This window comes from Micropterus salmoides, unplaced genomic scaffold, assembly GCF_014851395.1.
Source record: "Micropterus salmoides isolate LMB-PRFRI ecotype aquatic unplaced genomic scaffold, ASM1485139v1 Ms_hic_scaffold_3, whole genome shotgun sequence".
NCBI classification, from domain to species: domain Eukaryota; kingdom Metazoa; phylum Chordata; class Actinopteri; order Centrarchiformes; family Centrarchidae; genus Micropterus; species Micropterus salmoides.
Window position 1 is genome coordinate 13,758,305 of NW_024042261.1, and position 282,662 is coordinate 14,040,966.

The 282,662-nt window shown below is 40.4% G+C and overlaps 23 protein-coding genes, 1 long non-coding RNA gene and 1 pseudogene across 49 annotated transcripts in view; 15 read left to right on the forward strand and 10 right to left on the reverse strand.

Annotated features, from left to right (window-relative positions):
• Positions 1-4,806: 4,806 nt before the first annotated feature.
• On the forward strand, positions 4,807-8,305 carry LOC119883236. The gene has a single exon (XM_038693797.1). The coding sequence runs from the start codon at positions 4,807-4,809 to the stop codon at positions 6,037-6,039; it is 1,233 nt and encodes a 410-aa protein (XP_038549725.1). The 3' UTR covers positions 6,040-8,305.
• A 229-nt stretch (positions 8,306-8,534) lies between these two features.
• vwa7 (von Willebrand factor A domain containing 7) lies at positions 8,535-21,134 on the forward strand. Of its 3 annotated transcripts, none has more exons than XM_038692862.1 (17): positions 8,535-8,844; positions 10,044-10,330; positions 10,577-10,810; positions 12,832-12,928; positions 14,456-14,590; positions 14,751-14,946; positions 15,020-15,189; positions 15,934-16,046; positions 16,184-16,300; positions 16,426-16,644; positions 17,209-17,341; positions 18,159-18,311; positions 18,418-18,510; positions 18,621-18,904; positions 19,539-19,675; positions 19,755-19,934; positions 20,321-20,461. In XM_038692862.1, exons 2-16 carry the CDS (start codon positions 10,082-10,084, stop codon positions 19,918-19,920), a joined length of 2,496 nt encoding a protein of 831 aa, XP_038548790.1. In that variant the 5' UTR covers positions 8,535-8,844; positions 10,044-10,081; the 3' UTR covers positions 19,921-19,934; positions 20,321-20,461. The 3 variants fall into 3 exon arrangements, with proteins under 3 accessions (XP_038548790.1, XP_038548789.1, XP_038548788.1); XM_038692861.1 differs by having other exon boundaries at positions 8,549-8,844; positions 10,079-10,330; positions 19,775-19,934; positions 20,321-20,872; XM_038692860.1 differs by having other exon boundaries at positions 8,552-8,844; positions 19,775-19,934; positions 20,321-21,134.
• Positions 21,135-23,132: 1,998 nt separating this feature from the next.
• Positions 23,133-34,050, forward strand: LOC119883237 (sodium- and chloride-dependent GABA transporter 2-like). Its single transcript, XM_038693798.1, has 14 exons — positions 23,133-23,292; positions 23,373-23,507; positions 24,086-24,226; positions 24,571-24,658; positions 24,773-24,905; positions 24,987-25,121; positions 25,201-25,304; positions 25,438-25,562; positions 32,104-32,216; positions 32,301-32,438; positions 32,591-32,693; positions 32,844-32,944; positions 33,067-33,237; positions 33,946-34,050. The coding sequence occupies exons 1-14, from the start codon at positions 23,133-23,135 to the stop codon at positions 34,048-34,050; spliced, it is 1,752 nt and encodes a 583-aa protein (XP_038549726.1).
• Positions 34,051-34,626: 576 nt separating this feature from the next.
• Positions 34,627-41,615, reverse strand: si:ch211-132b12.7 (uncharacterized protein LOC564531 homolog). 6 transcript variants are annotated; one of them, XM_038692866.1, is made up of 5 exons: positions 41,352-41,567; positions 40,262-40,392; positions 38,220-38,401; positions 37,247-37,410; positions 34,627-36,956 (listed from the first exon to the last, which is right to left on the reverse strand). In XM_038692866.1, exons 3-5 carry the CDS (start codon positions 38,392-38,394, stop codon positions 35,940-35,942), a joined length of 1,356 nt encoding a protein of 451 aa, XP_038548794.1. In that variant the 5' UTR covers positions 38,395-38,401; positions 40,262-40,392; positions 41,352-41,567; the 3' UTR covers positions 34,627-35,939. The 6 variants fall into 6 exon arrangements, with proteins under 6 accessions (XP_038548794.1, XP_038548796.1, XP_038548793.1 ...); XM_038692868.1 differs by lacking the exon at positions 41,352-41,567 and adding an exon at positions 40,999-41,165 and having other exon boundaries at positions 40,266-40,392; XM_038692865.1 differs by lacking the exon at positions 41,352-41,567 and adding an exon at positions 40,999-41,165.
• Positions 41,616-42,381: 766 nt separating this feature from the next.
• LOC119882693 (cyclin P) lies at positions 42,382-47,966 on the reverse strand. Of its 2 annotated transcripts, none has more exons than XM_038692877.1 (9): positions 47,831-47,966; positions 47,076-47,201; positions 46,747-46,822; positions 46,191-46,360; positions 45,870-45,968; positions 44,022-44,177; positions 43,359-43,517; positions 43,086-43,264; positions 42,382-42,869 (listed from the first exon to the last, which is right to left on the reverse strand). In XM_038692877.1, exons 1-9 carry the CDS (start codon positions 47,882-47,884, stop codon positions 42,701-42,703), a joined length of 1,188 nt encoding a protein of 395 aa, XP_038548805.1. In that variant the 5' UTR covers positions 47,885-47,966; the 3' UTR covers positions 42,382-42,700. The 2 variants fall into 2 exon arrangements, with proteins under 2 accessions (XP_038548805.1, XP_038548804.1); XM_038692876.1 differs by having other exon boundaries at positions 46,191-46,363; positions 47,831-47,965.
• A 1,980-nt stretch (positions 47,967-49,946) lies between these two features.
• akt2 (v-akt murine thymoma viral oncogene homolog 2) lies at positions 49,947-63,036 on the reverse strand. Of its 3 annotated transcripts, none has more exons than XM_038692873.1 (14): positions 62,626-63,035; positions 60,795-60,957; positions 60,419-60,550; positions 60,182-60,293; positions 59,130-59,283; positions 56,113-56,244; positions 55,921-55,986; positions 55,752-55,820; positions 54,544-54,666; positions 54,163-54,291; positions 53,357-53,571; positions 52,284-52,371; positions 52,101-52,203; positions 49,947-51,978 (listed from the first exon to the last, which is right to left on the reverse strand). In XM_038692873.1, the coding sequence occupies exons 2-14, from the start codon at positions 60,838-60,840 to the stop codon at positions 51,899-51,901; spliced, it is 1,449 nt and encodes a 482-aa protein (XP_038548801.1). In that variant the 5' UTR covers positions 60,841-60,957; positions 62,626-63,035; the 3' UTR covers positions 49,947-51,898. The 3 variants fall into 3 exon arrangements, with proteins under 3 accessions (XP_038548801.1, XP_038548802.1, XP_038548803.1); XM_038692874.1 differs by lacking the exon at positions 62,626-63,035 and adding an exon at positions 62,376-62,609; XM_038692875.1 differs by lacking the exon at positions 49,947-51,978 and having other exon boundaries at positions 52,093-52,203; positions 62,626-63,036.
• A 343-nt stretch (positions 63,037-63,379) lies between these two features.
• Positions 63,380-68,693, reverse strand: dhx40 (DEAH (Asp-Glu-Ala-His) box polypeptide 40). 3 transcript variants are annotated; one of them, XM_038692871.1, is made up of 17 exons: positions 68,312-68,693; positions 67,970-68,115; positions 67,766-67,885; positions 67,403-67,639; positions 67,161-67,227; positions 66,946-67,077; positions 66,768-66,867; positions 66,557-66,643; positions 66,238-66,420; positions 66,058-66,138; positions 65,788-65,945; positions 65,416-65,530; positions 65,144-65,252; positions 64,413-64,507; positions 64,214-64,283; positions 63,862-64,090; positions 63,380-63,605 (listed from the first exon to the last, which is right to left on the reverse strand). In XM_038692871.1, exons 1-17 carry the CDS (start codon positions 68,481-68,483, stop codon positions 63,484-63,486), a joined length of 2,223 nt encoding a protein of 740 aa, XP_038548799.1. In that variant the 5' UTR covers positions 68,484-68,693; the 3' UTR covers positions 63,380-63,483. The 3 variants fall into 3 exon arrangements, with proteins under 3 accessions (XP_038548799.1, XP_038548800.1, XP_038548798.1); XM_038692872.1 differs by lacking the exon at positions 66,946-67,077; XM_038692870.1 differs by having other exon boundaries at positions 66,768-67,077.
• Positions 68,694-69,209: 516 nt separating this feature from the next.
• On the reverse strand, positions 69,210-71,472 carry LOC119882695 (zona pellucida sperm-binding protein 4-like). The gene is made up of 10 exons (XM_038692878.1): positions 71,281-71,472; positions 71,077-71,198; positions 70,892-70,997; positions 70,592-70,809; positions 70,413-70,501; positions 70,210-70,319; positions 69,867-70,056; positions 69,617-69,755; positions 69,460-69,523; positions 69,210-69,345 (listed from the first exon to the last, which is right to left on the reverse strand). Exons 1-10 carry the CDS (start codon positions 71,375-71,377, stop codon positions 69,254-69,256), a joined length of 1,227 nt encoding a protein of 408 aa, XP_038548806.1. The 5' UTR covers positions 71,378-71,472; the 3' UTR covers positions 69,210-69,253.
• A 137-nt stretch (positions 71,473-71,609) lies between these two features.
• Positions 71,610-96,810, forward strand: LOC119882696 (P2X purinoceptor 5-like). Of its 2 annotated transcripts, XM_038692881.1 has the most exons (14): positions 71,610-71,677; positions 77,601-77,881; positions 80,229-80,379; positions 80,651-80,722; positions 84,437-84,512; positions 84,875-84,971; positions 85,834-85,914; positions 86,035-86,176; positions 87,508-87,644; positions 87,764-87,857; positions 89,492-89,557; positions 89,644-89,726; positions 92,209-92,287; positions 96,147-96,810. In XM_038692881.1, exons 2-13 carry the CDS (start codon positions 77,745-77,747, stop codon positions 92,273-92,275), a joined length of 1,203 nt encoding a protein of 400 aa, XP_038548809.1. In that variant the 5' UTR covers positions 71,610-71,677; positions 77,601-77,744; the 3' UTR covers positions 92,276-92,287; positions 96,147-96,810. The 2 variants fall into 2 exon arrangements, with proteins under 2 accessions (XP_038548809.1, XP_038548807.1); XM_038692879.1 differs by lacking the exon at positions 96,147-96,810 and having other exon boundaries at positions 71,617-71,677; positions 92,209-93,221.
• LOC119882697 lies at positions 72,069-75,707 on the reverse strand. The gene is made up of 11 exons (XM_038692882.1): positions 75,548-75,707; positions 74,604-74,945; positions 74,366-74,464; positions 74,197-74,250; positions 73,335-73,391; positions 73,203-73,223; positions 72,892-73,071; positions 72,729-72,776; positions 72,590-72,652; positions 72,440-72,469; positions 72,069-72,348 (listed from the first exon to the last, which is right to left on the reverse strand). Exons 1-11 carry the CDS (start codon positions 75,609-75,611, stop codon positions 72,290-72,292), a joined length of 1,017 nt encoding a protein of 338 aa, XP_038548810.1. The 5' UTR covers positions 75,612-75,707; the 3' UTR covers positions 72,069-72,289.
• A 1,315-nt stretch (positions 96,811-98,125) lies between the features above and the next one.
• ly6d (lymphocyte antigen 6 family member D) lies at positions 98,126-99,562 on the forward strand. Its single transcript, XM_038692883.1, has 3 exons — positions 98,126-98,385; positions 98,689-98,793; positions 98,939-99,562. Exons 1-3 carry the CDS (start codon positions 98,334-98,336, stop codon positions 99,016-99,018), a joined length of 237 nt encoding a protein of 78 aa, XP_038548811.1. The 5' UTR covers positions 98,126-98,333; the 3' UTR covers positions 99,019-99,562.
• An 11,439-nt stretch (positions 99,563-111,001) lies between these two features.
• Positions 111,002-116,975, forward strand: samsn1a (SAM domain, SH3 domain and nuclear localisation signals 1a). 2 transcript variants are annotated; one of them, XM_038694199.1, is made up of 8 exons: positions 111,002-111,178; positions 112,220-112,300; positions 112,695-112,823; positions 113,271-113,388; positions 113,649-113,800; positions 113,891-114,103; positions 114,523-114,667; positions 116,140-116,971. In XM_038694199.1, exons 1-8 carry the CDS (start codon positions 111,122-111,124, stop codon positions 116,295-116,297), a joined length of 1,053 nt encoding a protein of 350 aa, XP_038550127.1. In that variant the 5' UTR covers positions 111,002-111,121; the 3' UTR covers positions 116,298-116,971. The 2 variants fall into 2 exon arrangements, with proteins under 2 accessions (XP_038550127.1, XP_038550128.1); XM_038694200.1 differs by having other exon boundaries at positions 111,104-111,178; positions 113,643-113,800; positions 116,140-116,975.
• A 470-nt stretch (positions 116,976-117,445) lies between these two features.
• Positions 117,446-122,571, forward strand: hspa13 (heat shock protein 70 family, member 13). The gene is made up of 5 exons (XM_038694198.1): positions 117,446-117,611; positions 117,736-118,076; positions 118,655-118,868; positions 119,903-120,070; positions 120,378-122,571. Exons 1-5 carry the CDS (start codon positions 117,587-117,589, stop codon positions 120,950-120,952), a joined length of 1,323 nt encoding a protein of 440 aa, XP_038550126.1. The 5' UTR covers positions 117,446-117,586; the 3' UTR covers positions 120,953-122,571.
• Positions 122,572-122,819: 248 nt separating this feature from the next.
• Positions 122,820-173,170, reverse strand: gdpd5b (glycerophosphodiester phosphodiesterase domain containing 5b). 7 transcript variants are annotated; one of them, XR_005440672.1, is made up of 17 exons: positions 172,786-173,167; positions 153,417-153,590; positions 141,483-141,586; positions 138,554-138,647; positions 138,291-138,350; positions 137,800-137,898; positions 136,862-136,955; positions 135,071-135,216; positions 133,523-133,605; positions 131,420-131,570; positions 129,944-130,165; positions 129,508-129,665; positions 129,201-129,348; positions 128,138-128,220; positions 124,975-125,087; positions 124,402-124,674; positions 122,820-124,213 (listed from the first exon to the last, which is right to left on the reverse strand). XR_005440672.1 is itself a non-coding variant. In XM_038694194.1 (17 exons), the coding sequence occupies exons 3-17, from the start codon at positions 153,531-153,533 to the stop codon at positions 124,128-124,130; spliced, it is 1,758 nt and encodes a 585-aa protein (XP_038550122.1). In that variant the 5' UTR covers positions 153,534-153,590; positions 164,791-164,847; positions 172,786-173,170; the 3' UTR covers positions 124,077-124,127. The 7 variants fall into 7 exon arrangements, 4 of the variants coding, with proteins under 4 accessions (XP_038550121.1, XP_038550122.1, XP_038550124.1 ...); XM_038694194.1 differs by lacking the exon at positions 124,402-124,674 and adding an exon at positions 164,791-164,847 and having other exon boundaries at positions 124,077-124,213; positions 172,786-173,170; XM_038694196.1 differs by lacking the exons at positions 124,402-124,674; positions 172,786-173,167 and adding exons at positions 143,312-143,485; positions 143,842-144,069 and having other exon boundaries at positions 124,077-124,213; positions 153,417-153,553.
• Positions 173,171-182,829: 9,659 nt separating this feature from the next.
• Positions 182,830-186,939, forward strand: serpinh1b (serpin peptidase inhibitor, clade H (heat shock protein 47), member 1b). Of its 2 annotated transcripts, XM_038693850.1 has the most exons (8): positions 182,863-182,978; positions 183,672-183,703; positions 184,374-184,523; positions 184,633-184,825; positions 185,026-185,296; positions 185,424-185,522; positions 185,631-185,863; positions 185,971-186,939. In XM_038693850.1, the coding sequence occupies exons 3-8, from the start codon at positions 184,405-184,407 to the stop codon at positions 186,271-186,273; spliced, it is 1,218 nt and encodes a 405-aa protein (XP_038549778.1). In that variant the 5' UTR covers positions 182,863-182,978; positions 183,672-183,703; positions 184,374-184,404; the 3' UTR covers positions 186,274-186,939. The 2 variants fall into 2 exon arrangements, with proteins under 2 accessions (XP_038549779.1, XP_038549778.1); XM_038693851.1 differs by lacking the exon at positions 183,672-183,703 and having other exon boundaries at positions 182,830-182,978.
• A 3,060-nt stretch (positions 186,940-189,999) lies between these two features.
• Positions 190,000-200,152, reverse strand: gucy2f (guanylate cyclase 2F, retinal). Its single transcript, XM_038693700.1, is given in 19 exon segments — positions 190,000-190,081; positions 190,912-190,997; positions 191,084-191,178; positions 191,273-191,371; positions 192,893-193,067; positions 193,358-193,550; positions 193,762-193,925; positions 194,962-195,110; positions 195,345-195,494; positions 195,672-195,698; positions 195,701-195,827; positions 195,941-196,117; positions 196,308-196,388; positions 196,787-196,912; positions 197,083-197,179; positions 197,640-197,724; positions 197,914-198,268; positions 198,659-198,960; positions 199,411-200,152. Coding segments are annotated over 19 exon segments (3,312 nt in total).
• Positions 200,153-206,550: 6,398 nt separating this feature from the next.
• On the forward strand, positions 206,551-217,390 carry tsku (tsukushi small leucine rich proteoglycan homolog (Xenopus laevis)). Of its 2 annotated transcripts, none has more exons than XM_038692572.1 (3): positions 206,551-206,773; positions 212,341-212,652; positions 214,732-217,390. In XM_038692572.1, the coding sequence occupies exons 1-3, from the start codon at positions 206,759-206,761 to the stop codon at positions 215,470-215,472; spliced, it is 1,068 nt and encodes a 355-aa protein (XP_038548500.1). In that variant the 5' UTR covers positions 206,551-206,758; the 3' UTR covers positions 215,473-217,390. The 2 variants fall into 2 exon arrangements, with proteins under 2 accessions (XP_038548500.1, XP_038548501.1); XM_038692573.1 differs by lacking the exon at positions 206,551-206,773 and adding an exon at positions 210,612-210,768.
• A 7,043-nt stretch (positions 217,391-224,433) lies between these two features.
• mmp13b (matrix metallopeptidase 13b) lies at positions 224,434-228,333 on the reverse strand. The gene is made up of 11 exons (XM_038692345.1): positions 228,200-228,333; positions 227,926-228,030; positions 227,323-227,450; positions 227,075-227,223; positions 226,785-226,910; positions 226,518-226,673; positions 226,311-226,431; positions 225,952-226,085; positions 225,690-225,849; positions 225,428-225,531; positions 224,434-225,309 (listed from the first exon to the last, which is right to left on the reverse strand). The coding sequence occupies exons 1-11, from the start codon at positions 228,284-228,286 to the stop codon at positions 225,209-225,211; spliced, it is 1,371 nt and encodes a 456-aa protein (XP_038548273.1). The 5' UTR covers positions 228,287-228,333; the 3' UTR covers positions 224,434-225,208.
• Positions 228,334-235,039: 6,706 nt separating this feature from the next.
• LOC119883243 lies at positions 235,040-237,316 on the forward strand (annotated as a pseudogene).
• A 784-nt stretch (positions 237,317-238,100) lies between these two features.
• Positions 238,101-243,057, forward strand: LOC119882411 (matrix metalloproteinase-20-like). Its single transcript, XM_038692436.1, has 10 exons — positions 238,101-238,292; positions 238,956-239,203; positions 239,393-239,541; positions 239,709-239,834; positions 240,589-240,750; positions 240,849-240,960; positions 241,048-241,190; positions 241,413-241,569; positions 241,943-242,046; positions 242,361-243,057. The coding sequence occupies exons 1-10, from the start codon at positions 238,158-238,160 to the stop codon at positions 242,459-242,461; spliced, it is 1,437 nt and encodes a 478-aa protein (XP_038548364.1). The 5' UTR covers positions 238,101-238,157; the 3' UTR covers positions 242,462-243,057.
• A 589-nt stretch (positions 243,058-243,646) lies between these two features.
• LOC119882409 (collagenase 3-like) lies at positions 243,647-248,983 on the forward strand. Its single transcript, XM_038692433.1, has 11 exons — positions 243,647-243,881; positions 244,096-244,212; positions 244,386-244,513; positions 244,660-244,808; positions 245,140-245,265; positions 245,553-245,714; positions 246,064-246,244; positions 246,321-246,451; positions 246,567-246,732; positions 246,872-246,975; positions 247,765-248,983. The coding sequence occupies exons 1-11, from the start codon at positions 243,747-243,749 to the stop codon at positions 247,866-247,868; spliced, it is 1,503 nt and encodes a 500-aa protein (XP_038548361.1). The 5' UTR covers positions 243,647-243,746; the 3' UTR covers positions 247,869-248,983.
• A 379-nt stretch (positions 248,984-249,362) lies between these two features.
• tbrg1 (transforming growth factor beta regulator 1) lies at positions 249,363-256,747 on the forward strand. Of its 4 annotated transcripts, XR_005440507.1 has the most exons (17): positions 249,363-249,423; positions 249,551-249,734; positions 249,962-250,093; positions 250,622-250,679; positions 250,808-250,890; positions 251,540-251,576; positions 251,916-251,978; positions 252,688-252,924; positions 253,118-253,188; positions 253,371-253,612; positions 253,726-253,862; positions 254,095-254,241; positions 254,427-254,524; positions 254,711-254,821; positions 255,422-255,567; positions 255,690-255,934; positions 256,102-256,747. XR_005440507.1 is itself a non-coding variant. In XM_038692431.1 (16 exons), exons 3-16 carry the CDS (start codon positions 249,975-249,977, stop codon positions 256,121-256,123), a joined length of 1,566 nt encoding a protein of 521 aa, XP_038548359.1. In that variant the 5' UTR covers positions 249,365-249,423; positions 249,551-249,734; positions 249,962-249,974; the 3' UTR covers positions 256,124-256,747. The 4 variants fall into 4 exon arrangements, 3 of the variants coding, with proteins under 3 accessions (XP_038548359.1, XP_038548358.1, XP_038548357.1); XM_038692431.1 differs by lacking the exon at positions 255,690-255,934 and having other exon boundaries at positions 249,365-249,423; positions 256,107-256,747; XM_038692429.1 differs by lacking the exon at positions 255,690-255,934 and having other exon boundaries at positions 249,367-249,423.
• Positions 256,674-262,444, reverse strand: siae (sialic acid acetylesterase). Its single transcript, XM_038692432.1, has 10 exons — positions 262,195-262,444; positions 261,784-261,945; positions 261,278-261,432; positions 260,772-260,910; positions 259,568-259,733; positions 259,300-259,382; positions 259,073-259,206; positions 258,201-258,355; positions 257,383-257,569; positions 256,674-257,258 (listed from the first exon to the last, which is right to left on the reverse strand). Exons 1-10 carry the CDS (start codon positions 262,307-262,309, stop codon positions 256,992-256,994), a joined length of 1,563 nt encoding a protein of 520 aa, XP_038548360.1. The 5' UTR covers positions 262,310-262,444; the 3' UTR covers positions 256,674-256,991.
• A 470-nt stretch (positions 262,445-262,914) lies between these two features.
• On the forward strand, positions 262,915-268,966 carry si:ch73-130a3.4 (uncharacterized protein LOC664763 homolog). The gene is given in 7 exon segments (XM_038692435.1): positions 262,915-263,168; positions 264,058-264,250; positions 265,824-265,937; positions 266,251-266,461; positions 266,577-266,730; positions 266,815-266,940; positions 267,065-268,966. Coding segments are annotated over 6 exon segments (783 nt in total). The 5' UTR covers positions 262,915-263,088; the 3' UTR covers positions 266,846-266,940; positions 267,065-268,966.
• Positions 268,967-279,238: 10,272 nt separating this feature from the next.
• The window catches only part of LOC119883322, a 4,600-nt gene continuing 1,176 nt past the window's right edge, over positions 279,239-282,662 (forward strand). Inside the window, exons 1-3 of the long non-coding RNA XR_005440619.1 lie at positions 279,239-280,279; positions 281,694-281,869; positions 282,304-282,423. This is a non-coding gene — a long non-coding RNA (uncharacterized LOC119883322). The remainder of the gene's footprint in view (positions 280,280-281,693; positions 281,870-282,303; positions 282,424-282,662) is intronic.

The window sequence follows — 282,662 nt, forward strand, 5'->3', positions numbered from 1 at the left end:
AGGGCTGCGATTTGATTATAAAACGATTATCGATGCGTCTTGACATAACTTTTCCCTGGATAATTACTAAGCTTTTAATTTGTACATTTAAATCCAAAAGAAACATCTCCTAATTAGCTTAAAAGGACTAGTTTGCATCCCTAATTTACTTTATTAACCTCAGCTCAATGGTCCATTTCTTTAACATTCACACTCCTCTGAAAACACACAAATAAAGTTAACTATTAGGATATAGCCTGCAGTATGTATACAGGACAGAGCTGTACACCAGTTTAGTCTAAGCTTGTACCTGAAGTTCTCAACCCTTGACTAGTAGGTTAGTTAGTAATGACATAACGTTACAGCTGATAATTGACATTACTTCATCACTAATTTAGCTAATGTTACATAAATAAATAAATATTTTAACGCATTTCACGGTACCCAGGGACGCTTTACACATAGTTACAGTTATAGAACAAAAACATTTGTTAATCGATTCATAATCCTCCACTTCAGCATTGCGGTGCATCTAAGAATCGATTAATTCTCCCACCCCTATTATTCACTGGGTAGGTTTTTGGTTTTAGATTTGGTGATTTTGATATTCTTACAAGCACCCACACTTCAACCCTCAACCCTGCACACACACAACAGCTCACACCACCTCTTTCTGATTTTCTCTCGCTGCATCATACAGGGACAAACACTTACACGTGGTTTGTCAGCAGTATGTTTTATAGCCAAAAAAAAAAACACTGCCCGCGTTTTGAACCTCTTTAGCCCAGTTAGCAACTTTTGGATGGATGCGTGTGGAGGAGGCCTACATTACATCTCTCTCATTGATGGCATTGGTCTCTTGGACAAGTAAAAAATAAAACGAGGATTCTCTGTTTTGTTTTGTATTATGTGTTCAGTGCAGCCTAAGAATAGCCATTTAAAATAGGCTTGAAACAACTTTTAAAGTGATCATGTACTGGAAAACAAAGCAAAAAAAAAAAATGACACAACTGTGCAAATGTGGAGTGACCATTGAAAGTAGATGTCATCATAATCATCACATATTTAGAATAACTGTATTGCAGAGTCTGTGTGTAATGACCACACATTATGTGATCTACATTGTGGCTATGGCAAAATCAATCTTACGCTCACCTGGAGGTCATAAATCCTAGGATCTCTGCAGTGCCTCTGCTGTCTTGCCCGTCTGTGAGGCCCTCCACCTGCACAGGACAATCAGCTATGGTGTCAAGCTCACAGTTGAATTGGCTCCATAGGTTCAACATTAATCATGATGACGATGGAACTCAGAAAACACCTGCAGACATTCAAACACAAACACATAAATGTATGTTGCCTAGATTAATGTTGTTACCACTAAGGGAATTTTCGTTTAATAAGGAAGCATCCTAGTAAGTTCAAATGATGCCCGTATGTTCCTTTAAATACCTTAACTCATCTTTCAAATCTATGAAGTATAAAAAGCATCAAGTCTACATAATCTTGAATAATTCAAAAGAATTATACTAACTCTTATGCAGAAATGGGCAAATTGAAAACATACCATGGATAGCTGTAGTGTCACTCAATACTTAATCCTGCAGGAGCAGATAAAACACAAAGAATCCCCATTAGTCCAGTTAACAAGAACGTCATCAATTGCTGATTTTTTTAAAAATAAAAATGTGTAAAAATATAATATACTTATTAGCTGGTTTTGATTGCTGAACTCATAATTCTTTTGAGTAAGCAGTGTGTTCGGGTTTACAGTGTATTATTCAACATTTAATTATTGAACATTTCACTTCTTTTTGATAATTTTTATTAACAAAATGACCCTGTGACGGGGTGGTAACTAATGTGACAGAGTGATAAGGACAAACTGTTTCTCTATATCATCTGTTGGTTTTAGCCTTCATTTAACATGAGAAAGAGTCAAATTGTAAATTTAACTTAAAGCTTTGGTCTTTAAAAACAGATAGTGAGTGAGTGAAAGAGATAGTGAGTGAGTGAATCAATGAGTGAAAGAGATAGTGAGTGAGTGACATAGTGAGTGAAAGAGATAGTGAGTGAGTGACATAGTGAGTGAACCTAACAAGGTTAACAGTAATAACCAGCGTTGTGACGAGACACGATACTGGGTTCATTTGATTGAGACAAGACAAGATTTTAACACTATTTTTAAGAAGTCTTTTTGCTGATTTATGTGAAAATTTCGACCATTAAACAGTTAATTTCCTGCATTCTGGTCAATTTTTCTGCACCAGTTTATGGTGGAAATGTTTTTATTTATGAACAGAGAAACACAAAATTCAAGTGGCCGGCGACAATTCAAAATCTAAAACTGGCTCTCAGGTGTTTGGAATTGCTTTTAGATATCTTTGTCCTTTAGATCCTTTTCTCAAGTAATCCCTGCTGAATCAGCACATGCTGGCGGTATTAAGTCTTCCCTCCTCTTTAGTGTCTTTGTTTGGGGAAGTAAACTTTTTAAATGTGATTGTGGCACCTTGTCACCTTAACGATAAATTAATCCATTTTATTCAGTTATAAACTTCTGGACTTAATAGCTCCTGTGTTTCAGCAGGTTTTCTGCTCACGTTCAAAACTTTCTGCACATTCAGAATCTCTCCCACATATCTTTGTTCCCTGACATGTCGAGGAAAAAGTCGTAGGCTAATATTACAAGAATAGCGTCATCATTCATTGAGAATTCATAATATTTTTTAAGTGTACCTGCCCTATGCTCTGCTATGCATTACTATTGCTCCACTGATAGGATTCCCTTCAGACCAGAAATCTCACCACAAATGCAAGAGTTCAGTCTTAGACAATGTGGCAAGCCTTCATCCATGTAAACATCCGAAATCCGTGATTTGCGCTGAGACGGTGTGGTTGAAACGTGGGAAGGAACGATAGAGTTGCGTATCGTCTGTGTAGCAGTGGAAAGCGAAACTATGCAAGCGAATAATTTCCCCCAGTGAGGTGGTATAAATGAGAAGAGAAGGGTACTCCTGTGGACAGATAGTGAGAGAAAGACAATTGTCCTTGCCACGACGCATTGTAATGCTCACATCCCTTACCACCCTGTCACAATAAAACATGTGATTGGGTGGTAAATTGAACAAGATTTTTTAGGCTAAATGTTTCCAGGAAAATTTAAATGATGTGACTCATATCAAAGCTGACGCTCAGGAATGATCAGCCTCACAGGTGACTGAATGGAAAAGATGATAAATGATGTAAAAAAGTGTTTCTTGCTGACAGACTTTCATGAGTCTCTCTTACTTTAGTTCTATCCATAATAAAAGTCAAATCGGGGAAATAAGAGATCATAAAAAGACATATCTTTCCAATCAATAAAGAAACTTGTTTTGGTCCTTGTGTTGTTTAAACCTACAATGAACACAAAATATTAACTATATAATGAATCAGTTAACAAATCAAATTAGTTATCAGTTACAGACAGTTATCTGTCTTTATATTTGTAATGTATTATGATTAGCTGCAACGTCCAATCAGTAACTGATATCCAATAAGGTTTCGTGTTGGCCAAGACCTCTGTGAAGGCTGTTGTCATGTGTCCTCACTCATGACTCCTCAGAGATCCCTCCTCACTGAACCGCTGTCAAGTGGACTCATGAGCTGTTCATTATTGGTGTGAACACCATTTGAACCAATCAAAGGAATCTATCATTATATGTGTAATTTTAAATAGTACCTATGTATTATTACTCAACTATTTAATGTATTATTATTGTTATTTATTGGAATTTATTGGAATAAGTTTTATTATCAAGTCGATTTTCAGTGTTTGCCAGTTTTCCTTGGTGTTTGGTTACATACAAAAAACACATTAAGAGAAAATAAAAAGAAAGACAAAGTACTGCGAGCACAGTTTATCAAAGACCCTTACAGATTCACAGAGTCGCTACTTGGTGTAGCCAAGCTGGGAAATTGACAAGCACTAAGGAGGAGGTGGAGGAGTTCCTGAGAGAGTCCCATAGTGATACAGCAAGAATGGAGCCCTTAGGAGCAAACCCAGATATCTGCAGCACAGAGAAACCAAACAAGGCACTCAGCGTCGCCGAACCATCTTGGAAGGAAATCCAGGAGGTAGTGAAAAACACTAGATCAGCCTCTGCTCCAGGTCCCAGCGGTGTAACGTACAAGGTGTACAAGAAATGCCCAAAATTACTTTGGAGGCTATGGAAGCTTATTGGAAGGTTTTGGGAAAAGGGAACCATCCCAGCAAGCTGGAAAAGAGCAGGATGCCTTGTCCTTAAGGAAGAACCATCTGGCCAGTTCAGAACCATCTGTTTGCTCAGTGTAGAAGGAAAGATCTTCATCTCGGTGCTGGCTAAGGGGATGACTACATACATGACAGAGAACGGTTATATTGACACCTCTACACAAAAGGGTGGGATTCCAGGTTTTTCAGGGTGTCTGGAACACACCGGAATGCCAGGAAGCCAAGGGAATGTTAGGTGACCTTACAGTTGTCTGGCTGGACTTAGCAAATGCATATGGTTCTATCTGTTTATTATGGGAATGAACCTCATTATTACAGCAGAAACAAGAGGGCCAAAAATGCCCTTTGGAATCTGACAGCCAGCCATCAGAGGATTCATGGATGATCTAACCATCACAACCACAACCCATAAGTAAGGTGGGTCTTATCAGTGATTGACAGTGCACAGCCTAGCTAGGATGAGGTTCAAGCCCAAGAAAATCAAGGAGCTTGGTGATCAGAAAGGGGAAAATCTCCAGCAGGTTCAAGCTACTTGTGCAAGGGGAAGTCACTTCATCAACTGAGGACAACCCTATTAAATGCCTGGAAAGTGGTATGACAAGTCCCTATCAGATAGGAATAACATCTCAAGCACTGAAAAACAAGCAGAGGACTGGTTGAGGAGAATAGAGAAATCTGGACTCCCAGGGAAGTTTAAAGCATGGCTTTACCAACACGGCCTACTGCCAAGACTTATATGGTTGGTGACAGTGTATGAAGCCCCATTAACATCTGTGGAAGGAGTGGAGAGAAAGATCAACAAGCATCTACGCAGGTGGCTGGGAGTCCCTCCAAGTTTTACATCAATTGGACTGTACATAAGAGATGGCCAGCTACAACTCCCCCTGTCGTCTATCGTGGAGGAGTTTAAAGTAGCCAAATGCAGTCTGGTCATGAACTACAGAGACTCCCAGGATCAGGTCAGAGATGCTGGGGTCATCACAAGATCAGGAAGGACGTGGGCAGCCTCGGAATCTGTGGCCATGGTGGAGGGGGCGCTAAGGCTAAAGGACATCATTGGGAACCCATGTGAAGGAAGGCAAGGATTGGGTTTGACGCACTTCCAGCAATGGGGAAAGTCCAACTCATGGGAGAGGAGAGCCATCGTCCAGGCTGAAGTGAGGAACCTGGAGGAGGAGGCAAGGGAGGCAAGAGCTATTGAGCTGGGGCCTCAAGGTGCCTGGACAAAATGGGACCTCCCTGAAAGAAAGATATCATGGGCCAACCTGTGGAAGCTGGAACCATTCCGCATATCTTTCCTGATGCGGGCAGTCTACGACACCCTTCCAACCCCAGTGAACCTGCATAGGTGGCGATTAAGGGAAGACCCACTGTGTAAGAGGGGAAGTATGGCGCACATCCTGTCGGGTTGCAAGACAGCACTGACCCAGGGAAGATACAGATGGCGGCATGACAAGGTGTTAACCGTGCTCGCGCCTACCTTGGAGCAGGAGAGAAGAAGGAAACATCAAGCTAGAGCAATGTCAATACGTGCCATCACCTTTGTTAAGGAAGGAGTCAGGCCATCATCCCTGAGCACAGCAAAGCCAAACCTGCTGCAGTCAGCCCAAGGATGGGAGTTGAGAGTGGACCTGGCAAGAAAGCTCCAGTTCCCAGAAGAGACTGACAAACCTGAGGCCAGATGCAGTCTTGTGGTCAACAGAGGGAAAGAAGGTCATCCTCGTGGAACTGACTGTGCCATGGGAGGACGATTGCCAGGAAGCAGCAGAGAAGAAAAGCGCCAAATAGCAGGATCTGGTGTAGGAGTGTAGGAACAGAGGCTGGCAAGCTTGGATGTTCCCAGTGGAAGTGGGATGTCGAGGATTCCCTGCTCAATCGGTATGGAGTCTGTTGACAGCAATAGGATTGAGAGGAAACGCAAGGACATCTATAGCTCGTAGATTGGGGGAGGCAGCTGAAAGAGCCTTCTGCTGGTTATGGAATCGGAGGGAGGAGGTGAGCTGGAAGCCAGGAGATGGGCAGTGATTTGGCCACCACTGCTGACCCGCCAACTGGAGAGTGTTACGGTTAAGGGTACAAACACTTGAGGAAGGTTGGGTACCGTCTGATGACAACAACTCCTGGCCAAGGCAGCCATCACCTACGTATAATAGTGACAGAAGCATCGCAGGATGTAAGAAGTCTGTAATGTTCATTCTTGATAGAAAGTCAGCACCTTTTGTCTTTATTGAACTTTTTTATGTATGTATCATGTAGGGATATATGCATTAATTCATTAATTCAAGAAGATTCGTATGGATTATGATAGGCCTTTTAGTCTCTTTGCATGGACCAACTTTGTGATTTTTGGATGTTTGCAATTTTGTGGTCTGCTTACTTCATTGGTCCACTTTGTATTCAACAAAATGCTGCAAAACATTTATTTAAACAGAAACAGCAGTGCGTTGAACACCCTGTTGTGTTACATACGTGCACTGCAGATTTGTAACACCTCTGACACACCCGCCAAACAAGAGACAATGTAGGCTACCTCAAAGCCTGTATATACACTATTTTCAGATTAGACATGCCCCTGGTTTTGTCTAGTAAACTAGGGTCGAGTTTTCCTGTTATTTGCTGTGTCTCCTGACCTTCTTCCCTCTGACTCTTGGTTCCCTCTGCTGAATGCTGCTCGGCAATAAATAATTCTTGTAACTGGAAGCGTGTGATAATAGAAAACATTACTCCTGCTGCTTTGTAAATGTTAGTCATGCACAGATACCTTTACTACACCTTAAAATAGTGAGTTTATCTGAAAATGTATGCCAGGCATAATAAAGGGACCATCACTAATCACCAGATTGTATTAGTTAAAAATACAATAGGCTATATGATAACCCTTGGTAGACTAATAATTAATTCATAAATGTATTTCTAGATTAAATCTGGAGTCGGAGATTGTGTCCAAAAGTACGGCCTAGTTTACTCACCACTATATATAAAACACACAAATATAAGCCTAGTGAACAGTAAATTGACATTGTGGACACTTAATACACTGACAAAAAAATGCTTCTCACAAAAAATGCCTACTCAAGCTTTAACCAGTCATAATATCCACATTAACCTATTTTCAGTAGAGGCAGAATCATTAAAGAAATTACTCAAACTGATCAAATTTTTTTCATTTTTAAACTAAGAAATAAATGTCAATAGTGTGTCCATCCATACCCAGCTGAGTACAGGTGCTGGACACCGCACTGCATTTGGATAAACCTCTATAATGGTAAAAAGCCTGTATCATCCAGCACTTTTGAATGAAATGGTCTTGATAGCTGTGACAGTGTGAGAACAGCAAAAAGAATACAGATACATGTTTCAAGCAGAGACGCCTCTTCTGTCTGAGGATATGGTAGTGCAAGAGTACTTGCTGTAAATGTGGCTGATGTTGTGAAACTGTGTGATGAAACTGCCAGCAGATACAGTTTGAGAAAGTATCAGTGCAGAAACAAACTGGGTTACCTTACCACAGGTACACAGGAAACATGCGCTAACCTCATGGAGGTTCAGATGAACAGTTCCCCCTGCAAGATTTTCCCTCTACAACTACATGCATGGAGTTAAATGTGTCTCACACATTGGTCCCTGATTCTGTAGTGCTGTCATTTTCTGTGGTCAAGGCAACCGCTGATGTACTCTCACTTTCTGAATCGCTTATCAGATCAACACAAAAACCCGACAGACTTTTTTGTGGTTTGTCAAAGTGTTGCAATGAAACTTAGCATGAACACAAACACTTGCATCAACTCTGCATCTTCTAGATTCTGTTTGTTGAAAATATATGGGCTTGGACAACAACAGTTTATTTCTTACAACATAGTTGAGAAACATACCAGAACCATCGAAACAACAGAAACAATTGAAAGGCCAAAGCTAAAAAAGACCCCAATCATTCACTTCATCTTCTTTTACAACATTCGACCCAACAAACTGAAGTTCAACACTGTCCCTAATGTTGGCTAGCAACCGATGCCCTTCTTTACATTGTGGGTAACTAAGGAGAGAGGAAGGGGCTGTAGTGTTTGCAGTTGTGAAAAGCAGTGTTTTTTGGTTTTGTGAGGAAAAGAGAGAGTGATGGATGGAGGGCAGGGGGGTTGGGGAAGGCTTAAGTTGAACACCGTGGTCGGTAATATATGCGACCCTATTGTGGTGAATCAATGCACCGTGCAATAATGGGGGGTAAGGAGGGGTACAAAGCTGTAGGGGAGCTATGACGAGATGTCTTGCCTTCCTCATGGTTTGCCCGCCTCACTTAGAAACACACTTAAGACCTTGCAGTGTTAACTAGTGTCTCATCTGAGTTAAGGTGCTCCCTCCATTCATATCTTAGTTGTTATTTTTCTTACTGAAGAGCTGGCCAGAGGCAAGAGCCCAAGGGCAGACACATGAAGACTCAATAATTTTGTTAAAAGGACAGAAATATGCTGTGATACTGGTCACAGTTTCTACATTGTCTAAATGTTTCTGCGCGGTCTAATGAACGTACATGTGTGGTCTTCTTCTGCACGCAATCTCTGCTAAAGGATGTGTTGTTGGAACAAAATCTAAAGAAAAAAGGTCTACCGGCATGAAGTGAGGTGAGAACATTTTCATTTCATGCAGAAATTCTAGTACAGCTTTTAGGAAAAGTGTATAGTTAGTCCAATACAATACAATAAATAGTTTGAACTTTTCTAGTTGACATTATTGCACTGTGATGAAGGAGGAAGTTTGGTGTGAAGCTAAGCTCTTTTTAATAGCAAACTAAGCAGAAGATGAGCAGTTACTTAAAGTAAACCATAAAGTAAAGTCATATGTGTTAGAAATGTCACAATTTTTTTTAAAATGAATAATTACTGTACGAGTATCAGATGTTGCACCACTCCTGCAGAATTAGTTAAAGGAGGAATTCTTGTGAGAGACCACGCCAATCAATTAAAACTGATTTGCTGAAGGCTGGCAGAGTAGAGGGAGCAGTTGTTTATAGCCTCATGCTCTGTTTCAGCCTCCCGCTTGTGAAAGCGCAGACTATGAGAACAAAACCAAAGTATTGTATCTGAATAAAGATGACAAAGAACAATAGGAGCCTCTGTACAGACAAGGCAGAGAAAAATGCGAGAGGAGGGGTGTGTGTGTGTGTGTGTGTGTGTAGAAGTGTGTTATGACAGATTACTTAACTATGGATTTGGGTCAATGCATATTCATCCATTTTGCAAGAGGAAAATACTTGTAAGGCTTGCTCAGTTCAGCTAAATGTCTTTTAATATTTGAACTAACAATATTTTCAGCATGCATCTTTAAAAGATTAGATTAAAAAATAATAAATAAAGCATTCACAAAAGGCTAAAAGGTGAAATTAGATTTCTTAAAGCTGCCCAACTTAAGTTTATATATGAACAATGTATGAAATTACTATGTGTAATGTGATAGGTGTTGATCAGTGATGCAATGATGAACCCACAGATTATTATCAACTCTATCAACTCTGCACTGTTGCTCCGTGTCTGCTGCATGTGTAAATTAATTAGTTGTTTGTCGCCCCATCAACTTTACTAGGTGAAACTATGTAAATATTGTAGCAGAGAAGTAAGGTACCACCCTATATTTCAAGTAAATTTCCAAAGACAATTCGGAAACTGTGACTTTAAAAGATTTGTTTTGTAAATGACTGGTGAAGCTATTCCATTAACATTTAAAAGTTGGCCTGTCATCTGCCATGCCCATTAAATGTTATCAAATTAGATTTATGAATTTATTTTGCATTGCAAAAACCATTGGTTTATTTTATTTTATGCAGGCAGGATGTGATCTAGCTACTCACTCCATTTCCAGGACATGATTTCACAGAGCAGAGGAAGAATTTGGGAAGGCACAGGGAGGCAGGTGCACTGGTTTATTCTTGCGTACCTTCTCCTCCTGGCTCTACCATGCATGGGCTTCCTACCCAACTTTTGGTCTCGAGTGTTAACACTGTCCTGGGACTCGCGCACACACCAGTACATCACGGAGCAGGCGATTCTCAATGTCACCCTGGAGACTTTGAGGGGTGGCAAAAAACACCAGGCAAGCCATGCAGAGGAACAGGTGAGCTGATGTCTGAAGTCAGGTTATTTACTGTACATCCAGTACAAAAATAGTGCTGCAGCTTTCTACTATTACACAAACGGATCAATAAGATGTTTATTGTATTAAAATCTGAACAGTTTCAATGAATGCACAAGGAAGGAACTTCTCTTCTTCTTAGTTCATATTACATTGTGATATTTGAGCACAGAACAACATCTTGTTCCAATGAGGGTAAAAACAAAAATCATCCTGTATCCCTCTCAGACCAGACTGGACCGTGGCTTCTGGAGAGCTGTGGGAGAGGTGGTGAAGTCCAACGCGGCCATGGACTTCCTGAGCTCCACCAGGTCCGACCCGGTGTACCACTTTGATTCAGAGCACGTGGACAGCGCCATAGAGATGTTACGGCAGTTCTGGGCTCAGACTTTGCTTTCAGTACGGGCCAAAGAGTACCAGAGTGCTCGTCACAGTTTGGGCCAGCTATTTCACTCCCTGCAGGTACACAGCAGCACTGTAATTAAGACACCAACGTCAAAAGATGATGTAATGTGATAAAACAGATAACAAAAGAAAAGAAAGATTGGACAGGATGAAGAGCTCTTTTTAGGATTATGTTTTGTAGATTCTCTTCAGTCTTGACTTTAAACAAACATGGCTCACATTCACTGATCAGAGTGGTGCTAGTCGTGGTGTTTGTTATCTTGTTGCCCCCAAAGCGATCAGGAGAGTAAAAATGGACAAACTATTCTCCAAAAGAGGACAGCACATTCTCCACCTCAACATTAGAAGGTTTTCATAAAGATCAACAAACTTAATCTGCTCACCAATATATGCAAGGTAGGAGAGTGCTTTACTGAAATAAATAGCAATGTGATAGCAATATATCTATTGCTATCACATTGCTCAGAGAAGACGTTGAAGATCAAACAGAGAATTATATTGTGATCAGACGAGACTGGAATCATAAAAGGCCAAGGAGTGTGTGTATTATGTTAGATCAGTTTGTTTCACATCTGTTTTAATCACAGAACAGAGCTTTGTAATAATTATATTGAATCTGTGTGGTCGGATATCTTATTACCGAAGTCTAAACATTAGAATAACCTTCATGATCTTTTAGAGGAAATCTTTTAAGTTTGAAGATCTGGCTTCAGGAAATCCTACTGCACTGACACTTCTATCTTACTGACTACAACAGGAAAGAGATAGATGTGGTAAAGTACGGTGGTATGATCAATTTAGACCTCCAAAAGGCATTTGTTAATGTAGATAATATCATTCTACTGACCAAGTTAAGAGCTTTGCGAATTTAATAACATGAAGCTAACATGGATTGGCTTGTGTGGGAGATAAGAAACAAAAAGTGGATGTGGATGGGACTCTGCCCAAACCCAAGCTCCTGAAATATGGGGACTCTCAGGGAAGTGTTTTAGGCTCCTTGTTTTTTTGTTATACAGTATTAATATAATTAATAATATGAAATCTGCTGGCTCATGTGACCTTTTTCTATATGCAGATGATTCTGCATTATTGGGATCTTGCAAAGATTAATCAGAGGTTAAAAAAGTTCTGAGCTCTGAATTATTCGATATCAGTAGATGGTTATCTGACAATAAGTCAGTCCATCTTTGTAAAACTGAGGCCATACTCAGGTAAAGCTCAAGAAGGCTCCAGGTTTTAGGATTGTAAGGGGCAACACTGAGGTCACAGCCTTATTAGAGGTAGATAGTGCTCACCAAAGTTAACCAAAACATCAGATTTCTGGTTAGAATATCAGTTTTTTTTATCTTAAGAGACATTGACAGGGGCTCTTGTACAGTTTCATTTTGATGATATATGCTGCACCTGGTATACAAATGCACCTATGAAAAAGAAGCTTCCTGAATTGCTAAAAGAACTGGCGCAGTTGATCCTTAATCTTACACATTAGCTCGTGTTATCAGCCTTAGATGGCTGAGAGATGTAAGACAGAGTTTAGAAGCATCAGAAGCAATAGTATCTGTTAGGCTATGGCACTTTGTTGGCATTGTATATTGCTATGATTGTATGGATTCATTTAATTTTAATTTATACAAGATAATAGATTTTGTTATATGTTCTATAGTGCATATCGTGACTGAAAGATTTGTGATGAAATATTTATGAGGGTGATGTTCAAGGTTTTATTGTTTATGTTTATGGATTAATATCATAAAAGTTCAATTAATCAATCAACCAATAAATCAATTAATCAATCAAGCAGTTATCTTATGAGTGGTTCATCATCAATGATATGATCAAGATAAATGCTAAGGTTGTCCTGAATGAGTTCACTTTGGCAAAGTAAACTCCAACACTCAAGTTGTGGTCTTTTAAGATCTCATCCTACATGTGCAGTTTAGGTTTTCTCTATTTAAGTTCTGCCCTGCTGCTTGCATGGATATTAATATGTAAGTTGAAATACTGAGATGGCATTTAAATCAAAATGCGCTGGCAAAAATGTGAGTAATGCTTTGTCTTTCAAACTTCTGTTATGCCAGGACTTCTACAGCCACAGTAACTGGGTGGAGATGGGCCAGCGCTTCATTTACCTCCACCTGCTGCAGCCAGAGGAGCCTGCCATACCTGTGGCTAAAGGTCATTCACGTCTTCACACCTGTGATTACACAACCGCCCACTTTAACAGATCGAAAAGGGATCCAAGGGCTGGGGGATGATTAAAGATTATTGCTTATCAATTTTCAGCAGAATATCATCCTGATGATATGATCTTCTACAGGATTTCTAATCACAGAATGAGTTATTAATGTTTAGTTTTACATCAATGAACAGTTTGGTTTCATGTAATGTACAGTAGAACATAGTTCACTAATTTGAACAAGAGCTTGATTTTTTCATGCTTTATGTGATTTCATTCGTTTACCTAATGTCGATTGTATCATAATTTCAGTCATATCACCCGCCACTTAGAATTGGATTTTTAAACAGCTGATGTACAAGTTTGTACAGCTAGTCATGCTATATAAAACCACATTTTAAGTCATATTCTTTTTATAGTTTGTAGATTCTCTGCCTTTTGACAGGTATTTTTTACTGTGATGTAAACCAGGCATTGTCCAGGTATATCAAGCTAAATCTAAGTAATCTCAGATGATGGCCTCGATAAGTATGGTGTTTTATTGATTCTCTGAATGCTTGTTTCAGTAATACATTTGTAACTATTGAACTTTTGGCAGCTGGAATGTGGACCCAACAGGGACAGACACTCAGGCTTGACAGGCTGACTTAAAGCTAATCTAACTAGATGAAAGATCAATGGTTCCTCAGTTAGAGCAAAGGTCAAAACGCATGTAACAGGGCTCATACACAGAACATAGCAATCTGGCTGGTTCTACAACCACACCTACTAAAATAACCAACATTCTAGCACCTAAACAGTGGAAACTCTGACTATCCTTTCTATACACTGTGGTTATTAATGACCAGTGGAAAACAGGTGTGCAAGCAGGTGATGGACAGAGGTGGGAAAGCTAGAAATAAAGGCAATTTGAGGTGGAGCTGCAATGATTAGTGTTTTTATCTATAAGTCGAATTGCAGACAAAAGAATAACCCAACTATTTTGATAATGGGTTAATTGTTTCAGCCATTTTCAAGCAAAAATGCAAAACATTTTCTGGTTTCATCTATAGCAGCAAATTGAATATCTTAAGGATTTAGATCTAAACTTTAAGACAATACCTTGGCTATTTTTTTTCACAATAACTAATAACTAACTAATCGATGGATTGATTAACGGAGAAAATAATCAGCAGATTCATCTATACTGAAAGTAATTGCAGCTCTAATCTGAGGTATAGGTTTTAGATAGATTTTAAATTGAGGACTTAGGTGAAATTTTTCTAACATACTGTTAATGGCATGGTATAATTTTGGTATTATGCCACTATGTGTTGTGTTGACCAAAGCAAAATCATAATGCATATAGATGATTAGTGCTGCTATATCAAACTGATATACAGTGGTCCATCTTTGTACATATAGTGAACTTGATCATTCAATCCCAAAACCCAAACAAAGATAATAGCAAAATATTTGTGTTTTTTAAAAGGGTTTAGTACTGCTTTAACATTAATACATTAACCATTCTTTCTTTCTGTCCACAGAAGACACTCCTACCTGTATGGAGTGCTTCAGTTTCACCTGTCGAGACAACCTGCTGCCAAGACTGACAAGCACACAGCAAGACTCCCGGCTGCTCACCACTGGCTACTTCAGCACTTTCCCTCCAAAACCTCAGGGTATGCCAATAAAACATCAGCCATCAAGAGCTGCAGTCCTGCCAAAAAGCAAAGAAATATGTACATTCATATTAAAGTTTTCTACACAGAATGTTTTGACAGCTTTTTCATTTTTAAACTCCGTATAAGGCTTTAAAGATAATGACTATTTTTTATTCAGGAAAATGTAGTCATGGAGGTATTCTGGACAGTAGCCGCTATATGGGGGCCAAAGGAGGCATCAACAAGGACAGCACCTCACCTTTCTTCTCCCCTCACCATTACCTCCATGTGGAAGCTGCCACTTTGGCTACTGAGGCCACGCTGAGTGTACTGAGAGACCTCAGAGACACTGTGGGCAACAAAATCTTCCTCCGGTAGGTGTTGATGTTTTTTTTTCCCCGAGGAGAAGATGTTGAGTTTGAGACCTTCCAAAACTTCCTTTGACAGGCTTTTCCACGTGAAGCAGATCCCTGCGTTGGTGTTTGTCATAGACACCACAGGCAGCATGTTTGAGGAGATCACGGCTGCTCGCCTCAGGGCCCACTCCATCATCCAGAGCCGAGCCAGCAGACCTGGGCAGCCTGGCACCTTTCTACTTGTGCCCTTCCATGACCCAGGTGAGGGTACAGATACTGGCTAAAGTATGGAATGAAAACAGCCCTGCATACAGCTGGAGCAAAAAGGCAGTACACTATGGAGTACTACTGCACAGATTACAAAAGCTGTATAAAGCAGTTTTGTGGCTCCAGAGGAATCTGCATGAGGTCTGACACATTTGAAACTCTGAAAAGTTTGAAAATGAAAAAAATCTGGTGAGATCTGAGTGTGTGATTGCTCTGTAGCCCACTCCTCATGACTGCTTGGGGCTAGCACTAGAATGACACACTGAACCTCCGACCAAACAATGGTGGTGCAATGTAGGCACCAGGTTTTCAACAAGGAAGAATAATGTGTGGAATAAGAAGACAATATCTCTGGTTCCGATCTGTAGAGAGCTCAACAAACCTGTTCAATAAAAAATTGTTAAAACAAACAATAAAATAGTCTGGTGCCTAACCCGTAAAACCACATTTTTACTCTTTGGTTTTTGTACAGAATAAACAAGATCCAGTGTGTTAACTCGTGTGTTAACTAGATTTTGTTACTTTTACCCCCGCTTTCATTCTCTGTGCTTAGCTAACGAGCCGCTTGCTGTAGTTTAGATGAATTTATAAGAGTGTATTTCTCTTAAAATGTTGAACTATGCCTTTGAAAAGGCTGAATTTTGTTGTAGAAATTAAACCTTTGGTGTGATGGTTAACATTCTGATGGATGTGCTGTTATTTCTGCTCAAAAACATTTCTATCTGCTGTACTCTGCAGAGGTAGGACCAGTGTATGAGACCGATGACCCAAAACAGTTTATGGAGCACATGGAGAACCTGATGGCGCTGGGAGGGGGAGACGAACCAGAGATGTGCCTCTCTGCCATTCAGGTACATTTAGATGGTTTCTTCTGTAACACTCAAAGTAAAGTGATTAGGTGTTTGCATGAGCGTGTGAACACATGTACAGTATGGGGAATCGCATGCACACATAGCAGCTAACTTCCCAACTTGCTGTGTGCTTTCAGCTGGCGCTCACTCACAGTCCACCGCTGTCAGAGATCTTTGTGTTCACTGATGCTTCCCCTAAAGACGCCCACTTGTTTGATGCAGTGAAAGCCCTCGCACTTGAGAAAAAGAGCAAGGTAGGTTTTCATGTTAAAGATAATTCTGCTTTTAAAAAAGGTGCACTGTGGCAGCAAGGGGACTGCAATCACACAATATGTGATTTCAGCTCAACCGTTCATGTTATGGGCTGATTTTCCCACAGGTGACCTTTCTCCTAACCGAAGACCCCAACTACACAACAGAGAGCAGAGTAAGGTGGAGGAGAAGGAGGAGGAGGAAGAGGAGGGAAGCTTTGTCCTCTGATCGTTTCTCTCTTTATTCTTCACTGTCCTCTCTGTCAGGAGGACTCACGATATTCACCACCAACTCTGACATCCACAGGGTCTCTACCATAGTGGAGGATAACACAGCAGCTGACAAGGTCGGACATCATTTGATACATTTTACACACTCAGTTGCCCACATTTAAACAGGTTTTAAAGGCAGAGAAAGCAGCTACATCAGTGGCTCCCAACACTTTTGGCCTCTGACCACTAGCAAGTAGACATTGCTTGCAACTCCACATCAGTGGTTGCTTCCGCATGTCTACTGATACCTTGGTTTATTTTATTAAGCCTGAAGAGGTACAATTTTTCAGTAAAACACAACAAAACAAAGGCAAAGATTAGAGGAAAGCTTAAAAAAATTAACACTTTGTGAGTCAGAAATTCCCCCCCCAGCTTTGTTAATCATCTGAGCAGGTGGCGTACAGTGAGGCTTTAACTTTCGTTCTGAAAACAGCTTCCTGTAAAACAGTAAAGTTGCAGGCTTAAACAGTGAGCTTAAAAACAGTACAATGTTCTGTGGAGCAGGGTTTGTCACTACCAGACCCTTTTAAATACAAGGAAATTTTTATTATAGACACTTAAAATCTTTAGTATAATAAGTGGAAATGTGCATTTATTGTTGGATATATGAAGCACATTTTTTTCTCCTTCCTCCACAGGTGACCCTCCTCCATGTAGAAAGTGACCAAGAGTTGATGTCCTCCCACATCTTCCGAGTTGACAGCTCAGTAAAAAACGTCACACTGCATGTCACTGGCATCCTGATAAGGTGTATCCTTACCAGTCCATCAGGTAACTGTAGGGCAAATGTCTCAGCCATGTTGAATGACACTTATATATGCGATATATATATCGCAGCATCTACTGTTTGGGGGTCACGGCCCCCAGTGCTGCGATTGCCACTGGCACCACTGTTGACATTCCCAACTACCTTAGGAGTTGTCTTCCATTTTGACCTTGGGACTTCTAGCCCATACTCATGGCAGATGTTCCTGTACACTATGCCAGCTACCTGGTTATGGCGTTCCATGTATGCCATTCCTGCCTGCATCTTACACCTTGCTGTTATGTGCCGTACTGTCTCAGGGGTATATGCATGTCTGCACCTGGGGTCCTGCCTGGTGTGGTAGACCCCAGCCTCTACTGATCTTGTACTGAGTGCCTGTTCTTGTGCCGCCATGATTAGTTTCTGTGCTGTCCTTCAGTCCAGCCTTTTCCAGCCACTGGTAGGATTTCTTGATATCAGCCACTTCTTCTATTTGTCTGTGGTACATGCCGTGCAGTGGCTTCTTCATCTTCCTTGTCCTCACCCTCGGGTTTCTGCTGCCTGAGGTAATCACTCCGGGGTATCTGAGGTAGGCTGGTAGCATTAAGGACCTTGCTTAAGGATAACCCCGCCTGGGAATCAAACCCACGATCACCTGTAGCAAAGTCAGTGGCATTAACTGAGCTATCCTGGAGCGTATATATGTGTACGTATATATATATATGTATATATGTATGTATTTTCTTCTGAGAACTACTGTCTGAACTGCACTTTGTACTTGCTCACACAGTCATCCATTACCGCAACCTTTCTCCCAGTTACTCAACTTCCTCTCCTTGTCAGACCAAAGCCAGTCTCTGTTGAGCGAGCAAAGCCCTCTGGCAGAGGTGGAGCGGTTCGATGGTCTGTACCGCATCAGCCTACTCTCTCCTATGCAGCCAGGCCAGTGGAAACTCCAAACCAAGAGTGATGGACATCTCATATTCAATGTAATAGGTAAAATACATGTTAGACTTTGAAGAAATCCACTAACACATAAACTGGTACAAAAGTTATTATGTACTTTACCATTTAAGATTTGTCATTTAATCTGCACCCCCAGCTGACAGCAGTATAGATTTCCTGTATTACTTTGCCACTGTAACCAATGAGACACACCCAGGTCTTGCCAGAGTCGAGGGTAGTCCTGTGGCAGGTAAGTGATGGTGATTTTTTTCTTTCTGACAGCTTATTACACCTAGTCTTACACCAAGGAATGTGCCTGCCATTTAGCAAAACTGCCTTCTTCCTAATTTATTTTCCCAGGTGTCCCTGCCTATCTGGTTGTGGCTGTGACAGGCCTGGCTCCAGAGGAGGAGGTATCTTTCAGTCACTTGACGCTGCTGGGAGGTGATGGTGAGATCATCCAGCTGGTGAAGCTGAATTCTTCCTCCTCTTCATCATCCTACTCTGTGGAGGAGCTGGTGGGATGGGTGGACTCTGTTCCCAGAGTTTCGTTCTATGCTCGACTAACAGGCCAAGACAGCAGAGGAAACAAGCTGGAGAGGGTTTCAACAGAGATGGTTCAGCCCACTCACGTTGAAATACAGGTTATAAGTGGTTCAATTCTGTTTACTCAGGTGTTATATGCTTTAATGATGTTTATTCCTCCAACATAATACCTGTTCTGTCAAACAAAGTCAGTGTTCTTCAGTGATCTACAATGCATTTAAAGCTGCACTAATCAATATTTTTATATAAACAATGTTATAAGTAACTACATGTGCCCATGGAAAGGTGCTGATTTTAGTGACAAACAATTATCATTCGATTCTGCAGTCCTCCACAGCTTTAAGGAGCATTTTAGTGTCTTTTGGCTCACGTTGTTTTGATTTTATGGCCTGCAACTTAACTGTTTTGCTTCAGACATTTCCACTTTTGCTAACATAACACTGTATGTCAGTCTCATGACTACTGCAGGTTATGCTGCTCCCAAGTGGACAAATCAATTATTGCTGCTACATTATTATTAGCAATAGAAACCAATGTAGCACTATAATAGCCAATCTGCTGGTTGTGTTACATTTTCATGTAGAGTTAAAGTCTTATGACTTTTCCCTAACTTTCCATACACATCTCTGTGTTCACGCTTTTTGTGATTCATACAATTTCACATTGATGTACCATAATCCACTCGGTTTACTGTGATAGTCTTTCATAGTTTGTGTGTCTCTATCTCGTCAGGTGTATTCTGTCCCCCGCCTGGTACCTGGTCACAGCACAACGGTGAACTTTGACATCCTGAACCATGGCACGGCCCGACCCTTCAGTCTGACTGCTGATGACGACTGTGGATATCTTCATAAGAGAGGGCCTCACAGGTAGTTTCACAGCTTTTGAGGACTTTTTTCTCTACAGTAGTATATAATTTGAACTATGGGGACATTTTTCTTCTTTAAGTTTGAGTTTCTGTCCCTCAGGTTTCATGTTGCGGAACAAGGGTCTTTCCGCGGTCAGGTGGACCTCCACACTCCTGCCACGGCTCAGGCAGGAGCAACCGTCACCCTTACCCTCACTGTGCATGCTCTTGACTCACCAGACTCAAATTATGCAGTGGCCTACTTGACTGTGGTCCCCCCGGTGAGCACTAACTAAAGACTATAAAGACACAATTTGTTTGTAGTCTACTTTTATTGTTTTTTAGAGACTTCTGCTGTGGTTCATTTGTAAGTCAAGGCAAAGCAAGTTTATTTGTATAGCACATTTCGACAAGGCAATTCAAACTGCTTTACATAAAACATTAAAGCAACATGGAGCAATATAAAAAGACATTTAAATACAATTAAGGAGTTAGATAGATAACAAAAACAAGATAAAACCAGAGAGTAAAAGTTAAAGTAGAGTGTAAGATATTAATCAACAGCCTCACATTTGATTTAATAAAACTGAGAGTACAGATTATTCATTCCTCTTAAACAGGTTAATAGACTTTCTGTGTAAGGCACTGATATCACTTCCTCTTGCAGGATCCTGACACGTCCCCACCATCCTGCTCCCCGACACACGTGCAATCTACCTGTCCTTCCATTTGCAACGAGTCTAGCTGGACTGTATCTTTGGTCGTGTCAGACAGGGGGCGCTCCGGCCTCGCTGCTCTCCAGCTACAGAAGGGTGAAGGCATTGTGACTTTATTCCACAGCCTCCCACTGACAGAGGACAGCCTGGGAGAGGCCCAGTCCAGTCCCGACCAGGAACAGGAACACAGGGACAAGACCAAAAGCAGAGACCACGACCACCAAAACAAGGCCAGATTACAGAAAGGAGACCTCCCATTAAATGTATCTGAATGGGATCTGGGTTCATCTCAGCCACTGTGGGTGAGGTACACATCCAGCTGCTGCTCTGCTCAGGCAGAGCTTCTGGTGTGGGACACAGCTGGAAACATGAAGCGCTGCCGTCTAACATCTGGCCAGCAGAGGCAGCCAACAGACACGAGTATAGATACCAGTGGGGCTGAACGGATTACACTTACAGGTGTCTTTGTCTTGTTGGGTCTGCTGTGTTCTTTTATGCTTTAGGTGGATGTGATTACAAATGTTTTGCAGGTCAAACCAATCTATGTGTTGATCACTGGATTCCAGCAGCCCACACACAGAGCTACACAAAATGGTACAAAAGGACAGAGACAGATCAAACTGCAAGAACAAATGTATTTTGAAATAGGTGCACTTGTACTTTAAGTGCAAAGAAACATGTCTTGTTGCTGAATATGTGCTTGCTACTGTTTTTCTAAAGAAGATACACTTAATAAAGAACGAATCACTTTAATGTTACCGTCAATGACTTGAATTATTTGACACCACTTTTTCAGCCACGGAATAATACAATTGTTTTGGATGTAAAGGAAAAAAATATATACAAGTAAATAGAGATTAAGAACCATGCATCCGTGCACGAAGTCTATTACACACATCAAAAAAGATGGTTGCCCTGAATGTTGTTGATTTTTTTATTGTTACTATTGTTATTAAAAACATGGAAAAGGTAACAAAAACGCCATGTGAAAAGTAATTATATTTAACTAATAAGTGAATGTTCCTAGAATATAATCTAGTGAAGCTCTCAGCCATTCTTATTGCTTTTAAATATTTTTCTCCTGTAAGTTATTTAATATCATCCCTGCTGAGTCAACACACATGATTAAGTCTTACCACTTCTTTTGTGGGGAAGTAACCTATTTAATTGTGTTTGTGGCCTCTTTTCATCTCAGTGATAAATTAATCTGTTTTAATTCAGTTATTGACTGGACTTTATTAGCTCATCTGTTAATAACTTACCATAACTCAGTGTTTCCCACAGAATGACAGTGTAACTGTGGCGCAGTTTACAGCATGCTAGCCTCGAAAACCCAGCTGTTTCCTAACGTTAATTTAACTCTCCGTATTAGCTAGGCTCCTTACATGCTTGCTAATAACTTTTAATAGCTAGGTCTCTGACAATAAAAGCGTTATGTTGGACAGATTTGTGCAGCTGTGTTAACGAGGGAGAGAGAGCGAGAAATCGAGAGACGAGTGAGAGGATGTTCTGCGCGAATATGCGCTGCCTGCAGCTGAAATACGATTTTAAATAGGCCTAGTAAAAAAAAATCGAAAATCAATAGCCTATGTGGCGGTCAGCGCTGATATTGTGGCAGACCGCCACAAATAAATGAACGTATGGGAAACACTGTAACTTATCTGCTCATGTTCAAACCTTTCTGCACAATCAGAATTGCTCCCACATATCTGAGTTCTCTGACATGTAAATAAAAAAAGTAGTAATGGGAGACTAACGTCATTTGCCTATTTAAAGAGAATTCATAAAATTTAACTACATGCCCTATACTGCATTATGTTACTGATTCGCTGGAAGTTTCCTCTCGCCGTCTAACAGACTAAACTGAATGAGAGGAGGAGGTGCTCATGCCAGGGGAAAACGAATAACTAACAGACAACACCCGTGATCAGACAGAAAGCTCACGAATAATTCCACACGTTAACTTCAGCACCTCTGATAAAGCGCCGCTTACAATACCAACAGAGCAAGACAGGGCTTCAGTTTTTAATGTTACATTTTTATAACTTACTGAAACTACTGTATATGTCCGCTTTGGCACAAACTGTCTGCGACTCACAGCGTGAGGTGGGTCCACGTCACTTGATGGTGTCGACAGCGGAATATCTCTCTTATAAATGTGTAACCACTGCAATAACAAGACGTTCACGGTTTATTCCTCAGAGAAATAAACACTTTTCCACAAAGAAAGAGAGCGTCAATGTTCCAGAGTTTACACAGTAAATGGCATGTGGGTAAAATTTTAGAGATGATACTCTGATTTCCCGTACGCAGCACGAAGCTGCACCACAAGTAGCTGATGGAGAAAAAAATACACAGTCTCGTCCAGTCGCAGTGGACTAAACTGGCAGGTTTTTAATGTTGCAGACCACAGTTTTTTGCAAGTAGTTTAAAGTTTAAACTCGTATTGTTGTGAATCTTAAGTGTAAACTCGCATTACAATTTCCTACCAACAAGCGCCCCCCCTTCCAAAATATTGGTTCCAGCGCCCCTGGGGGGCGGTACCGCCTCCATTGAGAAACACTAGAGGACTTGGTGTTGTCCGTCCGGTCCATTCTTGCTCATCCTAGAGATAATTTACATTCACACTGAGAACTGATTAACTGTTTGTGCAGTTACACATTACCTGACAGATTATATAGTGAATATAAAGGCAGGGAAAACCTGGAGACAAAGAATATTGGATAAGAAGAATTAGACTGGGTTAAGACTGAGCTTTTGGCCATGTTGAATAAAAAATGCACAAGAAAATGCAAGCAAGTGGAGTTGGAGGAGAGAGGACACTGGGGAAGTAAGATGGAGTTTCTCCTGGCCGTGGCGGGAAATGTTATCGGCCTGGGCAACGTGTGGAGGTTTCCTTACCTCTGCTACAAAAACGGAGGGGGTAAGCAAATATGATGCTCACAACCTGTTACCCAAATTCTGTGGTACAGGTACACAATGTTGTATACTTTGTACATTCAGGTGCATTCCTTGTGCCATATCTGGTATTCGTGGTGACCTGTGGCGTACCCCTGTTCTTGCTGGAGACGGTCATAGGCCAGTATACTCAGGAGGGCGGCATCACTTGCTGGAGGAAGCTATGCCCACTGGCAGAAGGTATACTGTTCAGGACTTTATTGTAGCACAGCAAGGCAAACACGTCCTCTGCTGTAAAAACCACACAGAGCTGGACCAAGATTCACAGAAAACTGGACACATCTCATAATGACTGATTAGCTCCAAAAGTAGCTGGTAGTTTCATTGTCGGTCCCTTTGCCACTGTGGAAAGTTCCTTTCTTTAGTTAGGGCAGTTCAATGTTTCATTGTATTCACAATGGAACCCCGAGAGAGGCGGTAACACATTACCCACCAAATGAACGGAGCAAACACATCCACATATCATATCAGAGCTCTTTCATGGTGGTCAGTACAAGGCAAACATTTACAAAAGTATCACTCACTCTGTGACCCTAAATTCCAAGGTTAAAAAAATGTATTAATATTTAAAGACATTTTCAGTTGTATAACTTTTATTTTAATTTTACTGATTTTGCTCGACTAAGCAGTTTTTGTAGATTTGGTCAGTCAGATTCCTGTGACCCTGAACAATAAGTGTTTTGGGTAAATTAATAACTGGAGGAAGTAAGGTTCTGATAATGACTGTCTGTAACAAAGCACTACATCTGGGCCCGCAGGTATCGGCTATGGCGGGCAGTTGATCCTCTTCTACAGCTGTATGACCTACATCATTATTCTGTCCTGGGCTTTGCTCTACCTGGTGTTCTCCTTCAGCTCCCAGCTCCCTTGGGCCAGCTGCAACAACTACTGGAACACAGGTAAAATGGAAACTGTCAAACTACTAACATTTGAATGATGTACTGATGTCAAGATGCAGATATCAGAACATTTTATCTCAATTACAGACCCCTACTGTGATTTAGTTTTGAACATAATGTTGGAAGACTTGTGAGAGAGATCAAAATAGGGATGGTCAAAATCAGAGCAACAGAGGCCGAGATATCCTCACCGTTCTTCCCTAAGGTTAAAGATTCAAAAGCACTGGTTTCATACATTCCCTATAATGCAACTGGATAGTGTTTCTCAAAAACCCTCCCTGCCAGATGTCTCCCAAAGAGTTTTTAAATACATGCATTATGTGTTTTTCTCACTGTCCTTTCAGATGACTGTGTAGACCTTTCAACAGGAAATAACACCTCTGCGTGGACCAACCAGACCGACACAGCCTCTGCTGCAACAGAATTCTGGGAGTATGTCTTTGTACAGTAGATGATCAAACAAAGCCTCTAGGTTCATTTTAAATGTGCCAAAATCAGTCCCAATGAGTCTCATTTCAACATTTTGCCCATGTTTTTTCCTAATAGAAGACGAGTGCTGGCTATCTCAGGTGGGATTGAGGAGATCGGCAGCATCAGGTGGGAAATTCTAGTCTGCCTTATTGCTATGTGGGTCACCTGCTACTTTTGTATCTGGAAAGGGGTCAAGTCTACAGGAAAGGTATTTATATGCCCTAAAACTGTAGTTCATTTGTATACAGTATGTTTTTAAATGCCTGAACGGTCATTCTTTTGTCTCCAGGCGGTGTATGTCACTGCTACCTTCCCCTATGTGATGCTGTTAATCCTTTTGATCCGTGGGCTCTCTCTTCCTGGGGCTCTACAGGGAGTGTTGTTTTATCTTCTGCCCGAACCCTCACGACTCATAGACCCTCAGGTAGGACCGCAATAGCAGTATATTGTAACAGGGTTAAGGTGGACAAATACACGTACTCACTGTTGCTATGTTGCAACAGGTTTGGATGGAGGCTGCGGCTCAGATCTTCTTCTCGTACAGTGTGGGTGTGGGCTCCTTAACTGTGATGGCCAGCTACAACACGTACAACAACAACTGCTATAAGTAAGTATTTGTTAGTGTGTCACTGACACAATATCTGACATCAATAAAGGACAAGAGCAACGCAATAACATCTTAAACATGATCAATTACGTGCTGTGAAGTCAGAGTATGCACATGTTTTTATGTTTTGCAGAGATTCTCTGTGGCTGTGTTTACTGAACATGTGCACCAGTATTGTAGCTGGGTTTGCAGTCTTCTCTGTGCTGGGATTCATGGCTCATGAGCAGGGTGTTCCCATTGCAGAAGTGGCCGAGTCAGGTAATGCAAGACGCCGGAGAGACATGCAGTCTCTTCTTGTGCCCAATGTTATTGGGTGTGATCGAAATTTTTGTAATTTTGTGAAAAGAAATCTCAGTACAAAGTCACCAACTCTAAATTCAGTAGAAAGTAGGGTTAGGGTTAGTGTAAAGTAACTGAGTAGGTAGATCACTTCTGAGGTAAATAATGGACTCTTTACTCCAGTACATTTATTTGACTACTTACTTTACAGATTCAAATGTTACATATTAAACATATAAGATGCTGATAAAATATACAAACATTGTTAAGATTAAACCAGTGGTTCCCAACCACTTGGCTTGCGACTGTGTCTGGTTCGGGCCCTTTGTCACATTTAAGTTGTCACTGTTGTTATCGGTTCCAAGCAAGAGACATTTATCCTCTAAACTTCTTAAATGGTTTAAATGTCCAGTGTGTAATGTGTGAGAGGATCTATTGACAGAAATGCAATATAATATTCATAACTATGTTTTCAGTGGTGTATAAATACTTTACATAATGAACAGTTATGTTTTTATTACCTTAGAATGAGCCTTTTCTATCAACATACCGCGGATCCCCTTACATGGACGTTGCCATGTTGCACAAACAAGTTTCTACAGAAGCCCAAACAGACAAACAGCGCTACAGAGCGCGTTTCCTCAACACGCTGAACATGTACGAAGAAGAAGAACAAGTAACGTTAGTATTAGTATAAGTCGACATGTTTATTAGAAGTGAGAAAAGACGAGAAATTTGGACATATGGAGGCTCATACGTATTGCTTAGCACATGAGCCGACAGAGTGTGTCAACCACTATAGCTTCTCCTGCACGCTTGGATCGGGAGGGGTGAGCTGTGATCTTTTTTTCTTCCCTAGGGCTGGACAACTAATTGAAACGGAAATTCAGCCTTTCACCGATGTAATTTTACCATGTCGGTTATTTAATACTGTTAATATTTCCCCTTAAAAACACACTACTACGTGTGTGGTCACGTGACTCTGTCCCCTCCAGTCCTGCTCAGTTTCCAGATGTTAGCTAGCACGAACAGCCTTTCCAGCAGTGTGACCTTCACTGTACATTTACTGCCAGACTGACAACTTACTTGCTTTTAACGTCACTTTCTACCGCTTCTTCTTTCACATTCGCTCATCCACTCACTCGCTACACACACACTGCACTGCCCTTAAAAGACTCAAATTAACTCCGCTGCTCATATAACACCACTGTCACGTCGATGTCCTTTTAAGAATCAGAAGAGAAAGCTAGTAAGACGTTGAGTGTTACCGTGCTCACACAGTGTGAGTGACAATGATTATTACCACATTGTTATTAATAATTGTGCAAAATGTTAGTAGCAGTGGCGTTGCGCCAAATATGGGGTAACCATGTCTCTGTTATGTGCTTTACCTTATAAATTAACATTTAATTAATCAAATTTTGACTGTAATGAATGAAAAATAAACCCAGCTTTAATAGCATATGAGCATATTTACATTTGAAAAAACTTGTCGGTGAACTATAAGGGCAAAAAACAACAATCAAAAATAAAATAATTGTTCATTAATCGTAATCGAGGTAAAATGTTCAATTAATCGTGATTTTGATTTTAGGTGAAATTGTCCAGCCTTATTCTTCCCTAAATCTTAATGAAAATGCAACAAATCTTTGTAGTAGTGTCATGTTGATTCCACATTCTGACTTAAGAGCACATGAACGCACACTGAAGTCAGAAGAACCACTTCACACACCGGAAATGGGACCATCCGAGGAGCATGTGAATGCATTGTGAGCCGGTGGTTGCAATTCGCAACCCTCACCAGTAGATGCCACTAAAACTTACACACTGAACCTTTAAGGCCCAAGGAGGTCAAATTTTCCAATACTTCACAATAAACTCATAAATGTGAAAAAAAAGTCCAAAAAATGAAGCAGTCTGACCTCTAACTACTGAACTGTACATAAAGTAGTTTAAACTAGCTCTGCCTCGACCAGCTACAACCTTACTGTTTTCTACTTACACATTGTTGCATTAGTATCAACAAACTAATTATGTGAAATGTATGAGTCACTGGGGACATTTTACTGCAGAATGAGTACTTTTGTTATATGAAGTAAATTAAGCTGGCGATAAACACCAGGCAGAGTTGGTTGTCACAGTAGTTGCGCTGCGTTCCTGCTCTTGCTGAAAGCAAATGAATACGACTAGCTGCAGTACATTCCCTCAGTCATCAGTAGACACTCATTATTATACTTGCGTTTCTCCTCATCTACACTTTGTCCTTCCAGATGGATTGTAAAGCCCTTTGTAACTTCCCCAGTTCCCTCCATCTTGAGACACAGAGGAGGTGGTTATGAATGTGTTGCTTAGTTGACTGGAATTGCACTGCTTCATCTGGATGCATAGTTACCTTTTTCTTTGCAAAGTCGTTGATGCTAAACAGCAACCAACTCTGCCTGGTGTGGAAATTTTCTGCTTTCTTACATTGCAGACGCTTTACTGCTTGCTCTTGCCTTTGCATGCAGTCTTTGGCTGAAACTCTGTTTTTTCCTGCTAGAAATTATGAGCAGCAGCTCTTGGATACTTTTAAATCACTGGGACTGTCATCTATTCGGATAAAGTAGGTTATTGCCGTTAAACACTTTTATAATTTAAGTGCTACGCGAATGCGGCCTATCAATAGCACTAGCTTTACTGCAGTGACTGGAGTTGTAGCTAATGCAAGATTCCACCCTTCTCCACGGACGACTCCCCAAACATTTACAGAAAATTGCAGGGCTGGAAACCAAGATCCACAGGTTAGAAGTAAATGTGGAAGTGAATGGACTATGTGGGAATGACTAGGGGTGGGAATCACCAGAGGCCCCACAATACGATATTATCACAATATTTATGTCACGATATGATATTATTGCAATTTTAAACATATTGCGATGTATTGGAATTTATTACCTTTTTTCCAACTTCAGATTGTGTTCCCAAAGGAAAACTATTTTTCTAGTAGACTGAAAAAACAATTGATTTCATTATTATAGTACCAAAAAGTAAAATTCTCATGTACAGTTCATTAAATAAAAGATCGATACTTATATCGGTATATCAATACAGTATTGACACGGAAAATATCGTAATACTATGCTATATCAATTTTTTCCCCCACCCCTAGGAATGACACTACTTTACCATGGACCCAAAACAGTGGACAAGAGCATGCTAGCACACAGCTAATTAGCACCAAAACAACTAACAAGACACAGGAGGCCTGTGTACTGGGTAATAAATCTAAAAGTGGTAGTCCTCCCTGGAACTCTCTTGGTGCAAAGCCTAAGAGTAAATCATTTCCCCAGGAAATGGAAGGACGCATAACAGGCAGAACCCAGCTCGCTGAGATTTGTGATGCAACTCTTCAACCCCCCGTTCTTAGTAGGACACCGCCGTGGACAGCTGCGTAAGGGAGAGTTACCAAAAGACCTCACCAACAAGCGGGTGTGCAACATCAGAACAGATTTTCACCACTATTGCAGGACCCTGGATCTCCATCTGATGACCTGGATAACATCCCATCCTCACACAGAGTAAATCAGAAAGTAAAAGGCTACAGGTCTCCAATCCCCATGCAGGTCACCCTTATCTCCAGACACCCTGGACCCAGTGTGCTGGTAGCCTTTTCAATTCCTATCTTGATACGTAACAGAAAAAGAATGGTGAATATGTGAAGAAACAGGAAGCACTCAACATATCCTGCACATTTAGTATTAATTCATCGTCAGCCGCAACCTGTCAAAAAAAGTAGATAATTTCAATTCTAAAATTACAAATGTTATTGATGCCATTGCACCAGCCAAGGTGAAGGTGGTCTCTGGTAAGAGAAGATCTCCATGGAGAAATGCCACGCTGGAGAGTGTCAAAAAGCTGTGTGCAGGTGGTGGAAAACAAATATCCAGGTTCATTATGACATCTATATAGAGAGACTTCACATTTATAATTTAGAACTGAGAAATGCAAGGCGTCTGTAGCATGTCTACTTATGTTTTTAATAAACTATTAATTAATACAAAATTCTGAATTTAATATTCAGAGGATATTAATTCATAAAGCTTCTCGTTTCGCGGGGGAACCACCGGAGACTGTCCAGAACTCAGCTGCCAGGCTTTTAACCAGAACAAAGAAATATGACCACATAATCCCAATTTTAGCTTCATTACACTGGCTCCCAATATGTTGTAGAATTGACTTTAAAATTTTATTGATCACTTTTAAAGCTCTTCATGGCCTCTCGCCTTGTTATATTTCTGACCTTTTAGTCCCATACACACCAGCACGTACCTTGAGATCCTCGGGCAGAGGTCTGTTGTCTGTTCCAGAGTCTCGACTGAAAACTAAAGGGGACAGAGCGTTTGCTGTCAGGGCCCCGAGGATCTGGAACAGCCTGCCCGAGGAAATCAGGTCGGCTGAGTCAGTGAACTCTTTTAAGTCCCTTCTTAAAACATACTTTTATAGGAGAGCCTTGAAAAGTGCTCTACAAATAAAGATTATTATTATTATTATTATTATTTAATTCACCCAGAGTCTCCGGACCTCTGGGTAGCGTTTTAATAATTATACAATTATTTACTAGTGATTAGAGAGAGAGAGAGAGAAGGAATTTTGAGTCTCCAAATTATTTTATATAAAATGCACAAATCCACACTTTTTGTTGACAACACGGCCCTTCTTCTCTGACATCATCACCAAAAACAATAATAATGCATGCGCCTTGTTTGCTACTGTCGACAGGCTAACCAGCCTTCCTGTGTCTGTAGCCTCTGAACTTCTATCCACCAGGGCCTGCAATGAATTTGCCTCCTTCTTCACAGACATAATCCAAACAATGAGACAAGCAAGCAATCAATGCCTCCATGTCAGGTACAGGATATGTGTTGTCCCTTTGTCCACTTAAAAACAATTCAAATAGCATGACACAGTTTGATTCTATTAACCATAAAATCCCGGAGGACATAATACAACATCTGAAATCCACCTCCTGCTGCCTTGATATTCTGCCAACAGGTTTATTGAAAAATGTTTCAGATTGCATGGCCTCAGATCTTCTACAAATTGTCACATGTCTGTTCTCTCAGGTTTTTTCCACACAGGCCCTGGAAACGGCAGTAATTAAGCCACTCTTAAAAAGAAGCAATCTAGACAGGTCACTAATGAGCAATTATAGGCCCATATCAACTTTCCCATTTTATAGTGAAATCATTGAAAGAAGCTGTTTTTCAACAGTTTAGTGCTTTCTTGGCACTAAATAACTGTTTTGATGTCTTCCAGTCAGGACTTTGACCACACAATAGCACTGAGACGGCTCTTGCTAAGGTCTGTGACATCCATTCAAACAATGACAGTAGCAGAACTTCAGCCTTCGTCTTATTGGATCTTAGTGGATCTTAGTGCTACATTTGACTTAGTCGACCACAACATATTACTTGCCAGACTTGAAAACTGGGTTGGACTTTTCTAGCACAGAACTAAACTGGTTTGAATAAAGGACAGGGACTACTTTGTGTCTATAGGTAATCGCACATCTGAGCTAACAAAAATGACTAGTGGAGTTCCCCAAGCCTCCATTTTTAGGCCTCTTCTGTTTAACATTTACATGCTTCCGCTGGCTCAGATTATGGAAAACTACAAAATATTTTACCATAATTATGCAGATGACACACAGATTTACATAACCATATCACCGGGTGACTATGATCCCATACAAGCGCTGAGTAACTGTATTGAACAGGTCAACAGTTGGATGTGACAGAATTTTCTTCAATAAACAAAGTTAAAACTGAAATTATTGTTTTTGGAGCCAAGGAAAAACGATTGAAAGTCAGTGCTCAGCTTCAATCGGTAATATTAAGAACCACAAACCAAGCCAGAAATCTTGGTGTAGTCATGGACTCAAACCTGAATTTAAGCCACAGTAAGACAATTTTTAAGTCAGCCTGCTATCACCTGAAGAATATATCAAGGATCAAAGGACTTACGTCTCAGCAGGACCTGGAAAAACTTGTCCATGCATTTATCTTCAGTCGTCTCGGCTACTGTAACGGTGTCTTTACAGGGCTCCCTAAAAAATCCATCAGATAGCTGCAGCAGATTCAGAACGCTGCTGCTGGTGATGTGGATCACATCACTCCAGTTCTGAGGTCTTTACACTAGCTTCCTGTCTGTCAGAATTGATTTCAAAATCCTGCTGTTGGTTTATAAAGCACTGAATGGTTTAGGACCAAAATACATTTCGGATCTTCTGCTTTGCTATAAACCATCCAAACCTCTCAGGTCGTCTGAAAACTAAATATGGAGAAGCAGCGTTCAGTTTTTATGCTCCATATATCTGGAACAAACTCCCAGGAAACTGTAGGTCTGCTGAAAATGTCAGTTCTTTTAAATTGAGACTGAATTCATGTCGCTTTTATGTTTAAAGTAAAGCGCTTTGAATTGCCTTGTTGTTGAAATATGCTATACAAATAAACTTGCCTTGCCTTCTGATCTTGTTTTCCAGGTCCAGGATTGGCGTTCATTGCATACCCTCAGGCTGTAGCCATGATGCCTGTGCCCCAGCTGTGGTCCATCTGTTTCTTTGTCATGCTCATCCTCCTGGGTCTGGACACACAAGTGAGATATGCATGAAGTCTTTTTGGAAGAACACAGTTATGTTTGGAAATGTACTTATCCTGGATCGTTTTTTTGTCTGTACAGTTTGTTTCCATGGACGTGGTGATAACGTCCATCATCGATATGTTTCCTACACAAATGCGCAGGGCAGGCCGACGGGAATGTTTCTTACTCCTCTTCTGCGTCACATGCTTCTTCTCACAGCTTGTCATGATCACTGAGGTCAGTATATAGTGTAATATTTACAAATGTGCCAAAATATCTCCATTTTTTATTGCAATTTTGTTCATCATTATAACAAGACTGTTTCAACTTATGACTCACAATAACAAACCTATACCATGTTATATAAATGTCTTTTCTGTTGTCTCCAGGGGGGAATGTATGTGTTCCAGTTGTTTGACTACTACGCTTGTAACGGAGCCTGCATCCTCTTTCTCTGTGTATTTGAAAGCCTGGCACTGGGATGGATGTTTGGTAGGTATGCTGATCTTAAAGGCACCAGTAAACTGACCTTTATGTATAAAAATGAACGGAGTTCCCTTTTAAATCACACCAAGTCATTCACAAATGTCTAGTTTGATGTGGTCATCACAACCTCTTCATCCAACCTTATCTCCTATAAAGGGGCAGAACGGTTGTATCGCATTGTAAAGGACATGACAGATGTGCGCGCCAACCCGTTCTTTAAAATCTGCTGGCGTTACCTCACACCACTGGTCTCACTGGTGAGTGGTGGTTTCAGTGTTACATACATACATACATAACAACTAACCCCATGGTGCTTATCACCATGTACACCTGAATGTGTCTTCCAACTTCCAAATCTCTGTTTCTGTTGTTTCCTCAGGGCTGTTTCATATGTTCTTTAGTTTGGTACCAGCCTATGACCTTTAATCGCTGGTACGTGTACCCAGCGTGGGCATACATGTTGGGCTGGGTACTGGCGCTCTCCTCCATCCTGCTCGTCCCGGGATGGGTGCTGTATAAGCTGGGAACTGGGACTGGGACCATCCATCAGGTAGGACAACTGTGTAATTGATTGTGATATTAAAATTCAAGAAATAGCACGGTGCATATGTCACATAATGAAAAAGGAATTGTTTTAAAACAACTGACAGACAGAATACTTAAGTAAGCTCTTATTTTAGACAACAAAATGGAAATCAAAGTTCCAGTAACGTGCTTAATGATTATTTTTCTCATGAAATCCACATGTAAAACATTAACTCACACATTGAGAGATTTGCATATGGGCAGTGTCTGTCTGTAATCAAACAGATTTTATCACCATATGTATATCCTCTCATAAGCTTCAAGAAGTTCAGCAAAATGACTCAAATGATTCAACAGACAAGTCACATCTCACATCCCATCTACAAGATGAGTTGCAGTTTTAGGTATTACTATGATGATGTTGGAGTGAGGGAAATTTTCAAGTTTATTAATCTCAAAGTCTGCATTTCACAAGTTATGATGTTAATTTCCAGAGTACAAGCTACGCTCTTTTTAGTTTGTGCCAATGTGAAGGATCAGCCAACAGCCAACAGCCAATGATACAGATTACTGCATGAACGCTGTTTCACCATTACAACTATGCAATAAACACGTTATGCAACCCCATAAAAACAATAAGAGAGATGTCTTGTTTTACATGATTTGCTTCAGGTCAATGGAAAGTTTAGGTGTACTTCTGTTGAAATGTTGAATATTTCTCTCAATTTCATAGCGTTTCCATCATCTGTGCCAAGCTGACCCTCACTACTCACTGACCCAAACGAGAGAAACTCAGCTGCAACACATCGGAGAGGAAACACCGGTTCAGTTGACATGAAACGTTACTTGATCCTGAACTTTTTGTCGACTGCATGTGCGTCCAACAACTAAGATAGAACCAGCTATCAAAGCTGGGTGCCAAATCTTTCCCCAGTCCAAAGGTCAAAGACAAGAAACACTTTGTTTGAACTATATCATGCTGATCATAATCATCACAAGGTTGTGTATGTTTATAATTCAAAAATAAATATCTGTGCAAAATGCTGTTGAACTTTAAACAGATCCTAGAAATATATATTGAAAACACATTGGAGGTGAAATGTCACATTAACATGAAACACTACCTACTTCTTCAACTGTCTCTGTGACAACAATGTACTTATTATACACTTTTTTGTCGTAACAAAATCACTCCTTTATTTCAAAAGGATAAAAACACAATGTCAAGTGACGTTCTGTCACCATGGAGCTCAACTGATAAACTGGGAATGAAACTATTTTCATGGCTTTTCATGGAGCACAGTCAAGCACACATATGCGCTTCTCACATGTGCATCGCAACCCTGGCGACTCTTTTCAGTTTCCATAGCAGCTGTGTGATGTGAACTAATTGCAGAAAAATACCACTATGATATGAGCTTTATGTGATACACAGGAAAAGTCTATTCTTCATGTATCGCTTTATTTAAATACCTTAAAATCATGAAAAATACACCGTATAAAGTACTTGAAATTTTAGAAATGTGCGCATTGCCGGCAGTGCTGTCCGTCATATACACAAGCGCAAAGAAATGGAAGGGGAAAAAAAACATAAATCATACACATACCACATGCATATAACCACTTAGTCAACATACTTTTACAATAACACTGTCAAACTCTCTCAAACTCACAATGCAAACTGTCCTCCATCTATGACTAAAATAGATGACCACACAAAAATTGGTGCAATAAAAGAGAATATCATCAAAGTGAGAACGGACAGCTGCTGCCTGATAAGGACATTGTACAACTGATTATCTTGGAGATGTTGTGGTGAAATCACACAGTCTGTGGTTACACTGCGTCCATTATCATAAGTCGTGTGCAGTATTTGTAAAATGAACAAAGACTTAAATTAACTAAATGTAATGATGATGTGAAAAAGAGTTTTTAAGGCTCTGTTGAGAAGTGTTTGTACTGAAGTCCTTGCAGCAGTCCAGTGTAGTGCACTTTGTGATGTTACAGAGAGGTTTCTCTCTGCAATGCTGAGCGACAAGTTGTGTCATATTTCTGGGAGCTTAGCTGCATCATCTTGAAGGCCCCGATCTTAATTATCACCTTGTTTGAACTGCTCTCTCTCTCTCTCTCTCACTCTCGTGTAAAGCAGGTTGTAAGAAATCATTTTCTCAACATTTATCCACCAAGAGATGGATTTATTCCTCTTTTCCCTGAATTAAGCTGGTCTGACGTGAGCAAAACGACCAACTTAACTGATAATGTATACTGTAGTTGTCATCACTGCGTTAAGTGTCACCTGTGTGTAAGCCAATTTCCTCTACCTCCTGGGGATATTTTATTTTCACATAATCCTTTAAGTGGCTCACAGACAGAGACCCTCCACTCATCTGGGTGGTTTTATAAACACTGCAGTGGCAATATAAAATGGTGCCTCAGGACTGAATTGCTTAGGGATCAGCTTTCAGATGCGAAACACTTAATTCTGGTGAAGTACGTTAGGCAACTGGAAACAAAGGTTATACAGCCACATGTACAGCAAGTACTGAACTCTATTCATTGTTGGATCTCCATTGACCTGCGGAGATGCCATGTGCCATCTCTATAAAACTAGGTTTAAATAACTAGGGATAAGCTATTAAAACCACACATAATATCCAAAATAACTACTGGTTCTCCACTTGCTAGCCCTGAGTACTTGCTCTCCATTTAAAGACAATGCAGATTGTCCTACCCAGTAGAACTATCAGGAGGCACGAAGGTGACTTTTTCTGACCATTTATAACGGGTCTCGAGCTCCCTGCCTTGTTCTGAGTGAGACTGCTGTGGCACATGACAGTTCTGGTTTGGGTGCGGTATAGTGGTGAGAAGGCAAGACGGCGGCACCTCTGAGTTCTCCATAGCTTGTGGCCAGTTGGCATCACCTGTGGAAATCCTCTCGGGTTGACTGGCAGAATCTGGACAACACGGCATTGGTGCATTTTTCAGGATTTTGAGGTCGGGGTAGCTGCCAGACTCAGCCATGGCTTGGTGCAGGTGTTCCCAGTCTGTGAAACTCTCGAGGCTGCAGCTGGGGTTGCTGGCGGCCTGGCACAGTAGCTCTGTGTGCTGGCGGAGTTGGGTAATGTCCCGCTCGATGGCGTTGCTCTGGCGCAGCAGCTCCTTTGTGCGCAGTGTAATGTCCAACAGGCCTGACTGTCTGAGGATTTCTAATGTGTTGTGGAAACGGCGGTGGTGAGTACTGGTGGTGCCACTTCTGTGAAGCCTTCTGGCTGCGAGGAAGGATGAGGCGCTGTGCAGATTGGTCCCAGATGGGGAGCCCTGGCTCGAGGAGACAGTAGTGGGACTGGAGGAGGATGGACTATCTCTGGTTATGGCTGCTAATTTGGGTTGCTTATAAAGGTGTTGCTCAGGTGGACTCCGTGACACAGGCGTGCCATCACCCTTGTGTTCTGTGCACACCCTCTTGCTCAGATTCTGGGATTCATCTTTTGATGACAATTTGTCAGGCAGCTTCTTGCTGGGGTGTGGTGCAATGCGGGGGTAGGAGTTAAGAATGGGTAGGTAAGTACCTTTTATTTTCTTCCCTGTGGCAGTGGACTTTCGGGACAAGGGCTTGCGGAGCTGGAGAGTGGCCGGCAACAAGCTGGGCTGCTGTAAAAGAATAACATGGGCAGTACCAGAGCTTTTGCTCTCCCTGCTTCCAGTTCTCTGGGGCAGCTGACCTCTTTTCTGGATCATGTCCGGCTGGTGGGACAGGGAAGAAGAAGGAAGCAAGTATGAGACACAGATAAAACACAAAGTTCACCTGAGCTATCTCTTGATATTTTGCAGCTTGTTGCTTCACTTTGCAATGCAGTCTATTACATTTATAACTCTTTCAGCCGCCAGCTCTCTACTTGCCTCAGTCCATCGTCACACTGCTCTTGTTGCGCACTGCCTTGGGAACACCTAATTTCTAACCTTCCTACATACATTTACAGATAATCATTTTAAGCAGAGGAATAGTTTGCTGTCTGTGCGTACACATGTCTTACCTGCTTAAGCGTCACATTGTTGATGATGTAGATGTGTGGGAGCTCATGGCCTGCTGGCATCAGCGTAGGATTTCCAAGGTTCCCTTGGTTTTGACCTGGCTGTGAAGTTTCTGCACGCTCGCTACATCTGTACTGGCTTTTGTTGCTCCGCTGGTCCTCCACATCTGGAACAGAGCGAATTTAGAAAGGTTGACTTATCAGAATCTGAAAAATCAGAATCCGCTTTATTGCCAAGTAGTGTTTTACACATATGAGGAATTTGCTTTGGAGATAAGGTGAAACAAAAACATAGAGTTGAAATAAATAAATCTAGAAATATATAAATATGGAATAAACAATACAAGTTATATAAGAATAATAAAAAGAATAGAGAAAAATAATACAACTATTTGCTGAGAAAGAACAACGTCGCAGATATATACATGTGCATTATCTGGGTTTGTGTTGTGTAGATGTATTGCAAAGTAAAGCCATGCTTTGAGAGTACAGTCTAGACCTGCTCTATATGAAAAGTGCATAACGTTTATAATGAATTGGTGCTATATAAATAAAACTGAATTGGATTAAAAGATTCTCCACTGGCCAAGTCAGTCACTCAGTCACTCAGTCTAGCTGGGCAGTTACAGTATTACACTTGCTGCATCAGCAGTCTATGGGTCATTGGCAGCAAATAATTTGACACAAAATATTAAATTGGATTACTTAAATTAGTGTATGTTAACTTTCTTCATTTGATGTGTGATGTAAACTTAATCAAATTAAACCTGAAAGTTTGCACTATAACCTGCCATTGTTCCAATTTCAAATCCAAGAAAATACCCACTATAATGCACTGTTTGTTCAGTTGAGCTTTCATAATTTTCACTGCCTGAGCTGACTTGTTAATGTGAGTGTACAGGAAATAGCAGTGGAGAATAAAACTTGGCAAATTGTCATTCTCTGGTTTTATCTGATATTTTCCACATTTACTCACCAGAGTAGCCAGAGTCTTTCTCTGAACTGCAGCGGGAGCCCCTTCCACTGGAGTCGTCTGCATCTTTAGTATTATGCATTGCCAGCAGGGTCGTACTGTTGCTCTTATCTTTAGCATTCTTGCTGGACACAGCACGAGGACTGTGCTTGCTCAAGCAAGGCTGTTCCTTCTGCATACTGGACCTTAATGAGAGAATATAAGATACATTTTTTTGTCTCTGAATGCCAGAAATTGTCAGCATAACAACAAAAAATTTCTGCTCTCATCATGAGACAGAGCTCTGTGTTAGCCCTGACACCGACTGGTGACCAGCCCATGTTGCACCCTGCATATGCCCCATCCCATGATATTTAGTTTACTGTCATAGAGAAGTAAAGAAACCAGAAAATATTCACATTTAAGAAGCAGGAATCAGAGAATTGGATTTTTTTCCCTTAAAAACCGATTAATCGATCATCAAAACAGCTGGCAATTAATTTAATAGCTGGCACCTAAGCGATTAATTGTTGCAACTCTACTAACTGGGTTAAAAATACCAAAGTCACACAATAACACAAACCATAAAAAACAAAGCTAAGCTTACATAAACGAATTAATCGCTCGAGGCAGCGGTAGACCAGAGAGGTAAAATTTAATGTTTTTTTATCAATATGGTTAAACAAAAAGGATCTCACTCTTTAAAAAAATCTATCTATCTCTGCAGGGATCCTTTCCATAATGTTGTCAGACACTTCGAATAACAATCTGAGTCTGTCAGTGGCAAAAACAAGCACTTCAGTGGACCTACTCTGACAGTGCACAATCACTCTGACAGATTACATTGCAGCCCGGTTTGCTTCTGCCAGTTGCTGCGCTCTCGCTCAATACTGGAACAATTTCAAAAGATTTTCCCCCATTAGTACTTCAACACAAAACATGGGGAAATTGGGTCCAGACTGAAAAATAAAGATACACAGTTACCATTTAAAAACTCCTCTGTCTGTAAAAAAAACATTTACCAGAATTCTTTCTTAATCTCTCTGTGCAGTCGATTGCACAAGAGCTTATAGTTGTACAATTTCAGCAGTGTTTCCAATGTTTTTTTCTACATATCCATGATGGCACATGCTGATGGTTTTGTGTTTGACTTTGAGGTGTGTAACCGAGGCAATTTACACACAGTGACATAGCCTCTCATAATACATCATAGAGGATCTTAGCAAAAGTATTCAGTTTCACATGTTCGGCATTAAAGTCTTAATTTGAGTTGCATATACCAGTAGTCTAACAGCCTGTCCTTGACACACCTGCATATACAGTATATGTGTAGCACTGTACTCTCCGAGTATATGTACTCCGAGGAACTGCATCATATTTGAAAAGTGAGGGATAACTGTGACAATACTCTACATTTATGTTATGCACATTTTTGTTACACTCATGAGAAATTGAAGAAAAACACAAAAAGTCCATTTGTAAACCTTTCCCCCAGTTTTTTGTGCATGTGTGTACATGTGCATGCACACCATGTATTTACAGGAAGCCAACGTAATGCAAAGGGTCAAACTTTGTTTTGAGTCAGCAGAGTTGGAGCCTATTAACACTGTGTACCCAAATAAAATGCTGTAATTCGAGCTAGCAGGCAGTGACACGGAGCACATAGTCAAATCATGTTTTTACAAGATTGCTACAGCTTGTCCAAGTTAAGGCTGGTGGTAAACAATTTATTCTCATTTGTTTATCTCAAACGGCTCCCAAAATGGCACTCCACGTGTGTCCTCTCATTCAAGTTATCTGGTGTTCTACTGTACAAACCCTGCGCATATAAAGAGTTATATAATTAACTATTGTGCTGTATATTTTTTTATATATTCTGTTTTTACAGATTTAGTCACTATCAGTCATTATTTCTTTATATATTCTACATTTCTATATTCAGAACCTAATTCTTTTTATCTCAAAATTTGTCATGGTTTTTTTTGTTAAGTGGATATGCATAATCAGGATTGCACTCAATTTCGTTGTACTCTGTGCAATGACAATAAATGAATTAAATTACAAACCCACAAACAGTGGAAGACACATGGTTGGTAGATTGATGAATCAGCTGTAGGAAATGATCAGCTGGACCACCTCTTTGAGATGACCCCGAATGACATTTGATATTCCTCTGTGCTCCAACAGGAATGTGTCCCTACAAGGACACAAGAAATGCAGCCCTTTTACGCACTTTACATTTGAGGTCTGCAATACACTGCAGCAAGGTGTAAATCTCTGCAGTGGAAGACGTGGTTTGCAATTGATATTTTGACTTTCATGAGCTCTAAAACTAAAGTGCACTCCACCTTCGATAAACACAACGTGGCCCTTTTCATAGAGGACTTTATATATCGTGACAAGCATGTAAAACTTTGATTTTTATTACGCTAAACCCGTGCTTCGATATCTCCGGAGGCAGTGGTTCCCTGAAGGCAGCACATCTCGGTCTCTGCTGAAATAGCGCCCCCCCCCCTTCCCCCTCTTCCTCCCCCTATTATGTAACACTCAACTTTGAGACAGGCCCTCTAACATACACTTCCTCTGACACTGGCCGTCAACGCATACAAAAAAAAAAAAGGCAGATGATAATCTAAGTGGCCGAAATATATACGTCATTATACGTTATTAGCAGGCCGACAGCCATGTGGAAGACGAAAAAGTGATGAGTGAGAGCTTGAATAGGAAGTATCGATAGTTGCCAATATGTCTTCAAAGCGAATAGATGTAACGTTATAAGCTTTATCTACAGTGGAAAACTTACCTCCAAGTGTAAAACAGGCAACTATTTCCAATAACGGCTTCCCCCCCCCTTGTGCCCAGCTTTAGGGCTCCGAGCAACGCTAACGTGCCATGTTTAATTTGTCATCTGTCGGAGTCACAGTGCATACATGATTCATTTTCCTCTGCCGTGTGATAAAACCAGAGAAAACGGGGTGAGATTTGGCAATGTCTGTCAAACTTGTCTCAATTAGAAACTTCTCATCCGTTTGGTTCCAAAATAAAACGCATAGTTTCAGACAGATATGGTTTTGTAAATAAAACAAACTACTCCGACAATACAAAGCGCAACTTCGAGTCATCATCTTGGTTTTATATTCCTCAGACAGTACTTACATAGAAGGTTTATCCAAGGGCAGCAGCTTTCACGCTTTTATTTCGAAATCCCGGTGCTTAATTCTTGCTGGCTTGACGCCGCCGTTTAGGTGACGACGAAATGTTAAAAAAAATAAAAAAAAGGGGGGAACAATATCGAAACGTTATATCATTCGATCATGTATGCAGGAACAAAACGAAGATAAAGTGACCCAATTCAACCTCGGGATGATAACTGTCGGCATTTACCTTAATTGAACCCACAGCCGCCTGCTGAACCAACAACCAGCCACAATAAAAACGCTCTCCGCGCGAGCTAAACGCCCATTGGTCCATGAGACAACTACGACAGCCAATCACAACTTAATGCACGTGCAGCAACGAGACAGTGATCGTGAAGGGAAACCTACGTGTGCCAGAGGCTCACCTACAACACGTCATATTTGGTGAAGGTCACATTTGGGATTGAGATAAGAGTGGGTCCAGTTGACAGAGAGAGATGCAGTCTGCAGTTGAGATTTAGAGAGCAGCTGATTTGCACTGCCTGTTACCTACTGCTGCTTGCTGGAATGAAAGCCTGCATACACAACTCTACTGTGCATTTCAGAGAGGACATGTTGTGGAATAGGTGAAGGACAAGACTGTACATATATGTAGCTGCAGAAAGCTGCATTTGTAAATAAGTGCTTTGATAAGATATAAAAGTGCTGTAGCAGCTGCCTCACATGCTCTACAGTGACTCCTTTGAGCCATTCAGCTGTGTCAGCATGTTTTGCACATGTGAGCAGCAGTGGCTTTAAGATGCAGCCCTGCAGTCAGAAGGAGCCTTGACAGTGATGTAGAGCTGTAATATAATAATCCTTGTTTGTAGAGCACTTTTCAAAAACAAGTTACAAAGTACTTAAGTGTAAAGAATAAGAAACACAAGAGCATGAAATATTAATATAAAATTAGTAAAATACAATAAAAGGGATAAAATAAAGTCAGCTGTAGTCAGCCTGCTGGACCTGCAGACATGCGCGCAAAAATAAAAACGGCTGGAACCCAAGAATGTTGCAGCAGACACTTTATTTTATATTAAAACTTTTGGAATAACTTGATAGAGAAGGACACATCAGTACAATATATATATTTTTCTAAATCAGCTGCAAGATAAGATCATAAAACAGGTGTGCCATCAGGTTGGCTAAATCACATACATGAAATTCTTTGTCAGTGTTCACACTTCTTCCTCACCCATTTCCACAGTAACGCCTCAAGATCCATAGCAAACATTACAGCCTTGGACCACACAGGAGTCAGGTCCTCCAATGATACTGGTCCAGTGTTTTTACTTTGGGATATAATCAAGTTCCTGGGAGTTAAGAATGTCAAGTGCATACGCCCAGCAGACCAGCAGTGTTCTTCAGACCCTGGTGTCTGCTGACATGCATGGTCTCTGGCGAGGAGAATTTAATAAAACTAGCGCAGTTCTCTTGTGTGTGGGCTTTGGCTGCAGCACTGGCCATAATGTGCATGATCCTCAGCACGGCAGTCTCACTGAAAACCACAAAGCATACAGATGTCAACTTGACAGATGATGGATGCTCTCTCCATCTACATACACCTATGAATAAAAAAAAAAAAAAAAATCCACTTTGAAAGTAAAGTTTGGCATCCGGGAAGTTATGGCCACATGGAAGTCAGGGCTCAGCGACTACAGTGCCGATGATGGCAGGGTAAAGGGGAGTGCATCTAATGAGGCAAAATGCCCACCTGCCAACATGGATGCTGGAGGCCAGACACCAGGCAGCTTCCCCTTCTGGTGTAGGAGGCTCTTGCAGGACTCGCCGGGACAAGCAGAGGGCCGCTCCTGCCAGCTGCACGGGTACAAACACAACACAATGGCCCTCCAGGAGAGACAGCTCCAGCAGATAACGAGCCATCCAAACCACCTGGTGGCACAGAAGACAGTTCACATCTCTACATAGTGGGGGGGGGGGGGGGGGGGGGACCCCCTCACTGACACTTGTTCAGGTGTAGATCTACCTTAGCACTGCAGCGGGCAACAGAGGCAAGTATGAGAAGGAAATGCAGAGGGGGACAGTAGGACAAATCAAACTTGAGCCCACAGAGGACTTTGCGCTCCAGTCGTAGCAGCTGATGCTTAGTGTAGGTGTGGTCCATCAAGTAGCAGAGTCCAGACACCTGGAAGAAGCAGCACCATATAATAAAAGAAATGGCTTGGCAAATTTGTTGTTTTTGGTAAAAAAAACAAAAAAGGTTCTGTATGAGATCAATATAGCAGCAAACAATTTGCAATGTAAAGATATAGTGAAGTCATGGCATCTTGAGCAGAGAATGACAACACTCCCTCTGCCTGTGTTGTTATCCCTGCCTCTCTGTGCTTTGTTTATACAGCTGGTCCAGCCATGCATGTTAGTGCATGGAGCCCCTCTGTGTGAAACTGCTGAGCCTTCCCTTTTCCAACACTGAATTAAGGATTTATTTAAACTAAACCCGAATTAGTGAGTATTGGAACACAGGAAAGACTAACAAATGTTTGAGAGTTATATTTTCTGTCAAGTTTGAATGAAGTGTGTTTAACTGATGTGCAAGGTAAAATGACTTAGATATGTTAGACAGCCGCACGTAATCATGCAAGTTGAACATACTGTTGCTTTTTAGTTGGGGAGGTCTGAGCCAGCGTACCTCAGGGAGGAGACACTCCTCTTTCTTTGCAGCAAGGAAGAGGCAAACCATGCCGAGGAGCTGCAGGTTGGCTGTGGTCACCTTGATCTGACGTAGGGAGCGGTTGAGGAGGTGTATGGTCAGATAGAGGGTCTCTTCCTGAAAATTCATCATCTCCTGGTAGGAAATAAACCAAACGGGGGGCTTAGATTAAGTTTAACATTTTGGGGAAATATGCTTATTCAAGATCTTAGAGTTTCAGAAGACTGATACAGAACAATTGAGTTACAGCCATCAGCTTACAGGTGCTGGTCATAATTAGATCAAGAAGTTGCATTTCTGTAATTCCATTCAAAAAGTGAAACTTGTATAATGTATACATTCATTCCACACAGACTGATATATTTCAAGTATTCATTCCTTTTAATTTTGATGATTATAACTGACAACTAATGAAAACCCCCAAATCAGTATCTCAGAATATTGTGAAGAGGTTCAATATTGAAGACACCTGGTGCCACACGCTAATCAGCTAATTAACTCAAAACCCCTGCAAAATGGTCTCAGTCTAGTTCTGTAGGCTACATAATCATGAGGAAGACGAAAAAGACGACCACTGACACCTTGCACAAGGAGGGCAAGACACAAAAGGTCATTGCTAAAGAGGCTGGCTGTTCACAGAGCTCTGTGTCCAAGCACATTAATAGAGAAGCGAAGGAAGAGATGTGGTAGAAATAAAGTGTACAAGCAATAGGGATAACCACACCCTGGAGAGGATTGTGAAACAAAACCCATTCAAAAATGTGGGGGAGATTCACAAAGAGTCGACTGCAGCTGGAGTCAGTGCTTCAAGAACCACCACGCACAGACGTATGCAAGACATGGGTTTCAGCTGTCGCATTCCTTGTGTCAAGCCACTCTTAAACAAGACACAGCGTCAGAATCGTATCGCCTGGGCTAAAGACAAAAAGGACTGGACTGTTGCTGAGTGGTCCAAAGTTATGTTCTCTGATGAAAGTACATTTTGCATTTCCTTTGGAAATCAAGGTCCAGAGTCTGGAGGAAGAGAGGAGAGGCACAGAATCCACGTTGCTTGAAGTCCAGTGTAAAGTTTCCACAGTCAGTGATGGTTTGTGGTGCCATGTCATCTGCTGGTGTTGGTCCACTGTGTTTTCTGAGGTCCAAGGTCAACGCAGCCGTCTACCAGGAAGTTTTAGAGCACTTCATGCTTCCTGCTGCTGACCAACTTTATGGAGATACAGATTTCATTTTCCAAAAGGACATGGCACCTGCACATAGTGCCAAAGCTACCAGTACCTGGTTTAAGGACCATGGTATCCCTGTTCTTAATTGGCCAGAAAACTCACCTGACCTTAACTCTATAGAAAATATGGGGTATTGTGAAGAGGAAGATGTGTTACGCCAGACCCAACAAGGCCACTATCAGAGCAACCACACCGCATTGCTGCAGTAATTCAGGCAAAAGGAGCCCCAACTAAGTAGTGAGTGCTGTACATGCTCATACTTTGTAGTTGGCCAACATTTCTAAAAATTTTTGTATCGTCTTAATATTCTAATTTTCGGAGATACTGAATTTGGGATTTTCATTAGTTGTCAGTTTTAATCACCACAATTAAATGAAAGACAATTGAAATATCAGTCTGTGTGTAATAATACCCAAGTTTACTTTTTGAATGGAATTACTGAAATAAAAGCAACTTTGATGATATTCTAATTATATGACCAGCACCTGTAGTTAAGTCTTATTGGTTGGGGTTAGGAAGTCACTGCACCTCGCCAAGAAATGGTACAGTACATAACCACCTAAGCTTTGTTTTGAGGAACCCTTGTATCTACAGTGAGACTTACATGAATTTGAATGAGCCAGTCTACCAGGACAGCGCGTGTGACATCAGTGAAATTGCGGGGCAGGTCAGCATTGGGAAGAGAGTTTCGTGTTTGAGTTCTCTGCATGGTGAAACCAGAAAACAGGGAGGCACACACTAAATATTTAAAGACAGTGCAGTCAGCATTTATGCCAATCTTCTAGGTTACCCCTCTTGTATACAATTCATGGTGAGGTCTGTGTATAGCGCATTTTAGGCATAATGTTCCTCCCTTACAGAGAAAGTTAGCAACATGAAATAAACGCATGAAGCCATATAATGACCTCAGTTCATGAGGTCTCACCATCATGTCCAAGAACATGTCCCAGGCAAACGTCTTGTCCCATATGAGGTCCAGCTTCTCCAGCGCCATCTCCACTTCATGGCGCAGCAAGCTGGGCACCAGTGCTTGTAGGCTGTGAAGACCCTGCAGCCCAAGAGGGTGAAAAAGCACAGGCTCCTCCACACACCCAGCTGCTACACAGGATGGAAAGGACGACAACGAGGAATAACACAGGCACAGTTAGTGCCCCCCCCCCCCCATCTTTTTTGTTCCGTGGTAGATTGTGCTGCACGCCATGTCAAATTCAGTAATTTTTTTAATAAAAGAAAAGGTCCTAGAATAAACCCTAGCCACAAAATCCCAAATTTCCTCCAGCAAGACTTAGATTTCATAATATTTTATGTTGATGAAAATTTGCTTTAACACTGGTACAATACATCAAATGGTAACATGTTCAATATTGTACCTTTCCAAATAAAATATTTAAATGCAAAGTGTAGAAACTGCAGCTATCCCCATTTTAAGTGAATTACAGACCAATGAGAAGTTCGAAAACCTTAAGTATTGATTATACTACCTGCAGAGCGCGTTCGACTGTCTTCATGACACCCCATGATGACATCACCACTTGTCTGCATTGTTAATCTCCTTTCCTGCAAAAAGACAACACCTTACACATAAGTTCAACATGCACTTGAATCTAAGATTGTTATGATAAAAACTTAACTTTTAACTGATGCTCTGAAGTGAATAAGTTTACAATGAACGCAACATCTGCTAAGTCCACAAGATTACAGATATCCTGCAGCATTCCTTTAACCACTTAGTTATCATGCAAGACTAAATATGATAAAAACAGATAATGTAGTATATGTTGGGTGAAGGTGACAAGTGAGAAAGGCGTACCCATCTGCGTTCCGGCTGCATTTTGATAGGGGCCATCATGGAGTCATCTACTTCTACAGGTTGCCAGCGATTTTTAGGTCCACAGGCATTGAACCAAGCTCTAAATGGGGCTCGCCTCTCATCCGCCTGGTGGGACAACAGAAAGTCTTTGCACAAATAAGGATGTGATCTTGGACGCCTAAAAATGCATGCCTACCCATTTTCTTAAACCACAACTGAGGCAAAAAAAAAAAAAAAAAAAAGCCCATCAAGAAGTCTTTGCAGCTGTAGGTGGTTGCTTATTTGTATGAGTTATCAATGCACAGTATTGTCACAAAATGAGTGGTTCACTTCTGGCCATCAAGACTCAAGGTCCTACTCTAGCCATCTAACCAGACTCCCCCACACCTGGGATCATGGCAGGTGAATGCAATTACTTCCCTGACAACAAAAAAAGAAATGGAGCAGGCCTGTGTGCTTAAACAGATTGAGATCAAGGAGGCAAAGTTAAACAGATGAACTTGTTTGATCTGATAAAACAAACACCACATGTATTACCCTAAAGAAAGGTGTATTTAAAGGAGACTGAAGTTTAATTTATGGAGATTGGTCAATAATCTGTCATCAATTATTTAGAATTGAAATTAACAACAGGGCCAAGTTGTTGCACATCCCAGTTTAGGCACCTGAAAACTAGAACAGCACTTCATATGTAAACTTTATTTTCTTAAGGAAATATGATTTACACTGGTTCTGTCCAATGAGCACATGCTCACCTTCTTGTGTAAGTCCAGCAGGGGCTTGGAGTCGCAGAAACCAGTCCTGGCCATGGTCAAAGCCGAAGACAGAGTTCCCGTGCCGGCCGCTGCAGCTACTTATCCACGGGTGTCAGCGGTGGTCTGGAACAGAGAGAGGAGACATGCCGCCTGGACAGCGGCTGATAAATACAGGTGGGCCACGCTAATTGGGGTGGGCACACCGGTGTCAAGATAGGATTACAACTTCCGGTCGCCTTGAAATGATTTAAGGGGCATTTACTAAACTCTGATATAGGCTAATGAAGGGCCTAATTGTAGACATTATATCTTGTAAAATAAACACTCAATCTGGGAAACAAAGATTTGTTTTATTTGAAATATAACAAGCCTATGTCGCACTCTTTCCCTCCATCAGCTGCTGCGCTGCTCTACAGGAGAGAACCCGCTTCTTTACGGCTTCTTTTTATTAAGACTGCAGGATTATCATATAGGCTTAGTCCAATCCTTGATATTAGAATTGCGATGGTAATTTCGATTTAATATAACTGCTCTTATGCTAAAAATCTTTTACTGTATGTGGACATTAAAAATCACCTCCTGGCTGTCCAATGTGTTGTAATAATTTAAAGCGAGCTTCGGTGTTGCAAATGATCCGTACAGTCTAATGCAATCACTTGTAGGCCTGCCTGCAGCAAATCATAAACAAACATTCAGTTTTCGTTTTTGTAGCCTACTTTGAGGACATTTCTCCACCCTCCCTGAAATTGTGTTGTTTTAATGTGTTTCTTGCCCCCTTTAAGGATTTTGACTCTAAAATAAAACCACAACTAAACTTTACCAAACACATTCATGTAAAATGCGACAATCACAATCAAACACTATTATACTGTAAGCTTTACAAAAGATTGCAGTGCTGTTGCAGAGGATTGCAAGTGCAGGTGAACAGTTTGCATTGTTTAAAAAAACAGCATAAAAAAGACACAGACAACTTTATTCAGTAAAAATGTTTACTGGCACATTATAGTTGCAAACGTTATAAGCTACCATATTGTAGCAGGTATCACCCGTTACATTGTAAAGTCTTGCAAAGGGGGGCTGAAACTGTCTACCAGGACAATGTCCTCCCCTTAAAGATTGCTTTTTTCATTGCCCTCTGAGCCTCGACTAACAGCAACAAGCAAAGAAAATCTTGCGCCAGCATCAGGTGTGACATTCGTGACTGTTGATCACATTCAACTATACAGAGAAGCAAGATAACCATAGTAAAGCTGCAAATAAAATACTACAAAGCTGCAGGCCTCCCCTTCTACTAATGCTGCATCATCATCAAGCTTTTTATTTATTTTTTTTGGTATTTACACAATAGTGAGGAGGCACTTGTTGTGCCTGTGTATGCCTACAGGAGAGGTCAGGGGTATTAACTTGCATGTTTAGCTGTGAAGCATTGCTTAAAGCGTGGCCAGCAGCGAGGTTCAGAGTATGGCTTCACAACCAATATTAAAAAAGTTCAGCAGCACCCTCTTATGGCCATGGTAGCAATGAAGGCAAATCCACAGTGGAGTCCATCAGTGCAGTGGTTCTGATATCCGATCCTGCAGTTTCCAAAGCAGGACACTAGGCTAGAGTATGATGGCTGTGCCTGAGCCAGTGAGAAGAGGTGCTGGAGTTGTGAACTGTAAATCAAAGCCATTTGATCACATCATCATCTGCAGGAACTGGGGCCACCTGCTGCCCAACAAGAAAGAGTCACAAACCTGCTGCTTTTCTGTGTCCTTATCCCCACTTTCACTCAAGCATCTCACTGTCAGTCACACAAACGGAAATGAAAACAAATTAATATGTGACATGAAGGGTATGCTGTGTTTCTGGAAAACAGTTTTGTTCTTTTAAAAGGGTACAACTTAAAAATCTGTTCTGCAAAGTGTAGGAAAGTTTGTTAATTTAAGTGCTCAGGGAGGATTTTCTTTCATTTCAAATAGAACTGTCAATTTCCCTTAATACTTTTTGATCAGTGAATTCAGTTCAGCCTAAAGGACGTGATAATGCAACACAGAAATTAACGGCTCATCTAAAAACAAATTACTTGTAATGGTAATAAGCAATGCTCAAATGGAAACCCATTGAAATGAAGAAAGCCGTTTAAAAACTTTTAATATATATTTAATATAATGTATACTTAAACAAGACAATGTTTCTTCCAAAATTTGAGAAATAGATGGACAAAAAAATGAGAAAACAAACAAACAAAAACAAATCAATGACAAACAAAAAGATCTTGATGTTCCTTTAGTGAAGCCCAAAGAGTAGCCGACGTCTCTTTCAGCAATATGGAATATAAAATGCTTGCTTTTCAGTATGCTCTCCAGAACTTCTCTCAATCATGTGCCGTCATGACTCGTTAAAGCACGTAGATTTTCATTTCAATTTAACAGTATATCAGCTGATATTTTGATTAGTTCCCCCTGTCCGCAGGTTGATCGACCAACTCATGCAGCGTTTAGTTGGATTGAACCTGCAGACCGTTGCTCCTGATATACAACTACGCAGATTTAAGTGCCTCAACACAGCATTAAAGAAAACACAAACAAAAAGGTTCTAAACATCAAATGTGGAATCATTTGAAGTGCTAAACATCCACCAATTCAGTCAATTTTTGGCCTCATTAAAAAGACTTAACGATTGAACTCTCATTCTTTAAATACAGGAACACTCAAAGGCTTATTTTAAAAAACATACACTGATTTTAGAAATAGAAAATGAATAAAAGATTGGTGGCCTAACTCTTCAGCTAGGAGTGAGGATTACTGGATCAAAGACAGCAAGTGGCTGTTCGCCTACACTGGTCTCTCTGGATGGGTTGAGGAACAACTGCGGGCAAGTTTCTATTCTAACTGTCTTTAACACAGAGGGACTGGCCTTAATGAAAACTCACTCTTACACCTCCAACCAGCAGCTAGTTGGTCGGTAAGTCAGTCTGGACACAGCGACACTGACTCTAAGAGCCTGACTGCTGCATCGCTGTTAAATTAATGCAGCTTTTAAAGCAAAGGTTAGCCATGCAAGAGATCTCAGTTTCTATTCCTGACTGAGTCAATTTAGCGCCAAGCTGGTCACAGCGATCATAAACTACATGCTTGTTCCCTTTTAAAAAAGGCCATTGAGTGTGCCGTGTAGTGTCCTTTCATGTCAATATTCCAGCAATAGTTAAAAACATGCATAAAAACAGACACAAATGGATGGTTGAGAATCAAAATGGTTGGTCACGCATTCTCCTGCACTTATAATGCACATACGCATACATTCACACATCCACTCTTGCATTCGCTTAAACACATGTGCAGTGCAAACACAGAAATGGCAACCCCCCCCCCCCCTCCCCCCACTGTAGGAACGGTCCCACACTTGATTTGTAACAGCAAGTTCCAGAAAGAGCACTTGTTAAAAAAAACAAATCACAAAAAATGCAGAAATATGGCTTTACATTTAAAACCGTGACAATCGATGAAATAAAAATGTGTCTTTTCCCCAAATGTTTTCCATTTTTCCTAATTTTGATTACACTTTTCAAAATTCTATCAAGTACGTTTGTGTGTGTGTGTATATATATATATATATATATATATATATATATATATATATATATATATGCAGTCTATGCATGGGTTGGTGGGTGTGTGTGTGGCATGGGTACAGCTGGTAAAGAGGTGGTACTTGCTGGCATAACCTGGTTTGTCAAAGTGTCAAGGCTTTGATGCGGTACCCAGTGTAGTGCAGCACAGGTCCTGCAGGGAAGCCTAAAGCCAACCCTGAGAGGATGCACAGAGACAAAGCTGCCAGTCTATCCGCACAAACCTGCTGAGGTCAGTCATTCACGCCCTTTGTGTTCATTTCATACTCTATGATCCCCGTCTGGTCTGATTTGCCAGTATGTGTGTACGTGTCTGTGTGTAGGTGCGTTAAAGACCGAATGAAAATGTGTCTTGTGCCAGTTTTTGTTGGTGTCGTTCCAATTCCCCAGCAGTGCAAGTGTGTATGTGGGATAGTGATCGTATGTAAGCCTGCCTGCTTGTTCAAGACTCTAAGTGATCATTCCCGTATGCTGGCAGAGTAGGAGAACTGAGGGAAGTGCGTGCGCTGATCTGAATCCACTGGATCTAAACTGTCATCTGGAGTGTGCACAAAGGGAGAGAGAAAAAAAAACATCCACCAGTTCAAAACAGACCTGAATATGTATAAACACGTATAAATCCAATCTGAAAGCACAAACGACAGATGTCGATCTACTTACACTTGTCAGGGGGCGTTATTGTTATGGTTTGTGCTGTGAACTCGTCATCGAAGTAACGTGTGTCCGTCTCTGATGTTACCTGGGGCTTGAAGGGTGGAATGAGCTGAGGAGAAGGAGTATCTTAGTCATTTTACATTCTGACCGGCTTCATTTAATGGTGACATCATATGTTTTGCACCTCACCTTTTTTTCAAGAACATCCTGCCAGTTGATGGAGGTGAAGAACCTGTGGCTCATCACGTCTTTGGCATCGTCTGGTCCGCCTCCGAGCCTGTAAGCAAAACAAAAACACTATCATTGTCGCCCACTCAACAGCTTCCTTTTTCTTTATGCAGATAATCGTGCAAACACTGTCATTAGAAATGTCCAACAGGTACTTGTGCTGTTCCCCTCTGACATTTCATTTACCAATTTGAAGACAAATTAATTCTTCATTTCCTTACTGCTTACAGGAGTGTGTGTTAGTAAGCCTGCACAGTTCAATGTGCTAATATTAGCAGGTCTTCGACTGTTCCCAGAAACACCAGGACTCAACCACAACAACAATCAATTATGTCCTTGTTTATGGCCGTTACCCTGTTCCAAAACTAATCAAGAAGGAACAAGGGCTTAATAATGTAGTTACTTATTTCACAACTGAATATATGGTGGTGCCGAGCACAGTGGATGGATACCAAACACCGGGAAGAAAATGGTTTTCTGCTCAGCTCAACAGCCATGTTTTTCACAGTGAAACAGTACATTCATCGTAAGCATTTCTTGTAGCTTAAAATAAGTGTTGTTTAATATTAAAACAATGTACTACTCACAATTTCAGATTTTATTTTTAATTTTTGGATGCAGCATTGCATTTAAATCCAAGAGTATAAACAAAAAACTTCCAAGATCAGTTGGAGACCATGTGATAAGCACAGCCTGACTGATCACATCAGTATGTCAGCTTATCACAGATAGATAGGCTTGATGTAATTCATGTTAACTGTCACAATATGTCCACCAGTGAGCACTGAGTTGCAACTGTTAAATGTCCCACCCAGTACATTTCTTGGTCACACTTCTTAGTAACCAAATTCATCACATCCTTAGTAAAAACTTTTATGCTATGTGTTCAGGTTATAAGAATGAATATCTAACGGTCAATATCAATTTGGAAAAGAAAAAAAACCTATAATCCATTATGCTTCTTGTAAAAGTTGTTGTGTTCTGCATATTTTATTACCATCATCAAACACACAACCAAGCTGCAAACCACAAACCTTTGTTTGGGATCCTTTTTGAGCAGACCGGCCAGCAGGGCTTTGGCTTCGGGAGCCAGGTTCTTGGGGAAGCGGATCTCCTCCATGAGGATTAGCTCAAAGAGACGCTCGTGGTCCTGGTTGTAAAACGGCAACCGGCCACACATCATCTCGTACATGACCACGCCAAGTCCCCACCAGTCCACTGCTCTGCCGTAGTCATTGTCCTCTAGCACCTGACAGGGGAAGAATGAAAAAAGAAATAAAACAACAACAGGAATATTGGTGCATGAATATCATTCTATTAATGTTTTATAAAAACATTGTTGCCCTTGTTTGTCAACCATCAAATCTTCTAAGCTCTTATCTTTAGTTTATCTTCAGTTTCCACGGTTCAACTGCATGCTTTTTTTATTTACTATGAATAAACTAATTTTACAGCAGTTCAGTTCAGAGGAGATTGCCCTTACTATATGGATGCATCTCTGCAAAAGCACATTTAGTTTTCTGAACAAAGTTTGAGACCAACACACGTACCTGTGGACTGTTCATTCTGTTGTTCTATAGGTCAATTAGCATTTTATTGTGCTAACCAAAGCACAAACACAACAGTTTGACAACCAGCTCTCCCAGCTTCTCTACCGGCCTAACTGGTTTTCACATAGTGCCCCACTATCAACAAACTTTCTCCGACTTTCTCCAAACTTTCTCAGACATGAAACTACCAAGCTATTAAAACTAGTTTCCACTATGTGCCCACAGCCCTGTCGCACCAGAGCCTACTTTCAAGATCCTAGTCACAAAACATACTGATGTTGTGGAGTTACCTCTGGAGCCAGGTACTCCGGGGTTCCACAGAAGGTTTTCATGGTGGCACCGTCTGTGATCCCCTCTTTACAAAGCCCAAAGTCTGTTATCTTTATGTGGCCGTCCTTATCTAACATGAGGTTCTCCAGCTGTGCAAGGAAAGATTCAAATTAAGATTCAAATTAGTTGACAGCTATGGCGGTAAAATGACAAACATAGAATGTGGGGGACAGCACACAACACATTTTAATAATCTCAGCAGTTTCACTGCATGTATTAATCCCTATGGAATTATAGCACTGATCACATGCCTTGCTATAACCTTCAACAATCTAAGGTTATAGCATATTAAATATCTTATTTAATTAATACTATCCTATCAGAGCAAGCAGACACCTTACCTTTAAATCCCTGTAAACTACATTGCGTGAGTGTAGGTACTCCAGTGCTGACACTATTTCTGCACCATAGAATCTCGCTCTGTCTTCTGTGAACACTCTGTCCCGTGATAAGTGAAAGAAGAGCTGAAAAAGGGTTTAAAAAACAACAACACAGAAATGAGGGACAGAATAATTCCTCATGTTACTTGAGATACTTGCTTTACTAAAAATCCTTGATTTCTTGAATCCTAGTTATTCATGTTGGTAATTTTCAATGTGTGCATTCAAACATTTCTGTGTGCATGTCTACAGCCATTTACAAAGCAGGCCTAGCTGTTGAACCTGAATTTTTGGATTATAATACTATTAATAAGATTCCAAGACTGATTTGATTTCAGTTCTTTCCGCAGCAGTTTCATCAAACAACACATTCGCCCAACAATTTGATCTGAGTTGGATGCTTCCAAAAAGGATAACAGTTGGATTAAAACCCTTATGGTGCCTTCACACTTGCAGCTGGGTTCATTTGGTCTGGACCAACTGATTCAAGTGAAAAATGATACCTTGTAGCATTTTAGTTCTGGTCCGGTTCATGTTCACACTGGCTTCTCATAAACAAACCACAAGGTCATACAGACTGACCAGTAACTGACTGGAGAGTTTTGGCGATTGTCAGCCTGCATGATCAGGAAATCAAATTCTCGTGACAGACAGCAGCTTTTTCCAACACTGCTTGTGTGTATATTTATGTTCTTGATTGTCAGAAAGTGCAATAACTGGTTATAATTTGTATCATTAGACAGCAAATCAAATAATGACAAACAAGTAGAGACAGGATGAAAAAGTGGCGTCTTGCAATAGAGGTATTACTGAGATCGATTATAATATCAGAATCAGCTGATGGATTTAACATCTATCCACTAATCTCTATCTATCAATATCTACTATTGGAAAATTTGCGGTAGGCCTGTTTGCTTTCATGCAACAAACAATCCACACCACTGTTCCCCTGGAAACGGACCTCCTTTTCAAGCATTCTCAGCCCTGTTGTATGGTCTGTACAAGGGTTTCACATCAGTCCAAACGAACTGAACCAAACAGTGAAAGTGCCCTTAAAGTGATGCATCACAATGTTTTGTTTTTTGACGCAATCTTCCAAAATGGTCAGACAAAGGTATATCAACACCTCAGACACAACTGTAGGCCAGATGAGAAAGAGGAACACTTACTTCTCCTCCATTTGCATACTCCATCACGAAGCATAGCCGGTCATGCGTTTGAAATGCGTATTTTAGTGTCTGTGGAGGAGGAAAACAAAAATTAGTGACTGCATTAAATGGTCCATTTATTTCGTAAAAGCAAAAACCAAGGCAACAACACGGGCCAACTGTAACTCACCGTTAGAAAGGGATGCCGCGTATTTTGGAGAACTCTGCTTTCTGTAACTGTGTGTGCCACCTCGTCCTAGACAAACACACACACACACACACACACACACACACACACACACATTTTTGGTACATCCAATGAGAGCAAGATTTTCAAAACAATTTCAAGTCAAGATTTTACAGTGATGCGTTTACGACTAACCTTAGCAATGATGACTTCTTTGCGGAGGATTTTCATGGCGTAGTACATCCCAGTGGCCTTCTCCTTCACCAGGATCACTTTACCAAATGTCCCTTTCCCCAGTAGCTTCAGGTAGTCAAAATCACTCATCGTCTGTAGGAGCAATGGCAAAGATGCAAATATCTGTTAGTGTGTACTGACAACAGGGTGAGCTTATACCTGCCTTCTTAAAGCCCCACTCCAGTCAGTTTTAACTGCCGTTTTTGGTTAACGTTCTTTCTCAAACAGAGAATGGGGGTGTGGTTAATAGTCGGACGTAATCAATTACCATGACAACCAAAAACTGACTGGCTGACGATATGCTGTGTTAACATCACTACACTGTAAAGTTTACTGTCTGGCAGGAGTAGCTATTACTTACCTATGATAGAAACTAATGTGCGCGTATCAGCTGTTACCAATCATACAGTCGATGGTCCTGTCACGCACTGCACACGATAACTCCCACTATGTTTTATAGTGCGCTTACTTTACCGCAGGGGTCGGGGGGGTCTTTTACTCTGTTGAACTGTATGTAAAAACTTCTGATACAATTGCCTCCGCTGATGCATTGGTAAAACGGCCCTAAGTAAAATGCATGTTGCAGACTGTATATAAAACGGTGGCAGGTGAAAGTGCGACGCGTTTTCTGTCATCTGTCCTCCAACACCGCAAGCACAAATGCCATAATGAACATACCTACTGTAAGTTCTAAGTAAATTACATGATAAATTGGTTAGCTAGCTCACAACTATGTTTATCGGTTTGATGCTCGGATTTAACGAGGCATGACGGTGCGCCTGCGCAAGCCTGGAGAATGACGTATCACTTATGGAATTACTATAGTCATACGTCACCACCCCGTTTTAACAACTTTGAGCACAAAATTAAGCTATTTGTCAAAAAATATTTGGCGAACTATGTGGGTAATCAACACTGTAAGGAAATGACACAGAAAAATATGAAATATCACAGAAATGTCAAAATACACTGGAGGGGGGCTTTGAAGACTGGGACTTAAAAATGTGCTCTTATATAATATATAAATATCATATAAACTGTCAGTCTTTGAAATGTACAGGAGCAGCATTTCGATCAGTCAGCGGCTCCCTACTCGCCCACTGCTAATGTTGGTGCACTACATATGACGTATTCTAACACACAAATTAATATCTTATGTATGCATGAGAGACATGACATGCTGAAATAGCTATACGTTCTCAGCAAATTAGAGAATGAAGCCTGTAAAGTAACACTCTAGAACGCTGCACCAAGGAAATACTTTCTACTTTCTACAAGAATCATATGTAAGCTTAAGCTAGATCTTTAGTACTGGAAATGTGATTGAATGTTTTGTAATGGTGGCCTTTTTGCACGTGGAAGCGGGTGATTGGTGTAGACAAGACCTCCTACAAAAGGTGGCTTCTCAGTATGGAACAACATTTTCCTGATGAAGGTCTAGCACCGAAAGTTTACATATGGGCTGGGCACGTTAACAGACAAGCGATCAAATGCCATAGTGAAGTGGATAGCTACACACTGCATGCTGATTAGTATAGAGGGTATTCATCACATGATATCACAGAACGCAGTTACGCTCACTGAGTGGCAGAAAGTCGAGCAGCAGTGTTGAATCAGCTAAAACACAAACAACACATCTAAAATGGGAAAGAGCTGGACCACTGGTTCTTTGGTAAGCAGTAAGGATCACTGTCAAGTCCGACTGCCTTTGAGTAAATAATCACTTGTTTTACTCCCAGTTTGCTAAACGCAGCCATGGTAACAGATGTTCTGCCACTCAGTCCAGCGTGTTCCACAAGGGGAAGTGACATCAACGCATACCCTCTAGATGTCGGTCTTAGGAACGTTCTTAAACTCACAACTTAGTCGCTCAAGCTTCTGTGCGGTACACAGCTGTAGCCTATTTAACTCAAGTTAGAATTATAGGCTACATAACTTTACCTGATGGGCCTTCATCTAGTTTTGCAGGGATACTCTGCCATGCGAATTCCCTCCTGTTGATGTCCTATTTAGTAAACAGCAATAGATTCCTAAAATATTAATGCTGCTCCCTGATAAAAGAAAAATGTTTCTGCTGATACATGTTCAGAAAAAAAAAAAAAAGAGACAGATTTATGTAGGCTATCTTATCCTGTTGCTCTGAAGGTGCCTGTTATGATGTTATGTGGCTCTGGACTCGAACTTGTTTTAACAAGCTATAAAAGGTAGCCTAATACCCTGGCAGTGTTTAATAGCTTTAGTTTTATAATTGATCTGATTACATTAAAGTTTAAGTTGAGATTTACAAGAAATATTTTTTTGCTACTGTGTAAAGGGAATACGGCTGGTAAAAAGCACCTTATTTGTTTGAAGTGTTTGTGTATATAGCAGAAGAAGAAGAAGAAGATGATACTTTATTGTCACATACACATTGCAAAATTCATTCTCTGCATTTAACTCCAGATGTCCATCAGTGTCTGGTCAATAGCAATGACTGGAGAACCTAACATGTTTTTTGATGGTGGGGGAAGCCGGAGCACCCAGAGGAAACCCACGCAGACACGGGGAGAACATGTAAACTCCACACAGAACCCGCGACCTGGGAGGCCACAGTGCTATCCACTGGACCACTGTGCCGCAATAAAAAAAGTGCCCAATACACTACTTTAGAATTAATTATTCAATTTTGCACATAACTATGCAATTAATTGCAGAAAATCACATGATTAATCGCTATAAGAAGTTTAAATCGTTGCCCAGCACTAGTTATATTTTTTTTGGCAAGTTGGACAGTGTGCGTGAGTTTTCTTTCCAACTCTCATGCAAACTAAGGACAGAAAACAAATGTAACCCTCCACTCATTTAAAGGTCGCTTCACCAAAAAAAGCTTTGAGAAAGAGGCTTAAAGTTTGAACAACTTGCTCAATAAAGATGAGCTTAGCAGGACAAACACAGCAAACACGCCGCTGCCAGGCACTGCACTGTGTGCAAATACTGACCACTTTTGTGCGGGATTTGGATATAGCAATTTCCATCTCCTCTGTGCCGCTGCTGTCACTTGGCGAGCCAAATTTGATCTCCATGGGCTCCTCATCCTGCTGCTGACTCTTCAGGCTATTTGCCACTTGCTGGATCGATCGCATCCATTCCTCCCTGACCCAGAAGAACACACACATTGCCCTTATCAAATCTAGCCAAAGCCATGTCTACATTACTCCAAATCTATTTTAAATATGTAGTTAGCAATGACACTTTGCATTCAGACAGATGGTGTAGATGTTGTGCCTAAAATATATCTTAAAGGAAAAACTGTAGTCTAGCTAGATAAGTTTAGTAGGTAGAGGATAATCTGTGTACTCTTCAGCTGGGGGCTGCTAGGATTTGGTACTTGGCAGAGTCGATGTAAACAAAACTCAACGATGATTGCTTGGGTTAGGGGTGCATAATCAGGTTTAATCTGGCACTGAATTCTATTTCAAGCATGATGGTCTTTCCTACTCTCACAAACTAAAATGGATTTCACTGCCAGTAGTGAACAATGGCAAATGACATAGTTGGATTTTGTGAAAATGTTGTTAAAAATCTAAAAAATATAAAACGTAATCAAAATCAATGAATGATATATCATTCATGTGTGAATAAAGAAATATTCAAATGTTTGTGCATTTTTTTTGACGACAATTCACAGTAAATGTATTGCAACAGTAGGATATTAAAATACTATAAAATTCTTTAATAAAAAGGGACAATTCACAATTAATGCATTATTGCAAAACATGTACCGTGAACTGTCCCTGACTATTGACGATCTTCTTCCTTTTATAAGGTATAATCAATCCACTTTTTTAAAACTTGTTGTCGGATAAGAAAACGTCCATCAGTGAGGACATTTAAATAGGGAGTTTGGCTATTCTAAAATGCCATACTGTAACTGATAATGGGGAGCAGAACAGAGCTTCACTGGGAGACTCAGCAGAGTAACTGGTCTGTCTGTGCCACTCTCACACTAAATACAATTTAAAATAAAACCCTTAAAATGAATGTCTTTTACCTCTCCTCGATGCTGTCTACATGGAAGGTGCGCTCAATAACGGAGGTCCATTGCAGACAACGAATGACAAACGTGTTAGGCTTGGGGCGCTCTGTTTTCATCAGCTGGCATTCTACAAAACATAGACACATCAGCCAACACTGAAGAACTTAAAGCACCAACAACGAAACATAAAAACACTTCTCAGAATTTAATCTGGCACATATTGATATTGACCACCCAGAAGGGAAAACTGACCTGCAACTGAGAAGTTGTTGAGTGGTGGGAGACTGTGGTCACTGGACACCTCAGGCTTTTCTTTGTAGCCGATGAAAGAGCCATCGCTCTTTAAGATGAAGTAACGAGGTCGCCATGTTTTAATGTATTCACCTTCAAAACAGAGAAGAGAACACTTTTGATCCAGCTCAGTTTTAAACTCGACTACTTGATTGTGTCATAATATTATTACAATGGGAATCTGTTGTAAGTGACAGAATTAAGTGGAGAACAGAGGAAACTACAAACTTGACAAGCTGACAGGGCAGTATCCAATACTCAAAATATACATTTTGACATAGACTTTGACTTTAATGTAGACTTAGATGATGAGCGGTTAACACAAGGGGCCCCTTACCTCTCTTGTGGAGCCATCCCTCTCTCACAACACTGACTTCATTCATGCTGGGGCAGAAGACTGTCTGGGTTGGGAGGGGGTTGCAGACAAGCTGGTGGAAATTGTGCAAATTGTGCCTGACGGTGGCTCAGAGAAAAAATAACCTATATAATAGTGATAATACCTGCAGGAAAAGAACGGACAGCAATAACGTTGAGTGACTGTCCATTAAATACAAAAACACTGTTCAAGGTAGCCTGGCGTAGCTTTAACATGTAATTACAACTCACCGAGAGCATCTACATTCATTCATAGCCCATCCAGAGCTCTAAACCACCCACATCAGAAAAAAAAAACCACACATCACAAAAATAACAGAATATCACCTGAATACTTAATAAGAAGCAGTTTTACTCTTTGTAAAAAAAAATTTACAAAAAAACTCAGCTGTGAGTTATACAGCTGTGCGACTTCTGACTATTTGCAATTCAGTTCCTCACTTTGAAAGAAAATATAGCCTTGGGTCATAGTTTTTTTACACTCACTTGCTTGCTTTTTTTTTGAACGTAGCGGAAGACTGTAAAATAAATGTGAAAAGACATACTGCCTAAAGGAAGTAAAACTGCAGCCAGGAGCGTGGAGGTGAGGACACAAAGTGAAACCGATTTCTCAAAACAAAAGGAAACTTTCTGTGTATTTCTTGATGCCTATCGGCAGTGTTGTTACCACAGCACTGTGCTTGAATAAATTCCTCATCTTCGGAGGCACTCTGTTTCCTTGAAACATATCTCCACAACAAAGAAAACTGCTGAAATCTGCACGTCTGCTGACTGCCTTATATCTGACCATCTAGCATAGTGTTTCAGTGTCATACATAGTGTTATTCTAGTGATGTCAGGTAGAAATATCCAATATGCCATATGTGCTAATATCTAACAATTAGCGAAATGGCTGCAAAGCTCTGTATTGTTAAATGTAATACCCTCCCACAGCTCTTGAATGTTTGTGGAGAGGCCTTGGTGATCCAGGGTCAGCCCTGAATCAACAGCTTATGTTAGATAATAGGTTTACCAGAATTTCACAGTATTTCAGTAGAAGTGATGGGGTTGAATATTACAGTCGCCAGACACAAATACTGTTTGAACTGCTTTGTTTACAAAGATAAAAAGAGATTACGTTAAGGCTTCCCACGAATTCAGACTTTTTTATGGCCATCAGAGGTGCATCCACGGCTTGTTCATAGCTCTACACATACTAATTTGAATTTGAATGAGTAATAGTGGCTGCTCTTTGACATTACCAACACGGAGCACAACAACTTCACTCTGTAACACGGTTCAACGCTCTTTACAAACAGGACATTCAACATGCGTTAAACGAACATGTAGCAGCACCTGAGTAAAAGATAAAGAGCCCGTAAATATCAGTACCGTTACTTTACGTAGATACTCAGCTCTATAATTACTTAATTTGATGTCTGAAAAATCTGTACCCAGCACAGCTGCCTAACGTAAACATTAACGTAGCGTCACAACATCATCCTTTCAGTGTAACTTAGTGGCTAGCTACCTGGCTAACTGAGGCAAAGTCAACAAACGTTACCTTCCAAGCTCAAGACAGGTCGTCAGCTTTCCTACCGTCGTTTAAGAGGAAACACGTTGCTACAACACTTCAACCGTAGCTGACGGGCAGTGTGGCCAAGTAGCGCGTCAGACAGCAGTGAGGACACTGACCATAACCGCATTACGACCAAACAAGGCAGCTAGCCAAAATAGCTTTCAAGCTAACAGCTAGTTAGCATGTGAGTTAGCCACTTGCGCTAGAGCTCCCTCAATGCCCCGGCTTTTCTTACCTGTCTTCAGCGACTAAATCTTCCCAGCTGTCGGTTCTTGAAGACGCCAAGTGGTATCCCGCACCAGCTATCACTTGAAGCGTGTGTGTATTGAACTCTGTCAATGATCACACAGCTTACCGGACTGCTCACTGAGCTTGTTTTCGTCTCTCACAACAGCAGCGGCGGCGGCGGCGTGCTTAGTCTCTTGGTGCTGCAGTAGTTCACTGAAGCGTCTGCGAGCCAGCGAGAGAATAAAGTCCACTGAGCTCCGACTTCATGGATAGTTATATTGAATACGACTACAAATTATTTCGAAACCATGGACAGATGAAACCACCGCTCTATGGGTTTGATGTCGGTAGCCGCCTGCTTAGCGTGGAAACCCTCCGTCCCAGCCAGACAGTGAAGCAGACGCACACAAAAGGAAGTGACGCACGGGGGCAGAGAGGGTCCACTGCACCTGAACAGCCGGTGTGAAAGTACATCAAGTACTATACTGTAACCTTAACCTCACCTTAGCCGCAGAGCCGGTGTTGTGCAGATTGTCTGAGAGATAGGCCGTGCATAAACACCTAATAAGTCATAGCAACTGTCCCAAATACTGTCTTTTTCTAACCCAGTGTTCCCACCGCCTCTTTAAGCTAACTGCTCTCTTTCAACTTGCTCACTGTTTAAGTATAAAGCACCAGTTTTCTTTAGATGAGAACCATGTCAAAGGCCCATGAAGCCAAGTGCTCATACTAAAGTGGAGGAGTTAAATAGGAGACAGGCATTGTTATAAATGTAACAAATGTTTATTATTCAGATACAAGTTCCCCCAAATGCTCCTTTGTGATACATTGCATGATAAATGTCCTCAAAAGCAAGCACTTTCTGTCAGAGCGCTTTACTTTGCTGTTTTTGTTGCTTTCGTTGCAGGTAGCGAGCACGAGCATCGCTGACAGTGGTTTCGTTGTTTCGCTTCTCCAGCTTCTTCATGACATCCTCAGTAGAAACCTCTGACAAACAGAAACAAAGGAATTGATTAGTTTGTTGTAAATGGCGCAGCTTAACCATGTTTTAACTTCATTCAGTCTGTAAAACAATTTAGATTTTCATGCCCAAATTGCCTTTTTTAATGCACCTAGGGCTTTAGGTGGACTCTTATTTATTTTTCATGCATGGTCATGGCAGGGATCAAACACTTTAAATTAACCATTAAGTTGTACTACATCACAATTTCAAACTAAATATCTGATTAATTATTCTGAAAACCTGATTGTCTCTTGGCCGCTTCCCTGGTCTCCCATTTGATCATCTCCTCATCAGTCACTTCTTCTCTTGCCACACTGCTCAGTTCGTAGACGTCCACCTCATGGAGTTTAGGTAATAAGTCCTTCACCCACTCATATCGAATAGGACACACGGTCCTAATATACACCCGTGAGGTCACCAACACATCGTGAAAGATGACCCAGTTCAGCTCACCCTCCTGGTCGAACAGCTTGGAGCAACAAGGAATCAAAGGAGAAAGGAAAGGAGAAATCAGAGGAGAAGCATGAACATTTTGGTTCCAAATGAAACTGGGTTTCATTAATCAAACTGTTCTGATTTAAATTCAATTTACCGATGATGATGGATGGATGTGAACCATTGATCCATGGCCATCCATTGTGCAAAACACCTTGCCAACAGACCTATGTGGGATGGAAAAGAAAAAAAAAACTGAACAATTATTCACAACCAGTAAAACATTACTAAGAGATAATAAGAGAATCCCAAAGAAGAGTTGAATATGGATTATTTTAAATGAGCCTTAATGATACCTTCTGGCAACATTGGTAAAGTATCCGGTGCACAGACATCGCCTGAAGAGTTCACTCTTATTGCCATCAAATGTTTCTACAGGAAAATCTCTCTTCTGAAAGGACAGATGGTGCATGCACACACAAAAAAAATTATACTCAAATGAATTATCACAGCAGAGTAGTCTTGGTAACGAGAATACTAAATTAGGAAATGACCAAGTTGAATATGTGACCACAGTAATCTGCCAAGAACTTCATTATGGTTATTCAAATGTAGCATCCAATATAAAAATAGCACTGTAGCAGCAAGACAGAGGGTCAGTGACCTTTGGGGAGGTGTTCTACGGGGAGAGCAGTGATTGGTGGTTATGTAGAGACTGATCCCTTCTATAGAATTTGACCTCTAACCCCTTGTTTTGTTACCTCAAGATAGTACTGTACCCTTCTATGGGTTTGACCTTTTACTTTGCAGACTCAAACCCTTCTATGGTACCTAACAGATACCTAAACATATCCTATATAAGCTATGTTTGATGAACAGAGAGACAGAGTGGTCATCGGGCTGGGTCACTCTCCAAGCTGTTGCAGAGCTTGTAATTGATGCTGAACTCCTTGATTTAATAAACTTTTATGATCAAGAACAGTGTCAAGCGGATTTCTTCTCAACACATCATCGCAGCATTATTGTTCGGACACCACACAAGCATTTTAGTCAGTGGTGTGAAAATGAGTTCTGTGAACTGCTGTACCTTCTGGAGGCGGAGGAGGATGTCTCGCAGCTGAGTCTCCACACTAAAGGCTGACTTCAGCGCCCTCCAGTGGATCCAGTTATCTTTACACCACGCTGAGGGTCGGTCACTGCAGAATGCAATAGATAGGCTTGCACTTTTGATAGTCGTGTGTGATAATATATCATGATGCAGCACAAAGTCCTGAATACATAGCAAGTGATAGGCTAACACTGATATTTCTTTGCACACGCAAAAACAAACATTAAGGGCGCACCTTGCATGTTGTTTACCTGGATTTACATGACTGAAACACACTGAGGAGTGTGGCAAAGTCGTTCATACCGCCGCTCTTGGCAGCCAGGGCTCTGTGCTTTTTATCTGCCTCTTTCTGCTTCTCAGGGTGGCCTGCAGGAAGGGAGACATCAGTCAAAGCTGTGTCAATTCAAAGCTCAGCTCTTCACACTACACTTCAACATATCAGTAAATAATTGAGATGTTCCTTGGCTCTCTATGTTCGAGAGACACGTTTAGTGTCTCCGCTACTAGAAATTTATAGATAACACAATTCTTTTTTTGGAAGTGCTGTGTGTTTTTTTCCCTCTCTCATCGTTTTTAAATTGAGCACATGCTTTTTGTTCTGCTTTAAAGCAGAACTCGCTGACCTGGCCTGATGAAAATGTTCTCTACAGACAGCATGGCGGCCACAGGGAGCAGCAGGTCCTCACAGCCGAGCGAGGCAGCTTTGAGCACGGCCCTGGTAAGGCCTGGTTGCAGGGGGAACTCCACCATCAGCTCCCCCAGTCGGGTCACTCTACCTCTCCTACAGCCCATACACATAAGAGCTGACATTTTACAGAAAATCACATAAACCCACAACTGCTTTGCTCAGAAAACTAAAAGCTTGATTCAGGTCCACAGGTATAAACGCTCACCTGTCGATGGCATCACATTGGTAGAGCTGTTTTAACGCCTCGAGAATAAACCTTTCCTCTGGACGGTCCAGATAAGGGAACCTTAAAGGAAATCAACTCATTACTAAAGAAGGTAAAGGTAGCATTAAGAAATTCTGAACTATAAGAAAGCAAAAAGACACCGAACAGGTATCAGTGTACCTTATGACATCATGAACGCCAAGGCACTTGAGTGTGAGTATCACTGCGGTCAGACTTGTCCTCTGGATTTCTGGAACTGTATATTCAGGCATGCTCTTCTCCCAGAATTCCTTGGTGTAGATTCGAAAGCACTTCCCGGCTGAGGTCCTTCCAGCTCGGCCTGCTCTCTGCTGAGCCTCGCTCCTAATCACAGAAAATCCCCGCCCATCCCGAAAAATCAAGTCCAAATCTCTGTTGGCAAGCCTTCTTAATGGGTGCAGAATAGCAGCAGAATTACTTTAACAAACCTTTTTTTCAGGTTCCTTATTCAGAAACTTACTTTGAAATTGGCACCACCTCCAAGATATCCATGCCCACCCTTGAGTTGTGGTTGAGTTGCTTCACAAACCCACTGTCTATGATGTACCTTTATGGGAAACAAATTGGTCGATGATGTGTTCTGCAGAGATGTTATGAAACAATTAAATGACTGTTGCCTAAACACATGGTTGCAGTGGTTAACACAGCCAGTGACCACAGGCCTCACTCACTTTATGCCATTGATGGTGAGAGATGTTGCTGCAATGTTGGTGGCCACTACACACTTCCTTATTCCTGACGGTGGAGGCTGAAAGATCTGCCTCTGTTGATCTGTAACCAGACAGAAAAGGATAAATGTTGTTTTACTAGGCAAATAATAAGATGTAACAGCTGTGGCATGTATTTTACCAGTCGGCATGGAACCATAAAGAGGCAAAATAAGAAGGCCTTCCACGGTTTGGTCCTGTACATCGTAGCGGTAGTCTATAGTCTCAGCTTTCTCATACAACAAGTCACAGGCACGCTCAATCTCTGACTGACCTGTCAAACATGGAGAATTAATGTGGCAGATTTTTGTCAAGGTTAAGATTTACTGTGATCTTAGCTTGATAATTATGACTTACCTGTCAAAAACACAAGAATATCCCCAGCCATTTCACTGGTGTGCACATCAAGGGCCATTTTGACAACCTGAGGAGCAAAAGATGTCAAATTAAATGAATGCCAACAACATCAAGTATCAAGCTACAACAACATATCTAAATTTGATTAATCGGTAATGACTGTAAAGTTGTGAGTATGCGTTTCCCCCACTGTAGCAACAAAGAAAACCAGAAACACTTGACCCTAAAGTGAAACTCATTACCTCTTTTACATAACCAGTGCTCTCTATGTCTTTAGGTCCTACAGCAGAACCAAATGTGCAGGTGACGGGAAAAGTCCTCCCAGGAATAGCAAAGACGGGACAGTCACCGAGAAAGGATGAAAGTTTGTCCGTTTCCAAGGTGGCGGACATCACCACCACCTTCAAAGGGATAGCTCGGCCCTTGGTGGCCTTAGCAGGGCTGGAGAACATCTTCTTCAGTAAACCCAGGAGAATATCCTGTTACACAAACACTTACTCAAAGCGTGCACTGACAGGAAGAAGACACATTTGCATGCAGATAACAGTGAAGTGCAGAAACTCTAAATGTTAACAACATTGGGTGAGTGTCATATAGTGACGCACAGTGTTGAGGCTGCGTTCATGGACTTCATCCAAGATTACAACACTGTACTGAGAAAGTACAGGATCTGCCAGGACCTCTCTGAGCAAACAGCCGTCCGTCATGTACTTCACCGCCGTGTCCTGGTTTCAAACACAGTCACGTCATCAAAAATTTACAATATACATTATGTTTTGTCCAGGGGATGGGTTGTGTTTGCCTCTCACCTGTGACGTGCAGTCATCAAAGCGGACTTGGTAGCCAACCTCTCTACCCAGAGTGCATTGCATCTCATGGGCTACCCTCTGGGCCACTGTAATTGCAGCCACCCTGCGGGGCTGGGTGATGCCAATACTGCCATCTTTACAGATACCTACAGAAAAAGAAGAGCAAGTGGTTCATATAACAATCCAGTGGTCACCTTTGTATCCTAACTTGACAAAATTCACATAGGCTTGGGCTGCTGTGTTAGTTAAAGCAACAAAATCGTGTTAGATTGACCTGGATGACTGAGAACCTTCACATGCATCTTATATTACCAGGGACAGGACAGCAAAATGACAGCTTACCTGCTTGATATAAGTACTGTGGAAGTTGTGTAGTTTTGCCGCTGCCAGTCTCACCGGTGACAACCAGGAAAGTGCTGCCTTTGACAGCCTGAATCAGCTTGGCTTTGTACTTATAGATCGGAAGGTGTTTTGACTGTTTTTCTTTTGAGTCCCATCTCGTTGATTTGGACATACCTGCCAACTCTGACTAGCTTTTCCAGCAGCTAAGTTATCAGTGAGAGGAGCTGAGCAGACGAAATAAATACTGACGTTAATCATGCGGTACACGGTTTAGTTTGTGTTTGTGCCCTAAGACAGTATTAAACTTTATGAAGTAGTAACTTCTTTCACAGTTCTTCCTCTCTTTTCAAAGACGACACAGTCGCTCAATAGCTTCCGCAAACTAACCCGTTCTGCGTTTCTATTGGTCGGGTTGTGGACACATGACCCAATCTCTAGCCTTTTTTTTTTTAAATGAAGCTTTATTTATATAAATAATCGTACACATAAACCATTAAAACGTCAGTGGATTTCTTTACGTTCATATTTATAAATTATCATTTGAATCCTTTGAATAGAACTCAAAGTATTTTGAGTCTATCAATTCTATAAATATTAATATATTAAATGTGGTCATTTAATTAATATTTCTTTATTGATTAATAGGAATAATTATATTCTCTCTATAGAAATATAATCTTGATCCTGCTGCCCACAGTAGGCTATTAAGCCATTATTTTATTTACTGCGATAGATAGGTGCGATAGGTGCACACCACCCAAAATAAGAGCCAGTGCAGTGAGAGAAAAAAAACCCTGATTGATAAATATTAAAACTTTGTTTATGTTAAATAATAAAATCCACAATGTAGTCGAGTTGGTAGAGTGGAAATGGTGTAAAAACTGCATATTTACGCCACTGTAGTAAGGCATTGATTTATTTTCATCACAAATGGACAGTTATTTACAGTAGAAAAAAAAGAGGTCCACCAGAGACTACACTGTAAAGATTTCTCTGCCCGGGCCCTGGGGTGATTCTTCTTAATTTGCGCCTTCCTGAATGACATGAAAAAACAGAGACTGTTGTTCACAGTGTTAAATGCAACCAAGTGCGTAACTCAGTAACTAAGTCAGATTCATAAAGGACAAATAAACTGCGGCTCCACTTACTATTGCTGCATGACTGTAAGCAATCTGGTCCTTTACAGATCTCTATATCACAGTGGAAATATACCTGTAGGAGATACGTTTTACTTTTTTCTTAAAAATCACCAAGGCTAAAAATACCAGTGATTTATTTATTTTACTTTTAGTATCTCTCACATACCAGGTTTTCAAATGTTGGGGGCTTCACAAATGAGAAGAGCTTGACCACAAACCACTTATGAAGAGAGGTATACTTCAGCTCCTCACTGGAGACAACTGGCAACACAACAGTTGTGTGGCTATCACCACTGAAAGGACATCTGGAATGGATACAAACCTGAACTTTAGCTGATCAAAGTAACAAGCAAATATGTTTACATAAAACTGAGGTTTTGTATGTAAAACTATAGTATTAATTTCACATGGATTCACCCTTAACAAGCAGGTTCCATCTGTGTGGGTCATGTGGGTTTTTTGTCGGTGTCGCCCAGCAGTCCCCCAGCAGCAGCACCAAATCCTTGTCCTCATGTTTGAGAACAAACACCTCCACGTAAACAGGCTGGCCAAGCTCAGTCACTGTTGGAGGGTCACGAGAGGAATAGAAAGACCTGTAACTGGAATCTGTAGATAGATAGATTCAAAGTAAATGTGATTCATTACTTTTGGTGTATGTATGAGTTTGATGGCACTTTACATGGATTTAAAGATATTTTGTTAATTAAAACATACACAGACACAGTCAGGAATGAAAAGCAATAAAAATATAAACTTGACCTTTGGCAAACCTCATCTCAGTCCTCAGTATTCCTTCGCTCCTCAGTGTCGACAGGGACGTTTCTCCCTGAACCTCGATGCCGAGCTGACTAATTTGGTTCAGTGCAAAGCTACACCGCACAGTAAGACTTAAAAAAATAAATAATTGAAATGAGTGTCCATTGCCTTCAAAAAGTAAGAAGTGGAACATTTTAATGTCTTACTGGAAAGGAGTGTCATGAAATATAGAGCCTCCCTGCAGATTTTGTTTCACCTCAATGTTGACCCAGTAGGTTATAATCCCACCTGCTATCTGCAAGACACAACCAAACCTCTTATATTTACTCACAAAAACACCACCTGACCCATCCAAAAGCTGTGGAGATAATTAATTTACATTTACCATGGACTGAGTGCCACAATCAGTGAATGGAAAGCTGAACGTGACCGCATCCTTGGATCTTTGTTGGGGTTTACAATTGCGTCTTTGACCTGAAGGGATCCTCACTGCATCCAGGTTCAGAGGTGGGACTGTGGCATTCTGAGGGATGGTAATGTTGAACCCATCCCTGGTGCAGAAAAAATGTCTTGATACAGGTGGATGATCATTTTCATTCACCTCTGTAGTAAACAAACCCCACTGAGAATTAATAATAAACAATATTCTGTAACACAATGTCATGATATTTATCTGTACACTTACTAGCTTTAATTTTCTTCTCACAGATGAGAGGTATTGACTTGACAATTTCAACTTCTCCCCTCTCTGCAAGTGCCACGATGACAACATTCAGAATTGTGATATATTTCTATTGGACAAAGTGGGAAAGACAGATTAGAATATGAAAAATAGTAAACATCTGCATTAAAAATAAACAGACAGCTTACTTGTATTCTCACAAAGCATCCGTGGGAAGCAACGGTTAAGATGATAAAGATGTCAGTTTCTCGAAGGAAGTAGTGGCATTGTTTTGCTAGAGCAATGACTTGGTGATACCCGGCGTGTTCATCTGTGTGCACATTTGGACACAAACAGGAGCATAGCAAACACTTCAAGTTAGTGTCAAGTTATATGTTTAATGTCTGACTTACCTTGGACATAAATGGTAAAAGGAAGATCAGCAAATTGTGCCTTTGATATGCGAACAGACATGAACCCTTCGTGGCAAATCAATTTGGTATTATTCATGGTGTTATAGATAGTTGGTTGAAATTGTTTTGAAGCAGCATGGGCTTCACATCTCAAAAGAAGCAGTGATAATGAAATAAATGTCACCAAAAAGTATTTACTGTAGGCCTTCATCTTTGGATACTGAGACTCTCTGACAGGTGGCGCAGCTGCTTCTCATTTGGCTTAATTGGCGCGACACCCATGAGGGTGAAAGCAACTCTAAAAACTCCCTCGCCTCACAGCATGAGGGTGTTGTGTTTAAATCAACTGGTCGCTGGGGCCTTTCTGAAGTCTGTGTGGTCTCCCTACGATATGCAGGTAAACCAGAAACTCTAATGCCTCTGTAGGTGTGAGTATAGTTTTGTGGCTTATATTTTCACCAGGGTGGTGATGGTGCATAGATAAGATGCTTGCCTTTGGTGTGGGAGACCTGGGTTCGTTTCCCACGGTGAGACCATGTGTCCCTGAGCAAGACACTTAACCCCTAGTTGCTCCAGAGGCATGCGACCTCTGACATGCATAGAAATTGTAAGTCGCTTTGGATAAAAGCATCAGATAAATGTAACTTTATGTGCAAGTCAAACTGAGATTATAAAAGCAATTTGTATGGTCACAAAATACTGGTTTGTTTCAACTGTTTTGTTAATCACATGTATGAAACACACCTCACACACACACAGGTTTGACAGATAAACACACTGCTTCTTGATTTGATCTTTTTTTGCATGTGAAAATCTTTATTTGATGAACATTACCAAACAGCACTCACTGTCTAATAGATGAACAGGCAGTGAAATACGATGCAATTATAAAACAAACACATACAATGAGACACTTATCAGCTTTAATCTGTGATGGCAGTAACTATGATTGCGAAAAGATGTTGACAGTGAAAATGTGCGCACAGCTATTTAAGCTGTCCTTCATTCTTTACAGTCGGTTGAGCTGCTCCGTGCTCCTGTTGTAAATTGGGTTTTTGTATTCACAATCTGAGAAGGAAACAACAGAGAAGTGGGAGAGCAGTTCAGAGCACAGCATCATTTCATCCCGAACATGGCCATAGATGAAGTCAGCACTCACTTTCTTTGGCTTTCTTTGTCCCGGGACCTCCTGCAACATGCAACACTTCAATGAATAATGAATTGTTTTTCGTTTTGTTTTTTGCATCAGCATATCGCACGCAGATGCATCATTCTGACAGATGATACATGACAAATCAAATCTATATACCTTTGCGATGGTTCCCTGCCTGAGTTGACGAGGCTTTTTGCTTGCTGAGATCACTTTGGTTAACTGTGAAATGAAATGAATGAAGGTAAATTCCTGACAGTACTTAAATGATGTAACATAACATAATATTATATATTACCATAATAATGTCGACTGAGACTTGCTTGCCGTAATCTGCTGAAGAGTTCTGGAGAGGTGAGAGAAGACTAAATTACTCCATAATAAGAAGAAGACTAAATTCTCATAATAATTTGATGAATCACCATTCACACAAAAGTGCAGCAATTAGATCGTTTTAGCACCTGCGTGAAACCTCTGTTTACGTGGCAGCCTTTCCACCGTCTCAGAGTTACACTGGTTCAAGTCTGGGTAAATGCTTTGAATGTTCTGAGTCCTGTCCAGATAAGGCAGAGCTCCAGGTGTATTGCAAGGATTTTTGGTGGGGTCACCCTGGCAGTGGGCTGGGGCTTGGTCGTCATTTTCTGAATTTTAAGAAAGATCAAATTAGACGGTGCTGATATAGACATTAGTAGTGTTCAGGCTGGATTGAATGACAATGGCTGTTTTAACAAGGTGATCAAAGAGAGCAAGAAGATGAACTGTCTGAACGCACCGTAAACAAGATTGTCTGCTCCTGCAGGAAAAGAAACACACTGTGTACAATAACACAAAAATCACAACACATACATACATATATAATGAAACCTACATCATTTATTTGTTTTATATTAATTGCGATAGATACCTCCCTGCTGTTGATTTACTGGTACTCTGCCTGCTTCCTCAGGTGGAGCACTGGCACCTGCAGTGGGACATTATGACCTTCTATGAAGCAGCATAGCGCAATAGTTGGACATTTTTGGAAATATGCTTGTTTGTTTTATTGACAAGAGTTAGATGAGACAATTGATACCTCTCACATCTGTCTGGTAAATATAAGGCTACATTATAGCAGTCAGTTAGCTTAACTTAGAGCAAGGACTGGAAACAGGGAAACATCTAGCCTGGCTCTGTCCAAAGTGAACTAAAATCCAATTAACAAGTAATAGTCTGCATTTTGTACAGATTAAACAAACATGGTAATGTGTAAATTAGTGGCCTCATCATTAAAATGGCCATCAGCTACTTTAAATAACAACAAACAAAATGTATGTGTATGGTTATATTTACAATAACTAAATCAATTTTATTAGTGTTACTATAGGATTTTATTTAGCTTTAACTGCCAGCAATGGTGGATTGAATGTGAACGTGTTATTATGTAACTGAGGCCTAAACAATAAGACGTGAATATGGGGACAGAGTTGTCAGGGACAGCAGAGGAAACCACTAGGCTTATGATGGGCTTATAAATAACAAATACATAAAAATGAGCTTCATAAGTCACATTAATGATAAAAAGATGTGTGTCCTATAACTAGAAGGAGAGGGTTTGACCTTAGCAGCAATCCTCCAAAATTAGGATGTGCCAATGACCAATGAATCACTTAAACATGTTGACAAGCTACCTTACATTCCTGTGCTCTGATGTAAAAATATCTAGTGACATTCTACAGTAATTACAGTACAGATCTAATATAAATAGTCAAATTTAAATTTTTGCTTACCCTCAAAACCTACAAGGTTGATCGTATTGTCCTGTGTTCTGTTATTACACGACACTGAAATATAAACAAAAAGGGTATTTAAATAACCATCCATCCATCAAATGAACTGACAAAACTTTTCTTCTATTAACTGTGTGGACTGAAGGAGCCACACTGGGCATGTACTCACATAAGCATCGCATGCAGTAGTAGGCACAGACACACAGCAGGACGAAAACAGCTCCACCAACACAGATGTAAATCAATAGCTTCATGTCTTTCTCTGCACCTGCATGATCAGTTGTGGTTTTACAATGCATTTCACAGGAAACTCTAGCTCATGTGTCCTCCTATGAGGTTTGTGACCATGGAAAGGAAGAGGTCTCACCTCTCTGCACAGGCTGCTGTTCAGTGTTAACAACACTTACCTGTTTCAGCAACCAGTTCCACTTGAAGACAGTTATTGACATGCTGACAGCGATAACACCCCAGGTCAGAGTTTTTAAGGTCATCAATGCAGATGGAGTAGTTCCCCTCTGAGTGCTGGTTTGGAAAGACTTTCAACCGGCCATTTCTGTGGTCATGGAACACAATCTGGCCTTTAGATGTGAAGTTGACCACGTGCACAGTGGGAGTTCGGGCCCATTCCACATCGATGAGGCTCCTTGTTGAAACATAACATGGGAGGAGCACCGAGGATCCAAGTAGAGCACTGAGCGACTGTGTCTCACAACCATCTGCATACTCACAATTACTGTCAAAGTAGTCATCTTAACAGAAAGAGAGAAATTACAAGAACAAGTTTCAGGTTTAGGTCAATTATCTTGTGCTCAAAAAGCAAAGGGTAGCTACCAAAAGCAGGAACTCTTCTTTCTTATTACTGTATATCTTTAAAATCTAGTCTAGAAATATTCAAATTCACCGTCAGGTTTGAGCATAAAAGTTTTAAATATTACCGGACAAATATCAAATGGTTAACCATGAATTACCTTATTACACACTGATTTATAACATTTACAACACTGAAACTGACAAAGGTAATACAATACATTTTAAGCAGATATAATGTGCCCACAGATAATCCTAATGTTACCAGATTAATCAATGAACAGTGTATTTTAGTATTTATTTCACCTGCAATATATACAACATAAAATATATTTAATTATAATACTATGGATATGATAATCCACTATACAGAATAGAAATATTTTGTCTTGCCTTCAGTATGTAAATTAAAATATCTCAAGCGCAAGACTTCAAAGATAACTTAAATTGACTGGACAACGCACATATACGTACATATACATCCACATGCATTTTTATCTAAGTAATTACCAATTCAATTCTCTAATTTCAAAAAATCACTTACCGTTTGACAACAACACACACACAAAGCACAAGGCCAAAGGGAAAATCCACCTGTCTGCATTCATTGTCAGAGTCTCCTACAGTGTGAGCAGCAGTGGGGTAATGCTGTATGTTAACCCCTCTAAGCATCATGGGACAAAACCACAATACCATCACATTTCATATAGTTAGACGGAAATGATTTGCCGTCTTTCTGTTTCACATGAGCATGTCAATGTTTGACAACTTTTTTTTCAGACTGTGTGATGATCACACTAAGAATTAAATAGAAATTCAAATGACTAATAATAAATTTTTGAAAGCAGTGAACATGCAGATAATGATCTAAAAGGCCTGTCATGACTGTCTCCTCCAGACCACTTCCTGTTGATGTTTCCGGGAAAGGTAAGGCTTGAGATGAAACAGATTAAGGCTAATGTCGAAGTGTATTGTCCCCTGGCTAAGTAAAGCAAAAGAAGCACATTTTTAAACCCAGGTGTTCATGTTTAACTAACATAAAATCTGTGATTTGTTAAATACATATTTCTGTTTAAATTAGCTCTGCCTTGACCACCTGTAACATTAAAATGTCGTTGAATGAATACAACAATCTGAAATGTCATTTTACATTACAAATTATTTTGACGAGTTCTTTTTGTTGATATAATTTCTGTACTTTTTAGTGATACTTGATTGTCTCAATGCTACAAACCTTCACTTTGCAGTGTCTGTGCTAGTGGAAGTACCAGGTCCAAATACTGTTTCTTCTGCTATATTAATTATGAGTATTACATCATTATATTCATAGGATTTTTTCCTTTCACCCTGGTACTTCTGGTGAGTGACAGCAACACATTCTCATCTTAGTGCGTCATCACCAACGTTTTCAGAGTGACAAAGCGTAATTATTTTACGCTAAAGGTGTCAGAATTAAAGCAGCAGAGATGTAGCACCTAAAACTCTGTATCCTAACTTCCATAATACAACTTCAGAGCCACAGATGACATTACACAACTGTTTTCATAGGCTCTACAGAGAGCTGAAGTGAATCCAGAACTTGTGATTTCTGTAGCAGAAGTAAGAAAACTCATTGTAAGTCCTGTTGATATTTGAAATTATGTGAATAACTAAAAATACAGCATTACGGAGCCTTTCTCAACAGTAGCATATGTAGTATGGCTCACTTCGTATTTTTAGATCGATTGAACTTAATAAAATCGGTGGAGTGTCCCTTTAAAATTATTCTGAATGCAACATTACTACACAGTAAACACAGTAACATACAAATTACTCCAACGAAGGTTAAAATCAAGGGCAACTGGACTTGGTTGAAGATACTGGAAGATCCCCCACTTACAATGCTGTCCTTTCATCTCTTCCCAGGAAACTCAACAAACGGAACCTATAGGCCTCAGGTGAAGATACCAACGATGGTCGTTCAGTCTTGGCCACTGGTAGTCTTAACCTGTAACGACTGTCGTCACAGCAACAAGGAACACTAACGAACCAGCGGTATCGATGACCCGGGCCAACGACCCCACTGAGGTTAAATAGCTGAGTTTCCCTGCCAGTCAGTCAGAACTGAAGAAGTCCTTTGGATGAGGGACGAAACGTCTTCCAGTAGCTTCAACCAAGTCCAGTTGCCCTTGACTTTAACCTTCGTTGGATAACTATGACCTGGATGACTGAGAATCTTCATAGACATACAAATTACTGTCAGTTTTCTACTGCGAAGAGATGACCTAATCTTGCACTACACTTATAATGGAAATGCTATTTTAGGATATTGGTTGATGATGGTTGGTGATCTACACAACTGCATAGATTCATTGTTGCACACTCACATGTCTGCTTATGCTGGAAAAAACGTTTTTAGTGTGAAATGTTTATTTATGGCAATGTTTGTCGGTCTGTCTGTCAGTCAGTTGATCATCCACCACATGAAACGTAGTACAGACATTACTGTTCATGAATCCTCTGACTTTTCCTCTAGCGCCACTAAGAGGCTGAGATGACATCTAGTCCAACCTCACGTCGCTGCTATCGTTTTTTCTTTTTCTTTTTTTAAATAACAGGGGATGGTGAGACCTGGGCAGCGGGGGTGCGTGTTTCCGCCTCCTGCAGGCTGTATGCTGTGAGCGGCTGCACTGAAGCTGTGTGTGTGAACCAGCACAAGACTCATTCTGCACTGACACCAACCGTCCGTAGCCAGCTGCAGGATGGCCGGGAGCTTCTTCAAAGGACGTTTTCTGTCCTTATTCGACTACAAAACGGAAAAATACATTGTCGCCAAAAATAAGAAAGTTGGGATTTTGTACAGACTTATTCAGTTATCTATCATCGGTTACATTATAGGGTAAGTGGATAACTGTCGTGGCTTTTATTGTCATAAATTACTTAACATTTACTTTGCAAATAATCATAATTTAAATATAGATATTACAGTATGTCTGTGAGGAGTTTATGTTGACCTTTATGCACTGTAGGTTAGCCTATATATAGAAATAAATAGAATTTAATGCAGCAACTTACATAAACGTATTGGCTGCTATATATGTACATTATTTTGATTACAGATTGATGATGACGATTTCATGATAAAGTGAATGGATTACACATTTTAGTCAGGGCTATGGCAGGGCAATCATATCATGTAACATGTGAACATTGAATATTGACCAGCCTTAAGGCATGTCTGTGATGCCAAGAACTTTAAATAAAAATGTTATGCAGGGTCAACAACAGCCACAAAACACCACCAGACATGTTACATCATGTCCAAATATGAACTGTATATTGAGGGGCAAGGCACATGGTTAAGTGCAGAAGTCCACTTGAAGACACCACTTCTCATTCCAGCCTTGGTAGCCCTCTGACTGCATGTGAGAGACAGAAATATGTGTTCCAAAATAACGTTCATTTCAACTTCTCACATGTAAAATCAGTGTGCCCTTCCTTTCCTCTTGTCATAATGTGGACCATAAACATGAAAATCCAAAGGAAGAATATCCTGAGCCCTGAGCTAAGCACTCAGCCAGCCCAAACATCCCAGCCTGGAACATTCACACAGCTGTGTAGTTTCAGAAACAGAACAGAAATAACAGAGAGAATGACAGGAAGGATAAAAGGTATGACAATGTGAGATGTCGTCGTAAGTAAAAGGCTGATTAAGAGAATAAAAAATAAAATCAAGAGTGAGAGAATGGAAGAGGGATTCACACTTTCTACTCTGTAAGAGAGATAGGAACAGAAAAGGAGCATGAGATTGAAAGAGAGAAAGAATTGGAGGAATGACACAAGCTGGTGTTTTGATAAATATACTTTATGTGAGTAATGGGACTGAGTAAGCTCCCCATCTTAAAGTCCCATTCCATGAGTCTCCTCAGCAGCGTGGATATATGAAGATTGACTGTTGGTGTCTTTTTGCTGGTGACTGCCAGTTTTCTTTGACAGGATGTCCCATCCAGCAGTGGTGCCTCTCAGGATTTATTCCAGTGAAGCGCCTGAACAATTATAGTGTTTCTTCAAACAGCAAGAAAGAAAATAACCGTTCATTTCGGAAGTTCACCTGACAGTTACCTATTTCAGTGTTTGGGGGGTTTGAAAAATTAACTGATAAGTTAATTGTGTCATGTGATGAACAGGCAAATATTTACTATGATTAGAACGGCATGTTAAAAATCAACCTAAATACAACTGAATAGTCCAAATAAATTTATGCTCAAAACACAAAATAGTTCAACTAAGTTTAAGAATAACAACCACACTTGCACATATTTGAAGCAGTAAGCAGTAGTTTACAGCAAAGGAAATCTTCTTCATTAAACTTTATTTCTGATACAATTATTAACTTGAAAATAACCACACCTTAAATTTGATTAACAGTATGCTTTTGGTAAATAGACTGTACTTGCATAGCGCCTTTCTAGTCTTCTGATCATTCAAAGTGATTTGCACTACATGTCATATTCACACCATTCACACACATTCATACACTTATGGCAGAGGCTGCCATGCAGTTTGGCCCATCTTCTGATCAGCCGCCCCTAAGCAGTAAAGCGCTGAATTTTAGGAATACGTTATAGTTAAAACATTGTCATTGGAGCTGTACTGCTGTAAGTTGACTGCAATCATTTACAGTGAAACATTACTCAACCTTTAGCAAATAATCATAATTTGAATATAGAAATGTATGTCTGCTAGGAGTTTGTGGTGACCCAAATCGCGCTGTAGGTTATATGTAAATTATAAAAAATAAATAAACTTACATGCAGCAACTTGCTTAAACGGATTGGCTGCTGATTAATGTATAATACATCTACATTATTCAGTTTACAGACTGACCTTGATGATGATTTCAAGGCATGATAAACCATATATTTTTAGTCAGGGCTATGGTAGGACAAGTGATTTTTACACTATCAATTGTCACACAAAATGTCTTTGTGTACAAGAGTTTGTACACTTTTTCAGTGCCCTGTAGCAAAACCCTTAAAATCAAAAAGCTATAGTAGGCCTGATCTAGTAAGTTAATTTTATTTACTTATCACCTTTCCAGAACAAAAGTTATAAAGTGCTTGATTATTAAAGACAAAGCAGCAGGCTTAAAATACGACACACAATCTGTATTTAGCTTAATGTTCAAATCAAACTGAGAGAATAAAAATGGCACATAAAATCAAAATGTTTGTTTTCACCCACAGGTGGGTTTTCTTAAGCAAGAAAGGCTACCAGGAAACAGACGAGGCCATCCAGAGTTCTGTCATAACTAAACTGAAGGGAGTGTCAGTGACTAACACCACTGAGTCTGGTCTGCTGGTGTGGGGACCGGAGGACTATGTCATCCCACCACAGGTGAAAACATTCACGCCACACCATCAATTCACGGTTGTGCACAAGAGACAGTCATTATGCCAGGTAGCAGATATCAGGCAAGTTTAAATCAAAAAGCAGGTTTCAGGGAGGAATAGTTCAAACACTAAATGGCAAATACGTTAATGTAGCAAACAGGTGTTGGAGAAGTTGCCTGTACAGTAGGCCTGTATATTTTGAGAGGGACAGGTCTGTTGGCAGGAACAGGTGATCATCATCATTTTCTAATTAACAGTGTTTTCCCTATATATAGGGTGAAGCAGTTCTGTTTGTTGTAACCAATTTCTTAGAGACGCCAAACCAGAAGCTGGGATACTGCGCTGAGGTAAGAATATTAAGTACAGTTGATTTAAATGTAAATCACAGCCTGTGTGTTAAGACCACTGTGGTAGTATTTCCATGAGGAAACTGTACCCTCTCACAGGTCAGTGACCATAATAGGAATTGAAAAAATGAATGGTATCTTAGATCTAATTTGCTAACCACTATTTTCATATTTGATAACATAATATGATGATGTGGTACTGAATTTATTAAATACTAGCATAGTAACAGTGCAGTGCAGTGTTCACATTTGTCAAATATATATATTTTTATCCACATCATTAAAAAAACTATTTAACAATCAATAAAAGCCATCACAAATTTAACCCTGAAACATAAATATTAGCCAATATCTGTTTAATTATCATGTGGACCCAATTGCAGACAAGGAGATGGAATTTTTTTTGTTGTTTTTTACAAACTCACAAAAATGTGCAAAAAAGTGAATTCTGCTGGCAGTATTGTGAGCAAGCAGGCAGATGGCATGAGATGGGCAGGTGGTGGAGAAACAGGCGAAACCCTAAGCAAGGCATACAGATTGAGTTCCTTCTCTCTTGAACCAATATCAGAAAAAGGCAGAGGTCAGAAAAAACATCAGACAACAACATTAAACAAGTTCAAAATAAGATGAAGTAGTTCATTATCACTTTAGGCTGTAAAAGTGTGATGAATCTGAGGTCATTTATTTTAGCAGAAATATGTTTTGAAGCAACATATGAGCAACATTGCTATGTATAGCCACATTGTGAGCCCTATAATCCTTTTACCGTGTTCACAGTTCATTCAAGGTTTGACTGTCAGTATAATGAGTAACGAGTTCCCTAATGACTTCAACCTGTGTATTGTTATCTTGTTACCTCTCTCGTGTCTATAGTGCTTCCCTTCCGTTTTTATGTCAAGCATACAGGCCTTGCAGTGGCAAAGCGGTGCAGTAGTTAGCAATGTCGCTCTCAGCAAGAAGGTCGTGGGTTCTAACCTTGGTCATCCTAGGCTTTTCTGTGTGGAATTTGCATGCTGTGGGTTCTCTTGGGTGATCTGGCTTCCTCCCACCGTCCAAAGACATCAAACCTAGGATAATTGGCGACTTGAAATTGTCCCTAGGTTTGTGTGAGAGTGGTTGTTTATATGTATGTGGCCCTGCAATGGACTGGCGATTGTCCAGGGTTTGCCTTGCCTTTTCGCCCGATGTCAACTGGGATTAGCTCCGGCCCCCCGTGACCCTGTGATAAGCGGTTGACGATGGTGGGTCCTATCCCTTGTGCTATGCTGATCCTTGCTTCACTATTGTGACAGAACAAACTGGCCATCATGGACCCAGTAGACACTTATTCCAATGAACTCTGTGAATTAATTTGTGGACCAGGTGGTGCTCAAAGATATGTGGAGGAAAGCAATCAGTGACTTTCATAGAAGGTAGTCTTGTCTCTGGCATCAAGACTGTTTCCTCAAAGTCTTGGCTAGGGGATTTCATACCTGAGTGGGCCACAGACTTTTCCTCAGTCAGCTTCCCAGCCTACTAAACTCCTGCCAGCTCCAATTCCTATCTGTCCCGGTTCCTGTGTTGGATTGTTTTCTGTCAGAGCTATTCACATTAATCTCCTTTCTGGATACTTCCTCACAAGAAAGTGAGGCTCCCAATAATGTCAAGACTTTCTCTTGTACAGATCTCTGATGTCCATTTTGCTAGACCTTCCTGTAGAGCAAGACAGTACCCAGACTGCTGGCCTTTAGCCAGATGCCCAGTTGACTAGCACTAAACCTGCCAGAATTCTGCCTAATCTGGCTCTGGAGCACCCTTCAGAGAAGCCCTCTAGAAGGAATCGTTGTCATGCCCCTCCACTGCCCTAGAGCCTTTGCTGCCCAGCACCAGAGTCACCACTGCCCAGCTCCTGGTTCCTTGTCGGCAGCCCTGCTGACTCCTGTTCCTTGTGTCTGGTGTCCTGTCACCTCCTGACCCTGCTGAGGTCTCCGACTTTGTCTCTGGCCTCCAGAGGGTTCTGCCCCTAGCCATCTGCCTTAGGACTCCTGCTCTACCCCTGTCCAACCCTCGGGCCATCTGCCTAAGAGCACCAGCTCCTCTCTTCAACCCGAGCCTTCAGCTATCAAGCTCCTCTCCTGTGGAATCATATCCCAGTTTGGGTTTGGTGGCCAGACACAATCTCCACATTCTAATTGTAGGCTAAAGATTTTCTTCTTTGATAAAAGAAGAGATTGTCTTCTCCTCTCCCTCATCATCTGTTTGCATTCATATTCCATTAATGCACCGCTACCACCATTACTATTGTTTTACAAAAGTAATGTGGAACTTGAGATTCTCCTAGCCAGTGTCGACTAGTGCTTGTCATGGTGGGAATTGTTGGGTCTCTGTAAATAATATTATAAAGAGTGTGATCTAGACCTGCTCTTTATAAAAAGTGCAAAGAGAAAAGTACTGTTATGAATTTACACCACATAAATAAAATTAAATTGCACCAGATTGAATTTTGAGACAAACATGATGTTTTGTTTAACGTAAGGATACTAGTGAGTTTTCTGTTGAATATCAGCTAGCTGGAGGGAATGATGTGTTATTTAGACACTCTTTGCAAAACACCACTTGGCTCGCATTTCCGAGCTCTCTGAATCTAACTGTTTATTTTAAGATTACTTTATTTACTCTCCACTGTTTGACATCTCATCATCTGGAAACTATTTCAGCCGGCCATGTTTCAGAGATACAGTAGGCGATGTATGACTAGGTTAGGGAAGAGCAGTGAATGAACTGTGCTGTACTTGAGTTAAATTAAAAAACACAAATAAACTGAAACTTTGCAACACTAAGATCACCTTATCTGATATATTGTCATTTCAGTGAACTACAGAGACAAACATGTTATTTTTATTGTTTTAACTTTTAAAAATGGATGACAACTCGCTGTTCCTTTAATGAGTGTGTGCTACAGTTACACTGTCCATTATTACTCTCAGCTATATCTTTCACTACACATTTCTAGAGGGTTCCTGGTATGTAAACTTGGCATCTCTTGGTCTCCTGGCTCACTATAACAAGCCAAGAAGACTAGCCAGCCAGTACAAGCACTACACAGCCATAAAACACTGCTCTTGTATACATTGTTGCTCTCCTCAATAGCAGTTCTCCTGGTTCTGAAAAGATACCACACACTTGAGTGGGATCCTTTAACTGTCTGTTCCAGTAAGTTAGGAAAAAGCCACGGGCATGCACCCCTGACTACATTTTCACTTTCATATTAATTGGGTTGCTAGAAAAGAGAAACCTGTTATCTTTATTTGAAAGCCTCACACAACCCCACTGTTTCAAATATAGTGTAAATCTACTAACTCTAATAGTATATGTTTTGGCCATATAATACGTGATTTTACCCCTTTTCATAATATTTCACTTCTAAGTAAACAGCCAATATATGTAGTTTGTATGGCAGCCAATATCTGCCAGGAAAAGTAAAAAAAAAAAAAAAGGATGCAAAGTTACATATGTATGATATGAATAGAAATATTCTTGGTAAGTCATTCTAATTGTTTCTGTTTCCTGTCTGTCTTAACGTATGTCCCAAATCTAATTGTGTCTAATCCTTTGTGGATTAATAAAGTTGTTTTGAAATTGAAAACTGTTGATATACGAAGACAAAATGATTAAATATTATATTATGCCTAACTTTTTGTTTTTTGAATATCTTTTTGCGGCATTTATTTTCAGAGTCTCAAAGTGCTGGATGGCCACTGTCGAGATGATGAAGACTGTGAGGACGGAAAGATGGTAGTGGCTGGTAATGGTAAGACATAAACATCACTGGTTTAATACGCCATTAAGCTGGCTGACTCTGAGATGTAAATTTAACAAGATTAAATTGGGTCATGGTATTTTCCAAATAAATGAAAATGAGTGCAACATGTATACGGTAGAATAACACAAGTGGTTAAAATTGGCATACAAATAATCAGAGTAATACTTTCCTTGAGAACTTGTTTCTACTGTTTGAGTCTTTGTGCTAATTGGAAATAACAGAGGATTTGTGATTTGGTGTGTGTGTGTGTGTGTGTGTATATATACAGACAATGACAACATATATTGAAATGCCATATCTTTTCACATGATAAACTGGATGGCTTCAGGGTGTCTTCTGTTTGTGTGAAGGAATCATGAGTGGCCGATGCTTAAGAAAAGATGAAAAATCCATCGGTACCTGTGAAATCTACGGCTGGTGTCCCATTGAAAGAAAATTCATACCACAGTAAGAAATTGAGAATTCTTTCACCATTCTAATGGATTTGATCCCCCTCATGCATAAACACATTTGTTCATACATGTCATCAGGTACCTATTTTATTTATATTTTTATTCTTAGTATTAAAAATCCTGGCGGTAAGACCCTGTTGGGAACATGTTCCATTGTATAGTGTGTAATAGAAAACATACAGAATAACTGAGTCAGTTGTGTGATGAATCATTTCTTTATACGTGCAGCACAGGGGGCCGAGAATGGTGTCCTCTCCCAACATGCAGCATCTCTCTACCCTAGTACCAAAGAGCAGAGACATGGTGACATCATTACAAATGTTGATTCAATTCTAGCATTTAGCATACAGTCCTAGAGAGGTCCTGAGATCACAGTCATGGTGGTGTTTCTGTCTGACATCTGAATACACAATCCTGAGCACATCCAGATCTCACAGTCATGTTAATGTATATACAGTGAAGAATATCGTCACTACCCCCGTAGTGTCACTCATCTGTTTGTGCAAAAGGTGCCACCTCTCTGTCTGCCAATGTCTGGAGAGAATGACCCTATGGTAATTATAACAATGCTGTTGTCTCTCAGGTGACTGTTAAGCAGCTTTGTTAAAAACTTATTTCCAAAGTTAAATAAAAACTTTTTTCCAATTTTTTTTTCACAAGTGACAGAAAACAGACAACAATCCCTGAAAAATTTACTTTTCTGTGATGCAAGATTCCCATCTGACAATGACAATATGTAATCTATGGAGCTTAGTTTAGCACATTCCTTTGGGCAGCTACATAATAATACATTAATACAAGACGACAATGCCTTGTTGTGTGTTTTTTTTTTTTTTTTTTTCTTTTTTTTTTTACAGACGCCCTCTACTGACAAACGCTGGAAACTTCACTATCTATATCAAGAATTTCATCCAATTTTCTAAATTCACATTTTCAAAGTAAGTACTCTTCGTCTGAGTTCAATACTCAGCATACATTCTCTATGCACTGCTTGGTTAACTGGAAACAGCTGTGAGCAGTGTTGACTCATTAACAACTGTGCGTTTCTTAATTCTGAGGTCCAATGTCCTTGAAACTACCGACGGCTCATATTTGAGGAAATGCAGATATGATGAGGAGCTCAACCCCTACTGCCCCATCTTTCGTCTGGGAGACATCACCAGGCGAGCTGGATACAACTTCCAGGACTTGGCCACATTTGTTAGTATTATGCTTTTCAGTTGTTTATAGTCACCAGTTGGTGAATGTCACAACTTTAAATCCCAGTGATTTTACTGGAATAGACGCACCTATTGGATCAGTCAGATCTGTGTTAATTTATCCCCTACAATTATCTTGTATTGATTGCACTTTTTGTTAACTCTTACTTCCTTCCCTAGGAATTTACCCCATTGATGTGATATGTTCCAGGAGCTCGTACTAGTATTTATTGCTGCTCTTACTAGTATGTATTGTCAGTTGTAGATCTGTATTTGATGCTCTGTTGATGCTTGTATGTTGTTCCTCAAATGTAAGTCGCTTTGGATAAAAGCGTCTGCCAAATGAGTAAATGTATCACATGGCCTTTCTTCGATACTTAGATACTCTTTTTGCTTGTGTCAGAACAACAAAAGAAAAAACAGCCCAGACACCATTACATCTAAATCACGTCTGTTGAAAAGAAGTAAGAGCAAATGATAGGTTTGAATGGTAAAGCATACAACAAAAAAAGGGGTTAAGGAGGTAAAGCAGCTGCCATTTTTATAAATAAAACAAATTCTTAAATTTTTCTTTTTTCACAAGTTAAACCATACAGATCCACTATCTATAAAATAATGACCATAGAGATTAATGAAGCAAATTCATTTCATGGCTTTCTCTCTAAGAAAATGTCACTGAAACGTGAAATAAGCAGTCTACTGAAAACAGTGTTTCCTAATGTACAGAGATCTTGCTTGATTGTGATGGAATGATCTTACACAACAAGATGCTTTTGTTGATTTTTACGAGGGATGCACAATAAGACCCACTGCATTGGTATCGTAGCAGATATCTATGTTAGACCCACTGTTTTTTATTCATGTTACCATTAAATTCATTGTTTCAGGTATCATTATGTCATGGTGGGAGAGGTGAACAGGTTTTTAATTTGGGAAAAAGAAGGCAAGCACTGGTTTCAGATCAGTACCTCTGTACATGCAAATTTCCTCAGTTGAGAAATTTGGAGAAGAAAAAGGTATATCGATGCATCCCTAATGTTTACATGCTGCAATAGTTATAGGCAACACTTCAGTGGACTTATTTGTCTATATTTATTATATTTCCACCACAATAATTTTGGCCGAGAGTAAATGAGCAAATACTAAAGAAGCAGTACAAAAAAGTCTTATTAATTATTATGGTTTGAGCATCAGTGTGTTCATGTCCATTGTCCCTGTAAGACTGATGTGTAGATATGTGCACCAAGGGGAGCCAGACTACCTTTACTTTACCATGATTCATTAACATGGTTTAGAAGCCACATATGATAAAGTCTGTATTTTGTTTTCCAGGGTGGCTCCATTGGCATTATGATACAGTGGGACTGTGACCTTGACAAAGGCTACTCTAACTGCCATCCACAGTACCGCTTTACTCGGCTAGACATCAGTGTCTCCAACAAGACCATCACTACGGGATTTAACTTCAGGTCTTAGTCTATCTTGTTATGTTGCACAGACATATATTTCTCATTATCTTCAACATTATATAACATATTATTTGTTTGTGTTCTCAAGACTCCATATTTTCCCTTTTGTTGCCCAACAGACATACTCGGTATTTCAAAAATGCTGCTGGTGAGAGTTATCGATCCCTTTTCAAAGTCTTTGGTGTCCGATTTAACATCATGGTGCATGGAAAGGTATGGAAAACGTGTTTTACAGAGTGAATGCACAAAATGCTGTCTACTTTGCCAAAGCTTTATGATGGGACATGATTTAAGTGATCAATGCAATACACAACACACAGAAAATAACAACAAACTGACAAAAGCTTGTTGGGTCTTGAATTATGCACATAAGATGTATTATGATCTTATTGTGTCTCAGTAGACCGTGATTCTGACATGTTACTTAAACAACATTCAAAGACATTTAAAAATATATTTAGACATTTATAAAAGACAGACATAACCGTTAATTCTAGGGACTATATGTAATTTTGTCAATGAAATTAATCAAATTGTCATTGCCTTATTGTCAGTGGGCTCAAAACTCACTTGGAAATGAAGCACACGCCTGTTTTATCTGTTGCTTGCATCAGCCACTATTCTGCTTTTAATGTGAGGTCTCCGGGTCGCATTCAGCCCTGCGCGCGCTCTCGAGCCTCTCTCTGACTACAGCGACAACACTGCAGCTAACGACATGCAGTTCCCTAACACCATAAAACAACCGGCTCACAGCAAAACACAGGCTCCACGTAAGGATACAAAACAAAAATAAAGGTTTATGTGCTTAAGCCCATCAGACCAAACAGGTTCAGATGATGTCGAGTAAGAACAAAGTGAGCATTAGTAAAACTGGAGAAACACAGAGAAAGTCACGTTAGCTCGCCGACTAACGCTGAGCAGTTGCTAATGTTATCCTGTGCAAAGTTATATCGCTTTCCACATTACTTTACCAACTAACGCGATCCATGTTACATGTAACAGTAAAAAGCAAATGTGGAGTGATTTGTTTACTAACGTTAGCTTATAGTGATGCAGTCAGGAGCAGCCAGCTAACGCTACAGTAGGTCGGACCTGCTGCTGTGTTCTTCGTAACATTCAGTTTAGGTTTATTGTCGTTTTACCAATACTCAGATACACAGCTTCTCCACCTCTCCGTCGCTGTAACTAACGTGATCCACATAACATAAAACACTGCAACAAAACGGTCACAACAACACAGAGGAAGAGCCATCCAGTAAAGTTACTTACTGCGGTCTAACTGTTTTAAAGTGTGACACAATGTCATTATAATATCCGTTCCAGCTCACTAACTGTTTCATTATCATCCAATACATGTGCTGACATTGCTGAGCATCCGGAGACAGATTCACAAATTGTAAAGATGGTTACTGAAAAGCAGCAGGGGAGCTAACGATGTAGCACGTCGGCTAAACGCAGGAAATGTAACGTTATCATGTAACGCGAGCATGGATTTACCTGAGTTTCCCGCTCTGTCTGTTCTCCCTGCCTGTCTATAGCCATAGTCACACTGCTGAATGAAAGGTACGGTGGCGGGGGGTTAATCCGCCTCTGAGCCGGGAACGTTGAAGTAACAGAGCCTGAACATGTCTGAGTGAAAAGCCACAGCCTGCGTGCTGGTGTTTCTGTGTTTATTGTGGTATTTCTGTATGAAAGTGGCTGTGTTTCGGATTATGCAGTTCAAGCGAGCACACGTACGAGCACACACCTGGTTGCAATCTTAGAAACGCACCGCTAGTGGCTGCTGGAAACTACATAACGCCCCTTTAAGATAATTTTATTTCTTGTGTTTCTGCTGTTATTCATAGGCCGGGAAATTCAGCATCATCCCAACAGCCGTCAATGTGGCTTCAGGGCTGGCTTTGATGGGTGCTGTAAGTACCATTAAACATTTGTTAAAAAGAACAGCAACTTTTTGTATTTTGCCAGTCACATCACTGAATAAAACTTAATTTAACAGGGAGCTTTCTTCTGTGATATGGTCCTTCTCTACCTGATGAAAAAGGGTGACTCTTATCGAGAGAGGAAGTTTGAAGGATTCAGGTATGAAAAGCAACACACAAGTGCAGTTGCAGAGTTTCTTTGTATTTTTCTATGTATATAGTTAAGTATCACAGGACTGTTTCAATTGAAAACCCATAGTGTTGTAATGATATGGTAGTGATGTATGTGTATTTGATGTTTTAATTTCAGTGCATACATGTACCAGTTTCTGGGTTATGATATGTCAGTCTGTTGACTTCTCGCCAGCCCTCAATCTTAGATGAATGATGAGGTCCAGTGAGGCCTAATTCTCAGGTTATCATGGTGGATGTTACTGACATTGATGACAGAGACTTGAAGATAGGCCTACTCCAGTTTTAATCATGTTATGGAACACATGAAAGTGAAAGTGATGATCAACACTGTTTTCCAAATTCGTAAAGTGTGGAAGTCAGATATTTGACTTTTGGTCACTGATGGCAGTTTTCTGGGGATAAAGCTATATTTTCTACATCTATAAAGTATTATTACCAGAGAAGATCTGAAAAGTTCTATATTACAGTATTTTCTTTCTGTCATAATAAACTGGATAATATGTAATTTAACAAATGCATAATTCTGTGCATTCTGTGTAATTCTGATATGACATATTGTTTATAATGTGTCTAATGTTCTCTATCTAATTGAGACTATCTCTCCAAGCAGCTGCATATTCTATATGTATGGGGAATTTTCCCACCTGATAGTTGTGGATAATTGTTATCTACTACCCCGTAGTACTGGCACACACGGGTATATCAGGCACAGGTCTGCTTGATCACTTAAGATTTTTTTAATCTCCTGTCCAAGACATGGGTGTAAGCAGAAGTGTAAGAGGAGAGGAAAAAGAGAATTTGGAAAAGACAAAGTGATAATAACAAGGAATCTGCTTATCTTATCTACTGCCCGGTGCAGATGAGAGCTGGCGTTTGACTGAGCCATGGCTGGCCAGGTGCAGTTAGCTAATCCAGGGGCTATCCTCTTGCTATATCAATGGCAGCTTACGTAGGGCTTAGGGAAGGATTCCAGGCCACAACTTATTGAGGAGCTGAGGCAAATTGCTTACATGCTCAGTAGGCTGATGAAAGAGCAGGCAAAGGTGGCTGGCAAGGCTATAGCTGCACTGTGGTTGGTGAGGTGCCATATGTGGTTGTTTCAGTCCAGACTGTAGCAGAAGGATCAAGCCGTTCAAATCTGTCCACCTACAGTGTGGCAAATAGTAGCAGTATGGTAAGTATCATTGATAGGCTTGTCAGTGATGGACCCACTGCACATGGAGGTGTTACAGGTGGAGGTTTCTACCCTCATGGCAAAAGGAGTAGTCAGGGAGGTAGAGCCAGGGGATCAGAGGGCTGGTTTCTATTCCCGCTATTTCCACACCCCCAAAAGGGATTTGAGACTAAGACCAATCCTAGACCTCAGGGGCCTTAATTGGTTTGTCTGGACCCTGAATTTCAAAATGTTGACAATTCCCAGGGTGAGGCAGGCAGACCAGCCAGGCGATTGGTTTGCCACCATAGACCTCAGGGAGGCCTTTGCTCCCCTTGCCATTGCTAAATTGCTCACGAGCTGTGGGTGTAGGCATCTCCATGCCTTCTAATCCTCAAAACAGTATAGGTGCCTGGGCTGGAGAATCAGGAAGCAGACTGCTTGTCCGGAGGTCGCCCAAGCCCGGGAGACTGGAGGCTCCAGGTGGAGGGGGTGACACAGATCTGCTGTTGCAATGGGACACTGGTTGTGGATCCTTCAAGGAGTTGACCCACTGCTCCCTGTTTTCCTATTTTAGTGCTCTAGAGCCTTCTGTGTGCATTTCCCCTCTTTGGTAGTCCTGATAGCCCCAGACTGGCCTTACATGGTCTGCTTCTCAGATATATTCGCAGCACAGTGGCAGCTCTAAGTCCAGAGGGATCTGCTTTGACAGGCCCAAGTTCTGTTTCACCCCTTTTCCCAGGGGCTTTGGCTTTGAGCCTGGCTTCTTAAAGGACAGCATCTTAGCAAATCAAGGCTGCACAGGTTCTATCTATGAGGGATACCTTAGGGTGTTTGAATTGTGTTGTGGGGCAAACCAAGCTGACCCACTCACGTGTGGGTCTTAGATGATCCTACTTTTTCTGCAGGATCAGTTGGACAGGGGGAAGGCATTATCGACCCTTAAAGGTATGGGAAGTGCAGGGCTAAGGCAAGAGAACAGAAGCAAAGACAGTCCCCACTTTGCCTTGTAATAGCTGGAGTCAGGGCAACAAGGGCCCACAGGGTAACAGACCAACTGTTGAGTGCTTTAAACTGGAGTGTCTGGCTAGACTGGGTAACAGAAGAGATCTACCACGCATACAAGTTGTGTCGGAAATAATCATCCACATCTGTCGGGTGGGGACATTTCCCATACATATGGAAAACAGTGTGTAGCTGGGTGGAGCAATAGTCTCTTCATTCAGAGAACAACAGTTACAATGTAACCTACAGTTCTTACACACTCTATTTGTCACCACAACTTGTTCCACAGAAATACAGAGAAAGCATCCGAAGGCAACAGTGAGGAAGCCAGAAAGAAGGAAAATCTGACGAATTAGACGTTTCACTGCGTGAGTTGAGTTTGCAACATGCCTTTCTTGGTTATAATAATAAATATAATATTATAAAAATGTACATATTTTACATAATAACTTTGCTGTACTGGGTTGGAGCTCATGTAAGGTGATACATCATTTTCAAACATGTAATTTTGTTGAATTTGTCAGTTTTAAGATTCTACCATATGTACTATAATAATCTGCATTAAAATCTCATCTTTAAAAACAACAATTTAACTAAAAAAATGTAATTACCATAATTGTAAGTAAATACAGACCTGGTTTATGGTAATAATGACATATTGTGTAAAGACTGTAATACTGTTGCTGATTGTATAAAAGAACATTTTTGAAAGTCATATTTGGTGCCTCACCTTAACGAAAACAGGAAAAAACAGGACTGGTGACTTTGATGTGGTTCAATGTTTATGCCTCATAACACTTATGTGGTTCTTCACGTTCTTCTGAGAGGCAGACTCATTCCTTGTTTGAGAAATTCACATTAAATTATCAGTAAAAATACCCAGCACGTGCTATTTTTAGTCAAACAAGCAGAATGACTTTAGGGACTGTTACTTTTCGAAATCCATTTTTCCTGTTCAGGGTTGTGGGAATCATAGACAGATTAAATGCACAGAAAACTAGAGCAAAACACAAATCGCAAACTTCGCACAGAAAAGCATTTTACATGGAGGACTTAATCATGTTGCTTTTCTTCAGAATGACATTGTTTCCTGCTTGAATTGCATGACTGATAATTACTATGAATGGACTATGCCTCATGCATGAATCACGCATTAAGTGCCAGTTTTCATCGAACACCTTTGTCTTTATGTAATTTTATTCAATTTAACAAGTAATCCTTTATTTATTAATTGATACAGAAGAAAGCTATATGCCTGTTACCTAAGTAAGTGTGCAAATAAAGATTTTAAATAAAGATTAAGACTCATGATGTGGTGTACTGTATGTAGTGTGACTGTATTGTTTATTATAATTATAGTAAAACAAATTAAGAAATTTAGTATTGAATTAGAGATGCACCTGAGGCTGATGTAACAAAGCGCTTGTCATTATATACGTGTAAAATATGCTCAAACACAATGAAGCCTCAGACTGTCTACACACGATCATTTGTTTATTGGCCTTTCTTCAGCATGACTGTAACACTTGTTTATGATAATGATGATGACGGTGTTGAGTATGAACTCTTGACACTAGTGCAGCTCAGAGCACACTGGTAAGTAAGCCAGATCCTGAATTAACGTTATTTCCACTGGGCAAGGGGGAACAAGAATAAGCAAGTAAACATTGATCTATTATCTCCTCAGCAGTGCTACCTGCCTTAGCCTAACATATTTTTCAATCCCAAGTTTTTTACCAACCTATTCTCACCCTCAACAATGCTAATTTAACAGAAGTATGCTAGCTGCAGTTTTTAAACTGGCACGCACAGAGGTCAAAACGTATTGGAGGTGTTAGAACGCAGGGCCGTGGGTACGAGTCGGCTGTAGCCTGATTGACAGGTAGCCATGGTAACGACTTGTCAATCATAGATAATCCCGATAATAATTTACTAAATCAACATCATTTTGTATTGAAGAAGACTTGAAACTAGCAACTGAGACCATAAACTTATTAGGAAAGAGTTCACTGAGGTAATTCTTCAGGTGAGAAGTAGGGTCATTTTACCATTATTTCTAATGGAGCAGGACTTCTTTTTGCAACCAGAAGAGTCGCCCCCTGCTGGCCGTTCAGTAAAATGCAGGTTTAAGGGACTTCAGTGTTCGCATCAGATCGCTGAACCGAAGCTTCCCGCTTGGGGCCACCTCGTTAGTTAGCTGACTTTATACAATGCTAACATTCAACTTTTCATATGGGCAATTTAAGTATGACAAGCTTCCACAAGAGTTTCAGCGTCTTTGCACAATAATATCAACTGTAACACTTCTGTCCATTTTTCCCTGCTGTACAAAGATGTGCTGTTTGGTTTTTATGATGTCTGCACTTTAAAACATAAACAATATTATCTCATAAATCTCTTCATTATTTTAGCAAAATTCCACATTCACAAAAGTAAGTTTTGTAACTGCAAACCTTTATTCAAAGTATTTATGAGTGAATTGCAACAATACATACAAACTATTCAGCACTCTTCAAACCCCAAAGCCTTAGAGACACTATATATATGTAAACTTCTTAATTGCCTGAACTGCTGATTATTTTCTTTATTTTGATTTTATTTTATATATATGTTAACCCCTGGTCTGTGTTTGCACTTTATACATATACATGCATTTGAGTTGCAATAAAAAAAATTTATACATTTTTTAAAAAATAAAACGGCTCTTCAGAAACCCATGGCTGACGTCACGGAGACACGTCAATTTTCAGTCTATAGTTTTATTTATTGTGAAGCGCTTAAGCGTAATTGTTCAGCTCTAAAAGTAGCTCTAGCATAAATAACAGAAGAAGAATAAATACTGTTGTTTCTGTAAAAACAACTGAGAGTGTGTCCTTGGATTATCCTTAGAGTTAACAGGGAGATTTTTTTTTGATGGATATTTTTTTTTGTAATTAACACAAACTCTACAGCATGTTTTGTAGTGTCTTCATGAATATATAGCATGTGTTTCCCTTGTTGTATTACTAAAGACAGAAAAAATAAATCCCATACATAGACTGCTTGCAGTTACCCATTGTTGCCTATAGATGTCACTATAGGACAACTTCATGTTATGGTCACCCTCGGAAACATTTCACAGCTCTTTGTAGGAGAGTCTGCCCAGACTGTTTCTTACAAAATAAATAAGAAAGTGATAAAGTCAGTCACTCATAGGTGTATATTATTTAACCTCAGTGGTGAAAACATTTCCATATTTAAGTAAAAGTTGAGATACCACACTAAAATGTTACAAAAGTAAAAGTAGGCTAAACGTCATCCAGTAAAATATTACTCCACTTAAAGTTAAAAAAAAAGTACATGGTGTTAAGCATCAAAAGTAAAAAAAAACATGATATTACAAAAAGCAACCTTTCTTTTTAATTTCACTCAAGACAGGTTTGAATACAGCATTGTAAGTTACAGTGAATCATAATGAGGAAAACTGATTCGCAAGAACAAGGGGATATTTCCAGTGTGTGGTCTGCCAAGAACAAAATGAGCAATAATCAGAAGCATTGTCCCTGCATCACACGAACAGAGTTATCTCGCTGCCTAATGCATAACTAATATTCATTAATCACAAGAAACATAAAGTTACACTAGCAGCTGGTATAACTCACGTCTCTCAGTTACAAACATAATGCAACCAAGATAATACAGGACCATTGTTTACTAAACACTGTAGTTGTCCAGTTTCCCTTTAGCTAATAATCTTAGCATGCTAACCATTAGCATTGAACAAAGTCTTTTATAATTATAATAGGTAAATGACAAATCAGTAAAAAAAAAAAGTACTTCAGTTCACCTCTGTTTAACCTACAGCATCAGAAGTTTAAATTAGAGAAATGTTACGATATGGTAACCACAGTTCTATTTGCACAGATGGAGCCCTCTACTGGGCTCTATGGGGACAGTGGGTGGAGCCCGATTACTGCCCAGGAGCGGCAAGCCACAGTCCACCTCACCGACACAATTGGCCACAGGGCATATGCCCTAAACCGCCTCCATCCTAAGCGACACGGCAGTGCGCCACCCCTCAGAAGGTCACTAGATAAATAAGGGTTTGGCATGACCAAGAAGGATCTGATTCAGCCAGATCTGCTAGACTGTCTTGACCCCTCACAGGGACTTCCAACGCATAGTTGGTGTGCGTTGTTCTCGCAAACTGGCAATCTACAATAGACAACGGTCTCTCTCTCTTCACAGATCCTGGGTCGCACTGGTGAGCACAGATCCTGAGAAGGAGCCTGAAACATCCAAGAGGTGAAAGCGCATGAACGGATGCAGCGAAGACCACGTGATGGTGTGCAAATCTCTTTGATCATTTACATTTACTACAATAATACAATTATACATTTAATCCTGCTAAAAAGGGCCGTCGACACTGCCACAACACGGGGGGACTGTGCATAGACCACGGAGGGTGGGTCTTTATCCACCCTAGGCTGTGTGATACCTTCACAAAGCCAGCTGGCTGGGCGCTTCTTAGATAGGGCTTTCCCAATTGCGCTATCACTGATACAGATGTGCAGCGGAACAGTACGTCGAATGGGGCCTGTGCTCTCCACATACTGCATAAAGCGTGATTTATCATGTCTGTGCGCGTAGTTACGCACATCTCTGTTGTTCTGCAATTATGCTAGTTGGCGGTAGCACAATAGCGTCCACTGCGTTGACTTTTACCGGCCAAGCGGGCTTTTGGTTTAGCCCTCCGCTAATGTGAATGGGGGTAAAATTGTATGCGTGCAACTGTTATAGACTTTTCAAATGTTACCGAATGGATCACATTCTGAGTCATCTTGCTCGGGTTTTGATGGTCAAATATATTGATCCATCGTGTTACAGCCGCTGTTTTGGCCGCTAGTAAAAGTTACTTCAAAGCACGGGGCACTTCCTGTCGGCTCAGAGGCATTGCGAGGCTATCCAGCTACCAATCACAGTTCTTACGATCCGTGTCGTGTTACATTTTTGAGGAGGGGCACGTCAGGCTACAGCGTAGGCTACGGGGCTACGCAGAGGCTACGCTGTTGATTCAATGCAGAAGTATAAATCACACTTAAGGGTGTGGACTGGACACAACAGATGCAATATTGCCTCCCTATAGGTCCCAGAGGGGCGGGGGATGGAAAGTGTTAAGTGTTTGTTCTCGACCTGAACAAGCTCCTTCAGTTCTGAGGGACAAAGGAGGGGTTCAGTCTTAACGTTGCTGCACTGTGGTCACCATGAAGCAGCGTACAGCTGGGATGAACTCTGGGAGGAGCACACTCACCCTCTTGGCAGAGGTGAGAGCTAGTAAGAAGGCTGTCTTGAGAGATAGCATCTTCAATGATGACTGCTCCAGTCACCATGCATCACCACGCAATGTTTGTGCCTCCTAAGGTCTAGATGCAGGCTGGTGCAGCAGGTCCAGAGAAACCACAAGGCTGCTGCCTTGAGCCCTAGCAGTTGCATCCCTGACAACGCAGTCACCGCTGTCCCCTGCTGCAGCTTGCTTTTTGAAAAGACGGAGCAAGCTGTTGCGTCCTCATCTAGTAGACGAGTCCAGTAGCACAGGCTGTGTGAGGTAGAACACAGCATTAAAGGAAATATACATAACGGAAGTCTTATTTGATTGTGTCAAGGTTTTAAAATGGACAAATGTATATTTGATGCATTATTAAAACACCTTTAACTGAGTATGGAGTAATATTAATGAGGTAAATAAATGATTCACAGATAAAATGACAATACTTAATTGCAATTATGATGGGAAACAGATAATAATTCATGAAGATTTCTATTTAATCTTTAAAAAAAAAAAAATTAAAAAAGTACACTTGCACCCTGATGCTCAAGGTAACTTGATCAACTTTAGGTATCAACCTACTGTATCAAAGGGGCAATGTTTTCAGGGACTTTTCAGGCTGTAGGCCAAGAAAACCAAGACAAACTAACAACACAATTGTACATATTGTCAAGTTGTTTGAGCGATGTTTTCTCGCCGGTTCAGTGTGTCAGGGTAAAATTAGTCCTCTTGAGTGCAGAGCCAAGAATGGAAAAATGCAGTTTAACCTGCTGAACACACAATCCTGTTCAGGGCTCAGACATGAAGGTAATCTTAGAAATTCTGAGGCTACAAACGGCATCATTAACAGCCCATAGGAGAGGGTAAAAAGCAACCCTAGCTGATTTTCCTGCAACACAACACTTGGTTCATGAGCAAGAGAATAAAGCAGATAAAATAACTCTTTGTTTGCTAAGGTTTCACTTTTTCTGTGGGACAGTAGAACTGAAAGGAAAATACATTTACTGGAATTTCGTACACAAGGCACCACCTAGTTCTAGTTTGGTAGGTGGCGTGTGCCAGTATAAAAGTGCCACAGTGGGAGTTTTGTCCACATACCGTCTGACAACATGAAGGTCCTGCTTGTCACGCTGCTGCTCGTGCTGCTGTGTAGCACTCAAGGTAAGGGAACTTTGTGTTTACATTTTTGCATATTTTTACACTAAGGAAAAGGTAAAAAATTAGGGAAATATATTTTCATAGGAACCTTTAACTATAATGGAACCATTTGATTTGATCACTGATGCATTACACCTGTGGCCGGACTTCCTCGATGAGAGCTGGGCAAATGTCTCCTGATAATGAAAAGCTATCCAATATTCCCACTACAGTCCAATTTTATATTGATGTCACCTATATAACTTCATAATATTATAGCAGATGAAATTCCATAGTAAATTTTGATGGATTTTGTCTTCCCATCAGTGCTAGCACTGAGATGCTACACCTGTGAAGATGAGAACGATCACATCTGTAAGAGCGAGACGAACTGCCCGGCATCAGCTCAATACTGCAAGACCTTTCAGAAACGTACGTATTGCTATGTTTACTTTCTCTTCTCTTATGTCCATGTTTTAATACGTGTGTTTTCATTATTGGAAAAAGCCATATTAGATATTACAGTGAGAGATGGATGGTCTAGTCATTGAATATTGTCGTATTTGTTTTTCAACAGTGGATGAACTTTCTCGAACTTGTGAGGATTTCTGTGCAGAGGACTTTTATACAACCTGCTGCCAAGATGACCTTTGCTAGATCCGAGGCATCACTCAGCGTACACTTTCACTTTCTGATTAATCAAAATCTTATGAGGGAATTAATTGCTTAAATCTGAACATGATGGAAGATAATTTGTTAGTATATATGATTTTAACGGGACAACCCTGTTTTTGATTTGTCTTGACTTTCAATGAAATCTACAAATGTTGAATTGTTTAGCCTCTTTTCATCATCCAATAGCCTTCTGTGCAAACTGCGCAACACACTGGTAGCCAGATAGCCAGGATTTTTTAAGGGACTAGAGCTGGAAGCAGAGCAGGCACACAGTTGATCCCTTTCTCATGTCACTTAGTGGGTCACTGCAACAGCCTACTGCTATGTGGGTCGCTATCTGACTCTGCTGCAGTGTAAAGTTTGACTCCAACTGCTTCCTCTGTTTCCAAATCTTTAAATAATAAAATAAATATGTAAATTGATCTCATCATTATCGTTTGTTTCAACTGTTTTATTTGTTAAAGATGAGGAAAGAAAAATCTCATGTTCATCTCACAGGTGACGCAATAAAAAATCCTGCCCATGGTGTCATGTTATTCTAATCATAGACAGCTGTTGGTGGTAATACACATAGAAACGTAGCTATAGCAAAAGACGGTGCAGAAGAAGAGTTTTGGCTGATGTAAACAAACCAAAAATATAGATTAAATATATTTAAAATATTTAAAAATTCTCAGATCTGCTCTGCAAATATTTCATATAGAAGAAAATGCATTGCAGTTTAGTGAGAAATGCTAAATATAAACCTAACTGTGTTTTTTTTTTACAAAAAACTCCACAGGGTGCCTTTATACTGGGCCAACAGTCAGTTGCCTATTAGGCCTACAAATAATATTCATCAAGGGGGTTAAGATTTTACAGTAAGCCAATTGTCCTTGCCTGCATGAAACACGCAGGCCATAATTAATTTGTGATAGACTGGCATTTGAACCAGTCAGGCCGCAAATTGGTAAATTGGTTCCCTATAGGTCCAGGCGTTAGTTTGTTTTTATTTGTTTGTTTGTTTGAGAAAAAAAGGGAAATTGCATGTTCAACCCATATGGAAAAGTACAAATGTCCCAACTGGGTCCATGACGGATCCACTTGACTTGATGCTGAAGGGATGTTAGATATTTCATTTATCATCCCCCTTTCACCACTGAGCCAGGCAAATAGTTTCTTTTTAAGTAACAAACAAAGAAATGCACCCACACATGTGGCCGACCTGTGAGTCTTGACTGGCAGCATTCACTGACTCTACCCTGTTTCCAGAGAACAGGCAACCATGTCACACCCTGTTACTGTAAGACACGTACTGTACCTGGCAGCCTGGACCCATGCCCAGAATCAGAACAATGTGGAGCATATTTCATTCAGAGGCAGACTGCTTGATGTGGAGCTAAGAATAGAGAAAGTATCTTAGAATATGCTGAGTAATTTGACCATTTTAAAAAGACTTCAATAAACCATGCAAAGTGGACTGAAGTTAGTGGTAAAGTTATTATTTGGTTCAGTCGTTCAGTTGCAATATTTCTCTGATCATTAACGCTCGTTCACATAGGACTCATGTTCCTTTTTAAACCGTAAATAAAACAAAGGCATTCACGCCAGGTCACAAACACAAATATAAAACATTAGAATAAAACAATGGGTTGACGAAGAAGAATGAGCTGGATGATTGAAAATACTCACAGATCATTCCACTTATAGCAAACCATGCTGTCACCTCAGCATGGAAATGTGGGTCATAAGTGTTAATCTCTCCAGCTGTTTCTTCTTTAGCAGCTCAGACATCAACGGTGGATGATTGGTGGCTTAATGGACCATGACCTTTACAGTTAATATGTTAATGGTTAATACACACACATTGTACATTGGGTTTGTCCAAAAGATACACAGATTGACCCAGTGACTTCAGATGAAAAATAAAATCACTGCACCCAAAACATTTTTATTTGAAAAAAATGGCTCAATCAGAGAAATCCCTTATTAAAACATACTTCTATCAAAGAGCTTTCCCTGATTTTACATGATTTCATTTGAAGTAAAATTTTGGAAATTTCTTTTATTTCTCAAATGTGTTTTGTTTTGCCTGCCTTCATGTTTTGGTTGAAATTGTTTTAAATCAATTATTTTATAACTTGTACTTGATTCTTGTAAAATACTTTGCAATGTTGGTTTTAAAAGTGATCTATAAATCAAGCTGATTATTATTATTGTTAATATTATTTGCCTCACTTTAAACCAAAATGTAACAACTTTCCATCATTTAGAGGAATTGTTTGCTTTCTGAAGAACCCAGTAGCTGCACAAAGCCACATTTAGTGCGTGACGGAAAATACTACTCTCATCTGCTGCCCACACAGGAAAGAGCTGTGGCGAATTTGCATGCCCCATGCTCGTGAGTTTGTTTTATTACTAAATGACAACTGCATGGGGGCAAGGCTGTTGCATATGAAGCTCCACTTGTTTTTTTGTTTTTGTTTTCTAACTTCCAAGTTTTTCATCACCTCACAGTTGGAATAATATTTTCCTAAAAGATGGCAATGAAGAGGGTGACTGATAAATGTTAAATGTGCAGGCAGTGGTAGAAAATACATTTATTCCAGTACTATACCTAAGAGGTATGTGTGACAGCATCAGTGATTACTTTTCACCTTAGAGGTTTACCATACATATAAGTAAACATGATACAATACATTGTTAGTGATTAGATAAATTGTTCGTTCTTCTTTTGGCTTGTGACTCATTATAAAAAAGCAGTTTCTGGTTTGGGCCGCTCAGTTTTAGTAGCAGAACACAGTTATTTTCTTCTTTCTTCTCCCATTGATCGTCTAAGGAACCCCCCAGATTCATCTTGTGACCCTATGGAAGGGGTGAGGATGGGAACCATTGAATTAAACTACCAGTATATAAAGTAGTAAAAACAGTATATTAAATCATATATATGGTAAGTAAAACTAATTCCACCAGCTACAGCAAAATCCTGCTTACGCATCAATGCATCACAACAATCTGATAATGCCATTTATAATAATATATCAGTCACAGGGGCTTTTTCTTTTTACACAGAACAAGTAGTTTTATTTTTGAAGCATTTTGCAGGAAACACTTACACAATACTTAAGCATGAGGGATTTTACTGTTAATGGACTAGTTATTTTTACATTGTTGTTCTGTTACTTAATTAAAGGATATTATAAGTAAATTATGTAATACTTCCATCACCACTTAAAAAAAGAGCATGGCTGCCCTGCAGACTCAAAACAAAGACTACTCTTGTGGCTCCACCAATGGTGGGCCTGTTGTTGAGTTCGGCTTTAGCTGGTAGAGTAATGGTGGTCCATCTATTGGATTAGTGGAAGGATTTCACTGTGGTATTAATCTGAGGAGACAGCAGGCGGCCCGAGCTGGGCTCTCGCTTAGCTGTTGTGTCTCTCAGTCTCTGGCTGTCACTCAGCTCGCTGTTTCACCTCCGCCAGACGACACCAGGACACCTCTCAGCCAACATGAACCTTTTCTGCTTTTCGCTGGTAAGAGACACGCTTTAATTTCTGCATATACCCGAACAAGCTGTGTGTGATTAGCTGAGGGGAAAAGAGAGCTTAGTCCTGTGATGCAAATGTGACCTTGGCAGCAAGAAAAACAATATCGGTGAATCAGAAAATGCTGTGTAAGTAAGTACAGGGATGTTATTGCCATGTGTCAGCCTCTAAATGAGCTAGAGATGATCCCAAAGACAGGTGACAAGTGGCAGGTGTTCTTGTTTGTAGTCAGATCATGTCTCAAAATGTAAATATGCTTCTCTAACCTCATCTGCTTTGATACAGTTGTTTTGTGTACTTTAATGTTTTGAGGTTTATGTGTTCATGATGCAAGGGATCCTAGAGGAGAAAGCAGAAAGTATTGTTAAAGCACTGATAAGTGAAGCTACAGGGGTAAAGACAAGTGGGTGGTGGCAGGCACATGTGCACTTCTCACACATATGGTCCGTCAGATGCTGCTGCAGCTGTCATGCTACACATGGGCATAAGGACATGTATACAGAAACTTTTCCGTTTTTGGGGATCAACTAACATCTTGCTACAGTAAACACTGACAGTGATTGTGCTGATTGTCCCCTCTGTAGCTGTTGTTCCACATTACATGTACAATGACTTCTTGTGCAAACACAAACCTGTTCACGAGATATTAAGAGATATTATTTAATATGTAGTTTGGTTTAGGTAATCATTTGGCCTAATGTTTAACCACACAAAGAGTCATAAAAGGGTACTGCTCAAACTTAACTGGGTGAAATATACGTTCGTATATCCAAGATTACGTCCACAGTTTGACATATTAACAGTCAGAAGCATGAATAAAGGGAAGTAGTGTTAAAATATGCAGAAAATAACCGGATACCCAGATAAGAAGGCACCGTACACACTGGACGAGGTGGATGAAGAGAGAAATTGGTTGTGGTTTCCTAGAAGGAATCCAAACAAGCCGAACACATTTTAATCCACGCTGAAATCTGTATTGAGTATTTTTCAATCCTCCCCTACATTCATAGTTGACAAGCAAATTTAAAAAGCTTTGGAGCAGCATTAGTAGCATATCCCTACAGTCATAACAAATCCACTCTAATTTTTATGGCTATGAAACGAAGATTTATGTGGACTGTCTTGTATATTTCTTTAGGTTTTCTCCGTTTTAGGCTCTGGAAACAACATTAAGTGATGTGTGTGCTTTACAGTTGAGAAGTAGTCATTATACAGAAGGACATTCCCTTACCACTATAGTGTGTGACCTATTAAACCTGCTTGATATGAAATGTAAGCACTCATCAGACTTAATCCAACAGGATAGGTTCAATCTATTCATAAATTGCGCCTGCTGCCAAACTTCAACTGTTTAACAGCTGTGTGTCTGTCCATCTGCCCACATGGCATCAGGAGGGGTCTATGGACAGCCTGTATGAGGCGGTGCAGAGCTCCAATGATGGTCCACCACCGCCCATACCCAGCCGCTCCTCCAGCCGCTCGTGCAGCCGTTCCTGCAGCCGCTCATGCAGCCCAGCAGTCCTGCTGGATGACAACACAAAGTGGCGAGGCTCTGGGAGATCTATTTCTATGGTGAGAGGGATGCACTCTGTGTGTGTACACAACATTGAAAAAATCACACACTTAAGCAAGTCTCACACACATGCATGTCGTCCTGATTGTGAATGGTGGAGCCATGTGAAAGATTATGACCAGATTGTATGGCGTCACTTCTCAGAGGAATTGGGACTTTTGGGCTCCCACCCACCAGACTGTACCTCCAAAACAAAGCCGATTATGTAATAATGAACAGAGCCAGTTGACAGCTGCTGCTGAAGCCAGACAATTCAAAACGTTTAATTCAAGCTTGTCATGTAAATGAAATGCCACTAATGCCGCAAAATTAAACACTGATGTCTTTATCAAATCCAACTGAATATGACAGAAATTGGTTTATTTTGCATGACTTTTTCAACACTAACATCTGAATGTTTTCATTCAGGATATGCCTCAGATGCAGGGGACCAACTCTAATAAAAAGAAAAGGAGGTGAGCTCACATGCTGACATGGTACTAGTTGCATCAAATCACATTGGTGTTAGCTAACAGCTAAATCTATTTTATATTATATTACATGTTCCTTTACAAATAATGTCATTCTGCTGTAAACAGACACTGAAACTGTATTAAAAAACACTCCTGCCAGGAATCCAGGCTTCTGGGAGTCTACTATATAGCCTGCTTTCTGTTTCTTTAGTTACATGTGCGTGCAAACCATAATGAAAATCTGCCATGCAAGTGAAAGGGCTTTCCCATACACTAATAATATGACTTGAAAAGCTCCCTTTGTATTTTCACTAGGGGGTTAATGCTGTAAATCCTTCCTGCAGCAGAGCAGACGGGCTCTTCAGCTGTGCTCCTCTCCTCATCCTTATCTTCAGTTCAGTTGGTCTGACCAATGCAATGCAAAGAACAGGGATTGTCAACCCATTAGACACAATTGCAGAAAAAAGCTTTCCATGACTCAGAAAACAATTATATATATATTGTTTAGTTTGACTGGTAGTGAATGTTTTTTGAGAAGCAGGGCCCTGCCGACTGTTGGGCCACCAGAAGGCAGATTATGGCTTTGGGGCTAGTTGGACTAAGCGGATTGAAGACCCACCTTCTTAGAGTCCCCAGTCCCCTCAACACCTTTACCACCCCAGCTTTGCTTCTGTGGTCATAGTGTGGTCTCTCAGCCCATAGTAAAAGTAGATCAGACTTTCACACAGGGTACTTCTGCACACAATCAATCTACTTTCTCACGATGAGATTTTAACTTCATGTTCTGTGATGGTTGTCTTTTTGGTCAAGTGTCAAGTCAGACTAAAGGGCTTGAACACATCTACTCAAACACTAAAGGCAACTGCATAATACTATATTTCTGTTAATTTCACTTCCAGAACACATATATCTAAATCTGCATCAGATAATGAAACACTGGGTGAGTACAAACAATTTCCTTTGTGTTTTGTTAATGCTGGAGATGGTCAGTTAAAAGAGATTTGAGAGCAGCAAGAAAGTCACTTCATTTTCACTTCATGTTCATTCAGTGTAACTAAACACAATGGCCAAGACACAACACCAGCTCTTGTGTTGCCATCCATGAAGTCACTTGTATCATCATAATTATCAAGACATTTAAAATAATTAGCTTTTTTCAAAGCTGCTAAGAAAATACTGTTAAAACCTCCAATAACCTACAAGGCTGCCTGTTCGTGACTCAAAAACAATTTCTGTGGCCTCCATTCATCCTTGAAGTACTCAATGTTTGTGATTCTTCTCCCTTCACGGCAGATAACCCCGGATGTAATACTGCAGTTTGGCAGCCCACCAAGAGCCGAGAAGATTTAGTCCACATCACCAACAATCACAATGAAGGTAAACAGGAAATAAATAGGTCAAGCTCATCTACGTATATATTCAAACGTTCATTTGAACTCTCAGCATGAGGTCTGAAGACAGTGGCTGAGCTTTCCAACCAATTCACAACCAACATTGAACCCCAAACTACTGAAGATTTAATAATGTTACACAGGCCTGATTGTACATGATGTTAAAAAAACAAAGCAGAGGCAGGTATTTTCTAACTGTTGGCATTAGACTGTTTGGAAAATAGCCACTTGATTATATTTTTGCACAAAACGAGGACTATGGTTTTTGTTCCCCATCACTTAAATTGAAAGTGCATTAGCAAAGGATCTCTTAATGTCCAGTATGAAGAGAAGGAATGATTAAAGCAAGCAAAACTTGTTTCAGTGTTCAGTAGGATGTCTGTTATTATTGATGACAAACTAGAAAAAGTGTGAACCAATCCTTTAATCCTGAGGTGTAGAGAAACACATGAACATATCAGCTTCCTGGGTCACCTCTGGTTTTTTGGTTTTCTGGTGTTTCACTAACCTGATGAGATCTGCACTGTAATATCTTGTGTCCCTGTAGAGACGAGGAAGCCTAAACACAGAAGTGAAACCAAAGAAGGCAAAGGAGCTCATCATCCTGGCGCAAAGAAAAAGGAGAAACCACCCTCCAGCCAGGTTGGAATAAATAACGCCATAGCAGTCTTCTCTGCCAGCTTCTCACCCAACATAAATTTTCAAATGCTTTCTGCACTTTTTATGGCATGGGTGTGCGTAACATAGAATTAATTATGTGGAATAGTTTATAGGTCGGTAGCCATGAGGGATTGAGGCCAAATCCAGATTGGCCAAGCAGCAACCGCAAAAAGAGTGAAACTGTTTTTGAGATCTTCCTGTCCTTCTGTTTAATAACATGTGAGGTGTGTTAAAACACCCTCGTTTATATCTCTGCACCACTGTTATGCATACAGCACTGACACATCATGGCACACCAGGCTGTTTTGTGTCAACTTAGGAGTTTCAAGCTGCCACCTGCTTGTGACATCCAGAGAGCCTGTGGTGGCCTAAATGGCACAATCATTTAACGCAAATGCTGATAGGGGTTTTAATACGGTGCAGATGGTCCAGAGGGTACTGCTCTCTGTGTAATCTCTGGGCCACATGGCAGAGACTTGTAAACAAGAAATGGACTGTCGGTATGTGTGTCTCTGTGTGTTTGGGGTAGGGAGAGTTTAGAGACCTCATGCCAGCTCACCCGCTGCCCATTCTGACTAATGCCCATCATAGTGAGAAGCAAACAAAACAGAGCTTGCCAGTAGTGGATCAGCAGCAGCTCTCAGCAACTCACAATGTGCTAAAAGGACCAGTGACCCAAATGGGATTTGGCAGAAAATATTGTGTCTCGTCTTTTTATGAACACAAAACACCTCTGTGAGGCAAATCAACAGCAATGCTAATGTCAAGCAAGCAAGTATGGCAAGTATAGGCCTACAATTGACCATTCTCAACATCAGAGTTGAGCATGGTAGCATGGTAACATTCACTAATTATCACTAAAGACAAACTACAGCTGACGCTGATGGGATTTCCATCCAGTAGTTGCGGAGATATTTCAATCTGCACCAAAGTGGTGGACCAACCAACAGACAGAGGTCCGACATTGCCATCCCTAGAGCTATGCTGTTAGCAAGGCTTGAAACTGAGCTGTGCTACATGAAGTGAAAAATAGTAACAATGTAGATATTTAGGAATGAAAGTATTTATATGTGTTGTTTGTTTCCAGAGTGTCCATGCCAACGGCGTTGCGATAGAGTCTAAACCTGCTGTCAAAAGAAGCCAAAAGCCTGGAAAGAAACCAGGTGGAAAGAGCGGGAAAGAGGGGTCAAAGAAAAGTCACAACTACACAGGTGAGATAACGGTACTGTCCCCCTACTTCTGAGTCCTTTGTGACCTCTCTAGCATCTGCATGATCAGTGGCCAAGCTATGACTATACTAGACTACAGTAGCAAAAGAAGCCCAGAAGTGCATAAACTTTCTGTTCTGATAAATTCTGAATTATATTTCTGCATTTAAGTGTTTCAACACTTCCATGGTATCCCTACAGGGGACACATCGATCATGTTTGGCCATCTTCATAGGTCTTTCTACTCTCTTTCCGGTGCTGCTTCGATGTGCAAGGTGGTGTCGCTGACGGTCTCCCATTTCCTGTGCAAAACATTTCGTCACTGTCTTTGTTATCAATCTGTTGTGAAGTAAATGTTAAAAGAGACAAATCATTAATTCTTTGTGTGAATGCAGATAGTTTTGTGGTAGTGTTGTAACATTCAGTGGGGAAAGCATCGGAACTATGAGTCACTCTCTGCTGTAATGAACACTTTTGCTGCAGCAACACCTCAACATGACGCAGCTGTCTGATTCCAGTTAAAACGGGTATCAAGGTATCAACATCCCTGACATTTCGTCACTCTCGAAAGTCAGTTTTCCATTTGTATTTCTTTTTCTCTCTCAGTGCACTCCCCACCATGTGCTTTGAGCCCACCCATGGGACCCCACTACCTGGACGTGCCATATAGGTCAGACAGGAGGCCTTACATAGGGAGGTCCTCCATCCCCCCCGCTCAGGAAAACGAAACCCCGGGCACAGACATTGCCGCCCTCCCTGGTGGAGTGACGCCGACCCACCACCAGCGCTGGAGCAACCCAGGCGACAGCAGTCCTGCCTGGGGGACTATCCAGCACACCTGCCGGAGGCCGCTAACAGAGTATCGTGTGTACTCCCATGACTTTGCCACGTCCCATGGGAAAGAATGGGAAGGAAAACAGCAGCAGGCCGCTGCCCAGGATGACAGCCTGAAAAGGGAACATAAACCTCAGATTCCCCCAAAGGTCCCACGATCTATCACAGATGTGGATCTCTCAGAACCAAATGTAAGTTTCTGCTGGTGGAGATGTGTTTTTCAATCATTAGTTAGTCCTCGAAAAAGATCTGAGTATGCTCTGGGTCATTTTCTGATGGTTAAGTTTTACTGCATCATGCACATTTACATTGTGCAGTGCTTAGTGCAACTGCAGTTGCAGGCTCAGGGAAGATAATGAAGTATCTTACCTGAAGTAACTTTAGTTTTCTTTGCCTTTGTGATGCCCTTTTGATGCACTTGTGCCCAACATGGTGTTACAGTGGGTTTGAATGGGTCTCTTAAGGATTCTGAAAGGCACCACAATATTAAACAGTTTTGGTTTCACAATTTAACCTCCCACTGGGATTCTTTGTGTCAGTTGCTTTTCAATGCAGCAAGTTCAATGGTCACTCAGGGCTGATACCAACCAACAGTGCAGATTGACTTTAAAGGTCAGTGACTTTGCATGCACTTGACATCTCTCAGCATAAGACCTCTGCTGATACCCAATGAGCACGTGCAGAGGGACACAAAGCAGTTGTTAAAGCTTATCAAGACTTGGGAGAAAATAGATGAAAATAGTCTAAAAAAGGATGATCTGGTGTAGAGATTACAAGATCCCTATGGATCTATAGTGTCATTGGTTCTTAGAGATAAAATGTAATTTTCCTGGACATGAAGCCTCTTCTTTTGCCAGAGATTGTGTTGAGGTTAATACCCTCCCTTTGTACTCTCTCTTAAATGGCGTCATATCTTCCCACCATGTCACATCTTTCCACGTCCAATTTGCTCTGCACACAAAACGTACATGAACAGATTTACCTTTTGGCCTTTTACCATATGGTCAATGAAATGTCCCTTGATATTTTTTAATACTATGAGAGTCTTAACATCCCATACTTTTGCAATTTATAATATAATGTACATATGATGCTATATTTTGGAAAATCCCAGATCTTTTCAAATCTAACAAATAATTCTGGCCAAAATTCAGAAGACCATCCCTATTGTAATGTGAATGACATTTTCAGTTACATTACCACCACAGGGATCTACGTCCTGGGCTGCGCGTCTTTTTGGGAATCCTTGACAGAATTACACTCCCTGAAATTACTTTGAAATATCAGGTGACTTTTCAAATGGCAGATACGTCATTTCGAACTCTTCAGATGAACAACTGCCTCTCCAGGGAGCCTCTGAAGTAATAGATTAGAAGCCTTAATCTGGATTGACAGGAGTTTACGGCTGATTGCAAGTAGTGGGATTAGGCAATGGTTTGTCCACAGAATTTCCTTTTCTACAAATGGCCGATCGAAAACCCCTCGCAGTGTAAACTCAGCAGCAAATCCCAACATGGCAACACTAGAGCAATGACTATCAGCAGTGACTAACAGCAATGCTGGATCCTTGTTATTTTGTGATTTTAAACCGTTGTCAAAAACAAAAATATAGAGTAGACACATCTTGGTTTTATGTCCCAGTGTTTCTAAGACTCAAAATGAAATTTATTCACTTCCATATTGAGAGCGGATATGAAGTAGAAAGGGTTTCGACACAGCAAAGTTGCTACTTTCAGCTGTTCCTCTGTCCTACGTCAGCACTTCCTCATAACAACTTACCCCATGTTAAGAAATGAACACACAAGAATAATTACTCCAGCATCATTTACCAGAACCAAGTTCCCCATTGCTATTAAAGGGACATTTTGAAAAATATTTAACTCAGAATGGATTTGAATCAAAGATTTTTACATGTTGTCCTTCTGTTTTATCCATGAAATAAAAACACACACTTTTAATGTAAAGTTTATGGTCATGTAGGATAATTATTTTGTTGGTTAGTTTATGTGGATGTAGCCCTAACCCTGATACATTATGATGCACTATAGTGGTTAGTTTGAGTTATACTTGGTGACATAACAGCCAAACTGAGCAGATCAACCCCAATAATGCAATAGCAGATAATGACTTGTCCTCACCAGAATATCTATCAAATACCACAATTTATAAACCTTAGTATTTCCTGGAAGTGGCTCTCGATGTTTTTATCATGTGGGCCACAAATTGCACACTCAAGCACTTGTATTTTTCCCTTTCAAAGAGGTAGTGCAGTGAGAGAAGAAATGCCAATTGCCTCACATCCTGTGTTGCAAGGAAGTGGGCCAGCCAGTCCATCAGACAGGCAGCCTCAGTGCTGATTAACACTTCACTGTCAGGAGAGTGAGGTAAAAGACAAGAGAAGAGCAAGGACTGAGATTAGACAATAACCTTAAAACAGAAGAAAATGTTGCAGAGGACGGCCTCCAATGTGTCAGACAAAGTAAAGAGCAGCAAGCCGAAGGTAGGTGAAATATGTAGGAGGAAAGACATGATATTTTGTACAGTCACTTCAAAAATGATGTTCTCAGGAAAGAGGAGAGAGACAGCCATGTATTTTTACAAGTTGTAGGTTGCATTTATTTATTTAATTATTTATTTATATGTAGTTGCATTTTAAGTAAAATAAACATTGAAATGTTTAAACTGACGTAAGTTTTTGTCCAAATTTATGCAGTAAACTGTACATTTTCATGAAAGTGACAACAGACAAAAAAATGACAATTCAAACTATACAATAACCTGAGATTAGGGGGAAGAATATAGCTCTAAAATGAAACCCTTCAATGCTGCTGCTGTATTTGCAGCCAGTGGAGTAAAATGTAGGCCTGGCAGACGACGCTGCATTAAATCAGTCCACAGAGAGCCGTCTAGGAGTGTGGAGCTCATATTTAACCAGGATTTCCAGGGATTACTCATTTATATAATTATTTTGGTGCTCTGCTGGGGAGATGATGGAGAGTTGGGAGAGATTATAATGACTTTTAGTTTTATGAAAAATTGAAAAAAAGAGGTAAGAATTAAAATTGAGCCAGAGTAAAGGGACTACGGGTGCATGTAATCAGGACACAACAGTTTTATTTACGTACTGATCTACTCGTTTTGTATAGTGACATTTGCCAGTACGCCTAAATAGAGACACATATATTCTCTATTGCCCCATGAACTTCTACATGATTTAACACATGACCTGACCACAAATCTACCACATATTTTACAAGCTCTCATTTCGAAACACTGTTTCAACACACTGAATATATACCATTGTACACATAGAGCATATAGAATGTATATAAAGTTCAATCATATTTCCTCTGTAGAATCAACTTGAGTCATAGATTGAAAATGTATGTTTTTAAAGATTTTTGAGCCTTGAGACAGATGGGACAAGACCTCACAAGCACAATGGCTTGATGTTATGTAATGCTGTTAAACCTTGCCATACAAACTTTGCCAGTTGTCACCATGACATCGTTGGTCTTTGTCTTTTTAATCCTCCCCACAGCGCTCCACGAGCTTTGGCAGGTTTGAGGGTCTCAGACATCACTCGCCACAATCCAAAGTGGAGGAAAATGTAACCGTTACGGTATGTAGATTTGTTGTCATTTCATTTTTAAATGCATACTGGCAATTATTTTTCATTTGGAGCAAGAATGGTCATTAATGGTTGTTACTGTACCAACCAGCCATGTGAAGTCACTGGATGGAAACATTTCTGTTTAGGATTATATGCATATATACAAATATGCAGCCATGTTGCTGTGAGGTGTTTCGTATTAAATAACACACCAGTGGAAAACAAGGTTCATGCTGGGAAAAACCCGTTCATGTGCAGGATGTGATGCATCTTACTTTATGTTTATGAGGCAGATGTACAAATGACATAAATGTGGAGATGGGAGAAATGTGTGAAGCTTCTAAAGTTGCATTTAATATTGCAGTACAGTACTGTATGTACTAAACTACGTTTCTTTACACAGCTCACAGAAGAAAGTGAGAGTTTGGACCAAAACAAATCAGCTGGACTTGGGAAGAAGATGAAGGCAATTTCACTGACCATGCGCAGAAAAATGGGCAAAAAACACGTCAAGTCTTTTTCTGAAGAGACAGTGAGTCACATGGAAATAGATATACACTCACACAAACACTCATGGCCTCCACTTTTTTATTTATTTATCAGGTACAAGGGGTAAAGCTTAAAATAGAAATTCAAGGGTGCAGATTTCATTTGGAGCAGTCAACACTTTGTGAGCATAAAAAGATCAAACAACCCCATTGACACCTGTCGTGTGCAGTAAAAGTCCAGATTGGCCCACAGCCTCAGTTACAGCAAACCTGCACTGTTTTTCTCAAAAGCCTTAACGCTTTCATCTCTTAGAAACCCACATCCTCAAATATGACGCTGTTGCTGGCTGTATTAAAATGGTAGGCTTCGCTCTGGCCTATACCGAAAAGTGTCTCGTAGCAGTTTGGTGTTACTGTTACACAGATGGAGAGATTAGATGAAACCCTAGAGCATGTTTGCAACTTTCACAAGTTTTTTTTCTTCCTCCCAGGGTGATGACACAGACAAAGACCCAGAGGCAGAGACACAGAGCGGCCCTCCGGCTGAGAAAAACTCTGCAAAGACAAGCAACTCCTTAGAGAGTCTTTACAGTGGCCAGAGCTCCTCTAGTAAGTATCTGCAAATACTACACACACACACACACACACACACACACACACACACACACACACACACACACACACGTAAGGCTGGAGCAAAGGCTTGTTTGAACGCACATAGTAAATAAATGTGTGGGATTTTATAACTAATTCCACATAAAAAGAGTTTGGGACAGTCAGTTGATCCTTGTATACATTAACCAGTGCAATGTAGTTTTATTAGATAACCATAATTGTGTAATCACACTGTGCTGTGTTTGTGGGTTCAGGTGGTGTGACCAGTGAGTCCAATGGTTCTGGTCAGAGAGACAGTCTGAGGCTGGAGGAGGACGGCTCCTATCAGGGACAGTTCTGTGGCAGAGCTCGCGTCCACACAGACTTTGTCCCCAGCCCATATGACACAGATTCCCTCAAACTCAAAGTAAGATACAACGCTGTTTGAGTACAGTGTTCCTATATGTACGACAGTGCATCGTCATGATTTTATACATTCTCTATCATGTCTCCCTAGGTCGGTGACATTATCAACATCATCAGTAAGCCTCCGATGGGCATCTGGACTGGCATGCTAAACAACAAAGTGGGCAACTTCAAGTTCATCTATGTAGACGTCGTGGTGGAGAAAGAGGAAGAAGAGGGATCCCCTAAGATCAGACAACAGAAGCTGTGCAAAAGACCTCGGCCTAAAACATTACTGGAGTTACTGGAGCGACTGAATCTCGAGGTGAGGATGCGATCTACTCACCTGGGAACACTCACTTGTTTTAGTCTGGACGCAAGTCAGTGGGTTTCCTAACGGTTACCATCGTAAGCAGGTCAAGTTAGGCAACTCTACTGTTTGGCATTTCACGTGATGAGTAGGAGCTGTTCTGGTGCTGTAAACGTACTCTAACACTCCAGGGTTGTTGCTTTCATAACTCAACCTCAACCTTTATATAGGTAAAACACCTGTCGTTATTTAATCTCTGTGGTCTCTAATTGAAACCAATGACATCCCAAACACTTTGTACCACACATGGTCTGAACTTTCACGTGCTGTAACGTAGGAGATGAAAGGTGAATGTATTACACCACTGGGGTTTTTGCCCGAGCACGCCCGATGTGCTGATGCTAATGAGGACACCACTGTTGTTGTTTTTGCAGGAGTACGCCTCTGCCTTGCTGCTTAATGGCTACCAGACAGTGGAGGACCTGTTGCTCCTGCAGGAGAAACACCTGATAGAGCTGAACGTCAAAGACCCCGAGCACAGACGCAGGCTCCTCACTGCTGCTGATTACCGCTACACAGGTCAGCAGCACACCGAGCAACTTGTATTATTAACAATTAACAACACTTGATTTTACAGATCACTAATTCCTGCTTTATTGAATAGAGACATGGTCAACAAAAAAACTGAAAAAGTAGAGTTACTAATGACTGGCTTACTGTACACAGTCGTTTTTTTACAGCAGACTTTTTGACTTGGGATAGTAGGTTAAGCTCAAGGGTGTAACTAATAACAGTAGCGATGGCTCTGTTCTATTCAAGTGACAGCGGCCCAGCATCTATAACTGTGTAAGGTACACATGTGGTTTTCCTACTTTGACATGTTGAAATCTCTTCAGCGAGAAGGGTCTGTTACTTACTAACAATTGTCTATTTATAATTTCCCTCTAAATATTGGTTATTTATATTACTAGTTTCCTGGAACCTACAATTAACTGCTAATTAGAACAAGTTTCGGGATGTATACTATGTGACTGCAATGTCCACAGTCACCTGTCTATAGCCTATCTCTAGAGTCAATACTCAATCAAGGCAAAATGCCTGAAAGAAACAAAGTTCCCTTGAACTTTTTGGCACTGAAATGATCACAACTCTGGTGTTATTGCCTTCAGTCATAAACTTTAGTGGAATTCAAACAGCAAGAAAAAAAAGATAAAAATCGTCTTTATTCTGCTAAAACAAAGTACACTCGTTTAGGTTTAGCATTTTTGTCACTCATTACCATTGACTAGGATGGAAATGATTTCCAAATGAATTTCTGCTGGAGGATAAAGAGATTTTTTTATTGTTTAACATGTGAAATAGCAGGTGAAAGCTGAGACATTTGTGCTGCACAGAGTAGAAATACATCCTGCGTGCTGTTGGAGGCTTATCAGTGATTTCCTGTTACTCAGATAGAAAGTGCTTAATGGGGCAGAAGGTGTTCCTGTAATCTGATGTCTTGAAGCAGAAGGCTGATTATCGCAGATCCTGCATGAATGAAAACAAAACTTATTTCCAGTATGGAGGAGGAACAGCATTCTCCGGCTAGTTTCGTTCAGTCTGTTCATGTTTTAATGCAGTTGTGCACAAAGCAAATAAAAGGACATTGTAATTTGTGTGACAGTGTGACTAAACAGACGGCAGCAGCCACAATGTGACCCTGCCAAGCTTGTTGACTCACATGAGATGCCAGTAATTTAATCAAGCTGAACTCCATTAGGTTAGTGGTTTGGCAACCTGGACATAAGGATTAGTAGCTTTCATCAGCAAAGTAGACATATTAAAGAATGGTAGGATATATTTTGACTTTGTGAGAAATAAAAGTCAAAGAGGACATTCTGAGGTGTTATTTCTAAAAGAAATGCCAAAGAGCAGCAGCCTTACGTATTTAAATATGGGTTAATTTCCACTGATTGAAGCGCTTGCCACAGATTTAAACATCTCTATGGTTGGAAACAGAAACTTGTAATATTATGACATTTAATTTGATTCCATTTGGTTTATGGCCGCAGGTGATGATGTCAGGGATGGGACGGATGAGCACAGATCCTCCCACAGCCTACAGGAAGAAGACAGTGACTGTCCCAGAGACTCGGGCTGCTTCATCCCATCTGAATGTTCAGACAGCAAGGAGGATGCAGAGCAGCTCACAGACGCGGCTGACTCTTAATGTGATCACTTGTCACATGGATGCTTTGACATTTGGGATTTGAAGTTGGGTATTTACTTATGACTGATGGTCTCAACAATCATCCCATCATTTTCTCAAAATGTCATGTTAATATCCCGTATACCAATGAGCTAAGCCTCAACCTTGCCGAATGTAGAAGCTTTTCAAAAGTGTTATGTGTACAGGAAGAACAAACAACCAAAATTCTAAATGTCGTCTTATCCATTTGTCACTTTATTAAGATAATAATCAAGATGTAAGAGGGTTTTTTTATGTTGTTGAAAAATTGACATTTCATGATTAAATATCATTTGTATTTATTGCATTCTGAATCATTCAGTGTTTTTCGATATAAAGCCTTTATTTATCAAATCTGCAAATCTTTCTGTTGTTTCCCAATCTCATTTCAACATCCTGTGTAATCCCCCCCCACCCCCACCCCCTCAAAAAAGGGGTGCTTTTGAAATGTAGTGTCTGGGTTCTAACAATGCGTATTAAAATCTTGCCTATACTGTGTACAGGAAAACATGTATCTTATATTCTGAATGTGTGTGTGTGTGTGTGTGTGTGTGTGTGAGAGAGAGAGATAAAGAGAGCCTGCATGTGAACTCATATGAAAGTCAGCATTTGACTGTTTTCAGAACTTTTTGTAAATAAAATCAAAGAAATACAATCAAATATGCTTTTTGTTGTCTGTCAGAATGATTAATTTCACTTACCAGTTCAATGCATGATACATGAGGGCCAGATGCCTATAGCCATGAACTAAATAGAGCATAGAAGTAAAAAGAAAACTTAATAATAATAATAATAATAATAATAATAATACGTTATGATTTTTTATTTTACTTACGAACTGCTTTCATTTTAATTGCATTTATTATTAAATTATAAAATACTTTATTATAACATTTTATCTAAACATGTTTTTTTTTTTGGTCTCTTCCTTAATCCTGGCTCTGCCTGGTTGGTTGAGAACACAGATACGTCACGAAACATTCGTTTTACGCTGCATGTCGCTAGCACTGATGGGAAGTGTAGTGTAGTGTCGTACAACGCTAACATCCGTTGCTCTACCCGTGGCGTCGATGGTGTATGCTGTTTACTACATTACCCAGCATCCACAAGGAGCCGGGTAACGTTGACGTGTATTTTGTTGGTGGTCTGAAAACTTCCTATTTCGGGTCACCCAGTTGTCAAAGCTGGACATTTTTTAACGGACACCAGAACGATTATACCGACATTTTGTGAAATTTAAGCGGCGGTTGACTTCGCAACGGTGTGTGACGATGTCCGGAGAAATGTCTATGATTGGTGAGTTGAATGACATCTTATTTCCCCCTGAAATTAACCGGTGACTGGATGCTAACACATGAGCTAACTGCTCTGGTCCACCTGTAATACGCATGTTCTTACTATGGTTCTTACCTGTCCACAGGTTCGGTGATCCTGGCCCTGTTCCTGGCTGGTTACCTGGGCCAGCAGTACTTACCGCCCCCAAAACCGAAAGTGATCGGCCTGGACCTGGGCACCACATTCTGCTCTGTCGGCGTCTTCCACCCGGGCAGCGGGGATGTGGAGGTGATCGCGGATGAAGACGGGAGGAAGAGCATCCCTAGCGCCGTCTCATTCACCACCGCTGCGGTGCTAGCTGGACATGAAGCCGTGGACCTGGCCGACAGCAACCCCCAAAACACCATCTACGATGCCAAGAGGTTCATCGGGAAGATATTCGATCCCGAGGTCCTGGAGCAGGAGAGTGCTCGGTATCCGTTCAAGGTGGGCCACGCAGGGGTTGGTTTAGCCGACGGGTTTCTGTGGTGGATCACTTTTGTCTCCTTATGTAGCAGACAGGTTTACCCATCAGCTGTTGGTGTTTTACTTTTACCTAATTCTTTTTTTAGGGGAAACTTTGGAATGACCAGTCCTGCATTTGTAGTTTCTCACATGCGGAAAAAGTAAATTTCCCCAAAATTTAAGTCAAAAAGTTAAACTTTTATAGATTCTAGATTAATTACAAATAAAGTGAAATATTTTTTGTTTTAATCTTGATGATTACGACTTACAGCTCATGGAAATCAAAAATCCATATCTCAAAATATTAGCATAAAAAATTAATAATACAGAAATGTGGACCTGAGAAGAGCCTTTAACCTCTCAGTCTGGTTCACTAAACACAACCACTATCATGGGAAAGACTTCTGACTTGACACCTGTCCAAAAATGAACATCTTCACGTTATTCAAATTTTCTGAGATGCAGCTGTAAGTAAAAGCATTCCCTGTAAAGTGGCTTATATTAGAGTCATGTGCCATGTCTCTATCCTCGCTTATACGGTTTCCTTGCCCCTCTTGCAGGTGATTTACAATAATGGAAGTGCAGAGTTTCAGATCTCCACCAACCATACCTTCACTGTAAGCCCAGAGTTCATCAGCTCCAGGCTGCTGCTGAAGATGAGGAAGATGGCTGAGCGACAGCTGGGTGTGCCCATCCAGAAAGCTGTCATCTCAGTGCCGGCAGAGTTTGACGAGAGACAGAGGAACTACACTGTCAGGGCTGCCAACCTTGCTGGTAAGCTGTCTCGTTGTTGTAAGCTGATGTTGGATCTCCAAGTGGGTCAGTTGACGAAGCTGTACGTCAGGCAGCTGAGTTTTAAAAACTCCCTGTGATGTTTGTTGCATGTCATCTCCCATCATCCTCTTTTGACACATAATTACATTTGTGCAGAGCTAATATAATAATTTCACATTTCTTATTTTCAAAATAATTAATGGATAATGTAGGATTTAAAAACATAAATGCAATGCTAATTATTCAATTAGCCATAACTGCTGTCAGAAATATAATTTACTTTTCTGTAACCGTAAAGTTATCAGCTAATATAGTATTGTTCTTTTTATGGATTTGCCTCTACTTACTCTACTTCTTCCTCTATTTTATTTTACTCTATCATCCAGCCAACACTAATGTTTTCAGACACAGCCTGCTACTGGCATACTTGGATATATTCCAGGTTAGAGCCAAAACAGTGTTTCATCAAGGATCAAGGATATCTCTATTGTCCCCAAGGGGCAATTTATTGTACAGTCAGAAGTCAACACACAAGGTCACCAGAAACATTAGACAAGCGCTGTATTAGAAATATATCTGTGTTTCCCACATATAGACTTTACTTGGGCGGGCCGCCCAGGTATATTAACGCCTGCCAAAGCATATTTGGCGACCCATTTTAGCATTTGGCAGCGAAACGCAGCGCGAGATGTTATCTGGTATTATGTTACAATATGTGGTGGATATTTTTACAAGCACGGAGCAGGTAAAGCAACAGTGAACACACATGTGCAGACGTCATTTGGTACCATGTTGGTGTTTGATCATTTTCATAGGTTATGCCTTCGACAAGCCTCCTCCACACGCGGCACACTAGTGCTGTGAAAAACGAATTGTGGGTGAAAAGATCCAAAAGACGAGTTCTGTGTCTTTTCAGTGACTTTAAAAAAAAACACATTGCAGCTGCAGAAAGAAAGAAAGACATGCAGGGAGAAAGAGGCAGAACAGAACACTAGGTCTGGCAAATAGTCTACATTCTTTCCCTTGTGTTGCAGGCCTGGAGATCCTGCGTGTGATCAATGAGCCCACGGCTGCAGCCATGGCCTATGGCCTGCACAAGGTGGATGTGTTCAACGTGTTGGTGGTCGACCTCGGGGGAGGCACCCTGGATGTTTCTCTGCTCAACAAACAGGGAGGCATGTTCCTCACCAGGGCCATGGCAGGTAATGTCTTTCACTGCATCAGTAATATAATCTACAGTTGTAGGTGATATGAGCCCACTGAAAAGGGAGCTTTACCTTTTGTCCCTTAGACTTAAAATATCATTTTATTCTGTGCTCTCAGTTGAAAGTAATATGGGGTCAGAACTTTCACCTGGATTCACCCCTTCAGAGCGGGTGTCGAATATCTGCTCAGACAATAATCTGGTTTCATTTTAGCATCTTTAATCTGACACTTCTCAAAGCAGCATTTGTGTAAATTAGAAGATGACAGTGACTTAATCTTAAATGGACGGTGTTTTTTTGGCAGGGAATAACCAGCTGGGAGGTCAAGACTTCAGCCAGAGGTTGCTCCAGTACACCACAGAGCGAGTCCGACAGGAGTTTGGCATCCCACCAACTCTTAAAGAGGACATCCACCGTCTTCGACAGGCCGTGGAAGCCGCCAAGCTCAATCTCACCCTCCAACCCAGTGTCACCCTCAGGGTACCCCTGCACCTTCACACCCACGACAGCTCTGAGTCACCCGAAGGCTCTGCTCCGGTTCTCTTCCAGGTTGTGATCACTCGCGAGCTGTTCGAGGAGCTCAACGACGACCTTTTCCAGAAGATCCTGGCTCCCGTTGAGACCGTGTTGGCTGAGGGCCACCTGGAGAAAGAGGACGTGGATGAGATCGTTCTGGTCGGGGGGTCCACCAGGATACCACGCATCAGGAGGCTGATCAGCGAGTACTTTGGGAAGGAGCCCAACACATCTGTAGACCCTGACCTGGCTGTGGTTACAGGCGTGGCCATTCAGGCTGGCATCATGGGTGGCTCCTGGCCTTTACAAGTGAGCGCTATAGAAATCCCAAACAGACACCTTCGCAAGACGAACTTCAGCTAAAGGGCCACAGAGACTTGTCTGATTTATGTGCATAATATAAAATCTGCAGAAGTGAGAAAAAGACCAACAAATACACTGTCACCTGAATGAAGACAGGCGAGACGCTCACTCAGGTTCTCCAACTCATTTCATGCTTTCTTGTTTGTGACAGGTGGCGGTAGCAGAAAAATAAGTAACTGATAACATCTGCAGAAATGAACTGTCCTGTGTCCGTTCTTTAAAGTCACAGCTGCTTTTGTTGTGCACGAAGCGTCAGCAGAAATAACAGCGTGAGTTACAGATGAGATGTGAACGAGGATCTACTGATCCATTCAGCCTCACTGATGATGCTTATTCGTGGTAGATACTTTAACGGTGTTCAATTCAGGGAACAACTTTTTAAGGACTTAAAGATTAACCAGTACATCTTCGGCTATTTATTTATTTATTCCCACCAACTGTGTGTGTGTGTGTGTGTGTGTGTGTGTGTTTGTTTTTTGTAGGCCTTTTTAATGTAATTTTGTTTTTACATCTTTTCATTGAAGGTTGACACACAGTGTGCTTGTGCCTGTTCAGAGAGCTGCTATATTGTTTGAAGTGTTGAGGTGAACCTCTGGAGTTGTGGGGGACAGAGGGACACCTCAGTGTAAAGACACAGTTATGCACAATTCATAAAAGAAATTGCAGTGCAATATGGACTACTCACCTCATAAATAAGGAGCCCTGGTGAGGTGCGGAGCCCCCAGCTAATAGATGAAAGTGCATGCGGGAGAAAGCCTTAATGTTTACACAGTGCTGTAAACGCACCACCCTTCCCTCTGAATAAAAGCCTGCATTATTTGCTTCGGAGAGTGAAAGAGAGAGGAGTCATGCTAAATGCTGCACTTTGAGGACGTCCAGTCGTCGGCTAACTTTACTTTTTTGTGCATTTGCGCATGCTTTATTTAAAAGGCAATAACTTACGCTGACTTCCACACTTCAGATATTTGTGCTGTTTATCAGAGTTAAGAGTAAAAATCCTGCTTTTGCTGCTGTAGGTAGAGGAGGTTGACTCTGGTAGTCCCACAGGAGGACCAAAGCATTGCTTACTGGTGCCTTGTGTATTTGATCTTGTTACGGTCACATATCAGATGTTTGATGGACCTGAGACATGGTTTGTGGTCATCAGGGTGCCTCATTATTTGTTTAATGTAGTATGAAGAAAATGTGTTTCAATGGTTCTTATTCTGGTGGACAGTAGGCTGGTTATTGTATATCCAGTCTGAAAGTTAATTTCCATTCCAAAGTTCTGTCTTTGGAAAACCCAGATCTCTGTAGTACAGAACTCAAGTTACCTACATTCCCTTGGGAAGTATAACTTACTTTTGCCTAATGTCATTCATGAGTACTTGTATTGTGTTTTTCTCCAAATGTTTCTCTGGAACTGCGATCTTGATGAAACAGAGCCTTTAGTAATTAATTTGCCTTTGATGCTGTACAAATCATGTATTGGTCCCTGTTGAAATAGGGAGGAAAAATAAACTGAGATTAGGATCTATTTTTATATCACGTTTTACCCATTGTCAAGAGTCTAGCCACCTAAAAAAGTCTAACAGTTATGACCTGCTCTTCAGCCAATTAAAATTCAATTTCTCAACTTCTTTACAGTCTTTTTATTTTGAGAAAAAGTCAAACTCACTTCATGCATTCCTGGGAAACCTGCACAAAGAACTCCACGTACTCCTCACACGTTCTATCAAGATCCTCCAGGTGCTGGAATGATGCTGCTCATGAGAACGTGTTTGGGCACCATTTTTATTTAATCTCAAATTATTTTTCCCCCAAAGTGTGTCTTCAAAAAGAGAGGTTTATGAAAACAAGAAATACACAGAACAAAACACTAGAGAACTCCTGTATTAGAAGGTGTTTAATGTTTACTTCTGAGGCACAGTAATACTCAAAGAAAACAAACACAAAAGGCAATCAATCTCTTGACCCTGTGCAGCCTGTTGTGATCCCTGGAGCGTCCTTTCAATTAGCTTAGAGCTTTATTTTCACATTTAGCACCCACTTCATTTACGTTACAGCATTCAGTTTTACACTAGCAACCAACATTGTGTATGTGAACACTAAAATACCGCAGACTTAACTGCAAAGTCACTTCCATCATGGAACAGACTATTGCTATTGTAATGATTAAACTGTTCATCACGGTTACATTGTTCCACTATAAATTCTTGGTTGGCTGAAGCATCTCACACATCGGTTAACCTTTTATGTACAATAAAACACAACATAGCACTGCACACAGGGTAACATATGTACCCAGCCAGAATACACACAAATACACATCTTTAAAAAAAAAAAAAAAAAAAAAAAAAATTCTAAAAACACATTCACATTAATTAAAAGACAGCCCAAATGTTCACACCCAAACCATTTTCACCAGTTCTTCTGGTCACACACACACACACACACACGTTGACATGATCTTTACAGCCATATGCACTGGTCAAAAGTAGGGAGGCGGGGGGCATTCAGCCTCTATCAAAATAATTATCTTACAATACACCATGTGAATATTTCACTTGGAGGAGAAGGCAGGACTCCTGTAAACAGCTTGTTTGTGGTTTTCCTCTTTAAATATAAATATTAGTACTATTATGAACAACAGCACAGTGGAGTGCCGACAGAAGGCGGGAGCATAACGAGCGGTTAGCGTTTTAGTCTCATACTGCAATAATGCCTTGTTAAACAGAAATCCATCTGCTAAGAGAAGAATATTATGTACAGTGGTTTAAAAACAAGGAACTGCTTTGGGAAATTAGTGTATAATATTAACGAATCTGGAAACACATTTAAAAACTAAAAATAAAAAAGAAGAAGCAGGCATTGGTAACTCAGAGGGGCCTCTCTGACATTTAGATGTGAGAAAGGAGGCCCCAGATTTGGCAAATTCCATTAATAAAAAGTGCGTGTAGTCCCGTGTGATATACAATATGTCTGACAGGCAAAAAAAGAGAAAATAACCACAACTATTCACAGAATGTACACAAAGCAACTGGGTGGTTTGTTTTCTCCATCACATACAGCAGTCTGTCAGTTAATCAGCACGACAGAGGAGGATAGACTTCACACTGACTAAACACAAAAAAAGCGATGTGAACACTGAGTGTTGTCCTCTCCGTCTCGCTACAGCAGATTCACACAGTCCCGATCACTGGCTAACGCCCCGATTGGTGTAGTAGTCGTAGCCATTGTCTGCATACAGCTCCTCAGTGCCGTCAACTCCATTCCCCACCTCTGGAGGGCGCCAAAGGATAAAGAAACAGTCAGTGTGCTGTTTGACCGCATTGTCCCTTTAAAATAAACACTCAGCTTTATTCAAAAAGATGAAAAAAAAATATAAACAAAAAGGGAGATATTAAGTGCACTTTTTAAATGAAAAACATAATGAATAACCTCAAACAGCTGGCACTGATATGACTTACCTTTGACCCCCCAGCACTAGAGGATGTCTAGACAGACTGGGGCATCTATAAGCTCCCCTAAACATGACGTGGTCTCCAGTGGGAGGGTTATGGAGGAGAGGTTTGGTACATGAAGGGATGGATGGATGGATGAGGGGGAGAAGGGCATAGTAGGTAGAGAAGTGGCAGGTAACGAGGGATGCAATGGATGCATGGAATAAAAGGAGGAAGTCACACTGGTGGTAGCATGGACAGGAGGTGGTGCACGTCACACAGGCTGCTACTGGGGTTGACCTTCAACAGGGAAGAGAGGAAGAGGAGGAGCGAGAACATTCACAGACACTAAGAGAGATGCATGCTGGGATGGAGTGACATGCTAGCTGGGCACCTGGAACCCAAAATGGCTCATTCCTCATCATCAAGTTAAAAAAATAAATATAAAGTAGGAGAAATGGTGAATCTTTTTGTAAAATCAATACAAAGAGAGGAATTTGTTTCTGAGTTCAGGAGCCCAAACAACAAACACACACTACAAAACATCCAGGAGAGACAGACATCCAACATGTCCCCCTCGTCTCAGTGTGAGGGTCTTACCAGAGAAGATGAGTTTCTCCTTCATGACGTTGATGTCTCTGCTGGACCTCCTGACTGCGGCGCTCAGCATGATCTGTTCAGGGTTGTAGCTGCGCATCCCGCTCATCCGATACCTGCGGGGGCACACGTTAGGTCAGAGATCATCTCGGGACAGTGGTGATGTCACTAAATACTGCTGCCTCTGCTCTCATTATGCAGTTCAGGGTCACGTTTTGCTCCATACAGCATTAACTTTTAAATCTTTAGAAAGAAGTATGGAGTTAGTGTACGTGCCCCGCACTGATTCATGGGAAACAAATCTGTTTAATTGCAGTGCTTCTTTGAGCAAACAGATTCCTAATTTGTGGCTACGGTTTGTTTGATCTGGTGACTCAGTTTAAAGGCGACTTTACTCTCAAAATCAAAATGACGTTGGAGCTTATAAATGCAGTATATTGGGCTCAGTTTAGGCTAGCACGAGACAACACAGTTGCTTCTCATCATGTGAAAGTGTGTCGTCTTTAGATCCATAATATAGTGGAAGCAGCTTATAGTGATGACAAACGGTGTTAATTTTGGGTGTTTTCATACATAACATATGGATCGTGTTGCTACTGCAAGTGGCCATATGTTTAGGCTGTCTTCTAGCTTATTTGTAGGAGGTTTGGGACTGCCCAGACCATAACAACAGTCCTTATATGCTTTGCAAACGTTAAGTGGTGTGTGTGTGTGTTTTCCCTCTGCTGTACTCGCATCACCGTGGGTCAGCAAGTTATTTTGCCCTCGCGTTCCTGCTCTGCTCCCTCATAATTATCGGCCCTGCTCTCACACAGCAGCAGGTACGTTACGTGAGTGGAGTGTACTTTCACCCTGACCTCTCAGACATGGCTTGGAGCATGAGAGGGCCAGGTTTAAAAATCAGTAAAGTGAAGCAGTCTGTTTCATTACTTTATATTTGTGTATAAAAAAAAAAAAAATCACACTAGTAATCAATTTGACCTATACAGATGTGATCACTGTAAGCGGTTTCCACTGTAGTCTACACAGAGTTTTAAGATGAGCACTAAAATATGGGTACCACTTTCTAATCAGGGACCCTTTAACTACAACTTTATTCTTAGTTAATAAATCATTTAATAATACTTATATTTATAAGTCATTGTTAGCAAAGACATCTTCTTTTGCCTGGTTGTGAATAATCCCAGTGGCTGTTTGTCCTTTGTATTTGGTAAGAAGGTAGTTATACATGTTGGCAATCCATGAAAAAATGCTTTAACATGCGTTTTTAAATGGATTTTGGTTCTGCAGCCCTTTTCCAGAAGGTAAGTGGTCATATGGTCCAATCAAAAGGATTTTTCCACAACCTGGCAACCTTAAAGTTGTTTAAATCTAATCTATCTATCTATGAAGCATTACTAAATAACCATTAACATTAATAAGGCTATTGGTTATAACTTAAACATTTTATACATAGTGCCTTATTAGCAAGCAAAATATGTCATAATCAGTGCTGCAAATAACACTTTATTTTCAATAGAACTAATAGAATAAAATCATTTTAAAAAATACCTACTGAAAATACCTTCTGAACGAAAAATTTCTGAAATATAATTAAGACTGTGGTTATCTAATCAACTTTTGTTAGTAGCAGAGAGGATGACTCCCTAGCTTTAGCTTCGTATAATCAGTCAAGGCAGAGGAATTCTTTTCCTGCTCATGAAAATGGCGTCCTAGCTTTAATGAAAACAGCCTTAATCTCAATTAACTTAGCTGAAGAGCATTAGTCAAGATGAACTGCGACAAGGCATTTAGAAACAGAAATGCAAACAAGCGAGCCTTCAGTCCATCAGAGTCAATAAAAGCCAATCCCGAGGCTCTTCTCCTGATGAATGCAAATCCGTAGTTCATTTTGGACGTTTTAGTGACTTGGCTTAATCAGATGGATAATAAATGTTAAATCTCATTGGTGACTTAATGCTGTTTATATATTTTGTACTGTGCGGGTGGAAAGCATTCATTTGATTTAGCCCACAGGGATAAAGACGTGAACTCCTCCCTCAGAGAGGAAAGTGGCAGCAGTGCAGTACAACGATTCAGGTGAGAGAGAGAAGTGAGAGAGAAAAGAAATGTAGAAAGACAGTGGACGTAAGTTGGAGAGAAAAATTGGATGGAGTTTGTTATAATAAGGAGAGCAACAAAAAAACCCCAGAAAGAATGGATAAAAGAGATGGAGAGAAAGCAAAAGAATGAATCGAACAAAAGAAGGATGGATAAAGATAGTGACAGACAGAAAGAGGGTGAAAGGAGAGAAGACTTTGGGTCAGAAGAGGTGACCCAGTTACCTGATCATGTGATAGCTTGAGAGAAGATGCCAGAATGCAGCAGAGGAGGAGAAGAGCATGCACATCAGGCAGAGGAGAGAGGACGAGGAAGAGGCAGAAGGACAAAAAAGGACAAAAAGGAGGCGGGAGACAAGAGAGGTCAGTTTAGAAGCCAGCAGAAGCTACTGAAGAGCTCGGCTAAGCAGAGAAACCCTGCACCGGACCGTACAGAAGAAAAATAAAATAGGTAAGAAAAATAGATCACTGCCCTCCATCACAGAGGCAACAGGAGGACAGGCCATCTGTCCCTGGAGCTGTCACAAAACCACACTCCACCAGTGGAACAGAAATCCAGAGGGGAGTGTGAAGGGTTTACAGCAAAGAGAAGATAAAACTACATCTTCTCTGCCACCACTCAGGTGCCGGGTGGTGGGGGGAGAACAGCACAAATACATCATAGCAGCGTACAAAACCACATAAGTGTTCTTAATTAATAATTGTGTTCTTTCCAGCCTTTCCTTTGAAGGTCATTATTGGCACAATCATTGAAAAAAAATTAAACAAAAAGGAAGAGCATAAATATGTATGAGCAGTTATTTTAATGATGTGTTCCAGACAGATGTCTCCTGAGTGAAAGGGTGTCACGTCGAATGAGAGATGTAAGTGAAGGGTGCTGGTTAATGAGCAGTTATTAATGATATGTACTCATGTGTGTTTGCGGGTGGAAGAGAACAGGAGAGAATAAACAACAACAACAAAAGAACAGTGTTTACTTCCCCCCCCTCATACACCAGCAGATCAACTGAGAAGCATTAACTCACTATAATGACTGACTGCAGGTTTAACACAGTGTCTGTACTTACTTCTGGAAAATGAATATTCCTATAACTACTGCAAAGGAGATGAGATCTGCGGACACCCACATCAGGCAGTATTTATCTGGACTCTGGAAACACAAACACACACATGGTAAATCTGGGTTTAATCCCTCAACAAGCTTGTGAAAAGATCCACCAGTGGGTGGATCTACATGTCAACAACACAATGTCTTATGTGAGCAGTTAGATTTTTTTTTAAATTATAACAACCTCTATAAATAAAATGTACTGCCATATGAGGAATACCTGAAAAAAACAAAAACAAAAAACCCAACTGATGTTCAGAGGATAAATATTCACTTCCATTTGCCTTAACAGGCAGAGGCAGATTTCACTTTGATTCACAGTTCAAACTAACAGACGGTACTGCAGATGCCCCGGCAGCCTTAACTCTCCCTGATCCACAGCCGGGGGGGGGGGGGGGGGGGGTACACATGTTGTCATGCAGACTTCCCGTATGGTGGCACAGACCAGGCCGGCAAGCTGCATAGGCAAGGGGGTGGTGAAACGATACCAGAGTGCCACAGTGTGGGTGCTACCCATGTTGAGAGGTTTCAGGAGCAGACTGAACTAGAAAAGCATGAGTCATACACTACAGGACACACTACAGCGATGACGCTCGTCTTTTCTACTGTGCTGGGACCCTCGGATGAGTGTTGAAAGGATAGCATGCTCAGTTCAGTTGGTAGCTAGTGTCTTGTTGATATCACCTGTTAAAATCTTGTTTAGGTGTGCAGAGGAGATGCAGGCTGAAGGAGAGGACACAGGTCGTCATCTAATACCATATACACTGATTCAACATAAAGCCACTTTATGAACCTTTTACATTTGCTTCTAAAAAGCTGTTACCAAGCAGATCTTTTCCGGGCTGGTAGGTACAGGGAGCACATAGAGACTATGGCTGAACAGGAAAGGGAAAAACAAAAAACAAAGCTGAACTTTATTTACAAAGAAAACCAGAAACAAACAAAAAATACATTTTGCAAACGACAGAGCTCGATTGCGGGTTGTAGAAGAAAACTCTGTACAGTATGTCATGGGTCCTTACCATAAGCCAGATGGGGTAAGGCACCTTATTAAGGATATGTGGGGCCTCTGAAGAGACTGAAGACACCCCGCTGCACCAGAGCACCGAGAACAACCAGGGCTCGTTGATGTTGTAAAGTGTGAGGTTGATGTTGCTCTCGGAGAAGTCTCTGAAAGCAATCGCACACATTCAGGGACGCCTTTGAATATAAATCCATGTGTTAAGGTGATGACCTGATAACTGTGTGTCTGTGTGTGTCTGTCTGTGTGTGTCTGTGTGTGTCTGTCTGTCTGTGTGTGTCTGTGTCTGTGTGTGTCTGTGTTCCTACCTGATTTCCCATGTGCTGGCCTGGTTGTATCTGAGCAGCAGCCTGCTGATGCCGAACTGATGGAGACTTTGAGGACTCCGTTTCTCCGCTGAGGTCTGGATCAGACTGGGTGCCAGCTGTCTCACCTGCGCTCTGTGTTCATCTGGAGTCCACATCACCTACAAAAAAGGCACAATATACAGGGCTACAGTTAAACTCGTCTCAATCTGTATGTCACCAGCATTAATGCAGTGACAGGGTCTGAATAGACATGAATAGACATAAGGAACACTCGTCCATTTACTGGAATTGCAAGATTAACCTTATATAGTCATTATTAGATTAATTCACATTTTAACCCATTCCATTTGCATAAGAGTGAGACGTCATGCTAAACCAAACATGATGTGGATTGGGTCTACCGAAGTATAATTTTTTTTTTTTTTTATGTACTAACCAGGCTCTGAGGAACCCCAGATTTCTGCACAGCCCGCAGCGTATCATTGATCCAGCTGTGGTAGCAGGGGTGGTCCGGAGGTGGTCTCCTCAGCCTGAAAACCACTGTGCTGTTATGATAGGAAGCCAGCTTTAGAAGCTGCTCCAGGCTGCACACACTCTGGTTGGCAATCAGATTCTTGTCATGGGGGGACAGGGTGTGCACTGTCCAGAAGGGGTCGTCCTAAAACGCAGCGACAGAAAAACATGAGGAAGACTATCACAGATGGGTTTAAGAGGGGTAAGATCACTGCATTTACAGTTTAATATACACACACACACACACACACACACACACACCCCTCTAACAGTTGCTTTGTATAAAAAGCACTCATCCACGTGTTATGTAGAGCGACTGGACAACACCTACGGGGAAATAAAAATAGTGAGGTTTTTCCTTAGTTGCTTCACGTCTTTTTCCTCGCTTCACTGCTTGCTCACTCCTTGTTAAAGCACACAGGAGAAGAACATCAGATGCTTCTTATGGTCTTCCATGATGGGCTTTAGTTCACTGTACTGACTAGAAATAGCCAAAGACTTTAGCTTTGTAATTTTAATTAACCAGTCTGGGGCAGGACATGTTTGGGCATATAGAAACCAGCGTATGACAGTCAGTTGTCACTACTACACAAAGAAGTAGTAAGGCTTTTGTTGGAATGCCATCTCCAGCCACAATGTGCACACATGCAAGGGCGGGGGGGGGATTCAAACAGATCCTGACATATTGGGGGCAGAGCAGTCTTCGCAGTCACTGTCTTTGCGCAGCAATCCGATCTCATAAAATAAAGGCTTTAGAATATATTTAACACGTTTTAAAAACGCAAAATGACTTTAAACTCCCTTTAGAAACAAAGCTACACAGTTAGAGTACACATTTAGAAATGTACAAATAAGAAGAAACTCTTGCTGTAGCAGTTTTTTGAACAACATCTAGCACCAACAGATTCTCGTCCTTAGAAACACATTATTAAGATTAATGCATTTATACAAGCTGCAGGCAATGGCAAAAAAAAAAGAAAAAAAATGAATACAAACAATGGAGTAAGTAATTTCTCTTTCTTTTCGATGGTGCCTTATCATATGCAGGAAACAATTACTGGGGAGCAGAACAGGCAGTATTTCTACAAAATTCTCATTGCTTGTTTGTCAGCGTGTTTCATCCTGTTTGGCCTGCTACTGTCGTACTTCAAGCGGGTTGAGACAATTATTTTGAAGCACTAGTTGACCCCGATCAACTCCGCATACGGGAGAGCATCACAAACCGCTAATGGATCTCAAGTTTCATGAAGGATCAATGAGTGAGGACACAAGCTGTGGAGTACTCGTGACTCAACGGGCTAATGACCCTTTATCACTTTCCATACATCACTGTGACGCGTCACACGGTCAAATAGAGCCGAAATTTCTTCAAAAGCCCTCATCAGCATCCAAGAACTACCTTGAGGAACCACTGTCCTGCGTTGAGCTGCTGCAGATCTGTCCAGTTGAAGTGTGAGGCATCATCCAACCGTCTGTCTGGGAACACCTTCTCGACGTCCGTGGTTCTCAGCAGGTTGCGGTCATGCATCAGGAAAGGCACTCCATCCACACTAATGATCAAGTTGGTGCAGAGTTATGAGATGCAAATCAGGTAGTTTAGAATATTATATTCTCTCTGTATAATGAGAGATATATATAATTTAAAAAAAATTTTTAAGAAAAAATAATTATAATCTCTCTCATTATACACAGAGAGAATCCTTGATTCTTACTAGATAGAGGGCAGAGGCGTAGATTTGAAAGGGGAAGCAGGGGACACAATATTTATAACACATGCTCACATGAACACTTAAAAAGGCTACTTACACCAAACAAAAGACACAGAAGAGGACGGAAATGTAAATCATGCCCACATGTGTGTTGACTCAGCAGCGATAACATTAAATGAGAAAGTGGCGATACAGGAGAACAAATATTTGAAGGCAAAACGCCTGAGAGCCTTACTGAATTATAATCCATTATCTTTTTGTACCGTCACCTGGGACCTGAAATTTGTCTTCCTTTACATAAAGACATTTCCACCATAATTTGATGCAGAAAAAAATTCATTCAAGTCTTTTCTTCTAATGACTCAACTACATTTTTTATACTAACTCAAAGTGAGCTGCCATATAAAATCAAAAGGACCATTAAAAGGTAAGTTTATCTGTAGCTTGTGCTTATTAGATGAATAAGGGCTCTGAAAATGACATTGGATAAGAGCAGAAAAGACATGAGTTGGTTAGAGCGTAAACTCTTGAAACCATGTCAAGAGAAAGGGAGAGCAGGGGAGACAAAGACAAGAGTTTGGCCCAGTTGTGAAGGTTTTTTTTGTTGAAAATGCTGCTGCTCAATATTTGAATACCAAATGACTTCCCCTTTCTGAATTCACATCAGCATGTTATCCAGTAGAATCAAAGACAAAACCCAGGACAAAAGAAAAAAAGCCCTCCCCATTTCTCAATATTTGCTATTCAAATTCTTGGCTGAAAAAGAATGCCTTTCCTGTGTGGAAATGAGAGTGTGAACTGTTAACTCCCAAAATATATTTCTCTGGAGTTAAAAAAAAAACAAAACTGTATGCAAAGTTCATCAGTAAAAAGACTGTATGATGATGATCTGATGTTGGTATATTAGTCAGCAGGTGGGTGTGTGTGTGGGTGTGTGTGTGTGTGTTCTGCTGCAGGAGTCTCACTGTCGCTCTGGTTGTCATCAAGTCTAATTACTCAGCACAGTCAGGAGCTCACCTGTCAGCGGCCTGCACCAAAACATACAACCATTCCCCTCTCTTACAGGGAACAATGAGCACACAAACATGCCAACGTGGTTGCTAAATACAGGAAAAGAGTCTGCAGCTAATTGAGACGCAAGAGTAACCGGAAATAACCTTAAAACATACTACAAAATAAAGCCCAAACCCACCTCCACACACCCAGCAGCAGCAAGGCAACACTCCCCACCTCTACACAATCACTCATCCTCCATATATGCACATGCATGAGTAGACACGTACACCCACTGACTATCACATACCATGGCCACTATAGTATCCACTCTCCCCACTTCCTCTTTCTTCTTCCAAGTGTGTCTCAGCCTGTCACCTCTCATTAGGCTGGTTGTATCATGCCTTCATCTACTGCCTGCTGACAAGCAGACCTGCTGTTGCATCCTGTGACTGTTGTAGTTAGTAAGTATGTGTTTTCATGTTGACAGAATATTACCGCTTTGCCCTTTTCCCTTTCAAGACAAATTACTTGTTAAGACTACATAAACATTCCTTTTTTTTTTGGACAGACCTCATGATTTCTCTATAACATAATGTACGACACACTATGTATTGACTGGTAATACGTCGACTAGTGTGAGCTTGTTCTACTGTGGTACTGATATTAATATGTTTTGGGTAAACCAATGTTTCCATAATTTATGAAAGGAAAGCAAACAGCGAGGCACGATGTAGACAGACTAAATAACCTTTTATTTGTTTGGCCTCGTCATCCTGCTATATTGATCGTGTGTGTACCTGATAGCCACGTCAGCCTCCAACCCAGTGACGTTCATCTGCAGAGCTCGTTGGAAGGACCACAGTGTGTTCTCTGGAGCGAGCTGAAAGAAAACACACACACACACACACACACACACACACACACACGTGACTTTACTGGAGTCACTACTACTGTTGAGGAAAAAAAACAATGCCACATGAAAAGAAATTATTGCTTATTATCGAGTGGGTGTTACTAAGTCAAAAATAAACAATGTGAAAATACACTCTTTCCTCTGAATACAAAGGAATGTTATGAAATGACAATGGGCAGCGTTGCTCTTTAACTCTTAAAGTTAAGGATCAATACCAAGCCAATAGGTTAAACAACACTTACTAGAAACGCTAATGACTGGGAACCACAGGATAGGAATGATGCTGTAATCAATACAAAGTCCTTCTGGGAATCTATGTCCGGTCATGTGCCTCTGAGTTTTCTCACAGCCTCGCAGAGCCACTCCTAATTTTAGATTCCACAGCGAGGATCGATTGCTTTTCACAGATACCACAGAATCGAGGGTGTGTTTTTTTGAGCGTGTGAGCAACTTATGAACAACAAGGACTCCATCTTCCAAGTGCTGCATAATACTGAGCCAAATATCAGTCCAAGCACATAAATCCTTCTTTGGGTAATGTTTAGAAGCAATAACATTAGTATAAGCACATGAATCAAATATAAAAAGCAAAAATGTGCTTTGGTGTGCATGAATCATATCTTAATGTGAGTTTTGGATGCATACTTAACAGGCTCTAACAGGCCTTTTAACACTGTAGTGGAGTCTAAAATCTGATCTGTAGGAGAGATTGTGAGCTGAACATAAGCAATCTCTAATTGATTCGCTTCCATTTCAAGCTCATCAAGTCGAACAGAACATCATAAAACCCAGCAGAAAATTTATCCCTGTCATACATCAGGCAGCGAGAGCCCCAGGTTCTCACTGGGTTATGTTTGTGGACTATTTTCAGTTGTGTGACCACAAGGTCATTAACAGACTAGAATAGCCTTGGGAAGTGCAGGAGAAGAAAAATGAGTGTAAAACAAGAGCAACAAATATCTATACAGCCTGCACAGTTATTTCTCCTGCTTCTCTAAATCACAATCAAGTGGCACTCTGAATTAAAGGCTCATCTCCTGTGTGGCTCAGTGTCATCCACAATGGATGTTCATGTTTGCTTTTATTTATGTAAAGCATGCTGAATTTCCCCATGTATGAAATGCGCTATATAAATAAACTTGCTATTGCAGAAGGCCAGGGGTTTGAGGCTGTCTCTGACTAAATATCAGGCAGCTAAAAATTAATGGCAAAACGGCTGCAACGCTTATTTTCATTGTCGATTAATCTGTCGATTATTTTCTCGATTAGTTTTTTGGTTTATAAATGTTAAAAAAGTGGTGAAAAGTCAATCAGCGTATCCCATAGCCCAAGAGGACGTCCTCAAATGTCCCGTTTTATCCACAATTCAAAGATATTCAGTTTACTATCATAGAGGAGTAAAGAAACCAGGACCAGAAATCAGCTGACTTACCATGGGAGCTCCCTGGTGGCCAATGACATCAGGGCGTTGCTTGAGAGCAGTGGGGTTCATGATGCAGGGGGAGTTGATGTTCAGGGGTACCACATAGAGCCCCAGTAACACACTGAGATACAGCAGCACAACCACCACCTGGAGCCCTGGGAGAAGACAGATGATAATATAGTTGCGGCTGCTATGCACGAATTGAGTTGAAGGAATGGTTCCAAATTTTGGGGAAGACGCTTACTTGCTGTCTTGACAAGAGTTAGATCAGAAGATTGATACAACTCTCATGTCGATGTTAAAAATTAAGCTACATTGAGCAGCTGGTTAGCTTAGCATACAGACTGGAAACGAGGGACACTGTTAGCCTACCAAAATCTACTTACCAGCACCTCTTATGCTCACCAATTAAAACATTATATTTTGTTTGTTTGATCTGTACAAAAATATATATATAAAAAAAAATTACAGTCAACAACAATAATAATAATAATAATAATAATAATAATAATAATAATAATAATAATAATAATAAGCATTAAAATTTGTACAGCTTACAATCTGTGTTTAATAATTGGCAAATAACTGCCAGTTGTGATTTTTGCACTAATGATATTGTTAGCAGCTTCACTTGTGGGACCATTGACTAATGCAGTTCATTTGCAAAGCTTGTTTCTGTCTTTTAGTAAACATCCTAAGCATGGACACAAATACATAAATTAAAGGAGCAGCACTGATATTCAAGAGAAAATGCTGATTTTAAATATTCTATGGTTTGATTTGTACCAAGAGAACATTTTGGGGCGATCTTTAGTTTTCAATGAGATGTGTGACGTCAGTAGTTGCTGTGAATGTGGGTAATGTTCAGTACCGTTAATAGCTACACACAGTGGCCAACACTGACATTAGTGGCCCAGGAGACACTTTCCCCTGCATCCTCCTCAATGTGAGAGAGCAATGAAGGCTGTGTCACACACACACACACACACACACACACACGTATTGGTTTCAAGGTCAGCTCCAGGGTGGCGTTGAGTAGACAACTCTTGTTACACACAGGAGGCTCACAGACTTCAGACACACACACACACACACACCCCCCACCCACCCACCCACCCCCTCTTTGGTATTCAGACTCCACTGTGCATTACAGCAGGGACGCTAAAGTGGGAGTAATCTGGCCAAGACCTTTCCAGCTCATCATGCCTCTCCAAAAGCAGAACATAAAATGTAACTGAACATGCTATTTATTAGTTTTAAATATCTCCCATAGTATAAAGAGAAATTACTTTTGTCTAACGTGAGGACAGTAATAAAAAAAGTTATCTAACTCACTGGAAGTAAAATTCTCTTAGCTAAATGTATCTTCATATTAATTAAGTGTGTTCTTTAGAAATTGTATCAGTTACAGGAGAGGCCGACTGCATTTACAATAATTACTGTCAGGCTATAATTTCTTCATTAGACAATAAAACTGGTACATAAATGACACTAACCAATTCTATTCTATTCACACCTGTTCTGTTGTGCAGACACCAGTGGCAGTGAGGGTTAGGATATACACCAAGACCTGCTAATCCCCAGAAAGAGTCATGTACTCGAGGAGAAAACAATCCAAGGTGTCCTTGCTGGAAAACATCACATGAGCCCGTAGGAATGTTAGCTATCTCAGAGACCCTGGGTGGAGGTCCTGGCCTCTGTCTACATAGTGTTAATCATTCACCACTCTTCCTGTGCACGTAGCAGATGGTTACATCAGGTAACAGTAACTTCTGTTCTGTGTTACAGAAGCAAACATACTTGTTTTTTCTGAGCGGGCGACCTGTCCAGCCACAATCCAAGACAGCGCTGTGACTGCAGCAAGAGCCCCGATGTGCAGGAACGGACCTGTGGCCTGGGCATAGGTAGTGAGAGAAAAGTAGATGAAGGCAGGACACGGAGAAAGGAAGAGGATATAAAGAAAAGGAAAAAAAAAACAACAAAAAAAACACAACAGAGGTATGGGAGAGAGATTCAGGGTTTAAGAGATGACAGTGAGCAAAGTAGAGAAACAAAGAAAGACAGAGGCATGAAATTACAGACATTATCTGGGGTTAAGACATTTGTAACACTATTCACAGATAATAGCTATAATTTGTAGAGGCTTTCAAAGTGAATGGCATCAGTTTAAGTGGAACTGTGATTCCACTTCAATAATCTCAGGGACACAGTAATTCTAAGCTTCTCACACATCTTTGGATATCGTTTAGCTGTTTATTGTTAGTAGGATGAATGCAGATTAAGTCTCGGGATATGCAGTTTATGTTATTATGCTTTTTTCATACAGCAATGTTAAACATGGAAATAAAATATAAATGACATGCTTGTAAAATGATCCACATACAGTGTGCTTACGAGGATGTTTTGGTAAGAGAACATAAGAGATACGTAAACAAAGACGATGCAGCTGTTGCAGGCGAGCTTGACTGATAAAATGCATTTTTGCATTTTTTCAAATTTGAAAGTCTGAATGATACCAGGTTCAAACAGGTTTTTAAAAAACATTCCCAGGAAAGAGATAAAAGAATATCCAGGGAAAAGTGGTTACAGCTCAGTTATTTTAAACCCACAAACAAATGGTCAAAGTCCATGTTGCTGCTTCCACCCTGTGTATCGCAACACTCAAATTTATTATCGGCAGTGATGTTAAAAACTATGAACAATGGCCTTTGGGCTTTCCTGTGTTTCAGTCTGCTGACCTGCAGGGAGATGGGGATGACGTCCCACTCTTGACTCCATGTTTGATTGACAGATATCACCCCAACAATGGTTGTGAGCAGAGCAGCAGTCACTCCTATCTGTGTAGACAGAGAGGGAGTAAAACAGAAAATAAGAGGGGCTGTCGCTTTGGATACATACACACAGCACAGAATAACCCCACATAGCTCCCAGCCATTTCACACCCCAAACAGTGTTAACTCCTTGTATTTGGTTTGCTGATAGCATTTTATTTAAGGTAATTTACTGGCCTTTCACAAGCCCCGTGGGACGACTCGATGCAAACTGTATGTTCAGGACAAGTTCAGCTGATCGGCAATGAATGAGCACACACGCACCAAGCACACAAGTATATAAACTGCCCCGCCAACACACACCGCAACACAGAAAGATACGCATGTAAAACCCACCATCTTTTCACCACCCACACACATATTAGCACAGTTGCTCAGTCTCACATTTAGCACATTACCTTATGGAGCCAGTGCAAATTCAACTGTTGCCCAAGTGCAATGTGGCAAAGTGCTAAAACCTGAAAAGAGAGAGAAAAAAACAAAACAAAAACATGACCCACACATAAGAGCACAGCATTCAAACACAAGTCTGCCACCTCACAGATTTCAACTTGCTCAACATTTCCATGTAACCAATTAGTCTGTCTAGTCTCTGCCAAGGCATTATGATGAACAAAACAAATTTAACTCCTCCAGAGTGAATACTTGATGTAGGACAGACCATTAAAAATGCAATGTAGGTGAAGCCAGCAGCGGTGGTGGCCAGGATAGGAACAGTGCCATCACTCCACTCCCCAGACCGGTTGTAGAGGAACCTGCAGGATCAAGAGAGTGAACAACATCTGAACATACCGTGTTCTCCTGCATGTTATCATTACTAATCTGTGTGAAGGATTGTGAAAAATTTAGTCTGTGTGTATGAGTTTGTGTTCGTTTTTAAAACGCATCGTTTCCTTCAAATCAAACCATGTCTTCTAAGTCGACTTACAGTTATGTAAATAAGTTTTTTAGTCATATTGACAGCAACAGCCGGCAAAGGCTGTTCTTTGCAGGCTTTCTTTCACAAACCGATAGCAGGGTAATGTGATTTTACGGATATATAGCTGTATTAGTTTACAAACAAAACATGTCACTCGTGTGTGACTTGTAATCTACTGTAGACTGTTGGTGTTTCAAAAGGACTTTGACTTGCAGGTAGACACCCATCAAGTCACCCTGAAGCTCAATGCTTTATTGTTGCTATAAAGTTAACAGACACAAATATAGGTGATTGTTATATTAACGGATGGGTAGCAAATTATTGGCAGCTGGTTTCTGTGTGGGAAGATTTAGTGTGGGAAACAGCAGCAAAGGCAACACAGATAACCAGCTGCACATATCACCATTTTTCTTTTATGCAAACAGATGCATCCAGACATAGTTCAGACACACAAAAGAGTGAAGAGTTGACACTGGGTACAGATTCATGGCTGCAAAGCAAAGACAAGTACATGAGTGTGCGCATGCACGTTTTGACATGACAACTAGGGCCTATAGCACTAATTACTTTCAAAGCCTTATCAGTGATTCCAGTGGCACAGTGCCACAGCGGGGTCACTTACTGCTGATGCTCCTAGCCCTTTGTGAATATATTCATACTGCAGATGGACTGGGACACTCCCTGCTGCTAAATCACTAGAAAACATAAGGGCATGGATGTCATCTCTGTGATTATCTGTACAATCCCTACAAAAAGCAGGAAGGAAAGCACAAAATGTGTATCCTTCCTATTAAAAAGTAACGGCAAATGTCTGCCCAGTAAAACTGACCTCCGGAGATGAATAAACGCTAGTGAGATTACTGATGAATGTGGACCTGGGTGGCTGTTTGGGGAACTGAAAGAGGGAGGTGAGAAATATACACAGAGTGAAAACGTGTTGAGAAAAGGGCTATTTGAAAAAAATAAAAAGACAAGGTAAAAGAGCAACAAATCTAAAGGATGAATGAGAGAAGGGCCTGGGTACAGGAAAAAAAAAAAAAAAAAAAAAAAAAAACTACATTTGGAAAGGAATGTGAGAAGAGGTAATTGAAGGCAACAGACGATAAGTGGGAAAGGTGACATTGTAGAGCAGGAGGGGAGGGGAAAGGAAGATGGAGAGGGGATGTGACATTATGGGAAAACAGCAGTAAACATTTTGTACTACAGCTTGTACAAGAACATGTCGAACACACACACACACACACACATATATATATATATAAAAAATATATATAAAAATATATATACACCAAAAAAAAAAAACCCACACACCAACCCCAAGAAGAACAATTTGGGGAAGGAATGCATCCACAGCTTACAGGATGTTGAAACATTGTCCATCAATACATATTCTTAATGTTCTGAGCGGTGTTTGATCAATTATTTCTGTAATTTGACCTTGTGTTGTGCAAGTCAAGTATCTACTTTCAATTTCATCAACACTTTTTGTAAAAAATCATGGGATTACATGTGCTTTAATAAAGATTGAGTCAGTTTTTGCAAAAGGTCATATTATGCTTTTCCCTCTCCTTTATTGTGTCATATCTTTTTTGTGCTTGTAATAGGCTTGTAAAAGTGAAAAAGCCCAAAGTCCATCGCAAAGGGAGTTTTAAGAGTTAAAACACTGCTCCTAAACTGCCTGAAAACAGCTCGATTGTAGTCCAGCCTTTACTTCCGTAAACTATCTGCGTCACTTTGTAACAGCCGTCATAATGCTCGCATAACGGCTAGTCAGGCATGTCCTTAAAAACACCGGTGGAGAAACATACTGAGCTGCAGAACAGTGACAAGATGTCCATCTACTGCCTCCCCTCATCCCCAACTCTCCTTACCAAAAATTAGATACCCTCCAGGCAGTCAATGGACATGAAGTTGTTACTGTGATGTAGAGACAGTGCACAGTTAAAACATTACTTACTTAAAGATAAATTTGTTACAAGTTAATAACTCACCACTCTGAAACTCTTGCTCCAGTCTAGGTTGCAAAGCTGGTTCAGGAACATGTACAGCTAAACTGAAGCCCTGGTTACCAGAATGTCAGGACTCGCCCTGCTCTGCTTCCAATTGGCTAGTAGTCCTTAACTAGGTACTGTGCATGCGTAACTCCAAACAAAGACTAAACTGAAGTGGGATGCTTCACTAGGTAGCTAAAATGGAGCGGTCAAACACAAAGGGTGAAGAGAGGTGCTGCACTACAAAAATATTTTGTTTTTTGAAAATTCAACAATGTAAACCTTTTCTGGTAAAACCCCTAAATAAAACTATGAAACTGAAAATGAGCATTATATGACTACTTTAGCACATGTAATTGAAAACAGATACATTCTGTTATGGGTTTGAAATTCTGTGTGTGATCACAAAGTTGTGGTCACATGAAAGTGGCAGTGGGCTCAGCCATTTACAGAACAGGAAATGTTGAGTGAGTGTTACGTAACGGTGTAATCTGTGAAGGGCTGGGTGGTCTCTGCTCAGATTAAGGCAGAGGACAGATTAAACTGATGATTTAGGAAATCAATAAGCCAACAAGCATGGATAGAATTTATTTACAGCCGAAACAATATGGTGACAGGCGTCTGGCTCCAGTTTGATCTGACCACCCACCCCCACCCCCACGGCTTGATTGTGTACTCACCAGTTGAACTCATTGTAGTCATTATGCGCCTCCCACCAGAAGTAGAACCATACCAGCAGCAGACAGAAGGTAAAGAGGAGGATGAGGGACCACAGCAGCTCCCACTGCGCACACAAACATCCACCCATTAATAAATACAATTCATTATTTCTGTGGATCCACTATGTTTACTTAGAACGGAAAAAAGAAACATTACTTAAGTCCATTTGACAATACTAAAACCTCATTCACTGCTCCACTGTGTGACAAAATGCAGAGCAGCGTTCATTAGAAGTAAACTTTCCACAAACTATAAGTTGAGCTCATTGTGTGAACCTGGCTGATGACCTTTGCAAAAAGTATTCCCTTATACACTTTGGTCATTACCAAAGAATGACTTAATAACTTCACATGCAAGCTGCCTAATTACTGTTCTCTGCCATGCACTTTTGTACCATGGCAAATTTTAAAATTTGCTACATCTTCAGATCCAAAAACACACCCCTAGGCCATACTCAGGAGGATATGTACATTTGCTCATCTCCATCTTCCTCAACGTGCATGTACACGCAAGCATTTGTTCCTCTATCCCTGTGCCTAACCTACTACATGCCTAACCTTAACCCTTACCCTACCATCACCATAACCTGAACCCTAAAACCAAGTTTTAACCCTCAAAGCAGTCTCAACCCGTGGGGATCTCGGGGAAAATTAAGGTCCCTACGTTGATACAAGTCCCCCTCGCTTAGTGTACATTCAGGTTCAAGTCCGCACTGGGGGACGGACGGACGGACGCGCACACACACACACACTTTTGAGAGTCTTGAGTCTTTTTTTTCCAGGCCAACTGTAATTGTTGTCATTATAGATGTCAAGTGTCTAGCATGTAAGACTCTGCTATTTCTGCACATATTTGCAACTGGTTCTAGCTCCTCAAGTGTGAGGATTTGCTGCTCATTTCTGTTCCATATAACTATAAATTGAGTATCTTTGGGATTTGGAATGATGGTTGGACAAAACAGGCAATTTGAAGATGTCACTTTGAGCACCCAGAACAAAGTGATGCATGTGTGCACTGTCGTGTGAAGATAAAGACACTCAGTTACACAACCTAAGGATATCAGCTTCAATGCACCATTGTTGTATGTGCAGAGGACCAGATCATTATCGCTTCAACCAGCACACAGGTAAGACAGTCTGCTTGACCTGTTTATATCTAGTCCCAGCATGTTGGTCTTTTTTTTTTGGGGGGGGGGGGGGGCACAAAAGCTAAAAGCTTTTAAATGCTAAATATGGAAGTTTTGTTCCCGCTGCCAGAGATTATAAAACTGTGCAGCAAATGAAGGTCATGTTTTGACCTCAAGCTTGTTTTAGGAGCTTTCCCACATGTCAGCTATCAGACTTTGGGTCAGACTAAATGTGGAAATAACGATGGAATACGGATGTATCATTTAAATTCTGGGCATCGGTCTATGGCAAAACAGATCAGTTATACAAAAAAGGGAAACAAGCTCACGGTAATGCCGAACCAATCCCCTTCTCATATTTGGACATTGCTTCTGAAGTGTACTTCAGAAAAGAAAGAGAACATTATGTAAGAAGGTCCTCTTAGATCAGAGTTATATGGGCAAAAAATCAATTTGGCTGTCTTCATAAAAACACTACCTACAATTATTTTCCAAAGAGCAAGAGCAAAGAGCCTACTGTTTGACTCTCCAGGCATCTACATCATTTAACTTCCACTGCAAAAAACAATCAAACTAAAGACCGTTTAACCGCACAAGCATTTAACTACATTCAGATATGCCTTATAACAAAGAGCAAGTCAGTTCCACAAATGAACCGGTTACCATGGTCTCCGTGGGAGGCAGCTCTGCTCATTGATGAGAGAGCACCGACTCTGGTTCCCATGGACTTGGGAGATCCGAGTGTGCTCCCAAGAGGAGACATTGTTAATCCCCCGACCCTTTCGTTCCTCTGCCTACCACCCCTGTGGATTATGATGGATGTGACCTGAGACGCCCCTGAAAGAGCAATAAGTGTGATGTGGTCAATAAGTTACAAACACTGAGGTAACTAATGAAATGGGTCACCTAATGCACTGTATCCCAGTCTCATTTCTGAGACCTGATGATAAAGATGGGATTTTATTATCCATTACTAACTCACACTGCCATAATGACTTAAGGCAGAAAGACTGTAGGCCTGGGGGGGGGGGGGTCCGTCAACCAACATATAGTACAGTATAATAGCTCTTTGTTCTTTAGGACTGGACATTTTTGTGCCGCTAAGCACAAAAATGTAGAAATTGTTACTTTACAGCTGTACTAGTGTTCTAAAACTAAGACAAAAAGTTCTGATTTACTGAAGATTGAAGCACCTTGTGAGATTTGGTGTTCTCTTCCTGTTTGTCAGCCAAGTCAGCAGCAGAGCTCGTCCAGCCTGACATGACTTGGCCTGCCCTGGTGACATCACATTATCATTCTGCATGGCTGGCATTTTATTCAGGCACAACACCCCATGCATGGACGGTCAGTGCGGTGAAGTGTTTGATCAGCAGTGTATGCCAACGGTCTCCTGCGCTTTGTTGGTGTTATGCTGTTGGCCCCTTGGAGAAATCAGAGGACGGGGGGGGGGGGGGGGGGGGGGGGGGGGCGCACTATTAAATTACCTTTAATTCAAATCCAATTATGTGGGGAGCTGTATTTAAAGAAAAAAAAAAAAAATGTCATTCAAACATAGCTACCGAGTATTTAGCCCAGACTGCTGCAATGGTTAAAATTAAATAGTTTTTTAAATAGTGAACAAACTCCACTAAAAAGAGAAGAACACTTATTTGAAAACCTAAAGAGTAGTAAATTCTTTAAAATCCTCCACTGGCACTTTGTTCACTAAACTAATCTATTTCCACTTGCAAACACTTTTTAGGAATATAAAATGGATTTACAGCCCTTTTTAGGCACTCAAGAACACATAGTGTTTAGCCTTTTTAATTATGGGATTGCACCGTGGTTTTGCTCTGGCAAAATTACAGAAAGGGACTGCAAAAAATAAAAAATAAATAAAACCCACATGCTAAAAATAGTATGAAACTGATAATCATTGCTGACTCACCATCAAGGAACAGATGAAACAACAGTGATTTAACATCTGGGAAAAGCATGTGTGCGTGCATGTGGCTTTTGGCCTTAGCAGAAAAAGAAAGAATTTTGTATGTTGTATGTACATGTATGCTTGAATGACTGAGGACAGCTGAGTGAGCCTGTTATTTATCCAGCTTTAGGGTCAATCATACCATCCCCCAGAGACACATTGTCCCTGAAGTCTGGATAACAAGGAGAACAGAGATATTTGGTCTGTTACAGTTACAGATTCAGTGCCACATGACACATTTGTCTCCCCGAGTCCAGGGTTACAACCTGTGGTTGCTTTCCTTGTACTGCTGCAACAACCGACCTGACCTGCTGGGGGATCAAAGATTTAGCTCATCTTAAAATATCCTCGATAGTCGATGAGAGAATTTACTGTAATTCCACTTTTATTGTAGTTCTAGTAGATTAATGTGAAGAGATATTTAACAAATGTACTTCTAAATACTTAGCACTGTAGACTTTCTGGCACTTCCTATGTAGTCCTTTGGGAAAATTTGGTGCGCAATCAGATTTAAACCAGGAAAATGAGGCATGCACAGAACATGGTCAAATGAAAAAGGAGACCATAATGGTTGATTTTATAATAGTCAGGGATTTTTCTGATATTCAGTTCACCTACTTTTCCCTATGAGGGGCGGAGCGCAACTGCTAATGATCATGTGATTGGTGTGTTCTCTAACTCCAAGACTGCGCCAATCTCTCAAACAGGATCTAGGCTACAACATAGTTTCATATCCATAGGCTGGTTATTACTCATGCTCAACAGCTGCTTTGCAGCACAGTGCAAACACACACGGAGAAATACAAGCTTGCTTACTTCCTCAGATACACGCATGAAAACAAATACATTATGCAGTATGACTAAAAGGATGAATATGGAACTAGGATGCAACGTTTTGAGAAGTGATAAAAAGAAAAATCCATCCAACCAACACACACCACGGGTGTGTGTTGGTTACTTCATGTGTGAAGACAAGGTGTCCTTGTATCATGTACAGTATGTCACCATGTACGGCGACAAACTGACATTTTCCACATCAATAGCAATACAACTTTCTAAGCACTTTTTGTGCACAGCTGATAATGTGCTTCTGACTGTGGCGCAACTCTGGGAATTAAAGTACATATTGACTTATGACAAGCTTAGCCGTCAGCGGGAAGACAAATAGCAACTACTGTATGGGCAATATGCTAAGAGATGCTGAAGCATAATACCTAAGCTCAGGGAGCACGTAAATCAGACCAATTTACTAGTTTGTGATCGATCTCATTTTTCAGCTAATAATGCCAAGTAAAATGATTCTTCATAAAAAGTATGTTTTGACAGCCAACAATAGTTGGCGAGAGATATGGTTTTTCATTTGGGCTGTACAATTAATCTAATCGCAGTTGTAATCGCGATGTCATCCTGTGCCAATACATAAATGCAGAAGTGTGTGATTTTAAAAAAGTGAGCTGTGTGAGACACTCGTTTCTGTGTGCACTACAGTCTGCTCATTATCCGCACCCACACCAGGTTCTCGCATATGCCTCTAAAAACGGATACGTATGAACCAAAAAAAGATTTACAAGCAGTGTGCCAGTAATGTTAAAGACAACAACCTACCGTTACCCTCTTCGCCTCCTTGCAGCTAATCATACAAAAAATAGTCAGACTGGCCACCGGCGCAACGGGAGAAATGCCGGTGGGCTGGTCGCTCTGTGACAGACAGATGAGTCATACGCAGCTGACGCGGCAAGAAAGAAGAAAACAGGGAGAAGATAAGAAGGTTTCGGTTTAGCTAGCTGACCATTTAACCTGTTGGAAACCTCCAGCTATTTGCCCCCATTTCCTGGAAAAACGCCTAAAATAACATACCCAATATGAATCAGGAATAACTCCTCTACCATTTGGCCTAGATGCATAATTCTGGTCTCCTTTGAAAAGGTCAGAAGCTAACGAATATAATCCATTGTAAATTAACATCTATTTTACCATTACAGACTAAATGGAGATGCAATAAAGAAAAATGGTATTTTCATCCTCGCCTGGTAAAAAAAATAAACAAAATCATGATCAAATGGATTATAATGCAACTGAATCTCTTAATACACCTGGAATGCAATTGTAACTGTGAATTTGATGAAATTAAAATACAAAAGTTATCACTTTTTTTTTAATAAATATACCAGGCAAATGTCCATATTTTGGCAATATTTACTGTTTAGTGACTTTTATTGGGAGTTATCTTTAAAACACTATTTCTCTCCATACAACCACATTCCAAATAACAAAGCTTCCAAAACAAAATACTGATAAATAAATAAATAACAGTGAATATTCATCAACATTCCCGTGACCAAAAGCACTCCCATGCTTTACAGGCGTGTAACTTGAGAATATCCTACAGTGATGGGGATTGAGCGGACCTTTCATTGGATTCCCTGGATGTCTGTGTAGCTACTATGAGTCGGCTACCTGACTGAAGGAAAAAAGACTGTGTTCCAAAGCGGCACTTCTCTGCCGAAAAAGCCGCATCGGTGCCTTTTGCTGTTCAACATGTTTAACTTTTCAAAAGCCTGCTTTTCAGTGTTGCTTTTCACAGCCTGGACGGGGCGGGACATTAAAAAAAGTTTGATGTGCAACAGCAAATGTTCAAATGTTGAACAATGATTGACAACTTGGCATTAACACATTACAGACCAACATGGAACCTTTTTCTGCACAAGGATTAAATTGGTTTCTCAATTGCTTGAACACTATAACCAGGTTATTGAACTACAATTTCAAAACCATAACTCCATTTCTCAAAAAGCACACCCATTTCCCTAAACTACACATCCCTTCATTTCTCATTGCCTACACTATGTGGTCATTGAGAAAGCACCAACATTCAATTTTTTTTTCACTCAAGTCAACACAGGATGAGCTCAATTAGCACACAGCTACCCAGGTGGAAACAAACAGTCATAATTGATAACACACCAATCAGAACCTTCAATAGTTGGATAAAAAGGGCCGAAGTCACTTCATTCAGTTTTGGAACTAGAGAGATGTGAAGGAAAAGGTAGGGGACACCGGAGAGGAGGTGGAGGAGGAAGAAGGAGTATGGAGAGGAGTAAGAGGTGAAGAGGAGATGGGATAGAAGGAAGATGAGGAGGAGAAGGCGGGAGCAGGAGGTGGTAAAAAACCTGTAATAAAACCAACCTACAGAAATGTAACAGCTGTAAGTGAATTTAATAATTTTGCACGCCCAATTTTTCAGTTTTTTATTTGTTAAAAAGGTTTGAAATATCCAATAAATTTCGTTCCACTTCATAATTGTGTCCCACTTGTTGTTGATTCTTCACAAAAAAAAAAAATCACAGTTTTATATCTTTATGTTTGAAGCCTGAAATGTGGCAAAAGGTCGAAAAGTTCAAGGGGGCCGAATACTTTCGCAAGGCACTGTACCATATACGTGCCTGTGTGCACACACACACACACACACCTGACAGTATATTATTAAATTAACATAATACTTTTTATTTAGTGTTATAATATTCAACTAATACACACTCATTTATAGTAGTACATCCTCCAGGTTGCCAGAGCCTCAGCAGTGGACAGATGTAGATTTAGCCAGAGCCAGGATGCCATTGAGCCTAAATGTGCTCTTTCTACCCGCCTCCTCCCGAGAGCAACACACTCCTTGTTCTATTTTACATCTTTTTAACTAAAGTTATTATTATTATAAATATTGTTTAGTAATCTTGTTCACGTAAAGTGTGGAGTGGGTTGTGTTGGTGCTGCTGCTGTATTGTGCATCCGTCCCCGATTCAAAAACTACAAGCCCCACATGCCACAATGCACTGGTCACAGTAGAGTTTTTCCTGTGAGGAGGGTTTCAAAAAGCTGCTGACAATGGTGCAAAATGTCAATATGTTTGGACTGATGACAAAAAGAAACTGTACTGTAACAGTGTAAACTGGTCCTGTGATTGTTTAACTGCTGAGAGATACACATTTAAAAGTGTCAGTATTTTGTCATCGCAATATGACTTTCTCCAAATCGTAGGTCATGCTGGAAATATTTTCTGGGCAGATCATTTCAGTACAGATCTCTGCCACTATACAGACAACGCACTTTTAAATGATGCATTCAATTAGTTATGGCAGCTCGACTCAGTATGCTGCCATCTAACATGCCAACACTGCGGAGAGAAAAAATGGTGTGGGACAGAACCAACTTGCAGTCAAACAAATACGGGCAGACAAAAATAAAGAGCTAATATTGGTGTGTGAGTGTGTGTATATAAAACTCTTATGTTAATGTAGGAGAGACATTTATTCAGCTCACATAAAAAGACAAAGCTGCTCACACGGTTATTCCTTTTACTGACTGTGCTTCTTTCCCTGAGGCACAGCTTTACATGCCAGTCTCTTTGCCTCCATCTTCACCGGATTTAACACCTCAGTCCCTCGTCACATTCCTGAGCATATCCACATAAGTCCCTGGTATTTCACACCGGGTGTGCACTGCTTTATAATGTGGCTATATCAACAGGAGCGATACACACACTGTAAAATTTAATGCCACAGATGGTGATTCTGATACAAAACCTCCACTTTCTATACATGGACATATCACCCACTACGCTAAAAAACAAATACAGAAATATCAGTGCAGCCTATTTTTGTTTTTTTTTGTTTTTTTTAAAAACATACAAAAAGTTTTATTTTCTAATGTACTAAATGTGTAGGACATTATAGTATTGCTTCTGCCTTTTAAACCCCATTAAATATATTAATTGCTGTGCCGTGAGAGGAACACATTTCTATGAATTAATTTAATCTCTTATCAAAAAGACAATTATTGTTTTGAATTGTAGTAAGTGTGAGGTGTAGGGCGGCAACTACCGGTAATTTTCCATCATGGATTAATCTGCTGATTTTTATCTATTGTCTGAAGATTCTCAGTCATCTAGGTCATAGTTAGAGTTTGTCTGGATTTTTATCTATTCATCTATTAATATTTTGTCAATAAAATGTCTGAATATATAGTAAAAAAACCTGATCATAATTTCCTAAAGCCCAGCTAAAGCCAACAACGTTTGAATATTTTGGACTCAGACAAAACAATACATTTGAAGATTACTTTCACATACGACACTGGGAAGCTATAAATTGGTCATGTTAAATACCATATCTTGTCAGAAAACTGGCTTTTTTTTGACAGAAACAGAACCAGCTTCCTATAATTAGCAGAAAGAGGATTGTTGAAGCAGTTATATGATCAGGTTTGAATTTTGGAGATGTAATTTATTGAAATGCTGCTCCTTCCACTGTTAAACTCTTGGACATGGTCTATCATTCTGTCCTCAGATTTATTACTGGTGATAGCTACAGGACTCACCATTGTATCCTGTATGATAAGGTGGGTTGGTCTTCTCTGGCACAAAAGGTGTAATAAACATTGGTATTTGTTTACACACGCACACACACACACACACACACACACACACACACACACAGGAAAGCTCTCAGTGATGCTTTGCAGTGGTACTTTGGCCCCTAAGTAGCTTACACTCAAGGTGCCTGGACACGGACTGAATTTGGAAAGTCTGTCTTATTATTTTAGTGCCCCAAATTCCTGGAATGATCTTCAATGCACGCTAAATATAAAGTTTCTACCAACATATTGATAATTCAAAACCATGATGACAAACCTCCCTGCCTCAATGTGTAGTTGCTTAAACTATTTTAACTTATATGTAACTTGACATCTTCGCAAATGACAGCAACTTCAACATTTCGAGTTAAAATAAAAATAGGTTAAGTGAATGAATGATTAACCATTACTTACATTAAAACTTCACCTAACCATCCATCACACCCTCATCAGTGAGTCACCTCACATCTGATTTATTGACGCTTATGACCTTTCAGTCTGACCACTAGAGGGAAAGCCAGTGGACAAGTATGTGATCAGGCATACAAAAGACAGAAAAAAAGTTAGCTGAAAGATGTCCTTAAGAAATGAATTCCAGTCACCGGTCCAAAAACTGAAAAAACAAAAACGAATAGGGATATCTGGCATTTTGAGATAATTGGGTGATACCTGCACTCAGGAGGCTGATGTATCATCCAAAATGACAGCAGATCTAATCTAAAACCATTACTGTGTAGCGTTAAATATGTATTGCTATATCGTAGAGAATGCTGCAGTTGAATTACGTCACTACTGAAAAACTGTACCTCACTTAAACACCAGCCACATTCTGACATCTACAGCATAACCCACCATTTTTCTATTTCATTAATTAATCTAAGGCTAAGATAACCATGTATATTAGATTGTACTCTGCATGGAATAAAAGAAAACAATATGCCACTTTGCGGAGTCACCATCGTTCCTGCAACCAGGTACGTACAATTGCTAGTTCTTGGTAACTGTGTTGTCTTGTTTGTCCAACATTTCACAGGACAGGCCTAATGAAGCCCACAAGACCAATGACAAACGAAGGCAGAGGAGCTTTGCTTCTATTTTTGAAGCCTTTGTGTGGCTGAATGGTAAAGACTGGCTAAACGGAAATTCTTTCAATTATTACTGAGAGGCCAGATCAGTTTGCACTGCATGACGTGGGTCGTCTTCCTATAAAAGCACCTTCAACACAGACAGCGGCTTCCCTAATACAGCCAGTCAACCTGAACGGTTCATTACAGTGAACAAAGGCGGGAGAAATAGCATGATCCACTTGTGGATTATGAATGAGTCTACAGTTGTTTCAACATGAGAGAGTCTCAATTCTTACGCCTCTGTGACTCGCTCAGGTCATGTTACATGTCCTTGATTGGTCACAGTTTGTTCACTGGGATCGTTAATGATTCAGTCTTGTATCTATAACCTTGGCCCACGCTAGGAAGCATTCTCAGTGGGAATGACAGCTTTATCTGTTTTCAAGTTCTCTCCACTTATGTAAATAAATTAAAACAATGTTGAGGGGGGAAATATCCACTTCCTGATGCAAATGAATGAAAATTGCCTGCAGAGTACATGTGCCCAGCTGTGGGCTTCTTGCACTCTGGGGTCAAGGCAAGTGCGATCCACCGGCAAACGGTCAAAACAAAGTGTGAGCACTGGGAACAAAGAATGCTGACTCTGCACTCTATCAGTTAGCCTGAAAGACAACCACTTGCAACAGGAAACTGACCTACACGGCATCCAGTTTCCTGCAAACAGAAGAAAAAAAGAAATCTTTCTGTATTAAGTTCTGTTTTTTTAATATGATCAAAATCTATCAAATATAAGTAATATAAATAAGTTTCTTTTGTGCATATGTGTGTTTGTGTGTGCGCACTGACTGACACGAGTCTATTGTCTGTGTCCTAGGTTTCGGCTTGTCTACAGTATGTTATGTGGCTATAAATAAATTATTCAACCGAGTGTCTGGGTGCATGTGTACGCACACAAGGGCTTTTGCTGTGTGTTTATTTCAGCAACATAACCTCCATGTCCTTCCTGAATACGGAATAGAAAAGATAAAGGGAAAGGTCAGGACAAATTGCTGATCTCGTGTGTGTGCGCCATATTTTTTTGCTTGAGAGTTGAGTGGCTGTTCTGGTTCTACACTGCCTTAAAATATTATTAAAAAAAGTTTGGCTACAAATGTGATAAAAAAAAAAAAAAAATGAAAGCCTTCATAAAATAAACTGCATAATTCAGATTGGGTATAGATGAGCACATCCGGATATTTTGGTTTGGTTGAAAGTAGCCCCTCTTATTTGACTAGTGGTCAAATAAAGTCTTTACCAATGTACAGTAACAGCATACAATAAGAAAACTGTATTGCTTTTTAGCCATTAGGAGCCCAAATCTGGTTGTGCTTTCTGTCTGCCTCCATCCACACACACACACACACACACACACACACACACACACACACACACACGCCCCCCCTTATTGAATCCGCAGGTAATGTATTTCTGACTTTTGTCGTTAAGGCACTTCATTTTGCTGTGTTGGTAGTCTATCCAATGTTTTCATTATGGCCATCTTGTTATTCGGAGCTGTGAAAAGACTCACAATGTAACAGCTACAACAGTTGTGAAATTCAGCAGCAAAAATCTACAGACACAGGTTTTGTCAAAAATGTAAGGTGTAGGTCATTGGAAGAAGTAGAAAACAGACAATTTCAATTAAAATTCATAGAAATTCACATAAAAAAAAGAATGTTATTAAAAACCTGAAAAATGATAAAGATTCATCGATCTCTCTCAGGACTCTTGCAGGGTTATTACGAAAAAATGACCTTAATGGGATAAATGACACAAAATGAGGTGATCAGGTCTCATTCACTGCCAACCTGATGTGTGAGTGAGTGAGTGAGTGAGTGAGTGAGTGAGTGAGTGAGTGAATGACCGACCTTGTGTGAAAATCAATGACAGCAATGTCAGTCTGAAGTCTTTTTCATACTGTTTTGCTAACCTGTGTTGTTTTTACAATTCCATGTACCCTGGGGTCAAACCATTAATGCCCCCCCACCCACTCCCACATGAAAAGGGTTATCTATAGTGTCCCCAATGTGAATCAGTACAAAGATTCAAACAAGGTCGATCAAACATCATTCTGTCATTGACTTGATTGGCTGCTGAAGGTGCTCATGGGCTATGTGTATGATCTGGTTAGCACCATATGCACTTGTACTGTATCTTCATTGTATGCAATATGCTACATTGTGCCAGCCTATGTTGTGTTTACACAGACAGCCAGATATGCAGCAATACTAACTGCTGTACTTTACCTACAAAAAGGTGTTTCCAGCAGCCCCCCCCCCCCCCTCACCTTGGTGGTGTCATCATGGGAACGTTGATAGCGTTTCCAGCGGCAACCGTAGATCCCAGTGATACATGACAAACACAGCTGCCGCTCATAGACCTGGAGGGGTTGGTGTTTCACCATGCTCCTTCAGTCAGTCCTGCTTCCAGAGCTCTAACATCCCACTGACTGCAAAGTATCCTGTAAGAAAATAAAAAACATAAATGTTGACATTATTGTTGATTCAACAACAAGATTACAAAATGTTGAGGCCAACAAGACCAAAATTGAACAATCCACGGAACAAGTAGTTACATGTCTGGCACTTTGATATAAAAGATGCGCTGGCTGGAAAAGCACCATGCTTTTAATACAAAGCCCAGCCTCAAATTAAGACCATGTTTCCCAGCTCCCGTTTCCAATGACAACCGAGACTAGGAGCTTTCATCAATATAATCAAGGAGACAAAAAGAAAAGAAAAGAAAAGAAAATTGAAAAGGGCTTGGTGACTCGACCATCTATTGAATGTCATATTAAATTACAGTGACAATGAATAGATCACACAGTCACTACATATATCTGGGCCAAAAGGCAGCATGTAGGCCCCATCTCTCCCTTTTATGTCAGGCCCCAGAACAAAGGCCAGGCAAAGAAATGACAGACAGGTGTAACAAGGATGTAATAACAGTGACATTTTACCAAAACCCTTCAACTTGCGAGCAAAAAAACCCCAACAATAGTTCTGTGTTGCAGTGAACCCAAACGCGTGCACGTCATCCTGCCTTTTCTAGATCCCTCTAAAAACCACAAGACATTTGCATCATGTAATGCTCTATCAGGAATCTTTACGCTGGCAAAGGTCAGTCTCAGGGAGGCATCCTACCCTGGTTCCTGTTCCAGCTCCACTACCCCTCTCAACATGGAAGAGCAGCAGAACACCAGGATACTTTAGAAAAAACCTAGCCCTTTCATGTCCGTCTAATGCTGTGGTACTGGCCATGGTATGAAGTACCAGGCTGTGTTGGCTGTGAATAATTAGAGTTATAACTTAGTCCTCCTATTGAGCTGCAGTTGATTCAGCACTGAGACTCTGCAATCAGCTATAATAATGTTAATGATATTACAGCAATGCTGACTGTTATCACAAGTTTACCTCACTCTCCAGAGACATGATGGAGCCTGTTGTGCTGCTGCTGCAAAACACACATCACAGTTCAATTTGGGGTTGAAAGTGCACCTTGTTGTTATAAAAGCATAAACCGTGCATATCTCCGCTAGTGAGTGTCAAACAAACATAATTTTTATTGTGATATTTCTTTCGTTGCCGTTTGTGAAGCACAGCTAGCGCATGGGTAAATCACCTCTGATGTTTCAGAGCACGTCTGCATGTTAACTACATGCTTCCTGCTGTAATCAGGCTCAGGGCAACTGCTAATTAGCATCTTGAGCCATGGCCATGTTTCCTGTTATTAGTAAAACTGCTCTGAGCCTGGCCTGGCCCACATGGGGTCAATCTGCAATGAGGCTCTACGTCTTCGAATGGAAACAGTCAGGTTTTACACTTAAAAACTCAACCACATGCAGCAGCTGTAATTACAAAACAGATGTAGCCAAAGTAACATTGGTACCATGCGTAAAAACTGAAAAACTGCAAGATAAATGAGCCAAGACTACACTCAAGGACAGTGTAAAACTCCATCCTAAGATTTGCAAATGTAATCAACATTGTCCACCGCCAAACCCCGACAGACCCACTGACTGATACAGGACAGAATGTCAACCAAAACCAGGCATGGGCCAAACGAATGCAGAGAATCACGTTTTCTACTGGCCAAACACACTTCAAGTCAGGGTATTATCAATAAATCACCTTCTCTTACTTTTAGTCTGCATTAATGTCCAACATCAAGCTGTCATGCAGCCACTATTACTGAGTAGCTACAATCCGAGGGATTTATACCTTAATCAGATCAGGAACTGCTTGAATACTGGCATGACAATTACGCTTGTCTGATATTTCTTCTGAATAAATCATGTCTGTCGGATGGATGGAGATCAGAGCTTTCAAAAGCCTGTGCTTTCAGTCTGTTCAAGGGATAAAATTTGTACATAAAACAAAAATTAAAAACCTTCTCATCTGATGCCACAACAGGTAAGTTTCCACTCGTCTGACATGTTTGTTCATGACCATTTTTTTGCCCTTTCAGAGGTTTGTTCCCTTCACCTGACTTAGCGATGTATATGAGCTCAACAGAGGAAAAACAGTTTAGATTTGCCGTTCCTTCAGCATACAGATGGTAGTAAATATACTTAGGAGAAAATCTAAATCCACTGACAAACATGAAATTGAGATTTTTTGTTTAAATTCTGTCCCGTTTCATGCACACACGACATTTTAATCAAATTACATGATTTGTCGAGATTGGCACGCTGAAATGCAATGTTGAGTATGATCAACAACTCCTAACTTTGTCTGGGCATGTCAGCCAAGCCTTTAAGATTGAAAAACAAAAATTGTGTAGCTGACACAGTAATGCCCCATTGGTGGGTTCATCAAGGCAAAGTAACAACCTCTTTCTGCACTGTCATGTTGTCACTTGTTGACAAATTCTAACGTTCAAACCTGTCTCCACAGCAATGCGTCATGTTGTTACAGCAAAAGGGGTTCATATGGTTTTAAGCTTCCATTCATGACTGTCGTAGCCACTTGTATCCTCAAAGTCAGAAACGTTGCTTCTTCAACTGAGCTAAACATCAAACTGCCCCTTTTAATTCCAAGTATTTGATGTGAGATATAATGAGGCAGAGCAGCACTGAGGTCACATTTGTCACCTCAGAAATGGGAGGCTCATCCATTTTTTACTTTGTCGTTAATATGAGCCAACCCTCATCCAGGCTGTATAATACAGAAGGAAAAGCTCTGCAATTAATCCCTTTATCAGTATTAGGCCTTTCCAGAAACTCATTAGCTAAGTATGACCCAGTGGAGACATTGGTTAAATCTTGAATAAAGTCCAACAAATTGGCAAAGTTAAGTTAAATGCACTCGAGACAGAAATTATAATTATCCAAGTCATATTTTGCCAACAGAGATGTGACACCTCAGACCATGGTAGGTGCAAGTGTGACCACCATGTGGGCTGCACTGTCACGATGACTCGCTGTGTCACAAACACAACAGCCAAGCCACAAAAGCTGAAATGATTGAGCACAAAATGAGAAAAGACCTTCCTTTTGCTTAGTTTCACATCGAAATCTCTAATGAATATACGTTGCAAAGCTTTTAAAAAAACACCGTCTCCGATCATGTCAGATACGTTGCCTCTTTGTGACAGAAAGAGTTTTCAAAAGGTGAAGAAAAAAAATAAATAAATCCATCAACAAGTGATCACAGCTTTCATACCACAGGACAAGCGGCTTTCCCAACATGCATGCGTCTGTCACAGGTTGTCTGAACTAGAAGATGAAGATATGGAGGGGATTATGAAAACCACCGTTGTGATCTCTTTTTCTGCTGCCTCATTTCCTTCAATCAAAAAGTCACAGTGAGGGAAAACAGTGTGCCGGGGAGGAAATGCTTCAGCAGTTTCCCAGCAGAAAACAGTGTCTTCTCCTCACCACAAGGAACAGAGGGAGAGGCCAAGCAGCGGAGAACTATGGGATCGAAGGCCAACCCCCTGACGAGAAAGAAAAGCTCCTTAAATGGAATAGTTCTCAAATAAAAAGGAGACAAATTATCCTTACGTAACCAGTCATTCAAAACACCACTGTAATGTACAGAGAGTCAACAAAATGACAGTAATACCTGTGTGTAATGTAATTCCATACATGAGGCTTGCTTTTATTATTAATGCTGTGAAGCTTGCAATGTTCAGTTACTCAATCAAATTAATACTTAATCAAATTTTACTTACTTTATTTAACTGGTGGTTGGGGGGGGGGGGGGGGGGGGGGGGCTGTTCTTATATTAGACTGCATTATACATGTGTTTTCACGTTCACATATCACTGTAGAGTTCAACCAACAACTCCGACTGAACGCAGACTGGACTCAAAAGAGGATGTGACATTTTAAAGCTTCACAAAAGGATCTGTAGATGCTGATAGAATATGTAGATAAGCTTCTGCAGTCTCAATTGAGCCTCCTCCAAAATGACATTTGTGTCCGATTAGTCTTTCTTTGGAGTTTCCCAAATATATTTAAAAAAAAAAAAAAAAAAAAAAAAAAGGGCAAAAGAAATGTACTAATGTGTTCTGGAGCCAAACGATTGCAATGTGGGTCCAAAATACACACATTTAACTCATTATCTTGTCCTGCAGAGCATCTTAGAACGTCCCAACAAAAAGGAGGTCAACATACACGACTAAGTAGATTTTTGCATGACACGGTGACAAACTAAAGCTATACAGTGCCTTGCGAAAGTATTCGGCCCCCTTGAACTTTGACCTTTTGCCACATTGCAGGCTTCAAACATAAAGATAAAACTGTAATTTTTTGTGAAGAAACAACAACAAGTGGGACACAATTATGAAGTGGAACGAAATTTATTGGATATTTCAAACCTTAACAAATAAAAAACTGAAAAATTGGGCGTGCAAAATTATTCAGCTCCTTTACTTTCAGTGCAGCAAACTCTCTCCAGAAGTTCAGTGAGGATCTCTGAATGATCCAATGTTGACTAATGATGATAAATAGAATCCACCTGTATGAAATCAAGTCTCCGTATAAATGCACCTGCTCTGTGATAGTCTCAGAGGTCCGTTTAAAGCGCAGAGAGCATCATGAAGATCAAGGAACACACCAGGCAGGTCCGAGATACTGTTGTGGAGAAGTTTAAAGCCGGATTTGGATACAAAAAGATTTCCCAAGCTTTAAACATCCCAAGGAGCACTGTGCAAGCGATAATATTGAAATGGAAGGAGTATCAGACCACTGCAAATCTACGAAGACCCGGCCGTCCCTCTAAACTTTCAGCTCATACAAGGAGAAGACTGATCAGAGATGCAGCCAAGAGGCCCATGATCACTCTGGATGAACTGCAGAGATCTACAGCTGAGGTGGGAGACTCTGTCCATAGGACAACAATCAGTCGTATACTGCACAAATCTGGCCTTTATGGAAGAGTGGCAAGAAGAAAGCCATTTCTTAAAGATATCCATAAAAAGTCTCGTTTAAAGTTTGCCACAAGCCACCTGGGAGACACACCAAACATGTGGAAGAAGGTGCTCTGGTCAGATGAAACCAAAATCGAACTTTTCGGCAACAATGCAAAACGTTATGTTTGGCGTAAAAGCAACACAGCTCATCACCCTGAACACACCATCCCCACTGTCAAACATGGTGGTGGCAGCATCATGGTTTGGGCCTGCTTTTCTTCAGCAGGGACAGGGAAGATGGTTAAAATTGATGGGAAGATGGATGGAGCCAAATACAGAACCATTCTGGAAGAAAACCTGATGGAGTCTGCAAAAGACCTGAGACTGGGACAGAGATTTGTCTTCCAACAAGACAATGATCCAAAACATAAAGCAAAATCTACACTGGAATGGTTCACAAATAAACATATCCAGGTGTTAGAATGGCCAAGTCAAAGTCCAGACCTGAATCCAATTGAGAATCTGTGGAAAGAACTGAAAACTGCTGTTCACAAACGCTCTCCATCCAACCTCACTGAGCTCGAGCTGTTTGCAAGGAGGAATGGGCAAAAATTTCAGTCTCTCGATGTGCAAAACTGAGAGACGTACCCCAAGCGACTTACAGCTGTAATCGCAGCAAAAGGTGGCGCTACAAAGTATTAACTTAAGGGGGCTGAATAATTTTGCACACCCAATTTTTTAGTTTTTTATTTGTTAAAAAAAGTTTGAAATATCCAATAAATTTCCTTCCACTTCGTGATTGTGTCCCACTTGTTGTTGGTTCTTCACAAAAAATTTGTTTTACATCTTTGTTTGAAGCCTGCGATGTGGCAAAAGGTTGAAAAGTTCAAGGGGGCCAAATACTTTCGCAAGGCACTGTACATTGGAATCAGATGAATTTGTGGGAAAGGCCAAAAAGTTTGCATTTTAGAATTTTGGAAAAAATAGATGTGAGCACCTTGGTCACACAATCACACAGACTCGTAACATAGAACAAATAAAGTAAATCTTTCCATAAACAAGTGGATTCATACAACACACAAATATCAAACTGCACTGGTAAATAAGAATCTTGAATCTGAAACCTTAAAAAAATCTAAACGCCTTTCAGAGCAAAGAAAGTTTAGAAACATACCGCAAAACAATTATCATAAATGTTGAAAATGTATGAATTGCAGTGAAAAGGATCTGTTTATAGTTTGTGAGAAAAGAACCCTTTGATAAAAAGGTATCTATTTAGTCTTCTGCAAATGGGCCTCCATTGAATCTTTTCCTGATGCCGGTCACATTTGAAAGGTCAGAATTATTTGAGATGTGCAATGGATAAGGAGCATCACGGAGACTTGGCTGAACCATGTGGCACCAGAAGATGCCTGTGAGGCAGTTGATTAGGGACAGATGGGTGAAAAAGCCCGTTATGACAAGCAACGAGAGAGTCATTACATCTGAGCTGTTAAAGCTGGCTCGGCACGGACAGTCGAGTGCTCTCGCTGTAGGAAAAATAGGCAACATTGAATCATAAAAAGATCCACTGCCCCCAAATAGGACTCTTGGTGCTGGTAGCTCATGCTACTCACCTCTTCTGTTTAATCTAAACAAACCGCTGTTGCCGCTTTCTGCAAGGTGAGCTCCATCACCTCCTGTAGGGCAGACCTGCAGCTACATGTGCAGGCTTTTATAAGTTGGCCATTGGTTCAGTCATTATTGTTATACATCAGTTCACAGTGTAGTAAATTCTATATCTATATAAATAAATCATTAAAAAATCATCATGTCACAAGGGCAAAGATCAGCAGATCTCTGATCAAATAAAAAAAAAAAAGGGGACAGATTTTCAATTGATAGATCCTGAAAGGCTACAGATAAATAAGAACACATTATCAGCTATGTAAACAGGTGAGCACAGAGAAAAGATAGACATGCCCACTAATGCAGGCACTCACCGCTTTCTTTAATTCATGTCACAAAGCCAGGCGAGTTTCCTGGGAAACCAAAAGACTGGCCAGGCGTAAACTACATATTGTGTGTGTGGGTATGTGCACAAGTGTAGACACTATACCAAAAAATAAATATTAAAAACACCTTCAACTGCTGAAATGAAGCATTGGGAAACTAATACTTTCAGGCATGCAAACTGGTCAGGGGTGAAAAAGGTGAGGATATGCAAGCAGAGAAACGCAGTGACAGTGTAGGGGGTCTTTTAAGCTTACGTGTTGTATAAATAACGTGCATTCGTCTACTGCAACAAGAGAAAGATACCGACACGCGAGGGTGTCACTTTGTGTTATAGATCAACTTTTCTCATGTAATATCTTCCCTGCTGAATTAGAACTAAGCAGGAAGCTTTCAGTCTGAGAAGCGAAGTCCCTTAAACCTGCATTCTATCGAACAGCCAGCAGGGGGCGACTCTTCTGGTTGCAAAAAAGCCCGGTTCCTTTCAAAATAATGGTAAAATGACCCTACTTCTCACCTGAATAATTAACTCAGTAAATGCTTTCATAATGAGTTTGTCTCAGTCGCTAGTTTCAGTTCTTCTTCAATACAACATGATGTTCATTTAGTAAATTATGGTCCCATTTAGAGGAAAATAGACCCTAAAGCAGAGTATGCTTCAGGGCAGGATTATCTGTGATTGACAAGTTGTTACCATGGCGACCTGTCAATTAGGCTAGAGTGACTTGTACCCACAGCACTGTAAAAATTTAACCAACGCCATTGAAAAAGCATATTCACGTTCTCTGGTGAGTACATTTAGTTTTAAGCCTGGTGTTCACTAGAAACGTTATCAGCCCTGTTAACATGACAGTTAACGTGAATTACAGATGCACCTAGCAAAGCAAGCTAACTAGCTCCACACACAGCCGTTAGCTCTACCGTTTTGACATCAACATGGCGGCACCCCATCAGCCAAACTCGAGGCTTCAAAATGGCAGTCCACAAACCAACAGGTGACGTCACGATGACTACGTCCACTTCTTATATACAGTATGATTAGCACACATGCAGGCATGATTTAGTCTTCCCTCTTATGTTCACAGGGAGAGAACGAAAAATTTGGCCAAAAAGAAACTGTGACAAGAAGTTAAAGTAACTGACTAGTGCTGCACATTTTGGAGTCATTTTATCATCAGTATCTTTGGTTCTTTGCCATTTCATATTGCAAGCTATTTTAAAGCATTTTTAAAAAACACTTTCAAAAAGTGATGGCGACATGTCCCCAGCGTTCCCAGTGTAAATATCACAGATGCCGAAACATTTTATTCTGTTGCCTACATTACATTCAGGTTGCTGCCAATGCTCTTAACAATAAGCTTAGCTAACATTACTGGTTAATAACAGCAAAGTTCTAAACTTAACATTTCTATATCTGACAGGACAGTAAACATTGTAAGGTAGCTTATTTCTGTCTTACATCAGGCTTGCTTTCTAATGGACAGCACATTCGGCAATCTTTTACAGTCCTTGCGTGTTCAGCTGTCAGACTCCACAGTGTAGCCGAATAGACAAAAAGACCTGCCCTTTGCTGCCTCTGATTGGCTGTTGGGTTGAGGCATTAGGAGTGACAATTCGTTAGGCAGAGCCAGTTGTAAAGTTGCAGAGCTCATGCAGAGAAGAGAGGACTCTAAATAAAACGGGTAGGCCAAAATACTGTCGACCACACCCTCCAAAAAAAGATTTTCCTCATCGGATCTGCACAAATCACGTAGGTGACCCATTTTGGTTTCAAAACAGCGAATTTCGTCGAAAGGTGAGGAGTTTGCATGCCTGTACTTTTTTAATGATTAAGTTTATTCACAAAGCAGAGCTGTAGATCAAGGAGAAGACAAGTTCTAAGCCCTCTAAAATCTCAGACTGCAAAACATTATTACATCCCAGCAGCAAAGTCACAGCCTAGGTTTTCTGTTAAGTTCATTTCTTTCCATCACATTATAATTTAATATAGCCTTAATATTACCTTTGGCTCTTATCCCAAATATCCACAATGCTGACTAGTGACTACCTATAATGCACGCCATTTATGAATCTTATCTCTGTGAGAGTCCCACAGAAACACCCAGGCCTAAATGGTGACTTGTAAAAGGCTGCACAATCAGGCATACAATTGACTGCATAATAAAAAACATACAGGGAAATCATATTGCGAAAAAAACCCTGAGATAACAGGCTTGAATCCACCATGTCATTTGGCTGCTTCATGCTAAATGACTTCTGAGGCCCTCAAAGCAACCGTTTCATTTGGTGTCTATCTCTGTGGTTCTCAAAGTGGGTTTCGGGGACCGCCCGGGGTCCTAGATGGGGTTCCGGGGGGGTCCCCAGCAAAAAGGGGAATTGTTTATTTTCAATTTAATTCCATCTATAAATAACAATTACCATTTTGGTCATTGGTTTCATGCACTCTGACTGGTTGGTTTGATTGGTAGGTGTTTTATTACAATCTTCCACCCTCCAGGATCTTGTGGCCTTCCACCGCAGACACAAACACCCTTTACAATACATACGGTAAATATTTTGCATATCACTGCACACTCTTACATATTCTTTATAATTCATTTATGTTTTTATATCTTGTAAATGTTTTACTTTATATTTATACTAGTCAAAGAAAATTCCTTGTTAAACTGCTTGGCAATAAAACTGAAGCAAAATTTCAATTAGATCGGGACACTGACAAAATCTTATCAAACGGAGGTCGTGGTCCAATACGTCAGTTTAAGGGTTCTTGACATGAAAAAGTTTGAGAGGGCAAAAGCTCCCTTCACGATTTTTCACCGTAAGAAACCTCAAATTTCCTAACAATAATTTGCATCCTGAGTTAAGAAGAGTATGCTCCCTTTAAAAAGGAAACAAACAATAGGGTCGCATATTACAAGATTTACATTGTGGGAACATAAAAACAACATCATGCAAGTTTTGGTTCAGACACCCACCAGCATTCGCCTATTTACTAACTCCATGACATGAACCACTTGACAAAGTACCACAATCAGCATAGCAACAAAATATCAGACATCTGAAAACTACCTAGACCTTTCAGATGAGGTTCCAAGCTCAGGAAAACAGCATACAACACAGGCTTTTTGGTCCTTTTAAGGCATTTCATGTAAAAGTATTAACAATGTATAGTGCAATAGAAAATTAGTTTTTTTCACTACATTTGTTTGGCAATTCATGTAAAAAGCTTCCGCATTACCTGACAAATCCATGTTTGGCTTGTTTCCATCTAATCTCAAATGCAACCATAAATATTAACAGCTCAACATAATTCTAGCCAAACCCTAATATCAATCACTCTCATGGGTCTGTGTGGTGGAAGGCGGAGATTTAATGGCCACAGCCTATAGCCCACAGCTCCAGTTCATCCCATCTGATATTAAGGCCCACCACCACAAACCACTCACATGGTCCAGTCAGCTGCGCCAGTCAGTGACAGCTAACCCACATGTTGAGAGAAGCGAGCCTTTCAGTCATAGGTGCACAAGGTGAGATTGAAACTGAACAGGGGTTTTAAAAAAAAAAAAAAACACACACACACACACACACACACACACACACACACACACACACACACACGTAGCCACTCTCATCCATACAGCTGGTATTAACTGGGCACTTCACAGCTTTGGGAGACAAACGTCTGCTCTACAGTAGAATCAATCACAGGCATTGATTACCACTTCGTTAGGGTCACCAAGGATGACTAAGCACCTACACTCACCTAAAGGATTATTAGGAACACCTGTTCACTTTCTCATTAATGCAATTATCTAATCAACCAATCACATGGCAGTTGCTTCAATGCATTTAGGGGTGTGGTCCTGGTCAAGACAATCTCCTGAACTCCAAACTGAATGGGAGAGAAAGGTGATTTAAGCAATTTTGAGCGTGGCATGGTTGTTGGTGCCAGACGGGCCGGTCTGAGTATTTCACAATCTGCTCAGTTACTGGGATTTTCACACACAACCATTTCTAGGGTTTACAAAGAATGGTGTGAAAAGGGAAAAACATCCAGTATGCGGCAGTCCTGTGGGCGAAAATGCCTTGTTGATGCTAGAGCTCAGAGGAGAATGGGCCGACTGATTCAAGCTGATAGAAGAGCAACTTTGACTGAAATAACTCGTTACAACCGAGGTATGCAGCAAAGCATTTGTGAAGCCACAACACGCACAACCTTGAGGCGGATGGGCTACAACAGCAGAAGACCCCACCGGATACCACTCATCTCCACTACAAATAGGAAAAAGAGGCTACAATTTGCAAGAGCTCACCAAAATTGGACAGTTGAAGACTGGAAAAATGTTGCCTGGCCTGATGAGTCTCGATTTCTGTTGAGACATTCAGATGGTAGAGTCAGAATTTGGCATAAACAGAATGAGAACATGGATCCATCATGCCTTGTTACCACTGTGCAGGCTGGTGGTGGTGGTGTAATGGTGTGGGGGATGTTTTCTTGGCACCTTAGTGCCAATCGGGCATCGTTTAAATGCCACGGCCTACCTGAGCATTGTTTCTGACCGTGTCCATCCCTTTATGGCCACCATGTACCCATCCTCTGATGGCTACTTCCAGCAGGATAATGCACCATGTCACAAAGCTCCAATCATTTCAAATTGGTTTCTTGAACATGACAATGAGTTCACTGTACTAAAATGGCCCCCACAGTCACCAGATCTCAACCCAATAGAGCATCTTTGGGATGTGGTGGAACGGGAGCTTCGTGCCCTGGATGTGCATCCCACAAATCTCCATCAACTGCAAGATGCTATCCATCAATATGGGCCATCATTTCTAAAGAATGCTTTCAGCACCTTGTTGAATCAATGCCACGTAGAATTAAGGCAGTTCTGAAGGCGAAAGGGGGTCAAACACAGTATTAGTATGGTGTTCCTAATAATCCTTTAGGTGAGTGTACAATCAGGAGGCACTTAGGTGGTGTTACAAATTAGCAGCCAGTGTTCACAGAATATTTAAATATGAATGGGGGGGATATTGATTAGTTGTCTGCAGGTAAGCAAAAAGCAAGTTAATGAGTAATGACACTGCAGAATTAAGTGCATCCTGGCTAAAACACAGCACACCCTGATGTTAGGAAGGGATGTTGTCAGTTATTCTCAAGGTCTAAACTCTCTCTCTCTCTCTCTCTCTCTCTCTCTCTCTCTCTGGTGTTAGTTCTTTGAAGTCAGCTTGGTGGCCTTAAGAAAAGGGCTTTGACACATTCATAAGAAAGCATGCGGTTTCATTTCCAAGCATACAAGACCTGGGGCACAATGAATATTCAGTGATGCAAATCCATGTTCAAGTTTCTCTAGTTCTCTCAAGCTTATGACATGAAGATGAAAAAAAATAAGTGAGTATTCATCACATACTTGTTGAGAGGCGTTGTTGCCAGCACATTCTGGCCTGACAATGAGGATAGAGGGGTATTGCAAAACGCCTACATAAGGGCTCGTGAGTGCTTATGTCCTTGCTGCTCATGATATTGGGCAGGTCATAGATTTGCATTTAATGACTTTATTTTGAAACTGATCCATAATACCAATAATCTTGAGTAAATGTATTCTCTATACCATTAAAAAAGCTTAAGAAAATAGGCACAGTATTAAAATAACCATAGAACAGATAGCATAAAAAAAAAAATAAATAAAATAAAAAAAAAAAAAGGACAAGGCAGCATGATGAAGAGCAAACAACTGCTGACTGTTTACAGCACCTTACAATATCAAAGTCATACAATAAATGTAAGATTGAAAAGGACACTTTCCAGGGCTGTGTCATATGAGGGAGTGAGCAGTGTTGTAGCTGAAAGCCATCTGAGAAAGAATTATTGTATCTTAGTACTTCTTCCACTAAAACAAGAGAAAGAAATGCGTTTGACTACTGAAAATCAGTTGACTAGTAAAGCTGGTAAGAGGCGTAATGTACAACAACATCCAGACAGTGTGACACTTTGCTTATCAAACTGACAGCTCATCAATCTAAAATAAAAGAAGGTCAGAGATAATCTGAGGAAAATTTAATCTAATCACAGCCCATCAATTAGAAAATTGACAACAGGAAGAGGAAGTGCCATTACTGTCACTCATTTTTATTATTAAAGCAAGACAAAATGAAATAAACGACTAGGAGATGAAGAAAATCCACCCACTCATTTCAGTGCGGGCGAAACAACAGAGGTGTAAGTGGGTCAAGTCATATGTGGAGATATTGCTCTCATTTTTCATCTGGAGACAAAAATTATTTGTCCGCAGTCCATGAAGGTGGGCTTCATCTTATACTATATAGCCTCCTTCGTGGACTGAAGATATGGTTTCTATGCAAAAGGTGATTGAGCAATGGAGAAGCAAGTTGGCTTGATGCTGCAGGGACGGTGCTTGACAGCAATATGTATACAGTGAACAATAAAGTCATATTCAGAGCTTTACGGAGCATTGGTCATTATTGATTTAGGTGTTTCATACACTACAAATGCAATGTTTCTACCTGAGGCATTAACCATGTACCATGAAAGCAGGTATTTACAGTTTGAGAAACATCTCTAGGTTTCTTCTGCTAGGTGTCAAGGGCAAAAGGCAGGTGTATTCTAATACCCAACATTCATGTGTTTTGGAGTATGTGGCAAGTGGACCAACCAGACACATTTTAGTGCAGAGGCAGAAAGGAAAACGTGCTAACTTCCAAAATAAAAAAGTCAACTTTGAGGGGTTTGAACCCAGCACCTTCCTGATGTGAGGTGACAGTGCTAACCTCTCATCCTCTATGCCACTGCTGAGGCAGCTGATGGTGAGTGGGTTTGACTAATTATCACTTTGATGACTGGATGACACAGACTCTTGCCTGCTTAATGTATACTTGTACTACACTTTCTCATCAACTTAAGTACAGCTGGTGATTTCAGATGTCTGGAGGGAAAGTGAAAGGAAGCACTCAGGAGAGGAAGTGGATCCAACAGAGCAGTGCCAGGCTATGATGAGCAAATAGGATCGACATGTTTGTGGAGGCCTGAGCTGAATGTCTGCATCCATGATGCCAATTCAGCTTTAGAGCAGACAGAATCCATAAATCACAGGTAAATGTTCTGATGTCACTTATAATATTTGGATCCAAGCCATGCCAGTGGCACTGTGGTGCTTTAAGCTAAACGCTAACATCTAATTACCACACAAAGTACAGCAGAGGCTGATAGGAATTCATAGACATAAACCAAAAGTATTTGACTAATTGAACTTTTGAAGGCCCTTGATGAAAACATGAATGTGCACCAAATTTCATGGCAATCCATCCAATTGTTGAGATATTTCAGTCTGGACCAAAGAGGTTGGACTGACAGCCCAATAATCCAACCATTTGCTAACCTGTATTAAGCGCCAAAAAGTGACGAGTAAAAGGTGAAAAACAGAGTTTGACATCTTTTCTGTTTCTACAAAGACACAATGACAGTGTGTTGTTAGGGAGACAAAGACATCCTGATGAAGACAAGATATTGGAAAACAGCTAGTGGATAAAGCATGGTGTACTGGAGATCATTGTGCAATGTGTTTTAATTTTAGTGGACTTGCCTTTAAGCTCACACTGGTCTACACATACCTGTGCACGCTCAAAGTAAGGAAAAGCAAGAGAAATACAGCCAGGCCAAAAAGGGCAGGGGGATAAAGGGTGTTTTGACGAGAGTGAGGGGTAAGAAGATGGGCACTTTGCCTCTTTTGCCAAACCGACTAGAGTGTGTTCTAACCAGCAGCAGGTGCACGACAAGTGGAGCTTATATTCAGGCCTTATATGAAGAGGTTCCTTTTTTAAAAACACCTCTATGGTCTCACTTTCATCTGGATTTGATGTTCCTTCACACCGATTATTAAAGCCTCAACAACAAACGAGATCTAAGCTTTAAGCTTCCATGCCCAGCTCGCTTGGCATATCAGCAGCTTCCACTGAACAGCTTGTTTCAGCTATCAAAGCATATAATTGTTGATTCACCCAACTGTTCATAAAATGGTCCATGAAATTGATAATAAAAAAAAGAATGTAGGTAGATACTTTTCTTCTGATGGCTCTGGATGGTCCATTTTATGGAACAAATGCAATGCCTGAAAGAGGGTAAAGGCAACAAGATATAACCACTTGTCAGAGCTCTCCAGCCCACTTAAAATGCTTTCCAACCAAGGCTTCCAGTAACTTTTTTTTTTTTTTAAACAGTTCCCAGTCCCAATATAATCAACGGTGTGTGGGGGCCCTGACCAGTCATAATCACCGTAGCAATGCATTGCTCAGAATTGCTTACTTTCAATAGTAGAGATGTGTGTTGTGGAAGCAGACAGCATTCATGTTATTGGGCTATGTAAGTTTCTAGTTCTTTGTAGGGCTGCAGCAAATAGTTTACATTCAAATTCCAAAATCAACATTCAACCTGGAGCAATGCTTTCTAAATTAATTTGCCATGCCCCAATCTCTGCTGTCAGCAGTTATAGCCCATGTCTGAACAGCTCCTGGTCTGTCTGCCTGTTGGGATTGAGAAGTATTCTGGGGTTGGTTCCTAATCATAGGTGATACTGTAGTGCTGTTACTGTGGCCTGGAAAGCAAACAGCTGACAAAGACATCCATGGCATGCAGAGACACGGTGAGAACCATTGTTGTGGGCAAATGGACAACTCCATTGGCTCAGTTCACTTGGACCGACTGTTTTTCATCGCCAATTGGAAAAAGAAAGTGGGTGGACTAGTATGTTTTATCAAGGTGCCATCTGTGTGTCTGCATGAGGGCTCTTCACCACCATCTGTGTGTTGACATCACACAGAGTTCTGTCCTGTACTGTGACTCTGGGAGACAGGGCCAGACGAGCAGGTGCCACCATGGTAAACTTGGCTTTCTCCTTATATGAAGATTTGGTAAATCTATTATAGGGTTGATAAACGCAAAAAACAAAAACTATTTTCCCAGTTGCAAAGAAATGAAAAATTGTGAGTAAACCTAAAAAATCCACTACACTCTTTCACAAGTTAAAAGGATTAAATACCCTTAAAAACACTCACATAAAAATGGGGTAATGCAGAGACAACCTAGGCACTTAAGATTTGAAAGACTATACAAAAAGTACATTTTCTCAGCTACAGCACACAGTGTTTGTGGTGGTGGTTCTCAAACGGTGGGAATATAACCAAGAATGAAAGCAACAAGCACACTTGTAATCCAGCCAAGGAGGCATTTTTGCCTTCTTTAAAAGGGGAGGGTCAGCTTCAACAAAATAACTGTGCACCTCCCAGTTTGTCTGAGTGCTGGATATTGAAGAGAGCTCAAGTTGCACACTAGCAAAGAAAGCTAACTAAAGCCTCCAGTGTTCCTGTGAGGGTCAATAGCAATTAGTCTTGGACATTTTACTTGCACAAATAAGGCGAGAGAGAAGAAAAAAAATTATCCATCTATAGCTCCATCTCTCTTGGCCCTAGCCCACACTGTTCTTTGATAGATTGCAAACTGTGGACTGAAAGTGTGATATTACACTTAAGTCTTGCAGATAAACAAGACATTTCCACATGTTAGCCAATCATCCAACTTCACCTATTGTTTATTATATTCAGTCTGCTTTAAGTAAGCTTCTTCTCTCAGACGTGAAGCTAGGCTCCATGGTGAGACTGCATGTCATTGACTATGTGCTTCAACATCTGTTGAGAAAAAACAAAAAACAAGCATTTTATATTCCTCTGCATTTCCAGAAACGTTCAACAATCATAGCCTCATCAATTTCCAACCAATCACAGAACCCGACCAGCTCAGACTGTGAAGTCTGAAACGCTGCCACTTCTCAGCACCAATTTGACCCCAACTGTTGCTAGCATGTTTTCCATTACAGCTCTATAAACCCTGTTCAAAGATGGCGAGAAATGTATTAGCAGAAAGGAAAATTGGCTGTGACATGAAATAAATGTGGAAATTATGGTCCCCTTCTGAGTCAGGGCTGTTATGTGTACACAGCCTTGTACCCATGTCTTTAAATCCAATTTAGTTAGCCATTATTTTTGCATTAAACACCCCCCCCCCCCCCCCTCAGAAGTGTTTGCTGTTTGTGGAGGTTCATTAACCTTACTGCACATAGATACAGAAGATGAGTGCATGTCTGTGTTTGTGTCTTGGTAAGAAAGAGAGAGAAGGAGAGGGGGCTGAACTTGACCTCAGTGCTTCAGGGCAGCCAATAATAACAGGTCTTTTTTTGTTGTTGTTGTTTACAAGTCAGACTCAAACTCCTTTTGGATGAGTCTGCACGGCCTCGAAAAATCTGACAGATGTGTTTCTTTTGGTATATGAAGCAAGTATCCTACAGGATACTGCATCTATTGTAGGATGAGCGTTGCACATGTTTCTTTGAAGCAGCTATTTAAGAATACGGTACTTAAACATAAAAGTACACAGTGGCAGTTACATAAGCAGGGAAAAGCAGAACGGCTGGAACACAGAATCAATACTCAACTCAAATGGACAATAGGGTCAGCAACTGTCTACACAGTCTACTTTCCAGTCAGCAGCAACATGCATGAACCTTGAAAGCTAGATAAAGAAGAAATGGTTTAAAGGGTCTACAGTGTAACTCTGTGTAAAAAGAGTTGGTGTCCAGTAAGTGGATTACTATTGTGAACACAGCACACTGCATTCCTCCCCGTCCTGATCCATTACATCTCCCTCTATTCTCCATTTATTCCCCTAACACAACACTATTTCCACATCAAGGGTGATTTTTAAAAGCACTTTTCAAACAAGCCCAAGCCAAACACCGCCACGTTAACCACATCCCACAAGAAATGTACAAATGTCACTATTTTTCCAGCTAACCTGAAAATGTCAACCAAAGTGTTCCTCAGCTGAAACTGGAGTGATCTGAATGTCAAGTGTGTTTATTTTCTCACATGGCATACAATACAAGTTTCAGTGTCACAATCTGAAAACATTTTCATAGTGCTGGCTGCCCTTGAGACAAGTGCCTCATTTACTATGGAGAACAGTACTATTCTGCGCAAGCAAAAAAATACTTAAAAAACCCAGCATACCGCACACTTCACACCAAGGCCCTTCAATCCCTTTATAAAATGTTTAAAAAAGAGAAGTATGATATTACTGTGGACTGAAAGTGTGATATCACACTTAAGTCTTGCAGATAAACAAGTAATTTCCCCATGTTAGCCAATCATCCAACTTCACCTATTGTTTATTATATTCAGTCTGCTTTAAGTAAGCTTCTTCTCTCAGACGTGAAGCTAGGCTCCATGGTGTGACTGCATGTCATTGACTATGTGCTTCAACATCTGTTGAGAACAAAGCGATCAGCCTTGACTCATTTGTCTATTGAAGCTCTGACCAAATAGGTTTAGCCTTTAAAATGATTTACACACCTAAAGTATACTAATAAATGCCATTTGTCCACTGGAAGTTTTACCAAAAACAAATAAGTGTCAGCTATTTTTCACAGCTAAGTAGTGTTAACAACACGGTCAAGACGATCAAAAGGGTTAAAGACCATGTACCAAATGGCCAACATTTTAAAGATTTTACTAGATTAAACTTTCTCTGATGATGTGCTGCATGACATAAGTGAAAAGTAACCCCACAATCTACACATGACACCATGAAAATCTCTTCTTGGAATACAAATAAGCAACCAGGAACATCGAAATGAGAAGCCCCATCTTCAAAAGAAAAAAAAAAAAGAAGGATATAATGGGGTCGTTAATTATGCAAGGAAGTGGCAAGAGTGCTGTGCATGAGTAAACACATATGCACATTTAGCCTTTGTAGCTTTACCTGCATTATGACGCTTTGCACGCATGCATTGTTTTGTGAAACTGAGTGAGGATAGTCAACTCAGCAGTGTGAACCAATCCGTGTTCGTTTCACCAAAAGGGAAACCCTTGCTTTCATGGGATACAACATCATGGGCGTATCCCATGTCTTTGGGCGCACACGAGACCACCAGTGAGCAGTGGGATAAGTAGTGAGCTTAAAGTAACAACATATTAAAGCTATTACACTGAAAATGCTTATATACACCTTCTAAATATGAAACGTACAGGAAAGGATCGTGTCAATCCTTATAACTTGTGAGGGAGCCTAGCTTGTTTAGACCGAAACGTTGGGCACTTTACAGCAAAGTTGGCTAATTAACTGGAGCCACAAACACGTTTTAACACATGGTAATGAGGAATGTCACTTCACTAAATGTTCTAAAAGTAGAAAATGTCTACAGATGTTGCTATAAAGGGTCACCACAGGTAAACGCACTCACCTGTCTGAGGGCTGCTACCACTTTTCTTTGATTTCACAGTTAACGTTAGCTTTGCGGCACACGGTGAAGTTGAGGTTGGTCTTTTCCTGTCTCACCGGTAAAATGCACCCTCCCACGTGAGTCAAACGCTTGCGAGAGGTGAGTGGCCCGGTTAATGCAGACAGAGCCGAAGTTAAAACAAAGGTGAAAAAAGCCAAGTGAGTACGCGACGGCGTCCCCGTGGTCTCTGTCTAGCTAAGAGTAGTCCCGTGTCACATCTTCAGTGACTCCGTGTTTTTTGTCCCCTCTGTGGCTGAAGCGTGGCTCCTCGTCTCTTTGTCGGCATCGATGCACACCGGCACTGAATAGTGGCAGGCGTCCGTGTCGGTCTTTTTATCTGCAGTCCTCCTGCACAGTGAGAGAGCGGCACCAGCTGACTTTACTCTCGGACAGTGCGTTCAGGTCACATCGAAAATAAACGTTGGACGCCTCCGCTGTGCTGTTGCTACATCCTAAAACCGTTCACGTCGTTTTGATTTACTGTAATTGCCAACAATTTAAGTATATTGACATGGCTTCAAATGTAATTGTCACATTTTCTCGTCAGTACTGAGAGACATCGAAGTCAAATGGTACTAAACAGCCATCATTGGGTTTCCCCAGTCGACAGTTACCATAATATCTGATGGCACCTGAACGCAACAACGTGCAAATATCTTTTAAGCCAAAGGGGCATTTTATCAAACTGGTTATTATCTTAACAGCATACCTAATAATCTTTATTGAGAGATGCAGTTTTATTATTAACCCAGGATTAAAGGTCATGAACAGCCATGTCTGCTTGAACGGTGGAGTGTTTTAGTTATGACACAAATTCCACCAGAGCAGGTTTATTTTTATTGAAACCAATCTTGTTTTTCTTACTTTTGTTTTGTTTTTTTTTCACCTTTTTAATCTCTCATGAAAATTAAGAAGGCTTTTCTTTGGCGTCAGATTACTCATTTGCATTGCATCTTTAAAAATATCCTTATTTTCTGTGATTGCTGTCCACTCTTTTTTGAGTGTTGAGGTTTACTTTCCAGTATCACTGGAGACCATTGCATCTGATACAATAACCTGCTGTTCAGACAAAGTCTCATTAATCCACCCGTAAAAAAAAAGTAAACAATCAAATCACCAAAGGGGACTTTCAGGTTCAGACTTTGTCAACTTTGATCGTGTTGACACATACCAGGTGACTCATTAAACAAAACCGATTTATTGATTTTTGCCACAAAAACAAAAGTCATACTAGAGACAGCGTGCATTGTCAGCAGTGCAGCAGTGTAATCGACCAACTGACACACATTGTGACACATTTATAATCATCCTAATTTGTCCAGTTAGCTGTATAGAAGTGTCACTAACAGTCCCACAGTGCTGGTGGTTGATGTCAATTGTAGACCTCTTGTATGGGGGAACAAATCAATTCAAATATGTTGGCCTCACAGAAGTTTTTACTTTTTTGCTTTTTGCAATATATATATATATATATGATTTATGGACAAAGTCACTCTGTGGGTTTGAACAGAGAGCAGTGAAGCCAGTTTTGGTTCTATGTACATGGCTACTTCCTGTTGGCATCAGGGTGTAGAGCAAAGGCAGAAACGCTGTAATTCTGGTAGCTGCACCATGCTGCTTTCGGCTGCGCCAACAAAAAGTCTTTTGGCTCAGCGTGTCTATCTGACTTGGATTGTGTCTATTTAATTAGCCCACCTACAAGGCTCACTTGCCAAACACCAACGTAGCGTCACCGATGGCCAAAAAGGTTTCTTAGATTTCCAGAGAGCTTTTTATCTAAACAAATGTCTATGGTTACATCTCTCATGTCGTGTTGTCATTTTGGGGCCTACATGGAACCCTCCATGCAGGCTCACTGTTTGAAATCATCAGCCCTGCAGTTACCTGGCATACTCCGGCCCCTCCTCACCATATATACCAGTTCACTTCCTTTGTTCCTTTTTAAAAAATGTTTTTCACATTTTAGTTTCTGTTACCTGGACCAGTAGCTGCCTACCTGCTTGTAAGCTACATCACCAAATAAATCACTGATCTGCCCCCGTTTCCCTGCATAACCCCTTGTGACAGAAAATATCAAGAAAAATTCTGCAGAGATACAGTTTAATCCTGAATGAAGTTGGGAAGCCAGACAGTGCCATGCTGTCCCAAAGCTAGCAACATTAATAAAATAATGAAATTTTTTTTTTTACAGTGACTCTAAAATGACTGATTTCCTGGAGACCTTGCCATCAGAGATCAGTACTTAAAAGTTAGAAAACCTTTTTTATAAGATGATCTGTTAAGTTAACTGTTAAGTTATTTCAAGAGATCCTGTTATCCTCATGTCATCAGGTTATTATATATCATGTTGGACAACTATCTCAGTTGCTGTTACATTTGTCTGCACCAAAGCTACACAGACAAAGTCCAGTATTTATTGTACCAGAGAACACAGTGAAACTTATTCAGACTCTGATGATCATCTTAGACAATGACTTGTGGTCAGCAGTCCTCTGCCATGTGAAATGATTCATCAGCAGTTACAGATACAGTGTTTGAAGCGTTCAGTGCTTTTTGTATCACATGCAGTTAATTGGTTAGCCTGAACTATATTCCCATGTCACATGGAGGAGGAGTTGTGGTTAAAAGGAGTTACAGTTCAGACTGATCACCAAGGAAACAGTCAGTGCAGTGATTTTGCCAGATACATTAGCATCATTCTGATAGAAATGAAGAGTTTGTGTGCACGCATGTGTGTAACTCTTAAGGCGGGTTGGATCAATCAGCGCTTGAACTCTGGCAATTAGTTGTTGAGATTATTTCCCCACCTTCACATCCATGCGGCCACTCATACAGACACACACGCGCCATCACATTGTCTCTCCATGAGCATCTCCAGGTGGGGAAGCAAAGGAAATGTTTCCCTCAGGAGGATTTCCTGTGACATATCGCTGTTTGATGCGGCTGATCTGGGCTTCCCTGCTCCTCTCTCCACAGGTTGGCATTAGTCAGCAGCTCCAGCTGCTGTGCTTTGTTATGAACTCCACCCATTTTAAAATGCCAACCTGCATCCAAAGGCAGGAAGGTGGGGTGGCTGGTAGGGGTCTCCTCTGCAGGTGGTGTTCTTTAATGCAGTAGGGTTGGGCAAAAAGTCTGTGAATGATGCTGTCTGAAAGGATACCAAACACGGCTGGTACAGGCAGGGAGAGGTGGAGGAAAGATGAAATGATGATAATACCTCTTGTTATGACTTTGAATGTGTGCTGGAATTTCACAGCAAGGTGCGATTTCTTCAGAGACCCCACCAAACAACATTGACATTCATATAATACTTTATAGATCTCTATCCCACAGGGACAAATGGTGGTACCTGGAGCTGTCCCATATTCAGTGAGCTTGTGAATGTTAGTTTGAGTGTTTTGATTTAAAATTTATTTCATTTTGAAGCACTGAAAATATGAAAACAGAAAAATGTGCCAGTGCCCCCTAAACAAAAAGTTAAAGTAACACTGTCTATAACTCCTCTTATTGATCAGCAGATCAGCTTGAGCTTATTTTTCATGCTTATCATTTTGTGAGTGTAAATCTGTGCTGTCTTGAAATGTTCTCCTGAAAAATGGGTGTATTTTATTTGGCTGCTTTGCACCCCATCTAGTGGTTGTTAGTCCACAATGCAATACTGTAGTAGATCAGATATGCTAATGTATATTGTGTCTGGCAAACAACTAAAAATAATTTCCAGTGGTTCTTCTAATTTGCAGACATTCAGTGATTATATTTTTGATCTGAAGCTTCTTCAAAAACTTCAAGGGTTGCTGGATGTCTTTGGTTTCTGTGCAAAATTCTTCTTTTTGCATTTTTTCTCATGCACATGGTGGAAGATAAAAAACATACCTACCAAAATAACTGAAATTAAAAAAACATCTCTAGAGTAAAGTAACACAAACTTGAATATAACCTAAATTAAGACTTTAATTAGTATGAGGACAACTTGGCCTTGGAGGAACCTTCCAAACGTTTGCCACTAGAGAGCGTGTTCAGTTGGTATTAAATCATTAGAAAGATTCATCTGAGTGCTGCTGCCTTGTGGTCATCAACTTAGATCCAGTTTAGATAGTTTGTTGCTCTGCAAAAAGCAGTGCTGGAAGTAGTACTCAGATCTTTTACTTAAGTACAAGTTGCAATGCCACAGTGTCGAAATACATGTTACAAGTAAAAGTCACGCATGAAAAATGTAAAGTATCAGCATCACAATATAGACAAATACTTAAAGCACAAAACGTAAAAGTACTCAATATTTACAATAATGTATATTACTGAATTATTGATGCATTAATCTGTGCATCTATTTAATGGATCAGCTGTTAAATGTGTGTAATTATTTACTATCCAGCAGCTTGTCACTCTCACCAAGGGATCAATGATGTCTTATCTTTATCCATAACGATACACAATTTATTTGTTTGCATTTTGTATTATTAATTTGAATCTACAAAGTAACTAGTAACTAAAGTTATCAAATGTAGTGGAGTAGAAGTGTAAGTAGCATAAAATGGAATATTTAAGTGAAGTACTAGTACCTCAAAATTGTATTTAAGGAAAGTGTTAGAGACATTTCTTAGTGGGCTTAATTGATGTAACAGGGAAAGATAAGAAGGTCTAGCTTGGAGTCATTAGCTGACCCACAAGTGTTCACTGACCTTCCAGCTCTAGTTATTTCTCACATGTAACTGTCCTTGTTAGGAAGACGACAGTTAGACTAATAAGGTAGAGACAGTAGCTCAGGCATCAGGCTAGCAGATATTGGTTTTCTTTGGGAATCTGTCATGGTTGAGTCTTACAAGAATTTTAACAAGAACTTACTGGCTCCACAAATTAGAGTAGGGGAGACCGGGTATGGTTGGGGAACACTTTTTGCTTCAGTAACTATAACTATATTTAGCTAGAGCAAATTTTTATACAAAGTACCTACATTTATTCACTACAAATGGCACCAATTCAATTCTCTACAAGAATATCACAGACCTCATGAGTTGATGTCAAATGCAATGTGTTCCCTTGTTACAACCTACCCCAATAGCGGGGTAGGTTGTAACACATGCTGGGGTAAGTTGTAACAATCACACAAAAGAATCAAAAATGGATGCCACACTACATGATATGTTTCTCTCTTGCTGTAACAGACTGTCTGATGACTCACGCGCATAAACAGCATGTGTATGTAAATTTATCTACAGAATAAACTTACTTAAAAGTATACTTAATAAATACTACTAAAATGTAATTAATTAAAGAACGTCTCTGTACATCCTTAGGTCTAACTAAAAAGAGGTGTGTGTGTGTCAGTGTGTGAATATTCATATTCAGAGCCACAGTCAGTGCTTGAAGTGGACCGATATTGACCGATACCAGCACTATTATATTTTACTCTTTGGCGTACCGCGACTTTTTCTTGCGCACATGCAGGTACTTGTCACAAGCTGTCCATTCACTTTTATGGAAAAGGTCGAATGACGATACACACGCCAACATGTGTACAACATGTGAATGGGGAGTACTGGTCACAGTGCAGATAAATTAATGCTGGTAACCCTGGAGTGCGGGTTTGGTTGGCCCAGACTACATAAGGCAATCTGGATAATATTAAAATCAAGAAAGTACCTAGTTTTATGTATCGTGGATGGTTGTAACACTTTTTAAAGTGTTACAACCCACCCCACCCCTGTCAGCCAATGTTTAGCTAGCTGTATTAGCATAGTGGTTTGAAATTAGAAAAAAATGCATCACATGTTGTTTGAGAAACTATATTTCAATCTAATATAAGTCAAACAATTCTATCTGCAATTGTATAGATACTAAAGAAAAAATAGTCTTGGTAAAAAACTTTACTTTTTTCCCTGTATATTCTGAATGCACCTCTTTCCAGATTTGATAACCACCATGCCCGATCGGGGAGGAAGCAGGAAAAAACTGAAATGATCACCTAACTCCTATCTTATCTCTATTTGGTGGAATTGGTGTTGTTACAACTCTCCCCATGTTACAACCACACCCGATGTCCCCTACAACTCAAGGATAGAAATATATTTGAATATAACGTAGCATTGGAGAAACCTTTAGAGCAATGGTGCTGGGCAATGTTGCTGTCAATGGTAATGAGTAAAGATTACTACCGTAATCCCCTTCCCCCACCACTCCGTCACCCGCCCCACCCCGCCGCTATCCGTTCAAAACATAGTCGGACTTGCCACCAGCAACATTGCTCAAATAATTCCCCCCTGTATCATCAGCTTAAGAGGACAACCTACAGGAACTAGGGGGAAGAGAGAAACATAAAAAGGGACCACAATATGTTATCCTTCAGATTTGGTGTTGGCATTCAATGTGTTCACATGTTGTGTGCTGGCACTGTATCTCTTCGCTGAATAAACCATGCCATGTTAAGTCTTCATCAGTCTCCGAAACTTCTTCTCACCTGAACCTGGCTCACAATATTTCTTCAACAGATAGTACTTGGATAAATGGACTTTCCAACACTGGCAACGAGTGACAAAAGTGAAAAAGATAAAGGGTTTTAACATGTGGCCAGTCTAATTGTTTTGATGGAAAATCATTAATTTGGCCACAGAATTAAATATTTAATATTTTGAATATATTTTAAACAAGACAGGTAGTTTTCACATGCTGGAGTAAGCTATAATAAATCAGCTCTCAGATGGAGTGTACTGTATTGTCTCTTAAGGAGAAGTACTTCAACTGATTTTTGGGTAGTAGTGGTCATTTAGCTGACACTTTTATCCAAAGCGACTTACAATTGCTAGTTATGTCAGAGGTCGCACGCCTCTGGACCAACTATGGGTTAAGTGTCTTGCTTAGGGACATTGGCGGATGTGTCACAGTGGGAATTGAATCAGGGTCTCCAACACCAAAGGCATGTGTCTTATGCACTGCGTCATCACCAACCACAATGGCGTTGCGTTACTTGTTGTAAACCGAGTTGTTTAATGCAGTTACTACACAGTTCACGCTTTTAAATTCCATGGTTTTCCTTTTGACCTCTGTGGTCAGTCTGTAAAGAGCAAGGGCTCTTAACTTTGCAGTTGATGTAAAATTCATTAAAAATATCTGTAGTCGTGACACATTGCATTCTGCGACTGCATATGATCAAGCAGCTCACTGCGCTCATAGACACAGAACTACAGAAAGTTACATCATACAGCAAGGCTGAAACATTTTTCAGCTCTTGCGTCATGGTCTTTTTGGCAGCTGTGCTCTGCTTCCTTTAGTGGAGTCTTTGTGTATCCAATAAAACTATTTAGTCGTGGCAGTATCAGTTTGCGACAGAATGGTGCGATTACAACCAGCACATATAGATATCATGTAACATAATCTTTAAAAGTATTAAGATACTTTGAGAAACTTCTGGAAACTTGAATGATGATGCAATTTTTTTGTTTTACTTCAGAGAATACTGCAGAAGAGAGAGACTCCAAACACTGATACATCTAGAAGAACTAAACAGAAAGAGAGGTGTTTAGAAAACCCCATCACAGTTGCAACAGTCAGCCAGATTCCTTTTTGTTTGAAGAACTAACAGCTGGTAAGACAGGAGAGTGGCTGAACTCTTCTGTTTGTTCACAACCCCCTTGTTGGTCTTCTTCTTCTACAGTAGCACCTTTAACTACAATGCTGAATCAGCAGCTGTTTGGTTTTGGTTTGGTTTCTTTCTATTCCTTACAAAATGTACCTATATAGCTTCATGAATAGCAAATTCTTCCAACTTCTAAAAATAACAATGATTACCATACATTCCCCAGTCAACACCTCTTAAATATTGATGAACCTGATCCCCAGACATCATGTATTATTTGATTCCAAACATGTAGACTGCACATGAACTCAGATTTAGTGAAGAAAAGCAGAAAGCAAAACCCTTAATGATTGATCCTCTTTTGGCAACACTAAGAGAAACATAACTGAGGATGCAGCGGATCAGGACTGGTGCTGTAGTTACTGTAATGATGTTCAGATGTTGAATGGCCTTCTGTCCTCAAATAGCACTTCCTTGCTGCACTTATGTAAGAGTCGCTCCACCCTCCTGCTCTTAAATCAGATTCTGCTGGAGAAAAAAAACGTGACAGATGTATGCCTGGTTCATGACTTTACGTTAAAAGCAATCTTCTGACAATCTTTTGATTTGCAGCTGGTGAAATATTGCATCATTTTGTGTTGTGCAAATTGCCTGTACACACTTCTCTTCCATATCTTAAATGCGAAAGTCCTACAGTATTTAAGATGTGGTGGTTCAGAAAAGTACTGGAAGCTTCTTTATACAGACACTTATACACACTCAGTGTATACTTACACAGTATAAAGTAGGTACAGTGAGTGGAACAACATTAAGAGGTAACACATAACTCATTCCAGGTGACCATTCCAACACTCATCCTTAAAGAAATGCATGCATGTGATAGGAGCCAAATCTGTAAAGCACACATGATAATGTAGTATCACAATCATGACTCTGCCTTGAGATTATATACTGCCCCCCTTAATGTCAAATGTACAATATTTTTTTACATTTCCTGCCCCTGTGAGCCTCCTTTTCGTATACAGAATGTCTGTGTGGGTATTCCAGGCCTTTGCCACACAAGGCAGACAATGAAAGTGTTGCTATTTTAAAGGAGATTATGTGTAGTAGGAGATTTGAACAGACTTGCTTGACCCACAAGGTGCTCTCACTCTGCACACGCTGAGGAATTTCAGTGTAAACTGTGGCTCCTGGGGCTTTTTCAGTATCACTCCCTGCAGGGAGTGAATGGTCTGCAAGCCTGCTCTTGTATCAAACCTTTCAAAGGAGAGTTAGGTGGGTGCCGTGTCCCCAAAATGTGATCATATTTGAAATGAGAGGGTTGTGGAGTTAGGATTTGTTGACTTTTTTTTCTCCTTCAAACTTTCGAAGAACTTTCTTGGCACCCTCCCCCAACACACAACAGTCACTGCAAACATAAAGGCCATTGACCAGTTGGCATGTCAGGACAATTTGCAGGGGGGCTGTAAAAGTGGAGGAATTTGGGGGTAGAGAGATTTATAAAATACCTTTGGTTGGAAAACAGTTTAATGATTCTGATGATTAATTTTCATACTGTATGTAATGCAATGCTATCTCTTGCTCTGTCCTTCCACAATTGAGACAAATGCTCCATTATTAATCTTTGACACCATGAAGTGGACATTAGTATCAATCTGATGTGTTTAGGAAAAGGCTTAACAGCTTTACACAAGTATTTATAACTTATTTTGTTAAAAATGTTCTTGCGCAGATTAAGAAAGGAGGCCCTGGTCAGAACACAGCAGTTTTTACTACAGTGGTCCTTTTTAACACCCCCATCCTTCAAGCACCCTGCAATCAGCAGCTGAGTTGGACAGACGTGGCACTGTGGTGGTGGGGGCAGGGCTGGAGATCTTGCAACTTCTTTGAACTATGGAAACTACTGAGCAAAGTTCTGGAAGTTTCCATTTGAAATTAGACTTCTGTATAACAAGTTTAATACACATAAAATAACTACTTTTCTTCAGGGAACTTTTGCAAAGAATGTGCCCATTCATTTATGTCTTGCCTGCTGAGAATGCAGAAGATTGATGTTCCAAAGAGGCTCATGAACTCAAAATTTCAACAACTGCATAAACAGCGTTAACATGCTACATATGTTTTCATGTATGAGAATCATTCAGTTCATGATAAAATATAATTTTTCTTCATCTTTTACATGTGATGAAACCAGCGTTAGAGATTGAGTCAGCAAGCAGCATGAGAACCGAGAGGCTGAGAAATATTTCTGTACATCAGCAGCTGAAACTGGCCATTTTAAAATGGGTGGAGTTTCTCCTTCCATTTCTGTCTGCAGCCACTGCTGGGAAAGTTTCAAAGCTGATCCTAGACCAGTGCTCGGTAGTTAACCTCAGCCAACCCCTCTCATTCCAGCCTGTGGTTTCAACAGGGACGTCCCAGTTCCCAACTTCCTAAGGAAAGGGAGACATCCTCATTTGCATATCCCATTCCCACTTCTGGAAAGTTCTTTCTCAGGATATATATTTGTAGGGCAGGAGAGTCTGTTACAGACAGCTTCTCGCAGGACGCAACTCAGACAAGAAGCCCAGCGAATCTGTGCCAGGTAAGGATTAGAAGATAACGGTCTTTGTTTCCAGGAAGGAATGTGGAGGGTGGAAGAGGTGGAACACGGCTGCTTTGTTTTTACTTTTAAAGTTACAGTGCAGTGTTTTCCCCATTTTAACCAGCTTTAAATATCTTCTATTTCTGACTGTTTGACCTGCGCATGTTATATTTTTAGTTTTTCTGAAGTGAAAAAACTAAATCTACGGCAGAGCTTAATGTTTTCATTTACAACTTATCCAAGCATGATGCTACTAAAACCTTTTGCCTCTTGTATATCACCACTTTCCCGACTATTTAAGTGCAATCAAATTAACTGAAAGAAAGTACTTCATATGCACCCAATCTGGCTTTCTGATCAACTTTAATCCATCATTTTTTCATGATGAGCGGTTCATATATGTCTTCTAGAAATGACTGCTGTTCCACTGTGGCACAGCTGATTGGATGATGACTGTGGCATTGGATGATCACAATTTTTTTTCTGCTTCACACTCAGCCAATGAAAAAAGCTCATAGGTCTGATTGTGAATGAGTTATTTCTAACATTTATAATAATTTATGTCTAAATGTTGAAAACTGGGAAATAAGATGAAGAAATTAGATGACACAGCATATGTCTCCACCAGAGCCTGTATAATGTTCTCTACTGCCTGCTCTACGGAGATTATTACATACACCTCTTGTCTTTCAGAATGAAAATCGCAGACATCAAAAGATCTGAAGGTATCTGAACATGATGCAAAGTCATTTCTGCTGTGTCACAAATTTACAAATACAGGGATGCAGACATATCATACATACATACCTCTGCAGACAGAATGGTGGAGAGGGAACAGAAACATGTTTAGAGATGCCACTGCAGCTGGATAATTACAGCATTTGGTCCTTTGTTTGAACTAAGGAAGTGATAGGATGAGTTAAATATAGCCTGCAGGCACACAATGCTTCTCAAAAGTATCAAAGATGCACTGCATGTACAGACAGTGAAACACAGTGATTTCTGACCCTTACTACTTCTAGCTAAAGAAAAAGTCATTAAAAAACAAAAGTGCAGACGTGCAACAGGCTGCATCAATTGCAATAAATGTAGAAAACAGAGGGGCATCATATTTCAGTGCTGAGTCAGAGCAGAGCTTCACTCTGAGTGGACGGCATCTCCAGCTGTACAGCTAAGCCTCAGTCGCTGCTGACGTGGCGAGGAACATGTCTGCCTAAAACTGGAGGCACTCCCAAACCTCAGTGTGGGCTGGGCCAACCCTGCCCTGCCACGAACAGATTCACCTCCCAATCTCTGAATTCCATATCAAACTCAATACACATGATTGATTTTAGGAAACCAGCCCAGGTTGATGTAATGTTAAACCTTTCCTTTTCTTTTGCTCCCTTTTCACAGGCTGCTACAGCTGCTTTCAGAGTCAGACAGGATGTGGATGACAAACGTCGTAGCCCTATGTCTGCTGGCCCTCGTGGCCTCTGCAGAGGACAAGAAGCTGAGCAGCCATGCCACCACGCTGGCTGATAACAGCGCCAATCTGGCCTTCAGGTCTGAAACCTTTGTATATATTGCTGCGATTACAATTAAGTGCATATTATGATGGTGGTACACCTGGTTTTTCTGTAGCATTTCAAGTAATCTTGTGATTTTGATTTAGCCTCTACCACAACATGGCAAAGGAGAAAGACACAGAGAACATCCTCATCTCTCCTGTGGTGGTGGCCTCCTCTCTGGGGATGGTGGCTCTTGGCAGCAAGGCCTCCACTGCCTCCCAGGTCAAAACAGTCCTCAGTGCTGACAAACTGAAGGATGAGCATCTGCATACAGGCCTGTCTGAGCTGCTGTCTGAGGTAAGTACAACAATATCCAATGCTGTATACTGAAGACTTTATTACAAACCTTAGTAAAATAACTTTTCAAACCTGCCTTCTTCATTTATTGTATTTTGATATACCACAAGACCACAAGAGGTCCTGCAAAATTACTGCAGACCCTCAGTACGTTCCATACATTGCTCATTGGTCAAAGTTCCCACGTTGCTCCTTCCCAGGTGAGCGATGCCAAGACACGCAACACTACCTGGAAGATCAACAACCGCCTCTATGGCCCCAGCTCTGTCACCTTTGCTGACGATTTTGTGAAGAACAGCAAGAAGCACTACAACTATGACCATTCAAAAATAAACTTCAGGGACAAGAGGAGCGCAGTGAACTCCATCAACGAGTGGGCTGCCAAGTCAACAGGTGGCAAGCTGCCTGAGGTCACCAAGGATGTGCAGAACCCAGATGGAGCCATGATTGTCAACGCCATGTTTTTCAAGCGTGAGTATAAGTACTGTCTTTTATTCAGATCTTGCTATGTTTTCATTTCTAATCATAACTGAAACACATGGAGATGTCAAAGGATTGTGCAGATGTGTAACTGAGTCCTCTATGTTTTGTCCCACAGCTCACTGGGATCAGAAATTCCATGATAAAATGGTAGACACACGTGCTTTCCTGGTTACCCGCTCATTCAGCATTTCGGTTCCTATGATGCATCGTACAGGTGAGTTTCTCCACCATCGCTGCTTCTGACCTTATCTTGTTATGTCTTCACAACTGATTCTTCCAACAAGAATGCAAGCAAGATATCTGATTTATCTGCTCTCCGCAGGTCTGTATGACTTCTATGAGGACACAGAGAACCGTATCTATGTGCTGAACATGCCTCTGGGCCAGAAGCAGGCCTCTATGATCTTTATCATGCCCTACCACCTGGAGTCCCTGGAACGCCTGGAGAAGCTCCTGACCAGGAAGCAGGTGGACACCTGGCTTAACAAGATGGAGAACAGAGCTGTGGCCATTTCCCTCCCGAAAGTCTCACTGGAAGTCAGCCACGACCTGCAGGTAAATGGTGGCAATTTGACGGGTTGATGGTTGTCAGAATGTAAAGTTACAGTATTTCAAAATCAACCAACATCCATTTAACTTGAGCTATCCTCTGTCTTATCTAGAAACATCTGGCTGAGCTCGGCTTGACCGAGGCCGTGGACAAAGCCAAGGCTGACTTGTCCAACATTTCTGGAAAGAAGGACCTCTACCTTTCGAACATCCTCCACGCGTCTGCCCTGGAGCTGGACATAGATGGAAACCCATACGACACCAGCATCTTTGGCACTGAAAAGCTGAGGAACCCCAAACTTTTCTACGTAGACCACCCCTTCATTTTCATGGTGAAGGACAACAAGACCAGCTCCATCATGTACATTGGCAGAGTGGTTAGACCTAAAGGAGACAAGATGCGCGATGAGCTATAATAATGTTGTGAATTGTGGTTGGTAGCTTTATTATTTGTGAAACAATGGCAGGAAACTGTGTATTTTATTTTTTTTTGGTATGACTGTTACCTCATGAGCACATTCCAATACACAATCTGTCGACTGTTATCAAACACACCAAACCTTTCCAGGGAACAATTCTGTAAAACGGACTCAGCCTTAAGCCCCCTTAGACTGAATAATGTTCTCAATTACAAATAAGTATTTTAGATTTCCTTTTAGAAACAAACAGCAGTTGGCACAGCAGACAACATGCTTATATTAAGTATGATCCTTTTTCCTTTACACCCTGTTATTGCAAGTATTGGTTCAGCTATGATCTCTGTGTGTTTTCTTGCATTATCTTTAATGTTTAAAGAAAAAAAGATAATTGCACAAGCTTGTTTTACAGGTCTGTGTCATTCCTTCCCTACAATCTTACAGATTCTTTTTTAAATGTTGCAATGTCCAGTCTGCACTGAATTGTTCCTCTGCATGAGCTGAGCTTGCAGAGGAAAGGTGGCAAATGTCTGGTGTTTAATTTATGTTCACTTGCCAGCCATACTGGGTCATTTTGTTGCTGTAGGTATTTTCCACAAAGCAGTTGTTGGAATCGTGTGATTATGTAATAATGTGTTCATTTTTCAATAAAAAAAGAAAATGATATTTTTGTCTGTTCTATTTTTGCAAAGCTTCTAAAAAACCATCCCAACACAGTCCTCTGGAGTGTTGAACAGGGCAATATGAACTCTCCAGAGTTAACAAGGAAAAGGATAACAATCTTTCCAGTTGGCTGGAATGTAGGGATTTGACAATGAGGGCAGTTTCCTTACATTGCTAATCTGCTGTAGACAACTATCCAGAGAATTTCGTGCTTGATTTCCCTCACCACCACCACCAGTCTAAAATAAAGTCAGTGCGATCTTTGTTGGGACGTCCCAAACAGAGAAAAAGCAGACTCTGCAGTGCAAAGACTGGAGTGCAGGGTTCTCATGGTGCGTGGGAAATGTAATCTCCTGCACAGAAAATAAAAAAGTTTAGCTGCAACGCAACGGTAGGTTGAGAAGAAAAGAATCAAAATCAGTACTTTTACTTACTTATAAGGACTTTCATACAGCCTAAGCATTATCCTGAGACTTGTTTTCATGTATTGTCAAAACAATAAAAAGCTTGCATACTTCTCTCTTACAAGAAATAAAAACCTTATGGATTTCTATGTCAGGGCTGTAGCGCCCACCTCTGGGTGCAAAGAGGAAAAGGACTGGCTACACTATGAGGAAGGCTAAACAATGAGGGTTTTACAAATCAATGTTTTAATTCCTTTACATACACCATTTAATTTGCATTTCAGTGATAATATACAAGACAAATCACAACATATAACTTACACAATATACATGTTTCTGACTGGCTCTGCTGTTCTGTTGTACATCAAGCATGAACTAAGCTGCTCCTATAGTAAACATTAATATGATGAAATGCTGGGCATTATTATAAAAGTAATTAATAATTGGCCGAGGTTCGGTTGAGAGATGACGTCATATTTGGGGTCTGGATCAAAAACATCCTTTCACAGTTCAATTTTGTTTTTATTGTCTGCTCAGATTTTCCCTTATTCCCACATGCCGTTTGAAATAAACTGCAGTGAACATGCTGCATGCTTATGTTGTACTCAAAAAAGCACTCTGTCGATAAGAAAAACTTATCCATTCAATGTTCCATAGCAAATATCTTGATTTAGAGACTAGATGGGAGCACATCTCTCTGACAAATCATGCATCTGCGAGGGTAAGAGTCCCTGACCTTCTGGGAATACAAAAGTCTGCCAATGTGCGTAGTAGAGTAGAGTAAATGATACTACAGTGCAACATCTGCTGTTGGGGAAAGCAGCTGTAACAAATCCAGATGTGGTAAACATTGTACACACAGTTTGCCCTCCTGAACTCAGAAGGAAGTTTTATTCATTTGTGTCCAAAAGTTACTTTGTGAAATTTATTATAAATTATACAAATATAATTGCTGTGTGAGCATCAATGCAGAGAATGTGTTCTAATATTGAGACATTAAAGGGGGGTTGTAAACTTGTGATGACAGAAAACAAGTCATTTCAAGTTATTAAATCATCTTCCTGAGGTACTTCACTTCATATAATTTATGACTTTGTATTACAGGTCTGTTACTGACACAAACACAGCAGGAGTAAATTCAGAAATGTTGCACAAACAACCAATTCAGTTCACTTTACTTTATCCAGAATTGTAGGTGCTGACATTAAAGGTGCAATGTGTAAGAATTTAAGAAATTTAAAACATCATCAACAGAGTGTGAAGAAATAGTTTTCACAATATGTCAAAGAAGTACTTGTATAGTGCTGCAGTTATCAACTTACGCCAATCCTGTCTTGTTATACCACTTTGTGCCTCAAGCAGTAATAGTTCGATAGTATAGCTCAGGTCCCCCCCGCCGTAATTTCAGCTGGGAGATGTGTGCAAGTGGCGATTTTGCTGTGTTGCTACGTCTTTTAACTTTCTTATTCTAATAAAGAGACAAAATAAACTCACCACAAAATGTCAAGAAAGAAAACATTCTTACACCTATTTTTCTCATTAAAAAGAAAAATATAAGCACACACCTTCTGAATTCAAGTTTCTCTCTTTCACCGCCTTGTTCATCTTAAAGCACACTTCATTCACACTTGACAGAAATAAAATGAAACTCACCAAAACCATCTTGGTTATTCTTTCCACTGTTCCAACAATCCCCAACTCTGGTTTGGTCGAAATAAACCTTTTAATCAACGAGGTAGATGTGAAATTGTCTGTCTCAACACACTCGTCCTTGACTCAGTCAGCTAATAGGACAGCTAAGTTAGATGCACGGCTAACTGAGCTAACCAGATAACAGCAGCTAGAAGCAGTTAGGCGATAGGCTACCCTTATTTCTTTGAGTATAAAATAAACAGGTGGAGATTAGTATTAAGTCTTACACATTGTACCTTTAAATCCATCACTGAGCACTTTGGAAACAGCAACATGTTTCACTAAAGGATTTAGGATTCATTTCTCTCCAAGTGCTGTCACCCTTTCTTTATTGTAAATAAAAGGTTAACGGCTTTCTTTATGGTAGAAATAAACATGGCAATTGTCTCTTTTTTTCTTTTGATAATTATAAACAATAGCAGCCTTTGCCTCCAACTTTGGGTAGCTAATAATAATATTCAGCCACAGCAAAGTAACAGCCTCGGCCCCACGACTCTATAATGTGCTTTCATGGCAAACTAAAAACAGACATTATCACCAGAAAATATAACATTTCATTTTGAAATAGGCGTTTGGGGCGTTCAATCTTCCGATGGGTGAACCTCTTGTTGGCCACTCAGTGGCCAATGAGTGCAGAGAGGAGTGAATGAGTGCATCCTGCATTAAGGAGCGGTACTGCTTCTCCGTGCTGCTGGCAGCAGGTACATAGGCAGGTAATGCAGCAACCCTCATTACATTAGCACTGTTGTGTTCTGCTGCGCTGGCTGCAGGCAGATTAGCCAGTCGATAGACAATCCTCTTAAACAAGTCTGCATTAAACCACAGTGAGAGGCTGGGTGGTGCTCTCTGTCCTCTGCCTAGCCCTCCCCTCCCCAGCTTTTTGTCTCTTTTTTTCTCTGGATGTGTCCTCCTCTCTTCTGATCCTCTGAGTGTGCTTCTTTCACATCTTTCCTTCTCTTCCACTAATTCAGATCTTTTTGTCCACCTGCCTGTTGGCCTTGCGAAAAAGGGTCTTGATCTCCTCTGTCACCATCTCCTGCCAGTTGTCCCTAATAAATGCAGAGGATGGAGTTACAACCAGTTTTGCATTTTACAGAGACATTTTTAAGCAGAGCCCGGGGATTCAAAGACGTGAAAATGCTAAGAAAGCATACCACAAAGAAGACGACACACAACAAATGCTGCCAAAAACACTGTAACATAAATGAAAGTTAATAATGAAAATGTGCCAGCCAGCCACAATTAAACTAAACAAAGAGGGCTTTCCATATATACTTAAGAAGATGTAGAAAGGGGATAAGATCAAGAGATTAATGAGACTAGTAGATCACAGAGCAATTAGTAAGATTCAGGAATCAATGAGACAGAACTGTGTGTTAGGAGGCTCACAGGTTGCATTTGGTCACATCAAACTGACAGTCACAGTAACATTTCCACAAAACACAACACCAGCTGGCATGCAGGTCTCTACCTCCTGTGTTTGGACTTAGAGTGTCAAGCCTTTTTCTCAGCTTTCTTTGTCCTGCACGCAGCTAAATCCTGAGGGTTCAGCCCGTGATTGTCTTCCCTGAAGTAACATTCAGATAGTTGCAACTTGCATGAGTCAAAAGTACATCAGTGGCAGGAGACAACAAGTTACAAGGTACAAAGTACAAGGGACAAGGTTGTTTACATGTTCATAATAATATAATAATATTATAATAATAATAATAATAATAATAATAATGTTCATTAGCTTGAAAACAGGGTGGCAATGGCATTTACGCAATTTTAGATCAGATTGGAGGTGGGTCTTTCTTGTGCTATTTTTTCGTCACTACATATTACAGAATTTGTACACATTTAGTTGTTATTTTTAACAGTAGGCTGAAGCTCTTACCCTGGTTTGATCTCTGGTGGTTTTGGCAAAGGCTTTGTAAAATCTGTTTTCCCCACAAGCCAGTATGTCTCTTCAATACCTTTACCCTGAAAAACAAACCAACAAGGCATGGATTAATAGACACTAAAATCTACTGAGGTTAAATGTTAAATGACACTCTCTAGACTGTTACCTTCAGCTCTGTCTTGCCTCTGACATCTATTTTATAACCCTCGTTAAGAGAACGGAGGATCTTCACAGTGCTCATATTTACATGGATTCTATAAGCTGAGGGACGAAGAGAAGAGACAAGGACATTAGGCCAAAACAAAACATGGAACAACACAAAATAATATGCCGGGTCCGTGTACAGGACACTCACGCAGTCCAGTGGATTCCATACGAGAGGCAGTGTTGACGGTGTCTCCAAAAAGGCAGTAGCGAGGCATAGTCAGACCTACCACCCCAGCCACACAGGGGCCTGAAAACACATGAAATTCAAAGTCATTCGTCCAGTTTAAAGATGGATCCAACCGTAAGTCTGAATGGAGTGAGAGTGAGAATGAAGTCCAGTTTAACACCACAGTTGTAACTGTGTTGTTTTGCCCTCAATGTGAGGCCTACGGTGGTTCCTGCACCATCCAGTTTGCGTTGTCACTCACACTCAGCAAGATAAAAGTCACTTCTGGTTACATTAAAAAAACAACTGAACCTTTCCAGACAAATGTTAAAGAGGTGGTATTATGCTCATTTTCAGGTTCAAAATCATATTTAGGGGTTGTACCAGAACAGGTTTACTTTTCAACAAGACACCATATTTTTTGTCATACTGCAGCTACTCTTTTCATTTATTTTAGCTGACACTTTTATCCAAACTTACTTACAAACTTACAATTGCTATACATGTCAGAGGTCGCACGCCTCTGGAGCAACTAGGAGTTAAGTGTCTTGCTCAGGGACACATTGGTGGATGGGTCACAGTGGGGACTGAACCCGGGTCTCTCACACCAAAGGCGCCATCGCCACCCCACCCTGTGTTGAAGGCTACGCTTTAGCTACGGAGTGATCCATCTTGTCTCCAAATGATCTTTGTTGGCAGTTGCATATGCGCAGTTCCTAGTTAAGGACTACTAGCCAATCGGAAGCAGAGAAGGGTGAGTCAGCGAGAAGTCAGTCAATCAGTTTCTATTCAGCTGTAGGCAATATGATGCCGACCAGCTTGGCAACATAGAGTGGAGCAAGAGTTTGAGACTGGTGAGTTATTAATCTGTAACAAATGTATCTTTCATCAATAAAGTTTTAACTGAGCTCTGTCTCTACATCACAGTAACAACTTTATGTCCATAATTGACTGCCTGGAGGGTAGCTAGTGTTTGGAAGGGAGGGGAGAGGTGTGTGCTGCAGCTCAGTGTTTTTCCACTGGTGTTTTTGAGGCCGTATCGGACTAGCTGCTTGGCGAGCATATGTGACGCGCATTTAGTTTTCATCCCTGTGACGACACAAGGATAAAAACTAAATGCGGGTGAAGCGGCTGGACTACAAATGCGCTGTTTTCAAGCAGTTCAGAGCAGAGTTTTCTGTTGGCGATGGGAACTCACTTTGGGCTGAACATTTGGCTTTTTCACTTTGCAAACCTATTACATGCCCAAAAAAGATATATAACTCAATAAAGAAGAGGGAAAAAGCCAAAAACACAATACCACCTCTTTAAAAGAAAAAAAAAAAAGGCGTGACCAACTGCTGCAGCCTGTCCTGTTTTGAATGCTCCACCCAAGTCTTATTTTGACCTTAGATGAATCTCTCCTCTGAGGTGGACCATTATCAGACAACAAATATATATAATGCAGACAACAACATAGAGTTTAAATAAGCCCCACAATCTCCCTCATTTTCACTGTGACAGAAAATATTTTTTCTTTAATCTGCAAAGAGCTGTGCACGTGGAGCAGAAGGTTAATAATGTAACCAGTGCGATGGATGCTCTGGCCTGGTACCGTCTCACCTGAGTGGATTCCTATGCGTATCCTGACGGGCACGCCTGGCATGTGCCGCATATGGAAGGTTCCTACTGAGCTGAGGATGTTCAGAGACATGTTGGCGATCTCAGCAGCGTGCTTGTTGCCGTTTCTCTTTGGCAGACCCGATGCTACCATGTAAGCATCACCAATGGTCTCCACCTAGATCATGTGAACACATGGTTATGGGCACATCAGTGTGTGTCTCTGTGTGCTGTATGTGTACTGTAGAGACATGCTGTTGAATCACATATCAGAATTAATTGTCACCATATGATATGATGACATTTATAAAAATTTAAAAAATACTTTTACATTCTTGCAAACAAACCCTTTCATTTAATATTTATAAATATATATCTGTTAATAGTTTGCAGATCTCTCAAAAGTCCAGAACTCAACATCTGGTAGGAAATGGGAGTCTACTAGAAACAATGAGCATGCACTCTGACCTTGTAGACGTCGTGGTTACTGAGCACGGCGTCAAACAGAGAGTAGAGGTCGTTGAGAAGGTCGACCACCTCAATGGGGTCGCTGAGCGAGGAGATGGTAGTGAAACCTACAATGTCACTGAAGTAGATTGTCACCTGGTCAAAGTACTCCGGTTCCACTGTGGCACCGGTCTTCAGGGCCTCAGCCACAGAACTGAAGACAGAGGGGCGGAAACATACCAGGAATCAGATGATCAGGCATTTTGTTAGGGAAATGTAACTAAAATGCGTGGAATATATTTATTAGACATATAAAAATTACATTTAGATGATTATTTTGTAAAACTAATTTTATATTATCGTTATAATGTTTGGATTTTCTTACATTTGCGTGTGTGTGTGTGTGTGTGTGTGTACAAACTCACGGTGGGAGCATCTCTGAAAGTAGTTTTTCTGTTCTCTGTTTTTCCACCTCCAGCTCCTCGGTTCTCTCTCTGATGAGGTCCTCCAGGTTGGAGCTGTACTGCTCCAGCATCCTCAGCATTGAGTCAATGATGTTAGTCTTCTTGCCCTTGTTGATTAACTTGAACTACTCATAAAAAAATACAGAATCAAGTTAAACAATAAGTATGATATTCTTTAGACTGCTTTATTATATATATATAGTATATAACAACTGTAAAGTCTGAATCAATAACGGCGCAAGGGTGCAGTGTTGGAATGTAACTAAATACATTTTTGACATAACAATGAATGAACAGTCAATTAGTGTTTTCTGGGGCTAGCATTTATTTATTTTCAGTTTCGTTATTGTTGCTGTTGCCATTTAATTTTTTTGAGTTGCTGATATTAATTCCTTCCTCATATATGTTCCTTTTTCCCCTTCTTTTTAAAATAATTGATGTACATTTCAAATTGATTTGGGTATGACAAAGTAGATGTGTAAATATTAATTTGGAAAGCAGGTAGCATTTGTTCTGTGGACATGGGTTGGTGGACAAGTTTTTTTCTTCTTCCTACTCTTTTTAAATATGTAAAGAAATAGACAAGAGTTTCAAAGATTTCTTTGGCTGTAATTATTATTATTATTATTAATTTATAATTGCGTTACTTAATCATTTTGATTTGTTTTATTACTATTACTGGTTGGATGTTTCTGTTTTACATATATTTGAAATAAATAATAATAATAATAATAATAATTGTACTTTACGTATTTCCATTCTACGCTAATCGTACTTTTTTTTACTACACTACATATTTTTGACACTTGTAGTTTATTAGTTTAACATGATTTGCTTATTTGATATGATGCAGTACTATTATACTCATCTAGTCAGTAATATACAGAGTATCTAAAATTGGCACCACAACTACAAATTAAAATGCTTTAACTTGTATTTGTTGGTACTAAAAACATCCTAATATAATATTTTATAATAATATAACAATGTAAAAGAGGCCATTCTGCATAATGAGTATTTTTACTTTTGATACTCTAATATCGTTTTTGGCAATACAAGTAACACTTTGAACTCAAGAACCTTACTTGTAATGAGTATTTTCAGACCATGGTATTCTGAGGTACTTCTTCCACCACTGCAAGGGAGTTTTCAAAAACGTACCCTGTCAAAGATCTCATCAAATGCTGGTCTGCGGTCAGGCTGTTCGCTCCAGCACTGCTTCATCAGCTGGATACACTCCAGGGGGGCCTGGTCCGGGGCCACAGTGGGGCGGCACATTGGAGGAGGCTTCTTCACCTTGCGGATGATCTCTGGTGAGGAGACGGAGGAGATGGGACATGTTGATCATGTTTCAAATTAGAATATGTACTGTATCAGTATTCTGTTACGCTGTAACACATTTTCATGATAGCCAAATTTAAAAAAGTAAATTATTATTTAATTAATCTACATCCCAGTTGTCTCAAACTTAGAAAAAAGAAAATCTCTCTCTAATGTGTCCGTTTCTCTTTATCTGCATCTCCTCCTCCCTGGTGGGTACACACCTTCAGGTGGTAGACCCAGCATGCAGTACGGTGGCCCCCTGACCACCACCTCTTGAAGGATGATAGAAAAGCTGTACACGTCTCCTTTGTAGGTGCCTTTACGTGAGATTGCAAGGTCCCTTAAGAACTCTGGAGCTGTCCAAAACAGATCTGAGTGAAAAACAAAAGAAAAGATGTAGAATTAGGGTGAAAACGTTAAATCTCATCTTAACACCACATTTGAAAAGCTAATGTTGTAGATAGTAATCTCTATTTTGGAATCGTATCTACAAAGTTTACTGTACATAGAGCGTAGTGTAAAGAGTTTTTTTGAAGAGTACATGGTACCTTCAGGTGGAGGTTCTTCAATAGGAGCTTTTGAGACTCCAGCAGCTCATTGAAGCCATAGTCAGTAATCTTGAGGACAAAACGCCCGTCCACCACACAGTTACGAGACTTTAACCTTCCATGGGGGAATTCTCTGTGATGAAGGTATTTCATACCCTGGAAGCACAATATGTTCAACAGTGCAGTTCACCACAAAGGAAATATGACACAATGACCTGCACACATACAAGCCATTGAGGAAAATGTGTATTTACTATATCAGTGTTTACCTTGATGAGGTCAAGCACAAGTGAGGACTTGAACATCCAGTCTAATTTAACGTCCTCATTCCTTAGCAGGTCCTGCAGACTGCCCCGCGAGCAGTGCTCCGTCACCACTGCAAACATGGAGCAGTCCGCGAAGAAGCCAAGGAAAAGATTCACATTCTCGTTTCTCAGATCTTTCATCTGAAAAAACACATAAACAGGGACAGTTTTTAGCTTTTAACAGTGTCTTATCTGCAATGTGTGTTTCCCTGAATATAAAACCTGTGTAAGATATTAGAAGCAGTGTGTAGCCTTTACAAATAATTGCATTCAAAATTTTCGTTAATTTCTTTCGTTTTTGTTTTTTACAGTTCAAGACATGTTGCTCTACCTTTGTGAAAATCTTGGTGGTGCTCTGCTTCACTTCTTTGAAGTGTCCCTCCTCAAATTTCTTTAGCCACACCCAGTCGCCCTGCAAGAGAAGCCATGTTGTTACAGTGGGATCAAACTTTTGTTTGTATCGTCTTCCATGTAAGGTTTTTGTTGCTAACTAAAAAACAGATGTTTTACTTCCTTAAAGAAGAATAAAACATTTTTTCTCCTGACTGCTGCCTGTTCATCCACCATTGTGAAAATGAATTCAATCATAAAATGGACATGGAAAATGTGCTTCACAAGGACCCCCTTCCCTCCCTCATTTACCCACTCATTTTACTTACTTTAAAATATTGTACAGGCTTAAGTAGGGCAGTGGATTAGGGCCACATGTGAAAAATCTATTTGAGTTCTGACTTTAAAATTTTCACATGTGGCCCTAATCCACTTCAATACTGGAGCAGTAAGTGCAAAGCCACTTTCAGTGTTGCCTACCTCATACACGGCTACATTTGTGGTCTCATGAGTTGCTGTCTGCATGCTGTTTACAGAGTGTGAGAGGTCTGTAGATTTCTCATCTAGAATGCTCCTGGACTCACTCAGATCCTCTAAAGTGATTTTCTGTGGGACATCACAACACCAGGGGAAGATTTGATAGTATCCTGAAACATTTTTTTAGCAAAACTGCATTTTCAATGTGTTACGTGCAAGGGATGTGGGAAAAAACATGGACTATAGGTTAAATGTGCTAAAGGTTAATTTGATTGCTGGGAGACAGTGATGCTGCTTACCTTTCTGCTAAGCTGAGGATTGATAAACGTGAGATCCTCTAAATTCAGGAGGATCCGATTGGGACCTTTAACCAGCTGGATTTGTTGGAGTCTCCTCCTGCCAATGAGATTTAGAAATGATCAGGAAATCAGTTCAGCCAATGGTGTTGAGCTTCTTAAAACAATCTCAGAGATCATCTTTGGAGCAAAGACAGATGTCTGCTGTTAGTCGCCTGTTAGCATATGGTAGTCAGATAGGAAGGCATAAAATAAGTCTCTACTTTTGGAAAGACATTCACATGATTTCAACAATACTATTTAAAGTTCTTGATTAAAGTTCTTTCAACTTTGAGATCAGTTTTTACGGTCCTTTCTTGCTAGCACCAACTGCTGTCAAATGTTAGCCAGAATCAAACTCTCAAAACTCAAAAACCCCATTCACATACTACATTATAGTATGTGAATGCATCTAGTCTGATTCAAAAATCCCTCTACTTAAAAAAATAGTGGGGAAAATGGAGAAGTAAAGTACAGAAGAGTAACACAAGGTTGCATTTGTTTGTATGTACAGGCTGTACCTGATATAAAGACTTATAATGAGCCCTCCTATAGCCAGGATCAAGATGACAGCAAACGCCACTATGATGTAGGTGACCTCCACACCTGAGGATGACAAGGGGTGATGTTGAGGGAAATGAGGATTGATGATTAAAATAGCAAAATATACGGAAGACATTCCATAAAACTCTGAAGACTTGAGCAAACACATCCATACATATCCATGTGCACCCATATTCACACACAAACAAAATGAACATGAACATGCACACATGCCAAAGCGAAGGCTCTTACCGCCCGTGCAGATGGCATTCTTGTCAAACCAGCAGCTGGAATCAGATGGCGGCGGAGATCCTCCTGGAAAATGAATTGACCTCCCAGCAAAACGAAGCCCGCCGGACATTAGATCCACCAGATAGGTTTGGTACAGTTCGCTCCCCCTGTTGTCAGAGTCCAGGATGACATAGCTGGTCTTAACATCCCCACCAGTGTCCACGTGGACCTTCTGATTGAAGCCGCTGAAGGTTATGTTCTTCATGAAGAAGGCCAGGTTTGAGGCTGACAGCGGCATGCCTACTCTTCTGACGTTGTGAATGGACTTGGCCAGCAGGTAGATGCTGTTATAGATGGTCCCAAATAGCGGGTTAACCTGCAAGGGACACAAGAAAAGACATGATGTATGACTATAGTATTACAACTATTTTAGGGAGGGAGGGATAGAAAAAGAATGAATGAATTTTATTCTAAAAAAAAAACAAAAACCTTTGAGACATACCAGCGGGATTTGTCTAACTCACTCATTAGTTTCAGCTGAACTTTTTGATTTCTTTTGCAGGTGGTGGATTTTGTTGTTGTTTTGTGTTGTTTGTTTATTGATCTCTTACACTGGAGTCGTACAGGATCAGTGATCACTTCATGGTCAGTATGGACAATTAAAGCAACCAATAACCTTTTCAATCTACATATGGATATGTGAGTATAGTTTTAATGCAGAAAATGTGAACCTATCCTTTAACTTCCTTGTGTGACATGCAAACACCTGCTCTGGCTGCACGGCTAGAGTCAATTCCCCACTCCTCTTGGCGGCAACGAACGCCTCGTTGAAGGACAAAGGCTCTGAGGCCATAGTGATAGTGAGCACAGCATCATAGGCCTCCCTCAGCCTGCTGTTGTTTTGCAGGGGGAAGTAGGAGGTGTTGGTGTAGGGCAGGCTGTAGTGGAGGGTGTCATAGGGCACAAACACATATTTCCCCGAAGTCAGGCCCATTTTCTGTGCTTGGAGAAGAAAAGAAACCTGCTGCTCCCCGCCAACCAGGATTGAGTGCATGCACATGATGATGACTGAAACAGACAAAACACAGTGCTAAAATACTTGTTTTATGGACATTTATAGAGTGATACGATAACTGAACTCAGTATCATAATGGTTTAATGTGTCAGTAGTGATAAGTAGTCTAACGTTAGAGTACTTGACCACAAGGTCAAATATGCAGTTACAAAATAGCTTCCTGGTCAGATGGTTGAGTGATAAGCCTGCTGAGGAGGATGTGTACAGCTGGGATGTGGAATAAAGGGCAGCTGGTGGTTTGATATACCCGATGTTGTTCACCTTTGAAGTATGCTCCCAATGTTTAATATCACAGGTATAAATCCTAATATTTCACCAGTAGGTTCATTGTGATACTACTTTGGAATGATCTCCTCATGCATCACTTTAACCTACATATAATCATCTTACAGGGACATTTTGTAATGTAGCTATCTCCTGTATTAAGTTCAGCTCAGACTCACCCCTGATCTCTCCTGCAGCCTGGATCATCCTCAGCGTGCTCCCCATCTCGGTCTCATTTATACCAATAGATGTAACCAGGCCTACGGGAAGCCCCTTGTTCCTCAGAGCAGTAGCAACTCTATCAGCGGTGTCCATCCACATATCCTCGTTGGATGAGACCACCACTACACTGGCCCACCTAAAGTGTTTCAACACCGCAAACAACACCTCCGTGGGAATCGGCACTGTCCTGGCAAAAGTCGGGTATCCTGTGACTCGGTCCAGCTCATAGTTATCACAGCCGTAAGAGAAGATGGCCTTATCCCAGTTCTTAGCCAGTAGAGATGCCGAAATACAGTATCCCGGGTTGACGGGGCCCACAAACGCATCCGCCATCTTCTCGTAGTAAATAAACGCAGTGAGGGCTTTGGAGGTTTCGCAAGGCTCCTGTAGGATGATAAAGTCCATTTTCAGGCCCAAATCCAGATTTAGGTCTCCGTTTATCCTGCTTACAGCGAGCTTGGCGGCCGCAGCAGGCAGGGCCCTGTAGTAAACAGGGTCGCAGTTCCAAGGCCCCAGGACCCCGACTTTGAATATCAAACAGCGGACACAACAAGGGAACGTCAGCACTCCGAGGAGGACCCATAACAGAAAGTTATAAAAGGGCAGTGTCGGTAAAGTTGGTCTGCTTTTAATTATGGGCACACATGCATGGTTGGACTCCCAAAGCGTCCCTCTGACATTTGGAGAAATATGTTGCATTGTCTTTAAAGGGTGTCCAAGGTGAATCTTCGTGTTCACAATGGAAGTGTCAATTAGACCAGTGACACCTGCAAAACAGTGCAAAGTCCTGGTCATTTCTCATTTTCAAATTAATGACTGTTATGAGTTAGAAAAGGCTCACTTTCAACAAAGAATCACTTACCATTTATTTAATGCCATCAGGACAGCTTCAAAGTCCGACGAGACAATCTTAACAGGATGTGCTTTTCTGTGTCCACATAAAGCGTCACCTAACCATCCCTAACCCTTACCTATTCACCCGGAGGATCCACGGTGTCGCTCCGGCGAAGACACAGCCAAGTCATTATGTTTGGATTAGGGGCTGAAAGTGACAGGCAGAGTTTGGGCGCTGCGTCTGTCGCGTTTGGAGACAACTTCAGCACCCTGGAGAGCTACTTATGCCCCGCAGTCAGCGCCTGTGGAGGCTCCTGTGCGTTTCCACAAACAGCTCTGTTCACTGGCAGCACATCTGAAGAAGGAGGAAATAAATCACCTCTGGCCCTGGAGTACCCTGTCTTTCATATGTAGCCTATCTTTTGAAAAGAAAAAAAATCACATATTCCAAATCGAGTTTTACAAAAAAGCAAATCCGGTACAAAAATTAACAGCCTCCCCCCAAAAGACTTATTTAACTAATAAAAATTAGGGAGTATTTCATGTATTATGAATATAGGAGGCCAGTGTCCGCCTCAGGCCCATTCAAGCAAATCCCTCCAAAGTGACCTGGGGCCAAAACATAGGTGTTACTCACTAATCCATTTCAGTGAGGCACAATATAAGAGGATTGACAACAGGCCTTAGCCTTGTTATCATGCAGCCTGGGGAGGCAACAAGGCCATCTCCCATCAGTTAACATACTCCTCTGGAAGTACATTCACAAATACATTTATTCTTATGGAATTTCAGATATGATGATGACATAATGGATACTTTATTCAACTCGCATCATAAATATTCAAAATAGATCAAGTAGCCCAGACCTCCACATGCACATAGAAATGAATATTTAGCAAACAAACATTTTCTGATGTGCAGAGTGCGGTCATTTCTCTTGTCATGGTGACACCTCAGCCATGTGCATGAGGACAACTGAACCGTGCTTTAATTGGTCTAACATGCCCAGAGTAGGCTACAACAGGTACCACAGGTTAAATGAATTTGAACCCTTGTGGAGTGGTGGTAATTAAAGATAACGAAGGGCGCTCTCGCTCTCTTTGGGTCCCCTGAGTTCTGCTGCGTCTTGCCTGCGTCAGTCTTTTCATCATACACCTGTGATAGAGCCTGCCTGACAAATGAGTCAAGGAACAGCTGGTTGCTACAGCATCAACCCTGGATGACAGGGTTAAAGGCCAAATATGGGCTGGATGGATGAATGAACAGAAGCATATCATAGGCTACCATGCAGCTGTCATGTCAGTGATCATTATAGCCTCAACAAAAGTGTTGTTTATTGTTTATATAGGAAGGCAACACATGACAAAGACATTTATGCAGGCCTAATTTAGCAGATCCTTAACATATCATTGTTCTGGTGCTATATGTCCCAGAAATAATACAGAACAACAACATCCTGAGGCTGAGTTTAGGTGCCTCCACTTAAAGGTGAATCCGTCAACCAACATCACAACTCCACATGTAGGCTGCAGCTGTTTCTGGTGTGTGTGTGTGTGTGTGTGTGTGTGTGTGTGTTAAAGAGAAAGAGAGAGAGAGTGAGAGAGAGAGAGAGAGACCCATCCATCCCTCCTGTTTCTTTCCCCCTTCTGTTTCCCTGTCTCTCTCGCTGACTCTGTGTGTGTGTGTGTGTGTTTAGAGAAAATGACATGTGAAAAACATTCTCTTCACACTCTACTAACCACTAGACAGTGAGCCAGTAAACAAACTTTATAGAAATACTGCAGGAATATTCCCTTATGTGCACATGGAACTGCAAAGTGATTCCACCTTTGTTGACCCATATAGCACCTAAGCTGATGAGCCTCTTAAACGTAACACCTTGACATCGCTGTCCTGCATCCAGGAATAAAGGACAGAAGCGACGACTCAGCGCTAGTGAGCAGTGAACGCAACACGTCTGAGGCAGCTCCTGAGACGAGCTTTGTGCGCTTGTATTAGACACTGTGAAATAACACTCCAACAACACAAGCAAAAAAAAAAGATATCAAACAACATAAATAATAATTTAAAAAGTAGAATAGGGATGTAATTAAACCCACCCAAAATGTACCAGATTCCCTAATAGCAAAGACACATCTCTCTCTTTATACAGTATGGAACAATTGGGGGAAAATGGGAAATGCTGTGTGGGCAAAAAAGAGATAAACAAGTCATAGTAAATGAGGAGATGGGTGAAGTGAAAAGTAAATGGGGACGCCAAGGAACAAATTTGCTTTAAGGAGAAGTTCCCTTAATAGGACAACACTGAATGTTGCTTATGCGACAGAAATGACTGAGAAGGTTAAACCAGTAGGTACGATGGATCTGTCCTCTATCTATTCAATGAAGTAAATGGCTATTTTTAAATTAGGGAGATTGGGCCTATATGAAGGCAATTGATGAGCAATGATGTGAGTAAAAAATGCTCAGCTAGACTCCTAAAGGAATTATTGGCTGCTTACTTTGTGGACTACATATTCAACATGATTCATACAGGATCAATACAAATCTCAGCCAGTGGTTATCGCTGTTGCCTCACAGCAAGACAGATGCGGGTTCAAACTCCGGGTGCCCAGGCCTTTCTGTGAGGAGTTTGCATGTTCTCCCTGTGTCTGTGTGGGTTTTCTCCAGGTGCTCCGGTTTCCCCCACCATCAAAAACATGTTAGGTAGGTTCTCCAGTCAGTGCTGTTTGACCTGGCATGGCATTTCAATCTGGAGTTGGTCCCTCGGTGCTGTACAGCTGCCCCTGTTCCCTTCAGGGATGAGTTAAATGCAGAGGATGCTTTTTGCTATGTGTATGTGACAATAAAGTATGTTTACATTTTACATTTACACAATTTACATGGAGGTTTTTGAAGAGCTACCCAGAATGCAATAACATGCTCGGTGGTCAGAACTGAGGCACATGTCATGAATTATTTCTGAATGTTGTGATGCTTTAACTATTGCAATACAGACATGGTAAACAAAATACAAATATTGTCTATTATTTTCAATGAAAGCTATTATATGTTTTAACATGAAATGGTTTCTTTGGCTAGCCTCATAGGCCTTCACTGTGCCACTGCACACTGTGACTGTATTACAGGATGTCTTTAGCTATGGCGCCACCTGGTGGAAAAGTCTTCAATGATGCTCAAAGTATTCTGTCCTGGGACAGAGGGAAAAAGGGAATACACCCTATGTCAGTGGTCGACAATAGACGGCCCGCAGTCAGATTTCTTTGATTGCAGAAAAAATAAATTAATAATAAATTGATAGCGGCTGGTGTTGAAATAGATCTCAGTCATGACAGCTACAGTTACTCACACTTCCTCTGAAGTGATTGTACCTATGTTACACAATCACTTCCTCTGAAGTGCAGAATGTTCATTCAACCCTCCCAACGGGAGCCACACACACTACCGACTGAGCTAAATATGCAGACGAGTAGCCTATAAGGATTTGAAATAATTTGACGATGTTCTGGCCCACCATGTAGTGGCTTGAAAAAAATTTGGCCCGATGCCAGACTTATTTGCCGATCCCTGCCCTAGGGAATCTCAAGATTTACCTATGGATGCTAAAACTCGAATAACTTCTAAGTTACTGTTTTTTCAACCTCAATAAACACTCTTCTGTAAAGGAAGCACAAATCAGTCAAGAAGAGCTTAGATATTCTGTGTACTATATAGGCAATTTATGCAAGATTTGCATTAACATTCACTCTAATAGACAGTGCTTGAAGTGGAAAAAGTGCCAGTACCCCCCCACTATCTTCAACCACAAGATGAAACTAGTAAATATTAACACTAACGACTTTGCCACTTAATTTCCTGCAATCTGAACACATTTTCTGCACCAATTTATGGAGGAAATGTCTTTATTTATATGAAGGGAAACACAAATAAGGTGACGGGTGACAATTCAAAATATTAAAACATATAATTCAGTAATCAGCTTTTGGACAATGCACATTTGTTTCCTCTATATTTCAGTTGCACTGCATGTTTTCTTATTGCGCATTGATTCATTTGTTATTTATTTGTTGTTATTGTTTTGCTGTTATTCTGAACATTTTTAACAAAACGCTTTCAGAAAGTGATGGAGACATTTCGATTCTGACCTGTCCCCAGTGTAAGACACCTATCTGTCAATATTTTTAAATATCCCTCCCCATCCACGCTGTGATTGGTCGATTCACGACAAGTGACATTGACGAGCTACATCCTGCACACGGCTGCTTGAAAGGCAGCAACAGAGTTTAGCAGGCAGGTGAGAACGGGAACAGGTGAGCGTCACGTAGCGCCCAGAAAACTTGACCTATCAGATTCTGTGACCAAAACCCAAACGATGATATTTTCCTAACCATAACCAAATACTTTTAGTACCTAAACCCAACCAAGTAGCCTACTTTTGGTGCCTAAACCCAAACAAACTGCTGCCGCTTCACATCGTCAACAAAGACTCTGGCGCTTAAATCCCATTGGGGTCACAGAATCTGACAGGTCACACATTTTGGTGTCACACTGGCCCACTTAAAGCACCGCTAATAGAGCATTAATCAACACATGATGGGTTCAGTGAGCTGTAAGTGATTGTGGCTAAAGTAACAACGAAAACTAAAGTAACTAAAGTAACAACAAAAACTATAAAGAAAAACTACTCAAGCAAAGCATTTGTAAGTGATAAGCCGATTTGTTGGAAGGTACTATATGATAATATATATCCATTGTGTTCATGTGTGCTTTAGGATGTTCATCAGCATTTATCAAGTTCTAAGGTTCTTTTGTTCCTCTTTCAGACCGATACCGCAGCCTGTATTCTGAGGGCCTGAACCTTTATCTTATCAGCCTTGAAGATTCCCAGACACTACCACATGCAGATGGTGTGTGTGTGTGTGTGTGTGTATGTGTGTGGCTATACAAACACTTCTTGCAGCCTAGCTACATATGTAACACCGAATGACATGTCAAGATAGGTTCCCCTTTGCACCACAACTTCCTGTATGACTATTTGAGAGAATCATCATGATCTTGTAAAAAACAATTTCTCCTTCTTCTTCTTTTTTTCTTTTTTACATTTTTGACAAAAACTAGCTGTACCCTTGAGGGCGCGATGTTGAGTGAACGTGTAGTACTGTAAGGGTGTGTGTCCTGTGATGCCGTCATGCTCTCAGGAGGAAAACAATGGCTGAGGGCGCAGATGAACAGAGGAGGCCCCTCAGTATTGTGTGAGCAGCAACAGCTGTTCATCATAATTCATCACACTTGACCTGTGTGTATCTGGCCTTTCTGCTAGAGAACTTGTTACAATGTCTCATCTGACAGGAGCGTAATGTCTCCACAGAGATGCTCTGGCCTGTGAGTTGATGTGCTTGGCTTTCCTGGAATAGCCTATTCCTGTCAAAAATGGTGTTACAAACTAATTTTTAACACATTATATTGACCTGTTACTCAGTGAAACTATACGAAATATTTGCTACTTCCATAAACCTGCGGGATTTGTCTTGACAAAGTTTACCTACCACAGCTCATTTTTGTGAGAAACTAGGCCAGACACCGCGTGCAGCATGTGCAACAACAGGAAATGTGTTTCCGTTCACATTATTTCTTATAATCAGTTTGATCAACATGTGAACTTCAAGCCAAATGTTGCATAACATTTACATGTGGGTTTGTTTGCGGGTCTCCAGTAGAGTGCACACCGACAAACAGCGTCAAAAGGAGTAGATCGAGACCGGAAGTTACACGTGTGGGCCTTCAAAAATAAAAGTGTAAAATTGGTCCCGGGATTAAAGTCGGAATTCTGTAGGCTATTATAAGAAATATATATACTGTTGACATCCTTTATGAGACTGTTTGCAGTAAGTATTTTTCATATTCTCTCTTTTTCTATAAAAATAAAAACTAAAAAAGTGAAAGAGAGAAAACAAAACAGACTATGAAAATTCAAGTTTAGCTTACCTACATGTGATGTAAATTTGTATTTTAGCTAGGCTAATTAATTTACCTGCTGAAATAATTAATTCCACGGCCTGCGTGGAAATCACCATGACAACAGTATAACAACCAGCTAACATGAACATAATTAGCTACACCACAGACATCAACGGACTTTATGTCGCGCACATATTTCCCACTCACGAGTGAAACCATGAACAAATCCTTCAAGCACTTTGTTTTGTAAAGCACCGCCAGGAAGTGCTGGCGGTCTTGATATTAACGCGGAGGCGAAGGCAGGCAGGACTTTCTGTGATGGGAACAGACGAGTGTGTCCCAGTGTTTCCACATCCTGACAGTTTATTGTGGCGGGGCAGACACGCAGGGGGATTCAGCAGAGCTCATGTGGACCAACAGCAGACAGACGAACCAGCGGGACACGGGAGCGCTGCGGGGGTCTGGAAAATGGGAGCGGTGAAGTGAAAAACGGCCGAAGAGAGGACTGTCTGGATGAAAGGCACCAAAGTAAGTTACTCTGGACGCAGGCGAACGAGAACACTAACCAAAGTTGTATTCTTCCACTCCCTTTCCGTTCGTTAGAAAGTGTTTGTTAAATTTACCAGCAGCCTAGTTTCAGACACAGAAACGTAGCGGTGACTCTGGTCAGATCAGATTTCACGTTTGCCCAGAAGAAACCGCCCCTGGTGTCCCGACTGAAATGACCAGCCCCATGTGTGTCGTTACCGCCGATTATTCAGGCACGGGAATAAACTTTTATGGAGTTCGCAAACTCTCGTGAATGATGTGTGCAGAGGTGAGATGCCGAGCTGTGAGCTGAAAGGGGCGGGGTTGACATTCAAGGTAATTATTAACGGGCATTCACACGTGATAATTGTTTTGGGCTGCAGGAGAGTCCTGAGCTCGCCGTGCTTTGCCACGTACGGCTGCAAGAAATTTGATCTGCAGAGGTGCCCAACGAGCGTGTACCCGCCTCCTGTGTTAACTTCCCGGGGCATGGCAGTGTGTGGTGGTTAGGCAGAGACGGCAGCAACACATTTGTCAGACTTTTGGTATAAAGGAGGGAGAAATCTGCTGGAAACACACTGCAAAACTGGCAGGTAGTCTAAAAAGAAGAGCTCAGTAATGGTTTGTCAGTATAGTTGCTGGTTGTATAGTAGAAACACTGGTGGAAGAAGCATTTTTCTGAAGTAAAAGTACAAAACATTGCTTAGGTAAAAGTACACAAATATCAGCAAAATGTACACAAGTTTCACAAGTAATCATCATCTCTATCTATGCTGTGGAAGGGAAGCTACTGTTAACCCAATTATATACTGTTGAGTAGTTTATCTAACAGTACATACACATACATATTTTGTAAATGGATAATAGTTTCTTATGAAAAATCTCAATCCGCAGAAAATTAAATCTGTCAGACAAATGTCGTGGAGTAAAACGAACAGTATTTCCCTCTGAAATGTAGTGGTTACACCTGCAACTATCAACTGAATACTCGATTAGTTGGTCTATTAAATGAATTGCTAAGTATTTGGATAATCGATTAATTGGTTGACTTTTTTTTTTTCTTTTTTTTTTAAAGAAAAATGATTTGATTCCAGCTTCTTAAATGTGAATATGTTCTGGTTTCTTTACTCCTCAATGACAGTAAACTGAGTATCTTTGGAGTTTTGGACAAAAAACGTTAGAGGATGAAATCTTGGGCTATGGGAAACACTGATCGACATTTTTCACCATTTCCTGACATTTTATAGGCCAAATATAATCGAGAAAATAATCAACAGCTTAATCGACAATAAAAATAATCATTTGCAGCCTTAAGCGGAGTCGAAGTATTATTTTAAAATGGAAATACTTCAGCAGTAGTACCTGTACTTAGTCCACCACTGCTGGATTTATAATAGAAACTTATAGACTGAAGGGTTTTTAACTCCTCTGGTAAGTCCAACTAATATTAATATAAACTTCAGCACTTTGATGTGCAAAATGGGAGGAAGATCTACACTGTTTTGCTGATGATGATGATGATGATAGTACTTTATCGTCAGATGTCCATATGCAACATCAATAGAAAAGACAAGAACCAAGACAAGAGACAGAGACACACACAATTAACATAACGTTACAATCTCACAGTTATATAGACCGGCCTATCAGACATGAAGTTTATGCAATGTTTTGCCAGAGATCAGCCTACGGGGACGTTTAACCTATTACTTCAGACTGTCTCATTGACAGAAGTGTTAATTATATTCAGACCATGCAGTTAGCTACACCTCCAGTGACTCTTTCATCACTTTTTATCTGATATACTGTCTCTCCTAGCTTTGCTAGTACTATGCTTTGATCAGTCGCCTTGCAAATTGATTTATTCACCAAAACTGTAGGCATCCCATTGCTGCCTAATTGTTTTAAAACACTTAAGTACCGTCAATTTAATTTAAACTCACTGCCTCCTCCTCCTCAGTGTCATCCATTAATTTGGCTTAAAAGGATTAGTGTGGCATCCATCTTCTAATTACACAGCCTTTTATCTTGAAGATTAAATTGGGAATGAGTGGCCTCAATGACAGAAAGAATACATCAGATCAGTGGAGCATATTGAACAAACTGAGGTCTTGAACACAGAAGCAAATAAATGTGTTAAATGGGAGAACAAAATCGATATCATGTTAGGTACATTCACTCAGTCTTCTGCTTTAAATGTGCGGTGTCTAAATTTTTTGCCTGTATTTTGATTTACCAAAAAGCGAGCTGGGGAAAAACAATATTTGACTTTAGATAAGTATATTGCTTGTGGGCTTTTGGCACATTAAGTCATTGTGTTTACACTGATAAGACACTACAGTAATTGGATTATCACAGTAGCAGAGTTTGGAGAAGGTCTGCATGTAGTTTCAAGGTGATAAATTTAAGATGAGTAAAATTCATGCCATGAAAAGTGATCACTGTTGTATACATTAGCTGTAGGAAGTTAAATAAATAAACAAACTTATGGCCTGCAGACTGAAGGACAGCAGAGGTTGTTGTGCTGCTTTCCCAGGGCTAAAAAAGGTGCAAAAAGACCCCTGAAAGTGAGAAGTTGTTGGGGTGTAATTTCACTGGCCTTTGCCTATTGACAACTCAGTGGGTTTGTGGTGATAACTGCTGTTGCGTTTGGGTAATTGAGGTGGTTAGCATGTGTCTGATTTGATGGTGGCTCCGGGAGCTGGTTTGCTGTCAGCTGAGATTTACTGGCGAGAGCTTGAGAAGAACACCTGGTGCAGAAAGTTCACATTCCTCAATGAAGCAACAGATGGAGGAAAGGAAGGAGGGACGATAAATGTGGCCACAAAACCACACAGAGGTGACGAGCCGCTGAAGACCAGTGTGGCAGACCTTAAAAAAAAATGACCACATGGTTTTACTGGCAGTTTCCCATGTTTAGTGTTCAAATGGCTTCTCTGTGGTTTCCCAGCAAGGCAGGCAGAGGTGAAACACAACGTGTTGCCTAAGTGCTTAGGAGAGGGCAGAGAAGGAACTTATTATCATTTTTGAATGACAGCCAATGATGTGTTACGCAGAAAATAAGACTTCAGCAGTCACTATAGAAACTGTAAGTGTAAAGTTAACGACATCTTTATAATACACACAATTCATTCATCAGGTTTCCCCTCTGTCCTTTATGTGTGCTTCATTCAGTGGTTGGACTATTTAGCTTCTGAAGAGCTCAAACATCTTGTTTGATTTTGTCCAGTGAGTGAAAGATTTGTGTACTCAGCTTAATTAACTCACCCAGTGAGTCACTAGACTAAAATCATCCAGTTGAATACAATACAGACACTATCAGCATTACTAGCTGCCGGGAGTACAAAGTTAGTGAGTTCAGGGGTCAAAACAAAAGGGACACTGCACAGAGGTGAACAGCTTTGTCCAAGTAGACTTTGCGCCCCCGTAATCACCCTGCATGTCTTGACCCACTAGTATTATGCAACCACGTAACCTCATCCTATTGCATAAGACATGATAAATAATCTTAACCCCTGTTAGATTGCCCTGACAATAGCCATAACTAATAGCCAAGTCCTTTAATACGTCTGCACTGTATACCCTAAAAATGTCAGTTTGAGGATCAGAAAGCATTTTTATTTCAGTGCTTACACATACCACCATGAACTGGATATACCCTCCCATTCCCTTTAAATTGTTTTGAGTATTTTAGGTGAGGTTTTGAACAAGGGTTATCAATAATTAGAGCTGGGTGTCCCATGCTCAAGTTAGAGTTTAGTTTAATGCCGTAAAACTCTGGCTTGCATGTTTAACACGTGCTCTGCTGTGTCATGCCTGGGCCACTTGACCATGACTGTTCATTTCTACCCGTTACACAACTCTGTCCAATTTTCATACTGATTTGAGTGTGTGCATGCGTGCGTTGCTTAAGTTGAACTGGCGAGCTCTATCCAGCTCTCATTTACACGAGGGATACACAGAGGTATAACAGCAACAGCTACAGCCTCAGAAAGGTATGATAGGTTCTTCTCTTATTTTGAATAAAACTTTTGGATTTTTATTGCCATTTTTTTCACTTTTATATGCGTATATACTGTATTTAATTCACTTCATCATGGGTTTTTAATTACTCTTGCACTTAAAATCATAGATCAATATTTGTTGAACATGTAGGTTTTGTTTCCTTCTGTTTCTCATTTTCATTCCCCTTTCTTCCCCTTCTGTTATTATTTCGGATGCAGTGCTATTATAGTGGTAGACCATATGGCAGTATAATTTTCAGAATGAAAAGTTTTTTCTGAATTTGTTGTTTTTGTCTTAATACACTGAGGCTCCGAACATGTGCACAGAAAGTGGGAATATCTCATTTTCCTCATCTTAAGATAGATCAGATATATTTTGAGGGGCTTGTTTCACGATACACTCCAATTATTTTACAACACGCATACTTATTCTAGTAGTAAGTAAACTCAGAAAGTGCAACTCTTTGATCAAAGAAATTAGGTCACACCCGTTGGGAAGCCAAGTTGGAAGGGAAATTGGGGCTACTCAGGTTACACGAATAAAAGCTTACAGTCTTTTCATAAGGCTTAACAAATACCTTGAAGATGGTATTTGACCGGAGACAGCTCCTCTAATTTCTGAAATAACAAACAAAGTGTTCTCTGAATTGGTGACTGACTACTTACTGTGCTTGAAAGCTGATTTGAACATGATAAAAGAGGGATTTCACTAGAGAAAACATTTCTAATCTCAGTAGTAGTGGCATGTTAACAAAGTTTCATGTGGGTAGGGAACAGAAAGTTCAGGGCAGATTGTGTGTCCAGTGGATATGCACAAGAATAGTGGAATAAAGGGAAGAATTTTGTTTTGTATAGTATACATTTTCTTATACATCATTGTTAATAAATTGTTTTTGTATAGGTAAGTGCATGGCATAGTGTAACAGTAATGTAACAGATTGTCCTGGGTTCACTGTAGAAAACTCAATAAGGAAACAATAAATGGGATGAGAAGTCCAAATTTATACATTTAAAAAACATTTTTCTTTAGAACATTCTGTTATAACACACCACACAAAATAAAACCCCTTCATCTCCCTTCCCAAACAAAGAAGAGTTGAATCTCTCTCAATTGTCCGTCCCAGCTCCCTTACAGTCGAAAATTGCAGTGAAGATAAAAACTGGGATTAATTCATCTCGTATCGTGCCTAACTTTAGTGGACCACAACAAATCAGGTATGGAATTAATCTGAGACATGCTGCGGTTCAAAATTAGATGGATGTCAGATTTTGAGCCATGACAAAGGCCAAAACTAGGTAAGCCTTTTTTTTTTTGCCTATCCAATTGCTGGAAATGCCTTTTGCTATTTCGTAACACATATCGTAAAATGGTGAATACTGCTGAAAAGACGAAAGTCTAAGTTTTAAATAGGTGTTCCAAAAATTATGAATTACTGCAACCACGAGATATTCTTGATTGTAGAGTCATAAATGTGCTCAAAAAAGTATTAAGCTGATGGGTCTGGTAGTATGCGAGATTAGCTTAAGACATACGCAATAATAACGAATTTGTTCTCTCTTCAGAACATAATGGCACTTCTCCTGTGGCTTGGCCTGTTGCTGCTGGCCTCTCTCCAGTCCAGTGCCATCAACAACTGTCACCCTGGTTGCCGATGTGAGGTGGAAAGCTTTGGCCTGTTTGACAGCTTCAGCCTGACCAGGGTGGACTGCCGTGGGTTGGGACCCAGCACAACCATGCCCATCCTCATCCCACTGGATACTGCCCACCTAGACCTATCCTCCAACGCCATGGGCCCGCTCAGTGACACCATGTTAGCTGGTCCAGGCTACACCACCCTCATTAGCTTGGACCTAAGCAACAACCATATAACACAGGTCAGTGGTTGGGGGAATGTTTTGTCACATCAACCAAATTTTTTCCTTGCTGTGCCAAAGGTGGAAAAAATCAGTTATTGCAGGTGTAGGAGACGTCTCTACCTACGCTACTGTTATGCTATGTTTTGGCATTTTAAAGATAAACATTTCAATAGACTTATCAGGAAAAGTAATATATTAGACCATACCATACCCCCTTTTGCCTTCAGAACGGCCTTAATCCATCGTGGCATACTTTCAACAAGTGTTGGAAACATTCCTCAGAGATTTTGGTCCATATTGACATGATAGCATCACGCAGTTGCTGCAGAGTTGTCTGCTGCGCATCCATGATGCAAATCTCCTGTTCCACCACATCCCAAAGGTGCTCTAATGGATTGAGATCTGGTGATTGTGGAAGCCATTGGAGTACAGTGAACTCATTGTCATGTTCAACAAACCAGTTTGAGATGATTTGAGCTTTGTGACATGGTGCATTATCCTGCTGGAAGTAGCCATCAGAAGCTGGGTACACTGTGTTCATAAAGGGATGGACAAGGTCAGCAACAATACTCAGGTAGTCTATTGAGTTTAAATGATGCTCAGGGGGGCCCAAAGTGTGTCAAGAAAATTTCCCCCACACCATTACACCACCACCAGCCTGAACCGTTGATAGAAGTAGGGCTGTCGCGGTGAAGTAATTTCCACCGCGGCAATATGTTGGGGCTCAACAGCGTGGTATGCGGTATTATCGCATTTTTCATCAATCAAGTAATTTGGTGCCATATAGCAGAGTAAGAGTGTCTGTATCTGTCACCTCACTGCACAGCGAGCCACTAACAGTAGCTTTATGGTCTGATTAAGCTGGCTGCTGCGTGCTAGTCAACAACATTGGCAAGCAAACTCCTTTTTGTAGTTTGTTACTTTTTCAGACGTAGCTATATCATTACCTTCAGGGCATGTCTATCAAGTCAATTTACATACTGCTGCAACGCACGTGTGCGCGTGCACACGCATGCGCTGGTGGGGAGCATAATGGCTGTCCACAACTAACCACTGTGCTGTAGTAACGTTATAACTAAATTTCCACAGAAAGCAACATGAAAAACAGCTGCAGGCTTCAGATACACTACACTCCTTAGTTAGTGAGCTTCAAATGAGGCTTACTGTCCACAGTTTCTCTCGACTGTCCCTCAGAATCACAACATTAGTCCAACATCGCCAAACCTGCTAGCTAATTCAATTTTGCGGTTATTGTGACAGCCCTAGATACAAGGCAAGATGGATCCACGCTTTCATGTTGTTTATGCCAAAGTCTGACCCTAACATCTGAATGTCGCAGCTGAAATTGAGACTCATCAGACCAGGCAACATTTTTCCAATCTTCTATTGTCCAGTTCGGTGAGCCTGTGTGAATTGTAGCCGCAGATTCCTGTTCTCAGCTGACAGGCGTGGCACCCAGTGTGGTCTTCTGCTGCTGTAGCCCATCTGCTTTAAGGTTCGACGTGTTGTGCGTTCAGAGATGGTATTCTGCATACCTTGGTTGTAACGAGTGGTTATTTGAGTTACTGTTGCCTTTCTGTGATCTCTAACCAGTCTGCCCATTCTCCTCTGACATCAACAAGGCATTTTTGTCCACACAATTGCCGCTCACGAGATTTTTGCTCTTTTTTCGGACCACTCTCTGTAAACCCTAGAGATTTTGGTTGTGTGTGAAAATCCCAGTAGATCAGCAGTTTCTGAAATACTCAGACCAGCCTGTCTGACACCAACAACGATGCCACGTTCAAAGTCACTTAAATACCCTTTCTTCCCCATTCTGATGCTAAATTTGAACTTCAGCAATTTCTACACATCTACATGCATAAAACACATTGAGTTGCTGCCATGTGATTGGCTGTTTAGCTATTTGTGTTTACAAGTAATTGAAAAGGTGTGCCTAAAGTGGCCGGTGAGTGTATACCAAGAGATTTATGTCATGTCTCATTGTTTGTTTTTATTTCACTGTACCTTCAAATCTGAAAATAATTCCTTGCCACTTCTTAACTGTAAATTGTTTTTTCTTTGTTAACCTCTTCCTTGCCTTTCCACATTTTTCAGGTAAGCCCCAATGCCTTGTCCAAGCTCCGTTACCTGGAGACTCTGGATCTGAGCCACAACAACCTGGAGAGCCTCTCTCCAAAATGTTTCTCTGGCCTCCCTCTGGCTGAAGTTGACCTCAGTCACAACAGCTTCCAAGAGTTTGACATGGATGTGTTCATTACTAAAGTTAATGGTCAACCTGTCAGTGTGGATCTGTCTCATAACCAGCTTGTGTCAGTCCACACAACTTTGCATGGACGAGTATTGTACATTCAGAGCTTAAATCTTTCAGCAAACCGACTGTTAAGTGTACCGAGGCTGGCAGGACTTCCACTGAGGTACCTCAATCTGGATGGTAACCCCATCACCTGCATCAAGGAGGGAGCTTTTGCTCAGCTGAAAGATCTGGTTTATTTATCCATTAGTGGCCTCCATGAGCTTCAGGAAATCGAGCCGTACAGCTTCAAGGGCCTCCAGAGCCTGCAAGTGCTGGATCTCTCAAACAACCCCAAGCTCAATACGCTGAATCCTGCAGTTTTTAGCGGACTAGACTCCCTGCTAGAGCTGAATTTTTCTGGCTCCGGTGTGGCGTCCTTGCCAAACAACATGCTGACCCATCTGCCCAGTATCAAGAGCATTACACTGGGACAAAGCATCTACTGCTGGAGGACCCAGAAACAGGGACAGTTCCACCGGCAGCTGGGTCAGGTCCAACACAACGAGGTGCTGAACTGTAATGTGGAAGGCATCGTGTTGTGAAGAAATGGACCACTCCACAAGGGGCCAATATACTGTACTTTCAGAAGTGCTTGTCAGACAGTCGAATAGCTTCAAAAACCCCGCCCCCCCGACCACCGGCTTTTCACTCCGCCTTTAGGTGTAGCCGTTCGGGACAACTATAAACACATTTGATTTTTGTGATCATCTAGTTCTGATAGAGCCAGAGGGTATCCCGGCCTCTACATTCCTGATGCCGGAGCTGTGCCTTATCTTCTTTGATGTGCAAAACACTTTTTTTGTGTTACACTCACTGAATACCTCTGTTCCAAGGTGAAAGTTTGGAATATGTCTTAAAGGGTAAATGTAGCCTTCATGAACTCTTGACACAAATATCATTAATGCTGTACCTTTTCAAAACACAATGGCAAAATATACAATCTTTTACATAGCACAGAACAATTTCTTTTTCAACTTAACATGTAGTCTAAACTGGTAAAGAATCCAGAACTTTAAGTAATGGTCTTATGTATTTCATTTAAAGTGGGGCCATATTAAGTTATTTGCACTTGTTCCGGTCGCTGTGTTTTTCCACTGATGCAATTAAACATGGCCGACACATCATCCAGTGTAATCCAAAACCTTCTATGCATTGCTCATAATATCCACACTGAAGAATATTTTACGACTGTTGACCACTAAGATTTTTTTATTTGACTTTGAATGTGATGCTTTATTGGTATGATTAAAGGGATAGTTTGACATGTTGGGAAATGCACTTATTCGCTTTCTAGCCGAGATTTTAATAAGAAGATTGATAGCACTCTTACCACACTTCGCACAAAGACTGGAACCGGGGAAACCGCTACCGGTTCTTTCCACCATACCTCTGCTCAATGATTAACACATATCTGGTTTGTGTAATCCGTTCAAAAACCAAAATGTAGAAACAGGGGCTGTCGTTTTAGGGGGTACTATTTACAGTACAATGACTCGTAGTGACTTGTAGTCCCTGTACAAACACAACTTGTTGTTTTTACACTTCAGCTTTTGTACAGATAAAAAAGAAAGAGCTGTGATGAGATGTGATCTGGATGAACAAGGCTATTTGTTTTCACCCGTTTCCAGTCTTAATGTTAAACTAGACGGTTTGGCTGCTGGCTGTGGCTTAATATTTACCACACACACATGATGGTGGTATCAACCTTACTAAGAAAGCTAATGCACGTATTTCCCAAAAATGTACAATCCAAGAACAAGAAGTATTTTAATTAGCAAGGTCTGGTTGGGAAGCTTACAGTAAAGTCTTGTTACAACTAAACCTAGTAGAGTATAAAGATGTTTTCTTGTTACACCCAAAATGACCATTTCATTACTTGAATTTGTTTCAATGAATCGTAGCCCAAATCTGACAACTTGTCCTTGTGTTTGGACAATATTTCTTGTACAGCCAAATTGGGTGCACGCAGCCTTTGACATGACACTCGTCGTTTTGTGACATTACGCAACCTGAGTAAACAAGCCATGTGGGACCATGTTCTCCGAGAGTTTATTTTGACCTGCCCTCAAATCAGTTTCAAGGTGAGCAAGGCAGTTGTTACCAAACAAACTGGACCATGAAGTATGACAACTTTGACACAGTATCGGTCAATGTTTAAACACCAAGCTGCACTGTTCTCTCACGTGTAACCTCACCTTGGCATTCCCATGGTATTTCTGTGGACATCAGAAGACGATCAGCCACAAGACTGCATATTTGGGTTTTTGAATGTCAGCAATTTGTAGAGGAATGGGGCCTTAAATGTTTTCGTTTTAAAGGAAATGCATCTTTTCACTTGGTTAATTGAGAGTCAGATGTTCCCAGTGTTGGTGTGGATGTTTTTATTTGTATGTATGTAACTATATTGTATATAACTTTATAAATACATGAATCCTTTGTGTAATAAATGGACTATTCTCACTGTGTGATTTTCTGTTTGACGTAAAAATGGCAACAATTTGTTAGGTGTGTCAGTGATGGCGCATAAACTCATTAAAACAAAACCATAAACAGGGAAAGTTGGTGTCAGCATTGACGCTGCATTTAAAGTGTGCCAATCCTGTTTATCAAAGCTGTGTATTTTTGTTTCTATGCACAGGACTGACTCATAGAAGGGTGTGTCTCTTTGTTGGAAAAGAGGAAAGCTTAGATCTCAGTGGTTTACCCTCACAGCAGTTTCTTCACTTTTTTACAACTCAATAACATATTGTGTGTGTAGAGCGCTTTTGCTTTATTTACTTGAAAGTGACTTGGTACACAGACATATACACACACTTGTGGTCTTGAATGTTCCTTAAAAACACTGAAGTGGGCAGACATGCCAGGGTTTTGGCAGAAGACAATGCTACACTGGGCTGGTAACCTGCCAAGGAGGTGACTGGAAAGGAGACTGGTAAAGAAAGGAGAAAAAGAGGGACAGAGCTCGGTTTCAGTCATGGCAGCTTACAGACACTCCTGTGTGTGTCTGGCAGTGAGTGTTGGTCCTGTAAGACAGAGAAGACATTCACATAATGCCCTCGTTCCTGTGAGACATTTTTAAACTCACCCAGTAAGGCTAACTAAACCAAGGAACCACAGATTGCATCATGGTTGTACGTGCTTGAGAGCATAGATGATCTTTGGTAGGTCTTTAAACAAGCCAAAGTCCCTCCATTTGTGTGTGTGTGTGTAAATGTGACTATTCTCTTCAAGTGGGTAAGAGGCTACCTGAGAGCCCTCGGTGGATTGATCCCAGTGCAGAAAACACTTTGTGCTTTTTTGTCCATCCCCTGAAGCTCTGGCACGTTGAGACGTAAGGAACCAACCATCCATCAAGAACTGTCCCGACTGCATTCAGCAGCGCCGAGTTAAACTACAACACTGTGAAATCGCAAAGACATTCGGGGACTGCAACAGCACAACAGTTAACAGATCAAAAGTTTTGTCACTTTTCCCCCACTATTGTCGCTCTTTATGTCCGAACATAAAGTCCAGATTGATGATGGTTTAAAGTGAAATAGTGTTTTGAACAATGTCACGTGACTGAAACTTCAGTGGACAAGCTACGCTGAGCGAAGGTCAGGTCACATGTCTAATTACATTTCAACTTGCTCCTAACAGTGTCCGTCTGTCTTCTCTGGGACATGCACAGATGTGTCGAGAAGCAGCTCAAATGTATTGACATGCAATCTCTACGATACATTATAGACTAGCTGGCTGAAAATAATGATGTTCTGTAGCGGGCACTCCCTTACGATGTTTACAGCTAATGAAGGTGAAGAAGTTCCTCTGTCAGAGCCAGAATCAATTGAGTTAAAAACAGGGATGTTGACACAAACCCTGCTGAACTCACAGGGAAGTGCAGTGACATTTAATTTCAATGTTATTGCCTAACTGTTAATACTACTGTGACAGAAAGTTTCCCATGAAAGTAAAGTCAACAGGACCCTGACTGTGTTGAAACTTTGTGTTTTATCTCATCATGAAATCAGATTAATTTGCAGTTTGAAGTAATGTCATCACACAGTGAGTTAGCGTCTTCTCTAAATAAGTGGAACAGGAATCAGAAGAGCTAGATAACATTTTACAGGTGGGTGAATCTGGGTCAATAAAGACTTTGACTGAGTTAGCGGTGTCTTCAGTCAACTGGTATATTTTATGGGCACACATTTGTGGTGTAATCACTACCAAATGCACAGCCGTTCACGTTCATGCAAGTTTGAACAAGATTTATTACTTGGCTCAGTTTTTACTGAATAAGTGGCTTTGTCTATCTGCTTTTCTTGTTCTTAGTGTGTTCACCAAATCTCACCAACAGCGGAAAGAGGATTTCAAACATCACAATTCATTTTAGTTTTGTACAACTGTATTTAGGTGTGCAGTTTGCATTACGGTGGTGTGGGACATGTTAGTGAAGGAATCGAAAGGTAATCACTCGCCTCTCTGCAGTGGCCGGGCACTGAGATGTAATTACTTCAAAGCAGAGGGAAGCTTTGAACTGTGTATAATTAATTCAGGCAAGCCGAACCAGGGTGTCTTTATTAAGTGCTCTGTTTTTGCTTGAACAACTATCAAACAAATGTAATTTGACCTTCCCGGATAGATCCTCTGGAGGATCAAGCTATCCAAGCAGCTAATTCACTTTGCTTCAACAATGAGCCCATCCTGCTCCGACTCTGCAAGGTTTTACTTTCCATTCCCACAGGAGGTTGTGAAACTCAAGAATTGTTTTTTAAAAGCACGTTTCTAAAGCTTTTGTTTAGGAGTGTAAAACACTGTAAAAAAATATTATTTGTATATTAGCTTGAAAAGAAGCTGTTTATGTATTTCCAGAGGAGTTGAAGCAGATTTGTTTTCGTTCAGTTTTCATTCAACGACAGTGATGCTGACGTATTGATGCTCCGAATGCCCTCTGGCTTGTCGTGCTGCCGTGACAATAGACACCAAGGCATTGTGTCAGCGTGCTGCAGCTCAGCACAGAGGTTTTGTTTTTCAGACAAACAAAAGATCAGCACCACTTGTCACTGGCCACAAAGATTTGCTTGTTGTTTTAAGAGCCACTAAAGCTGTTGGAGTTTGTACCACTGCATAACAATATTATACATTTGGTAAAGACTTAAACTATGAATATACCTTGATACACCTTGATTTAGGTTTTACATCATATTTGTGTGATCCTTGACATTTGCACATGATCAATTTGATGCCACATCGTAGTTTAATAAGGCAGTAGTTCCCAACCTATGGTTTGAGGTCAGGACCCTCCCTAGGCGTTGCATGATGATTAAAAGCCTAGGGAAGCCGAAAAAAGTGAATTTCTGCTAAACAAAACCTTTTTTTCAAACTCTATTCTGTACTATTAAGATAAACTGAAAATAGGTTTAAAAAAACTCTCTCTTTGTCACACATAAAAACACTGCTTTGTTTTAAGGGGTCTGATCAAAAAAAAGATTAGGACCCACTGGTTTCTAAAAATGCTGCTGTGGCTTAAAAAACCTTACATCAGCACATAGTCAAACCTCGCAGGAAGAATAGACACCTCTTTAGATTGACCCACACATGTACCACGACTCAGCACGTGGAGGACCAGCTTATGGACAGTAGTGCTGCACAGTAGCAGTTTTATTGCGCTGATTTGTTTACTTTGCTACAAGAGGTCCTTCGACTGAAGTTAGGACGGTTCCATCAGCTGTTCACAAGTCTGAGTTCCACATCTGTTCCAGCTGGAAATTGAGGTCGTGTTTAGAGACAGAACAACTGTTTGCTGGGGAATTCACATAACAAAAGTATCTCACCTTGTTAAAATGACACATCCATCTTGAGCCAAAGTCAGGTTATCTGAATATTTGTTCAGGTATATTTTAGCTTGCATTGAACTTGTGGCAAATTCACTAAGATCAAGCAGCTGATCTTTTCAAAATGCAATTGTGACTCTTACTGTGGCAGAAATATTTAAAAATAATTCTTTATTTTTACACATTTCTTAAATATCAGAGACAGTATGACCACATGGAACAGGTTTGTATTGCAAATGAAGGTGGAGCCTTATATCCCTTCATGTAGCACTCGTTCTTGAAACTGTTTCAGGTTATCTGTTTTGTATCTGGAGTGTGTGACATGAGGTATGTGTGAGAAATGCATGACTTTGCTCATCAAGGAACACAATCTCACTGACAATCTCACTGTTAATCTCACTGACAACTGCCTTATTTCCATTTTGGCTAACTTTTGTACACAGAGTAAAAAAGGAGCATATTCACACAAAATGATAGTTGGAAATGGCAACAGCCTGTGGCTACTGATAAAATCATTGTCAGTTAGTTAGCAACAGAAAACACATAATTCATGTTCATAAAATATAGAGACTCTAGTTTTCTCAACAACGACCTTGTCTGTGCTTCTTTGCAAATACCAAAATCAGTTTTAATATTGCGCAATGAACACCTAAAATTGCAGCTTTTTTAATTGTTTTTTTTTTGTTTATCCTAAAAGCCTACTGCAAGGTCGGCTGTTGCACTGAAGACATTAACTTTTTTGACTGAATTTATTGGTCACTTTTACTTACACAGCCGGATCTGCCTCTGGGTCATATTTGGTAAGATTTACATACTCATGAGTCAACACAGAGCACAGACTGATTTCTACACATTCCAGCTTCTACCCCGGAGGAGACAACACAGACTGTACCTTTCCAGTGAAGCACTGGCTTCAGGTTTAGACAGGTAGACAAGACAAGAAGGGCAAAAGTACAGAGAAGGCAACATAAAATGAATATGGTGGGACAAAATATGAAAAGAAAGATAATATAATAATAATAATAAGATAATATGTGCCACTATCGCTGACACTAACCACCTTCATCAGCACTGTTAAGAGTTGAACAAGACCCTACCTGTCCTGAGGACATTGCCCTTGGCTGACCTGCACCGCACTGACTGGCATGTTGTAAAACCTGCGGTTTGTCAGGGATCATAAAGTGTAGGGAGAACAATAACATCCTTAGCTGTGTCATTCATGGCTTTTGTAAGACATAAATCAAAAGATTTTTTTCTTAGTCCCCTAAACAATGTGGCTTTCTCACACTCACAGAATAATCAGCTCAGTGTAGGAGTAGCAGAAGTCTTGCATCACCCTTCTTGTATTGGTGGTCTGAGTAGGGAGTTTCCCAGAGGAAAAGGGATACTGCTGCCCTCTCTGTCGTCCTCCTCCATCTGGTTTCCATCAGGAGCTGCTGGACTGGACTGTGTAAAGGTTTTCTCAAAGGTCTTTAAATTTTATTTTTTGACTTTCATTTTTCCTTGACGTCTTTCAACTGTCTCTATGCTTGCTCTACATTTTTACTAACTCCAAAGTGCTACAGTACAAATACATTTTTGATAAGTGGTTAATTAACATCAAAATTATAAAGGGAACATTAGGCATTAGGGTTCATTTTCTAACTTCAGGGAGCTCATTCCAGTCTAAACGCACTGATGACTGAACCACACCCACCTTGTGGTCTCCGCTGCAGGATCAAAATCTTCTACCGGGCAGTGAATGCTCTGTAATGTAGCTAAACATTGACCTGGCTGTACTTGAAACATCAGTAAAATCGGCAGTACTTCATGACCTTACTTGTACAACAATGGAGAGACATTAAAATTCAGGGTTTTTGATGTTTTCCTTTGGTTCCAGTTCAAATCCTCAGTGCTGCGTTTTTAATGAGTTGAAAGAGTTGGATATGGTAATAACTTTCGACTGGGGCAGGAACGGAGAGAGGTGCCTGACTGTGACTGGAATTAGATTTTTTTTTTATTTTTTTTTTTAAAGGAGATGTACATAACCTCTAAATCCACATGGTATAAAAATGAGTTAATATTTTTTATGTTTCTCAGTTGCTCTGCTCTACAAATGTCAAAAGTCAAGTTAAGTACCAAAAGTTGCTCAATTTCAGCAAACCACCAAGGAGGGAAAGCAGGTCAGTTGTAAATATTTAGAGACAAGAGACTGTCTTGTTCACTTTTCCAGAGGAGTGCACACATCTAAGTATAGGCGAGTAAGTGATCCGCTTACTGAAATAAACATTTATTAGAGAAAGCTTTAAATGTTACACCAGCTGTATTTTAGTGCTTCTTCTGTCTTTGCAAAACTACATTAAAACGACATTCTCTCTGGCCAAACATGCATCTCTAAACATCATCCATGTCAAGGTAAAGTTACTGGAAAAGGGAGGATTTGGAACCATTTTCAGCTCTGGCCTGGAGTCAGCTGTAACAGTATCAGTGGTTACCGAGCCTCCCTCTGCCAAACACAATGAGCGCTCTTGTTTAAAAATCTGTCCTCTGTCATGTCTCTGCCCTCATTCTGCAATGCTCCCTGCAACGTTACAATTTCCATTTACACCACATGAACTCTTAAGTGGCGATCTAAAGGGGTCGCATCATTTCTGACACATGCAAATGACTTAGGAATCTTAATGTAATTTGAAAAAGCCTATTGTAAAAGGGACATTACGTTCAGATAAACCATCTGGTTTTTTTTTATAAAGCGGAGCTGAGACTCCCAAAGCCAACATCAGTGACGAACACACAGGATTTGTGAACCGGTGACGCAGCCTACTGCTTCGCTGCACTGTAATTACATCCACATGATTGGGCCTGTGGATTATGCTGCTTGGCTCAAGCTACAGTTTTCCTTAACTTTAGCTAGAGATATTTTACTGACCTTTAAAACTGAACAGCTCACAATACACAAATTCTTAATTTTCATAAAACATCTCACAAATTCCTAAACTTTATCTTCAGATAACTGGCTTTCTGTTGTTACAGCATACTGGAAGATCGAGATACTGTGTTAATGGCCCTTTATTAATATGATTAGGGCTGATATGTGGTATGTTCCGATTTAATATGGGCGGAGCCAAAGTTTTTCCCCACCGTTAGTTGCGCTAATGAAGCATACACTGATTTATTTTTTCCAAACTCAGGAATAGATGTAGACACTAGCGGGATATTATCATGAAGCTGCTTGTAATTTTTGTATTACTTACTTTGACTCTGGTCAAAAGAGGACCTTTACGCATCCAGACTGTGTGTGGGAGTGCTCTCTGGTGGGAAAAATAGGAAAGTACATGTACTGACCCACAGTTTCTTGGCAGAATACGCATGTGCTGTTTGTCATATCATTCTAAGCGAATGACTGCCTGGAAGCTTACATCATCTGATGGTTTGCTCTAGGAAACATTACAAGTGTTTGATGATTATGAATAAACCTGACACCAAAATCAAGTCTTCAGTCTGACTGAAGTTTATTACGCCTGGCCAGTGAATTATATGCAACCATGCTGCCTTTGAGTGGCAGCAAGAGTTCAGCTGCTTTAAGATTATTTGGCACATTTGACTTCCTACACAGTCAAATAGCTCATAACAAAGTAAAATGAGGGTTGAGTTAAAACATGTTAGAGCAGAAGACGTTGTGGTGAGCATTGTCCGGATCAAAGACCACACAGCTTGCCTTAGTTTACTTACATTTTATTTAATAAATGATTTGCCAAAAGTTTTTGAAAATACTGACAAGAAAATTCACACATGTGACATATGTCAAAATATGTCAGTGCGTTAAAATTACATTTCATCTTTGGCATATTCAATATGCAGAAACAATTTGTCTGTGCAGAGTAGTGTCTCCAATGTTATAAAAATAATAATTAAAATTCAACCTTGTATGAGAGCTCCCTTCAAAATGTCACTTAATGGGACAACATTACTTTGTGTTCAGCTCTTCATCACCAAGATCGTGAGTCCCGCTTTAATTTCTCTGCTTTATTATAATTAACAAATCCTACAAAAATCTAAGGACAAACAGAATATATTAAACTGCTAAGCGCTTTGTTGAAATATTAAGTTAATGAAACAAATAGTAAAATAATGAGCTCTCAAAACAGCCAAGCCAACTGTTACAGGCAAGAAACTTAACCTGCTAAGGATCTTGCCGTCCATTGTGAAGCTTGTACAAATACAGAGATGTAAAATAAATAATGTAAGGTATTTCTGAGGAATTTTCCAGCATTCTGTGTCTGACAAATTTTACACAGGTGTCCAGCACTAGTAAAAATACACTTTTTTTCTTAACTTGACAAAAATCTTGTACTGTAACAGGTCAACACTACACTGCATGTCTCCGTTTTCTTCCTGCTCATTCAATAAACTGCATCTTCTTCTTCTTGTTTAGATTCTGTTTGTTGTGGGTATGTGCTGCTACTGACAGTTGTGGACCACCTCATCAGCAGTTGAGAATGGAGTTGGTCCTCAGGATGCGAATGACTTTCCTGGAGGTGTAACTGTACTCGTACTGTATGTGGTCATGGAAGAAATACAAATGTCCTGGAAGAAAACAAGAGTGGGATAACAGAGAAAGATTTATAGTTGTAGTGCTGGGGGAAAATTCAGCTTTTGTATACTTACACGTTACTGAAAATGTGATATTTGAGGCTTCATTTACCATAGTGATAAGCAGCAGCATCGACCTCGTCATCCATCCCAGGAAAATCTTCCTCAATGGTTCGTGGGTAGCCACTGTCCATGGTGCTTGTTGCTTCATCATAGCTTTGGGTGACAAGTAAAAGTAAAACAATGTCAAAAAATATACAGATTTACATGTGGAAAGAATTGTTTGTATGCCTCCCAAGGATATTGTCCTGCGCGGATTTAAAGACTTTTAAACTCTAGTATGAGTGAGACATGTAATACTCATCACGACATACCTCCAATAGTCCTCATCAGTGAAGAGGAGAGTTTTCCCAGTGTCTCGGATGTGCACAGCTGCATCTATTTTCCTTACTTTCTTGGGAAGTCCAAGTTTGTGTATGTATTTTGGGTAACCATCCACAAGGTCGTACCCATTCAAAGCCCACATTCGGATCCCTGTTGAAATACAGAGCAGAGTTTTGGTCTTTACAAACTGGATCTAGTATTTAAGAAATAATGTAAAAACACAATATCAGTAAATATGTATATATAACCCACCGCTAAATATGATGACTACATCCTTCTCTGAGTTCTCGTATGCTGCGTCCACCTTGTTGGGGATGGAGGGCCACGTGGATTTGATCAGCGTCTGCTCTGGCTCCGGCATCTGAGGATGGAGACGCCAGTAGAATCTGCAACAAAGTGCGGCATGTTAACCAAATGTAGCAGAATGAACTGATCTACAATATGCACATCTCAACACATTACACGGGGAGTTATTATTTAAGTCACAGAATAATCAACTCTTCCTCACACACCCTCTAGTGGTTGTAGATTATCAGTCTAGTTGACGATGATAAGATGAAGATCTAGAGTTCATGTATAACCACCTTTGCACTGTGGCATCATGGCTGTACCTGTCTTTGAAGATGATGGTTTCCCCTCTGAGCTCTGTGACAGCATCAAAACTTAACATGGGGTCACATTTGTTTGGTGCGTCAGGCTTAGGCTTCACTTTCCTATGGTTTGGGTTTGGGCCTGTGATTGAAAATCTGACATTACTGCACTGCTCACTGCGTTTTTAATCCATTTTAAATCTAAACACAGATCATGTATTTTCCCACCGTAGAGAGCTTGAATGCCTTCAATGTCATCTTCAGACAGCGGGAAGCCTGTAGCGTACGAGTAGACAGGGTACATCAGAGCGCCCGGGTCTGTGGAATGGGACATACCGAGGGCGTGGCCCAACTCATGGGCCGCCACTATAAACAGGTTGTAAGCTGTAGAGAAAAGATGCTCAGTCAAATATATTGTTTGGATATGCCTCACCTGTTTATAATTACTAGAATTCTGTTTGGTGGCTTATGTTGAAATTAGAGTATAACTCTTACCTGATGAATCTTTGCTCCAGTGTTCATCCTCATCAAAGTGAGTGTCTCCTCCGATACCTGGGCCGGGTGGGTAGGCGTGGGCCAGCAATCCATTAGGCCCATCAAAAGGGTTATAGTCTCCATGCTCTACAGAATAAATGACAGACCATTTTATGTATGTTGAGCAGGAATGTGCACTATTGAAATGTCTATTATTTGTGTGGCCACAGTGTTAAAATACAAACATCATGTATTTGCGTGTTTGTACTCAGATGATATATAGGGTGCATCAGAATTAACGCTTGTTGCACCTTTTGCTCCAAAACTGATCATAATGTCGGCGTTGCCCTCGTGCAGCTTCTTGAAGGTCAGCGGGGTGACGTCAGACCAAACGTTCAGTGCAGTGCGGATGGCTCTGTTTACATCAGACTTCTTCAGATCTGGTGTATAATTCACTATCCTGAAACATCAGGAGATAGAGGGCAAGGGAAGTGATTGAAAAAATGATACTGATGTAATTCATCTCCGCCATTTACATTATATTCATTTCAATGCATACCTGAATGTGACATTGTTATTTTGCCATTTGAGGTGTCGGGGGAAGTGGTTGTATTCCCCAATGTCTGGGACGCCACATCTGGCCAGCTTCATCACCTCCAAAGTGTTGTCATCCAGATTCCCTGATACCTTCAAAGAGGGAGAAACAAAACATAAGTCACATAGGTTCACGTGTTGCCAAAGTACTGTAAAAACTGTCAATCACCCTCCCTCACCTCTCTTAAATTGCAAACCTTTTGCATATTAAGGTATATCTGTTTTTAGGTTTTAGTATTTGTTATTTGCTGTGTTGAATGTTGTCCTGTCTGTCCTGCACTGTGAGCTCTACAGGGCAAATTCCTAACAAAGGTTATTATAATGACAATGAAGGTAACTCATCCCACCACCCACTAACTTCTTTCCCACAAAATAGCTTTCCAAAAAAGCTCAAAGTTAATATCACATTTAAAGATATTAATCACATGTAAAAATGCACCACCAATAATATATTAAAGTCTTGAATGAATAAAACCTACTCCAACTAAGATATCAAATTCAGTTCAGTTTTTACAAAACAGCTCATTTGCAGTAGCAGCAGGATTAACAGCTTTCCAGACTGGGTCACCTTGAGATTGAAGAATCTCTGCATCGCCTTGATCTTGGTCTCAAAGGTACCTGACGACTTGCCTTGGAGAGCAGCTGGTAGGTCATAGAACCGGCGGAGGTACTTCTGTTTAATGAAAGAGAACAAAACCTGAATGACATTCATAATAGTATGAAAAAACAGGTGTGGCGTACTCTATTTGGAGTGTTTTTTCTTTGATTATGAAGATAAAAAAGCCACTAGAAGCCAGCGTGTAAGACTAAATATTGTCTGAATTAAAGACCTCAGATCTTACCTCTGCTAAAAGCCTGTTGTTGTCCTCAGACGGCAGAGGCAGAGCAAAAGAATGAGCGACCAGCGCCAGCAGCAGCAAAGCTATCATTGTAGTTGTCTGTGTGTTGTCCTAACCACTCTATGGGGTCAAGAAGCTCTGCAGGGTATTTATAGTGTTTTGGGGCCAACTTTTTTTCAAAGGGTCCCAGTGATTCATGTAAAAGCACCTAGCCACTTCCTCCTTCGTCTCATGAAAATGTGCTTGTATCAGTGTGACTGCACCGACTGTGGTTTGACTGTATTCCTTTGAATACGTATATGAATACGTATTTCTCAAATTGCCATGACTTATAGAGTCTGCCAATAGATTAATTAAAATTCAAGGCAAAATGATGCGCTTTTCTTTCTTTTAAAAAGAAAAACAAGAATGACATGGCAGTTTTGTCTTTCTCTTATTGGCAGCTTAATGAGGGATGATTATTTTAATAAGGATGTTATTATCTGTACATCTTTCTCCGTTTAAAACAAAAGAAGAAAAATAAATGCCCTACATTATAAATAGAGACTTTTGGTAATTGGTTCACACTCCTGCTGGTCTCATGATAGTCACTGTGTCTTGTTATTTTAGGTGAAGACGTTTCAGGATATGTGACTAACAAACACACGGCCAAATAAAGATAGAGTTGACAAAAACATGAGATTTAAATGTAAAATGTGTGATTTACATGTCCCTCTCGATTCTACGCTCTGTTAGACGATATGATGTGGGCACTCTCATGCTGACAAACAAAGGGTTTCATGGTGTGGTTCAGACCTTCTGGATCCTTCCTCTGCACTTACGTTTTACAATCTACATTTTGACATTATTATGCCATAGTTGTATATACTAAGACTTTCTGTTGTGAATCTATTCTGTACACACAACATCTACTGCATGCCTGTCTGTCCCGGGAGAGGGACCCCTCCTCTGTTTATCTTCCTGAGGTTTCTTCCTTTTTTTTCCCTGTTGAAAGGGTTGCTTTCAGGGGAATTTTTCCTCATTTGACTTGAGGCTCTAAGGACAGAGAGCACTGTATGCTGTACAGATTGTAAAGCCTCTTGAGGCAAAGTGTGATTTGTGATATTGGGCTATAAAAATAGAATTGTCCTGACTTGAGAAAGATTTGCTTCGATTCAAATACATTTTCTTTGAAGGTTTGGTCTGATAATACTTGTAATCAGCTTTTTCTGATTTTCCAATGTTGCTCAATGCCTTTACAAATAGTATGTGATTCAGAGTAACTGGGGCACAACAGAGCATCAATGACTAATTAAACACATAAATGATCATAGTGATCTCAATCAAGAGGAACTGTAGTCTGCAAGATTTGTGATTACAGAAAAGCCCTGGTGACCTACAACAAAAACAGCGAGATGTTCAATTCTGAAAAATCACTTATTACCAACACAGAAGCACCAAGAACACAAAATACAAGATGAGACAGCTATTTAATCGTAAGTAAGATTGTAATATGGTTATTGAAATGAAAGAATTTAACTGTACAGGTAGCTGTAGATCCTTGGAGTCAAGGCAGGTAAAGACATGCTGCCTATTACTGCGTAGACAACTTCAGTGTCTGTGTGAGACAACAAAGGTATATAATTATTTGCTCCTGCTTCAGCAACAATAGAATTCCTTAACTTCTTCACAGTAGAAAAAAGGCTAAAATAGTTTCCAATTTCTTACATCAAATTGCTCACAAAATTGCATTCTTTACTATGTGAGCAATTCATATTTGGATACAAAAAATACTCTTTTTTTATAGTTAAGTTAAGTAATTTAAAGAGTTCAGCATTCAAAGAATTCTTTTCTACTTAAGTTGCTGCACTGACAAGAATTAGGAGATGTCAAACAATGATTTGTCTGTGTCGCAATGCCAGTCTTTTTGGGAAAATGTCTCGTGATGACAATGTTTTGCTAAGTATAAGGCCGTATGTCATCAAGTGTTTGCAGTCAAGATGGGCATCAAGCTGCTGTACTGAAAACCAAAAAAACAAACCAAAGCAAAACTCCAGATTACAAACAGTTGGTGTCCCTTGTCATTATGAAGGAGCAACAGTTATGGTGGCAGGGATTTGTAGGACATTGGCTACCTTCTGATCGCTTCAAAAAATTCAAATGAGTCTTATACACTTTCCTCTTTAAAAAATAAAAAAGATTTATGTATTATTGTACACTATACTTAGAATTGTAAGAGTACTGTACAAACATCACAATAAACAAACACCTGTTCATCTGCATTGCATTAGTTATAGCGTGTGCAATGTGCAACAAACACTGTGTTCAAACACCTCAGCATCCTGTGGACGCAAATATTTTTGGAGCAACATCATTGCTTAGACGGTGGTAAGCAGAGGGCTCCTGAGTCATGCCAGGGGAAGTTGGAAGCAAGGGGGATTTTTGCTGTTATTTTAAAATCATCTCCAACAAACACACACACACACATATGGAAACATGCACACTACTGATCTGTGTTGTGACCCTCTGGTTGCATTCAAAGATAGTTAGAGCACTGAGTTATGAAAAATGGTTGTTGTATGACCTTTATTGTAGTGGCAGGTCTGAGGACTGTGAAACACAAATTACATCTTAATGATATTCCAGTTACAGAGATAAGCCCCATTGTCAGTCTGTCTATTACAGAAGCTCATATTTCTGTCATGGTATTTTTTCTAAAGCAGTCCCATGAGGCTATAATTGTAATTACACAGCAGAAACTAAAATTGGCGGATGTTGGATTAAAAATTGTTACCACCAGCGGGGCAAAAGCGGGGCTTTTCGACATCTCAAACTCAGCTTGTAAGGCTCAGCTTTACGTTATCAACCTCAGCTGTGCTTTTTCCTTTGTTTGCAGATATAACAGCAACTTCACATTGTGTATTTACTTCAGCTCTGCTGTCATATAAAGAGAGAAATTCAGAGACTGAGATTATGAGTTGCCCTTCCAAGGCAAGTTGGCAACAGAGAATTATGAGAAATGAGGGGGAAAAAAGAAATATGAAATATAAAGTTCCTCTTCTTTCATCTAGTCCCTAATCATCCTGCATCAACCTTTCTCTAACACAACAGCGAAGTGGTCAATGCTGCTGCACCTCATGTCATTCATAGGCTTTGGACTCATGACTGACATGGTGGTTTGTTCTCTTCAGCACAGTAACATCCCACTAAAAGTATTTTAGTTTTTTTTATTCTTAATTCCAGTGCTTGGAATAGGCGGGATGGGCTAGCCGACTGCTTCTGAGAAATCCACTCTTTAAAATGTCACTTCCACACTACTTGCTCATAGTATTTTGGCACAGGAACACGAAACAAGGATGACGTGAGGTGTGATGAAATCCCCCCTGCTGTGTCAGCGTGCTCCAACAGACAGACCTACTGTGATAAACAAGGACGCATCCTTACTTGGTTCTTTTCCTTTCACATAAGCCGCTGGTTTAGTTTCACATGGTTGCGTCCACTGTTTCATCATGTAAATCCATTATCAATTAAATTAATGGTTTTGTTCGAATTGCTGTGTTGAAATCAAATTATGAACCAGTTCAATTCATTCAGATGTCTTCCATAATACCTCCTGCCAAAAAATTCAGGACTATGATAACTCTGAACGGAAGTGACAGTTTTCTCTAGGCACAACTAACTCTTTCACAGCCGATTTGTGGTCAGAAAGTTCTGTCTGAAATGTAAAGACTGTTTCCTCTGTAACAATCACGGCTGTGTTTCTCCTGAATGTGATTTAATTTAATTTGTTAACATGTTAGCCATTAATTTAGAATGTGAACTTGAAGACTTTGTACAATGTGGCTCTATGTTTCTTCAAAGTATAATTTGCTTTTGCAGAACGGTGGCATATTTTGTGAGATAACTGATGAAGAGAAGTGAAGCTATGTATTGTGAAATCTTTTTGGTGTTATTTTGATGTAATGTAAATGTTTGTGATGAGGCAGAATAAGCATGAACCTTTTAAACCATAAAACACAGCTTGACATACTGTATAAACTTATACACTTATTGGCAACAGACTGAACGAAAAAGTTTTATGTTTACTAGCAAAAGCGTGGAACACTTATTGTAGGTCTCCTTGGACAAATGCATCTGCCAAATAAATGGAGGACAATGAACGTGTATCATTAAGTCACAATATGAATTGGCTACTGTTTCCAGTAAAGGAAGGATTTAGATTACAGCTAAATCAGAAATTCTCCAGTACACTGTAGAAACTGTAATTTAATCTTCACACATTGCAAGTCCATAAATAAAATACCCAAAAGGGCTTGGATTAAACTGCTGAGCGACTGCAATTTCTGAGCAACCTCAAACCACAGTGACTGCTGTCATGTGAGGTCAGGCCCACTCAGCAAAACTTAGAAACTACATGTAGTGAAGAGATACCACAGGAGGGCAGCAGTGACTCAAGCAGGAGACTGTTTCGTGTAAGCACACACACTCATGGCTCTGCTCCCTCTGCTCCCCTGCATGTATCTTACCATGCCCCAGTGTTACCACAACCTCATGCTGAAGTGTTAAAAATCAACAGAAGTTTAATTTGAGATAGCTAAAAAACAAGATTTATGTTTTCCTGATTTGCCTAGTCTTATCTGTTGCTTTTGGAGTGTGCAGTTATACTGTATGTTACTGCTGTGACAATGTATTACTGCTTTAAAAATGTAATGAATAAATAAATGATTCTTTTGATTTATTATCATGATGTTTTTATGTAGAAAAACGTAGTTATAATGACATGTGCAGTCTAAGTTTTGCTTTCACCCATTCATCTCAGTTTGGATGTGTATGGTTGCACTGTGCATTGCAGTGCGCTGTAGTGACTGTCATGATACTACAACTAGGGGGAAACAAAGCCAGCTTTTTTTTTTACATTCAAAGTAAAGGTAGGCCTACCATCCTTTGTTTCAGTTCTGTTTAATTGATCGTTTGTTACAGCGTCGCTTTCACATATGGTTATGCCAATTTAAAACTGTATTTGTTTGTGATACAAAATAAGTGTTAAAATACTTACTCTGAGATTTAAGTCATAGATGTACGAGAAAGAAGCACACATTTACTGGAATAAGAAAAGAAATCGGAAAATCCCATTTTTCAGGTTTGACGGAAGTTGAAAGCTTTGTAATGTACTTCTGACTCTCAGTCCTGCTTTTAGTCATTTCTTAGTACTTTCACGTCTTTCAAGTACTGCAAGAAGTAGAAAAACACAGACAATGCTTTTCAATACTTTCAACATTTATTACAGACAAATAAGATGATCTCCAAGAAGACAAATATTGCTCATCTTCTTGATCTGATATATAACGTCTCTGGCACCTTGTCAGTGTGAAAGTGTATGTTTGGGGCAAAACAGAAATTTTCCTTCTGGTTTAATTACCATAGCGGTGTCTTCCAGCTTGTAACCTTGCAGCTCCAAACTACACTCTCACTCAACACACCTGCCTAAAATGACTCATTAACTCGTCTGTACTCAGACTGTAAAACCAAAGCTACAGAAATTCTACAAGTTTTTGCAAAAGAGTGCGGCATACTCTTATAAGTCTTAGCTCATGTTGCTGATAGGGGGACTGCTGAGCTCCAGTGATGCGTGGGGATGAGCAGTGCCACCTCTCAGTCTAGAGGTTCCTCAACAGGGGTTCTGCTGGGGAAATCATTTATATATCAAAGCAGCTTGGTTTTTTGGTTTTTGATGGTGAAAATATCCACATGTTTATGCCTAACACACTCACAGTCAGAGTAATGAGCACATCTAGCAGAAAGAATCTTTTTCGATGCTTTGTGTTGCTTCATGTTGCAGTTTCCCCACTTGTTTGGGATTATCTGGGAATCAGCACACTCACACTGCATTCTTAAACTTCCAGAGTAAATGTTGTGTCTTTGTCTTATTCATTTGACCATTCCTGAAACAAATGGTTTATGTCCTAAATTTTAATTGGATTTGAATAAGATGGTGAAATTGAAAGTGTACACTGGATACCTTTTCCATTTCAACCAACATTGGAGCAAACGTGTCACCCAAAATGTTGAAATGTCATTACGTTCTCCTCTCTTGTTGCTGTCTTTGGATCTCTGCAAACCCATCCCTAACTTCAGAGTACTGTCTGAGTCCTTTTGCAAGTGGTATGAGTCACAGTGACCATTTAAAAAGGCCTTCTCATTAACCAGAACTTCCATCTCCATGTAGTTAAGATAACAATCCACGTAGTTTTAGGTTTGTGAACTGCATATTATGTTGCTCTCTTGCTGGGAGAGAGCTCTCCTTGAAGCTGGCCACTGTAAGTGCATAATTGCATGAGCTGCATTTCAAATGTCTGAGATTTGACTGAAAGTGACTTTATGACTTGTATAAAACATGCCAATTTGAAAGTGTTTCTGTTGAGAGTTAACAAAATTGCAAGGGTCTGTTCTCGCTTGTGTGGGGGATCCTGAGATAATGTAGTGTATCCTCATTTTTCTCACTCACTAATATGCTTTCTTAAATGTATTCTTGTTTTTCTTCGGAAGGACTTGAAGCAGTCTGCAAGGGGACTGGCTACCGATGTTGCTTGGAAAGTCTTGATACAGTTTATTTTCATGAAGGATTTTAGTTGTAGTTGTAGTTGATACATTAAGTTTGATCACCCAAGAGTGTTTGTGTAGAAGTTATGAATAAATATGATGTACAATTTTATGGATGCTACAGTGAGAATGTGCATTCTACTATCGTGCCTGCTGCAAATCAGGAGCCCATCCACAAAGGGAATGCATCCTTCTACCTTGGCATTAAGTGAGTAGCGCAAGAGCAGTTCATTTACACCGCTCTTCAGTGCAATATGAACTCTGATGTGGATCTCGAATCTGCTCGCAGGAATACCTTCAGCAGTACTACAACCATACAACCTGAAGCAGAGCCGACCAGACTTCACCTCCAAGGTGAAAGACATGCAGATATTCTTTGGGCTCAATGCAACAGGTGTGCTGGACTCAGACACCCTGGAGGTGATGAGTAGCCCTCGGTGTGGCATTCCAGATGTGGAGGAGTACAGCCACATCCAGGGGACACAATTGTCATCTTTCATCACCCACAGACATGTATATGGTCTTCTGTGTGCTCTTGTTTCTTTAAAGTGGAGTAGAAGTACAGTATGAAAGATATATGAAAGGGATGTCTGACATAGACTGAACTTGCAAAAAAAAAGAGAACAGTTTGGTTGTGTCTAAAATGGCAAAGATTTTGAGGCAGCAGGCTATAAAAACCTTTGAAATTAAACCAGGCAATAAAACCAGAAATAGGGAATACAACTGTCACAAGTCGTTATTGTTGTACAGATTTGGAGACTCCTGCCTCTGAGCATTATTGTGGGCTTGTTAAAGTGCCAAATTCATCAGACATGCTTGGACTTATGAAACACTGTCCTTATACAGTTCATTGCAAGTTCTGTTTGAGACACGCCTGCTGAAAGAAAAATGTATAATTAAAGAGAAACTAAAAAAGCATCCATTGTCATTATTTTTAAAATGAAAGGTTGTAAAACCTTGTAGTACATATAGCATCTTCAAAAAGTATCACAGGTTTATATAATGCTGTGCTATAAATCATTCCTGAGATTTATATTCACATATGGGGGATACTAGGTCTTAAGCTTTATGTTAATCATCAACTTGACACATATGCTGCTACAGCATTGGCAGGTACACCAGAGATTTGCCTCGCAACACTGTGGACTTTCTGGTTGAGTCAACCCCTTTTGGGCCAGAGCCAGCGTTTGTCAGGTCTCACACCAGCAGTGCTGACATCATGGTGGGTTTGTCTTTTTGTTTCACACAGGACAGGGACAGACAATAAGACTGAGCAGATGGGGTCATCCTCACAGATGGAAATGTTTGCTTTTCAGTGAAAAATGTAACATGTAAAACACAATCTCATAGATGTATGATGTAGTGCTTCAGTAGTAATTTAACTGCTAACCAAGGCAGCGTCATCATGTGCCAGCTGCTGAACTTGACACACTCATTTAGATGAGGTGAACAAAGGCCTGTAATTTTCTTTTGGCATGAAAGAAATTTGTTTTCTCCTTGTTTTTTATATTTCATGTTTGGCCTGGATTATATTATGAAGAACATGGTAACTTGTATCCATTTGAAGGACCCAGAGGCACACTGGCTAATGCGTTTGGCCCCAGGTTGGGTGGTGGAGGAGTCGCGCACTTTGATGATCACACCGGCGCTCCACAATGATGCTGAGGGAATTTAATAGACAATGTAATATATTTGGATGCATTTTCTTCTAGCTATTGCAGGTTATGATCTGTTTGTGGTAGCTGCACATGAATTTGGCCATGCTTTGGGCCTGAAACAATCCAGAAACCCTGAGTTACAGAAGTGTCCGACCTACAAATCCTCCTGTTCAGGCAACTATTATCCACAGAAATGTAGCAAATGATGAATTGACTCCTGAGAGGTTTTTTTGGCGTGGAACCTGACCCCTGAGTGTGTGCTCATGCATTTTAGATCCATTCGGAGGTCGTCAAAATAACTTTTCGATGTACGTCTGGAGCTCTTACCCCTGGCTGTCAGGATCGCTGGTCCCTGGACTCATGTAGAACAAATGTGATCCAGACCTGACCTTTGACGCAGGGTCCACTTTTTGAGATTTCACCATCTTTTTCAGAGACAGGTACACTGATGATTTTTTTTTTTATATTTCCTGTTTGGAAAGGCACAAAGGTCATCTTTTTGTATCTCTAAATGATTAAATCTCAGATTGATTGTAGGATCTGATGGTTTACCGTTTAAAAGTCATCATTCACCTTTCAATACATACTGAATAATATCCCCTTTTTGTAATATAGTATCAATATGTGTTGTTATTAGTAGCTCAGGAATGCTAAGTGACATGCAGCCTCAGCTTAGTGTAGTGAAGTTTCTACGGTGCATGTGGTTTCCCCTCCATGATTTAAACTGTATAATTTACCCACTTTACCACTTAAAGCCCTTCATATGATATAATCTCATTTCAGCTGCGAGCAAAAATGGATATTTAAGTTCAGAAAGATGCTCATCTTAGTCATCATCAGCAGCAGCAGCAGCAGCAAAAACACGCCAGACAACACAGCGTGATAAAGGTTAAATATGTGAATCACTGCTTCTTGAAGACCTTATTTTTCTCTTTTCATGTTTCATTTACTTCTTTGTCAGACCACAAATCTACAAATATGTCTACACCCAGAAGCATGTTGTTGGAGTTGAGAAAGCTAATTCCTGGCTTGGATGTTGAAATACTTTAAATCCATAAACGTGCAACAAGGAAATGGATTATTTATCAGTAGTCATCCATCCATCCATCGTCAACCGCTTATCCTGCATACAGGGTCGCGGGGGGGGGGGGGGGGGGCTGGAACCAATCCCAGCTGACATCGGGCGCAAGGCGGGGTACACCCTGGACAGGTCGCTAGTCCATCGCAGGGCCACACATAGACGAACAACCACTCACGCTCAGACTCCATACTTGTGTCTGTTTTTTTATATGCATCTCACAGAAAAAAACATTCCTAGCATCTGCTGATGCAGCTTTTATGTTTTTTTTGGTTAATCTTTGTATCAAATCGAGGGTCGAGACTTATAATCAGTTATGATGGTGGAGGAGTGTAAATTAAGTTTGCCTCACTAATGGCTGCAGGCTTTGACTTGCCTGAGTAGAATCAACAGAATTTACAAACAACACTTTTGGCTTCTGGTTTCTATACTAAAAAACATGTACACACACATATTTCACCACAACAGACAGAACGCCCAGACACAGTATGTAGACGTTTCATTGGGAGGTTTGAACCACAAAACCTCCAGAAAATTGGGGTAGGTAGACCCAGCTGTAACTACCAGGATTGTGCGCTGTTGGGCCATGTGATTGCCCAACAGCTCAGAGAATACTCCCATATAAAAAATGTGAAGCCTGGTGGAAATGTGCATTTTAAACATGGAGTTGTTCTGGCTGTGGATGCCTGTTTTGGGCTCTCTGATGTTAGCGGAAATCTTGTGGACTCTGCCCATCAATCAGGATCAGTGGCCGAGGCCTGAGGATGTGGAGCTGGCTGAGGTTTGTGGATGGACGACGTCTTTTATATGACAAATAAGAGTTTATCCATCTATTGGTTTTTGTTTTATTTTAAACACTATATATAGTTTACAGCCTAATTACTTTGAGGGAGGGAGTAATTGGCTAACAGAACCACCCACATCGGCAGATTTTAAGGAGAATATGCTTAGCTCTAATCTTTGTCTACTATATACTTGTGTAAACTTGAGAATCTGATCTCACCAAAGATGAACTAGAACTACTAATGCATTGTATTTTAAATGGTGGATTAATCTCAACATTACCCGATGGACAGACAAACACTAACTATGGCAACATATGGCTAAATTGCACCTCCTTTTGATTATCCCCTTCTTAATTATCTCACAATCCTTTTATAACTTGTGTGCTCCTTATCTCCATCTTTGCAACCGACTGTTTGTTTCATAAGCAGGATCAATGAGGGATCATGCTGACTTTTACCAGGATTTATCAGGAAAACTGGATTTACGTGAATAATTAACACTCCCTTGTCTGTCCTGTTTGTCTTTGTGCATTGGGGAAAAACCCAATATGATACCACTATGCTATGGTATTCCAAAACTGTAACATGTATAAAAAACCATTATATGCAGATACATTTTGGATATCTTGTCCTCCAGACCTTTCTCCTCTCAACAACAGGGCTACCTCAGGAGATTTTACAACCTGAACCCCAGAAGCAGAGTGTCTGGAAGAAGGATCAGGTCCACGTCAGCCATGGAAGAGAAGCTCAGAGAAATGCAAAACTTCTTTGGTCTGAGAGAGACGGGTCGACTGGACCCTCACACCCTGAATGTGATGAGGGAGCCGAGGTGTGGTGTTCAAGACGTAGAAAACTTCAGCTTTTATCCCGAAAGGCCTAAATGGAAGAACCACACCATCACATACATGTGAGACGATTTGTCTTTCCTGTTTTTCCTGATTACTGAAATATTGTGAAATTATTTTTTTCTTGCAGATTGTTAAATTTTAAGATTTAATTTTGCCAGCAGAGGAAATGTTACCGTAGCTGCAGCAGTGGAAGTTGTTGCTCCCACTGTCTCATGTTTGTGTGTCCATCTTTGGGTGCTGGCTTGCAGGATTGCCAAATACACTCCGGACATGAAGAAAGAGGATGTGGAAAAGTCCTTTCGTTCAGCCCTGAAGATGTGGAGTGATGCAGCACCGCTGAGCTTCATCAAAGTCAACCATGGCAAAGCTGATATAGTGTTCTCCTTCGCCCGCAGAAGTAAATCTGAAAACCACATCTGAACAATTATTATGTTGGTTAAGATACATTCAAAACAGAGGTCCTAATTATGGTTAATGATGCCACAAATAAAGATACAAAGACAGGACACTTGTTTATGAGTCTTGTTTCATTCAAAGTGCGAAGAAGTGTCTTTTCTGTCGCAGTTCATGGAGATTTCTTTCCCTTTGATGGACCCCGTGGTGTGCTGGCTCATGCCTTTCAGCCAGGAGGGGGGATAGGAGGAGACGTGCACTTTGATGAAGATGAAACATGGACAGACGGGAGGCAAGGTTTGTCAGGCAAAACATGTTTGCAATTCTGTGAGAGAAAACGTTATTAATTCAGCAAACTGAACACAAAAGATGATCCTGTAAACTAAGAATCAGAAACTTTTTTGCAAAACAGTGCAACATTTATCCTTTAAGGTTTGTTGAGGCAAAGAAAAATAATAACAAAAAATGTAAATTAATGTGAAATACAAAATTGTTTTATTTCTGTTATGCTACTTTATACTTCATTTATTTCACAGCTTTACTTATACAAACAAAGATTAACTTAATATCAAGTTAAACATGCAATTTGGTGCATAGGTATAAAATTAAGCTCCATCCGAACAACCTCAACAATAACATGATACTTATACTTTTAAGTACTTATACAACATTAACGGATACATAAAAAGTATAGTAAAAAAAATGACAATAATAAAACAATACATGATATATAATAATATAACTCTCATGGGGTCGTTTTCTGCACAATGAGTACATACAATGTCAATTCTGAACCACAGTTGGCAGCAAACAGCTGTTGCGCTGCTCTTCGTAAATTGAAACTTTAAACATGTTGGACCACTCCCCAGTCACAGCTGCACCTGCCTTTGACAGCTCATGGGCACGACACCTGATGTGACATCATCACTGGGGTGTGGCCAATGCCGCTACATTCCTGATAGTTTCAAACCTACAGACAATTTTCTGTGTGATTCTGTGTCAATGTATCCGTCAAACGGACTAACAGGACATGTCTGTTGCTGCATTTCAGGTTACAGCCTGTTGGCTGTTGCAGCTCATGAACTTGGCCACTCACTGGGTTTGACTCACTCAAGAGACCCCTCGGCTATCATGTACCCCAATTACAGGTCTCACAGCAGTACACAGTACTCTCTATCCAAAGACGATGTGCTTGGCATCCAAACACTGTACGGTGAGGGGAAAAAAAAGATTGCACTAAATGAAAATAAAATTATAGTGCACTATAATGTACAATACCATATTTTATGCATTTTTTCCCATGTTTCTTAGGAGAACCCACAAGAAAAGAGGAAACACAATCAGTTCCCAAAAAGTGTGACCCAAACTTTTCTTTAGACGCAGCAGTTGTGATTGGAAATGAGATTGTTTTCTTTAAAAACAGGTATGGTATGTTTTAAATTATGATTGCAAAAGCGCTTCAATATGTTTGAGCTGCAACTGAGTGAGTCTACTTATTGTTTCAACCTAGGTACATGTGGATGAGAACAACACGGACAACTTATTGGAATCGCCTGAGAGGGAGCCACAGCAGCACATATTTTCCGAGCATCAGTTCTCACTTTGATGCCGCTTATGACATCCCTGCCAAAGGCGTGGCGTACATATTCACCGGTACTGTGTAATGGGCAGTCCGCAAAGCATCACTTAGGCCTTATCAGCATGACAAAGCTGGATTTCCAGTAGGAGAACACAGTGTTGCACCCAAATTACAGCCTTGTGCAACATTAAGTGTTGCAGTTCATACAAGAGGCTCACTGAGTTTGGCTGTGCTTGTGCTATGTAGTGGTTTTTCATAGTGTCCCAAAATGCAGTGACGTGGCTGTGTTTTTCCAGGTTATAAGTACTGGGTGGTTCAACAGCTTAAGATGAAAAATGTTGCTGGCTCCATCTACGAGTACGGATTCCCCTCCAGAGTCAAGCAGGTTGACGCAGCCGTGCATGTCAGTGAATATGGAAAAACAGTCTTCTTTGTAGGAGAGGTTTATTACAGGTGACCTGTTTTGATGCATATTTGTTTTACATTTAAAATCTCATTCTCTGTTTTTGATCGTTTACATGAAATAAAGACATGAACACTGTCAACAGGAAAATGTACCCAACAAAATGAATAAATAAATACATTATCAATATCTACACTGTACCTATAATGCAATTCAAAGGCAGTAAATCAGTTATATTAGACATTTGAACAGAAGGAAGTTTACAACATACAGCAAATCAATTTTAGTATGGACAAATAATTTGACTGTAAACATACATACATAGATCCCTCATACATGAAGAGTGCTGTGTGCACTTCAGAAAACACACTGACACTGAGGAAGGCAAAGAAACTGAAGTTATTTAAATGATCCAATCCCCAGGTTTGATGAGCACAGGAGAAGGATGGACCCCGGCTTCCCCAGACTCATCCAAACAGACTGGCTTGGAGTCCCGAGGAGGGTGGATGCTGCCTTCAAGTCACAAGGTAAATAAAAAAAACACAAAGAAAAGAGAAAACTGGCACAGTTTATGGACATGAATGTGAAGCGTGTAATGTGGTCACATGAACAGAATACAACTGAAATAGAAGTTGTAATTTCTTTTCTTTAACGTGTGGGGTTTACCGCATGGGTTGCACTTTTACACTGAAAACACCATTTGCCCCAGTTTCAGGACAAGGTGCCGCTTGAGTAGAAATGTTCTGTTTACAGCTAAACGTTGTTGTTCACATTTCATCTCATTTGTTCTGAAACGATATGAGGGGATAACACGCTTTTTTGTATGCTGTTCCGTCGACAGGCAGCATCTTCCTCTTCAGTGGGACAAAATCCTACCAGTATGACTTCAAGCAAAAGCGGGTGTTGAATATCATTTCAGCAAACTCTTGGCTGGGATGTTGATACAGTTGATACAGTGATGGGCACGTTACTGAGAGTACATCCTTTATACCCCCCCCCCCCACACACACACACATCTTTAATTTATATATATATAATAAATTTCGCTCAATTCCTGGATGTCTATGAGATCATGCTTATATTATCTTATCCCATAGACACTCAACATTTGAGCCAAAATAGCCTAATATTGCTGTTTGACATTTTCTGACTACACCAAATAGTTTTAAAAATGGTCTGTCCTAAACCATTTATTAGTCTGACTCTGACGGGGGGGAAACTATTGCATTTCCATTCACTGAGCCTCTCCTGAAACTATGAAACTATTTGGAGCCCCCCTAGGGAGGTTCGCCTCACACTTTGAAAACCCCTGATTTATACAGTTAAGAAGAACTCTGAAGTTAGAGATGTTAGAGAATATGTTGAGATTATGTATATGTATTTGACTAAATTGTTGGATTTTTGGGGCTATGTGTTTACCTGTATATAAACTCTGATGTCACTCTCTGGTATAAATGTACCTTTATGTACTTAACATCTTAGAGTTAACCTAACTTCTACTATATTGTAAATCTGAATATATAAAAACAGGATGTGTCTTATTAAACGGAACTCTACAAAATGGCCTCTGTTTGTGTTGCATTTTTATATATTATACAATTATTATTATTAAAGATGCATATGCAGATACAAAATATTAATCTGCAAAGGAACCAAAAACTACAGCTATCAAATAATTGTAGTGGACTAAAATGTACAACATTTCACTCGTACATCAAAGTTGTAAACAAGGAAAATACTCGCGTTAAGTGCAAGAACCTAAGAGTTGTATTACAGTAAGTACAAACCACCGACTTTCCACCATTGTTCCAGGGTCAGACCTTTTTCCTCTTTGCAAGACAGGAGGCCTGAACTTCTTATCAGACAAACAAAAGTAAATAAGCAGGTAAGTGCAGATAATCAGTTTCTGTCCACTTAGTTAGTTGTAACATGAGTTTACAGTAAGTGTCCAAACAGTGGCCTTAGTGCCAAAAAAATAACTTTACGCACACACACCACGCTCATGTTTACCCGCCAAGCTGGACTGTGGTCACTGTACATAAAATTGATTGACACTGAATCGATTGTATCATCTCCTCCCACTGCGTTATGAGAGGGGCCACTGTTTACTCCCCTTCTCCCTCTGGAGCAGGGGCTTGCCTGAGGACTCATGCATGCTCTTATTCAGCTTTTGTCAGAACAATACACACCTCAGGCTGCCAAGGCTGCCTTTATAAGAGGAGAGTGAATGGAGAGAAGAAAACATTTTAACAAGATGTCCCTGGCTGATTTTTGGATTGTGTTGCTGGGGTGTTCAGCCCTGTGTCACACAGCACCTACCATTTCTCCAACAACTTTACCAGAGGACGATGACCTGGCTGAGGTAATACAAAATATATTCGGCATACATTTTGGTGAACACAGGAGAACATGTCACATTTAAAGCATGCACTGTAGTGATTAGGCAGGTCAGAGGTGAGACGGATTGCAAAACGAGTCTATAAATTCAGATTGTGTAGACAAGCAATAAACATGTACATAGTCAGATGAAATTAATTACTTGTCTTAGAAAATCCCCTTTCTTCTCCTGGTATCAGAGATACCTTTCTCAGTTCTACGCTGATGTTGGGATGAAAAACACCTCTATGCGAAGCATCACTAACAGCTCCTTCAGCCAGGATCTACGGGCCATGCAGGCTTTCTTTGGCCTTGAGGTAATTACAATGAATGAAGGATTTTACCTAAGATTGCCTTCTTGTAATCAACATAATCATGAATGCTAATAACTTCAACTCAAAGGATTCATACCAGAAACCGTATGGCAGGTGACAAACACATTGCTCAAACCTCATTTTAAAATCATCTCATATCATCATCTGACCACCAGGTGACTGGTGTCTTGAATAACAAGACTATTGAGGTGATGAAGGCTCCAAGGTGTGGTGTGACAGATATCAGCCGATATGGACACTTCCCTGGGAAACCCAAATGGGAGAAAAGGCTGATTACATACAGGTAACTGGAAGTACTATACTGCCAGAGCATGTTAACATTGTAAATAGTTTAGTCACATGATTGTATTTTTGGTGGTTGAATATATAAACATCACCCAAAGATGACTCTGATGATGATAACAGCAGTTATTAATGTGATTTGAACAGGATCACTCAGTACACTCCAGATCTGACCCAGAACCAGGTGGACAAAACCATTGCTCAGGCCTTCCAGCTGTACAGCGATGTCATCCCACTGGACTTTAAACAGGTCTACAGTGGTACTGCAGACATCATGATCCTCTTCAAGGGCGGATGTGAGTCTGAGGTTTTTAAAAACATCCTAAACTTATATAATAATAATATAATGTGTGTTTATATAATAATAAAATAACCACATAAGACTCTAGAGCTGACTGACAAACAGACCGACATCGCCCTCCCAAGAGTCACTAAAAGTTGCCAATGTGGGTAAAAGTAAATTGAATTGCCTTAGATTTGTCTGACCTTAAACAAAGTATTTTTCTTAAACATGGTTACATCAGTGATGCCCGCTATGGGAATCATTTTCTCTGCATGCAGTAATAGACATACACTCTATATTTTTTTTAAATTATAGATTACATATTCTTATTTGTCTTATTGCAGATCATGGGGACTTTTATCCTTTTGATGGGGCAGGTGGAGTCTTGGCTCACGCTAACTCTCCAGGACAGGGTGAGGGAGGGGACACGCACTTTGATGATGATGAAACCTGGACTCTCACCCAAAGAGGTAAATATAACCTGAAGCAGCCCTGTCCACTGGGTACGAAGTATATAATCTGTGCAGTTCTGATTGTAGCAGTACACTGTGGTGTGTGAGGAAGAAATAAATCCTATATATTCAGCAGATTGAGTTTTTACTTCTTTACAGAACAGACATTATTTTCACTTTCTTACATGTGGCTAATCATCTGAATGTGCCCATTTATTAAAATACATAACTGCATGAACACGCAAATGTATATAAATAAAATACACCATAAAATACACCATAAATTACTGTATTGTTGTGTTTAGGTGTGAATCTGCTGCTGGTGGCGGCCCATGAGTTTGGCCATGCTCTTGGTTTGGATCACTCCAGGGACAGACGTGCACTAATGTACCCCACTTACAAATATGTCGACACAAACGGATACAGGCTGCCAGATGACGACAGGCGTGGGGTTCAAACCCTTTATGGTAAGAAAAAAAACATAATTTTTATATAATGATTCACATTAATGTAAATTAAGGCCAGACAATCGTCTATAAAAAATAACAGTCCACATATTGGATTGGAGAAATTTCTCTTCATCTGAGCTACATGACAGAATCCTCTATTCAACCAGTAAACAGCTGACCTATGGATGAATGTCTTGTGCTGCTGTTTGTAATTTGTGACAATAAACTAGATCCATTTTATATACATTGCGGTTCACCTGTCTGACAGTCTGAATAAATGTTTCTTAAATGTTTCTAAAAGTGTATCTTTTATTTATTAATGTTGATAGTTGTTCGCTTTATGAGGACTGACTAATCCGTCTTTCAGGCAGCCGTACACCAGTACCCACAAAAAAACCTAAACCACCTCCTGGCCCAGAGCCAGAGGAACCAGCAGAGGATCCAAACCTAGACCCTCTGCCCAACCCCAGAGAGGAGCAGTGTAGCCGCGACCTGGTGTTTGACGCTGCTACCTCCATCAGGGGAGACCTGTACTTCTTCAAAAACGGGTATGTTTTAAATATGCGGTGATCATCTTGTTTATGTGGGAAGTATGTAAATGCATCTTCTTAAAATCCATACTAGATACTACTGGAGGAAGAGTACGACTTTCCAAGGAATCCGTTTGACTAAAGTGAACACAAAATGGTCACAAATCAACCATGTGGATGCTGCCTTTGAAGTCCCATCCAAGGATGTGGTGTATCTTTTCGAAGGTAATGTTAATGGTGTATTGTTATGTCTGAATGTTGAATATACTTAATTCAGTGTATACTGTGAAGCTATTCAGGTAAATACATGATTTAATAACCTCCAACTGTTTCTCTAAAGGTCGTCAATACTGGGGCATAAGGGCTTATGCAAAGACAATAATTTCAGGCTATCCAAAGTCACTCACCAACCTCGGCCTCCCGTCTTCAGTCACTAAGGTGGATGCAGCCGTTTATGAGTCAACTTCTAGAAAAACACTAATTTTTGTGAACAACCAGTATTGGAGGTGAGTGCTGGTCATGATCATGTTTTTAGTTTTGTTATTGATATGGCATGTGCCCGTTTGTCTTTAGAAGATAGTAAGTACAGAGTACAGCGACATACCATCAAAGCATTTGTAATAGTCCCTCTTTTCTATCTTGCAGCTATGATGAGGGCAGAAGCCAAATGGACTCTGGATACCCACGATTTATCAGTCAGGATTTCCCTGGCATAGGCACTAAAATAGATGCAGCCTTTGAGAATTTTGGTGAGAAATCAACTCATTTACCCCTTTTTATACAAGTCAAGAGCATATCAACAGAAAAGTTTGACATTTTCGCTTTCTTGCTGGGAGTTGGTTGAGAAGATTATTACCAATCTCACGTTTGTCCATTAGATATGACGCTACAGCCAGGTGACAGTTAGCTTTGCTTAGCTTAAAGTGTGAAACTTTTTTGTTGGCTCTTTGTCAGTTGATGAAATTAATATTTGTAATATGAAAAGTCTCATAGTGAGAAATCCAAAGAGCATGTCCGCCCTACGGAGCACATTCACATTATGATCATTGTTTTGGTTTTTATGGTCCACAACTGTTCCTGATGTTTATTCACTCGCCACCATTGACCTAGTTCCCAACTACAGGAAGCTGTTTTCAGCAACAACAGAAAATTGTGATAAACCCAATCAGACAAAGTAAGTAGCTGTGAAGTGGAGCATTTAGCAGCTAAAAAGTCAAATATTTTCCTCAGGAGTTGGTAGCAGACCAAAATACAGCAAAAAGGAGAGTGAATATTGTACTCACAAATGAAAAAAACACACAATTGCAAATTAATTCTAATGTTGCTCTGCATCTGCTGGAAGTGTAAATAGTCGACCGTTTGCTAACATGTTTGCCATAACAAGTTCACAAGGTGTCTGTATAAGTTGTTTGTAATGTAATATGCCAAAATTGTGTTTATAGCTTGTTTTGCTGCCCCAAGTAGCCAACAAATCAGTTATTAATGTCAGTTGCAGTTCAATTGCATAATCGCATATTTCTGAATCTTCCCTCCGACAGGATATCTATATTTCTCATCTGGCCCCAGGCAGAGTGAGTACTACCTGCCATACAAGAGAGTGATGCGTGTACTGCTCAACTATGGCTGGCTCAACTGTTACTGAGAACTCACAGACAAAATGACACAACTGTCTATATCCAAGACTGCAGTTAGCATGTCTATTGTGAAACAAAGCATGTGAATAACAGATGAATAAATACATTTGTATGATGTGGGGAACAGCTCTCAGATATAGATGTTGTTTTGTCTATGTGGCTTCTGATGTATAGCAAATAACAGGGTCAAACTGAGGCAAAGGTCAGTGAGTTACTATCATGTGTAAACAATCTTTGACCTCCTTCAAAATGTTTCTATTTCATTTTTGTTTTCTGTATGGACATCGCAAAGGGATGTATTAATGGTGAATGTTTTTACTCAGAGATGTTTGCTTATTTCAGTGATTAAAAAAAGGGGTAAAGGATTATATAAATGTTAAAATAGAAGGTTTTACAAAAGGTCCCCAGCAATTTCTCCATCACCTCTACCCATAACAAGGCCGAACTATAATACTATTCTTATTTGCTTACACCATCTTTGGTTACACAGTAAAATAATAGCAAACATTTTAAGCAATTTGTTGTGTTCTGTCATGTCTGAACTGTTAGGTTGTGAAATGCTCCTGTCTTATGCCTGGATGCTGCAATTTAGAATTAGGACCAAAGTTCAACTTTAGCCACATATGGGAAGATCCAATAAGAGCTGAGTCATTTCTGTTCTCATAGTTGCAGTGTTGCATGCATCCAGTAGAATTCTGGTTGTGGCATGAAATAAACCAAAGAGGTAATCAAGTGCAAAACATACAATCCACAACAACAGGGAAGCTTCAAAGGGATTAGTTCACCTAAATTACAACAAAATACATTTTCTCCATTACCTCTGATGTTATCAAGTTATAAAGATTGGGTTTTATTTGCCAGGATTTTTTTTTTAGATATCTATCGCTGAAATTCCTGCTTCCAGCCCAATAGAGGGGACCATGATTGTATTTCTGCCATCTTCACAGCATTACACAACAGCAAAATCTTTCCTGAAACAATATGTCCCCCTGAATGGCAGGGAATTCAGAGACACAAGTACTCAGATGGTATCTGAAGAGCATGACATATTACTGCTAAGTTAACAGTGACTGTTTAGTTACATTTGACTTGACACTTAAAATAAAAAAACACCTAACTTAAATTTGCTTGCACTGTTGCCCTTGTTCTAACACAGACGCTTCTCCAAAGAATTAAAAAAATTAAAAAATGCAATCTTGCACCAATTAGCCTACATCATCATGTGCAACTGGGCTAAAATAAGTATTACATAAAACTATTTCTATTCTATTCAAATTACTAATGCACATAGTGAACAGTTACTGCGGGCTTACATTGCACTGTGATTGAACAATGATAAGCATGTGACAAACAAACTTAATTGATGGGACTCAAAATCGTATTAACCTTTATTAAAGCCGTATTTTAACGTCAAACATGTCATTGTGTCGTAGTAGTAAATTTTTAATTTGGATTTTTAAAATTGTAACTAACAATTTAACCAAACGCAACAAAACCATAGACTGTACATAAAAACAAAACAAGGATATCCGGGAGAAGTGGTATCAGCAATAATGTCCGCTGGTAAGTTATCCCACTAACTTTTTGTTCCTCCATCGTTTTGTATATCTAACGTTAACTTGTAAATACGTGTTCCTTTCTATAATTGCGTTTGAGCCATATTACAGAATGTGTTTTTTTCTGTACACAGCTCCATAGAATATCTTTATCACAACGGAGGATGCTGCTAACGCTTGGTGGGCAACGTTAGCATTTAGCATCTCTGAATGTAAACAGTGCACTCATGTCAACCGAAGGTTCCGGTTGACAGACGGAAACAAACAATCCGGAGCACGAACTAAAATAAGTGGGTTTGCTGCTACAGATTCATTGAGGTATGTGTGTGTGTGTGTGTCTCTTTTTGCTTGTAGCTAACTGTAACTCTTGTATATCATGTTGTTAGCATCTGTGAGCAATTAGCAAGTCTTAGCTAACTTGCACTATAACTATATTGCTTTCTGTGCGTGTGTTTTCTCAACATTGCTAATGCTACTAATATGCGGTACAATACCTGCTCCTGAGGAGATAATAGATGCATTGTTAATGTTTCTTCTCTGCACAGGTCCCTGTCGCCTATGGAGTCTCTCAACACCTTTGAATCTGAGATGGAGGCTGATGGACAGGGGAACTACTCTCTGTTTCCTGCTCTGGACAGCATTGCAAGTCTGTCTGGGACCACTGAAACTCTGGAGAGGTTGTTGAAAATAATGTGATTTTTATTTTATGTTACACATATAGAAAATACACTGTGCAGTATGTACTACATCCATCTATGTTAGCTACATTGTGGGACTGCTACAGACAAGAGCATCCCATCCATGTAGAAGTGCCCAAATTAAAATAGGTTGTTAATGGGTGAAACTTTGGGCTCACAGGGAATCAAATCATAATACAAATTTGATACCATGATTTAATACCAAACTCACTAAACACCATTAGAGAAGTGCTTTGCGATTCTGGACTCTATTGGTTGAGTTTTTTTCTTTTTTTTTTCTTTTTTTGTGATCACACAACGTTGTTGAGTTTAAAATATGTACACAGTACCTTCCACAGTGCATGTTGCCAACGTGATTCATTACCTGGGTGCAGTCTTAGTTTGCACTAAAAACTGGATAAGTATGTGCTCTAAAATGTTTATATATCAAAAGTAATGATTTTCAAAGTGCCAATAAATCAAATAATAATATTACACTGGATGATACTTAACTTTTTGTATTTGCAGCGAACCACCTAGTGATATTTCAGAGAAGCCAAACCTCACATGGCTCGATGCTGCACAGGTATCTGCCATATATTCTTCATATTTCAGTTTGGTGTCATTGATAACATCTACCATATTCAACTGCTGTGAGTTTTTATTTTGTTTTGTTTTGGCAAGTCTTTTTTGTTTCTCATTTTTCTCATGTAGATTGTCTTGGAAGAAGCTGGTCGCCCTATGCACATAAAGGAGATTAAACAAAGAATCATCGACAGAGGACTTGTTCAATCCAAGTACAGCAATCTTCTCAGTTTACTACGCATCTTATTGCCCATGTGCTTACATGTTAAGCCAATAATGACAATAGCTTTTTTTTTTTTTTTTGATGTTCACTGAATATTTGTTGTCTTAATTTCTTAAGTAGACCGCAGGCTAGTACCTGAATTAGGGCAGGTTCACACCTAAGGTCTTTTTCCTGAATCGAACCAATGTGAGGATAAGATATTGTTTAATTTTCCAACTGGTCTGGTCAAACGGGCCAGAAATTCTAAACAAAAGCCATGTGGTGGAAATGTCATTTGATTATTGGTCATACAGTCGGCGAGTAAAAAGACAACAAACCCTCCAAATTTCTACCTGGATATCTTACATCATGGTTCATGGTGGTGTTGGTCTGGAGCACATATCAGCAGACCACATAAACATCTTGTGTGACAACAGATATTAAATAAGTTAATAATGCACACAAACAATGGTAGCTTCCCATGATTAGTTTGAATGGTGTTCACACCAGAAATTAAGCGCTCCAGAGGTCACTTGACAGAGGTCCGAGACCACCCTTTGAGGTGGGAAACACTCCAGTAAACACTCAAGCGCTCGGTTCAACCGGACTAAATAAGGTTGATGTGAACCCTGCTTTTCTTGTTGTTCTCTCCTTGGCAGTGCAAAATCAAGCCTGGAGGCTGTCATGTACCGTGAGGTAAGGAAGTTTAAGACTCAGTCTGATGGCAACCTCTGCTGTTGAGGATCATAACTTGCCCCTCCGGTTAATGTTTGTGTGTTCAGCTGATACAACACATGCATCATCTGTATTTCCGTTACTATTCTTTCTTTCTCCATGTTTCTCCATCTTGCTTCTTTTGACCTTGTTTGAAAGAGGCAGACCCTTCTGTGCTTTAATCAGAGCAAAGGATGCTCTCTGCTGTATCTAAGAATGGTGAAATTTATCTTAATTGACCCTCCCCAGCCCCAGTTTTTGGGAATCAAATTTGGCTTTCCTTGCCCTATGCATTGGCCTCAGTCTCACATTATGTTTCAGACACAAAAAGGCAGCAGGAGATTCAAGAGGATTGAGAACAGAAATGGAGTCTTTGCACTGCTGGTGAGTTATATGGGACACTTAATGCCAATTTCACACAAGTTTTGGGCCCAGAACTGTAGTTTGACACACAAACCACTGCCTGGTATAGTTCTAACATATAGACAGATTTTATTTATGTTACATTTCAACAACATTAAAAGTCGAAGGTGCGGGGTTTTTGCAGTGGAGATTCAATGATATCAAGTTGTCTGGTAGCCTGGTGTGATGTCATACGATATCTGCTATTTGTGTTCTTACTTTATTAAAAGCAGGTGCTAGGATTCAGAAGAGAAGACATTTAAAGTAGAGACGGCTTGAAGTCACTCTTAATATCTAATTATAATTACAGTACTCCGCAGTACCAAAATGCCCTTAATAATCCTTTAACTAGTGTAGTACTCATCCATACAAAATAAAAGCTAAGCTCCAAAGTTGAATTGAAAAAGGATAAAAGAGTAAAATCCTCTCAGAGGAGATAAATTTACAGTAATAATGTCTTTATTTAAATTCCGTGAGTTTCTTCAAGATCCCATGCACATTTTGTTTTCAGTAACCACTGTTTGTCATATAGAAGTTTAAGTGTAAGCTCCATCTGTGTTTTTTATTCATTTGCACTTAAGTCTGTATTTTCATCCTTCATCCTGAAGGCAACACAAGCATTAGCTTCAGGTTCTCCTGGTACATATGGATGGATCTCTGCCTTTCTCGCCCTCCCTCTTTCTCCTCACAGACTGATGAGGAGCGGCAGCAGGCCCTGCAAGCCTTTACCGCCCAGACTTTCCTCGGCTCTCCGCAGCAGAACACCATCTCCAGTTCTGGCTCAGGTGCCTCTGCGCCCGCCTTCCCGTCCCCCACCAGTTCCTCAGATCACAAGACCAAGATGAAGAGAGGGCCGCGAAAAAACCAGAACGAAAAGTACCGACTTAAGTACCTTAGACTGCGCAAAGCTGCCCGTACCATGATATTTGTAAGTAAGCTATTAATTCTTGTTTTCTTTCACTTCATAAATATATGGTAAGGTTTTGTAAAGAGTGGTTGTTGGAATTTTCTAATCATTATCGGTGAGAACAATTGAATTTGTATAAGATTTGACTCAGGATTACTCTGTTTACATACACAGCTCTTTAATTATCAGTGTTGTGATACGGTTTTATCTGCAGGAGAACGCAGCTCTCTGTGATGAAATTGCCCACTTAGAAGAGAAGTTTCTGAGGGCAAAGGAGGAGCGGAGGTGAGCAGACATGTTTCAGCTGTGTTTATAATTCCCATAATATTCAAAAAATTAAAATTGGCCAACAATTCATTTCACTTTATTTTATTTTTATACTCTTATACACACTCACATTTACCATTTCACCTTTAAAAAAACTAGACAAAACCCAATGATTCATTCATATTAATTTTCAATTCCAGGTTTTTACTGAAGTCATTGTTGCAGTACCAGTCTTTTTCAGAGGGGGAGATACTGCCAACGCCTGGCTCAAGCTCCCATCCACCTGTGCCGCCTGCAGCATTAACCTCAGGTCCTGCAGGGTCTTCAGGCCTGTCTGGGGGGCAAAACCTTGTGTCAGTGGTGTCAACAGGGGAAGACGGACCTCTTAAAAAACCTAAGAAGGAAAGGAAAGAGCGAGGCAGGGAAAATGGAAAGGAGGAACGTGAGTCCTGTGGTCAAGCTTTACTGCAGACTCATATTGAAAATAGATGGAATTGAAATGGTTTACGTTTCAAGACAGTTTGCACAATATTTTATTTTCTCATGTTTATTCAGTTCCAAAGAAGATGACTAAGAAGAGAAAGCTGACAGACGGGTCTCGGAAGCTGGTGCAGCCCATCCCTCTGGACTCATCTGGTCGCCCCGTCTTTCCCATCGTATTGGGAGGTTTAACAGTCTACAGTCTGGGAGAGGTCAGTGTCTGGCGTGACTCATATGTCACAGCTATCACCACGGTCACTTATATTATTAGTAATACATGCTCTCTTCTTGCTATGACAAGTTAAACTGTCCACCAGAAGGTGGTTCAATAAATAAATAAAGTCTACATTACAACAACATGCTGATAGAGTGAAAGCCTCTCCAAAAGCTGACAATAACCACTAAATGGATGTTTCCAAATGCAAACTTTTGACCGCTCTCCAGATCATCACAGACAGGATGCTGTTCCATGATGAGTGCGCCATCTACCCAGTGGGCTTCTGCAGCACACGAGTCTTTGCCAGCATGAAAAACCCAGACCAGCAGTGCCTCTATACCTGCCAAATCAAGGATGGGGGAACAGGCCCACAGGTACACACACACACACGTTTGTTTTTGAAGTCGGGTTTGCCAAATGTCCTCATTTTCAGATGTAAATACTTTTTAGAGAAGAAAATAATTTAAAATTAAGATGAATAAAACATTTTGTCTGTTGAGATGCAAGTGAAAACAATAAATGTGCTGTGTACAACCTAATATTGCCCCCACGCCCACAGTTTGAGATTGTACCTGAAGAAGATCCTCAGAATGCCATTGTGGCCTCCTCTGCCCTGACCTGCCACTCCAACTTACTGAAGGCTATCGCAGCTGTCAGGTACCAAAGTTCAGCACAAAGGCGAGGAATGGTTGTTTGTTTGGGGTATTCAGCACAAATCCACAAAGACAGAGGTTTTGTATTTTGGTGTTTGTCACCATATGTCCAAGACAAATATTTAAGCTATTTTAAGCTTAAGCACTTTTTAATATAATTATGAACTCTTTCACCGTGTCCTTCTCTTAGTTCCAAGGCTGTGGCGCCCATTGTGCCATCAGGAGCTGACTTCTTTGGCTTTTCACACCCCACCATCCAGAACCTCATCCAGAGTTGTCCTGGAGCACGCAAATGTTGCAAGTAAATTCACCCATCTCACTGAATATGGATTTTCAGCTACAAAACACACAGCGTGCATGCACTTCACATCTTTTGCAGATTATCATTTAAGGAAAAGAATGAGATTTGTTTTCATATTTTTAAAGCATTTTAGAATTTAACTGTAGATGTGGAGACGTTCTTCCCAGACAGGAACTCTAAGGGCATTTTACAAATGGGTAATGGTGGTTTCCCAGATGCAAAGCATTAATATGATGATGAAGATGATTATATGTTTTGGTGATATGGAATCATTTCAATCTTTACTTAGAAGGAAAACATTAATTAATCATGAGTAACTAATTTTTAGGTCATGGAAACATGCTGACATACTTATGCACAGAGAATTTATATATTGTTGGGACCTGATCTGTCTAGTCTAGAGTTAATTATCTAGCTGAAGCTGAAAGACAGAAAATATTCCAACAATTATGCATTTATTCAAATGAGCTTGAGATATGCAAATTAGAGGGCACGATTAATATATTTCAATCATGTTAATATATTCAACCATCTTACATTCACTAGGAGTTGAGATTTCTTCATAAATGGACGTCTTTTCTTTTTCTTTGTTTATACTAGCTACCGATGGATACGTTTTGAGGTGTGTCGCCCTGGTGATGGCCAGGTTCCTCACAGCCTATCTGAGGACGACGCCTCAGTGAACTTTGAGGCCTACCAGAGACACAAGGGCTTTGATGAGAACATCAAGACGGAGCACATAACAGGTCGCTTAAGTATCACTTCACACGCTCAGCCTGTTACATTAACAGTAACTTGATTATTGCATGTACTGTACAAGCAAACACTTCTGAGGTTATGTAAGCTGCTGTGTCCATCAAACACACAGGAATCTGGGCAGCCTTAAGTTTAACAGCTGGGCTTGTGGCAGGAAGCTCACGGGTAAAAACTCCTTGCTGGGGAAACAAATAAAAACTGTCTTCTTTCGGGACAACTGCTGTCAGAGCAAAGCAGTGAAGATGCTCCAATCACTCAGTTATACTTTTGCTCTGCTGGAGTGAATGTGTGTGAATAACCCTCCTCACCCCACCAACCGCTCCTCCAGAACTCTGCTGTAAATAATATATCATAAATGTAAGTGGCTAGGTTGGCTGAGAAAGAAACATTTTAGGATTAGGAAAATGCCAAATATTTCACAGTACTTCAATTTGTGTTACCTCTTGCATAATCTAATGCGGACGTGATGATCACTCAGCATTGACAGTGACTCTTCTACTATTTATCCATGTGTCATTCCTCAGGACAGACGCCGCAGTCTCCTAGCTCCTCTCACCAGCACCACCTGACCTCGCCCACCATGAAGCCCTCTACCTCATATTTCAGCTCTTGATTCTGAAAGCGCCAGCAGGAATCCAGCTCACACGTGATCGCACTCCTCTCAGACTTTCATTATTTACTGAACTTACTATACCACCCCCCGTCTATTGGATCTGGCTGGCAAGTTAGCTTCGTGCTTAATGTGCCAATAGCAACATAAACCCAACGCCTCTGTGTTGAGAAATGCATTTCTTACTGCATGTATATCAACATCTGTGCTGAATTTTCGAAATTGAGTCCCAGTTGACTTTGACCAGAATTACTGAAAAAAGGGTTTTTGTTCTTTCCCATATACAAGTTACAATGTACATGGCACACTATTGCATTGGCATTGAACTGATGGTACTTTGCTTAAAGTTGCAGTTATAACTCATTATAGGTAACAACTTTTTCCAGTTGAAGCAACAGTTGGTCATGTTTCTGAGTAATATTCATTGTATTTCCATTTTACTTTTAAGTAAAAGTATTGGCTTTGAATGTAACACACCCACATATACTTAGTTGTTGATTTGTCATTTATTTGTGCAAATTAAGTTAAGTCATAAAGGCTCATTTGGGTTGTAAATTTTTTGTTTAAAAATAAACACGTCATTCTACATTCATACATAACAATTATTGGCAGTGGTTGAAACAGCACAGGTTGTATAGAAGATAAGGCATGGGGCCAACATAATATATACACACACACACACACACCTATCTCCCACAAGCTTCAATAAGCACTTACAGAACTGCACTTTTTGTTTTTTTAAACTGGCTACATATCTGTCCAGTCAGCAAATTTGGACTGAAAGAAAGAAAAGGCATTTGTGGTTCAGTAGTTTTTCCAAACATTTCCTGTGGTTGGAGGGCGGTTGATAATAAACGGAGGTGCAGGTAAAATCCTACTGGCGCTGTAGATTGGACAGGCTTTAAAGTCACAGGGCCAGTCTCTCCATGCATATCTGAGGGCTGCTACTTCATCAGTAGCTGGACACAAACTGGTAGATAACTGGACAGTGGTCTGATCCCACTGCATGATGCCAGCTGGAACCCAAGGAGACTGAGGCCCGCATGGAGCCTGGTTCCTTGAGCAACAGATCTTGATTAAAAGAAAGAAATGAGCTTGTTCAAGAAATTATCAGACCAAACATCTTAGCATTGTTTACAAAGCTAGCAGATAAATATGGGACATAACTCACACTGGCTACAGCCGCCAGCCTTACCTCAAAGATGTCTTTAGACTGTGTGACATAGACTGTCTGGTCGTAGGTAATGTTGAGATACAGTCTGGTGGACAGGATTTGGTGGGGGAAAGGTCCAAGGAAGGGCACGTCCTTTTCATTATAAGCCACTGCCCTTGCTCCTAATGTCAGTCTGTACGCTACGTCCTGCTTGTCCCGGGGATGGATCCTAAAACAAAATAAAAATCTTTTCAACGGTCAATACAAGAACAAAGAAGCAGCTCATCACTTAGGAAATAAAAATGCAGGTCACATCATCATACTTTCATACTTTTAATGAAAACAAAAAAAAGCAGCACAAAGCTGTTTCATGTTGGTCTTTAAGTTTTTAGTATATTAAAAAGTATTTGGATGTGAAAATTATGCCAGGGAACTGAGTCTTGGCAGCATTTCAAGGGCAGGTTTTATAGATGTCTATAAAAGATCTTAAAATGTATCCCAAGACTAACTAAAAATCAGAGCAGAAACATTTGAACAGGTGTAATTTGAGCTCTTTGCTCCAATTAAAACTAAAACTTGCTGCAGCATTTTCTTTCTAAACATTCTCTAAAGAAAAATCTGGTCAAACCTGGCATGGTAAATAAAATAGAAATGCCCTTCTGCACCACACCTCTCATATTAAGAATAAGTTTTACATGAAATTCTGTAAGAATTGTTCAAATCTATGCGAAGGACTTCTACACGTACAGTTCCTGGTGTGGTACTATTTAGTAGTCACAGCGGTATTAATGAACAAGCAAAATATAATGCTGCTCAGTATTGTAAAGATTTCACATGATATGAAGACAAACAATCCTTACGTGCCATAGGGTGAGGTTTCGTCTGGTAAATCCAAAGCCACAGCCATGAATGTTTTCTTCATCCGAGTGTTCGGGACAAAGCCGGCGTCTGCTGTCTGGTGCCAGCGGATGTTCGGAAAGCCTTCATCTGTGGAGCCTTTTATGTTGGTGCTCAGCTGCAAAGTACAAAGAAATCATGGATTAGTGCTGCAATACTGCAACTGATATTTGCAAAAACTTTCTATGATTTACTTTACCTACAAAGTGGCAAAGTAGCAGCACATATTGCTGTCTGCCACTAGGAGAGCGCCGAAGTCAGACATGTCTGAAATTCTACATAAAGGATAGTGGGGGTTTTTAATTCAGTCTAACAGCGCTCTACCATGCAAGTACTTGCACTGCATCTAAAAATAGATACCTGTGAAGTGAATTTTTGAGTGCACTGTGTGATTAAAGACTACAACCTTCCGTAATCATCAACCTTACTGCACCCCCTCCCCTGATGCTAATCATTCAAACATAGTTGCATTGGCCATTGGGAGATAAATCCTGTTTTCAATGTGTCAAAAAAAAAAAAAAAGTGCTTTAATGTTTTAAAACACTTTGACAATATTTTAAGGCCAATGCCGAGTGTCCAGATACTAGTGTCTTCACTTCCATAGTACAATGTGGTACACTGGTTTACTGCACACAAGGAGAAGGAGCACACACACGTCAAGTTAGAAAATCATTGTTAATAAACTCTGTGGTCCTTTTTTCACATTTTTCACTGTGCTCCTAAACTTCTTTGTGTTCTCCTTGGGAAAAAGGTTGGCGTAATATTTTGATAGTCTGTGTATCTGTACTTATTTGTATTATGCACTTATGTATGTAAAACTAAAATACCGACATACCTGTACAAATCCAAAAGGGAAGTCGAGAGCTGTCTGCCCCCCTGAACCTTGGTGAAATGCCATCCTCCAGTCATCAATCATAGCAGGGAAGGAACAGTTGTACTTGTTTTGATGGTAGTCTGCATTTTTCTCACCTGAAAGCGACACAGGCCTTATAGACACATGACATACACATGGCAATACTGAACATCTGATCACCATAGACATACCTGTGCAGGTAGTCTTACCTTGGTACCAGAGGGCTCCTTTGATAGTCATGTTGAGCATTGGGTGGATCATTGCATTCCACAAGACAGAATTTATTTCAGGACTGAGAGATTTTAACAGAAGCAGAAGTGCAGTTAGTGCACGCTCACTTTTGTTAGTTTGTATTATTGTGAGCACGAGAAAAGTTATACTTGCAGGAGAACAGTGTGTCAGACATGGACATCATACATCTATTAGCACACATATTAGGTTGCAGGTCAGCTGAATTGTGTTTTTTCGTATCTTTACCCCCGTTTCGTTTTCTCTAGTCCACACTGCCGCAGTGCTCTTGAAGATGACCAGGCTTCGACAGGTGTGCCTCCCCAGCAGGACTCCACCAGTCCTATGGGGTACTTCAGGTTGTCATACATGTAGCGCCCAAAGAGCCAGCACACTGCAGAGAACTCTGCCACATCTGGAAATACACCTGCCTGTTAATCAGCCAGTCAGCAGAATGCAAGCAGGTGGTAGTATGCACATAAACAAATAGCATCATGGTTGATATTTGTTGTTTATTTGATCAAATCTGGAGAGACAGCTGGCTCAAGTAGTGGCATCGGCAGCTACAAGTGGCATTTCCGGTGGCAATCTAAAATGCCACAGATTTTTCCTGATATGCCACGGCACCATAAACCTTTCATTTATGTGTATTTCCGGTGGCAGGGGGCATTTCCGGTGGGAATCTAAAAATGCCACAGACTGAGTCCTTGAGTAACAGTAACAACTCTGCACACACAATAATTATCTAGGTTAAACTACCAACTGTATTGCACCAAACAATGCATACATTAAACGTGACTCTTGCCGTTTACATGAAGAAATGCACAATATTATATATTGCATAATAAACTGCTGTTACTAACATATTTCTCACGGTCCAGGTTTATTTACTGATTGATTTGAATCAGCGGTAGATGCCGTGGCATCGTAACGTTACATTGCAACCAGAAATCCCACACAAACAACGGCAGGTGCCTGGGTGAATCTGTGGCATATCGTTTTCACCAGAAATATCACATAAATGGCGAAAGGTGCCGTGGCACCTCAAGGACAATCTGTGGCATTTTTAGATTCCCACCGGAAATGCCACATAAAACAGCGGCAGGTGCCGCCTGCCACCAGAAATACACATAAACGGCGAAAGGTGCCGTGGCATATCAGGAAAAATCTGTAGCATTTTAGATTGCCACCGGAAATGCCACTTGTAGCTGCCGATGCCACTATTTGAGCCAGCCCCTGCTGCAAATCTGATGACACTATACAGTACCATATTGTACTGTCACCATAACAAAATACCTTGGATTTAGGAACATTTGCAATATCTTGTGTGCATGTTTCTATTGTGCAGCATTTAGAAATGACTCCATTGTAGCTCAACACCCTAAACCAAACCTTTAGCTGTCAACAAGTCTTTTAACAATTCTATGAATACAAAAATAAATCCTTGACTTACTTGTTGTGGGCACAGACCAGGGAAGGCTTACTTGAATCAAATCAATCAGTTCTGTTTCACTCTGATTCAAGGCTGCCATAAAAGTCCTAATATGAGGATACTTTGCTGCGAGGGCCAGCTCCTCTGATGCATTGAAAATCTAGTGGAGAATTAATAAATAAATGAGAGCCTTTTAAAAAATAAAATATGAATAAATACATACAAAGCAAAAGTTACTTTTGTATGGAATGCTTTAATGGATTTTGTGCAGCCTTTCTGACCATAACAGCCAAAGTAGGACTTCTTAGGTTTTGCTCTATATCAGAGATGTAAATCATCTTCCTGGCATTGACACTGTCCTTTGAAGCCAATTCTGTTTCACCAAACCGTGAAAGTAAACTGAATTTATGCTAATGCACCTATGTTTTGTGTGCAATGAAAGTGAAAGGGTTTTGTTTCAAGATTCTACCCTACAGACAGACTTCTACTGCATGCATGTGCTCATCAGAAAGACAGGCTCGGTCTACCTGAGATGTTTTAAAGTACATGTTGCTCTGCCCTCCACACAGCCAGACATCTCCAAACAGCACATCTGTCAGAGTGGCTGTGCTGTTCTGAGCAGTTGCTGTCACATTGTAGGGACCACCAGCTTCAACAGGGTCGAGGGTGACTTGCCAGATACCTGTAAAATACCATGGCTTTGATACATGGACTGTAAACAAAGTGACCAAACGAACAAGTGAAAGCTTTTATCCTTTGGACTAAGGACATAGGGGTTTACGGATTGTGAAACCAGTTGATTTAACTCGTGACAGCAAAGCTTGTCACAATAATTTCACCACATCTGTAAAAACAGGTTGAGAAAGTAATTGCAAAACTTCCAAACCACTTTTTTCAGGCCACACCCCTTAACTGTAACAACAAAAGATGCCATTATCTGCCCTGTCATGATCACCCAGTTCCCATTTAGTACATTACCCTGCAGATGTCAGCATAAAAGTCCCACCAGACAACAATCAGCCATAGTACTCACCTTTTGTCACAGTGGCTGGTGAGGTTGTCTGTTGTACTGGTCCTGACAAGAAGACGGTGACTTGTGCACCCTCGGGGCCATAGCCCCACAGCAGAGCTTTCTCTGGAGACATCTGCAGCACCATGTGATCTCCATAGTAAGAGGCAAAGCGCAGCTTCCCATCTAACGTTACATACACAACAAATCGTACTATTTCCTTAGTGGTTCTATTAAGATGCAATGAGAAATAATTACTCAGAAGGTGTCGAAGATCACGTGTTACACGGCAGCACAGAACTGGCTTTTGGCTTCTGTATTAAAATATTAAAGTCAAGCTAAGAAAGAAAGTGTAAGAAAGAAATACAGTAACTTAATCCCAGTACACAGCATTTTAACTGTAATGTTGACACACCGTAGGTTAACGTTACTCACCACAGTTGTAGAAATAAGCTAACGTGATGAGGATAAAAACAAACAGCGTTGCCGCCATAACAAGAAGACAACCCACGCTCACGCAACGCTGACAAGCTCTGTAAGACAAAGTCATTTCAACCAGCTCACATGCTCGTGACAGTGTGAAGCAGCACAGCCAACTTCACTAACGTCAGAGACCCTAACTAAATAAAAATTTTTTTGCCGCATCACATGCTCTGCGAATAGCATGAAAGGGTATACACTTCCTGTCTTCTCTCCCCAACCTCGTGTGGGGGTGGCCAATGGATAGATGAAACTGAACGCATATTTGGTTTGTGAGTGCTGCTATCAGTAGATATAAACGTTAATATAACTTTTAACTTATACCATTTAACCACCTTTAACCATAACTGATAACTGAGCCGTCTCTGTCCCCTATGCTGCCAACAGAGATGTGTTGCTGAGGCAGCTACAGGTCTCAAGCAACGTTAATTTTCACCTGATTTGTCGATCTGAAAAAAATGCAATTTAGTCAGAAAGTTCGGAAGATATGTGGTTTGTGAAAAAAAAAAGGTGACTAACGAAATAAATTATATTTCGGATTACTATGACGCTAAGGAAAACGTCATAATTTGAATTGATGAATTGCAATAAAGACATTATTGAAAAACAAAAAAGATTCAATCTTAGACCCAGACCCCACCCCTTGTCAGAGGGGAGAGACAAACACGAAACCCATGTGACACAGATCCAGGAAATGCTGCAAAACCTTTTTATATACAGTCTATGAGCAGAACCCAGAACACGACCAAGGGGCTAAGCCCATAGGCATGTCTAGAGGTAGACGCTCTATAAGAAATGCGGCCGCCATCTTGAACCGGTCATACTCGTTGCGCAACTGAAGAAATCAGGATGCCAGAGCACTGTGCAGCACACTCATGCTCAAATCGGCGGACCATCGCAAGCAGGGCTCGAGGGATTACTTTTCACAAGTAAGATTTAACATTACCGTACTATAGGTTGTATTTTGTGAATAGAATATTACCAGAGAGTCGAGAAGGAGCAAGGATCTTTGATATTACTGTAACAGTTATTGAAATCGTAGCCAGCTAACGTTAGCTAGGCTATGTTTACTGCACCGGCCGGTGTTCACACTGACTTAGTTTACAACTGACACAAGAATGCTACTGTAGAAAAAATATATATATTACTGGTATAACATTGGCCAACAAATTTTACACAAGTGGCACAGACCGTACTGTCAGTGTTGGGCAGTCACTAACGTGACTTGTAGCCTAGCTACTAACTTAGTATTGTGGTAGCTTCACTATTTCCTGAATCAAGTAACTTTTCAGTAGCTTAACTACTTTATTTATCAAGGAGCTTGGCCACACAAGCTACACTTTAATTTCATGTGAAATTAGCGCTACTTAAGTATCTTTCTATGTAGTGAACTAGCCTACTGCTGTGTTTGCGTTACTTAGCTTGCTAACGTTACATTTGACTGGGTGGTAGCTTTTATGTAGTGAAGCTTTATTCATGGCAGAGTAACTGATAGCTCACTACAATTTACAAGTAGCTTGCCCAACACTGTGTGTTATTCACATGTAATTCACCCTAACAAAAGTAAGATACCTCTCATGTCTCATACCCACCCACTTACTTAAAATAAAGGCAACAGAACATCTCAATGTAGAATGGTTTGCAAACAAGCATATTCACAAGTTTAGCAACTTTGGTTCGTTATCAACAGATATGCATCAAAATAGGAGTTTTGTTGAAGAAAGGTTCAAAGAAATGTGAAGGAAGAAAATAAGCTTGACCTCCTTTGTGAAATGTTTTTGTGTAGACTCTCCCAAACCTTCAGTTTTCATTTTGAAGGTTTCCCAAGGACAAAGATGTGAGGAAGAAGTGGGAAGTGGCTTTGAGGAGAGAAGGATTCACTGCAAGTGTTTCATCAGTTCTTTGCTCTCAACATTTTAAGCAGGGTGATTTTGATAGGACGGGTCAGATTGTCCGACTCCGTGATGGTGTTATTCCATCCGTCTTCAGCTTCCCGGTTCACCTCCAAAGAGTAGGTGTATCATCATAAGGCTATTAACATTCATAAATGTAAATATTCGAGAGAGAGAGAGAGCTCAAATGTTTTTCATTTAATTGTGATGATTAAAACTGACAACTAATGAAAATCCCAAATTCAGTATCTCAGAAAATTAGAATATTACTTAAGACCAATACAAAAAAAGGATTTTTAGAAATGTTGGCCAACTGAAAAGACTGAACATGAAAAGTATGAGCATGTACAGCCCTCAATACTTAGTTGGGGCTCCTTTTGCCTGAATTACTGCAGCAATGCGGCGTGGCATGGAGTCGATCAATCTGTGGCACTGCTCAGGTGTTATGAGAGCCCAGGTTGCTCTGATAGTGGCCTTCAGCTCTTCTGCATTGTTGGCTCTGGCGTATCGCATCTTCCTCTTCACAATACCCCATAGATTTTCTATAGGGATAAGGTCAGGCGAGTTTGCTGGCCAATTAAGAACAGGGATACCATGGTCCTTAAACCAGGTACTGGTAGCTTTGGCACTGTGTGCAGGTGCCAAGTCCTGTTAGAAAATGAAATCTGCATCTCCATAAAGTTGGTCAGCAGCAGGAAGCATGAAGTGCTCTAAAACCTTCTGGTAGACGGCTGCGTTGACCTTGGACCTCAGAAAACACAGTGGACCAACACCTGTAGATGACATGGCACCACAAACCATCACTGACTGTGGAAACTTTCCACTGGACTTCAAGCAACATGGATTCTGGGCCTCTCCTCTCTTCCTTCAGACTCTGGAACCTTGATTTCCAAAGGAAATGCAAAATGTACTTTCATCAGAGAACATAACTTTGGACCACTCAGCAACAGTCCAGTCCTTTTTGTCTTTAGCCCAGGCGATACGATTCTGACGCTGTGTCTTGTTTAAGAGTGGCTTGACACAAGGAATGCGACAGCTGAAACCCATGTCTTGCATACGTCTGTGCGTGGTGGTTCTTGAAGCACTGACTCCAGCTGCAGTCCACTCTTTGTGAATCTCCCCCACACTTTTTTTAATGGGTTTTGTTTCACAATCCTCTCCAGGGTGCGGTTATCCCTATTGCTTGTACACTTCTTTCTACCACATCTTTTCCTTCCCTTCACCTCTCTATTAATGTGCTTGGACACAGAGCTCTGTGAACAGCCAGCCTCTTTAGCAATGACCTTTTGTGTCTTGCCCTCCTTGTGCAAGGTGTCAGTGGTCGTCTTTTGAACAGCTGTCAAGTCAGCAGTCTTCCCCATGATGACCATTTAAAGGCCTTTGCAGGTGTTTTGAGTTAATTAGCTGATTAGAGTGTGGCACCAGGTGTCTTCAATATTGAACCTTTTCACAATATTCTAATATTCTGAGATACTGATTTGGGGGTTTTCATTAGTTGTCAGTTATAATCATCAACATTAAAAGGAATGAACACTTGAAATATATCAGTGTGTGGAATGAATGTATACATTATACAAGTTTCACTTTTTGAATGGAATTACTGAAATAAATCAACTTTTTGATGATATTCTAATTATATGACCAGCACCTGTATATAAAATTAGTATTATGTATTATGGTTCTTCATTTTAGTTGGAAAAGGGCATGGCTACGTCTGCCTCCAGAAGAGCTGAAGAAACCCTGGCTGTGGCCTCTCAGGATTCCCAAGAAATGGCAACCTCACATCCACAACCTCAGCCTAATGATGTGAATATTTCTACTTTAAACATTACATCATAATGTTCCGGGACATATTAAAATCTCACTTGTTTGCTGCAAGTCATATTAAACACACTCAAAATAAATAAACATAACACACAATTGAAGAAACGTTGAATATGCATTCCTGGTGCGCGCGCACGCACACACACACACACACACACACACACACACACGTGCTGGCAGTGGGTTTGACAGGTGATGACTATAAGAAAGAATATGGGCCATAAACTAGTGGTGTCAAAGTGATGTTTGTAAAGTGAAACATTACTCAAACCATGTTCATCCCTCTTTCTACTAGGATCATGCCTATGCCTTGCCTGCTTCTCCTACCGCTCTTAGGACCAGACTCAATGAAGCCTTGGCAAGAGTGTAAAGTCTGGAGCGAGAGAAGAAGAATGCCATGGCCAGAGAAAAGAGGGCAAAGACCACAGTGAAGAGTCTTTTGGGGGATTTGAGGGAAAAGAACCTCATTAATGAAGAGCTCAACGAGAAGCTTGAATTCTACTCTGGTAAGACCAAATTAGCACTTTGAAATTCATGTACATGTTATTCTTACTCTCTTTTATTAAACTCCTTTGTTATGATCTGAAGGGGACTTATTCATTTTAAATCATAACATTTCAGATCTTCAGATAGACCTCATGGCAAAACAGGGCCATAAGTATACAAAGGATTACAGAGAGTTTGTGCTCACGCTCCATCTACATGGTCCAAAGGCGTACAAATACCTCAGAGAGACTCGACATTTTCCCCTCCCACATCCACATACATTACAAAGGTAGGCTTAATGTTGTCCGATTTTTTTGGGAAATTACTGATGCAAACACGTTAAATAGCTTCTTGTAAAAAATGTAATTTGTAGTCCGGCAGATTCTACGAAAGCTGCCCTGTGATGTGTGCTGTGCAAGCTTCATTTGACAAGAGCTACCACCTTCTAGCCCTGAAAAACAACGGCAGCCGAGTGATTCCATCACAAGGCACAGTGAAGGTTTGTTTTTATTTTAATCTTCGTATATTAAGGTTGCTTTGTTCTTATTTTCTCTGTTGTGTAAAGTGTCTTTGAGCACTGTGTAAAGCGCTATATAAATATAATGTAGTATTATTATTATAAGGTGCTGAGAACTGCAGAGAGGGTGATGCGCCGCGCTTCAACAGTGCAAGCTCCTAAGGTGTCGACAGTCATACACATCGTCCGGGAGGAGATTGGAACGGAGGATGTTTTTCTGCTTGGGGAACACATTGAGGAGACACAATTTGGCAGCGACAACCATCATTCTGACTTGTTGTCGTTGGTTGTGTCTGTGTTTGTCAGGATAAGGCTGCACCACATTGCCAAACTCACCTCTCTTGAACTGCAGAAAGGGAGCACGAGAAAGAAGCTCTGCAAAACGGTCCTCTTTCATGGGTTTTAGTGTGTGGGGGTGTGTACTTGGAAGACAGTTTCATGTCACTGTTGGGGAACTGCAGGTTGATTTTTGCCTTGACACCAGCAGTCATATTTGAATGAGGTGTCAGTCTTGATATAGACACATTCAGTGAGTGTGTTAATCCAGCAGCCAGACATTTTTTGTATTGCAACTGAGAATTGGTAAGCTTCCTCTGGCCTCCTCTGAAACCCTGAAATATTCTGGTGTGCAGATGATCAAAATTCAAATAGTTGTTTAATTAAGTGTTTAGGCTAACTAACTTAATAACCAATGTGGACTATCTAAATTAGTATTTACTCTGGCTTCTCTAGTATTATATAGTAAATGATTTTGTAAGTGATTTTTATAACGGCTCAACGTCACCCCGAGCCTGATTGTACACAACAACAATGAATCGAAACCCCTATTAATTTGCCATGCAAAACATCTGGCTGACTGAGTCATTTAGGACAGGACTGTACTGGGAGCAAGTCATGGGTCACATAAAAATGCACCGATATTGATAATAAATGTACAAAGCCTTAAGCAAAGTTTTTGTTTTAACATTGATTCAAAATAAGATGTTAACCAGTATGTTGAATGTACAGGGTCATTTCAGGGCCTGTTTTCCAAAAGAATTTTAAGACTAAGATAATCTTAGTCCCGTTGTAATGTGAGAGCTAAAATCAACTTAGCCTAAGATGATTTTAGTACACCAGGCCAAGCTCTGTTGGGAGAAAGCTGAAAGAGTGATCTCTTTGGAACCCTATTGTTAACTGGTAACTTTCCTTTTAAGCAGCTCAGTTAATAACAACCTTTAGTCCTACAGTAATTTCAATTTTGTTTCTGTCAGGCTATTTAGTGAAATGTTAAAATCAGACAGATGTTGTTTTTTTTATAAAAGTATCATTACATGATATAGATGTACTATCTATTCAGGTGTATAACATTCTGGATACATTTAATGCCATTTACATGACACATGTGGGATTGTTGGGCCCTGCGGGATCTTCACATAGAATTGGTTGAACAATTTTTTAAACCACATCAGTGTGAATTTATATCTCATGTACTCAGGAAACATAACTTCTGAAAACTAAATTCCTTGTTTTCTTCTGCGCTTGTGGTATTTGTAAATGTATTAAGCAATTGCTTTGTAATGCTCTATCTTTGATGCACTATTGTGGACTAAAAGACCTTGACAAAGGACAAGACACACAATGTTTAAAATAACAATTACTTTATTTTTTATTGATTACCAATTTCACTTGAACTACAGTAAAAAGGTACACAAAAATACAAATCAGTGCAATCCTTCATAATGACATAATCCAACAACTCTTCCCCTTGCAAAAGATTGTTCTCAATAAAATCATAATACAACTTATTCTGGTTAAATATTCATACAAACTGCATATATTTAAGGCTTCATTGATATACTGTAGATAAGCTTTATTTTAAAGCTGGAGTGCAGGGCTTGCATATAAATTAATCCATTGGAGAGAGTTTATAATTGAGAATTATTTATGTTTAGTATGATTGTATACTTTGTGTTAATATGCTTTGTGTCATACAATATGTCATACTAATAAAGCCATTTGAATTGAATTTGCAAAATACCTATCATAGCCTACATCACATAGGGTGACCAGACGTCCTCGGCTTCAGGGACAGTCCCCGTTTTTGGTTACCTGTCCCTGGATAAATACAGAAAAAAACTGAATAAAAGTAGGCTAATAATATTAATTTAAAATAGAAAAAAAAATGATAGTCAAACTGGAAATATCCCCATTTTTTCCCTTTTCGGGTATTATGTTCCCAGTTTTGATCTCAGATGTCTGGTCACTTTATATCGTATTCTATTACTGGTAATACTGTTCTATATTATCTATACTATATTGTATTACTATGAATATTAAAATACGCCGAACCAGGGGCGTTTTTAGGATCTTGAAACATTGGGGGCTAAGCCCAGTCCATAAAACTTCATATCTTCACATAAGAATTGACCCCCATCCCAAAGTTAAGTCTGTAAAGCAGTAAAGCAACAGTAAACATCCCCTACTTATATGGCACAACAAAACTCAGAACAACACTATTAACTGTCTCATTTTGATGTTGCTAATTTGTAATGTCATTTGTCTAATAATAATATAAGAACAAAACTGCGACCATATGAACATGGCGGTCTGGGGGTAGTCCCCCAGAAAATTGTGAGTGTTGAACATTTAATTTCCTGCATTCTGGTGTTTTTCTGCACCGATTTCTACCTTTTCTGCATCAATTTATTCTGGAAATTATTTATGTAAAGGGACGCACAAAATTTAAGAACATTTTGATATTTTATGACCTTGTAACTGATTATTTATTCCCATCTTAAATGTGCAATTGTACTACTTTGCCTTGGCCAGGACGCTCTTGGAAAAATAGTTTTTCTGATTTAATAAAGTTATAATAAAGCAATTTAAAATCTAAAACTGTAACAGAATATAATGCAGAGCATCTCTCAGGCATTCTGGGTGGCTTTCAGATATGTTTCTCCTGTAGATCAACTTTTAATATAATCACTGCTGAATCAACACACACACAGGGCTGACTGATTGAGGTAACCTCTTTAAATGTGCACGTGGCACCGTTTTACGTCATCAATAATAAATTAAATCATTTTAATTCAGTTATAAACTCCTGGACTTTAATAGCTCCTGTGTTTCAGCAGGTTTTCTGCTCATGTTCAAAGTTCTGCACATTCAGAATCTAACTGGGTTCTCTGACATTTCCAGAATAAAGGATATTTTGAGAGGTCAAACAGGATAAATCATAATAAACTTTGCAATCAATCCGTGGTCCACCTGTACAGTGTGGAAGGGATCCATACCACGGATTCTGCAACCCGTTGCACCACTACTGCCGATGGTAGTGTGGGGATTTAATTCTTGCATGTTTTGTTGTGCAGGATCACAGCCCCTATGTGTCCACATGAGGAAAGGTCAAGAAAGGCTATCAGAGTAAAAATGGACTGTCTATTGCATTAGACTAGGCAACTTGATGAGTTTGTTTTTTTAAGTAGCCCATTAAAATATTCCTGCAAATGCAGCGAAGAAACTGATTATCTGTAATTTAGCTATTTCTACAATTATTTTCCTTTTCCGTGTTTATAAGATCACTTTAAAATATCACTTTTGCTGCCCAGCCAACTTTTGTTACCTGTGCCTTTTATTATGGATATGTAGCCAACCAAACCACTTGTTTTGCTGTAGCACAGGCTGCCAATACAATCGGATTATTCCTGAAGCATCTAAATAATCTGCACAATGCAAAGAATTATTGTGGCAGTAACAGGAGAGCAGCTCGTTGTTGAAGCAGGTAAACCTACATACAGAAGCTTTGTGTTATGCTAAAACCAAACAGAACTATTTTATCCACCATATTCTCTCTCTCTCTCACTTTCTGTGCATCTGAAAAATAAATAACAGCTGGTAGCTGCTGAGTGAAAGATTAGTTTCACCTGCGACATTCTGTTTATGGACATTAAATAGTAACCAATGTGTATTAAAGAAAATAAAGAGGCTAATGTCTAAAGCGATGCTCTGTTCAACAACAGGACACTTTGAATATATCTCAATCAATGCAGTGATCGTCTGACATAGATGTTACAGTGTGTAGTCTTCATTTGCTCTGCAGAGACTAAAGAGCCTTTAATGCGCTGTTAAAGGAAAGTGAAAGTGTTTCACTTGCTGGCTTGTGAAAGAGCGACGTAGGGTGCTTTCCAACAGGCCACCAGTGCTATGGTGTGCGCTCACTAGATTTCAGTTGTATTAGTAGAACATAAAGCCTTAAACTGAAAAGGTGTTTGCCAGATTTTCTAAATGTTTGCATCTGCCCAGCTCTGTGATTGTGACAAGCGCCGACCAGCGCTTTACTGCGTAACTGCGCGCACACAGCCTGGATGACAGCTCATTTCGGTTAATGAAGCAAAATGCAGATTACAGACTGGTTAAGTTATAAAGGTATGAATGAAAAATGTAGTGAAATTAAGAGTAGTCCTACATTAGATGTACCCACCCCTGCTGCAGACATCATCACTGCTGCCTTCAGCTAGAAGCAACTTCTTTTACTCCCTCAACATTATGTCGGCTACAGTGATTGTGAGTGATTGACTGGTCACTTAGTAAACCGCCTCCTATATGAGCCAGCTCCGAAATCGCATAGGCAATGCGAAATAAAACTTTACATTAGGAAAGGGGGGGGGCAAGAAGTTACAAAAGGACGCATCAACATGTAAGGCAAGTGCAGCATATGTTAGCCTAGAGATCCCTTCAGGTTTATAAGTCTTTCTGGAGCCAGAGATTGAATCTTTTCTGAGTTTTATTTACTGTTTTTGTTTTCACTGTGTGCTTGTGTGCTAGTTTGCAATCACTACTTTTGCGTTGTGTTTAACCGATACCTTAGTTACCTTTGAAAAGGACCCTTGTTGCTCGCTTGCCTTTTGTGAGTTGTTTTCTGTTTCTGTATTGAGCGTTAAGAGACACTTTTTGTTAATCTTGTAAGTAAATACCCTTTGCTTTGCAAATGTACTCCTGTTTCCTCGTTTTCTTCTGCTCTGGAACGGTTAATACATTAATAACACTCCTCCCCCGGGGCTTCTATCTGAGGTTCGTAACAGCCAGCAAGAGAGATGGCTTGAATATGACTTTAATGATTTAACGTGGAGAGGATCTGAATGGCAAGGAGCTCTCGATTTTGCTTCGTCCAGTAATATACTGTCTATGAACACGACACGCCCCCTCAGACAAACCGCTCTGCACTGACGTATTTATTTTAACCCTCTTCCTAAACCTAACCAAGTCGTTTTGGTGCTTAAACTTAACCAAACTGCGACCGTTTAGAGGACGTAACGTCCTGCATGTGATGTCATCCAGAGGCGAAGCTGATTACGGACCTTCAAAATAAAAGCGCAAAACCCAATAGTTGACACCTCTTACTTTTGTGTGTGTGTGTGTGTGTGTGTGTGTGTGTATTGTGTCAAAACATTACTAACGTGCAGTGGATGCTGGTGCCAACAGGAAGTAGCCCTGTAGTAGTATTTTTATTGGTCCAAAGCTGGCTTCACTGCTTTTTATTCAAATCAGCAGGGTGGCTTTGTCCATTAATATACTGTCTATGGTCTGTACTTGTGTTCTTGTGAAACGTCATCATTTGTGGCCCAAGTACTGTCCCAATCCACAAGTTTGCATTTTGGCAAGTATATCCAGCTGCAGCCCGCAGGCCTGACAGAAGTTGAACTTCCAAATACGGTTTGTCCCAGAAGACTCACGCACAAAACGTGATGACAATAATCTTGACTCACTTACACTATAGATCCTAATGCAAACAGTTTTATTCTTTAGAAGCCAACAACAGAACTTCAAATACACTTCTGAGAATTTATTTATTTATTTATTTTTTTGGCGATAAATCAACTGTGTAGATTTCGAATATCAGCAGTTTTAAAAATCGATGGCAAATTGAAAATGTGTTCAAACTTTTCAGAGTTGAGAAGCTCCAACACAATGGAGTTAACCCTACAGCAGCGCACATCAGCCTTACGGCATCCTAGCAGATAGGGTTAATTGGTCGACGTGCATACAATCAGTACCTTTAGGCACACCCCCTGTGTAGTTAGGGTAAGAGTAATATGCTATGTTTTCAGTGGTGTGTAAAGACCTTACATAATGAACCCTTATGTTTTTATTACCTTAGAATGAGCCATTTATATCTACATAACGGCGGGCATCCCCTTCTGTGGAGGTTGCAGTATCTTGTTGCCATGTTTCTACGATAACTGACAACAGACAAACAGCGCTATAGAGCGCGTTTCGTCATCACGGCGTTCTTCTTCTCCTTGTATAATTCTGGCAGTGTAGACACCGTCACCACAATAAATGCGTCCGTAGAAGAGGAAATAATACTAATATACAGTCTGTGAGTAGTCCTCTGGTTTATTAGAAGTAAGAAGAGAGGTAAAATTTGGACAAATGAACAAGCACACGTGTTATTTAGTACAAGTGCTGACAGCCTTTGGATTTTTATACCATGAAACGAGGAGTCGGGACAGATGCAGACAGCAGAAATCATGGATATAATCTGTGGATTTTCTCAGATGGAAAACACAAAACTCCAGGGTTAAATACCTCACCCAAATGTTGGGTTAAAAAAACTTAGTGAGACAATTAGCTGATCAGTAATTGGCAATAAAACTAACATTAGCTTAGACATGGAGGCATCAGCCAGCTAAACATTTACTGCTCTAGTAGAAAAAACATGTAGTTGGATTAATTTCATGTTCTCCAGCGCTGTGCTTTGGCTTGTTGTGTAAAATATGTAGTTGGATTAATTTCATGTAGTGACTCTGTTTTGGTTTTGTTGGTTATGTTCCTGAGACAATCAGCTGATCACTTTTGGCAATAAAACTTAGCTTCCAGCATCTAAGCTCAGATCAGCCAGCTAAACTTTTACTGCCCTGGTGGAAAAAAAAAATGTTGCTGGATTGTAATTTAATGTAGTAAATCTGCAGCGCTCTGTTATGGTCATGCTACATGGACAGAAATGTGCCATTACCTTCCAGAGACAAATGGCTGAATATTATTGGCAATAAAACGGTAACAGCAGGGAAGCTCAGATCAGCAGCTAAACTTCTGTTGAATGCTGCTTTGGTAGAAAATATGTATTTATTTTACTGCTAAGTCACACATAATATGACCGTGTGCCTATCAAGTGACCAGTAATGAATACTCTCCGAATTTGCATTAAAAAACGTGTTTGATATTGCTTCGCCACTCTGTACACATGTGTAATTTGTACTTTCACATGCTAATTGGCCATTTAAAGATGTTTTTACTAAACCGTTTTACTAAAAGCTGAAATTACAGCTGTCAGTACTACTTCGTGTTTCTGTTTTTATTTTAGAAAATAAAAAAAAACATTTTGGTAAAATTTGCAGATTGCTTATCTAATTAAACAAAGTGAGGAACCTTGATCCTCGCCAGCCACTGCCTTTTTAAACCTCATGTATTATGTGATTTATAATGGACTGTGGTGCAGAAACAGTGAGGCTTACATTTTCCTGTTATCTGTCAGTGGCCATACTTGATGCACTAGATGTGACAGTTTCTGAGATGTGATGCCATTTTCTTTGGTATGTTAGTTGTATGTTTGTTACGTCCAGATGAGCCAACCCTCCTAAGTTGTAAAATACTGTATACTGCACTTAATTTCTTGATGTGGCTATTTATTAATGAACAAGTAACAATAATATTCATAAAAACATTTGTTTTATTGAGTAATTAAGTAAATATAATTTCCTCACAGAGGACATCTTAGCTATACAACTCGCTTGGATAGGGGAGCGGGGGGGGGGGTGACCTTGTTGTCACTTATCTTAGTTAACAACTCTTTTTATTTATTTATTTTTTATGCGTGGGCCGTGCGGCCGAGATAAACGTCATCACGTTTTGTGCGCGGTGGCTTCTGGGACAAACCATATACGGACGTTCAACTTCTGTCAACTTCCGTCACGTTTGTCTGCAGGCTGCAGCTGGACCTTTCTCCATTTTGGCAAGAATGGTTAAAATTCCCGGAACTGTTCTTGACACGCCCATTATACCAAGGATGCATCGGTTGGTAACTTGTGTGAAGCTGACAGCAAAGATATCCCAGCAGTATGTAGCTACAGTACCGGAGTCTGCAGTTTCAGGGCCGCAATCCTAGGACCGGAACTGCATTTCTAGGACCCATTGTTTACTTTGATACTGCTAGCCAGCCAGCTAGCTGTGTTACTCTTGACAGTCCCCCCGAAAACCAATTACCCTTACCACAACCATCACCTAGTGTGTGCCTAAACTTATTGATTTATATGCATGTCGACCCAATATTATATAGCTGCAGTACCAGGGGATACAAAACATTTTGAGTTTGAACTCGCCCCTGGTCTTGTAAAACTTCAGAAAAAAACAAACAAATGGTGCGGAGGGGGACTGTCTTTACTTTATTATTATTAATATTATATTAGACATTACACTGTTAGTGTACAGTATAGTTGTGGTCACAGTATTTGCAGGCCGTCTCTGTGCTTGGGGTATTGCGCAATACCAGCAAGAACGCTAGATCTCAAACCGTCAGCAGAGTTTTGTATGCTTGTGACATTGCAAGTTCAAAAACGTTTTTGCTACGTTTTGTCGGCGCTGAACTCGCCCCTGATGCAGGTCAGTGCTTGGGAAAAAATAGGTGCCAGTTGGGTTTAAGCTCTGCATGACTAGTCTAAGTTTTCATCCTTGGTTCAAACCTATAAAGACTGCATTTCCTGTTAAAGAGGATAAACCAACATGAAGACCAGAGAGCTGTCTATGGGAGAAAAGCAAGCCATTGTCAAGCTGAGAAAAGAAGGAAAATCAACCAGAGCCATTGGACAAACATTGGGCATAACAAGCACAACAATTTGGAATGTCCTGAAAAAGAAAGAGAAACTACTGGTGTACTGAGCAACAGACGTCGAACAGGTCGGCCAAGGAAAATATTAGTTGATGCAGGGTACCCCCAGGATTCTCAAGGTTAAATTTAAGACTTTTTAAGACCTTTTTTAATACCAATACCTAGGATGAAATTTAATACCAACTTCACTACCGTATAATGAAAAATCTGTATGAATTTTAATGCCAGAGATAGTTATTTACGAAGTTACATGTATTTAATAAAACATTTTATTATAATACATTAATATTTAACACACTATAGCTTTTTGGGGTGTGTTTGTACTTTAATACAAATCAAGGATGTCAGTTTGTGTTGAAAAGTGGTGGGGACATAGGGATTCGAATTAGGGGTGTGACAATACACTTAGCTCACATGCACGATTTACAATATTGGGTTCATGAGAACAAGACAAGATGATATTTTAACACTATTTTGATGAAATATTCAATGCTGAAATATATAAATGGGGGTCTGGGTGTCCCCTAGAATATTTTGAGAACTGAACACTTAATTTCCTGCATTCTGGAGAGATATAATTGTCTTTATTTATATACAGGTGCTGGTCATATAATTAGAATATAATCAAAAAGTTGATTTATTTCAGTAATTCCATTCAAAAAGTGAAACTTGGATATTATATTCATTCATTACACAGAGACTGATATATTTCAAATTCAGTATCTCCAAAAATTTGAATATTACTTAAGACCAATACAAAAAAAGGATTTTTAGAAATGTTGGCCAACTGAAAAGACTGAACATGAAAAGTATGAGCATGTACAGCACTCAATACTTAGTTGGGGCTCCTTTTGCCTGAATTACTGCAGCAATGCAGCGTGGCATGGAGTCGATCAGTCTGTGGCACTGCTCAGGTGTTATGAGAGCCCAAGTTGCTCTGATAGTGGCCTTCAGCTCTTCTGCATTGTTGGGTCTGGCGTATCGCATCTTCCTCTTCACAATACCCCATAGATTTTCTATAGGGTTAAGGTCAGGCGAGTTTGCTGGCCAATTAAGAACAGGGATACCATGGTCCTTAAACCAGGTACTGGTAGCTTTGGCACTGTGTGCAGGTGCCAAGTCCTGTTAGAAAATGAAATCTGCATCTCCATAAAGTTGGTCAGCAGCAGGAAGCATGAAGTGCTCTAAAACTTTCTGGTAGACGGCTGCGTTGACCTTGGACCTCAGAAAACACAGTGGACCAACACCAGCAGATGACATGGCACCCCAAACCATCACTGACTGTGGAAACTTTCCACTGGACTTCAAGCAACATGGATTCTGTGCCTCTCCTCTCTTCCTCCAGACCTCCAGACAATCCACTGTTCGAAGAAGACTCAGAGAGCAGAAATACAGAGGCCACACCACAAAATGCAAACCACTCATCAGCAGGAAGAATCAGAAGGCCAGATTGAAATTTGCAAAGAAGCACAGAGATGAGCCGCAAAAGTTCTGGAACACAATCTTATTGATTTATGAGACCAAGATTAATCTCTACCAAAGTGATGGAAAGGCCAAAGTGTGGAGAAAGAAAGAAACTGCTTATGATCCGAAGCATGGTGGAGGTAATCTCATGGCTTGGGCGTGCATGGCTGCTTCTGGAACAGGCTCATTATTTACTGATGATATAACTGATGATGGTAGCAGCAGAATGAATTCGGAAGTGGACAGAAACATTTTGTCGGGAGGAAGTTTCTCATGCAGCAGGTCAATGACCCAAAGCACACTGCCAACAAAACAAAGGACTTCATCAGGGGAAAAAGTGGAAAGTTTTAGACTGGCCAAGTCAATCATCTGACCTTAACCCAACAGAGCTACATTTCACCTCCTTAAGAGGAGACTGAAGGAAGAAACATCCCAAAACAAACAAGAACTGAAATAAGTTGTGGTAAAAGCCTGGAATAGCATCACAAATGAACAGTTGGTGATGTCGATGGGTCGCAGGCTTGAGGCAGTTATTGCAAGCAAGGGTTATGCCACCAAATATTAAATGTTATTTACTTTTTCCCAGGGTGGTGTAGTGGTTGGCACTGTTGCCTCCCAGCAAGAAGGTTGTGGCTTCAAACCCCAGTTGCTCTTGTGTGAACTTTGAATGTTCTCCCCATGTGTGGGTTCTCTCTGGGTGCTCCAGCTTCCTCCCACCATCCAAAGACATGCAGGCTAAGTTGTCTCTAAAATTGTCCCTAGGGGTGAGTAGTTATGTGTCCAGGGTGTACCCTGCCTTTTGCCTGATGTAAGCTGGGATTGGCTCCAGACCCTGTATGCCGGATAAGCGGTTGACGATGGATAGTTGTTCCATTACTTTTGCTCACCTAAGAATGCTGTGGTCTAAAAAAATGTTTAACACATCTAGATGTGAATACCAGGAAATAAAAGCTGAAATTCTGAACTCTTGTCTCATACTCATCTTTTGATCTTAAACCCAAATGTCCTCAGTGAACAACAAAAACAAAGGAATTTGCCTTACTGTTCCAATACTTTTGTAAGGGACTGTATATTTCAATTGCATTGCATGTTTTCTTATTGTGTATTGTTTCATTTGTTATTTAACATTTGTTGTTGCAAGTTGTTTTTCAGAATATTTTTAACAAAAGCTTTCAAAAAGAGACATTCAGACTCTGACCTGTCCCCAGCATCCCCAGTGTAAATGACGCCCATCTGTCAACATATTTAAATGTCCCGCCCCATCCAGGCTGTGATTGGTCGGTTCACACAAGTGACATTGACGAGCTACATTCAGCACACGGCTGCTTGAAAGGCACCCGAGGTTCTCCCTCGTCTCTGCCGACAGAGTTTAGCAGGCAGGCGAGAACGGGAACAGGTGAGCGTTACGTGGCGCCCAGATAACCTGATATGCAGAGGGCAGAGGAGAGGACAGGTGTTGTGCCGCATTCTGCCTGCCTGCCGAGAATTGCATGCACCTCGCGGGTGATAACGGTCATTTATGCTGAGATAAGAGGTGGATGAAAATGTCGACAGGTAGCCTTCAAAATTTGATCTGCCGAATTATGCATCCACTTCTTTAGGTACTTTTCAGACACTTTGCTGTGCTCATTTATCAAACGGCGTTATCGCCACATATAGGCTAGGCTGAATGTCAAGGAATGGTAGGCTAGCTACTTCTACTAAGTGTATTAAAATATTAAAGACTCTAAACGTTCATAAAATATATACTTTGATCATTTATCAACCCCACAAAGAATATTATAGCGTTTAAAAGCAGTAGCCAGCTTTTGGAGATGCATGCAATTCTCGGCAGGCAGGCAGAACTCGGCATAACACCGGCAGCTTGGGAGAAGTCCCGGTACGCCATAGAGTAAAATGTCGAGGTGCCGGTATTGCGTACCGGGGCGTTCTGGCTCACTTCAAGCACTGCGCAGGTAGAATGTGTCCGACTTGACGTCGCTGTTGTCATATCCGCTCCTGCAGCTCACATCAAGTCGGCGAAAGTCCGCTGCAGTTATCTCAGATGCACCTATTGTAATTGGTAGCCTAATATGCAAAACCCAATTGACTATAGCAGAAGACAGTTAGACTGGAAAATTTAACTCCCATATTCACTTTCCTTTTAGCTGTTTTGTTCTCAATCTAGATGTTCTACTGTTTTCAATATAGTCGTTATCTTTTTTTGCAGGGAGTTGATGGTCAGTGAGTTTGTCAGACATTTTTTGATACAATGAGTTTTTGCTGCAGGAGACAAGGTTAGAGTCAAGTTAGGCCAAACTGAAAAAGCATTGTAAACATAAAACATTTATTAATACAGCTTTAGCATAAAATAATGTTGTTTGTAGAAATGTAAGAGAGGACTTTTCATTTCATTTAATACACATGTTTTATAACAACTCTTCTGTGAAGTGTGTACTGTAGTTGTTTTTATCTAGCCTACTATTTGATAGTGTTCATTATTGGTGTGATGTGTATGTCCTAGGCCACTAGAGGGCAGCAAGTACACCTATAATTTTATGCGGCTGTATGAAATACAGTCTGATTTATACACAGTCAGTGGATTACCTGCAGTAGATGGCGGTCAGTGTGTCCCCAGTATGGAGAAACTGCTTTTAACAGGGTCAGCAAGTCCATGCTAAATGAGCCTATCACAGCCAGGTAAATCTCTCTGTATTCATACCCTAGCTTTCAAATCTGGTGTCTGTGGCGACATTACCTGTCGCAGCAGAATGATGCGTTTTATGTCAACCAGCAATTATTGGTTTGGTGGTTTGCCAGAGCTGGGTGGGGGAGTTATGTAGGAAAAACCTAAGAAGCCTCCCAAGAAAATGCTTCTGATGCTTCAGATAAGAAACTCTCAGAAGATGAATTACAGTCAAAAAAGAAAGCAGTTAACGGTGAGGACAAACACAAATAACTAGAGAGAAGAGAAGGGACTGAGGGAGGACCTGAATGTCGCATCTTGGACAGGTTGGTACTATTTAAATATTTGGAATAGACTAGTTATTACATTTACTGTACCTAAATAATGAATTTTTTTCTTGGAACTTTGGAAATTTCAATCCCGGGGTCAGGCTCACCTGTAGGCATGATTATGATTACATCATAATCACGTGTTGGCAGTGTTTGTGTAATTACTCTCACTGCCAAAAGGGGAAACACAAGTTTCACAGTGCAGGTTTAAAATCTGGAGATTCCAAAAGTCTGCTGAACCAGTGAAAAGATGTTGTGGAAAATTGTCAGTAGAGTTTAATTAATCTTTATAATTAATTGATAGTCTGTCTATATATATCTAATTATCCACAAACCAAAAGTATAATTAACAATGCTTGTTATGCTGTGTGATGATTCTGGTCTGTCCTGTACCAGAGGGGTTGCTGTGATAAGGGACATACCGGACAAACTTTCCAATTATAGAAAGCATTTCACTTTTCATTATGCTATGCTAAGTCAGTTAACTCTTGAATTAAACTTGGAGAACACCAACAATAAGATAACAAAAAAGAACAAACTTGTCAAGTAAGTTTTAGTTATTCAACCCAAAATCACAAATTATCCTTAAAGAGCTTTATAATATGTGCAGCACACCATGCACTTCTACCCTCAGTTAATAAACAACTACAGTGAGGGCTTGTGAAACTTTAAAACTAGCTCAACATAATTGCGTAGTTTCTCAAATCTGCCCCTCAGATGCCCAAAGCACCACACTACTGTGAAGTAGATCCTTATGGAGGCCAAAGTAATTAACATCTATAGACTAAAACAACAGCATGAAAGATGCAAGCAGGCATAACATTAATTATCCAACAGTTTACTGGCCAGGTGTTTATTTAGTGAGGCATTTTACCACGTTTGCCTGTAGTAAAGACAAATGAACACGCCGTGTTATTTTGGCATGCTATTTAAAACAAAACCTCAACACACATACAGAGATAAGTGATTGAAAAGGCACCAGAATGGGAAAACTGTAGGTTGGAGCATAAATTAATGAGAGAACTGTAAAGTGAGGAATAGAAATGTGTTCATGGAGTGTCTTTATCGTGAGATGTAGAGTAACTACAAAGGGCTACTGTATATGCGATTATGTCTCCTTTGCATTAATGCCCCAAAAGGAATCATTTGACCATGCAGCTTTCAGTGTGCACAAACTGTGCCAATTACATTTGCAGTGATAATATTTGAAATTGGACATTTATCTTAACGTGAATCCCAGGCTCAGGATATATACAGTATGTTCAGCCACTGGGTGAGCTAACTGTTACCTCAAAAAGTGGATGCTTAAGAGGGACATGATAATATATACTAATAATATTTTGTTCTTTTTTAGTTTCCTGTAGATTTACCTTTTAATTTCAGATTCCTAATCTTGCCCATTCCCTGTCAGCTCTGCTGCTAACTGACACAGCCATCAAATACCACAGCCTCGTTAGAGCATCTGTGAAACAACTTCCAACACAGAGGCAGCTGAACATATGCCACTTTCAACATGATGGAAAGGAAACAGAATGGGAATTACTTCTCCGAACTGACGGTTTGGGAGAGATACAGTATGTCTAAAAGGTACACTGTGATGTAAAATATGGAATGTAATCCTTTTATACTATTAGCAATTGAATTTCAGTAGCCAAACACATGTCTGCTATAATCATAAACCCTCATTTGGAAATAGAGTCTTGTTATCACTTTCAAGGTTTCTTTGCTTCATTTGTTTGCAAACTGGAGGTACAAAAATTTCCTTGTGAAAATGAGAACTTCCCAAAGCATACTTTTCCATCCGTAAAAATTTTGAATATACTCTTCTCTGAGGTGTGCAGGTTAAACATCCCAAACTCTTCTCTCTGAGACTGTTTGAGATCATTCCCAGTGAATACTGAGGACAATGCAAACTATGCTGTTGCTGTTGCTGTGACCCTGAAAGCTGACGTCAGTAATCAAAGTGAAATCAGCAAGAATATTTTCTGTCAACTAAGTTCATTTAACTTGAATGGTTTCAGAATGACCTTCCTGTGGAGGGCAACTGAAGTCCATCCATCCATCCATCCATCGTCAACCGCTTATCCTGTGTACAGGTACACCCTGGACAGGTCGCCAGTCCATCGCAGGGGGCAACTGAAGTAAGTAAAGTAAACAAATTTGAATTAAAAACATACTAATCATGTTGAAGCAATTTGTAAATGCACAAAGACATGACAAATGAAATCTTCATGTCCGGGTTCATATGAAAATGGATACATTAACATTGACGTGGAACAACCCCTGCACCACAATTTGATTGCTAAATACACATCAAATAGACAAACCGTACATATATGACTACTACCTGTATTTACTGACAGAGCCTGCACACTCTCAC

Coding starts and splice junctions, on each gene's coding strand:
- dhx40 (XM_038692870.1), bottom strand. CDS start 68,483: ATGTCCAAATCAACGAGATGGGACTCAAAAGAAAAACAGTCAAAACAC. Junction 65,531..65,787: donor GAACATTTTCATCAGGCCAG/GTCAGCGAGTTC, acceptor CCCTTCCTGCAG/GCCACCCTGAGAAGCAGAAA. Junction 64,091..64,213: donor ACATCCATCCATCATCATCG/GTAAATTGAATT, acceptor TGTTGCTCCAAG/CTGTTCGACCAGGAGGGTGA.
- vwa7 (XM_038692861.1), top strand. CDS start 10,082: ATGATTTCACAGAGCAGAGGAAGAATTTGGGAAGGCACAGGGAGGCAG. Junction 15,190..15,933: donor TGTGCCCTTCCATGACCCAG/GTGAGGGTACAG, acceptor TGTACTCTGCAG/AGGTAGGACCAGTGTATGAG. Junction 19,676..19,774: donor CATAAGAGAGGGCCTCACAG/GTAGTTTCACAG, acceptor TCTGTCCCTCAG/GTTTCATGTTGCGGAACAAG.
- LOC119882411 (XM_038692436.1), top strand. CDS start 238,158: ATGTGCATTTTAAACATGGAGTTGTTCTGGCTGTGGATGCCTGTTTTG. Junction 238,293..238,955: donor AGGATGTGGAGCTGGCTGAG/GTTTGTGGATGG, acceptor TCTCAACAACAG/GGCTACCTCAGGAGATTTTA. Junction 242,047..242,360: donor TGCTGCCTTCAAGTCACAAG/GTAAATAAAAAA, acceptor TTCCGTCGACAG/GCAGCATCTTCCTCTTCAGT.
- samsn1a (XM_038694200.1), top strand. CDS start 111,122: ATGTTGCAGAGGACGGCCTCCAATGTGTCAGACAAAGTAAAGAGCAGC. Junction 112,824..113,270: donor AGTCTTTTTCTGAAGAGACA/GTGAGTCACATG, acceptor TCTTCCTCCCAG/GGTGATGACACAGACAAAGA. Junction 113,389..113,642: donor CAGTGGCCAGAGCTCCTCTA/GTAAGTATCTGC, acceptor CTGTGTTTGTGG/GTTCAGGTGGTGTGACCAGT.
- mmp13b (XM_038692345.1), bottom strand. CDS start 228,286: ATGATAGCTTTGCTGCTGCTGGCGCTGGTCGCTCATTCTTTTGCTCTG. Junction 227,451..227,925: donor AGAGATTCTTCAATCTCAAG/GTGACCCAGTCT, acceptor CCCTCTTTGAAG/GTATCAGGGAATCTGGATGA. Junction 226,674..226,784: donor CTGGAGCAAAGATTCATCAG/GTAAGAGTTATA, acceptor TTTTCTCTACAG/CTTACAACCTGTTTATAGTG.
- LOC119882695 (XM_038692878.1), bottom strand. CDS start 71,377: ATGAATAATACCAAATTGATTTGCCACGAAGGGTTCATGTCTGTTCGC. Junction 70,998..71,076: donor GATGCTTTGTGAGAATACAA/GTAAGCTGTCTG, acceptor TTTGTCCAATAG/AAATATATCACAATTCTGAA. Junction 70,810..70,891: donor TGAGAAGAAAATTAAAGCTA/GTAAGTGTACAG, acceptor TGTTTACTACAG/AGGTGAATGAAAATGATCAT.
- tbrg1 (XM_038692429.1), top strand. CDS start 249,975: ATGGAGTCTCTCAACACCTTTGAATCTGAGATGGAGGCTGATGGACAG. Junction 251,577..251,915: donor AGGCTGTCATGTACCGTGAG/GTAAGGAAGTTT, acceptor ATTATGTTTCAG/ACACAAAAAGGCAGCAGGAG. Junction 254,525..254,710: donor AAGGCTATCGCAGCTGTCAG/GTACCAAAGTTC, acceptor TCCTTCTCTTAG/TTCCAAGGCTGTGGCGCCCA.
- gdpd5b (XM_038694193.1), bottom strand. CDS start 153,533: ATGGTGAAACACCAACCCCTCCAGGTCTATGAGCGGCAGCTGTGTTTG. Junction 138,351..138,553: donor CCTACATTGCATTTTTAATG/GTCTGTCCTACA, acceptor CTCTCTTTTCAG/GTTTTAGCACTTTGCCACAT. Junction 130,166..131,419: donor CAGGACAGTGGTTCCTCAAG/GTAGTTCTTGGA, acceptor GCTGCGTTTTAG/GACGACCCCTTCTGGACAGT.
- LOC119882696 (XM_038692881.1), top strand. CDS start 77,745: ATGGCCGGGAGCTTCTTCAAAGGACGTTTTCTGTCCTTATTCGACTAC. Junction 87,858..89,491: donor ACATCATGGTGCATGGAAAG/GTATGGAAAACG, acceptor TGTTATTCATAG/GCCGGGAAATTCAGCATCAT. Junction 89,727..92,208: donor AGGAAGTTTGAAGGATTCAG/GTATGAAAAGCA, acceptor CTTGTTCCACAG/AAATACAGAGAAAGCATCCG.
- LOC119882693 (XM_038692876.1), bottom strand. CDS start 47,884: ATGGCCAGGACTGGTTTCTGCGACTCCAAGCCCCTGCTGGACTTACAC. Junction 46,364..46,746: donor CAGTCGAACGCGCTCTGCAG/GTAGTATAATCA, acceptor CATCCTGTGTAG/CAGCTGGGTGTGTGGAGGAG. Junction 42,870..43,085: donor TCCAGCATCCATGTTGGCAG/GTGGGCATTTTG, acceptor TGTGGTTTTCAG/TGAGACTGCCGTGCTGAGGA.
- tsku (XM_038692572.1), top strand. Junction 212,653..214,731: donor GCAACAACCATATAACACAG/GTCAGTGGTTGG, acceptor CACATTTTTCAG/GTAAGCCCCAATGCCTTGTC.
- LOC119883236 (XM_038693797.1), top strand. CDS start 4,807: ATGCCTGGAAAGTGGTATGACAAGTCCCTATCAGATAGGAATAACATC.
- si:ch211-132b12.7 (XM_038692863.1), bottom strand. Junction 37,411..38,219: donor GAAAGACTCTGGCTACTCTG/GTGAGTAAATGT, acceptor GCTCTGTTCCAG/ATGTGGAGGACCAGCGGAGC. Junction 36,957..37,246: donor ACAATGTGACGCTTAAGCAG/GTAAGACATGTG, acceptor CTGTCCCACCAG/CCGGACATGATCCAGAAAAG.
- LOC119882409 (XM_038692433.1), top strand. CDS start 243,747: ATGGAGAGAAGAAAACATTTTAACAAGATGTCCCTGGCTGATTTTTGG. Junction 244,213..244,385: donor AGGCTTTCTTTGGCCTTGAG/GTAATTACAATG, acceptor TCTGACCACCAG/GTGACTGGTGTCTTGAATAA. Junction 244,514..244,659: donor AAAAGGCTGATTACATACAG/GTAACTGGAAGT, acceptor TGATTTGAACAG/GATCACTCAGTACACTCCAG.
- hspa13 (XM_038694198.1), top strand. CDS start 117,587: ATGTCCGGAGAAATGTCTATGATTG. Junction 118,077..118,654: donor GTGCTCGGTATCCGTTCAAG/GTGGGCCACGCA, acceptor CCCCTCTTGCAG/GTGATTTACAATAATGGAAG. Junction 118,869..119,902: donor CAGGGCTGCCAACCTTGCTG/GTAAGCTGTCTC, acceptor CTTGTGTTGCAG/GCCTGGAGATCCTGCGTGTG.
- ly6d (XM_038692883.1), top strand. CDS start 98,334: ATGAAGGTCCTGCTTGTCACGCTGCTGCTCGTGCTGCTGTGTAGCACT. Junction 98,386..98,688: donor GCTGCTGTGTAGCACTCAAG/GTAAGGGAACTT, acceptor TCTTCCCATCAG/TGCTAGCACTGAGATGCTAC. Junction 98,794..98,938: donor CTGCAAGACCTTTCAGAAAC/GTACGTATTGCT, acceptor GTTTTTCAACAG/TGGATGAACTTTCTCGAACT.
- LOC119883237 (XM_038693798.1), top strand. CDS start 23,133: ATGTTGAATAAAAAATGCACAAGAAAATGCAAGCAAGTGGAGTTGGAG. Junction 25,563..32,103: donor TGCAGAAGTGGCCGAGTCAG/GTAATGCAAGAC, acceptor CTTGTTTTCCAG/GTCCAGGATTGGCGTTCATT. Junction 32,945..33,066: donor TCACACCACTGGTCTCACTG/GTGAGTGGTGGT, acceptor TTGTTTCCTCAG/GGCTGTTTCATATGTTCTTT.
- LOC119882697 (XM_038692882.1), bottom strand. CDS start 75,611: ATGAATGCAGACAGGTGGATTTTCCCTTTGGCCTTGTGCTTTGTGTGT. Junction 72,653..72,728: donor TCTCAGTCGACATTATTATG/GTAATATATAAT, acceptor TTCATTTCACAG/TTAACCAAAGTGATCTCAGC. Junction 72,470..72,589: donor GGCAGGGAACCATCGCAAAG/GTATATAGATTT, acceptor TGCATGTTGCAG/GAGGTCCCGGGACAAAGAAA.
- siae (XM_038692432.1), bottom strand. CDS start 262,309: ATGACTTTGTCTTACAGAGCTTGTCAGCGTTGCGTGAGCGTGGGTTGT. Junction 261,433..261,783: donor ACCAGCCACTGTGACAAAAG/GTGAGTACTATG, acceptor GGTATTTTACAG/GTATCTGGCAAGTCACCCTC. Junction 257,570..258,200: donor GAAACCTCACCCTATGGCAC/GTAAGGATTGTT, acceptor ATTTTGTTTTAG/GATCCATCCCCGGGACAAGC.
- serpinh1b (XM_038693851.1), top strand. CDS start 184,405: ATGTGGATGACAAACGTCGTAGCCCTATGTCTGCTGGCCCTCGTGGCC. Junction 185,523..185,630: donor TCCTATGATGCATCGTACAG/GTGAGTTTCTCC, acceptor TGCTCTCCGCAG/GTCTGTATGACTTCTATGAG. Junction 185,864..185,970: donor AAGTCAGCCACGACCTGCAG/GTAAATGGTGGC, acceptor TGTCTTATCTAG/AAACATCTGGCTGAGCTCGG.
- akt2 (XM_038692873.1), bottom strand. CDS start 60,840: ATGAATGAAGTCAGTGTTGTGAGAGAGGGATGGCTCCACAAGAGAG. Junction 54,667..55,751: donor AGTATGCAAATGGAGGAGAA/GTAAGTGTTCCT, acceptor ACCCTTTTTCAG/CTCTTCTTTCACTTATCACG. Junction 54,292..54,543: donor TAGTTTACAGGGATTTAAAG/GTAAGGTGTCTG, acceptor TTCCTTGCACAG/CTGGAGAACCTCATGTTAGA.